The following is a 288358-nucleotide window of genomic DNA, read 5'->3' on the forward strand; positions in this document are numbered from 1 at the left end:
GATTTAAACCATCCTTAGCATTGAAAGACCAAACAATGCCTGGCACGGAAGGCTTCTGGACATCTTATACATTTTATTCCAGGAGCGTAACGAGCACGAGGGTTTCACCGTGACCGTGTTTCACGTTCCCGAATTCGATATTCCGATCCGCTTGTGGATTCATTTTAGAGCGAAACAAAACGACATGAGGGTTCCCCGCGGAATTTGGATCCGGCCAATCGCGCTGTGGGCGCAGAACGACTTATGGGGAAAGAAAGATGAAACAAAGAGTACGATATGCAAACAAACGTTTCAATTATTCAGATTGAAATTCGGCTCGTGCGTGGACAAAACTCTTTATCGCGGGAACATCCGAGAGGAGGACCATCGGAGAAGTCTCCGAGATTGGCAAACAGATTAAAAAGGTGCTTCGTGACTTTAGCAAATTGAATGGCTCTTCCGTGAGCATCAGCCATACCCATCTCTCCCGCAGATCCGATATCTCCGGGAAAGTAAACCCGGCAAGCAGATCGGAAATCTCCAAGCGAGCGAGAGTTGGCGCGAGTAACGCGAAAAGTCGACCGGCGTCAAGATGGAGATACGCAGGTGAGTTTCGGACTGCCCCTTCTCCAATTCTAACGGGGATCTTCCGTAAGCTGTTTAGTATTCCGCCGCTGATGGCTACCTATCGGTCGCCATCTCGGTAAAATATTGCACTTTCGCTGACGGCTCAATCCAGTCAGAAATTATGGCCGTCTCATGGCCGCCCGAGCAACGCTACGTGTTGTTACCGTAATTAATGAATGGCGTCTTCGTCACGTTTACGTTGCAAAGTGGACATTCGCATGCAAAATGGCACGTTGAAATATCGTTTATACGGGGAATAAGGGTATAAATCGCGTACGAAATTGTCACGAGGATTTCGTCAGACTGTGTCAGACATTGCGGGAGTTTGCTGTAATTATGTGAGATTTCTTCGGTATTACTTTTTGGTAGCACAGCACCATTACGCAACGATCACGAATATTGTATAATAACGTGATAAAAAGAAGCGATATGTCGAGCATAAGAAACGCCAATTTGGCAATAATTAGCGAGATGGAAAGCGCGCGCTATGCTCGTCGTAAAGCCGAACGGGGTGCGAAAGGCGAGGCAGATTTATAAAGTGGGTTACGCACGAAAACAAGCTGACACGGGCTCCGTCGTAAAAATTTACGACGGTGAACAATCTCGGAAGGTGGTTCGTTAAGCGATTACCGCGCGATTTACGAATGCGCCGGGATAAAACTGAACGCGGAACCGCTCTAAGTATCGTATTAATTTCAGAGTTAAATCCCGATAATCCAAGTGGCGGGTTTCGCCGCGGTATCGCGGTTTCACCGACTAACGCACGGATTACCGAGCACTCGCCGAAAATTACGAGGCAGAGTCTTAATAATCGCAGAAACCAGTCGTGTCCCGATTGACCCATTTCGATCTCGGCATCCGCCATTAATTTAGTGAAATTATCGGTTCTCTGACAAAGTTTGCTTTCATTTTTCGGCGACGGTTGATTTTTATGCCTTCCTTGCTGTTACCAGCACGCCGTATGTTGAAAATATTTAATATGTATATGTTCCATAAAAAGACGGGTGAATATTATTACATTAGCGATCGAGGCTGGAGAGATTATCGTGAAAGCTTTTTGATGTATGAAAACCTCGACGACGCCTACGGCTGGGAATAAACGGACATTGTCGCGATTCTACGAAGAACTCGTACTTTAATCGAGACGTAAAATTGATCCGTCCATTCCGAAAATCATCCGGATAAAAACGTGGCCGAGATGACCGTTTAAATATGATTAGGGTGAAAAATATGACAGTGTATATTTTGCTGATTCCATGGCTTCCGACTGCTGGTCGCATCATCACGAAATCTCGGTTCCTGCAATCGGCACCTTGCGGCGCCGCTTTTAGCACCTTTAAAGGATCGAATGTATGACATTAGCGAGCGGAGAACTGCACTAAGCGAATGAGGGGCCTCGTGTCCGGTCACCTTGACCGCGAGTAATTTATGCTAATCGGCAGCCGGAAAGTACCGGTGCCCCTATGAATTTGGCACCGATCGGCCGGTCGTCCTGCGCGATGATGATTGTTAGATCTGGTTTCGAACCCTCGACAATAATGACGGAATAATCACACGTCAGGTGCCGGGTAGAACGGCGCGCGGTCTTAGCGCTCGCGCCTCCGTGAACAATAACTTTCAAAATTATACACACGGGAATTAAAAAATTCTGCAAAATTATCAAAAACGATTAAATAATTCACCATAAAATTGTTAATATAGAATAAAAACTTTTAAATTAAAACCGGCCATAATGTAGCATAAAAATTCAACAGAAAGGTATGTTTGTATATGTGTATATTTATTAGCAAATTATGCAATATGCAATATACCGCATCACCATAGAAATTACATGGGAATATGGCGCTGTAACACCAGCAGACATCGATAATTGGATCTAAGGCCCGAATATTACGATCCGTGGAAATTGATTCTGATAGAGAGTAGCATACATAGGTAAGCAGCGCGACCGAGTTTACCTCGAGCAAAGTATGGTAAATGGGCCCAAAGTTACTGGGCTTCCCTTCACTGAAAGGAAGCAAAAAACGGAGCACTGTATGAAATTCATAATGGGTGGCGGCCTCTTTTAAGCGGGCCCGGCCGCGATCTTCCCTGCGTAGTACGTAGGTCTGCCGAATATGAAAGCGGAATCTATTACGCGAGTAGCCTCCGAGGAGCCCCTCCGCGGGCCCTATTAAGCAAATTTGAAATTACGCTTGCAAATTTTGAAATGCAAATCATCGGCTGGTGGGGGAGGGGGTCGCGTCTACGCTTTTTGCGACTATAAATTTCCGCTTTAATTGGATCGGATTATTGTAATTCTGGCCCGGCTTATTTATGGGCCCGTTCAGACTTTAAACTCGCCCCGGTTCGCCCGCTATTCTCAATTCCGTCTCTCTCCGCGGCACTTAGTACCTCCACCTCTTCCGCGGCCGCTCGAAACTAAAGGTTGAATCGGTTATTAAATTACGGCCGGGCTCTGTCGGCAGGTGAGCGAGGAGGCGACCCGCTTGTGCACGCCAAGGACGGGCATTGTTGGGGACCGATTTATGAAGGATACGACAAGATTGAGTACCGACTCCACGTGACTCCCACCGTTCGCACTCGACTTTCAATGCTGACAAGTTTATAACACATGCGGAAACTCAATGTGAAACCATCCGATCGTCTCGATTCGATAAACTTTGAAAATCCGTTTGATATATATACAAAATAGTTAATTCACAACCGATGACTGCTTAACCCGCTACAAAAAAAAAAGATGTGCCGCTATAAAAGATGTACATATGCCGCGCGCGAAGCGTGTTGAATAGCCGACGAGTATTCTGCATGACTAAACACCGAACAAAATGCGCGGAACCCTTTTACAAGCCATCAATCAATAAGTAACAGAATGTAAGAATCGTCGAGCGTATCTCGGGGCGCGGCTGCTTGCGTTTTTTTTTTCTTTTTTTTTTCCGACGCGCCTCGCGGCTTCACATGCTGACTTGCAGCAACAGATCCGGGGCCCCGACCTTCGCGAATGGTAAAAAGAAAAAGGAAGAAAAAAAAGTGCGCACGAGGCGAGAAAATTTTAATGGCGCCTCCACCGACCGTTTAGACACAATAAACGTCAACAGACCCGATTGCGCCCTCCTTACACCTTTTTTTCCAACGAGTCATTTTGATTTCGGTTGCACGCGGCCGGCATCTGCGCGAAGACACAAAGATCTCGCGCGATCCCCTTTTAGCAGGTAGACATTAAAATGCACCGGGACTATTAGCACACGGTGATATTTCAGTTTTGGTTGAATCGCGTTAATGGCGGCTGCCGAAAAGGGTTACTACGGTGGGATATTAAAATTCATGAAAATTATGCGCGACCGAAACTGCCACGTCGGCATGCCATGTGTCGATTTTTATATTGCGCCCTATAAAAATTAAAATTCATGGTGCTGTTCGTTGGAAAATTGCTACGCGATATTCCTACTGTTGTTGCGCAGATACCACTAAGTTTCGATTCGAAAATAGACTTAACACTCTGCCGCATAACGACGATTCCTACAATAAAAGTATATATAAAAGAGACTTTCTATCAGAACATCACATTTTATCGTAAAAAAAAAAAAAAAAAAAAAAAGAAAACATACTTTAATTTCTTAACAGAGAAGTTATTGGGAATGATATTGATTTTTTTATGGTAAAATTTGTGGAATTTAATTAAAAATATAAATTATTCGAGCATCGAGGAATGCTCGAGGTCATTTGACTCGTCTCGTCTCATGCCACGCTAAAAACGGAAAGTAGACGGAGTAGCGAGCGTGGTTACATAAGAATGCGTCGTTCGCCGAATGCATTTCCTCGCGTCTACTGCATCGTACTTATTCCGTTGGCGTTTTACACGGGTCGGTGCATCGATTAACCTGCATTACGAGGAGGCTCATTGCTAGTCATGCACGCCGCATCGACAAGTCACGAGCACAATGTGTAACGCGCCAGTTCGAGGAAGAACAAGACTTTGGCGTATCTATCGGGTGTCACGCGCAATTCTCTTACAATTCTCACAATTACCCTTCGTTTACTACTTTTTAATTTGCGATTGACGGCTTCGAGGATGATCCTTTAGTGTAATCTCTCGAAATTTCAAGAAACACAACACCGGCGATCTTTAAGAAATCCTTGATTATTAGATTGGAATCATCAGATTCTCAATCTGCCAATTTTAAGAACTAATCGTCCGGCGTCTTACATCTGATCTAGGCTCATTAAAATAGCTGAGAAATTATAGTCCGGAAATCCCCAGAATTCGAAAGGCATCCCGACGTGACGGACAAATAATACTAACGCTGTTTGAGCGCGCTCGGCTTGTTGTATGACGTGATCGGTAGACACGCGTGTCCACCTGTTATGACTCAGCTGATCTTAGGTACCTCAAGCCAAGTACACGAGGTTACATCGCCGTTCTCGATGCAGCTCGTAGGTAATCGTGGGATATTCGGGTCAATAGCCTCGCCGCGATCCAATCGTGGCGCGAAGTGTGTCGGGCGCTCCAGCCACGCGGACGAAGGATCGCAGATTTATCGTTCGCATCGATCATCGCCGGACAGCATCGCGTATCGCGCATTACAAGACTATATAGAATAAAAACCGTGTTAGATGTGCAAATCAAGTTCTTCGTGCGTGTTCTGTTTTTATTCAGATTCTTACGCGGACTCAGCAAGATGGTAAAATGCGTCGCTCTCACATCTGTATCGCTCGAGAAACGAATTGTATCCAGCTAGATCGGGTTATCAGATCAACCATGCAGATTATATCGTCATTAGCGTGCCACCATTAGCGCAGAACGTATAGAACGTATTCCTCTTTTTTTTCAGTAATTCACATGTCCGGTTATTATTTTAAGAAGCATTCTCTAGACGAAGGGTCAGGAGCACGAATCGACTCGCAAATGATCTCGAAAGTAGACCTCGCCGCGATCTGCTCGCTCTTCTCTTTTTGTCCTCCGAAGTAAAACAGTTCCCCGAGGACATGGCAAATCCGACAAAGGACCGGCCCGAAAACGTTGAGACCTTAATTTATATACGATTTCGCGGTCGTTCGCATTCTCACAAGACTCCGGGGACCTTTCTCGTGTACAGGGAACTGATTTCGATGCAGCTATTTCGTGACTACTCCAGAAGACTGGGTCGCCTTTTTTTCCAAGACGCTGCCGCTATACGCCGCGGATGCTAATAGAATACGATTTCTGGATTACTTCACTACGCGATGGGAGGAGAAAGAAGAGATACGCCAACGGTAGCCACCCGGGTCGAGGGTAAAATACCGGGAAGGCAGACACCGGCCTCTATGTGTCTCGTAGAATTTACATTCGGTCGGGTCTGCCAGTCCGCTAGGTCTAATCTAATACGAGCCGGCGGAGTATTTATGGCAGTATTTATACCGGGGACAGTAGGACGCTAGAGTTTATATAATAAGTCGGCAATACCACGTCGCGCCACATTAGTTCACCAGGGCGATCCTGACCTGCTAGTCACGATCCCAAATCGACGACCCGGTCTATAATTTTCTTCTCGTAATACGATATTCATGGCGGGCTTTTAGAGGCGCTCAAAGTATCGCGATATCGAGCGTCACATGTGTAGACTGAAACTACTTTCTAGTCTTCGGCCATCGTTGGTGAAATACTTATAATGCATCTCGATGAGAGCCTGGAAAAAAGTTTCAGGGAAGATCCAGCAGTAATATCTATTCCCGACGTAAGCTGTTTCTTACGACGATCTCATCGTGACTCGTTATACCCGCGACGAGTCATTTTGTCGGCGCACGGTTATTAGTTATAAGCTCTCTCTCTCCCTCTCTCTCTCTCTCTCTCTCTCTCTCTCTCTTTTTCTTGAATCACGACGATTACATTTTTCATAGGTCGCGTAAATCGGGTTAAATGAATCGTTAAATCCTCTCAATATTGTGACTTGCCAAAATAAGGTTGGATTTGCATAAAAGCTCGTTAGGTGTCAACAAATGGTGACCCGTCTAATGCCAGAATATTGTTATTCAAATAACCGCTACAGGCATGAGGACCGTAGGCTTGGTAATCCATGATGATATATCGTATATTAATGACGAACTGAATATTATATGCAGATCGGATTATCGATAGACGAGGTGTTAAATACCTATCCCACCGTACCAAATTAATGAGGATCCTATCGTGCCTGATCGATCGATCGTACTGATCTATCATTTGAAACGCATCGATCGAACGGTACTGATAAAAACACTTGAATTCACGAGGAATAGAATCAAGTTCCGTCGAATAATTCCTTCCCATCGTGTAAAAGGATCGTAGGTCATAGTTAAGTCTTATAAGATGGGCTTAACTCACGTCCCATTGTAATCTAATACGTTATATTCTGCTCAATTGCATTATGACATATTGTATTGACGTATTACTTATCTAATATGTTATTATAATCTTTTCAATGATTAATAGACGAATTATTCAAGATAAATATTAAAGAAATTGCAAGAGTAGAGAAGCCTCTAATCACGCATTAACAAAGTTCTAAATATAAAACCAAATCCAAAATAAGCGAGTATGAGACACGAATGAACAATTTGGCACAAAAAAAAATGATAGAATCGTTCGTATTCATTCAAGCAGCTTCCTTCATCTGTATTTGTTCGCTCGCTTGACTTAAATCACAATACAATTACATTCGTGAAAAACAGCTAAAGCTAAAGCCACGTAATATAATTATTATAATTTCTTCACGAAAAATTCTTCTGCGTGCGATTTGCCCCGCCTCGACTGTTAAATACGAATAAAATTGATAATACGTGCACTCGGTCTGTACCTGTAAATACGCAGAAACGAGCCAATACGCGATTCATGGATATGCATTATACCTAAGGGCGTCCCGTAAAAACCACATCATGCGCGCATTTACGAGAGCCGAGCCGAATTTGAGTATGTAAATCGCAACGATGCATTTACGACGCGCCGGCTACGCGCTTAGACCTCGAGAATCGAAAGGGTGACACCGTAAAAATTCCCATGTCACGGCACACGTGTCGCAACGAAGGGTGCCTCCTCCCCCCGCGAGAAGAGAACCCCTTCCGAGCATCCGTTTTTCAGACGTTGATACGTTGCCTCACCTGCCGGTAATTTTTTTTACTAAGATTTTGCCGTTCAAACGATCGGCGGATTCGTTTAATTGGACACCTAATGCATGAATTAGGGGTGCCTGTTTCTGCAGCGTGCATATTTTACGAATCGCTTTTTACGAGCGGTCACGCCCACCGAGCTGTACGTATACCTGCTGGCACGATAACTTTCCTGCGACAATTTTTCAACGCGATATCAATCTTTACAAAGCTATTCTCGATGTATCCCAAAGCTCGATACACGATTTTTTTTATTATCATTAAAATGCGAAATGAATTTATAAACGTTTTATTTATTTTTCGTCATAGATCTTTTCTCCAATCATTTTAGATCTTAAATTTTAGAATTAATAATTTTGTACTTTGTAAAAAAATATTTAATCTAGTGTAGACATTAATATATTATCAATTTAAAAACGCCAGATTTAAATGGTCGATCTCATTGCGGAATGGAATGGCAATTTACGAACAGGTGTGCCTGACGGTTAGCTGCATTACAGGTGCACTTTTGAATTTAACTAATTATGCTTCTTCACAAATTGCAAAACAATCCAAAAATTCTCTCACGCACGATAATAATGATAATAACGATTACGTAATCTTCTAAACGTTTTTTTCTTTCCTAATTCCGTAAATTTATGGAAACATGTGCAATAAATACCTCGCCGAAATTTCTTAAAATAGTATAATTATTGGAATTATATATCGATAGTGACCTTCCTTGTAGAATAATCCTAGATTTTCACGGAACAACCGTGATAATTTTAGGTTTGTAGAGACAAGGCGCCCACACAAAGGATTCCTATTAGCGCCGCTAATGAGACACCGATCCGCCGATCATTTTCATAATATCATGTAAAAGTTTGTATTATAAATAGCTCTTCCGGGAATTCTCGAAAATCATGTGTGGCACGCACGGCGCTTATCCCGAATCGATGCCTCGATCATCGACGATCGTTTCCACCTCCGCTCCGGAGGTGGAAACAACGAGCTTTCGTTTATCTGGACCCAGTTTGTTGCCTCGCGACGCGATACCGCCGCGAAAACGATATTCTTGGATCGCAAACAAATCGCGCAATTTACTGTTCCGATGTGGTGAAATTGCGACACAGCTTGAATATAAGCTTCGAGATAAAAAAAAAAGCATGTGACATTATGCAAGTTTCACTCGACAGTATTGAAATCGTTATGTCGCACACTTTATTATATAAATGACAACTTGTGTAATTTATATAATTGAAATTATTATAATATCGAGCTCAATGTACATCAATTTAAATTTACAAATGCATTTACTTCTTTTTGGTTAATCAAAGTAGCAGCTGTATCCAAAACACATTTAATGAGGCACTCGCGGTCGTTCATCGAACGTAAAGGACTCACACAATTCTTCGATCTTAATAACGCAATAAATTTCGAATTTAATACAAATGTCAAGCCGATGCCACTATAATACGTATGGACGTTGATTTATACAGCTGTAATTATTATACTTAAAACAAAAGTATCAATTAACTTGCTGCGCCCACACAGTGTATCCCTCGTGTTACTGTCGGCTTATAATCGCGCCGCTCATTCGAAGATTTCGGATAACGTCGTGGCTGGGAGTTCTCGAAAACACCGTAAAACGTTACACACCGTGTTTGGGACACCGTGACTATTCTGAAAGACTCGGTCGAATGGGAGGTGCATAAACTGCGTAATTGCACGAGATTACAGGCCAGAAGGACCTCCTTCGTGGAGCCACATCGTTTTCTCTGTCAGTTAAGGTACCTTTCCTTTCCGTGCACCGTAATTACCGCAAGGTGCAAACTCGGAAAATCTTTCACCATTTTTCAGTAATGTTAGGTTGTGTAACCATGTAGTCCATTAAGGAAATAGCTTCGCAAGACAACTTTTTTTATCTTTCCAGTCATTTAATTTAATTATATTGATAGAAACAATTTAATTGTATCTTTTCAGTTAAACAATTTAAAAATTTAAACTACCTCACACAGTTGTAAAAGTTATTAAAACTTGCAATTGCAATATAATGCGATAATAAATTGGTGGAAAAATAAGATATTATTTTATAATATTTCTCAGTCATGAAAATGACTAAACTGACAGGAGATTATAGAAACGATAATTAAAAGATAAATATCTTTAAGATTTAAAGAATCTTATCCAGCATATTAATATGGTAAATCTCTTTTTTTAAACTCCAAGACTCATTTGGACATCAATTACAAAATACAAAATGAAAGGATAGTGTAAGATTTGTTTATGTTTCTTATGAAAATCCAATTTTGTACCGATATGATGCTATAATGCATAATTTATCCATACTAATAGCATGAATTTTTGATGGAATTTAATTGTATTTGCAACAAATAAATACAATTAGTTTAATCAAAATTGATTTTATCTGCTAATTTTCATGAAAAGTTTGAATTTCACTTAAGATTGCTTCATTAGCTTCCAATTTGTCGAATAATTATCTATGAGAAACTCTTGAGGAATAAAATCCGAAAAATGGCACGAGAACGTCGCACGATGACTATAATTTCAAATTAGTCCTCGAACCTGCGATTACTCGTTAATGCTACGTGATTATGTTTTGAATAGACTAAATCAGATTCCCTGATGGGCTACGAACATATTCGTAAGAAAAGAGGTGACTATCGTCGGAGAATTTCGAGCAGACAGCTGCCATTTACGATGGCGTCACGAGGACGACTTTTGTAAACGTCCGCAACGACCGTCGGAGGAGCCCTCAGGACCGTTCTAGGGACTTCTTTTTCCACCCTGTAATTTCCGCGTTCCTTGTAAGGGGATATTTTCGGAAATTGCATATTTTGGATAACTAACCTGCAGGCGTCGCCTCGTGGTATAGGAATTATTCCCTATGGCTCTTTAAACCGTTAAATTAATGGAACCTCGGCGCCTCTTTTGCCATCCGAGACCCTCGTTTTCACTAAAGGACAGAAAGTTCTGACATTCGATAAAATGTGTGCACACAACGATAATACGAGGGTGCAAAATTTAATTAGAGAGTTATCGAGGGTAGATTTTCATTATTTCAAAAGGAAAGTTTTTAGTTCTTCATTTTATACTAACATTTTTTTTAATTTAGCATTGCGGAAATCATGGCATTCTGAAATTAATAAAATAATTATAATTTTATATAAAAATATAATTTCATATAAAATCGTAGCAAATAATTTTTCGATGCAAAATATCAATTATAGACTAATATGGAAATTCGACTCATTCAATTTTTTAATTGTCTCTACTAACTACCTTCTCAAACTGAATAAATTCTGTTTAAAATAAGAGAGCTTTTTTAAAATTGCGTCAAGAAATTTTATGAATAAGATGTATTAAAATTTTGCATAAAATTCGGTGATTAATGTCTGATATGAACATTTTATACAGGAAATATCCCGAATTGCCGTCTTGCCTTTTCTGCCTACATCCTATAATTAAAACTCCAGGTCAAAATACAAATAAAATAAATATTTTTTGTAATCACAACGTTCACACAAAAAATAATTTTCTTTCGACCTCTGCATCATTTGTCAAAATTTGTTATAAATATTCAAAATTTAAATTGCACATATATGTGTGTGTGTATATATATATATATATATATATATATATTAGATTCATACAACATTTTTGTATTTGATATAAAATTATCAAAAATATTTACAATCAAAACTTTTTAATGAATTTGTACACACCTAGACATACAACATATAGACACGTTTTCATTAATATTCTTTCGACAATCTACCTTTTTGGCATTCACGACATTTCTTTCCTGTGCCATCGCTTGACAGGGACCTATGCCACTTTGCATTAAAACAACCTGTCCAAAACAATTGAACCTGTCTGGAGTCTCATGTTTCCATTGTTTGATCCAATGTTCTCGGCAGAGCCTCCGGAATTTATCGCCGACAATCACTCGATAGTAGCTACCTCCCCTTGCAGTCTTATACGAAAATATTAAATTACAGTCTTTGGTATGCATCGACCCTTTGCTAGATTTTCGTGACAAAATATAAAATATCTTCCTCGAATTTGATATTTAACAATCTATCCTTTTAGAAATAGAGATTTTCGAAAATCAAAAAACTATAAGAAGAATACCTTATTAAAAATAAACATATTAGTAAAGTTTTTTTTATTAAAATACCATTTACATTGCAATTACAGTTAAAAATAATACTATCATAGTCAAAGATTATTTTCCCTAATAACAAATTTAGAAAATTCGTCGAAATAACTTATCAGAATTTAACGCTGGACTGAAACACTTGGTTTATTTAATAAATATAATATAATAAAAACATACGCTGTACGCTGTGCGAAATGTGACTTCACAAGATTTATGAAGCATACGCAATTTACCGTCGCAGACGCGATGTATTATGTGCTTTTACGAGTCGCGCTGGCGCCTCACCGAGTTCCGGGTCCCGGCGACATCGATTTCGATTGGAGTCACGAGGGCGAGGCTTTCCTGTTTCCGTGATTCATGACCGCGCATGGATGCGTGACGGTCGTTTCCTGGCGCCTGCGGGATATCTCGCGCGCCAGGACATCCAGAAATCATAGAAGATACCGTCGCGACACGTGTTGCCGTTACGATCATACAAGGACATTCGTATTCAGACAAGCTCGTATTGTCCGTTCATTAATAAATTGTTTATCGCTGCTTGACTGTCGCAACGTCGATGAAAACCGATGTTTCAGGAAGTCGTGTCCTTAATGGCGTTTCTATGGCTACCGCGTATACCTCATGCGAATTCATAATCGATTCTAATAAAGACAAGCCACTGTATCTTGTCCATTATGATTATCAAAACAAGAAAAATAACTTCTTTTGAAGAAATTGCTATGGCTTGAAAAAAATGACATCAAAAGAAGATAATTCTTTTTTAACTTTTAACTGGAGTTTTATCGCAAGTTAAAGTAAATTGTATGTGCGTCTGCGTATGTATGACATACGTGCATCACTTAGTACTCGCAACGTGGCAATCTCCAAAATAGGACGCGGCCGATTATTGCGGGCGATTTATCCCGCGGTAAAGGGCGAGAGTCGGAAGACGCAGCTGAGAAAGGCGTAAAAAGGACCTGTCCGGAGACGGCAAGGGGCGGAAAGAAGCGCCCGCGGGTGCGGGTGTCATTGTTGATATACAACGCGGTAAGTGCGCGATAAGTAGACCCCATAAATTCAGTCAATCAGACGAACCGCCTCACGTTGTGGCGCGGCGGCCCTTTCCCTCCACGCGCGTGGCAACGGCATTGCTTGTATGCAAGCACAGGTCGGTCAACGTTACGTGCGTGTAATATCGCGTGCACGCACGCACGCACGCACGCACGCACGCACGCACGCGCTCCCACGCGAGAGCCTGGCTCCGACGTCAGAATTGTTTATCCGCCGAACGCGTTCCAGAATTCCGCCGTGCAGAAAAATCGCTCGGTAAACGTGCAGATAACGTTATGCGATCGCGCACAAAAAGCACGCGCGGGTGGTCGGTGAAATTTACGGTATTACGGAAACCGAGAAAGAAATTCAAGCGCACGCTCGAAATTTCTGAATTTCTGTCCGCGCTCTGAATTGGAGCAGAAACGACCGAGCACCGGAGAAAACTTCGACACGCCGAACGTTTGAATATTTAACGTACTGGAAGTGAATTTATAACGGAAATGCGCGTACAATGTCTGTATGTAATGTACGTATGAAACTCAATATTGCAATATCCATTACATCGTAGAAAGTACACCGACGTATATCGCGTTGCGTGATAAATATATTCCCTGTAAGATTTGGTACTTGAAATGAGTGCCGCATTCGTGCTCATGAGTGCGCCCGAGCGATTACTCAACCCACGTTAATCCTGTCAGCACATTAGTAATTCTTAACTCACGTGACCTCACTGCGGTATCTCCTCTCATTAATTGCAATTAAGTAAATCCCCGCGTGCCCCGCTACGTTAAGCCATTATATCGGGTTCCTCGCGGCGATGCACTTTCCCTGTTGCAGCTTTGATCAGTGCGCGAGCATCATACACTCGCATTATTATACTCGAATCTTAATTGCAAATAAGTAAAAAGCAACGATTTATGGATGACGAGTTACGAGGACGTAATATAACATTTTGCAGAGCAATAATAAAAATTTCCGTGCGCTTGATACGATTGCAATTGAAACGCGCGTCTAATGAATACGTTTAATACGAGATACAAATTAAAACTTTCTAAAGAGTTCGCTTCTGACACACATACAAATTAATTTCCAAAATTTTCAATACAATTTTATAATCATCATTCATTTCATATTTGTATTCGAACAATGTTATAAAATTTTGATCAAGATCATCAATCATCTTGTAATGTGTATTCTATCATTGGAATATAGACGAAGAAAAACGAGGGAGACCAGTAAATTTGCATTTCCCGTTCCGAACGCGTGCGTTTGTATATCACCAGGTGTGCGAAAGTCCGTGTTTTGCTAAAGTTTGCGTTTGTTCCTCTCTCTCGTGATGCTGTGACCGGATTACCTACCGCTAAGCTGCATCGAAAACATCTACCGCGAATAATGTGCGTTCCTTTGCGGTCTCGAAAAAAATATTTATGAGTGGCTCTCGTGACTACGAGGAACACATTCGCTCGCACGCGTAGGTCCCGGAAGTTTTTCTTCAATAATGACCGCAAATAAAAATCAATACATCGAGGAGAATCGATTTAATAAGCGAAATAAATGAAACGGTTGCGGATCACGAAAAGTTTCGTACATACTAATTACACGCCTGAGGGCTCAAAAAAAAAACGCTCGTTCGCGCCTACGTACGCCGTCAATGACAGTGAAAAAGGGGTGCTTAACGGCGAGTTAAAACGCACTCGATCAGGATTTAAACATTCGACTCTTTGCGAGGCGAAGCCTCGGAGCGCTCCGAAAATAAATGTTACACACGTCCGTTATATCCTTTAAGTACGTTGATAATAAAATGCATGTAACTGTACAAAATAAAAATGAGCCACGGGCGGCTGATAACTCAATAATAACTTGTATAACAGTGATCTTCAATCTTTCTTTATTATGCTACATAATTTACCAGCGATTTCTTTTCCTATATATATATATATATATATATTTTTTTTTTCACAACATTACGTTAACATGACAAATCTCGTAAAGATGAGCTATATTATATTATAATAAAAATATTCAACAAAATACGATCCGGCATTTCAGGTGGTCTCTACCTTAGGACTAGTGGATGGAATTTGGAATACATTTATGTAACGCTTTCGGATTTACCGTTCCAACGAGAGCTGCAATTCTTACGAGAGCGGTCTATCGGTCCTGCGCATGTGGTATCGCATGTCCTGATGGTCTTTCGCGGCATACGTCGAAGTTGCGTGCAACGCGCGGTAATCTACGGGCCATTAGCCGCAATCCTATATACATACGAGCGGCACACGCGATACGCATTCTCGGTATCGAGTGTCCACGGGGGAGAACCGGAGCGACCGGGACACACGAGACACTTCCTCGTACGACGACACGCCGCTTCTTTTCATCGCGTCGCCTCCTTTCGTACGCCTCTCCTCCTCTCGCCATTATCGCGCCATACGGCGCGGGTCCTTCTCTCTTTTTCACAGGACCGTCACGGGGGGTAAAAGAGATGCGGTCGGCGCCGCGTGTAACAGCTGTGACACTCACGTCAACGTGGCCCATGTGCAAGTGCAGCGAAAGGGGAAAAAAAAAGCGAGATTACCAAGAGGACGTCCCTTTTAAGGCGAGAAAGCAACGCCGTGATTAAGTCGTTGCGCATTCCTGCATCGCGAGTCGATTCTTTATTTCTTGTAAGAATTATTCGTGCAAAATTATCTCTTTACAAAAAGATAAAAATGGCACTAGGTACACGCGCCGTGTGCTGCCTTAAAAGAATATTAAAGATAACTATCTAATAAAAATAACACTAACATATCGTTTACATTTAATGTCTGCCTAAAAGGGTTGATATCACAAAGTTGTGCTAATTTAAATAAAATTTCAAATGCACACTTCATAATTTTATTATATCATGCTTTGATATTAAAATATTTACATGCAATAAATAATAACAGTTTCTACATAATTAAATTAAATTAAGAGAAATATGTAGTAATCCGAGAAGTTTTTACAAAAATTCTAAAAAATAATAAATAACAAGATAGAGTAAAAATTCTATTAGAATAAAAAATTTCAAAGAAACACAGAATAAAAAAATGTGATGAAATTAAAATTATATTTAATTACAAAAAACTTGGCTTTGCTAAGTCAAATATATAATAAATATAAAAACCTACAGACTCTCTAAGAGACATCTAAAGAATATCTTTCTCGACTCCTCTGTATCTTTCTTTTCAAACGCAACATAGCCAGAGGACGGCAGCCTCTCAAAATTTCAAAACCTCTTTTATTCAGCTTGTTAGCAACAGTCTAGTAGTCTGCGCTTATATCAGCGCTGATATTTCGCGCCTTTCCCAGCAGCGAGGCTCCGGCACCACCCTCGGTTGTCCCTCTCGGCGGAAATACATAAATTAACGCACTTACGTGGCGCCCGCAGGTCCCGTTGTTGCCCCGCTACACCTGCGTTTCGGGGCGCTGAGCGCTGACAATTACCCGGCAATCGATGTACCGCCCCGGGGTGGAAGCTCAGCACCGAAAACATCCACGAAAACGAGAGACGGCGGGGAGAAGGGAGGCACCGACCGTATATATGGCAAATTGCAGGTAATTGCCGGCCATTTGTTTGCAAGAGCATACAGTGTTCTCCGGGCTGCTACGACCTCGGCGGCCAATCCTCATCGCGAGCGTTCACAGGAAGCGGCAAGAGGGGGCACTCGCTTTCCCCCCCTTCGCTCTCTCCCCCAAAATTGCATGCTTCCTCGCGTATGGTTGTTCACGTAGCGTCCAGAGAATTACATTTGATATCCGCGTATCGCGACCCTCGATAAATTTATAATTTGAAACAAGCGTAAGCAAAACGTTTCCTATATCGTTTTCCTATATCGATTTGATACTTGAACATTCGGTGCGTAAATATTTGGATCGATGAACAATTTCATGCTATATTTATAATCATTTTGTGGTCGAAAGATACTATGTATTTTGCTTCGTTAAAAAATATTTCTGCGCCCATGCCATCCATTCCCTTCGATATCATCCCCTCGTCTAGTCTGCTCTCCATACGCCCACGAAATTATACGGCACGTCATTCTCCCGCGTGCTCCAAAACTTCGAAGATGAAAGTCGTGAATACATCCGCCGCGCTCTCGACAGCTTCGCCGAACTCTCCAAAAAAGCCGGTACTCTCGTACGTGTACGAGTGATTGGGGAATTACTCGCGATTAGCCCCGCGGATATTGCACCGAAGATACCAAGGCACCGCCGAGGTTTTTAAAGGACGGTCTCGAGACGGCGAAAGTAGCATGAGGGAAAATTTGCGTTCAACAGTAAATTGCATCCGAAAACTCGTATCGTGATTAAAATAATTGCACGGATGAATATGTACAAATACGAGTACAAATACAACTTGCACGATAAAAATTATTGTAACCTTTTAGAACGGAAGGTCCGTCCATTGCGGGAAATTGCATAGATACCTGCGGCGGAGAACATTTAAATCTAACGTAATTATTAGTTCTCAGAATAAGATGTAAAGAATGTGCGGTAATTCAAGGTGAATTTGTTTTTTATAATAAAGAAATACAAATCTCTTGCTTTTGGAATTGCTCAACTTTCGTGCAGATTGACGAAGACCTGAGTAACTTTATATCTTGTTGTGAAGTCCTTTATCGGCAATGTAGAGATGTAAATGCGCTCGATAAGAATGGAAGAGTTCCAAGAGCAGAATTGCATCGAAGATCACGGTTCATAGCAAGTTTTCAGCCCTTATCCGACGTAAAGTGACAAGAACGAATTGGCCGTAACTTTATTATCGTCGCGTGGGTGAAGCTGGTCATCCCGGCGACCATTGACGTACACGCGGCCATACAACAGGCAATAACATATATAAAAAAAGTCGTTTCTAAGTGCTAAAAAAATCATAACGAGTTGTAAAATGAGTTATCATTACCAATAAAATAAAAAAAATTTATTATCGTTGTATTTAATAAAAAAAGCGATAAAAACGTTTCCTAATATAAAAAAAAGCGTTTTCGAAATAATATGATACGTATGTCTCACGTGTTTGTGATATGTTAACAAAATTATCAAAACAGATGGCAATCTCCACGTTTAATATTGAAAAGATAAGATTGAAAAGAGAAGAAAAGATAAGAGAACATAATACTTTCCCGTGGCTTATTAAATGTCATCTCAGCCGACTTACGAAGGATGTAATCTGGCACCGCGCATTTATTCTTACGAAATATCGTCGGATATAAAAGCGGAGTGAAACGATAATACCTTCGGCGCGAAACAAAGTATAAAACTTACGGCGCACATTCATTTCTGTAAATTCGCGACAATGTGTATGTGCACGTGCGCGCGCGCGCACGCACGCACGCACGCAAAACGAAACCCTTCCCCCTGGCAGCCGGACGATTTACAAAGCTGGACGCGTGTCTTTTCGGCGTGGAAGAAGCCGACGGACCCGCGTATGGATTCGGTCGCAGCCCATTGAGCCGACTGAAACGCCAGTGCCCACGCAACGGGCATCCATCAAGGGCCCAAATGGCAAAGGACTTTGTCGAGTAATGGCGAGTCTACAAAAAGTCCGAAGGCGTGGACGAGATGGAAGAACGGGGACGTAAAGAAGGATTTGAGGGGGAGAGAGATGAACGGGCCCTGGGATCATTCTTAAGGGCCTCATAAAACCAGCAAAGTGCCACGCCGCCACCCACGTGCCTTCTCGGAGAAGCGAGAAAATATGTCTGAGGTGCAGCGAGACGAGGCAGCTGGTGTATCGAACGCACCATTTTTTTCCCTTCTTTAATTTCACCAGAGTGAAGCCGAGTTGGATTTTTACACGCGCATCCCACTGCGTTCGGTTGACGAATCTGTTGATTATTCTGGAATAACAATCTCGAGATGCACGATCGCGTGTACGTAATTAGTAATGCGGATAAATCAAATTTTCCATAAACGCGGTATTTACTTTGTCCATTAAAGGAAATAAAAAGAGTTTGCTAATTTCACACATTATTTAAATAAAAAATTAAAAAATAATTTTCACAATAAATACGATGTATTCGCATATTGAAGGAGAGATGTTATTCTGTGTATATATATATATATATGATAGTTATTAAATACTATCTCATATATATATATATATATGATAGTATTTAAGAACAAGAATTTAGTTTTTCACATTTGAATGGTCTCAAAAAGAATATCCAAGTTCAGGCAAGTTTTGCCTGAAGAGTCATCTCTTCTAACAAGTGACCCTCGAGAATCCTGCAAAAGAGCACCCAAGCGAGTCAAATCTCAGCAAAATGGTGAATGAATTGGCACTACAAAGTCACTGAGGTCTTTAGGTTTTACTCATGGTGTTGCACTGCTGAATTCCATTTGCAGTCCATTCATGATATTCCTAGGAATCTTGAATGAACTCGCTCCTTGCAGAGCCTCAAGAGTTACTTTAAGTACAAGCAAAGAAAGAAGAACGTCAGAACGTACGCAGTAGGACGATTGGATACGCGCAGATGGCTAGTTCCTTTAAACATTTGTTGTTAACAAAGAAATGTTAATAAAACATACATGTTATATGAATAAAGTAAGTAATACTGATAAAACTTTTTATTTCATTCTTTTAAAATTAACAAATAGAAAACACACATAAAATATTTTTCATTTGATGAAAGGATAAATAAGTTAGATAAATACATCCTAAAAATACATTCCTAAAAATACATTTTCCCAAAATGAATTTTTTAATTAAATGTGTAATTAAATATTTTCCAACTAAATAAACCATTTAATTTTATATATATATATATATATATATTTATTTTTTTATATTAATATATATTTATATATATCATAGTTATGCTGGATATATAAGATACTATAATTATTATCATATACAATATTTATTATCATATTCAATAAGAATAATCTCGTTCGGAAAGTTTTTTGCAGACACGTCTTGGTCTTCTCAATTCCCCAATAGAGTTCTTTGAAAGGACCCCAACGGAAATAGCAGTGCAACCTATGCTCTTTTTCCGAAAAGCCGCAAAATACGCGAAGCTGATGCTTGGTCAGTAAGCGAACAATTACTTAGTCAATAATGGATGAGGGAGATGATTCATTCAAAGTTGCTTCCTTTTGGCCACCAATCTATCGATGAGAACGCGTAACAAAGTGCCTGCAGATGGGCCATCTGTCAAAAATGAACTTCGAGCATCAATGAACTCGAAGACCGGAGGCACGACACATTTAAAATGACTTTCATTGAGTTCCTTTAGCCTATTCGCAAAAAAAAGGTTCTCAACTTTTCTCTATCTTGTAATATCTTTTAATAAAAGATTTTTTATGTTTTTCTTAATACAATGCGATTTAACGTTAATAATAATTATTATTTAACGTATTTTTGTAATACTTACTTTTGTATTTATATAAAAATGTAATTTGTCATTAAAGTTTTTTTATTAAAATTTTTCGATAATAATTATACTTAGCGATATAACAACATAATAAATTCGATAAAGTATATTTATTTAACAAATAATAAAATTAGATTTAAATAAATATCTTGTGTATCTTATAAAAGGTGCAAACATAGAATGTCGACTTATCCAAGTTTTAGAACGTACTTAGAGAATCGCTGACATCGAAAGGTGCAAAAGTGAAAAACGAAAAGGTATAATGTCACCCCGAGTGGTGACCAATTGGAAAGTATGACAATAGGTCCGGAACGCCTTCTAGACTTCGACCGAAATTCGAGTGCACTCAACTTCGAGTTTCCCGACAATATGTCGGCAATATGTCCCTGCTGAAATTGTCGTTTATTGGCGACGCGACAGAATAGGAGAGCGATCACGCGATGTAAACGCTCGGAAAATGATTTTTATGTGACTTTGATCTCCCGATTCTCCCTGATTTCCTTTCATCTTCCTTTACTATCGATGTGATCTTTTAGCCTGATCACTTTAACATCTTCTAAACTGAATCGACGTAATCGCATCTAGTCACTCGCATAAATAGATGATGGCTTTTGTCTACACCGACTTTTATGGAAAACAAACGGGCTACGGGCTATAAAGAGGCGAAAAAAAAAAAGTATTTTTCCTTGTAAGGCACTCCCCTAGCCGAGATGTTTGGCATATTTGTCACATTCGAGTAATTCCACGGCTCTGTGTGCACCTGCCGCGGCACGAGAAAAGCAAGAAGACACCATGAGGATTCATGGTTAGCACGGAGAATAGGTAGCTCGGCGCGCGCTTGTTCTTGTTTGTTTGTTTCGGGCCCGTATCTCTCGACCTAATCGCGCGTGGACCAAAAACTTGCTGAATCTCATCGGAATTTTTGGAGCAGAAGTGGATCTAGATAAAAATCGGTCCTCGACTCGTGCACGTAGAAAGAGTTTGAGCGAGGACTGATGTTGACAGATGGACGTCTCGATACAATCGTGAGAAACACTTCCAAACACTTTCGACAGTCATCGATTACGGCAAGTGCTTCGTATCATGCTGCATGTGATAATATTTAAATGAAAGAAATTGTATTCTATATTTTTTAGATCCAAATCTACAGAACTGCATTAAGAAATTTGAAGAAATTTATCATGATAAAAATGCGAAATGAAATAATATCTATGAGGAGCTTTCGAAAAAGAAGATTCGAGTGCTTCACCATTCGAGGATCCAGAGTAATCATTTCTCAAACACTTAAGAATGGTTTTTTGATATGAAATCGCACTACTCGCATCCTCCCTGGCGGAATTCACCACATCGCCATTTAAGTACGTCGATTACTTACGTCGTCCTAACAGCTCTTGACGTGTCCAGAGCTAAAATAATTGCCATGTGATGAATGTGCACAGACTGCACGAGAATTCCAACTACCTCTCACACTACCTTTAGCAGTGCATTAAATTTTTTGTGGTTTCATTGTCGTAAACACTCTGCGAAATTCCAGTACCAAGACTCGAATTGTTTCACCAAGATTACAAAATTAAACATCAATTACACAAGTTCTTTCAGCATTCTTATAAAATAAATAAGTACACGTTATATTACAAATACAAAATATATCCAAATAAAAATTCTGTACGGAATCAATTTATCTCTCATGGATAAATCTATGATTCTGCGATGACAAATGAGTTCTGAACGAGACTATCACAGCGTCATGCGAAATTTCCATATCGGGATATGGGGGTTTACTCGATATAGTGAAACTTAAATCCTTGGCAACAAGCGAAGCAAATTATTCGAAATTCTCTGACCGAGATGTCCGCGAAGATATACATCTTGGTCCTGCCGCGTTGTATTCGGGACTGCATTCGGTCGAAACGATAAATGCATTTGCAGTCGCATTGTGCGATAACATACGGCGCATACGTGATGTGGCAGAGCGCGAATGAAAAAAGAGCATGTGATTTAACGTGAGAGAGGAATCGATATCGGGAGCGGAGAAAGTTTCATACATAATACAGATACAGCTTGCATCGCAAAAGATTCGCATTACATGAAACGTGACGATGAATATATATCAGTCCCTGAGAATCGCGCAATACGATTAATTTCGAGTACTTACACGTTCGGTAGAACGTTACGTAACGTACGTAATTAATTTTTATATTTCAAGTAGAATGTATCAAAATTTAATAAACATAATTGGAATTATTTCCGAGGGATATTTAAGAGTATGTTTTTCTCACGATAAAAACTCTCTTGAGCTTTTAGATTTTTTTGGGCCGGTTCAACTCCGTTAATTTTCATAGTTTGGTCTAACATTTTTCATGTTTGCTTGCCGAAGATGCATGATTCTGTAGGATTGTTTTAGGATTATGAAAACAGTAAACATTCAAGTAGAGAGAACATCATAATGCGATATGATGAAGAATGATGACAGACGCGAGTATATGTGAATTCCTGTCACTTTTTTGAATACTTCTTATTGTTATATATATATATATATATATATATATATATATATATATATATATATATATTTTACAAAATAATCACAAATCTAGAACGAATACATGTTTTTATCGAATAAAATATTATTTAAATTCTAAAATAATTATATCGTTACAAAAGAAACTACAAATGCCTCGTAAAACGTTTCTATGCTTCATAAGTATTGTCTGTAAATGAGAATGGTGGCATCGATCGTTATTCCGCGATCTTCTGCAAACAGAAATTTGCCGCTCACCGCCGGACACACGCTTTTCGACGCTTTCCGAAAGCGTTGAAGCGTACAAAACGAATTCGACAACACGATGAGGCTCGATTCGGCTGTTCACGGACGGTGGGTTTTTAATGACTTGTACAAATGAAGTTTCGATAAAAAGGAAGACGGTCGAAGTCGGCTATCGCGGAGCAAACGGCAGGCCACTTATCGCGGACATGATGAAGAGAGTGCAGGGTGGGCGCGGGCCGAAATGCAACTTCGTCTCCGTCTAGACTCCATTTCACGGTATAACGCCGCGTTCTGCCTCGGTAAGATAAAAGCCGCCAACTGGCTAACGAGACGGTATTGTTTATTTTCCCATTTAGACCATCGCACTGTATAACCAGTCTTTATTGATACGGAACAGATGCAAGTTATAATGACGGCTCTGATGTAGGCACGACTCGATCATGTATAAATGCATGAAAAATTTTCCACCAACCAAAATGTATACTATCTCGTTAATATCACGAAAATTAATGTCACCTGTAAGTGACGTTACGCATACGTAATACAGACAGGATGCATACAGATGTAAACAAAATGCTTTTCGGTTAAATTGCTTTCTAACATTTGTAGAATGTAATTTTTTTAACTTTTCCTTACACCTAAATATGTATATAAAATTCAAACTATGTTTTATGTAAGTATTTATATTTTAATGTAAGTTAGTCATGGTCAAGTTCTTTGCCGATTTATTTCGTACCTTTATCACAAGACTTTAAAAATTTCGCTTTGAATAAATCAAACGTAAAGCAAAAGGCTTTAAAAGTCCACACAAACAAAGGAGCAAGGTACTTTGCAAAAAGCAGGTAGTCCATCGCGGTGACGTACATTCACGAGAAGCGCGACATCTTCATAGACTTGAATCGTTTCTTCCGGCGAATCGTCTCTTCCGGCGAATCGTCTCCACGTACGAAAAAGCCACGATGATTCCTTCTGCGCGTTAATCCAATACTAGTTTTTGTAATGGACCAACTTTCAGCGACGTCAATGGTCGCTCATTGTAAATCGATAGGTTCTTTGTGAGCCGCTCTCAGTCAACGACAAAAACCGAATCTCAACTTCTCCCGATCGTTGCCGATCGCCGGCTCCCGGGGCCAGTTCGCTCATCGAATAAATATTTCCTCTATCTTGACTCCCTCTCAAACGATTCCATATCGCGGAATTCGAACGGACATCATTCAGGCAGGTGCTCGATCGTGAAATCGAGGCTAAGAACAAATTTTGCTTCATGCATTTTGCCAACTTATTCTTTTTTTCTGATTTAATGACTTCGTCGAACCATCCGCCGTATATGACGATATGATAATCGAAAGAAAAACACGATCTCTCATCGATCTCTCTTAATACGAGATCTGTAATATCAGTATATCATAAGTAACTCATTTTTTATTTTAAGTAGATGTTCTTAATCTTGGCACATTTTTTTTTATACTTCGTAAATTTGTATTCAATATTAAAAAGAACAATTTAAATGCAAATGCATTTAATTTGTATTTATATGCGTCATATCTATATTGCGCGTGTAAAATTATATACAGAGTTAATTCTGGTGATGTTTTAACAAAATCGGTTAAAAAATTTTGACATCAATTTTACCTGCTACGCTTACGCTCGGTATCATAATTATTTACAGGTAAAGGGTTGGCCTCGTGATGCACCCGAAGAAACCGAACGAGAATGTAATGCACCCCTTCTCAACGAATGGAAAGAGTACGGTCCAAAACCGCAAGCGAGCAATTCGTATACAAATGTGATACTTGAGTGGCGACACTTCATAACAGGGCGATTCAAAAACTGGTCCAGGCTCCCCTATTTTGTTTCACCCCGAGTAGCATGCCGCGCGACAAAAGAGGGATGAACGAATCTTTGTTGCCGCTAACAACAAGTGTAACGGACAAGAGGGTGTTCGCTTAGTGGAAAATCATCACGTCATAAGAAACTGATTTGCTTTTTCTATTAGTTATTTAATCGTGAAGTAAAATCAAAGTAACTTTTATAAGAATATATTTTATGACTATCACGTAAAAAAAAAAAAATCACGTGTTCTTATGATTATTAATTATAAATAAACTTTTAGTAAATAATTTATGAACAGATTACTTTTACATTACAGGAATAATGAATCGTAAGTATTATACTTTACTGAATACTTTATAATCGAGACTGCAAAATTCTAAGAGATACCGGTTATTCCGTGCGTCGCGTATTATCAATAAATAACGTTTATAGAGTGGTCACAATGTTCTCGCCGCTCCCCAAAAATCTTCACATGCTTCCGAGCGAAAAACCACCCCACTCGAAGAACGAGTTTCGTTGCGGCAATTGCCCATCTGATAAATGATTCGCGTATTCAAATAATCTCGAGCCTTGGTCCTTGGTCCCCAGATCCTTTTTTTTTTCTCATAGAATGTAACGGACGAACTGTCGTCCGCGTGCAAGGAGCGGACACCAGATTAGAACCGTTAGAAAATCCGCTGTTCTCTCTAAACAAATAATAACGATAACAAGTCGAGCTATGTAAAGTCGCTGACGCAAAATGATAAAGCGAATTGTCGCGTGCAGATCGCAGGCAATTGCGGATATTCTCTCGAAAAGCGCCACGCCGCGATACCCTCTCGTCCCTTCGCGTTGAAAAATGACGGTGTTGGACCGGCGTCATTAAACTTCATTTACAATCCACACCTCATTATAATACAGCCGCATGCGCATCACGCTCGCACAAGGTGGGGATACCCGTTGAGATTAGCCGGGAAAGAGCAACTAACGACTGGCGGCATCGACGACACCGAAAAAAAACTGCTTTGCAGCGCCGGCGAAAGGGCCCCGGAGATGCCGCTCGGGCCTGGGCAATCGCTCATGATTTCGCTGCTTTTTGCTCATCAATTCAAGCCACGTCGTCCCCCGTGCCTTCTACCCTCGCGCCACCAACGATAGCAAGAACGTTCGCGAAGTGCCTGAGTACCACCCTCGACATATCTTATATGAGAATTCGTCGTCCTCTCCAAGCAATTTAACACCTTCCCAGACATTTGCCTGCATCAAGATGTTACGGATGAATTTTTTCTTTAACTCCATAAGTATGCCGTAGCTTACTGCATACATAATGCATGTACGTTCTTTCATTTATTCTTTAATTCCAAATCTATTTGCTTTTTGAGCCAAAATTTAAATTAAGAAACACGGGTGGTGTCTCAACGCCAAGTTCACGCGCAGCGAAGTTCGCGACGAAAATTTTCTTCTGTTCAAGAATCACATGAAACAATTAAAAAAAAATACTTAAAAAATGATGAAAAATTATCAAATTAAAAAAAAGTCTAAGGTTAAAAAAATTTCTTATCTAATTACAATTATTACAAAATAAAATTATATTTCACTGTTAAGTTAAAATTATATTACACTTTTTTATTTTATTAAATTAGAAATTGGCGCCAGTTCTTAATATCACATCTTTTGTATAATATAAAATTTATTATTAAAAAGACTTTTGTAGATGGAAATTTTTGTATAAAATTCTTTCTCTTACATAAATAAGATAAGGGACGCGTGAAACTTGACGGTATTTTTTACCTTTTTTGAAAGGTAATTTTGTTAGAATAAACGTTACAGCAATTTGAAAACAATTGTTACTCGGCATCTCGAATTGTTACTCGGAAAAAGTAAATTTTTCAAATATAATAAAAGTAAATAATATCTAAATAATAGTAACTTCAATAAAAGTAAATATTTCTCTGCGAAATTATGTCAACGCTGACCCTTATCGCGATAAAGAGTCGACATCGTTATTCATACGACACACGCGGTCTATAAAAGGGACGCAACCCTTTTCTAGATTTGAATGGCAGCCAGTTTCACGTTAATCTCTCGGCATTGACGAACACCTGACTGCACAAGCGACACTTTATTGCGCAGGGCAGCGTCGCGAGCGCGTTACATAACGAGAGTTCGAAGAAAACAACAACCCCTTGGAGTCGGCGAACTGTAACCTCAGGTGGCCGGGATTGTCACGAGAAACATTCACACACCGAAAGGAGATATCCTCGCTTTTCTCACGACACGACGCGGCGATTCACCCTTCTTCATCCCCTGCAATCACCTCGAGTTGCCGTCTCGTTCGCCGTCTGCTGATTTCGTATTCAGATGTTCCGTCGACCCTCATTGCGTCACTGCCGACCCCCCGTCGACTCGGATAAACCCGTTTAATTGAGATCATCCTTACCCAAAGCGTCACGTCGATCCTCGCCTCAATTGAACGACGGAAGGAAGAGTGATCAGATATTCAGATAAGAAATACTACCCAGACGAAAAAATCCCTGATTGTTTCATTATCCCGGTCGATTGTAAATAAATTCATACTTTCGCTTCGTGAGCAATTTAAACATTACCAGACCTTTCCAACGAAAATATCTGAGCCTATACGTATGTGTGTCGCTGGGTCATCTTATGTGTCAGTGGGACAGTATGGATGTGAAAATACAGACAATCGAATAGAAAATTACTCCAGTAAAAAAAATAATAAGTATGTCTAATGATAAAGATAATAATGTTCTGTTAAATAAAAATTAAATTTAAAAATTAAAATATTAATAAATGATTAAAAATTAATTATTCAGAAAATTAAATTAAACAATTTAAAAATTAAATAATTTGGAAGAAGTGAAATTTAATGTTTTCTTTCTTTTTAAAAATACAGAAGAAATCAATCTATCCATTTTTTTACACATGCAACACCGACATATAATCGCACGTAAGTTTCATGTTGATACATATATATATCACGTGTCGAGTTCTCTAGTTTCTTCGTGGTCACGCAATCGGAATATATCGATCCTTTCCATTCATAAATTCGCCGTGGACGCATGGCGTGCTCGCACGAACGGATCATTTTCGCAAGATATAGTAATGTTACGTAGACCGTCATTTTGAACGACATGACAAGATTGAAGATGTCAAGCGTGTCTAGACGCTGTCTCGTCAAACTCGCAACGTCGACACTTTATCCAATTGGACGATAATAAGTGTCATTGCTGGCCTCAATGGCGGAAATGCGTGTTAGCCAACAAACCTTCATGCATTCAACCCGCGACGATGGATACCGAGGTCTCGGCCGATTACACGTCCTTGTCTAAGAGCTACGCAACAGGATGATATCGGTTCGAGAGAAAGAACGACATTTATTAAATAATACAAACATGTAGATTTGATTAATTCACTTTTATTCAAATTAGCTTTTTAGCGTACCAAATTAGCCTTGCGCGCAAGAATGAAAGAAATATTAGAAACGGGAATAAATAAAATTTTGAAAATGAAAATTCGATATAAAAATTAAACGTAACACACAATAAACATAAATAAATATAAAATGTAGCTATATTTTATATTTATTTGTGAGTTACGTTTAATCTTTTCTTTCCGAATTTCTTTTCATTTTCAGAATTTAATTTTCCTCCGTTTTTCCTTAATATCATCGCTTCTCAATAAGATGCCGTGCATAAGATGCTTATAAATACAAAGATTTGAGCGATTAAAAATTCAAAAAATAATAACAGGCTATTTATTATAGCCTTGCTATTATTTCGCTTTTCAGAAGAAGACCGTGTATGAGAGAAGACATCACCTGTCGTAAAGAACTCTCGTGATCGCTATAAATTTCTTCGCGAATCGTCACATCGCTGCCGAATACTGGACTTCGTTTAGGATCAATAAAGTCACGCGGATATCAGAATCACAGTTGATATGCAGTAATCCCTTTACTCGCGCTCGGACTGGTATACTGGCACCATAACGGTTTATGGTACATCATGAGTTTATGCGCGAGTGTAAGCCTGCACGTGGTCTCCCCCGACGCAACGTGCACGCACGAGCGTGTATCCACGTACACGGCTTTTATTATAGACATGTCACAGCCGCGTATGGGCGTCGCTCGCAATAAAATCTCTTGTATATATTATCGGCGATGCGAGATTATTTATCGGTCGCTACCACGTTGGTCTTGCGAGCAAGGCCAACGTGGTAGCGACCGTACGAACGTGGCCTACCTACCTACCTACCTACGCGCTCTCAATTTCTTCGAAAAAAAAAGGTCAGGAATCCATCGAAAATCGATAACAACTGCGGTACATTTCCACCTTACCGAACACCTCCATTTTTCATACAATTGCGAGACAGAGAGTACGATATTTCGTTTTTTTCGTGAAACAACATAAGATAAACCAGTAATTGTCACATAAAGATGTAACATATTCGAATAGATGTAATTTTTTGACGATATCCCTCGACATTACTGGCTGGCATCACCGTAATATCACCGGTAATATTTCTCGCTTCTACTCTGCATTTCTGCGGCATTTCGCTCAGCATTCCGCGGCGAAAGAGAAGCGCCGGAGAATTACAGTATTGTAAAGGCCGCGCGTTACGCGCCGCGCGAAAAAAAATCCGACTGATTTATCTCGCGGTGTAACTACGACGAAAGGGCATCGGTGCGACTTTTCACGACGGAAAATTACTTTCTCGTAAAGTCGCGCGCGCGTAAGGCGGCACATAATATACGTGCCTCTCGAACTGCGGATACGGAACGGGGGACAGAGAAGGAAGAAAGCTGCGAAAAAAAGAGGGAGTGTACGAGTCGCGGGACACCTCTCGGCTTGAATTACAGGGTTCTAAAGACGTAGGCACCTGTCGTGATTTACAGTCGCGAAATTATGGTTACACGATCGGTAACGATACCGCTCGAACGCGCGCGCAAACTCCGCTTGGACCATTATCTCCAGCCAGGTCCCCCACGAAATCGCGAGATATACGATCGGCGTAAACTCGAGTGCGAATTACAGGACAGGATGACGACGGAATGGGCAACACGTGACGACCAATTACGATTTTTCGCCAGAGCGATCGTATCTTTGGGATTAGCCTGAAATCCGATGTCACTAATAATACTGATTGCCGCAACATTAAATTTTGAAAATCGTAAGTTTTGACTTATATAAAAAACGTGAAACTCTTCGTAACTTTTACATTTCAAATAAATTAAAATAGAAAAATAATAAAATGTTAATTATCATCTTAAGTAACATTTAAAAAATTTACCTTATCAAAATTTTTCTTCGTCGTTTCCTTATTTTGTTATATGTGAAGATAAAAGAGTATGCAAAGCCAAGTTTAATCAAGATCCGCATACTTTTCCGATGAAATTTTAATCAAAAGGAAGATACACGTACATAACATCGTGTAATACAAGTCGTAACAAGTAAACCAGCCGAGAGCTCTGCATACTTTACATAAGGTTTCGTATGCTCAATTCAGATTTTACCATGATTTGCCACATGCAATCTTAAAAAAATGGCGATATTATCACGTTTCATGGACCAGCGTATAAATTCATTGGTGCCTCCATTCTAGCCCTTCCAATTTGTAATACAAGTCTTAATAAATAAACTGTTCTTTACCATGGGACTTGTGAGAAGATACAGCGAGATTAACAGAAGCGCCGAGAGAGAGAGAGAGAGAGAGAGAGAGAGAGAGAGAGAGAGAGAGAGAGAGAGAGAAAGGCAGCGAACGGAGGAGGCGACCGACGAGAAAAATCCTGGTTCACGAAGAAGAAGGTGTATAAGGCCCCGGCGTGCTGCTCGGAGACGAAGATGGCAATGAGGAAGAGGAGAGAGAGCAAGGAGAACGAGCCCCGCAATCTACGTTTCCATCTCGTGGCGCGCGCGTGTCCGTCGAGACTCTCATCCTGGCTGGACCGCGGACGGGGGCCTCGTGAGACGAGGCCACCTGCCAGCCGAGTCAGACTCCCTTCGTCCCCCCCCCCTCCCCCCAGCATCCCTGTCCACCACTGACATCGCGCGCGGAGTGGGGCCGCAGAAGATGCACCCGGAGACCCAACCCCTTTCCAAGCGAGCGCACTCCTACAGCATTCTCGCGTTATGCTTCTCGACCCCGGTGATCCTCACGGATGATTATATAGTGGGCATGCTGGCAGCATCGAACGGAGTCACGAAGGGACTCGCGTGCATCGCGATCTATCGCGTTTTAATGATCAATCGACAGAAACGTGCCGCATCCTGGGATTTAATGATCGCAAGTTAAAGGGATACTTACGCAGAGGAATATGAACATATGTATGTAATAAGTTAATCGCTTAAACAGTCTTGAGAAAGGAAAAATCGAAAATACCCAACCTTTTTTTTTTTAATCTTTTTCACATTAGAGAAATAGAAAGAGAAGCAGCGGAGATTCTTAATAATTATGTAAGTATTAAATTTTTTAATTTTAATTTCTAAATCTCATAGAACGATATTGTAACACTGTGTTTTTTAAATGTCAGAATCTAAAAAAAGATGTTTTTTGATCTTGTGAAAAAAGTTTGAGCCAAAACCAAAAAATAATGACCAATTTGTTAATATCCGTATGGAGGAACCAATGTAAAAGATACGCGACCTTCTCGATACACCGATTATAGTTTGCGATAATATCCCGATAATTTGTGCGAGTAATTTCCTGCCACAGGTGATAATTTTCCATGAAAATAATTCACGGACGTGACGCCACTTACATGTTGTTTTCGATCATGCTTATCTTCCTTTTATGACCTTAAATTTTTACTGTTTTAAAATATATGAAAATCGAAAAAAGAGAATAGCTGAAATTAAGAGTTATAGAATTCAACAATATTCATCTAAAAAATATTGACATAATAATAATAAAATATAAATGTAATAAAATATAAATATACACATAAAAATTAAAATTAAAATTATTATTGATTTAATTATATCTAATAAACAAAAATGTATTAAAGTTCTACTAATTATATTCAATGTAATTATATTAAAATTCTAATAATTACATACAATTTAATTACTTTAATTATATCACATATTTCATTTTATGTTTTATATTCGGATATCATCATTTTTATACAAAAATAATTTTTCCTTTTTCCCGTTTAAGATATCGTTTCTCCCACAGAGAAACTTCTTTTGCTCATTTAATAGATACGCGAATTTTGATACGAAGGATCTTTTTAAAAAAGAGTAAAGCTCCGCACACAACGGAAAGAGAGAGGAAGAGAGAGATTATCCCTTTGGGGAGACCCCCGCTAGGGTGACCCCGGGTGCCCAACGCAGTAAATCCCTCGGTGGTTCGAGAAACGCGAGACCCGTAAATTACGTACTTTGCTCATGCAGAAAGGATCGCGTTCAGGTGCAGAGGTCAGCAGAAATAATGACGGTGTGCCCGGGGAGATGATCTATCCCGTAATATCTCACGGCATGCCTCGCGGCCGTCACGAGACGCTCAGACTCGCGCTGTTTCTCGAGCGATTTTAAATGGGCTCCCTGTCTTTTGACAGACAACCGCGAGTAATCCCATACTCCGTGCATAATCAAAACGAGATTTCTTAATGCTGATACCAAGCAGATACGAGAAATATGCAGACATCGCAGTGCTTAGAAACGCGATGTCATAGAAGTGAATTAATACCTTATAACAGATCTTTCCTCTTCTATAGAAAGAAGATTCTTTTTTATCAAATTAAAAAGTAATTTTCACAATAAATAAAATAATAAGAAAAGTTCTAAACATTTGTGTCAGTATCAGACAATGTAGGTAATAATATTGGATTGCAAAGAAAATTACAACAGGCGTCTTTCGATTTCTCTAATCAACAGTACAACGCGTAAGAATTTCCATGATATTAAACATCAAAGATAAAAGTCATAAAGGAAAAAAAAACCGACGCGTGAGCATGTCCGTTACGACCGCATCAAAATTACAATCTTCCTTTCCTGTGATTCGTCATTCCTCCGACAATCGGTGGCCTTTCGCCCTTTCTCTTTCTCTCAGATCTAAGCTTCGGCCGCGATTGTCGACACTGTTGTAATCGCATCGTAAACGGGTGACAAAAGGAGCAATACGCGCGTGCATCCGCTCGCGACGGCTTCCCACGTCTCCGACGTTCCATAAATATTTACGCGATTTCATTCATTCACGCCGCGTAGTACAAGTCCGTCCGTGTGAATGCACTCGGTTCTTGTGATGCATCGTATGCGACAGACCCACGCGACGGGAAGTGTCGTTGGGTACGAATTTCGCAATTTAACGTGTTTCCTATTTAAAATCCTCGCTAAAAAAATTGCGATCTTAAGTTAAGAGCTGTTTAAGAGCTGTTTGAAAGTAAGGAATCCAAAAATCGAAACTATATCGATTTAAAAGCTCTTAAATAACTCTTAATTCTGCCGTAAAGATAAATCCAATATTTTTATTTTTAAGTGATGGAGGGCTGAGTGAACATTTCCTCAGCCTCTCACACTTAAAAAATTAAATGTACAGTGACGAGCTCAGAATTTTTAATTTGTAGGATTCGAAAGCACATAAATAGCTTATTAATTCTGAATTGTATCTTTTTCTCGTTACGTAAAACGTGGAGAAGGGGGACAGGTGTACAAAGATATCTTTGAAAACGAATTTCGCAATTTTCGTGTTTCCTATTTAAAGTGCTCGCTAAAAAACTGCAATTTCGTTATTACATTTTTTTCATATAAAAAACATAATAATGACGTCACATGACTGTGCAAGAAGAACGGAAATGAAATGTCTCCGGAGACGAGAAGACGGCGAACAACGACGACGGACAACGGAGAAGAGATATCCGTGACGAGAAAAATGGTCCATCCAGCAACCGCGTGTCACTCTGGCGTTTTCTATCCCGCGGGCTGCCACTTGTGCACCGTGAACAAGACGAGGCTGAGCAGTTTGAGGTCAAGTTATTTTTCAACAGAACTGCTCCGGTCTGCTTACCACGCAAGCTGCGGACATTTGCGCGCGAACTTTTTCTCCGATCATCTTGTCTCGTGCCTCATCTGATAACGTGACATCACGATTACATGGGAACGAACGCCACTGCCGGCGATCGTAAAGACCACCGGCGGATATCGAACGTTGCAAACTGTGTTCAGGGACGCATTCTACTCCACACAGACAAAATACAAATTACGCAAAACATCGATTTTACGTCAATAATATTTAGTTAATTTTTAGGGAAAATGCATTTTTGATAAAAGCGATCTTGCAATTACACATTTCCTTTATATTTATTTAATTTATCAAAGTTACTAGCTAACAAATTATTAAAAATAAAAATAATTGAAAAATTAAAGTAAAATAATCAAACAGCTATTAACTTTGGTGTTTTAATTGGCTGAAATATATAATATTTTGTGTCTTCTAACTATTGAATTACATCATCTTAATTATTAAGTGAAATCAAAAGTTAATGGATACGATACATAGTTAAAAAGTAAGCTTGAAATTATGATCGTCCCTGACACTGGGCAACCGCAAGAAGCGCTATCGATTTCGAGGTGGATTAATCGAGAAATTCGCAGTGGTCGCTGACGCTGCATACCACGATATGGATCAAGAAGAGAAAGAGAGAGAGAAAGAGAGAGAGGGAGAGAGAGAGAGAGAGAGAGAGAGAGCTGGAGATCATTTTACACGCCCGTTAATGTTCTCGTAACGGAACGTTTTTTGGACGCAAACATGCATCGCTGATACGCCATAAAAGCGCAATAAGTTAAAAGATAAATTGCACTCGCGCAGCCAGCACGTAATTACTTTCTCTTGTCTGTTGCAAAGATGTGTTTTCTATACCATTCCGTTACCACTTTATTTCAATAAGAAAAGCAAGATGGACGATAATCTATCCAGTGACTTTACGTTGAAAACCATAATGAATTCGCGTCGCATTGTTAATTTTTTTTTTCTAGCAACCCTAGTGACTAGTAGTTACCTATCGAAAGAGACGCGAATATGCAAATCCCCTCTTAAAAAAGAAAAAAAGAGAAACCAGAATCTCCACCATTGACTGATCGGTGTATGCAAATTTCGTAATGACGGATCAGCCAGAGTACCGTGACACGTGACGTCATGCTGTGCCGAGTAGGTATCAAAATGATTTTGATAAATTCAAGCGTTAGATATTCTCCCCTTTGCGCAGCGAGAACGCAACGGTCCATCTATCAGTATTATGCCAGTCGTGGGAAAAAGAGATTGGGGTGGCTCCTTTATTTAAGTCTTTAATCGATTCGAATCAATGCCGAGATGCTTCTTAAGATCGAAAGATCTACTCGCGCCGCAGATTTTGAATTAAAATTCTACATTATTTAAATTGTAATGAGTTTTTAACGATTTTTAAATTTTAATTTAATATGTATAAACTAAAAAAATACTTTATTTAAATTAGTCTTATTTTAAACTTGTGATACTAAACGATCTTCTGATAACGTCCTCGATGCGATTGACGAGGCGAGTTAAGAAGAATATGCATTAACTACGTCGACACATTGCTTTTATCTTTTACGATGAATGCTCTCAAGCGGTGAAAAAAGCGTCGATCGTGAAACGTCGGGATATTCGATCTTTGCTAGGTGACATTGATTTACATTTGAATAGGATGCCTAGCTCGAAGTTCTCGAAGCCGCGCCGGAGAAGGGAAAGAGAGAGAGGAAAACGAAGAATAGACGGTCTCGAAATAGCGAGGGATAGAGAGGAGAGAGTAACTTCACCGGTCGATCGGAGTCATCGCAAACTAATAGACGTCTGATTGCGGTTGCCCGCGAGAGTTTTGACTCGTCAGTACAAATATTTATCTTCATCCCCGTGTGCATTCACGCACAGCGTGCAATGCATTAAGGCGCCGATCGCGCTATCGGCGCATATAGATGCATTAATCTTGATCGGCGCGCTCCGCAGCACACGCAACATATTCATGGCGGACGAGAGCGTGTATGCGGGGGGTTGAATCAATATTTAACTTATTGCGACTGACCGTGGCGCTGATTAATGGACCGTTCCAGAACTGGATATTTCAAAAGTGAATTTTCCACGATAGCTTTGGAGAGAAATATCGAGATCCTAAAGGATTATGACTGATATATATATATATATATATATATATGAAAATAAATATGAGCTAAAAAGTCCTGACCTAAAAAGCATTTCACCGTGTATTTAAAATACGCATTGGAAAGCATTACCACAGATAAAAAATATAATCTTCGTCTTTACTATTCAAGCAAACGAGTTCTGTAAAGCAAACTCGTTTTTATCTTTTTACGTAAGACACACAAAGTTGCGATATGCAACCCACGCATTGTAGCTCGTGATAGGTAGTCGGATCCATGTCCGGGTCAACGTTGCGTACTTGTAGGATGCACGTCGATGCACATGTATGCACCAGCAGTTCGCCCTCGCATCTTGCGCGCTACAAGAACTCGACCAAAAGACTGCACGTGAGATGTAAATGAATGGCGATAAAATTTCCATTTCGTATATAACGCGAACGTATTTTTAAAAGCATACATAACAAGATGTACATGATGTGTTGCAAAAAAAGAATCCAAATAATACATTACGGATCGTCGACAAATCATGCACAAAATTTTCATATTCAGATTGGTATAATCAGTTTCTCGCGCATACGACACGCTACGAAGAGAATTCGACCGGATTTTCTTCAGACTCGCGAGACATTCGGAGATCAACCCAACGGTCGACATTCCCGAGGCGGAATCGAGATAGGACGGCGGCAACGTGGACGATGAAGTAGGTACGGGAAAAAAGGGAGCACGCATTGTCAACGCGCTCGAACCGTAGTTCGAGCCTGTCAACCATAACAAATTGTAACTCCGGTAGCCGGACGCGGCGTCGCGGCTACGGTCCGCGTGATTAATTGTAACGTCGCTGCCGCATGCCCGGATGATTTTTTTCCACGAATTATTTGCATGTCAAGGCGGATTGATGGAAACGCGCCGATGCGAAGGGCCGCGCGTCGGACACGGTAAACGCATCTGAATGCAACACGTGGACACGCGCGCGGACGCGCGAGCGTGTACGTGCAAACGCGCCCTCGGTGAGCACGACGACGCGTTGTTGAATTCCCAAGGTGGGAATTTAACTTTCAAATGCGTCGCGAATCGAAACCAGGCACGCTGCACCGGCGCCGCTCTTTCAAGAGCGCATAATTTCCGCATGCAATGCGAATTTCCGCGATAACGTCGGGCGATACACGCCGCATCTCATCCGCTCGAGTTCCTTCCCAATAAAAGTTCGTATTTTCTAGCATACGAGAAGAAGGATTTAATAACAAAATATCACCAAATTGTTTTAATGACAATTTTTTTAAATTATTACTGATCTATCGATATTAAGAAATAGAAATTTCATTTACTTTGAAAAAATTATATATTTAATGATGACTGCCACGATATGACATGTATTTGTTATTTTCTTTAATAATCTTTAACTGTCTAATAATTATGTAATAATTAAGCTCATGTAAATCGAAGTAAAAGAAAGATTTCTTCAGATATACATTCTAATATACATGAATAGATTGTAAAAAAATAACAAAAATGAAAGTCACGTAACTATCCGTCTGATTTAAAAACTCGAACGATTTCGCAAGTAAAAAGAGATATATACAGCTGCTCTTTGATTTCTTACGCTATTGAAAGATTCGGGATCCATGAAGAACGAACGGAAGACAATGCCACGACGCAACTCGCGAAAAGACAAAGCCTCCAACTGGCGGCGGCCACGAAGATGATATCACATGTTTTACGATCCTGCGGGGGATACTTTATGTCCCACTCCGCTCGCAAAGGGTTCGACGTGCGTTCGTTTTTTTTTTGCCAGCTCAATGATATAAAAATATGTAGGTGTCACCTAGCTAAAATATTTTTCTCGTACATCTCATCATTTCTTTTGCATCAATTTTCGAAAAGCAAAGCAAATACAAATATCATATATATAATTTTGCAATAAAAAGTATTCATATAATCTTATTTTTATTAAATTCTTTACCTAATTATATATTTATAATAAAATAATTCTACATCTATATCTTTCACACTTTGCTTACTGCATGTTCATCTACCATTTCTGTCCATTATTAGTTACACTCCTCGGTATGTATCGTTTTATATGCGCCGCCTATATGATATTCAATCAACCGTACCACGGGGATTCTAATCTCAATCGACATCATGTATGGAACGTCATATCAAAAAGAAAAAGACGCGCGGCCGGCAATCCTTTTTAAATACGTTGAATCAATCAGCGAATCAATTTAGAATCAATCATGTGAATGTGCATAACTATCCTGGGTGAATGACTTTGAAAAAACTCCCAATCTTATTTCTGTATGAGACTACGCAGCTTAATGAAAGTAAAACTGCTCATTCACATTCATTATAATAACTTACTTTTCCGTTCGTTATATATATATATATATGGCATATAGTGATTATTTTTGCGCTATTATTTGCAAGATAAATGCGTTACTTTTATACTAAAGAAAAATTCATTTAAAATGCTGTGTGGCAACATATTAAAAAAGAAAATAAGCATACACATCAGTTGAAAAGTCTTGTGGGGAGTCCTCGTGTGAATGGAAGCCGTCTTCCGTCATTGTCTTAACGAGCAAGGAGTGAGACAATGACAGGCAGGATAGATTCCATCACGAATCTTCTTCCCACCAATTCATGTACAACTGACAATGGACAGTGACAACCTCGAAAGGACGTTCGACATCTTGCGAGCCTTTTCGGAACGTATGACGGTCACGTAACTCATTTCCTACACGATAACGTCATCATGGAATTTCATTATTGAAGAAACGATCGAAGGATCGTTAAGCAGCAGACTCTCCGAGTCATCAAAGGTAAGGATCAATTGCTAACTTGTCCTGAATATAAACACGATTTAAATCCTCGGTCAAACTGAATAAAAAAAATTAATAAACTTACATGAAAATTTCAAACTAACGAATTTTTTTGTTCCAATTATTATTATGTAGAAAAAAAAGAAAAAAAAATTAAAGAAAGAAAATTATCATAAATTTCTTTAAAAGCTATTTTTCTTCCATAGTCTATTTGTCTAAAGCACGTTTTCTGAAAAATGCAATAAATATAATAAATGTAGAATGAATAGAACGAGTGAGTTTTTTTACACATGTCAAAGTCGCGATAGCTCTCGAGAAGTTTTGGAGTTTTGTCTCGTTTGGGTAAACCTGTCAGATGCGTAATATCACGAAGGCAAATGCTTAACTCATGATTAGTTCAAATTTACAGCTGAGCAACAACTGTAACATCGTTGGATCCGCATTTCGAAACAACCCGCCACGCCCATGCTCTTGAATGCCATCAAGTGGACGCGTGTGTCTTTTAACTCTAATTACCACCTCGACATCTGCTTTTACGACGTTAGCTCGTCCATTAATTTCCATTTCTAGGCAGATGCGTTTGTCTTTCCGCCTGCGTCAAACGATAAATCATAGCCAGCGAAAATATTTTTCCACGGCCTTTGGTTTCAACATTTCCTCTTTCATTCTCGCGGTGTTATTTCTTGCATAGCTCCCCTTTCTTTCATGTTCCGAATTCGTCGAAGACCTTAACGTAACGCAAAGAATTATTTTGCCTCGTAATAATTACACAATCCCTGGAGGAGTCCATACTTTTTAGGGCTAGAATAAGAAAAAAAAAGAGACAAAGTTATGTATTCGTTGCGAATCGACGAAGAATCGAGGTGGCAAACATTCTATCCCGTCAGTGCTGCGTCAATTTTTGTTCTACAGGCAGCAAACATTTTTGTTCGATCGAAGAAGTGGCCCCTTGAATGAATCCACTTAACGAGCGATCGAGACCGCTCTTCCGTCCTCGAACACGGCGAAAAGAAGACTCTCCCCGGACAATAATGGATCCTCATCGTTCTCTCTTGTGATTCGAAGTACGTTTGACGGACGTGAAGATGGCCAGCCTTTCTTCGACCTCGAGCGTCTGCATGGCGGAGCCTTTTTTTATCATATATTTAAAGTATCAATGAGATATCACCTGCTTGAGATATTAACTTCGAAGCTGATGCTATTCGACCAATACGCACGTCAGTTTGCGTAAGTATGCGATATTTAATGATACCTATCGCATCCATTTTTTTCTATATAAGCAAAATTAGTACGAAATGAAATTATATATTATCTCGTTAATCTCAAAAATGTCAGTACTTTACTTCACTTTGAAGAAGAAATTACAATACAAAATACAATACAAATTACAATACAAAATGATTGCAATACAAAAATATATATACGTGAAAATTGCAGGATACGCATTATGAGGCATTCTCTTAAAGGAAGTCCAAGTAATGAGACGAACATTAGCAACATCGATCAGTCTCGTCTTTCGTTACGAAGAACGCGAAACCGAAATACGTTCGTATTTCATTCCAAGCGTTCACCCTGTCCGCTGTGAATTTATTAAACAGCTCTTAATGCGCCTAGTAACGTGAAATAAACGAGCATGGCCAGCTACTCGATACCCATTCGTACGCCCACGCAAGTCGCTTGCCTGCGCTCGTTCTCTTCTCGAACGAACGCTTCGTCGACTTCCAACGACACGACGACAAGGCGCAACGAAGTGAGATATCCAAGACAGATCGGACGAGATCGGAGCGATTCTTCGGTCACCGTAATTTTTTTATCCCCTAAAAGACGCGATAGCACCGTGCCGGAAAATACGGAAGCTGGCGACGATTAAATAATACGCCTACGCGTCCAAAGCCTTAATTCAAATCCTCTATTCCTTTGTAACGATCTAATGCAACATGAAAAGCTGAGCAGCACATTGATCTCCAAATTTGTTAGATTATTTAATTTATAAAGAGATTAATTTATAAAGACTAAAACATATTTCTATTTTATATTTAAAAATGAAACGAGGAACTTATACAATTCAGAAAAATCAAGTTAGAATACAAGTTCTAACTTGGATACAAGTTCATTTGTAATTAAAAATAGAAAAATATAAAAAATAAGAAATTTCAGAGGAATTAATTTTACTCATGTCGTACGACAACGTCGTAGTTCGAAAATGATAAATTGATAAAATCTATTTAACGAATAAAATATGACGAGGAGACACGTTCGTTGACATTCTGATGTTTTCGATAATCATGAGTTAGGATTGCCTTTCCAAATCCTTTTAGAACCTGAACACAAAGGACACTCTCCTGCACGTCTACTCCGGTATATTGACGTAGCGTTATCGATTGATGCGCGCGTTCGATGTCTCGGTGACGATTCTCCTGCTTTTAGGACTCCAGATTCTGAATCATGATGGCAGTGAGGCAGTGACAATGGTCCCGGGAATCCTACGCGAGCTTATCGTGCTTTTTATCGTCGGGTAGACATCTATAATTTATTTCTTGCTCATAGGTCAACTTCGCGGTGAGGCTACTTAAGCCATTAGAGAAATAATTAGATTTCTAAGAAAGGCGTACGGATCGCCGCGTCATCGTATATGTTACTTCCACAAAACTAGGACATTTTGCTTTTTGTCTTTACTGCGTCGTTGCTACGCCCTAATCATCGCGTCCCATCGCGTTGCCCAACGTTACTGATTGAAACAGAAATTTCTTTCTGTTTCAGAGTTTTTGTCCTTTCGGATCGAGGAGGAGGAAACGCGTAAAAAGGAGAGCCTTGAGAGAGTTGTGTCGCCGAAAGGGCGATAAATCCCTCGTTTACAATGCCGGGCTGCCCAGCACACGTGTCCGCGCGAGTGAACTTTGCCGCGCGGATGAATGAAACTCTTTGACGAACGCGTTCTGCTCGGTCGGAAGGCAGGCGGAGAGAGGCTTGTCTGGCCTCCCGTTCTGGGTTATCGTCGTCACGGTGCCGGTTGTCGTCGTTGGTGTTCCCGGCTTTTCTAGAGCCGCGGTGCCGCCATAAACAGTAGGTCCGATTATTAACGCGCCTCGCGCCGACGTGGCACAAGATCCCACCATCTCCACTTCCGGCATTGATCAAGGCATTCACGTTACGGCGATACTCGGAACGAAAGCCAGAGACATCGTTAACTCGGCAGCCGAAGAAAGGACGCGTTATATTTGCGGGATATTTAATCCCTCCCCTTAGAATTGTCTCGAGAATTCCTTGTTGCGAGATTTCATTGAGAATCATACGTCGCTTCCACAAAACCAGGAAACTGCGCTTCCCCATCGTTCCTGCGAGAACTACGATCGCACGTCGCATCCTACATCGAATATTCACGTCCGATTTCAGCCCTCTGTCTAAAGCATTCCCGCGTTAGGAATCATCCTAACGCCGAAGGGCACAGTGTAGTACCAACGTTAATGAGCAGGCAACGCGCTGCTGAACGGCGCAGCATCTTTTATTCATTTCACGACGAAGGAGCGAACAGCGGCTATCGCTTTTGCGCCACCGTGACGTGGCTACCCACGTGCGTCTCGCTATATTGCATTTCCGGTTCGAGAAATGTTATAACGCCGCGGTTGGAATCCCCGCGCCGGCTATCGCGATTTCCTGTCTGTGATCTGCTGCTTCTCCCCTCGCCGAATTATGTCTCTCTTTTTCTCTATCTGTCTTTCGTACCGCACACCCGCGATTTATCGCGAGTCCGCCTTCCCAAATAACGATCCCAGATTCCTCGTGGCTTTCTCGATCTTCGAATAAACCGCCACGATCGAAGATAAATTTGTGAAATTCTTGCATCGGTGAGAATTCTTGCGAAACAATCGCCATGTCAAAAACGCAATACTTACTTGCGTGTATTTATGATTACATCATCGGCATGCGATATTTTTAACCGAGTAATACAAGTTCATTAAAATGCAAGAATTAAACTTGTTTTAATGGCAAATACATATTTGCTTAATTGCATCTTCGATAAGCAAAGCGGCAACGATATACGAAAAACAGCAATGACTAGTCACGTCGGCCCGTTGTTATGTTTTTGTTCAACGCTTCTTCGCTCTCTTTTCTGACCCAATTCGTTTTAAATACCCTGGTAGATTCGATTACCCGAATTATGCACGGATACTCCGATCGAGCGGTCTCCACGATGGGATCCATTAGTAATCTCGATCTGGATCATCGATTTCTCCGCCCAGCGAAACGCAGTTAGCAAAAAAAGGCAATTGTGTCGCAGCATCGTCTTCACCATGCCGAAGCCGGTATCTATGAGATAAGCGCAGAAAATTGTTAGAGATGATGAAACTAGTTGCATTATAGTATAACGATTTAACTTACGTCTCGATCAAAAAAAAATTCAGCTCTTGATGAGTTCCCGGGAAATTAACATACCATGACGAATCAAAGAAAATAGAAGAGACGAAACTAATATAAATCTAGCATCCAACTTTATAAAAAATAAAAATACTCGATATCATTCATTTGTATTTCAAAGTAAAAAGATATCAGAGGGTGAAAAATAGCCAATGCGCAAGTTCACATCGAAACGGATGTGTAGCTGCAGCATCACATCGATCATAAATTGATTTTTGAAATTATTTAATTTCATGTATTTATTATCTAAAATTTAAATATAATTTAAGTACTTTCTTTAAATGAATGAATAAATATAGTTAATACTAAATATATCCATATATAATAGTATCAATAATAGTATATATTTCATATAAATAGTATTAAATTTTCTATAAGTAAAATAGATAAAAATAGATAAAATAGATAAAAAAGATAAATATTAATTGTCACAATTAAAAGAAATTACTTTTATCTAGATTAATTAGCTATTAGTATCGTATATCTTTTTAACGTACGTACGTAAATGTATTTTATTTGCTGCTTTTAAAGCCGCAATTACTTTAGTATTCTGCAATATCGCAGATGCAGTACTGTTTCGGGAATTTATACAATCGCTATTCGTTAGCCAATAACGAGAAACAGCCGCTCCGGGCGCATTTCACCCCTTCAAGCATTCACGACGGTAATTATTTCACACACTTCCGCGGAAGGTTTTCGCTTGACTGGTATACGGGGCCGTATATTTTGACAGTTACGACGATGCTTAACGATCGGATTAATTTTTACGGCACCATAGTGAAATAAAAGTACGCACGAGCACGCAGTCGAACCCTTCGGAGTCATGAAACTTTGAGACGCTTTAAAGCATCATGCGACCACCTGGCTTTCGTTTTGTTTTATTACTTGGGAAAAGAGTAGTCACTATGTTCGACTCGTGTCGTTGAATCTCTGATAGAGAAAGCTGTACGATTTTATTGCGAAGGAATCGCTCTAAACCACGAGATGCAAGATGACTAATGCTCGATCTACGTGGGTGGCACTTGATTTTACAGTCACATTTCCTTGTAATTCATTCATTATATGATTCTAATATTTCTTTCTCTAATTGCTTTGCCTAATGATCCATACCTTCTAACATTCAAATATTATCCCGCTGTGCAAGTTATTTATTATTCAGTTGGAAATAGTCTTTTCAGTTAAACTCAAAAGATTTCACTAATAAATATTTATCAACTAAACTTAAAAAATTTTTTGTAAATCAACTAATGTAAGTTAAATAATTCATAGAACTATTAATTATTTAAATGTATAAAAAAAAGTTTTGAGTACATTGAAAAATATCTTATCTTTTCTTCTGTAATCTTTATTTTCCATTGTAATCTTTATTTTCAAATGCAACAGTAGGAGAACGTCTTTGTACGATAGGAAAAGTTGCCAGCCGTGAGAAAATTCACGTAAGACTTCTGGGAGTTGATCAAAAAAATCTTCCCCACACAGGTGATGCCTAGATGTAAGGTCCAGTAGAGTCGACTCCCCCGTTTAACCCTCGAACGCAGCGAACCCTTATGGGACCACGATCTCGTTCATCTATTCTCTCTAGAAAATCCAGATTTCGGGAAATTCTATATTATATACGGTTCGTCAATGGCGCTTTGTTAGACACGGAGTGACACGCGGCAACCCGGATGGTGACCCCCCCCCAAAAGGATTTTCTTTTCTTTATCGAATCTTGAAACGGAAGGGGAAAGTCGATCCTTACCTTTGGTTAACCGGTTATTTGAAAATATTGATGCCCGATCAGATCTCAATCGGTCCAAATATTGATTATCCACGAGTGTTCTCCGAGAAACAATAATCCTCTAAATAAATTCTCTGAATGAAAATCCTTCGTAAATTCGAGTATTTATTTTTTATTATATTTAAAATTTTATAACATAAAATTTAAAACGTCGAAAACGTCAGTAAAAGTCTTTTATAAATTTTTTTAAAACTCTATTTTTTTAATTTAAACGAGATATTTTTTAATTTATATATTCAAACAACTTGTGGAGCAATTGTATCAATAATTATTCCTATATTGTATATTTTTCTAAGGTATCTATTTGATTCATTCCTAACATTCCTTGCGTTAAATTTACGGATGGACGGATATGGCGTAAAAAGCGCTCTTTCGCTGAAAGAGCACCAAATCGTAGAGAGAGATCAATTCTTTTAGAGTCTTAGGATCCAGAAACCCGTTTCGTCGTCTTTCTCCACCCCCGCAATTCCCGCGACGCGTAAGACCTCAATTTTCGCACAATAGAGAGTCTCGAGATTTCTTATAAAAATTTGATATACAATGGCGCTTTTGTTCGCGCTTTCACCCCCATCCGTCCGATTGAATCGGACGATTTTTTTTCCCGTTCCATGAGGCACCGATTCTTCATGGAACGTCCAAAAATCTGGCAACGTACATGAAAAGGTTAAGACCTATTCTTTGAACATCGTAATGCAGTCATTCACCAGGATGTTTTTTACACAGGCGCATCCAAGATTTATAAATAAGAAAAAAATAATTAAGAAAAATAAAAATTAAAAAAGTATGTGTGTGTGTGTGTGTGTGTGTGTGTGTGTGTGTGTGTGTGTGTGTGTGTGTGTGTATATATATATATATACAAAACAAAAATAAAAAAAATTAATAATTTAAATATAAATTGAATATTAGCACTGAAGCATAAAAAATTTATACTAATAATTTAATTATAAAACTATAAATAATATCAAGTTTTTAAAATTTTTGGTGCATGTAGAATCGGATAAAGATCACAATATAAAGAAATCGTGAAGTGAAAGTGAAGTACGTAAAAATGTGGCGATAAATACGATTCGAACATAAAGAGAGAACCGATGGTATATAGAGAGAGAGAGAGACGCAACCATTTGAAGTGTCGGAGAAGGACTGCCAATAGAATTTATAATCGAATAAAGCATCTCGTAACTGTTACGTCCAAGAGGACTGTAAAGTACAATTTGCAACTTCCCTTTCCGTTTTATTATTCAGGACATTGATGGCGCGGCGAAAAGACGACGATAGGGTCGTATACCCGCATTAAGCACAAAGAAAGAAGTCCAGAGAAGTCTCGTGTGTGATCTTTGCCGCATATACCGGGTATTCGAATTGCATAAAAGATGCTACCATCGTGTAATCGCGTTATCTGTAAATAATTCTGAGGCGAAGCTCAGTAAAACCTCGCAAATAAAATTCCACGTGACTGCATCGAACACGGTCCCTTCTTTCACGAATTTAAATCGACTTAGTTGCCAGCAATACAGCGAGCGTTAACGCGAATAACAGCGAAAGGCGTAAAACACACGGGAAAGAAGAACGAGGATGAAAATCCATGCATTAGCCTTTTAAAGTTGAATCGGCAAAAAGCCATGGGCCTCCAGCTTCCAAATGCAAAAGTTCGCTTCAATATCATTAAAATTATTACGTATGTTAACTATTATTAAATTAAAATAATAAACAATCTTCGTAAGTATTTTTTTATTTTAAGCTTTTATTAGCATTTTATGTAGGGAGAACTTCAGAATCGTTTTGCACCTCTAACCCACGGCCTCTAAATGCCTTAATCCGCCACTGTGCCCGCAGGACGTAAATCGCGCTCGCGAGACGATTCCTCACGATGAAGGCTTCACGTATGCCATAAACTACTCCCCATGCGACGAATTTGTAACATTTTATTAGTGGGACGGGCAGAGCAACATACGCAATATACGTTCGCGAAGAACTACTTTGTGCGCGCGTTTTAATGGGCCTGACTTTGTTCTCGCGAGGACCCCCGTCAGAAGCCGTTATTCATCCAACGGAGATTTACGTTCGATGCCCATACGGTAGGAAGGATATGTACAGGGATGCTACCTTTATGATCAGTTCTGTTACAAAGTTGACTCTTTATGCCGCACTTTTAGCCGCGGCTCACAAAGACAGGATAGAGAAGAGGGACGCTTTTAAAGGATCGTCTCCTCGACCAGCCGCCAATTTGATGTTCATCGCGAGCCTCTTCACGACGAATGATCAGTCGCGGTATATGAATTTATTCTTCAAGAGCGACTCGTATTAAACAAAAGTACAAATGTGGAATGAAAATACATGTCTACTTTAGAATTATACCTTGAATTAAAGAAACGACTACGATTCTGTAAAAATCTAAATTCGATATATTTTTTATACAAGTATATATTTATATGGTAATTTATTTAGAAGCAACGTTCAATTAGCAATTTTGCAAATTAGAGATGTGCGAATTAAGAAATTATGATCACGAATCAAATCGAATTTCATTTTTTTTTAAATTTAAATCGAATCAAATCGACAAAATTTCATTCGAATCATTAAATAACATAACTTTTAATTATGAACATAATTATTGTAAAAAATTTATTATAAAAAATACAAAATATATATGAAATATATCATTATTTTTAAAAAATGACCATACTGTTCTTTTAAAACATAATTTATAAAATAGTTATATAACTCGCATTTGAATTCCATAGATTCGAATTTTCGAATTATAGGGATTCAAAGTCATATTCAAATCTCATTTGAGTCGATTCAGTTCATATTTAAACAGTTCATACGTCTCTGTAACAAATATATTCACTCTTGTCAATTCTACATCAAGTTGAAACGTGCATTACATTCGATACTTTTTTGCTATGGTATACTCGAAGTGGGTCGGGAAGATATCTTGCCGTACTGCCTTCGTACTTGTCGTCGCTTATCTGATTAACGATGCATTTTCATCTTTAACCCCGATACTTGTCTCGCTAATAGAACGAATTTCTGAGCGACAGTACTTACGATACTGTAGAAAATTATTAATTTCTCATGCCTATAGCTAGGCAATATCTGTTTCTACCTCGTTCTAATTCATTTAAAGTGCAAAGAGGAAATTAAAATCAAAATAATTTTTATCATTTAATATAATATTTAATCTCTTGTAAGAGGAAACAGGTGCTGTCGCAAAATATAAAGAACACTGTCACGAGATATACGAGTACGGTACGAGGTGCAATTATTTTCCAAAAGAGAGACGTGAGATCGGCCGCAAACACGTGCGCGCGCGCGCGCGCGCAAGATCTCGCGTTTCGCACCCCATAATTATGCGATCCGGGGAATCCATTAGCGATGTTAACCCCACAGGTGCGAGAGCGCGAACGGCCGTCGATGTAATCGCCGCCGCGCACGGAACGTGGCCGAATCCCGAAAAAATTAATCCGATCAGATTAGCCGGACCATAGTAATTACGCGCGAAGCGTTAACGCGGCAAGTGCTCCCATCCGCTCGAGCCGAATGGGCGGTTTACTCCGTCTCTTCTCCATCTCTTTCCTTCTATTTCTCTCCTCTCTCCCTTTCTCGCTCTCTTGGATCTCGCAAGTTCGCTAAGCTAAATCGTCGGATTAAATCTGGCTCGAGAAGCGCGAGAAATTACGAGGGCCAAATGCCGCTTTGCTACTCTTAAGCGACGCGAGGTTCTTTCGCTATCTGTACACGATCTAAATCTTTTCAATCTTAAAGTGAATTCTGCGAGATGAAAGAAAAAGGCTGCACAATATAAATTATATATAATTACAGACAAATACAATGTGTACGTGTTTGAGAAGTGTTATATAATTTATCCATTATAACGATCGCGATGCCGAGTACACATGTGATACCGATCCACCCTGCGAAAATTGATAAATTTCCTTTAATTTAGTTTAATTTAAAAACGTGTTACAGGATGAAGTTGACTCTTCTCGTTCTCTTTCTCTCATGCTTTATTTCTTCCACTCTGTAAAATTTATATTTTCATACGAAACAGCGATTAAACGAGTTGCCTGACCACAATATCAGCTTTGGATACATTCTATATCGAACGTCAATCTTATCTCGGTGGCAAGAAACTTTGTATCGCGATACATCGGCAAATGTGCCAGGTCCGAAAATCGAGAATAAAAAGTTGAGCGATCGATTGGCTTTTTTACCATACATTTAGGTTCCACGGGAAGGAGAGAACCCCGCGTAAGGGAGAGTCAGGAACGCGGAGAAATTTATGTCCGGCGGCTTACGTAGCGACATTGTTTACGGGCCAGGAAGCAGCTTGTCCCGCGCTGGCTACTCTCTTTTTGCGATATAATTGCAGATTTCGAGGCGACGGACGGGGCGGTCCTTTTTAGCGAGTCTTCTCGGTTTCGCCATAAGAAACTCGCGCAACCATGTTTTCGTGGACCCCGGCCTGGATCCCGCGTTCGGGAGTTCCCAGTGGTGCCTTTTTTCTTCCCGCACTTCATCCCACCGCACTCCTTTTTTGCGCGACAACGCGCGGTTCTCCTTCTTCTCTCCTTCTTTCCCTCTATCGCGAGATCGAGTTCCCACTTTTACGATAGTCCGACCATCAGCTGTGTCTCTTCACGTCTTTTTTTTTCATCCCCTCTCGCGGGAATCTACGATTGGAGAAAGTGCGAGTTCTCGTCGATGCTTAATCGATCGTTTTCTCCTCCTTCTGCCGTATCCGTTTCTCTTTCGTTCGAGTGGCAGAAAGGGCAACCGTCGCGATTCGATCGCTCGTAAATAATGTTCCGATCGAGCGCCGCAATCGGTACGATATTATTTTTTCGAAACCGCGCGAGCTGTACATGCCTTCGATTACACCGCCGGAATTGGACTTAAACGACGCGCCCAGATATCGCCCCGCTCGCGATAAACGAGGATCGGTAACGAGGGCAAGACGCTCTTCTCTTAAGCATCTGCAGAACCTATCATTTTCTCGTGCCGCATCAGAGAGAGACAGAGAGAAAGGGGGAGAAAGAGAGGATCCGATTGTGCCACCCGATAATTGATACATACTTAACAAGAGAGGATCGGCGCGAGAAGCATAATTAAGAACGTGCTGGCGAATTTATGGCGGCTCTTTGGGACGTGTTATTAGATACAAAATATCTTTGGCCGCACGACGGGATACATATCTCGCACGCGACATTAACAATTTGCCGGCGTTATGACGATCGGAATTTTTTCATAAATCGTTTCCGCTTCAGAGCGCTTCACAGTATATAATTATATTATCTGTAAAAAACAAAAAAAAAATTGTATGAAGAAATTAGCCAAGTGATTTAAATCGCATAACTCCACGAAGAGTCCAACGTATAGGTCGGGAAGAAAAAAAGCTATTAATAGCAGCCGCAAAGCGTGCTGAAGAAGTCGGCCCTTGAGGATCCACGCGTACTTGTATAGGAAGACAAGATATCCTCCGCAGCCTTTTACGGCTCAAAACGCCGAGAAATAAATTGAGGAAGGTTCGACTCACCATCGAGCGGAACGACCGGCGGAATCGCGCGCGCTCGAATCTCCAGGGACAGCGGGTAATCGATGTGGAGAACCGAATGTCTCGAGTACCACAGGACGAAGGATTGACGGACTGGGGACGGACCGACGGGACGTGTCCCAGGGAGAGGGACACTTCGCGACGGCAAGTCGATTCGCAGATCAGGTCCGGTATGCATCTCACGGTCGATGCAATAAATTCACGGACACGACGAGTCGCGACGATGAAACGCGGCCTCGTCGCGCTGCGCGTAGAAACGTGAGCACACGGGGCTCGGATTTCTCGCAATCCCTTCCTACAACCAGGATGGATGCATGGCGCGAGCATCGCCTCCAGGGAGATTCGCTATATCCGCGAAGGACCATAAAGAAAAGAGAGAGAGAGAGAGAGAGAGAGAGAGAGAGAGAGAGATCAGGTTATCACAAGTTATTCGCTTCGGATTTTCATCAATACGCTGTTCCAAAATTTTCACTTTATTTTTGTAGAATGAAAAAACAGAAATATCGGCGTGATCGATCGGCGAGTTTAATTTCCGATGCTTAATACTTTCTATAGTTTAATGCCTTCTGCTAATTTATCAATTATTTTGAATCGTGACGTCAGAAATGAAAAACATATATAATTCTTGTAAAGAAAATTCTTGTAAAATGTATTAAAAATAAAAAAATGTTAAAAATACAATATTTCTGAAATATTGTTAAAAGATTAATAAGATTGAAATGGCTAAAATCTTTCTAAAATATTTTTAAAAATTTAACAAACTTTTCAGTTATCTTTCTGTAAAGTTTCAAATACAAGAATTGCAGACATTTTGCTATTGCTATGTGCAATATTTCTAAGGTATTTTAATTCCTCACGGCAGTGAAACATTTCTTAGATCTCTCTGAAATGTTTCTAGCTGGTATGGATGTTTTAATAATCGAAAAACTTAATATGATAAAATAAATATAATTAAAAAATAAATAAAATATTAATTCTAATATTCTATTAACATTTATTAGTAAACTTCCGTACCATTTAAGGTATAAAGTGTCAAAATAACACTAAAATCACAATATGAATATATATATCGACATATCAAAAATCACTTTTTCCATATGATTAATACGGGATTTTTCGTTCTGTATTACCGATATAATAAAATTCTACTCAAAATCCATATCAATACTTTTAATATGTTCTAAAAATATGTACAAAATACCATATAAATGTTCTGAACATATTTTGAAGATATATAAGAAATGTCATATAAATATCTTGAAAATATCTCAAAAATATATGCGAAATAATATACCGTGACTGATGTTCTAAAAACATGCTGAGAACTTACGATCAATAATCTAGAAGTCCGATATGACTAACAGTCGATAAATATATATTTTATAATTTGATGATAACTCAGGTAACACAGTTCATTATTGAAAATTCCATACGTTTCTACAAAAGTGCATTCAAAAATAATACCCGAGTGCGCTCAGATATCGTTTTAGCCTTGTTTAAAATTGTTAATAACAAGAATAAAATGATACAACCAGAGAGAAACCTACAAATGGCTATTCCGGCCATTTTTATGGACCATCAAAACTTTCTGTATAATACCGCTACTATATACATCCATTTTGGAATTTGTAACTACTTAGCTACATCCATAATTCAAGGACCAAGAATTTGTTTATATAACTTAAAAATTATATACCATATAATTTTTTTTGTTATAGATTAAAGTATATGATTAATTTTAACATATATTTATCGATATGTTCATTATGTATACATATACATACACATATACAAAATTTTGTATATTATTATATTATATATAATATTAATATTCGTAACAGCACAACAGCACATTTGATGGAAATGTATCGTGCTGATTATTTTATTTTTTACCAGTTCTTACGATAAATCTTGTTAATTCTAACCGATTTAATTATAATCTCTCTATGATTTCAATTGTATTTTTAGGAAATGATCAAATTAAATTTTTATAATTAAATCAATATAGTAAGCCAAGAATATATTTAAAGAACAAAATGTATAATAAATAGTATTTTTATATATATCTTGAATTTATATAAATTCAAAAAGAAATTATTAGTCATCTAAAATGTCAACTGAATAATACCATTTATTGTATTTTATCCTTTTTACAACATTTTGAATCGATTTATAAATTTTTAATTTTTAATTTTATATTATTACAATTTCTTTATCTATCCGAATTTTTTAATATCCTTACGTACCCGATTGGAAATTCATCAATTTTTAATTTATAAATTATAATAATGTTGTTATTTATTTGTTATTTATTTGTATAATATTTTTATAGCCAAATTTTTATATAGTATTTATATCCCTACCTATCCGTATTCTCTTCTCAATTAAAATTTTATAATTAACATTTTAAATATAAATTTAACAATTTATATTTTTTAATTTATAAGATTTTTTTTATTTGTCTGAATTTTTTAATATCTCTACCTACCCTGACCGAAAACTCATCGTTTTACAATTAAATTTAATTGAATTCATCATAAAGTGTTTATTTCTTAAATTATAACATTTTCCTGTCTTCAATTCTTTCCCACCCGCATTCTTATCCCATTCAAATTTTCATAGCGTCTATTTGCGAATTTTAATAATATCCCTACCTATCCGCGAATTTTCTCACAGTCTTTCTATCTAATCAGATTCCTATCTTGTGGTTAATTCAGTGAGAATTCAGTGGGAAATTCGCGACCATTAGATGTAAAATGCATTCAGAAAAAGAATTCAACTAAAAAAAAATAATATAATATTGTAATATATAAGTAATAATATATAATATAATATGTTATTGTATTATAATATTATAATATTTAAAAATTTATGTTCAGATATAGATGGCAATTTCCCCCCCATAACTATGTGCTATCGCATGTATAAAAATCTTTATCAACCATTTATTCATTTTTATTCATTTTGAATAAAGTCAGTATATTACTAATCTTTTTCTTCAAGCTAGATTGGACCTACCTTTCATTGCTCCTAGCCACGTTGCTCCATCGTTGATTTGGCCACACATAATCAAAGATTCTGGCCACATATATAGCCAGAGGAAAGGAAGGAGATAGTCCTTCAACTATCGGCTAATTATCATTGTCGGCAAATCTTTGCTCGATTTTTATATGCGCGTCGATCATAAAATCGCGTCGAAGACCATTTAAACATTAAAATAAATGATTTATAAAATTAATTTATTAATAATATCATTTTTGCGCAATAGATGTGAATTAATTTTCGAATCAAAGTAAAGAAATTCGATTATATATTCGATTATATTATAAATAGAACTTAAGAAACTTGATAAGTTAAAAATACTGCATAAGAATAGAAAAAATTAAAACAAAACGATTGCAATCTACATAATTAATATATAGCTAAATTAAAAGAATCTAAAGTCCATATTCGTCCGTATTCGCATACAATTAAAACCGTTATTTAAATCTCATCATAAATCAGGTAAGAATGATATAAAAAATTCAAAATGAATGACGTGAGATTCGAGTAAAATAATAAATTTCTCGCATAATCAGCATATCAATATTACACAATATACAAGTTTACAAATTATGATATTAATATAAGTTCTAAATATCAGATATTGTATACACATCTATATAATTTATCAAATACAACAATATGAATAATAAAAAATTTAATAAACTATATAAATAAGAAAATTTAATATATTAACAATACTTTTATTAAATTAGGATTTAAATTAACAATAAACAAAGTTTTAATATAAAACAAATAGATTTTAAATAAAAATAAATTAATAATATATAATTATCAATTTATATTTCGCGAGACAAAACATTTATTGAATCTCATGTCACATTAAATTTTACTTCAACTTACGTAAAGCCAAGTTATTAATTAATATAGATGGATAGGTTAAACATGATTAGGATCAAATCGGCACGTTTGCTTTATAATTTGTTACTAACGTTTGCTAAATGTTCATCTATGTTTATGGTATACATTATTAAAAATTTTCTAAATTTCATGTGGTGTGTGTGTATGTGTATGTGTGTGTGTGTGTGTGTGTGTGTGTGTGTGTGTGTGTGTGTGTGTGTGTGTGTGTGTGTGTGTGTGTACTATATGAGATTATATATATATATATATATATATACATACCGTACATATCTCTTTTTTATGCACCGATTTAGATATTTAATCCTGGTATTAAAATATAGGCAGAGGAAAGATAGATAACAAATAAAAGTACACAATATATTTATTTATATTTTTATTCACACACACATAAGTATAAAATATGACTCTCCAACCCTCACGAAACATGCCCAAACGTCAATGAGCACCAGCACGACGCGGTTTCCAGGCCGCTAGGATTCACGGATCCAAACAACAACGCCAGCCCGGCGCACTGGACTTCGTAAAGCCAGGACACCTGACAGACCTTCTCTGCAAGGGCACGTTTCCTCCGGAAGGCGAGAGTACATACCTACTCTCAGATTATTTTAAGCCTCCTTTGGGCAACTTGCAGTATAGACGTAATAGAGATTTCCCGAAGGTCTCGTACGCCTAGAATGTGGGCTCAGGATAGGTTGGAGGACCGTGACCTCCAGTTAATCCCTGCCCCGACTGGGCTGTTGGTCTAATGTACTTAGTCTAGGATAGTCCTAGACACAATGCCCAATCAATTCAGCCAGTGGCGATCGGGTCTTGAAGATTACTATGGCTTTTAAGCCATAGTAATCCAACTTAGAGAGTCATAGTTATACTTCTCATTTATACTTCTGTATTCAAATTGAAAAATATAAAATAAAAATATTTAAAATGAAAATTTAATTTTTTTGAAGAATACTAATTTAATTAAATTTCTTTTATGTGGTTTTATACTATTCAATTATTATGCTAAATATTTATTCAAAAATTTAATGAATATAATCAATTCTATATAATATATTAATATATTCTCAAAAAAATATTTTAATTAATTAAACTCTATTATTTTTAAATTATCTATATTACTTTATATGTTATATATATATATATATATATATATATATATATATATATATATATATATTTAATTTCTTAAAACAATTAAATTATTCTACTTATTTTAATTATACTTTCTTGCGAGATTGTTTGATAATTTTTAAGTAATAATATATATAAGCGATAATTAATACATCTCGCAAATAAAATACGAAGAATAATGTAAAATAATAAAACCTCGATACAAAGAACTCTATTTCATGAGCTCTTTGTATTTGTAGAAGTACATTGCAATACAATAAATCAAGTGTTATACCAGGATTAAATATCATCCCAAACTGTTTAAAACTATTCATTTTAGGCCAACAAATCTATGAAGATCTAATTGCAATACTTATATATCTAATTGCAATACTTTTATAATAAATACATAAAAATATTCTGATATAAGTTTCACAGATTTGTTACCCCAATATAAAAAATTTGTCACTCACCGATCCGATGCGCAACAGCGGAGTTAATCTGCAACGTAGCTACGATGATTCTGTAACACACAAACAGATGCAAAATTATAGTAACGCTCTAAATGATAGATTTTAAAAATTTTTACATATGCCGAATCTACTTGTTTTTCACGTAAATATTTATTAAAATAATTAATAATGAATAAATAATTTTCAAAAAGATCTTTATAGAAATAAATTCATATTAAACTTTAAATTATTTTTCTTTCCTTAACTATAAATTTTAAATTATTGAAATTTAATGATTCAAACAAATGAGAAAACAATTAGTTTAATGACAAGGAAAATATACTTACCCCAAGGTTGCTCCGCCGGTGCCCGATGTCTCTCTTAGGCCTCCTCCTCCTCTCAAGGTGTCGGGTCGTCGGATGTCCTCGCAGCACAGGACACTCGCGAAAAATACTCGCGAATTATTATATCGCGCGCGGACTAATTTTTGCTGCCCGTGAAAATATCAAGTTCCGTCGATCCAGTCAGCACTCGAGTCGGTAAGCTTTTCGGGACACACGGTAACTCCTCAAGCAAGAGCTAGGGCCGAAGCGGAAGAAAACGAATCGACTGACTTGAATCCGACGTCTCTTGTTTCTTAGAAATCACGTTTAAAATTGACTCAACCATCACATAGCCAACGGTTCAGGTCGAATCACCAGGGCGGATATCATACACGTGATATCAAACGTCACCCGGGCTATCGAGAAGGCTGGTAGATGTGACGAGAGAGAAGGTACCCATCGCCGATGCCTAACAATCTAGACAATCGGGCAACTGGGATCCAGCTTCTCGGCACACGCAATAACCGCCCGAACTAAGCTCTAATCGAGTCAGATTAAACGCGATTTGTTTAGGACTTATTAAGGAAGGGAAAATAAAGAATAAAAAAAGAATCGTTGGCGATTAAATAATCGCGTGAATCAGTGTGTGAAACGCACGCGCCACATAGGAGCCCTTTCACGACTCGTGGCAATGCTGTGTCGAAAATAAGAGATCAAGAGAAGCGACGAAAACAAGTCAGCCGATTGAAATCTTGCCGATTGAGACCGAACCACTTGTCGAAGACAGAGCGTGTTCTCAATCAGCCGTTTAATGCAGTTTGCAACTGTGCGAAACACAACACATCAAGCGGTAGCGAGTGCGTGTAACATTCACAGCCGGCATCACCAGTGCCGCGGCGCACGTGGCGTGAGGACATAGCCGACTACGCCTCAATGAGATCCCGCGCTCCCTGCACTCCTTGACAGTGCGACTCCCGGCTCGAACTATGATATTTGTCAAACGAGCCCTCGCAGGGCGAGGAAAAGTCTGTTAATCCGATCACTTGTACGGCACTCCCGAAGCAAACGCGCGACGCGACGAACTGGCTGCAGTTCGTTCATTCACAATTAAATCGGCGGCGGAATGTCGGTTCAAAAACCGACGATTAATGCGTGAAATGCATTAATCAAGTTGCCACATAAGAGCCATTTCACGACTCGTGGCTATGCTGTGTTAGTATATTATTAATAACAATAATATTACCTAATATTAATGTTATTAATAACAGTGCAACGGATACTGTTAGCTTCTTCGTCTTTGGGAATTCCGTTGGGAAAGTCAACGGAACCCCTCGGAATACTGAGCCCCTCTGCCACGTCAAGGCCGTATCCATTTGAAGGGTTAACATTTACGAAAAGTCATGTCAATGAATTATCAAAGAATTAACTAGCGCGAAATATGTGTATACTTAGAGAATCATTACTTCGATATGTTTACGAATCGTTAATCATGTCGTCAATAAGCAATTATTATGTTATTCATAAAATAGAACAATGTTTCGTATCATTTAACATTGAAGAAATGCAAAGAAATGCGGAGCGCCGTGTTTTGCTATCTGCCCGTACGGATACCGGTGAATGAATGGTAGCGCGTGGCGCGCTCGTAAACACGTGACGCGCTCGTAAACACGTGACGCGCGCTATTCGCGCACATGCATACCAGCCGCGATGTGTAAACACAATTCAAGGTTACAACACGATAGTAGTAGTGTGACTACGAAATATCCAACAATATTACGTAATACAAAATACAATAATATTACGTATACAAAATTTAACTTTCACGAGGCATTACAGCATTTTTCGGATAACATTAAATAATATAATTGTTTCAGTTTAAATATCTTCTAAATGGTTTGTTATCATACATTTGCTCTTTCGTTTAGAGTGTGTTTGTTTGAGTATTCAAATGTTGTAAGCATCTATCGTTCTATTTTCCTTTAGCGTGTAATGAATAATAAAGATAGAATAATACTTATAGTGCGTGAGCATACAAAGCGAACGTACTCTTAGTGAATTTGTTATATAATTTATTTAAAATAGATATATAGATATATTATGAATTTTATTTATATTACAATAACAAATTGTTACAATAAACTAACTATATATATCACAAAATGCACAGTATGCAAATTAAAATTTAAATCAATGGGATTTTAAAATGAAAAAGCGAATTTCAAGAGAATTTATGCTCAACGTTAAAGGTATTTGAATTATTAAAAAAAGGTCTTTAAGAATATAATCCTTATGGCATATCAAAGCAATGCCCATCGGAGAAATTATCGTTTGCAAAATATCATGAATTATAACTTCAAAAAAATAAGCAAAATAAGCAAGATTAATAAATACGAGTCATTTCCGCTCTCGGAATATTTAACAAATTTTTTTTTAGATACGTATAAATCCGACAAACTCATAGTTAACTAATAAAGTTGACTAACTTAAAATTAATAACTTTTAATATAACTTAGTTAATTTTAAATGAATTAAAAGATTTAAAACTTTAACTTATTTTAATTATTAATTTTTTTCTTAAATTAAAAATTCACTTATGTAAAAAAAAATTGTAAAAAAAGCGCATTTCTATATGAAAAAAAAATAATATCTCTTTGTTACTTCATATTAACTTAATTTACAAATGAAGTATTAAATTTATTTGAAGATCCATATTGTAATTGTTTTATCATTTAGAATATTTTAATTTTAAAAAATTATGACGTTCTAATTTAATATAAATAATTTTTAAGTTATATATGTAGGCATGTATACGCACCAGGATGTGATTTTATCGGCAGTGTTGGAAAACGGATACAGCTAAGTAGTTACAAATTCAAAAATGAATGTATTGGCGCTAGTGTGCAGGGGACTTTGACAATCCCAAAAAAGATGGAATAGCCGTTCCTTTTGTGTAACCTGTAAGAGATTTCATGTTATTAGCATATGTTCATAGGAAATTGTGAAATTCGAGGAAATCACAAAGCACGAATATGGAAAAATATGTAAAGCCGTTATTGGAAGGAAATGACAATTCGCAGTTGCTGGGCATACTGGCCGCTGTGTTTGCCATTATCATAACATTAGGTAATTGCACGTTCATTCACAGGTGTTGTAACTTGAAAACATGCTGTTTCAATTCATTTATCTCATGAATTTAAACTACTATTGTTCTATGTTTATTTATTATGTTTTTAAATATCTTCGTGATTGTTACTATTTGCTTTTTAATTTATGAAAAATATCGATTTCTTTTAATTCTCTTTTAATTAAATCAAGTTTGTATGCTTTGCTTTGCAGACAGAATGTTAAATTAATATAGAAAAAACGTTTTTAATTTTTATGTTTGAATACTTATTTGTATAAAACATTTTCTTATATACAATGATAATGCTTTAATAAAATATAATTTGTATAGTTTTATTTGCACTCTGGTGCAAGAAGAAGTCTGCAGGTCATATTATCCTTCTAACGGGTCTTAGCGACAGTGGAAAAACATTGATATATGCAAGATTATTATGTTCCAAATTTGTTAAGACATATACATCTCTTAAGGAAAATGTAGGAAACATTCTAATAAACAATGTAAGTTTAAGCTATATTTTGATATAGTTTATATATACACATACATTTAGAAGTATAATTTATTTATTATAATTATCCTTATAAGAATATTTGCTTAGAGTTCTTTGAGAATAGTGGATATCCCTGGAGATGAACGATTGCGTAGCAAGTACTTCGATAAATATAAATCGTCTGCCAAAGGCCTGGTTTATGTGATTGATTCAGTGACTATCCAAAAAGAAATCAGAGATGTGGCTGAGTAAGTATAAAATTGGTTAAAATTGATATAATTGATTTAAAATCTTTAATAGAATGTTTCATACAAATTTTGAATAAATCATTTTTATAATTTTTTTTTCTTTACATTTTTTACTTTACATTTCTTTACATTTTTTCTTTACAGGTATTTGTACAATTTATTGTCAGACTCTGATATACAGAAGAACATCCCTATCCTTATATTGTGCAATAAGCAAGATCAGACTATGGCCAAAGGATGTGCGGTGATAAAAACACTGTTAGAAAAGGAGATGAATCTGTTACGAATGACGAAGACTAGCCAGTTGGAAGCCATGGACGCGTCATCAACCAGTGTCTTCCTTGGAAAACAGGGAAAGCACTTTGAATTCTCGCATTTGGACTCGCAGATTGATTTTGCGGAATCGTATGCGTTTAATAAAGATCCTCAATCCTCGGTCGACATCTCAGAGTTTAACAAGTGGTTACACAAAATCACATAATATGCATTTGATGTTATTAAATATAAATTATTATTTATAAATAATCTAGTGATTATATCAGTAAACTTTATTTTTCATGTGCTTCCGAAAAAAAATCATTATTAAAGAAACATAAATATTGTTCATTCAAATACAATTTGTACATATAATGTTCGTTTGTTAATTTATACTCCGGAAATTAAAGGAGCATTTAATATCTTTCACCCATCTGCATAACTGCAGAATGTGATGTGACCGATTCATGATACGGCAAACGAAATTTGCACAAATAAATTTTACGAATATCATTGCCGGTCATCGCCACTACCTGCGTGAAGTGGCGCGAGAATCGCGTTGTTGAGCGTCGAGGTTTTGCCGCCTGGTTTTCCAGTGCGGTTAGGTTACGCGTTGCTTCTTACTCCTGCGCGTTTATGGATTTTTATTGATGCATGAAGAAACTATCGCTTGTCTGCAATTGAATGCAAAAATAGGTAAGCCCAGCAACCGAGTATATGCCATATTCGGGGAAATCATATGAGTTCCTTCGATCGACCGAATGTTTTTCGAGTAGACAGTAGCGACATCAACAAGCCGATAGTAAGGATATTCAATCTGTGTATTCGCAAAAATTATATCGGTAATTATCGTTGTAACGATTTAAAGAAATCTTCATTGCTCATTTCTATTAATGTCTATTAATTCGAATTTCTATTTAGTTCATTCTTGATTTTTTTCTTTAAAAAACTGCAAGATTAATCTACATTGATAGAAATAGATATAAAAAAATTCTCATTTTTGTTCTTACTTTTTTATTTTTCTGATGTATTTTTCTGATAGATGCTTATGAAATAAATTGACTTTCATTTAATTCTATATTTTTATATTTTTAAATAAGAATCTGGACAAAATGCCAAAACTACGGATATCGCAAACTGTTTTAAATGCTCGTCCATCCAACATGACATTAAATTTGGAGTGTACAGAGGAACCTCTGAGTGAAGCCCAGCTAACATCAAATACAAAACTCAAAGAGGATTGCGATAAAGTAAGTTTATTCATTTGTTTATTATTTTATTGTAATGACACAAATATATATTTATATCTCTCATAGGTTGCAGTTATTTTAGAAGAAATCTTTAAAGAAGGAGGTAAAATGGTATGTCAGGCTGGTGTTGTCAGTGGCTATCAATATACACTGTAAGTATTTATTTGTAAAATAAAGCACTTGATGTTAGATGTGACTATGTAAATTATTAATGCTAATTTATAGACCTTCATCTACGCCGACACAGACTCCACCAGTTGTTCAAAATAATCCTCAAATTTTAAATGTTGTAAGTATTTAGATATAAATATAAATATAATTATAAATTTTACTATAATGAAAAGTGATAAAAAATATATATTCTTTGTAGAAATAATATATCTTTTTTACTTTCAGGCTCAACAAAATAAAAATTCGGCTATTAAATTAAATATCGGTAATACAAGTGGATCTTCAACAGGAAACATCCAGCTAGTGGTTGATCCTCGCATGGGAGTCATTTTAGGATCTGTTACACAAACTCAAGGTACAAATTATTTATTACTTAATTGAAATCAAAATTTTATCAAAACTAAATAATTAATAATTTCAGGTACAACTGCTACAACGACATCTGTAGTTTCAACCGTGGCACAACCTCAACAAGAGAACGTATTATTAATTCCATTTTTTCTTTACCAAAAGAAACTTATTATAAACACTAATCATATCAATTTTTTTCAGTATAAATATACAAGATCTGGACGTAGGACAAAAGTTCTTCAGTTGCAACAACCCGATATTATAGAAGAGGTATGGCTTTTGTAAATAGGAATTTCACAATTTTTTTACTTATTAATAATTCTTATTATTAATAAATGTACACGTTTTATTTTTATAGTCTGCGCCCGTTACTCGTGTAAAATCCAAGCCTGTGCCCGCAACACATGTTACAACACGTAAGAATAATCACATTTTCTAAATTAAGGCATTCCATAGGAGAGAAGGAAAAGAAAGCCAAGATACAGAGTTTTACAATTAATAAAACTATTTTTTATCGATTCCTTAGCTACCACTTCTTCTCAACAACAAACGATAAATCTCAGAATAAAGACTCCTAATAAACAGACAGTAACTCAATCAACTATCAAGCCTACGGAACACACTAGCATAGGTGGAATAGCCATCGGCTACAAAAATACAGGTTAAAACCAGAAACAATGTAATATTATTTTTATAAACGTTGATACCTTGAATATTTAATTTTACTCAATATGAAGTATCTATCTTTCAGCTAGTGAACATATTGATGAAATCAATAAAAATCAGCCTGATAGTAGAGAATTTATGTTCAACAAAACGAATGGTGGCCGAACTTATCCATCCTTAGTCGTAATAGCAAGGCCAAATTTACGAAACAAGGATATTCCATCACAAGTTGCACAAAAAGAAAGACAAGCATTAGGTTCTACTTTATTTTTTTATCAATAATATAATGTCAAACATGTATTAACGACTGAAATTTTTCAGATGCCAAAGTTAAGAACGTGCTCATGTTTTCTGCCACGAAATTCGCCGAATGGTTGATACAACAAGGTTTAGTAAAATCACAACAATATTGTTCACAGCACAATGCAAATTTTCCGAGTCCCAAACTCAAGTTAGGAATGTATAGCGATCAGGGAACGTTTCCCTACTCCGGTGGATATGTTTGGATATCCAATTGTTGTCCTGACAGATTTGTCTCTGTCTTCTCAGGTTCTATTTTCCAAGGAGCTCATTATACACCTACAGTTTTATTAAAATTAATTTATCATTGGGCATGCCAAACTAACGTGCAAAATGTAGTTTCCTGGGTGAAAGTATCTAATCTATATCTGAAAAACTTTTATACAAATCTACGTAGCATTTGTACAGCGGCAATATGGGACAAGTGTCGTAAGATGGGCGGTAAAAATTCGGTGATACAGGTCGGTGTGATCAGTTTAGGTACGACATCGCAAGACGGACAGATGCGACAAGTAAGATATGTGTTGATATTCTCAACTAACTGAAAAAAGAGATTACTTGTATAATAATGTGAATTTGGCTCTCGTGTTTAGGTGAAAGTCGAGGTTCTCGGTGTTCTAGATCCTACTACAATGGATTTACGATTACGTGCCTGGGAACCGTCGCAAGAAGGATATAGGACATCGTGTAAAAGACGATTTAACAGCATTCTACAACCATTGAAAGAATGGGTCCATACAGACTCTAAGATAATGACCGACTTTACCGTTGACAAAAATACTTTGCATGAAATGGGTTATATCCATGTTACACAGTCTGTGCTCGCAGAGCAGAATTCCAGAAATCTCATGAGCAATTATCATATCATGGAGTATCTTAGAAAAATTGTACCAAGAATGTTCCAGAACACATTGAGTTTACTTAGTAGACAAATGATACAACAGTTCTTAGACGAATTAATATGGAGAGAAATGTATGGCGGTACATCGGAACGTGCATTTGACAATATTATTCGACATATTGCAGAACAAACTAGACTTGAATACAGTGAGTAGAAAAATATCATTAATCACATCACCGATTAGAATATAATTCCTAAATGTGTCCATATTTCGTTCTACGTCATCAAATAAAAAGGCCGTATATTTTTTTAGATGAATGTTTATTGGACCGCTTGTCGAGAATAGCTGCTAATCCATTTCATGATTGGTCTTATTCTGATTCGTTACCCAATGCAACAGTAGTAACGAATCAGAAAGATTCAACCTCAGAATCCACAACTGATGCAACATTATCTTCAAAAATTCCCGAAGTTCCTACAGTGAAACCTGGTTTGCGACGAGGAAGGAAGCGCGTTTATCCCGCGACAACTTCGGAACCTGAAATAAAAAGACCAGCAATTGAGATTAAAAGTAATAAAGAAAAAGAAGATAAAAACGATAAGGAACCAAAAGATCAAATTCAACTTCAAGAATTATATTATGCTACAATGGAAGGCAATAAGAATATAATTTTGAAGGAACCCAAAGCTTCTTTATATTTCAAAGTTTGTTTAGAACTTTTATACTTGCCATACTGTTAATGTATTTTATAATGTCCAATAAATATATATATATATATATATATATATATATTTTTTTTTTGTTTAGTGCTTCCTTTGTACGACAGTAATGAGATCAAATACCGAAGTGATGGAGCATATGATCAGTCACGTACCACCACAACTACCAGGTCAATCGGAATTATCGGTATGCCGGTACTGTTGCACTCCACTTTCATCGCAGCATCAAATGCTTACCCATGTATCGGAAACCCACAGCAATTTCGGTCATTCTGATAATCTCATGGTAGTTTGTGCTATCTGCGAAGAGAAATTTGGTAAGCAAACATTTTTTAATCGGTCTTGTAGCACAATAGCGTAATTAATTAATTAAGAAAATAAAAATAAAATATTTAAGAAAATAAATAAGACGTTGGGTATAATGCGAGATAATCGCATTTGTATATGTTTTTTGTTCAGGAAAGAGCAAATCATTGATCGATCATTTGACATTAATGCATTATCCTTCCGAAATGCCGTATCAATGTGAAAGTTGTGGCTATCGTACATCCAGTCATAAGGACGTTATTGATCATTATTATGAAACTCACGAGAAGGGCGAGGGATTACAATGTCCGTACTGCCTCAAGGTATGAAAAACTAATATGATTTAAATTTCCATGTGAATTAATTGAACTTTACTATTATAAAAAGGTAATACAATTTGTGAGCGAGGGCAACCCAAATGCATCCAACGTTTATGCTTACTTATCACACATGCAAAGGCACATTGTAAGAAGAGATCAAGGAAAAGGCAACAAGTGTTCAAGATGTTGTCTCTGGTTTAATCAAAAGAGTACGCTAACAATGCACCAACGAGAGTTACATGACTGTGTTGCTCATACAAGTAAATATTTAAACAATATATATCATTTTTATGTATGTCAGAATATGATAGAATTCCATAGGATATCAAAAACAAAATAAGATTCTTTATATTTTATTTAACGAATTGATTAACGAAAATTTAAGTGACAAATTAATCAAAATTTAACTTCTATGTTTATTTCATATCGTTTGTATTATTTTTTTTTAATGTACTTTAAATTATCTTATATTATAATTATTACTGTCGTATATATCAAACGTAAAAATCATTATTTTGATTGTTTAATAACAAAATGAATATTTACAGAGGCAATACCATATTCTGCTGGAAACAATGGCATAATGATCTCGAATCGCATACCGGAAGTTGTACAATTTTCTGTAGATAGTCCACCACCTGAATTACCATTGGATGACAAAATACAAAAATGGAGTACAGGTCCAATTACAGTAAACACTTTCACCAGACATCTATCGTGCCAGGAATGCGAAGAAGACATTGAAGAAGATGAACACTATCCGTAAGTACATTGCTTTATATCAACATGTGGATGTGTAAATCATTTATTTAACACAGAGGAGAACAACGATGTCAACAATGCCGTTATGTTACTTGTTGTTGGCGTGCATTCCAAGAACATCAACAACAAATTCATAATGAAAGACCGAAGATTAGTTTGATTGTGCCGTCTCCCTTGGTTAACATCCCATTAGAAAAGAAATTACAATGCGAATGTGGTTACATGTCAAACGATGGTAATCGATTAGGTATAGTTAAAAAAAGATATTACATATTCGGTATTATCAACGTAAATATTAATTTTAATTATTTAATTGTTGTGATTGCAGCAAAACACTTGATAAAATGTAAAAAAATGTCGGCACGTCCCGTCGAAGAATCAGCACCATCTGGAATGCTTGATAGTTTAGGATTAGTTCCAAGAACCGCGTCTGAGGTATGACATACTTTTATCTATACTTTTTTTATTTCTAAAATTCTCATTCTTTAAATTGATTACAGGAAGCTGATACGAATGGAAAATCCAATTTACGCAATTAAATGTGACATAAAAATGAGATATATAATTACTATTATAATGTGAATACAATAGTAATTATATATGTGTGATATATAGATATAAAATTATAAAATATAGATAAATATATGTAACACGTGGCTTTTTTTATATGAGAGCATAAAATTTAAATATTTTTTTCGATGCTGTAGTGTTTGAACCAGAGCTTGATCCAATAAATAACAATGAGAAATATAAATGATACGATAATAAATATAATTTTTCATTTCTAATTTTTGTTCAGATATAACAGATCAAAATACTACTCAATTTAATATAATTAAACAAGACAATTAATTATTAGATTTTTTGTATATTAATAGTAATAAAATTGTATATTAGCAAATTTCAACATTTGCAGCAATGTTGTTTGCGCATAAAAATGATATATAACATAAATGCTTTATACTCATTTAATTTTTAATTTTAGAGCATATATAAATTTAAAGATTTAATTTCATTATGTTAGAAATCATTATGTAACTTCAATAGCATAATCAAATGTATTTCAATTATCCATTTTGAGCATAAAGTTTTTGTATTAAATAAAAACGCTATACATACATACATATATATATCCGGTTTTCTTGGTATCTTGCGTCGCCGTTCGGGTATCCTTGCATATATTCATGGTGTGCGTGTTAATACGGATATATAGGGGCCTATATATAGTTTTACGCCGATTCCGAACGGTTAATACAGGGCTTTTTCTCGGCAGAGTTACTCTAGGCAGTTTGCTAGACCTCTGTAGAGGAGAACCGTTGCTTTGTAAATACTATCGATCAGAATCGGAATTCGAATCGGGGATTCTGACTTACGAGCATTTTACGAGCCTCGCACTAACTCGCAAAACCATACGCGCTAAAAAAACGTGTGTGTTTGTGTGTGTGTGTGTGTGTATATATATATATATATATATATATATATATATATATACTATATTTTATTTTATCACGTAAATTTCGACATTTGCTTAAATAAAACTTTAATAAAGTCGGGTAAGTATGAAGTAACAATATATGAGTTTTATTAAATATTTATTTAGCAATGTTTTCATGTATGAATAAGAAACGTAGCATACATATTCACTTTTTGTGTATGTGTTTGTGTATGTATGGTCAAAGGTATCAATATATAATACTAACTGACGGGATAAAATGCACGGAATTCAATTTAAAAACTTGAGGCAAATTGATAATTATTTGCGTGAAGTTAACATACAATAGTCCGTCACTCTGTACTTATCTTTACCTAATTCCTAATAAGCTATTAACATTTTTTTTGTTTTTTTTCTGATTTTTCTTTTCTTTTTTTGTATTTTTTATTTTTTTTCATGTTGTCTGTTATCAAGTCAACACTAAAGAACGCATTTATTAGCAAGATCTCTTCAATGTTAACTGATTGGGGATTACCAGAAATATATTATCACTTATACCTAAACATATACTATTATAAAAAAAAGTCAATAAGATAGAGCTTACACAATGTGTGATATAAATAAAGTTTATAATAATCCTGTACCTTTCAATTTTTGTGTAATTTCAGGAAAATATATGTGCGAAATGTGTTATTCCTCATATCTGATTATTTCAACGTTAACGTCTATAATGTTTTTAATTTATAGTTTTAACTCACAAAATTATGTTTTTTATATGATAACAAATACTAAGTTAACTAGTATTCAATTTTTTTCATATTTTGTCGAAAATAGAAATCTTTCGCAGATTTAAATTTTACAAAAAGTAAAAGAACTTAAACATTAAAATTTTATTCTTTTTTACTCGATACTTGCGCAATTTTGTTTTACTTCATAAATAAGAGCATTGAGTTCTTCACAAAACTATAAAGAAAGATAATTACATCAGTCATAAAAAATATCAATTAATCATGTTTTACGATTAATGAACTTCTAGCTAAATGAACGGAAATAATCGAAACTTATTAAATTTCACTGGTACTCGCACAATAGGTATTAAAGTCTAGATTACATAATAATAATAATACTTAAAATTAATAAGCAAAAAATGTACTTATATGTATATATTACGGAGAATAACGCGGTGATACCCAATCTGCCACAATTAACATTGAGATATATCGATAATAAATTTTCTCTAAAATTTGACAGTTTGTCGCTGTGTTCAGTTGTTAATGTGCGACTACAGATTCCGTCAAATTCTTTCACGTGGGAAGCTTTGTCAGCAGCTTATATGCTCTTATAAGAGTTATTAACATTGTGTTCAAGAGAATGAATCGATATACCCATTGAAAGCCTTTTATATACGCGTTCTACGTATTCGCGACTATAATTTTTTTCTGTTTTTTTCATCAAGCCTCTTCAATTTAACGCCAAGGTGTAATCATTTTGGCAATTCTTTTGAAACCAATCTTCCAATTTTCACGGTTAATAAGAACGTAAATTATACATATATAACAAAATTTATAAAAGAAAAATATCAGTTTTTCTATAGAATTTTCTAATTGTTCCTCCCTTTGGAAATTTTTTAAACTTGACTATGGCGACACCTGTAATAAAATATGAAAATAAATATAACAAAATGTAAAAAATTACATTTGAAATTATATATTAAACTGATGAGAAAGTAAGAAGAAAATAGCAAACGAAAATGGAGTTAGTTACATAAGTAAATCAAGTAAATCAATATAAAGTAATATAAAAAAATTGCAGAGCTGAGAAACCTCAGTATCTCTCGTCTCTCAGAGCAATACCTGCGCGTTAAATTTGAGAGAGACAGAACTGCTTGCCGATTACTCGATGGCATAGAGCATGTAGAGATTGCCAGCATCACTGCCTGGCGGTACCAAGGCATGAGTTGGCGGCAGCACCGTGAAACCCAAGAACATGAAGGTACGAACCAGCATTGCTAGACCATAACAACAGAATGATTTAGACGGTGAGTTTTTCTCGTCAACGCAAAAGTCTTCGACGTTCGTGCCGAAGAACGGCAAGCGACAAGTACCTCGGTCTGATCTATCTTTGCGAAGGCAGACAATGATATTGGTGCAGCGCAGTGTTTCCTCGGCGTATTCTAGGAGCGAGACAAAGCCCTCTTTTGATCCTTCGGGCAGAAGGCAGCTTGGTACGCGAATGTATAGACAGCGGCGCCATGCTACGGTCTCCCACTCGACGGATGTACTCTCAGTCAAGTGGAGAGTGAACGTTAGACGCAATGGTTCGTTGCTTCTCACAGCTTTCAACAATTCATCCTCCTATACGTCGTGGACAAAGGAAAATACAGAAAAATTAGAATTTGGCTCTCGTCGAGGGGAATGTGTGTTATTTCATATTCGTAGTCGTAAATTAACGTTCTGGCGCTCGAGGCTTTCCTTTAAGTGTAGGAAAATACGTACTTGCACAATGTGGGAGCTCACAGAGAGCTGACTCTGCTTGATCCCCACGCCGCGGCTCTCTGTGTTGACTGTAGATACAGACAATGCGGCATGGGGCACATCAGGACCACCACAGAGGCCCCACGCCCAGCGTTATACAGTAGTGCTGTTGCAGCCTGGAACCTTCTTCTAAACTCTCGTCCATGCATTTACTAGACATTTCACTGAAACATTTATTTTAAAAAAAGAGTTTCATTTTAATAAGTAACAATGATATCTGTTTTTATTTTTTATTAGTATGCAAGGATATAATGCAAGCGTGATTGAGGATTGCGATGAAAGGAAAAAAAGGTGATAAGGCAGATCGTTAAAATATCGATACATAAAAATGTATTTCTCCAGCGAATATATAAGATATCAACATCCGATCCGATATCACGAGGTAAGGCATTCTTACATCGATAACATATCAAGAGTTTAAAAGTTTATTATTCTTTTAATAAATAACAATGCTGTCTGATTATGAATTTTATTAACGCACAACGATGATTGAGGATTGAGATAAAAGGAAAAAAAGGAGATAATAAACCGTCAAAATATCGATACGCAATTATTTATTTTTCGGCGAATGTATGAACGTCCGATCGACGTCATAAGGTAAGGCGTTGTTCTTTAAAGAGGCGCTGACGTATTCGGGACATAAACACAGTGGTTTACTGCCAAGAATCTTGAAACTCTTGGTGGAACGCTTATGTAAGTTCAGGATACATTTATCTCTCCTCCAGGCGGAGGATAATCGGCTTATCGTGACAGATATACCGCGAATCTGCGGCATATGATCTCATTACAGATATCTATTAACAAATCGCGATCGAAATATGCAATCGACGCGTCGATCGCGTCGTCGATGAACGATATCGCCGATAACAACACCGCCAGATTGTCTCGAGAATGCGTGGATAAAATGAAAAAAGAGAGATAAGACACGTCTACCTTGGCATTTTAGTGAAAATATCAGCGGGGGTATGGCGAGCGGTAGGGAGGTTCGCTGGCGATGATAAGGACCGCCCCGTCGAGCCGCGGTCAAGTCGCTCGGGAAAAGGCCGGAGCGGAATCCACGGTTAAAGGGAAAATGAACGACTGCCGCACCACGCGAGCCACTCACGCGATTTATAAGGTACACAACGCATTACCGGGCGCATTTCTGATCGCGTATCGGCGTCATTAAAACGGGCGTTCCGCCAAACAAATAACGCGTGTCAGGAGAAATGCGCGACCGACTGGTCGGTCGGTCGGTCGGTCGGTCAGTCGGTTGGTTTGCTTACGGTACTAAATGTTTCACAGTTTTACCTCGCCTTGACATTAGGGAACGTCAGGCTTACGTAAAAGCCTGCAACACTTTGTAAATGAGCGTTAAATTGTGCGGCGATGCAATTTATAAATAATTCACTGCTGCGCGCGCTTCTATTGCCACGAGAGTAAGGCAAATAAATTACAATCTAAGAGCTATAATATTATTTAATGAGAGTGCGTGTTTCGTGTCAGCTATTACAGCAGCTATCGACATTTTGAATATTGAAAAATATTCCTGCGGTCGATAATCATGTTCTGTATATTTTGGATAATGATAATTAGAAATGTTTAACACGAATAGGAATCGAATCAAACGAGATTCGATTTGAATCTCTGTAATTTGAATCTGAACTACTTGAAAATTTCGAGTCTAGAAAGTTTAAACACAAATCATATGTACTGACAATCTTATAAATCATGTTTCCCAAGAAAAATAGTGCGGCTGTCTTTTCAAGTATAATAAAAATGTATTCCCTTTCATGCATATGCGCATATGATTTTAGAACAATTATGTTGATTAAAAATAATATTTAATAATTAGATTTAATTCGATTTATCAAAAATTCTTGATTCGCGCACATTTCTAATAATAATCTAAGATTAATTATCAGAATGAGTGGAAAAAGATAACATTTCGATATATTAATATCAATATTTGAGATTTTCCTCATGTCAATATTTAGAACATTGTAATTATACAGTATGCGAGATTACGGTTTAAACTGGGATTACGAAATATCGATGACTGATAATGCTTCTATCGAGCATCAATAATACGTAGATTTAACAAACGGGGATTTCATTACGTAATTATTTCTGTTATATAATTTCATCGTAGGATATCGAACGACAAAAAACGAGCGCGTTCCATTTGACATCCCACGTAAGCTTTGATTTAAAATGACGTAACAATGAATTTTACAAAGACCTCAATTATAATTAGTATCAAATATCTCTCGACGGAGATTTTGACGGAAATTGAAGATATTAGAGGGCGGTTTCCAAGTTCAAATGTTATCGATACACAGAATATGACAATAGGTCATCTATTTACATTCTAACGCTAATATAATATAGTCTGATAATATTCATCATTCGATATGTCAGAGATAGAAGATTCATCGCGATCCAGTTTCCGATATTTAATCGGGGAATAAAAAACGTCCGTATCTTGCATTTAAGAAACAAAAAATTTCTCGCATAAGATATAACTAGTCAGAAATAATTCTGGAGCTTTTCGCCTTCGTGCTCCGCGACACTTCACGCAACAATGATCTTGCACATTCCTGCACGAGCTCTATTTTATTAATCATTCTGGAAGCTTCTCGGAGTCGACTGGAAAATTTAATTAGAGGCCTCCAGCGAATCATCCAATTGTACTCTTCCACGGAACTAAAGTGTTTTCGATGCGATGATGTTATCACTCGCAATCAGCCATTTAGCGTAGCTAGATTCATTCTCATTCTTAAAGTGGATGCACCGGAGCGAGAATCTGATGTCATACAAAAAGATATTTCTATTTATCGGCGCATTGCTTCAAACTGGTTACTCAAAAAAAAAATGGACTTTGGATCGAAGATTCTCCTAAGAATTAAATTTATCTTAACATCAAAAGTAATCATTGTACTTATTTTAATATGAGATAAATAAAAGTTTCGCTGTAAACTGATAAGAAATAAAAAAAGGCGCGAATATCTTAAGGTTCGTATCGCTTATTGCTCAATGAAGATTATTGTACAAACGAGGAATGACTCGTCCAACTTAATTACCATCTATAATAATCGCTGAGTCTACTTTGCTATATTATTTAAAGAATATTTATATAATAATCAGCATTAATGTAATAATGTAATAATGTGATAATACCATTATCGGTAAGACATCAACTTTTGCATGTATCATCATAATATGTATCATCATAACGAAATTATCGCATAAAGTTCTTTATAATATGAAATAAACTTAGCTATATTTCCAATTATTTAAATGGTAATAAATTAGCAAAAAATTCATCTATTATCAATATTAATTACACTAATTAGCAAAATTTTTTCTGATCTTATTTCAAAATTAACAAAATATTTTTTTCTAGATTGCTTATCAGTAATAGAATGTTTCTCTTATCACATAGAATTACAAGCGATACAGTCAAAAATAGGCTATGATACTTTGAGTCAGATCGGATCTCTATTAAAATATAACGAACGGTGTCATGAAATAATTCTATATAACAAAATTTTTAATCACGTTTAATAATTTCTCAATAAGAGCGAGAAAATAGCAGAATGACGAAACTGAATATTTCACATAGTTTTATTTATTCCATTTAATAATTTTATCTCTCGAGAAAAAAAAGTAAAATAAATTTACCTTTTAAAAATTGAAATTGAAATCTTTTCGAATTCACAAATACATCATTTTCACGTGATGCGGAATACATAATAATAATAATAATAATTCGTTTACAGCAAAATCTGTGAGATAATAAGAATTCATCCATTGTTCACACATCGTCGTGATTACGACGAGATTACAATATCATGACGAAAATCACGTATGCGTTATCATCGTCTTCGAGAAATATGAAATATGAACGGGATAACTTAGCTCTGCGTTTTTTTAATTCGTTTCGACGTTACAATCGTTGAATTTAGAACGACAATAAGTGCGACCGCTCTCCCGGCCGATGGAGATCACGTTTTGCTCGCAAAAGATATAACTGTGAGATAAAGCGACACTGCTGGCTGTATATCGATTGGCGAGGCAACTTGACGTTCTAAAAGAAAGCACAAAGCCAATGTCGCTGTTCTAACGGCGCATTGCCCGTTTCACGCGAAATGAACACGATCGTAAACCAAGATATTGAAAATGAACCACGCCAGATATCGACTACTCTCATTATTTCCTTCGTTAATGATTCCTATCTCAAACATTTGGAGCAAGGTTTTTTTTTTATAGGCAATTGTATACGTTGTATACGTTCCTTACGTTCCTTACGTTCCTTATGTTCCTATTGTTTTCTCTCGAAAGTTTCAAAGTATTTTCTGCAATCTGCACGAAAATAATCGAGTATCACTCTTTGCTCTTTGGTCCATTCCATATCAGGGATGGTCAACTTTTTTTTCTAGCGTCCCATTATGGACGTTTAAAACCCTTTGATGTGCCATTCCGCTACAGAATAGGCAAAAAAAAAAAAAAAAAAAGAAAAAAACCACAATCTTTATACTTTTTTCTCTTGTATTGAAAGCGAAAAGACTTCTTTATTTAATAAATAATTTATTATCATTTCTGATTTTTTAATTTTTCTGTGTCAATGTATGCTTCTTTAGGCATGCAAATAGCATACGTGCCGCGAGTTGGCCATCCCTGATTTATACAGAAGGAGAAGGGGAAGGAGGCACGAGTTAAAGCCACTGGAAAAATTCAGACCGGATGTAACTGCGAACACGCGTATATCTGTTTTTCCGCACAAATACTGGGAAGAATTCGTTACATCACGCCTAATTATGGTTAACCTTCAGAGACTCACCTAGAGTTTAACCTAGTTTAAACCTTTAATTACGTGCTCACCTCGAGTCAATATGAATCTAAATCTGAAATTTTTTAAATTTTCGGGCTTCAGAGTAATATTGACAATGCAAAATTAATACATTTGAGATCGCAGATAATATATCTCTTATCACAACTTCAACAATAACACACGTTTCAAAATATTTTTTTTATTAGCCCGGATCAATATGCTCGATGTGAGTTTCTGAGAGCTATTATTATGACAGAGCTCGTTTATAGCCAGCAGCATGAGTCCTGCTGTGGCAACAACAGCAGGCAGGTTGGTCATGATGAATACAGATGGTTTAAAAGTGCTTCTGGTTCACACCTGAATAATCACAGCGATAATTACTATACAGCGAACAAATCGTATATAAAATAATTGAAGTAACGAATTAAGGAATTGTGCTTCGCTGAAATAAATAATAAACCAATAAATATATATAAAATACGCGCGGATTGAATGCTTTATTATCGACACTCTCGTTCATTTTTCTTTAGGAAAAAAGTGATCCGATTAAACAACTGATAAGCAGCGTGACGGTGCAAAATAATCGTAATCTTTATTGTCTAACACGTGTACTTCAACATTTTCGAGTACAACTCTGTTCTCTTTAGTGTCGGTCCACAATAAATATTTAATCTTTAAGCCGTAAGAAATTAACCAATCATAGTCGAGTATTTTTTTCATATTCGATTATAATTGGTCAATTTCTTACTTCTTAAAGCTTAAATCACCTATTGTGGACCGACACTTAGGTGAACATAGATATAGAGATAGAGAGAAAAAGAGGAAAGATGAACAATATAAGTTCAGTAAAAAGAACAAGCTTTATAATTCCGCGTTGGCATAATTACAAGGTAGATCGTCGTATCGTCGGGTAACAGAAGTAAAGAGAAACAAAACTAATCGTGAACGGAAGTAAGGAATCGTGAAAGAAAGAGGAACGAAACTAAAGCATTCCCAGGTCGAAGAAAAATTTCCGTCTCGTGGGCCTCTTTCAAAGTAAAACGTAATTAAGAGTCGTTCGTTCCGTTATCCCACACGTTGGGAGGATATAGAAAGTTTTAAATGGCTGCTGACAAAATAGTACGCTCTCTCAAACGTCACGTGCTTTCGTTTTGTCTACGCGAGCATTCCCAAAATGAGAACCATGCCTTTCTTAATTCATTATGTCGGTGTGATACGACATTCCGAAGATGCTTGATAAAATGGGTCGGCGAAGAGTGCTTTGATTATCGCTTGACCGATAAGCCATCTTGTATTGGCGCTAGCCTGATTAACATCGACGTCGTAGTGGTCGTTATTCGCGCTACAAAAAAAAATATTCGAGATATCGCAAACATTTAGGAGCACGAAATTCATTCCAAGGGGCCGGGGGGCGGGGGGGGGAGGTTGTGGAAAAGCTCGGCCGTCTGACCGATCGTCTAACGGAACAGCTGATGACCCCGCTGACAAGTGTATATACGTAATGCGTGGAATGGATTTTCGCACACAAGCGGATCCGTCACGTGGCCGCGCGACAGAAAATCGACACCCCGCGGATCGACGCGATGCGCGGAATCGCGAACGATTCCACGTGTCCCGTTTCTCTCAAGGGACACCCCGCTATCGGATGCGCGGCTCCGGCTCGAGTGACAAGTCCCGCGTCCAGGGGCCACGCATTCTTCCCGGTGATTCGATAACGATTCGTGATCGACAATGCTGAATCGTCTGATGCAAACCGTGTCGTATTTCGATCCGCTCGACCAAAGACAGCATAATAAAGATAATGATCGTACAGCACAAAAGAACTGTAGTTTATAAACAGGTTGGCAGATAGGAGAGAGGAAGGGGAAGAGAGAAAGAGACGCGATGACGAAAGGGGATTGATGGAAAAAAACCAAAAAAAAAAAGAAAGACGAAAACACGGATCAGGACGCGACATGCAAGATGGCGACTCGCAGGGAAGGCGAGGGCAAAAATGGCGCAGTTACCACACTCGGCTACTCACCAATTACTGGAAATTAAACTCGGCATTATCGGCTTTTTACTACTTTCACTATTACTTAACGACAGACTGGAGTTAATACTCATACTTCTTTCTTCGTAAAATTTTGGCGGCTTTTAAATGCACTGCTCCAACACGAAATGTTCGCTGGAGTAGCGATCGGCGACGGCGACGGGAACTGATTGCGGCGGCTTACGATACTACCCCAGAGTGTACGAGATTGACGACCCTCACTCAGCAATGTTCGAAGCGACACTGCCCCTTCAACGCTTCAACCGCCTGGAGCCGCGGTCGACTTCACGATGTACAGCGCTACAGCTTGCCACGTGACGTCGAGCCAGAATCACCCGCGAATCAAATGCCCGATAAGCCTCCCCCCCCCGCCGCGTCACTGTGTACGCACATGCGCCGCTCGTGGACTTTCGAACGGGACAATTCGAAAATCGAGTGCGATGATCCTTCGTGATTTGAATTGATGGCCCAATCTCGATTATCTTCGAAGACTTGCTTTTTATTGTTTCACTGGAATTCTCTTTCTTACTTTTATTAAACTTCATGTATCTATTTTCAATACCAATATATAAATGTACCAATTTAGCTAAAAAATGAAAAAAAAAAAAAAAGAATGCTCACTCATCAAATTAGCGAGGAAGACATTTGCAATAGAACACCTGTAAAACTTTTTGCAACTGATAAACGATCGATTATATTCAATGATCATCGCCCAAAAACTGCGCCTTTATCTTATTTACGAAACATCATCACGATAAAGTTTCACAGACAATTCTTAGAGCAATATTTTTTTATTGATTGCAATGTACAATAATCTTTTTTTGCGCATTTCGGAGACATAAATACGCTCATGCATAAATAAATAAAGTGGATACTCTCCGCGCACTTTTTCTTTCTAGGACATGTAACAGTATAGATGGAAGATTCTCGAATGTATGTTTCTAACTACGTAGATGGTATATTGAACCCGATAGAGGAAAAAGGGAGAAAAGTACATGGCCATGTTAAGTGTGGCGTAAATCAAAATGTGCTCGGTTCTCACCGCGAAGGTCAGAAGATCCTTTGTTCTTCAAGTCTATCTTACAAAAATTTGGAATGTGTCCGCGGAATTCAGATATCTCGCTGAGGATCGCACAACAGGTATGTATGTCTTACTATCTCGATATCACTAAATGCTCGTAAATCGGAGTATACGTCAAGGCACAATGCGCTAGATTGTTCTTTACCTACCATTGTTTAACTAATTTAGACTCTTATATAAAAGGGACTAACCGCCTTCCCGCAGTATGTAATAAAATAGTGTTCACGTCGGGGTTCCCTCGAGATAAATTGCCATGTAGGTACACATGCTATGATATGATACTTCAAAAGTAAAACAGATTTCAACAGATTCGATGAATAAGTGGCAAAGTAAATGATGATAATAATACTCTCTTATACAGGATTAAGTAGCTACTTAGCCGCACATCACCTGGCGGACAAAATCTTCGTAATTAATATTACCCTGTGAATCTTCGTGACCCGCCAATAACGTTTCCACTTCTTCGTCGCTGAGTTTCTCACCTAGAAAGATACGAGACATGATAAAAACTCTGTACATAATTTTAAAAAGAAACCAAAAAAAGAATGCATTTAATACATACCGAGCGTTGTCAAAAGGTGTCGCAACTCCGCGGAAGATATAAAGCCGTTTCCGTCCTTATCAAAATGACGCAAACCCTCGATAAAATCATCTGCTGTATCAGAAGTACGAGATTTACTGATTGCTTGGTAAATTGGCAGAAACACCTCGAAACTAATACGTTCGTCCGGTTTATGTTGGTGAGTAAACTTTTTCACGTCTGATTCGGTTGGATTTTGACCGAGAGCACGCAATGCATCTCCAATTTGGGAAACATGGATCTTTCCATCTCCGCGACTGTCAAACAATTGGAACGCCTCCTGGAATTCTACAACACATTAACTTTTAATCACTTGGCACTTAATTTTTATATATATAAATGATTTTATAGACAGGATTTTAAAGACAAAGAAAATAAGAGTGACAATGAAAGTTAAGATATTGGCTATCATTCTGACTCATGTACAGCGAGTCATATCCCCTTTGCAATAAAGCGCTTTGTAATATTGTGGCAATCAATATATTAAAAAAGAGATTAACAGAATAAAAATTGTTTGATTGAATTAAAAAATTGTTTGTTCTTGTTATGACTTTCCAGAATGAATTATAATTAAATTCTTTAAGGCACAAGATGTCATCCAACAATAGGAATGTTTACCCTCCATGGATGACATCATTCTATTAGCCAACTCCTGATAGCTATAGCCATACATCCTGTACTTTTGTGGGGAGAGATAAGACTTATCACTCAGCAGCTGCTGCAACACGCGATAATGACAGAATACTGGGAATGTCCCGTCAATTCTTAAATGTGTTTCGCGTCGACGACGCACACTCGCGAAAGTGAAACAAGAATAATCGCAGAGAGATGGGAGCACGATTAAATCTTCCACAATGCCTGCGGCTGTGGCAGCTTGCTTTCAAATACCGGGCCATAAAAGGCAGTCCTTGATAGGCGGGCGCGCGCGCGCGGGGGTAAGCTGCGGGTGCGTCTAAAAAGGCGAGGATACTCTTGACCTGAATTAAAAGTCCGGGGAGAAGAGCGCGGCGCGGCGTGGACCATCGGCCGCCTCGCTCCCTCACTCGTTCGCGTAATCTCTCTCGGTCCCACTGCATGACTGTTACACAGTCGCCCTCCACTTACCGGCCAGCTGATCCTCGGAGTAAGACGCCTGCGAACATACGCACGTAGTGGACTCGTTTAGACGCATGCTCGTCGTGCCAGCTTGGCGGTGACTCGACGGTCGACGCGCTTCTGGGTACTCACCATCGTCGGATGCTCCTTCCCAGCAACGGGCGCGGCAGCTATGAGAAGGAAATATGACGGACAGCAACGTCACGCGTGAATCCACGTATCACCAGACGGTGCCCAGACAAGCTACAGGCTTGTGTCGCGTAGCGAGCGAGCGAGCGAACGAACCTCGCCAACGGTGACGTAGAGAGCGGAAGTGAGTCACGACCGCGACTATTTTTTTTTTCCAGGCCGGCCCGAATCTCGTGGATTTCACTGTGGAAGCCTCGTGCAATCGCCGCGCGATCGTGCGAGCGTTACAGAGCCTCTGACATTGCTCTGACGAAGCTGACGTTTGCAATTTTGCTCGATCTCGCTTCACGCAGGCGACTGCAAAATTTTTATTGTGGCGCCATCCGTCGTCGTCATACTTCAATATCCGATGTCCACGCGACATCCGTCGGTGAAACGGTGAACTTCATATAAACGTTTTCTCTTTTTTTCTCTTTTTTTGTAACTTCGATTTGACCAGACGAAATTTGATCAGACGAAATGAGATTTCGAAATTGTTTTGAATAAAATTCCAAATAAAATGAATGAAATATCTTGTTTTTTACTTGTTCCTTTTAGCTGAACTTCTTGCACAGTTCATCTTTTTTCTTTTTTTTTTAATATTTTTTTTTTTGGAGAAAAAAAAAGGAAGATGAATAGTGCAAGAAATTCAACTAAGAGGAACATACCACATATTTTATTTTACTATGCTCAACCCTGATAAACCTTGTGTTAAACCACGATGTTAAAAATCGGTCCGAAATCTCGGAAAGAGAATTGACCAATCGCATTGGTTAATTGGCCGAATTATTCAAATGCAATTGGTCAATTTTCTTTCTGTCCGAGATCTCGGATCGATTTCTAGTATCATGGACACAAGATTATAGAAATATTTTGCTGAAATTCTCCTTCAATTGATTCTATTTCATTTTCTTCTATCAAACAATAATTTTTAATATAAATTTCATGATATATAATATTTCAAAAAGTATAACAATATTCTTTAATTTGCCTTGTATTTTATAGTATATTACATTAAGTTTCATAAGAACAAGTGTAATACATTATAAAATCAATAAAAAGAAAATAAAATGAAAATTATTGAAAAATTATTGAATATATTTGAAAATTAATCTTAATTTTCCTTATAAAATTTAATGTAATACTGTGAAATATAAGAAAAATTAATGTGTTAAATGTGTTTAATGTGTTAAACTGTTAAAAAATAATAAAAAATTTTGAAATGATAAATGAAGTCAAAATTGAATTTTATAAAATATTTCTATCAAGGAAGATCTGCTTCTCTTTAACTAAACTTCTCTTGCAATCATCTTTTTTCCTCTTTCTTTCATATTGAAAAAAAACCTCTAATGTGAATGCAGCTTCAGGAAAAGATCAAAAGATTAAAGAACATTCGATGATTGGCTGTCGCAGTTTCTTACGTAGCGTTGCGACTGCGCTTTGTCCAAACGTCGTTTTCACGAGGAAAATTCAGTAATTCGATCATCCAACGTCAATTGAATGTGTCGAACAATATCGGAGTATTACGTTGCGGTCCTTTGTCAATTGATCTCATATACGAAGTAATAATACAAAACGGGGTACTGTAAATCACTCTAGTGGATTAAAAATCTATTTTGGAAACAAGAAGTAAAATAATCGTCACAATAAAACAAACAAACGTCACAATAAAACCTAACTATAATCGAAATACCTGCAGCAGAATGCTACGTGTGAATTATGCTGTGCAACTTTGTAAATGAAAAATGTCTCGTTTATGGCAAATATGTTTCTACTGCACAGTGTTACTCGCATTTACATGCTCGCTCGGCTCCGCTGAGGATACGATAAAACTATCATTATGCGGCGAACAATCAAAGAATATACGCAGGTAATCGACAGTCCTATTGTTTCCCGCCAAACGCAAATGACTTCTTTTCTGCATTGTTTCTTTCCATGATTTCGAACGATTTCTTCAAAACATCTTGCATTATTTTATGTATAACTAAAAAACCCCCGAAAAATCACCTGATGTGATAAATCAAATAAACATTTTATTAAACATTTATTAATTTTTCATCATTAAACTTGCTCCAATTTGTTCCTGAGAGGGCTTTAAAAATATCCAGCGTGTAAGAATAAACACATTGTAAGAACATGTTTTTGAAAATATAAATTCTAGAAATTTCTGGATATGACATAGAAGATATTGAAACAATGAGAGACGTCTAATATATGTCCTAATCCAGATAGCCAAACTTGTTAAAAATAGATTTTGCAAAGCATCTGTTACACATTTTATCAGTAAAATGACAATAGAATTGATATAGAATTAAATATATATATCGACAAACATGTAAAGAAATGTAACAGATAAAATTCTGATAGAATTTAATAAATTAATAGAAGACTAGATTTGTAATATATACTAACTTTTCTTATCAGATGTCTTGAATCATCAATAGAAACCAAACAAAATCTATTTGTATAATTTAAAAGCAAATTATTAATAAGAACTATACAAAACTTGCTGATAAAAAACCTAATAGAAAATTGTTGATAGAAATCAGATAGAATTTGTATAAAATGTTAATTTATTTTTGTTAGAATCATAATATCGTTTTCTGGTTACTGTATAATCAGTAATGACATTTAGTACTTTTAATCTCTTGTATAGAAATTTAAATGATAATGCAAATATTGACTAGAAGAAGAAAGTCTTCTGAGAGGAGAGGGAAAAGATAATAGAACATTAAAGAATACCAAAGAACTAAAGATTGACAGACAAGAACAAAGAAGTAATCTTGAAGGGAATATGAGGGGAAGAATTAGATTGGGAATATTTTAAGGAAAGTATGGAAGGAAAGAGAAAGAGAAAGAGAATGTAGAGAAAAAAGTAAAAAGGATGTGATAGGTTTAAATAAATAAATAAGTATTAAATGTAAAATAGGAAAAACAAGTAGAATTTTTTTTATGAAAGCCAGAGAAATAAAGTAAAAGAACTTAGAGTAAGAATAGGAATAGAATAAACTAAATAATAAGGTGGAGAGATGAATGTGGATAAGTAGTTTTATTGTAAATCAAGTTTCCTTCTTGGCTATATGGCTGAAGATGAATGTATAGATAAATTCTATTCTATATTTTTAATCTCTTGTGACTTTTCCAATTATTGTTGCTGATTCAGTATCGAATAAAAAAATGATAAGTGTTCTGTCATAGTCATAATATAATCATGTTTTCACTTTTATAAATTTTTATAATGCTCTTCTGTTCTGTTAAGTTTTATTAGCTAGTACCTGACATATATGACTGAATCTGTATAATATGTATTTTTTTATGGAAGGTTTATTGATTATGTTATCTTAATATTTTATCTGTTTAATTTTTGTTTATATATTATTACATTATTTTGCTAGTTTGATGCTTGTCAGTACATTAGATGGAAAAATATCAGCTATTGATGCTGGCAACTATGGAGATTTACTGTGGAGTTTGGATTTTAATGATGGACCAATGTTATCATCCAATATTCATCGCAGAGAAGTAAGCAAGTTTCTATATGCATTATATTTGATATTAGATACTATCATTTTTAAATAATGTATTATTTTGTAAAGTAAATTATGCATTAATATGTAAGGCATTAATTTACAGCTTGGCAATAATGGACAATGGATACGTTTGATTCCATCTTTAGATGGTGATTTATATAAATTTGATGGCGAAAATTTGGAAACACTGCCGGTGACAGCAGATACATTATTACATTCATCGTTTCGTTATTCTGATGATTTAGTCTTTGCAGGTGGTAAAGTGATACATTCTTATGGTAAGTTTTTTTTTGTAACATAGAACATCCTATGCTAAATATTTCTTTATAACATTTTATTAAGTTAATTTTTTTTATATTTTTTTATATGTATGTATTAAGAAATCAATAAACATTATAAAACTCTTAGACTCAGACTTTAGAAAAGATAATAGATGATAAAATTATGTTCCTTAGTTAATTTTACTATATTTAAAAAAAAATCTCATCTTTTCAAATCTTGATCTTAACCTTAAATAAGAATAGTTAGATTTTAAGAATTAGAAAAATTTTTATCTAAATTTGATATTAATATGATATAAAAACATAGTATTTTCTGAAAAATAGGTGTGTTAGCCGATACAGGAAAAATATTATATCAATGTGGGGTTTCTGGATGCAATAATGATACAGATCAACAAAGATATATGGAACAAGATGTACTTATTATTCAACGTCATCAACAAACTGTGCGAGCTGTAGAAGCTCGTACAGGTAATGAAAGGTATAAATTAATTATATTTTTATTAAATTATATTTTTATTTAAAAAATAAATTGCATAAATAATATAATTGTTTGAAGATGGAACTTCAGCGTTGGACAACATAATGTAGAACTAGTATCTTCCGCAGATTGTTCTAATAAAGATGTTGCTCTAGATATAGAGATCAAAGTGGTTATTCCAGATGGTTTGGTTTGGGCTATCAATAAGAGTAATCCTACCGTTAAGTTATGGCAATACAAGGTTGGTACAATAATTATATTGTATTATAAATTAATACAATAATTATAATTTTTAATATGCAAAATAATTTTTATGTATTAGTTTGATTCTCCGATTGTTACCATATGGCGCGAAGATACAAAAGCTGACACTGCAACTGTAACTCCAGGATCTTTGAAAGAAATTGATTTATTCGATAGCTCTCAGTGGGTCTGGGGATCGGAATATTCTTCAGTTAGTCCACGTTTATATATAGGCATGCACGAAAGACAATTGTATGTGCAAGAAAACCATGGTCATAAACACAATCATAAAAATTTATTAGATTCTAAATTTATTCAAGTAAGATATCGATGGCAACCATATCCAGCAGTTGGTAAGTCAACAGTCGCGTTCACATGCGCGCGTACGCACCACGCACACACACACACACACACACACACACACACACACACACACACACACACACACACACACACACAGCACGTTTATATTATATTTATTATTTTCTATTTCATCTTAAATTCTTTGCTGAACATGATTTATTAATATTATTAAATCATCTTACATTTTGTTTTATACTTTATATTTGCAAAGCTATGATATTGGTTATTAATGCCTTTATATAATTCCAGTAACTGCTGTTATAAATACTTTACTAGATAAAAATAACAATGATGAAGTATCTATTATTGAAACAAATGAAGCACAGAGTGCAACTGCATTATCTGTATTATATAATTCAGAATATATTAATGGTAAATAATATTTAGATGTGTCTTTAAAAGTACCAGTACATGTGATTGTAAATATAGTTTTGATAGAATATAGAGTGGAACTATAAATATGAACGAACTTATTGAATTATTTTTTTATAGGTAATGGCTTTTATTTATATTCAACAGAGCAATGTAATGATGATTCTAATATTCTGCGTATTTCTGACATGGAAAAACCCACATTAAATTATACTGAAAATGAAAATAAAATATTCATTCATGGAACATCTCTTTGGTATTACTGGTAAATTTCTTTAAAAATCCTAATTTATAAACATAAAATCTATTCTTTATTAAATACTATTTATTAAGTTTAATTGTTATATTACTAGGAGAGAAGTTTTATTCATCTCGTTTGGAACTGCCATTGTATTAAATTTTTCATTAACACGTATACTAAATTCATTGACAATCGTTGTTAAAGATGCTATACCTACGGTAAGTAAATTGATAAACTAATATCATATTTGTATTTTTCTTTTTATTTTACTTTTTATTTTTATAATTTTTTAACTTTTTACCTTTTATATCATTTTATATTAAGTGGATGTTTTAGCCTTTAATAGTTGAACGACATGTAGAAATAGAAAAAAATGATTCAACAAATGATGATGGTGAAAATGTAAATAACTTTAAATCGCGTTATTTAATGGATTTTGAACCAGTTGATTGCTTGGGAAAAGGAGGGTATGGTGTGGTCTTTGAAGCCAAAAATAAAATTGATGATTGCAATTATGCTATTAAAAGAATTGCTTTGCCAAATAGGTTAGTACTTAATTATTTTTTTCACTTATTTTGTTTATATAACTGATATACTCTTAAATGAAATTGAAACAGTAACCAATATTGTATTTACCTTTCTCCAAATAATAAATCCAAATAATAAAATAATTTTTTTATACTTTTATTATATTGAAGTGCTCAATACAATCTTACTACTTAAATCAATAATATTACAGTTTTCTATGAGTTTCTGTAATATTCTTAAGATTCTTGAATCTATCGAAATTTAATATATTTGCAAATATATATCGTGTGTAATGTTAATAAGATTTTAATTAGGAATTTTTTTTATAAAAAAAATATTGCAGCCAAGATTCAAGAGAACGCGTCATGAGAGAAGTAAAAGCATTAGCTAAGTTGGATCATCACAATATTGTAAGATACTTTAATGCCTGGTTAGAATGTCCTCCACCTGGATGGCAAGAAGAGCATGATCAACAATGGATTAATCAATTAAAATATTCATCATCTGAATATCTTTCAGAAACTCAGACCGAAACAAAACCTGATGATTCCGTGTATATTAATGTTACGCAAACTGATCCTTCTTCTGTAGAAAGTGCCTGTGAAGCTTTAGAACTAGATAACATAAACATGAACGACGACTCGTACATTACATTTGAAAAATCGAACGAGGAGCAATATGACAACAATGCTATTTACATTAATACTTGCAGTACCGATAATTCAAACTTATCTACTTCAAGCAATGTAAATGAAAAAGAGTGGTCTGAAATTAATGAAATCGATCGATCTGAAAGTATTGTGTTTGAAGAAACTGATAATAATGTTACAACCGATAAAAAAGAAAACAAAAGCCGCAAAAGACAAAAGTCACTTTCCTTAGATTTAAATAAGAAGCCAAACACTCACAAGTCAGCGAAAATGTTCCTATACATACAAATGCAATTGTGCCAAAGACTCAGTCTCAGAGAGTGGCTAAAGCAACACACATCAACAAGAGATTTCCCTCGGGTACTAAATATTTTTCAACAAATAGTAGATGCTGTAGAGTATGTGCATTTACATGGATTAATTCATCGAGACTTAAAAGTAAGTTCTTAAATGTGCGATAATATGTTAAATTCTTCTGCTTTATAACATTCTATATCTTTATAACATTCTATTCATTTTGTAATCAAAATTTTATTTTTTTAGCCATCGAATATCTTTTTCGCTTACGATGATAAAATAAAGATCGGCGATTTTGGTCTTGTGACCGCAATGACTGAGAGTTACGATAAGTCTCATACACCTGAAACTGAAAACGAAAATATTTCTTTAAAAAACAGCTTACATACTGCATGTGTCGGCACGCATTTATACATGTCGCCTGAACAAATGAATGGCCAAATTTACAACTACAAAGTGGACATATATTCTTTAGGAATAATATTCTTTGAGCTCCTTACACCATTTTCTACTGACATGGAAAGAGTAGTAGAGTTATCGAATCTAAAAAAATCCGTTTTCCCGCAAAATTTCGCAGAAAAATACCCGGCTGAGGTAAGGCAATCAAAAGAATAAATCTATGTTTTATGTCACATTTGATATATATTTGATTTTGATATATATTTATGATGTATTAATGGGAATTATTGTTATATATTAGATATTATAAAATTCTGTTTTATAGTACAATTTGCTCAAAATGATGTTGGATAAGGATCCTGCTAATCGACCTACAACTTTAGGTATTAAAGCAAAACCTCCTTTGCAAAATTATGAAACAACTGATTTTAATACAGATAAAGATTCAAAATGGCATTTTGAATTGCCGCCACTAAGTAGACATTCTTCTGTGACTAATAGTAGTAGCAGCGGTGAGTTATTGGAGAGTATGATTTAAATATACAAGTTATAAATATTTTTGACATTCTCTTATTAAGTAAAGAGTTATTTATTTTTTATCATTGTATAAACTCACATTTAATTATATTTTCATTACATTTATACATGTCGTATATCTAGAAGTCTTATTTGATCAAACAATTTGGATGATAATACAAGATTTTTTTATTAAAACAATTTCTTTTTAATAAATAATTTCTTCAATAACATCGAAATATAATTGTGTTCATCTAGCATTCCATTATAAAAATTATTAACTTTTTCTTAAAATGTTTATTCATTAAAAACATGTGATATGATTATTATTATGTCAGACTGTCTTATTATTATATAAATTTACTCTTTACCAGAGCTGTAATAAAGCAAGCAACATTATTTTTTAAATATAAAATTATACAAAAATTTCGACTGTGTGGTTTCTTCGATTATATAAAATCTTTTACAATTACACCATCATCCTTTATCTTTCTTTCCTTATTTCTCATTCTAGAAAGCTAATGATAATGAAACGGGATATATTACTCTGCTGAATTAATTAAATCGATATATCTGCAGATCCTTATTTTATTTTTTATAAAATCTCATAATTTTTGAGTTGGATATTGTATTCATCTAGCATTGAGTTTATTAATTGTTAACAATCTTTTAAGTTTTAAAAATCACTATAATTTATACTTTGTTATATGGAACTATATAAAAAATCTGAAAACATTTTCATACATTTGTGCAATTTTTAATAACAAATTTTTCATTGTAGAAGTTTTTTAGATGGAAATGATAAACCTTGTTATTTCTCTATCAGTTGTCCTAAAATTCATATTCAAAGAGAGATTTCAAATTTCCTATTGATAGAGGATTAATTACCTCAAAATATAAATGCAATCCATACATTCAATAATGCAATATAATGTTGCATTATAAACGTTCAAAAAAATGCGGTTCAAGAATAAATCAATTATGGAGTTTTCGCATGCGCATAAGAATGCTATGAGTAAATACCGTTAGTTGCCGTTGTGTTGATTCGAACGTGCCGATCTGGCGCGAATAAAAGTATTAGGGTTATGTTTGATATTTTTTCTCTATCTATATCGGAATAGTTGTACCAAATCCGTAAGTATCTTGTATGAATACGTACTGTATTAATTCATCTTAGATTATTATGTGCTCTCAAAGACATCGCATTTATTGATTTCAACGAAAGGTGCATATTTTCCAATCTAACCTATACTTTGTCTTTTTTCCCTTTAAAACACTCTTTACTTTAGTTATCACACACCATTCATTGCCTTGTGTTAAAATCTATCTTTTAATTACTTTGTTTTTACAATTTAAAGATAATAAGCACATGATGACATTTTTCTTACGTTTATTCGATACCAAAAATAATTGAAAAAAGATATGAGTTAATGTCTTAAGATCTACATAGTACCATGTTACTCGAAACTGAGTTATATCTTGTCTTCTTTTACAGTAATATTTTCACAAAATGAGAAATACCACACTTACAGAAATGGAACCATTAAAAATACACTTAGACTCATTAGAGATGGCTGGAAAAATGGTAGATAAACATATTATTGCAGATAGTAATTTTCCATCCTTAATTAATCTCATGCGATATAATGTACAAGGTAAGCTTTACATTTATGAATTTTATCTAATAAGTTTGTGATGTCTAGAAATATAATCTGAAAAATATTAATGTTATTTGGAGAATAAATTAATTATAATTAATATAAATATAAATTAATATAAATATATTAATTATAATTAATATATTTCCTATAGGAGGACCAACTGTTAGTGGTCTTGATGATCATGATTATCCTAATTTAAATGGTGCATCAATGGCTTTAACAAATATTAGCCAAATAAAGATACATAGTAAAATTCCTTTGCCTTCTGAAGTAATGGAACACTTTGGTCGTATCCTTTGTATTTTTTGAATGATAAGAATTAAGATATTATATTTCTATGTCAGATGATTTATGAATATTAATGAAAAACATCTTATCTGGCCCTTAATGAAAATATAGATATGCAATGCCATTGCATGATGGGTCTTTTTACTGAAATTTCAAAAGCTTGGCTCACAATTGATAGCGACATTTATTTGTGGTCATATGAAAATGAGTAAGTATTAATGTTTTTAATTTTATTAATGAAGATGATTTTTTTTATAAATGTATAAAATTAAAATTTTTACTTTGAAATGATATAGGTCTGATGTCGCTTACTTTGATGGTTTAAATGAAACTATTATAAGTGTAGGTTTGGTAAAACCTAAGACAGGAATCTTCCAAAGTTATGTAAAATATTTGTTAATTCTTACAACTACAGTAGAAATAACCATTCTTGGTGTTACAATACCTGATGAAGGGGGAGGTAATAATTTCTAATTATATTCAATTTATTTGTTTGTTAATAATCATTCTTTAATTAAATTTAATTGTTATGCTTCTTTGTATATCTGTAGAAATGCAGTTAGTCCCAGAACCAATCTTTACTGTGACTACTGATGGGATAGGAATCACTACAATTGCTAATACCAATAGTGGCAGAATTTTTCTCGGTGGTAGAAATGGATCGCTATTTGAAATATATTACCAGGTTGGAAATCCTTCAAGTTTTAAATCAAGATCTTAGAAACTAAATGATTTTATTTTTCTCAATTTTTATATCAATGAATCCTTTTGCATGCAGGCAGAGAGTAGCTGGTTTGGTAAACGATGTAAAAAGATTAATCATTCAGAAGGTCCATTATCATTTCTAGTGCCATCATTTGTTACTATGGCATTGTCAGAAGAAGAAGCCATAATACAAATATCTGTGGACGATTCGCGTAATATTTTGTACACTTTAGGTGATAGAGGCACGATTACAGTTTGGGATATTGATAATAATGGCGCATCTAAAATCACTTCGTTATCTCAAGCTTCTTTGGTACAAAACACTGTACATGTTGTTAAGTAAGTAATCTTTTATTAATATTGCATAACTTACTAACAATTGAATTAATATAATTTTTCTCTTTTAGGACTCTGGATAGTAACAACTTTCGACCTCTCGTAAGCATATCAGCTATAATGGAATCCGAATCGGTACATCTGAATTTGGTCGTTGTTGCAGCAACAGGAACTCGGTTTTATTTTAGTTGCACTTCAGTTACAAATCCATCATGTAGACCACAAGGTTTACAATTGATACATGTCAGGCTACCACCAGGTTATGCTGCAAATGCTCCAGTAATGAGACCACGAAAAGTACAAATGGCATATTATCGAAAAGGTAAACTATTTTTTTCTACAATAATACGAATAGTATATAATGTGAATGTAATTCATTACATTGGAATATTTTTTTTAGGAACTCTTTTTCTCGTTTGCGGTGGTGATACGGAAACCGCATGGTGTTTGAGTAATGATGCTTATCCATTCACAAATTATTTGGCTGAAACTCAGAGCATCTTACCTCTTGATAGCCCAGCTTGGGCTATGGAAGAGATCATAAGAGATTCAGCTATACACATAGAAAAGCAAAGTAGTACTCAGGGTGAGCCTCCCTTATTAGTGCGTCAACATATGGAACCACCAAGGAAATTTATATTTTTAACAGCACAGGTATATTTTTATTATATTTTAATAAAATATATTTTAATTATATTCTGCAATGCTAAAAATTAGGATTTTTATGAGAAAAATGTTTCCGGAAAAATAAAAATAAGTGTTGCAATGGTTTCTCCTTTTCTTTTGTATTATCGCATTCACGTTTCATGTTTGTATATTAGTATTTTTAACTTTTTATTATTTAGAAAACATTATTAATAGTCCTTTTTTAAAACCAAGATATATATATGGAATAAGAATTTAAATTGAATTTAATATTTGTTAACAATGACCGTTTCTACGTGAGGTTACTTAACATGAGACTCCATATATATATATATATATATATATATAATTTATTTTTCTGTTTATTTTATTATAGGGAGCGATAATCCTAATGCAAGTACGTCCTGTAGATATATTGAAACAACTTCTCTTAGAACAACGGGGACCTGACACTGAAGTAGTCCGCGCATATTTTCAATCACAATCCCTAGAACAAGCATGTGCTACGTGCTTAATTTTGGCAACGCTTGAAAGTTCTCAGAATGCTCAGGTAAAGAAATATATATTTTTATATAATTTTGTTTATAGTTATGTATTTCATTATGTAACATATTACATATGCTACTATCTTAATAACACAAACATCTTTATGATTGTTAGTTATCAGAATGGGCAACTCGTGCGTTCTTCTTATATGGTGGTCAAAGAATAACAGGAATAGGTCCTTCAATTGATGTGCATAGCGGTTTTCCTACCATAACTCCAGGTATATTATTATTCAATATTATTGTACAACTCAAAATTATGTTCAAAATTATGTTCAAATTATTGTACAATTGAAAATTTAAATGTCGCACATCTAATTTATGTTAGAAATAAATTTTAATATAGCAGATTTACGCACATCTACGCCTAGAGTACCAAGCTTCGATTCTAGAACTCAATCCTTCCGATCACCAGCACAAATGGGTCTTAGTACAGACATTGGTTTGCAACATTTTTCTGCAAAACATAGCGGATTATATCTGTATGTAGGAAGAATACTCCGTCCTATATGGAATGTACGATGTATAAAACAGGAAACAATATGTAACAAAAATGTAGTAAGTATAAAGAGTGTACATATACAGTTTTTAACAAATATTTCTGGATTAATTAAAATTTTACGTGGAAAATATGAGATAAAATTTTATTATTAATAATTGAATTTTTGAAATTTTAATATTTATAAGTATTATTTGATTCCAGATATCTAGCGTAGTACCAGCGACGCAAATAGCTTGGATTTTAGGTCATCTACAAGCGTTAAGATGTTTTTTGAATAAAAATACGCATATCACAAAACAGTACGTATTGTTTAAAAAACATTCTTTGATTTAATAAATGATAATTTTATTAGATCATAATAAATTAATTTAAAAAAAATCAATCATCAAAAATTAAAATATAAATTAAAAAAAAAATTTTATATATATATATATATATATATATATATATATATATATATATATATATCTAAATATATATATCTTTACAGGCAAAGTACGAGTAGTAGAAGTTTAACAAATGGTTTTGAAACAACGATTCAAAGTCATTTTCAAGAACCAATTGTAGAAGAAAGAAACTCATTGGATGCTTTAAAAGTTTTCATTACTCATGCATGTGAGGTTTTGGGTTTATGGAAAATATTATGCGAAAATCAACTAAATAACATCGTCAACTGTTTGTCAAAAGTGATTATCTAATTTTAGTTAAAAAAATGAAGCTTTTTATGAAAAAATTTTTTATTAGCATAAATAAAAATTTTCTACATAATAAATTGCTCATATAAAAATTATATTTTACAGGATCAAATTACCCAGTTTTCTACAGCTACTTTCAGAGATTTAATTTTAATAGGCCATGAAATATCTTCTCTACTTATCATTCATTTAATTGATAGGTAAATTTATGAATTTTAAAATTACTCTAGTTATTTATAATTAATATATAATATCTTGTAGTTATCTTGGGGACAACGCATCAGTGGATTCCGTTAGTGCAAAATTAAGAGAAGTTTGTCCCAATTTATATAGATCTGAAGATGCTGTTTGTTCTAAGGTAACATAAATATATTTTTTTTGTAGTTTAACTTATAAATATAAAAGAATTATATCTAAATATAATTATCTTTATAAATTTAGGCAAATGAAATTCTTTTAAAAGCAAAGGGATGTACAAATCCTGAGGAAAAAGAATGTTATCTTCAATCCGCTTTAACGGTAAGTTATATTATTTGTGCAAGTTAATGTTTAATCTAACTTGTTTATTAAATACATTCGTAGCTTTGTAAAGAGGTGGCGCCCAGATTAAACTTGAATGCAGTATGTCAACAGTTTGTTGCATGCCAGTTTTACACGGGTGTACTTGAATTATGTATCTGTTGCGCAGAAAGAATAGATCCCAACAATGCTGCCTCGCATTATTACAAAAACAACGAACCTAGAGAAGATCAAGAAGGAAAACAGGCTTTTACGAAACGGTATATAACAACAATATAGTATATATTCTTGTGGATAGTCGCAGGTAATAACAACATAATGCCAGTTTTATATTATTAATAGATCAGAGATTTATAAGGAATTCACCACGATGTTAGATCACTTATACCATCAGAGTATTTCTAATCCTTTAACACCAACTATACCAAGCAAGCCGGGGCCTCCTTTACAAACTGTGTCAACTACTGTAATAATGCCAGCAAAAGAAATAGTATGTAATATAAGATTTATTTGTTTGACATAGCACATTATACATTAACATATTTTTTTAGTTACATGAAATTATAGACGATGCGTTACATGCACCATGTGAGACTCTTCATTCTTCTATTTACACTTGGATGATAGAACGAGGACTTCACGGTGAATTAGTTGCATTTGCTGCACCTTCATTAGAAACTTACCTCAATCGCGTCGACGCACCTGAGTTACTTTGGCAATTCTACGAAAGAAATAAGAATCATGCAGCTGCGGCAAAAATCTTAGATTCTTTAGCTAGCAAAGTCGGGTATGTATATGCACAATATATATATCGTTTGAAAAATATAAAAATTTTATTTTTTATAGATCAGAGATATCACTCGCAAAGCGAGTTGAATATTTAGCACGAGCAGTTGTATGTATGCGAAGTGATCAAACTGGATATGCTCCTTATCTTGGAATCTTTTTACGTGAATTGGAAGATAAATTAGAAGTAGCTAGAATGCAACAACAAGTACATATTCCAAACTGTTCTCATAGATACAATATACAAGATTTGATCTTATCTAAATTATGTCTCTTGCAATTGTCTGAGATCATTATATATCTTGAAGATAGAAATATTTAGAAAAATAATCTAGATTGTAAACTATTTCTGTATTTATCTGTAAATATTTGGTATCACATATACATTCTAATATCTAAATAAGTTTGAAATGTTATATTCACTAATAATTTTTTACTTTCTCGTTTTTACTTTCTCAATATTTAATAGATACTTGAGATTATCACCAATCAACAAAATCTGTTCGATTCAATAATAGTTGCAGATGCAAAATTGAGACTAAATTCTTCATTGCTCGATATTACACAGGTTTGTAATTTTAGATATTTATTTTATTAATACATTCTATTTTTGATATTTTAATATATTAATAATTAAATATATTAATTATAGTTGTATGAAGAATATGCAGAACCTTTACAACTTTGGGAATGCAAACTGGCTATAATTCATTGCTCAGGTCATCAAGATGACATGTTAATTAAAGGAATTTGGACTAATATTATTGATAATGGTATTGAATGACATTTCTTTTATACAAATGTTACCATTTTCTCGTTTTTTAATGAATTCTTAATTGTAGAATTAGAAAATGCAACAGAACCATCAAATGAAGACAAAATGATCATTTTAATGTGTAAAATTAAATTACTTGGTCAAGAATATATTGGATCACCCCATTGTTTCCCTATTGGTAATTATATTTCATATCAAAATTTATATTAATATTAAATTTTATATTGATATATACAATTTTCACAAATTCTTTCTTTGTGTTTAGATTTTCTGGTAAAACAATTGGAAATGAAGGCATGTAAATATAAAGTAACTAATACTAGTATTATAACATCTTTCTTAGAATTGGGAGTAGCAATGGAAGATCTCTTGGACATTTATGATAAGTAAGTATGACAAATGTAAATTTTTATATTCTAATATCATGAAATAATCATATTTTATATATATTATCTTCAGAATGATTGGAAAAAATACTCGTATTTGGTTAAATGAAGGCAACGAATTTCATCTAATTGAATCAACAGCAAATTTAGTAAATTATTTTATAAAAAATAAAACACTAACGAATAGTTTTGTCAGGTGAGTATTATCAAAATATAAAATTTTTGCTGTACTTCAGTCTAAGAAAAAAAAAAATTTGTCCAAATAAAGAAATGTTGTTTTAAATCGAAATAATAATAATAATTTAAACAGAAATAAAACATTTTTCGTATTTAATCATAGTCAAAATCACTATGTTAAATTTGATACTAATTCAGAATTTTCTTTACCGTAGGAGAAAAATAATAACAAAATGTCAGGATGTTATCTCGAAATGTTTAACAACTCTTTTTAGTAAACCTAATGGTGGAGATCTCGAAAGAGAAATAACAAATCTGCGATCAATTCAAAGCATATTAAATCGTATGTGAAATAATTTTGCTGAAGAGAAATTATATATATATATTTGAAGAGAAAGATGCAAATCTTGTGACTTCTAAGTTATTTGATATTTTTTTCTGACAAAAACTGCAATTTATAATATTATCGTTAAATAAGTGAATTGCTCAACTTTTATAATCTTTATCAAGAAATACACAATTTATTCCAGGCAGATAATACTGTCCGATCTTTTACAAATTTGTAAAGTACTATGTACCAAGTAATAATATAAAATTATCGAATATATATGTATATGATATGTGTATGATATATGTATATGTTACAAATTAAGGCCATAGTACATAAAAAACTTAAGCAGTAAGCAAATCATAATCGAGAACGTAAGGCAATAACATAAGCAATAGCAAATGTACAACGTTGATTTCCTTATTGCTTAAGTTTTTTTTGTATGCCATGGTCCTTACTCCCTCATATATAAATACAAATTACTCATATAAATATGTTTCTTGTGCATACATCGACAAGATACTATTAAAAAAATTTTACAAAAATTTACATACTGTTAAAACAGATAATTAGTTCATGATATTATATTCATTTCATTTATTGTTTCTTAAATAGATGTACATATTCGAGTTTCTCCTATAATAAATGACTAGACAAAAATGCACTTTAACAATAATGTAAAATAATATTATTACTTTATAAATGCAATCTGTACAATATTATCAAATATATCAAGAAAATTAGTTTTCATCAATGTAATTACGACTCCCGAAAAAAACAATATATTGTGAATGACAGAAATAATCGAACGACAATTTGATATATCTTTTAATACAATTGAAGAATTTATTTTAAGATTTCTATAGAGACAAAAAAATTAGGAAACATTTTATAAGTTTTTAAGACCAATTTAATTCAATCAATTCGATCTCAATTTGTTTATCATTTGGTTAAATTTCCAATTCATAATTCAACACATAATTTGATAAATGTAATAAACATTTTTAATATTTACATTTTGTAAGTAAATTTATAGGTAAATAAAATCACAAAATTTGGTGAAAATGCAAGAAGACTATGAGAAATATTTTAAAACATTTTTTAATAGATAATTTGTGTGAAAAGTTCTCTTGGACTACACATAAAAACTCAAATAAAAAATATTCGATTTGCTATATATTACACACAATGACAATTACAAAGTAAAATATATTATTTACATATTCAAGTTTGTTTTCTTGTGTGCGTGCGTGCGTAATAAAATAAAAATTCTTATTAGATCGATATTATCAGTAATCAAATATTATCCTATTACGAGTTCTTTATTCTATAATAAATTAACAAATTACATCTTTTATTACAAAATGTGAAAAATTTATACTTTTTTATATTTAATCTAAATTTTTTAAGAAGAAAAATATAGAATTAAAACAATTTCATTCTATAAAAAAAAATTTTAATAATTGTTTCAATCACAAATTGTTTCAATATAAAGAGAAAAAAAACATATGAATATAAAAACACCGTAATTAAATAAATATATAAAATATGTTTCATATCGCTTATGTAGGTAGAGCGGATGTGAATGGAAAAGTCTCATATTATTTTGCGATTTTCGCAATTAGTAATAACTTAATTAATAAAAATAAACGCATATGATCTAGTTCATCAGCAAATGCAAGCATGGTGAGATAAGATCAGCATAGCAAGCATAGCTATTACAAGCATTTGGAGTTGAATAAGAACACAGCGAGATGTTTTGGAGATGCATTACAATCAGATGCTCTATCATTTAAAAATTACACTTCCAAACATTCTGCTGTGCACTTAGCAACCGCGAACGCGTGTAACACTGGATGGATTACCTTTATCGGCGATATTTATTAATTAATAACTCATAATTAATTTTATGAAAATAGCAAAACAATAAATCATTTTTTTGTTTAGTTTAATTTGTTTTGCCTGTGCACAATCAATATATCATATATCATATATCATAAATACATTAATTATGAGACACTCTGTACAGTAATCTATGATAGTGTTCTATGACAATGACTTCTGTAAAAATATATTATTTGATTTTAGAAAATTGATTATATATTTAATATTATATATTATTATTATTATTATATAACTATACCATTTCTCTAAAAATATCATCTTTGCTATTAGTGACTCAGACTTTTAGAAGATTTGAAATATCCAATTTTTAATTTATAAAATTGAGCGACAATTCAACATTCGTTTCTCATTTTAATCTCTATTTGCTCTGTTCAAGATAAACGATGTTCTTTTATGTATATTAGACATTACAAACGCGTGCTGCGCACGCACTCTACTTATTTTTTTCAACACAAGAGCAAAATTAATATAATACTATTATATATTATTATAATACTATTATGATATTATTATATACTATTATAATACTATTATATACTATTATAATATTATTATACTACTGTTATACTATAATATTTTTAATTTCTTGATACACAATTGTCAAAACGACCTCTGTGAAATTAATATAATGACAGCTATTCACGAAGTTAACGCAGCGAGAGAATCAATCGACATCGCGGAAAAGTGATAAAAAAAAAAAAGAAAAAGAAAAAGTCATTACCATATTGCATTTTTCTATTCATTTTTCTCTTTTTGTGGCATCATATAGCGATACTATAAAAAAGTTGAAATCTATTACAAAAAACATACGTAATATAAAATCTAAAAAATACAATTAAAAATAATATAAGATTATGACACATACAAATATTGAAATACATGTACTCACTGTTGATTAGTATATGAATTATCATTGTCGTTTCTATCTATTGTGATTCTCTATTTGAAATGTTTCAATTCGTGGAATATTCGTAGAATGACAAAAAAGTTGCATAAGAATAATTTCGTTAATAGCTTCATTCCCTAAATAATTTGCTAATTGTGTTATATCATGTTCTGATAGATTCGATGTAACGCATCTTGTTGCAATATGATTGCTAAAGTTTGCATCTTGTAATCTATAAGTAGCATCCCTGCTTTGCATTCTAGTGAGTAATATAGATAAAAAGTCGCATGCCTTTATAAATTTAAATTTTTTGTTATTATAACCTGGTAGGGCAAAGATATATGGATTTTCCTCGGGTATATTTGCTTTCTTGCGATATTGTAGAAGTAAATCTATACAATTTTTCATCTCATAATCCAAAACAACAAATACAGGTTTTCCAAATTTTCCTCTGATACGAAATCTTATATATTTTTCTGCTATCTGAAACATATAATTGTGTTTATTAATATGTAAGTTTTTATATATTATGTTCACACATAATAGTCACCAATATTAATATATATTAAATAATACTCGCAGATTGATCTTCCTAATTTCTGACTTTAATTAAAATTAATATACTTTAATTAAATTGTATACTAATATTAATTTTAATATACTTTTTCTTTAATTTCTTATATTTTTCTTAAATTTATATTGTCTATTCACAAGTAAATTACTGTATTAATATAAATTATTATATAAATATAAATCAAATGTAATTAATTAGCAGGTAAAATCAGAATATATATATTATCAACTCATATTGAATGTTTTGATTAATATAAAAAATACATATCAAAAACTTAGAAGAAAGAAAATACACAATAATATAACTCAATAATTGTAGTTCGATCAGAGTAATTTCTTGTAAAAAAAAGGAAATAAAAAAATATAAAATCTCTTCATACAAGATGTTATTTTGAAAAACTCGCTTTCAAAATTAAAAAATTACATAATATATAAAATAAAAAAATTTTTAAGATTCTACTAACTTTTAAAATTAAAAAAAAATTTTTTTTTAGGATCAAATTATTTCTAACAATTTTAAATATATCATTTGTCATATCAAATTAGTCTCAATGTCTTTCTTAAAGAACTATTTTTTACTGTATGATTACTGTGTCATATCAAATAGAAATTCATTATAAAAAATTTTTTATTAAAATTTTTTAAAATAAAAGTTGAATTTAATTTATTTTTAACTTATTTTAAATTATTCTTTTCATCTAAAATACACAATCATTGATGTAGTTGGTACGTTTATTTTTTTATATCAATCTGCGACATATATTCAGAAAATTACTACTATTACTGAAGTTAGATATATTTGTCTTTTATTATATTTTCTTCACTAATCCATAATTTTGAAACTTTTATGATTTCTTTATACAAAAATAAATAGAGACACTTGAAACATTTAAAAACATACTTTTCGAGCTTCATCTGATAAAAGTAAATCTGGATTCGTTCCGTTTATATTTTCTCGATTCGTAAAATCGTTAATAGACATACGTTCTATTTCATCAACTCTTCGTCTGTTAAATACTTGAATGGATATCAAAGTAAATTGTGCTAATTCTTGCCAAGTATCATATGTAAATACATTATTGAGTCGTTCAAATGCTAAACGTCTATTAGTTTGTAAAAAAGTATGCAATAAATTAATATCGTCTAATGAAAGTAATTCTTGTACTTGACGGTGTTTAGCTTGTAACATAGATTTTTCAATAATTTTATTAATAGGCACAAAATCATCTTGTAGTAATTTTAAAAAGTTTTCTACGTTTGTTTTTTTTTCCAGTCTGTTTTGTTTTATGCATTCAGTGATACTTAGATTCCCTATTTGTTTTAAAAGTATACCAAGTAATGATGCAACAGAAGGAGTTGCATAAATTTTTGCACTTTTATTGAAGTCTGCCATTTTATTTATAGTGGTGATACAATCATCATATACCGATGGATGATAAAGACTGAAGAAATCCGTCACATTTTTATTAATTTTTCGAAGAGCCTGTAAAAATCGTCCTAGTAGCCTTAAGCGAGATCGTATCAAAATAATGTTGTTTTGTTGAGGTTGTTTGTATTTTATACATAATTTATTAGCATAAGTGATTAGTAGTCCATCATATCTAATTAATCTGGTTATGTCATCTTCTCTTAATGTTGGAAATACTATATTTCTTAAAGTCGAATTTGCACATTCGTGAATTCGACCTTGAATCTTTCTTCCAAGTATTTGGGCTGATCGACCAACTTTCTTTTGTACACATGTTTTAAAATGATGACGTAAATTATTTTTAGTGAAAAAGCCTTTACATCCAGGACAACATATAAAATCACATGCAGTCTTTTTCGTAGATTCTGTCGGTCGTCTACAAACTATTAGTTTTCCTGTATTGTATGCAGGATCGGTATTGAATATGAAATTACCTTTCCGTCTAAGATTCTCAATAATTTTCTGTCTCTCTTTATTACCTAATAGAAAAGATAAAAATAAAAAAATTATTAAAACAAGGTAAGATTCGGTGTTAAATTTATAATAAAAATACCAAGCATATAAATACATTCTATAATTTTCATCATATAGTTTTACTAATAAATATTCAATATTTTACAGAATGGTTCGAAAGGAGAGGCCAATAAGATTAATGAGATGATAATTTTAATTATAATAAAGATAAAAATTCACATTTTCAGTTTAAAATAAATTTCGTGAAAAAGTTAATCAAAGACACATATGATTCTCATTTATTTCCTAAATACAAATCATTTTCATTTATTTCCTAAATACAAATATTCACATTAGTATACATTTTTGTTTGTAATAATACACACACACATACACACTTATATGCATATGTACATGCATACACATCCTTTTTTTCATTCTACATATTATATAAAATCCAAATAATCAAATAATTTTAAAATTATAATTCATTCATTTTTCATTAAAAAAATTCCGTTGAATAAATTGATATAAATGTTCAAATGAGATCGAATATTGTTAACTGAACAACTTGTTAACAAATGAATTGATATATGTTAAAATTAATAATAAACTCACAAAAAACATATTTGTCCAATCTTATATATATATATATATATATATATATATATATATATATATATATATGCGTACACGCACACACACGCACATATTTGCAGAGTATTTGTACCTTTTGGTAATGAAGCAAATTTTTTTACTTCTTCTTCATTTTTATGTATGTTTTCAAGATGTCTGCTTATCTTTGATTGCATTTTCTTACAATAACAACAAAAATTTCGTTTCTCTGAGTAAGATTTTGAATAGTCAACATGTAAATTTGTATCATCACAAATTTTCTGTTGAGAAACATTTAACCAAGTCTCTAGGCTATTCTGTGTAGTATTATTAGATTCTGTCAAAGATGATTGCGTAAGAATATTATCTTCTTCTTCCAAATTTTCATTATAGCAATTATTAGAATCCTCATTTGTATTATCGTTACTGACAAAGTTATCTATACAGAGTAGTTCTGAGCTCATATTAACATCTTCATGTAATTTTATATTGTCAGTGCTGTTATTATTTTGGTAATTATTATCTTTATTTCCTGTACTATTATTAGTATTAATACTGTAATACTTATCAGATACAATATTATTACTTATGTTTTCTCTTTCTATATCTTGACTTAAATCAATATTCACTACATCTGTATCATTCAATTCTTCTAGTGAAAATGAAATTATTGGATTTACATTACAATCTAGATTAAAACTGTTATTAATATTTCTCTCAGATTGCTTAATTATATCTTCAATAGAAAATACTTGTAAATTATTTGTCATTCCAAAAATATGTTTAGGTGTATCAACATTATCGACTAAAAAAAGAAAGAGTATTATAATAAGCCATGAATATATTTCCTTATTATTATGTGAATAGAAATTAAAACTCACCAATATCTTTGTTTAATTGCACCAATGGTATTTTCAAATTTAAGTTTCTCGTTATGCTGTCAAGTATATCACGATTATCTGTGAATCAAGAACTATTTTTATTCTTTTCCTAAAAACAATTTGTAATACAATCGAAAAGAATCTATTATATTAAATATATTAAATAAAACATTTTTTTATATAATTGCAAATTATAATATTTAAGTTATAATTTTTGAATTTAATTCATTAGAAAAAAATTTTCAAACTTAGTTGAAAGTTGTTAGCATTTAAAGATTATTATATAAATTATAAATCTTAATAACTTTATTATATAAATTACTATTATATAAATTAAGAACCTTAATAACTCACCACTTTGTACAACCAATTCTTTATTATTATGTTTATTTTGTATTTGAACAACATATTCTTTTTGATATTTATATAGGCCATACATGTTGACATAAATATTTTGATTTTGTGTTCTGCACTGTGGGCTACATCAAAAGTTTTTAAATATGAATTTACATTAAATACGAATTTTTAGCTACAAAAAATAGGGTAATTATTTAGAATACGATCTTCATCTTCGATTGGCTCAATCGATGCGGTTTCACTCAAAATAAAAGAATCTGACAAAAAAATGCAGCGGTCTATCTCGCGAACCGGGATATTAAGCGTTTTTTGATTAGTGTCGCTCCACAATAGATGATTTAAGTATTAAGAATTAAGAAATTGACCAATCATAATCGAATATGAAAAGAATAATCGACTATGATTGGTCAATTTCTTACAGCTTAAAGATTAAATATTTATTGTGGACTGAGATTAAGGCTGTTCTACAATGAGTCGTGTGTCGGTGCGTGACCGTAAACCGTAAGAATGAGCCAATCACAATCAAGTATTCTCCCCACATCCGTCTGTGATTGGTCTTGTTTGATCATGTTACAATTGGACACAGCCACTTACAGCAACCGATGCTTAGAGATTTTCCTGAATCAACCAATCATTTAAAATAATTTTATTTTAAATTGACCAATTGGGCGCCACGCGTAGCAAAATTGTTCTTTTGTTGAAGGTCAATTGTGTAACAATTTTTGAAACAAATCAAAATTATAAATAAACTTATTAGTTTTTGATATGAAATTGCAAATACTCTAGTGAATTTCCTCACTGTTATAATTTCCATCTTGTTTCAAAGTACACGATTGACCCCCTCTCTTCCCTGAACGCAGCGCAAACATAACGCAAAAAATGGACAAGACATAGCTGTATCTTGTATATTCTATTTACTTGCGTCCATTTTTTGCATCACGTTTAATCTCTGTTCTTAATTTTTATTTCCAAATCTTAATATTTTTCCTGTTTTTATTTTTTATTCTTATTTCTCCATTGGAAATGCGTAAGAGAGACGCCAAAGAGAAGCCTGAGAGTGGTCATGGCCGCGTTTTAGCTATAACCTTATTCGCGGTAATGAGTAATGTACACGATTTTGTAGTTCTCTTCCGTGCTAGACGCAAGAATGATAAAGATGATATGGACACGACTGTCCATCTTTATTACTCTTGCGTCTAGCACGGAACACACAATTGTGCACAGAATTGCATTGACCACAAAATTGTGCACATTATCTACGCGAATAAAGTTACAGCTAAAACGCGGCCATGACCACTCTCGGGCTTCTCAAACGAATTAAGCCCAAACGACGAATCAGTCATTCCCCTGTGGATGAAATTTGTTATTTCTATATTATAGATTACAAAAGTTTTGATGACATTAGTTAGTAAATAATCTGTAACAGATAACACTCAATAGTACATTGCTAATTGATAAGCTATTTAATAGTCTTCCATTAAAAAAATTTCATTGGATAAACCAGCCAATGTAATGGATTAGACTATTGAGATATATTGTTTCCATAACATAATATATGTAATATATATTCTTTTATCAATGATCTCAACAGAATCCTGCCACCATTAGCAAATTTGCAAGCCCAAATTCCGAAACCTGTTCTAATATGTTTATAAACTATTATGTTTTGATATTAATATTTATTCTTTTTTCCAACTTCAATAACAAGAAGTAAAAATAAGAGGTTAGATGTCTTATATCGAGCGAACGTATGAGTGAACGTAGAGTGTGCCATCGTATGAATACTTTGGGGCCCTGAAAAGGGCCATTGTTATGTCGATTGTTGCAAACCAAAGATTGTTGTCTCTCAGTCATAATCAGTTTATGCTTTCTTCTCTGTTTTCTTCGGCAATAGCACTGCCTGAATGTTGGGCAACACGCCACCTTGAGCGATGGTAACACCCGATAGCAGCTTGTTCAATTCTTCGTCATTGCGGATGGCGAGTTGCAGATGCCTCGGTATAATTCTCGTCTTTTTGTTGTCACGAGCCGCGTTACCAGCCAACTCCAACACTTCGGCGGCAAGATACTCCATCACAGCGGCCAGATAAACCGGAGCACCGGCACCTACGCGTTCGGCGTAGTTTCCCTTTCTCAGTAGTCGATGGATACGGCCCACGGGAAACTGTAACCCAGCACGGTTAGAGCGACTCTTCGCCTTGCCCTTTATCTTGCCACCTTTGCCACGACCAGACATCCTGACGATGCGATAAGATTTGAGACAGCAGACACGACACGAACCGGAGAACGGCCAGTACAGCTTTGAGCTGGGGAGTCGTCAGCAGGTACTTATATACATAACCGTATTAGCCACGTTCAACCAATGGGGTACGAGCGAAGTTCCCATTGGCTAAACGTTACTGAACAGTTTTCATCATTTTTTTTTAAATATTAGCATTTAACGTTTTCTCATCCTCACTATTTAAAATACAAATAACGTTTAGAAAACAAATACAATTTAGAGAATGTTTTTAGATTAATAATGTAATGTTTAAATTAATTTATTAAATAATTTATATCACACAACAGAAAGTATATTATAATCATTTTTTGTTGTTAAAATGATACATTTTGATATAAAAATGTCAATGATACAAAAATAATAAAGATGTCATTTAAATTTATGTTATTTAATTATTATGTTAATTTATTAACTATAAGTTTAATAACGCTGTGTTTACATACAATTCTTAAATGCTTATAACAGCTTTCAAAAATCAGTTTTGATTTAATACATTAAATGTTTTTAAATTAAATGTTTTTTTCCAATTGTTAAAAGTAATTTTCATATTCGTGTTTTCTTTGTACTATTTATTATGTTTTAGGATCTTTAAACATTAATAAATTAATATGTATCACACAATTTCATTTAGCAAATTTCTCCATTTCATATTCAAGTGTCGGTATGATACATAATAATAAAAAATAAGAACATAAAATGAATAAATGAATATAAATGAATTCTGAAATGTACAGAAGTTTAAGAAAAATAAGTTTATTATTTATTAAAATAATAAATTTATATTAATAAAAATTTAAGCATTATTATTTATATCTATAATTTCAAATATACGAATATCTAATTTTTATAATATCTTAATAGATCTATCACGAAGATAAAAGATTTAAACGTTCAAAAAATTTTTTCCATGTCTTATTTAAAAAACTTTGAAAACTTTTATATTTTATCACATTTACAAAAATTTTAAATATTAATCAACTTAGAAAAAAATATATATATATAAAACTATTTTATATAAATTTTGCGAGAAATTTTTTATAAATATATTGCGTATCTTTACTTTTAAGTTTGAGATTTTTTAAATTAGAAAAATTTTCCTTCCTTAATTAAAACTTAATATTTCGATAATATAATTAATAAATTATATGATTAAGATTCTCGGAAATTGAAATAAAAGATTTCTTCAATATTATAATTCTATTAAGAAAAATTCTCTTCTTAATTATTATTTAATATTTTAATAATATGATTAATAAATTGAATTTGACTAAAATCTTCGAAAATTGAAGTGAAAGTTTTCTTGAATATTATTTTAATTTTTGGTAAATTTTAAATTTCTTTTATAAAAATTGATTTAAAAGAATATTTAAGATTATGATACATAATAAAGATTATCTTCACTGAAAAATATGTCGCTAAAGCATACATAAATAACTTAGCCAAATTATAATTTTAAGAAATTAAAATATTATATAGATAAAATATTTACATTATGTTGAATTATGTATATATAAATGATATGAAATATACATATATCAATTATGTATAAAATATCTAGGAGTCAGCCTTATAAATATTTAATGTAGCCAATACAGTAGAATTGAATTTACAAATTGGCATTTCTTTAAATTGTACAATATTGTCTTTCAATATTTTTTGATGCAAATATAATTTAAACGTGAAAACACTGTAACCTCTTTAAAATAATTGAAAGAATGTATTAAAATGAAAATCTATTGTAATAAAAGATGTAATGTAAAGAGAGACATATACGTTTGAAGGAATATTGGCCCTGAAAAGGGCCGATTGTTAATTCTATAGAATTTGCGATTAAGCTCGCTCGCCACGAATACGACGTGCCAATTGGATATCTTTAGGCATAATAGTAACTCTCTTAGCATGAATAGCGCATAGATTTGTATCTTCGAAGAGACCCACAAGATACGCTTCGCTAGCTTCTTGAAGTGCCATTACAGCAGAACTTTGGAAGCGAAGATCCGTCTTAAAATCCTGAGCAATTTCACGAACGAGTCGTTGGAACGGCAATTTACGGATCAACAACTCCGTACTTTTTTGATACCGACGAATCTCTCGAAGGGCCACAGTGCCAGGTCTGTAACGGTGAGGTTTCTTTACGCCACCAGTAGCTGGGGCACTCTTTCTTGCAGCTTTAGTGGCCAGTTGTTTGCGAGGCGCCTTTCCGCCAGTCGATTTGCGAGCGGTCTGCTTGGTACGTGCCATCGTTATTTGTCAATTCGTCAAAGAATCCAGAAAAATTCCTTGTCGGAAATGAGTTCTTCTTTCGAGCGTCAATGTATTATATACAGTGTTACCTGACACATCGCATTTGATTGGTTAATACTGGAAAAGCGGGGAGAGTAGTCGAATGAAATGGAACATGCCTATTGGCAATCGTTATTGCATTGACGGGTGGGGGGAAACGTTCTCATTGGCAGATACTATCATGGTGGGGATTGTGGACACAGTTAGGGAATAAAACCGGCAGTATTCGGCGTTCTTTACCAAAATCGTTCGTCTCTTCGAACAGTGTATTCGTGACGATAGAGAGCGAAATAAATCATCATGACTGGCCGTGGTAAGGGAGGAAAAGGATTGGGAAAAGGAGGAGCGAAGCGACATCGTAAAGTACTTCGCGATAACATCCAGGGTATTACCAAGCCAGCCATTCGTCGTCTAGCACGTCGTGGCGGAGTCAAACGTATCTCCGGATTAATTTATGAGGAGACACGTGGTGTACTGAAGGTCTTCTTAGAAAACGTTATTCGTGACGCGGTAACCTACACCGAGCACGCGAAGAGAAAAACTGTGACTGCCATGGACGTCGTCTATGCCCTGAAGCGCCAAGGAAGAACTCTCTACGGCTTCGGTGGTTAAATGTAGACAACTTTTTATCTTCATACAATCGGCCCTTTTCAGGGCCACAAATTTTAAACTTAGGATTTCTCTCATTGTAGCAATTGCTCTTAGGTTATTTCTTATGATACAAAAACTGGAGTTCCAAATAACACGAGATCAGAAATAAGTACAGATGTAAAGCATTGAAACGATCTTTATAATAGAATTCAAGAATTTAAAATGAATACTTAAATGAAAACTTTAATTTTTTACATATCTATATATTTATCTAAATCGTCTAAATAGCACTTTTTTTAGTTTTATTTTCTATATGTCAGAAATGAACACAAACTTTTATTCAAATTTTCAAAATAATGCAATAATAATTACGAATAATGAAAGCAATCTGTTATAAACGATTCAAAGAGAAATATTAATAAGTCATAAAATACGATTCTAAAGATCTGAATATCTATTTTATTTACAATCAAATATATATCTATAAAAATGAATCAATCTAAATTCTAACAAATATTTAAAATTATATAGGATGATTTGAACATTTATCCTTGAAATGTTTGACTTAATTCGGAGACGATTTTTGTTTTAGTCCAGAATTTTTCGTCCAATATCACTGAGATATTTAAAAATTCCATTAGATATTCCAAAAATTTCATTAATCCTAGATAAATTTCCGTAATCACGAAATGGGCACCAAAGAACAAAAAATGTCATAAAACCTAGCTCCAGGAAAAATTAGTAACAGGTACAGCGATGATTAACCGAATTCCTGGGGTGTCGAATAATTTGAAGAAGTGTAGATATGCGCGTTATCTCTTGGTTTTTTGCCGCCTTTTCGCACAGTAGCGAAAAAGATACACAGAAAGAAGCCTGAGAATAAGCATGGACGCCATTTAGTGTCATGTGGATCGTGTATATGTGACGTATCGCTTTGCGGTTAAAACGATGGCCATGATCGCTCTCAGGTTTCTTTCTGATACACACTAGATCACCTATACCTTGCACTCATAAAAAACTCGTTTAATGAATTAAATCATTATACAGTATTAACTATATCTATTATTAGTATTAAAGAAAAATCATATACATATTACTAACTTCACGATGGAGTTTCAGTATTTCTAACTTGAAGATAATTGAAGAATATCGATATTAAAATTAAATTAAATGATTGTTTATATAAATATTGAAATAATGCGTTATAGAGTCATGATTTATTATTATAAATATTTCATAAATAATATAATCATGACGCAATAGTATCATTTATATTGTTGCAAAATTATTTTTCAATTGCTTTTTTTTCAAATACTTTATACTTTCTATAATAAAACACGTATGGTAAGTATAAAAATGCAATTTTAATTAAAATTAAATATTATTAAGCATTTTTTTCGTGAAAAGAAAAATTTTTAAAAAGATATCCTGGAATCATTGGATTTTTATCAACTAAAGTTTTATAAATTCTAGTTTTGCTGGCTAAACGAGATAGTTCCTCGAGATCGCTCGAGTTGTCTCTCAAGATCGCTTACGCATTATTTCAAAAATAGTCTATCATTATCTCGTGCACCTGAGACTTGTTCTTTTCAACTAAACTTTTTTGTATTATCTTTACTTTTTTTATCACTTTAAAGAGAAAAAGAGAATGATATACGGTGCAAAAAATTCATCTGAAAAGAACAAGATTCTGGACATTCTCGTGCATTTTATTCATATCAAGATTCAATCTTTTTACAAGTTTTAACTTTTCTATAGAAAAAAAACAGTGTACGTATGTATTTGCATAGACGTATGGCATGTAACGAGCACCATGAAATTGTAGAATAAATTGTGTTGGTCCTGTATCTTCTTTATCTGACTCATAAAGTATTTTTCAGAATCTTAAAAAATCAAGCATCAGAAAAAATTCAAAGATAAAGATTCTTTCAGAACGAATTCAGAAATAATATTCCAAGGACACACATCTATTCCAAATAATCCTATATAACGATAAATAAACTAGACAAACACCTTCTATCTTCATCACTAACAGCAGATATCGATATTATTTCAATTTTCGTAATCATGTATTTCATATCTCTAAGATTTGTTTTAATACTATATGTATGTGTAATTAAAAATAACATGTTAGCAACGTAAATATCGTAGATATGAAAGAAATTCCCATGTTTGAGATATGTTGGCCCTAAAAAGGGCCGATTTATGTATATACGCAATCCGTATGTATGAAATGTTCACTTGGAACTAGTATATTTGGTCACTGCTTTAGTTCCCTCACTGACTGCGTGCTTGGCCAATTCTCCAGGCAAAAGGAGCCTGACTGCGGTTTGTATCTCACGGGACGTGATCGTCGATCTTTTGTTGTAATGCGCCAACCTCGACGCTTCGGCAGCAATTCTCTCGAAAACATCGTTAACGAAGCTGTTCATGATACTCATGGCTTTGCTCGAAATACCAGTATCGGGATGCACTTGCTTCAACACTTTGTAGATGTAGATAGCATAGCTTTCCTTCCTCTTCCTCCTCTTCTTCTTGTCGGTCTTGCTGATATTCTTTTGAGCCTTGCCCGCCTTCTTCACCGCTTTACCACTGGCCTTCGGTGGCATGATGAAATCGGACTAGCTTTCAACACAACGAACGGAACGAGGTCTGAGCGTCGATTGATTCTCCAGTCCCATGTCTGTTCCTTATATACAAAACGGAGTAGCCGAGCGAAAGCCAATCAGATTGTGCGGCTGGAAACCGAATCAAACGTCATTGGCGCCTGAAGTGACAGCTGCTCCAGACTTTCTACATTGAACTAAAGCAAGTTGCAGAATTCATAAGTCTCCAAATATATATATAGAATAATTTGCAATATAATAAATAATAAACTAAACCTAACGTTTCAATAAAATTCATTTCAACATAAAAATACGTTAAGAACATGCGAAATTCTATTGCTTTATTCTACATCAAACAAATTTTGGAATAATTGTTAATATCACAGTCGTATTTTTTAACTAAATCTATAAATGAACATACGTGCTATAAAATTTTATATCTTATTCTCTATATGATTCTATATTACATTCGATATACAATGTAAAAGATTGATATGGAACAATCACGTTTCTTTGAATTTGTTTTGTATAATTAAACTAGTATATTTGTATTCAAAATGAAATAGGTATTTCAAATTTATTGAAAAGGAGAAAGAAATTTGTAATGTAATTTAATAAAAAATAGTATTTTGTAGTTATATTTAACAGTCGAACATTGAGAGAATCTTTGTTCTTCTCCAACGCCATTTCGTGATATATAATATTCAGAATTGAGAAAACTTTATTAATGCTCCATGTTAAATCATTCTTATATTCTTATAAATAGATAATTATAATATAAGAACAAAGATACATAATGTTGGGAAATAAAATAATATTTATATTATAATTAGAGCACATTCATGTGCTTTAATTTGAATATATTTATTTTTATAGTATACCTCATAATTATTTTATATTTTCTCTGCTAAATTTATGAACAAAATTATACAATATTTACAAAAAAATAATTATTTAACATTAACACGAAAATAATTATTTAACATTAACACAAAAACTGAGATTTTTAATATTAGAAAATAATCTCTTGTTGTAGCTACTAATATTTTTCAAATAAAAGTTGAGTGTTTAAATTTATAAAAAAAACTAATAAATAAGAGATACTAAGAGATATTAAACTAATTACATCACTAATTCTACTTTATCTATTTCTTTTTCATTATCATCGAAAAATTAAGTCTATCTTAATTAAAAATAGATAAATAATAAAAATGGATTAATGCATAAATCTAAACTCTTTGATATAAAAACATATAATATTACGTCAAATTTGTTAGGTATCAAGAATTACAATAATTCATCGAAAATTTAGAGAATGTACTGATTGAAACAATGTATATAATAACACAAATTTACGTAAATGTTAATCTTATACATTTCAACTCTACACATTTCATTTCATTATGCTAAAAGGATTTGAAATAATTTGTAACTGTATGTATCATCGACATTATATATAAATATAATATATATTTGCAAGAATCAATATTAAAAATATTTTATATGAAAGATTGTACGATTTACTTCTGTAAAAATTAATCCTTCGAGACACAACAAAGTTATTGAAGGCAGTTATATTTTTCAAAGAATTTTTGAGCACTAAAAAATTTAAAAAAATTGTGGTATATTTTTTCAACAGTCAAGAATACAATTGTACAATCCACAACGTTTTTAATTTTATTTATATAAATTCGAATTTGAGATAGAATGAATGCAATGCTGTAATAAAAAATTCATATTCTTTTTATATATGTGCATAAAAGAAATCCTTTTAGTTTCATTAATTTCTTTTCATCCAAGATTGGTACTTACGAGAAAAAATAATCTAATGTCTGATTTCAAAAATTATAATTATTTGGTAATTTGAAAATTAGTAATTTTGGCTTATAGAAAATAGGAAAAAAGGTAGTAAGAATGTAAGCAATTAATTGGCTGAAATTTTTAAGTAAATGTGATGATTCGGAATGTAAACAGTTATTGGTGGAAAGTCGTCATGATCAAGTCATGCAGACTAAAATCGCGGTAAATGAAGGATCAAGTTCGAATTCTGGTCTTGTTAATTTTTCAATCTTCTACAGGAAAAAATTTTTTGCAAAGAAATAACAGTATTTTAGTATAAATCTTACGCCCGTTTGCGTAAGTCAGACAATATCCTCTGCAGAACTTTTATTTTGAATATTTGTTGGTCTGAATTTTTATTGTAATATAAAAATAAATTTTTATTTACATTATATCAAAATAAAAATAAAGGCTAAAAATTGCAAAAAACATGATTCATTTATTTTAATAAAAACTAACTTCGCATAATTGGATTGCTGGAGGCCAAAGCTTGAATTTGATTTCGCTATACGAAACATGAAACGGCGAAATACGGCATCACTTAGTCAACAAGTCATCAACAATTCCTTTTAAAGGAAAGCTCATCTTTTTCATTTATCGAATAATTCAAAATCGAAAAATCACTTTGATTTTGAAATTCCCAGTTGTATTTCGGAGAGCTAATGATATTGTAAGAAAAACAATGAGCATTTATTATACGTAGCAAGGTATTTGTGTAAATGCGCAACAAGATCATTCCTTCGTTTTAAAATTTTGTGGCCCTGAAAAGGGCCATTTTTTGTGATGGATGGTTGAATTATAATTATGCTTTCTTTTCGGTCTTCTTCGGCAACAGTACGGCTTGGATGTTCGGTAGGACACCGCCTTGGGCAATGGTCACGCCAGACAATAGCTTGTTCAACTCCTCGTCATTGCGGATGGCGAGTTGCAGATGACGGGGTATGATTCTAGTCTTCTTATTGTCACGGGCGGCATTACCGGCCAACTCCAACACTTCAGCGGCAAGATATTCCATGACCGCGGCCAAATAGACCGGTGCACCGGCGCCAACGCGCTCCGCGTAATTTCCCTTCCTCAGCAAACGGTGGATACGACCCACGGGGAACTGCAGTCCCGCCCTGTTGGAACGAGACTTCGCCTTTCCCTTAACTTTGCCACCCTTTCCACGACCAGACATGTTGCTCGATTAACGATTAACGGAGTTCCTTCCTTCGAGAGAAGCAAGAGAATTGTGATGGCGCATCGACCACGCCGCTTCTTTTATACCCCACGACGACAGCTGCTCGCCGTCAATAAAAGCACGCGGCCCTCTGCAGGCGCGCGCTATTATCTTCGTGACGTTTCATTGGAACGTTGTAGATGGCGCGAATGATATATATACAGTAGCTCTCCCGGCGCGACAGCTCACTTTTCTCGTGCGCATCGAGGACGCTGTATCGTGGTTCAATCCGCAACTAGCCTTTCGACTGTACGAAAATGCCCCCTAAAGCGAGTGGCAAAGCCGTGAAGAAGGCCGGTAAGGCCCAAAAAAATATCAGCAAGACCGACAAGAAGAAGAAGAGGAAGAGGAAGGAAAGTTACGCCATTTACATCTACAAAGTACTGAAACAAGTACACCCGGACACCGGAATCTCCAGCAAAGCTATGAGTATCATGAATAGCTTTGTAAACGACGTATTCGAAAGAATCGCCGCGGAAGCGTCGAGACTGGCGCATTACAACAAGCGCTCGACTATCACGTCCCGGGAGATACAGACGGCTGTCAGGCTCCTGTTGCCGGGTGAATTGGCGAAGCACGCAGTCAGTGAAGGCACAAAGGCAGTAACCAAGTACACCAGTTCCAAGTAAATTGGAGTTGGCTCCGATTATAAACGGCCCTTTTCAGGGCCAACAAGAATTTCAAACGTAGACTCGCTTCGGTTTCGCATCTTTAAAATTACATTCTATATAACACAAATACATTTATATAATTTAAATTGACTATGACTTTTGTCGAATTTAACGTATAAATATCTAAATTTAAATTTAATAATTGATTTCCTAAATAAAAGAAAATTAAAGATGTTCTTAAATATAAAAAAAATTTGAAAATAGTATCCATGATTTGAAGTTTCGTTAGATTCTGTTATATTCTCTGTGTATATACAAAGTTTTAAAATATTGGAATCTAATTGTTGCTCTTAATTCAACCAATCAGAAATATTTTGAGAAAAACGCGAGAAAAAACGCGTTATTAATATTTTTCCTTTGATTTCAATGTAAAAGATAGTTAAACTTAATTTATTATTGTTTACAAGAAATATAGATGATATAAATAGGTTTCTTTTTTAATTTTATCACAAATTAAATTAAATTTTCTCGTTCTTGTTGCTCGTTGTCGTTACGATTTGCTAAAAGAAAAGAGAGAGCAAGTGCTAATCAATTCCAACAGTTCTATAGAAATCTCGATTTATAGGTCGACAATATTTCTTTTTCTAACGGATACAAAAAATAGTCATGAAAGTAAAATTAATATATCAACTGCTGCATTTCGATTCAGAAGTTGAATTTTAATATTCAATGCAAAGATAAATATTTTTATGTGTTTGGTAGTTATTTAGCTGTGATTAGGCATTACGAAATATATCGCAAATAACGAAATATATCGCAAATAATTGCGCAATTCGTACGAAATTGCAAAATCATGTATCTCATAAAACTCAGGACGTTCAATTTGAATGTTTCGTCACACGTGACATGGAACGTAGCATGAAAACTACATAAAGAAAAAAAAAATGGAAAGATACCGCAGTGCTATCTCACAGAAGAGACTTTCATACTGCGGTCGATGCGTTTAATGATCGATTATAATGCGACAAAGAACAATATTTCGTAGGTTTATCTCGTACAGGCAAGTTCGATTTTTTTTCATCAGCGATCGAATGTGATCAGAGGTCAGACTAAATTTTTTCGTTTATGTTTATTTTGACTTTTCAGTCGTTCAGTTACTTTTCATCCTAACCTCTCAAAAATTTTCAAGTACACACATACATCGAATCGCGATATGACAACAGACACGAGATTTCTGTCAGAGGCCAGAGCCGACTTGAGAGACGTTTTCCACTCCGCCGTGAAAGCGGTGTCACCAAATGAGATTGTAAGACGGAGAGTGAAATTACAAGATAATGCCTTGTACGTTGATGGAAAAAGCTTTCCGCTTAAAGAGAATGTTTACCTCGTTGGATTTGGTAAGGCAGTTATGGGAATGGCTGTGGAACTTGAGAGAATACTCGGTAACGTTCTGAGGAAGGGTATAGTCAGTGTCCCAAGTGTATCTAAAGATGCCATGTGGACTACCGGAGATATGTCTAGCTTCCCCAGGTTACACGACAGTAAAATCGATTATCGCGAGGGTGCTGTCAACAATCAACCCGATAGCAGATCGTTAGACACCACGCACGATATCATAGATCTGGTTGAAAACTTGACAGAGGCAGATACTCTCATAGTATTGGTATCGGGCGGAGGTTCTGCGTTGCTATATATGCCGAGGCCCGTCCTGAATCAGGAAGACAAGATAGAACTCTGTAGAAAACTCCAAAATGCAGGTGCCGACATCACCGAACTTAACACTGTAAGGAAAAAACTTTCTCTGGTAAAGGGTGGTGGTTTGGCACGGATGGCCTATCCAGCATCTGTTATTACTCTAATATTATCCGATATCGTCGGAGATCCTGTAGATCTAATTGCTAGTGGTCCTACTGTTTATAGCAGCAAAGCGCCAGAAGATGTTATTGCTGTATTAAAAAAATATAATTTGTACGATTCGTTAGAAGGTAATTTAAAAACAGTCGTAATGTCCAAGGAAACATTTAATGACAAACCATTGTTAAATCCTGCTAAAAACTTTAAACATGTGACAAATATAATTCTAGGAAATAATACAATGGCTCTTGAAGCCGCAAGTCTTGAAGTTTCACGTAAAAAATTGACCCCAATAATATTAAGAGATGATGTTACAGGAAATGTACAGGATGTTAGTTTAGCATATGTTCACATAACAAGCCTGATATGCCTTGTCTTATTAAATAAACTGGAAAGAAAAGAGTTTTATGATAGAGTACGGACTACACCAATACTTCCCTTATCCATTGATAAAATCGACAAAATCTTCAAACATATTATTGGCAATCTTGATGGAATTGTTTTGATCGGTGGAGGAGAACCTACAGTTGTAGTAACAGGTCGAGGAAAAGGCGGTAGAAATCAAGAGTTGGCTTTACGTTTCTCATTGGACTGGCTAGCGAAAATCAAGAGTTACCCGCGATTCGTTGAGTTCGATGTGATGATGCTCAGTGGAGGTACTGATGGTCAAGATGGTCCTACTGATGCAGCAGGTGCATTTGGTTATCCTGCCATTGCACCTTTAATACATGATGTTTATGCGAAAGTTAAATCTATGGCTGTTAAAAAGAATCCACAGGTTTTATCTGAGCAGGACTTGACGACAGACAGAAAAATTCCGATACAGCAAATGAGTGGATTTATAACAGAACCCGATGTTGAACGAAACTTTGATAACACAACGAAAAAGTCTGTTCGAGATATCAATGAACATATCGATCCCTTAGTATTAAAGATAATGGAAGTAGAACGCATGTTACCTGAAAATACTTTAAAAGAAAACGATACGTATAATTTTTATGCACGTTTTAAGAAAGGAGCGGACTTAATCAAAACAGGAATCACTGGAACCAATGTTATGGATTTACATTTTATTTATATCAAAAAACGTCCATGCAGATGCGAGATCGATTCCTCTGATAAATCAATATGTGAAGAAGATATCATGGACGTACACGATTTGCATATTGATGCATTAACTGTTGAAAAGTACAAAGCTATGCATGCTCCCTTAAAATTTGACAAAGACAAGTTTTTAGAAAAACCATCGTTAGTTATGGATATTAAAGAGGAAGAACCGCTTAGTACAAAAATCATTAATAAAAATTTTAAAGATCCATGTTGTGATAAAAAAGTAAAATAAAGTTGATTAAGTAAAAAATATACAAAGAATAACATTCCACATTGTTACATAATTATGTTCTAAAATAAATTATACATTCAATATTTCTCTGGAAGAAAATAGAAGATTTATATTGTAAATACTGAAGATTTTTAAATATGCCTAAAGTATTTCAATTATATCTTTATATCAAAGGCACTGCTTAAAAATAAATCTCTTGAGTTATAACATTCGCTATATAACATCCATCACGGTTGAAGATATGACAATATATATATTCTCTATACATATTTATCTACAGAGATTATATAATATATTTATATGTATATTATATGTATATTATATATTATATTCTTTTTGTTGATTATCAACTTTTCTTCTGCTTATGAAAAAAAATATAAAATTAATATTTTATAAAGAAATATATAATTACGAAGTGACATTTATACACAAGTAGACACAATACAACTTTGGTTATCTAATACTTTCTATTTCTGTTTCATAGATATAATCTTATTTTTCTTTGCAATTATTAAAATAATTATTTTGACAAATATTACTTTAAAAAGCTTTTTAAAATATTTTTTGCTGATGTTAGATATATATAAGAAGAAAAGATCTAACATATAAATAGAGTTTTTCTATCATAGTTATTCACTATATGCTTGTGTGATTAAATAATATAAATCTTTCTTTAACATTTGTAAATTGTAATATAATGATAAAAGTGAGATTAAATATTTGTACATTATCATTCTTAGTCATTAATGTGCATCAAATTTTAAAATTTTTAATGATGAAAATCTCTTGAATTGTTAAAACTTTCTTGTCATTTATAAAAAATTTAAATATTAATAAATTTTATTTTTTTACGATAATAAATTAGAGACTAGAAATGGAAAACTAAATCTCAAGTTTTTGGACGAAAACTGGAAAAGTGGCATAGTCTTGTTAATTGTACATTATCTTATGTGTTAAAGATCCCAACTGAATAAATGATGTTTGACTAGCATATCACGAACTCCATCTTTTAAAGGCTGTGATTGTTCCTTTTTGGGCGGTAATTCCCAGTCGGGATTCAAGTTAAATGCGAATTGACTTAATATTCTTAATTCACATTTTATTTGCACCCAACCTGGACTATTTATAAAGCTCCATGGTTGATACCTAAATATTTATATGTACTATTATATATTGTAATAAAAAAAAAGAGCTGTGCAAATAAGGAGATACAAAGGATATATTACATCAAGCCCTCTGCTATTAAGGGACCATAAAATTTCGATTGAAAATATAACTATTTTTTATTTGTACTTATAAATTTCATTGGTAATATTTTATAATATTTTTAAATTTTCATCGAACTTCTTTGACATTAAATTTATGAATAGATAAAAGAATTTCTCCTTATCTTTGCATTAGAGCTTTAAAAGTCCTTTGCACAGTTCTAACAGGGATTATATATTATTATACAATACATAAATCCAGTATATGCTTAAACTTACCACTTTTGTACTACTTCTACACACGAACATAAAACTTCTAACCATAGATGAAGCACTTGTTCATTCAATCCGAGACAGATTAAAGAGCGTAATTTTACATCCATCTGAGCATGAGCATCGTCATGTGTTAAATTTACAGATTGAACGCAGCGATATAATAACTAAAAAAATTTTCTTTATCATTTTTTATCTCATACAGAAGAAGAATATATATAAGAAAATAATAAATGAATTATATATATATATATATATATATATATATACCTCTTCTGGCGTCAGAACCTTGCCATCTTCATCCAATCTGTACGTTTTGCACAGCACTAGTCTACTATAAACGGAGTTGAAGTCTTTTTCGACTTCTCTATTAGAAGCTTCTTCTATAAATAGCCACGGATGACATGGCCCGCCCAAAAATGATGGTCTCTTCATTCCATGCTCTAACACTGCTTTTACAGTGGGACATAATGTACCCCGTACCAGATCGGTGACAGCTTCACTAACTGCATCATCTCCAGCACACGTGTATTGTTTACTGCGTTCATCCAATAATTCTACAAACTTTGCAGGAAACCATCCTAAAAATAAGTTATTAGATTAATACATTGAGTGTCACGTAAAAAGAGCAAATATTAATATAAATTTATCTTTTTAAGAGATCTATTACCTCTCAATCCATTAAGTTCTCCTACCCAGCAATGTTCATCCTTTTGACTAATGATTGTAATAATGTCATTCTTTCGAAAACCGAGTTCATCATCATCGTGTCTTTCAAAATCTGTAACAAGATTAATACATTTATAAGATAGCTTCTTTTATTATTTGTTAAGTTACATCAAAATTTTTATTTTAACTAGAACAACATATATTCGTGCCATATAAGTATTATTTATTTCTTATCATGTTTTTTAATTGGATACATGTAATTGAATGTTAAATATAGTGTACACGATATTTCAGGAGCCACTTCAGAGAATGATAGATTTCATTTAAAGAATTAATTATTATTAAAGAACCTGTTCTCCAATGTGTCTAATATATGAAACGTCTAGTACAAATTGGATGTTTCCTATGGGATACAAAAGTGGATCGTAGACCATTGTGCTACTATTCACAAATATAACGGAATCTATATAACGGAATCTCTGAACTTTATCTAAGCTTATGACATCATGCGCAATTGTCTATTTCACAAGGTTCAAATAAGGATAATTCCTTAAAGACGCGGTGAAGAACACAGTTTGGTTTTGGACAAAAATTAATTTTCTTGATAAAATCATTCTTTAAAGTTTGTCTTATGAATTTTGATATATCCTATATATTTAGAGTTAGATTTCTATTGTGTCAAGATACATTATTAATGCTTCAACATTATTAACATTTCGCGAGTAGTTTACTTCATGATTGCAATTTGCTTCGTCAAGATGAGGAATAACATAATAATAATAAGTTATTCTAAAGGATTCTTTTATATGTTGCATAGAAGGTAGGACGTGGAAGACATATCAGGAGAGAGAGTTAAATTAATCGATCAATTTGAGAAAAATGATGCGTATGATTATCTTTTCTCTCTCCGCTGTCTTCTTTCCTTTTGCTTCTGGCTCTTCCAACTAACATGTATATAATGTATGTATGTATATAAGGGACATAATATGTATATAAGGGAATTCTTCGAATATTCAATATCAAATTATTGCTCGTTCTAGTGAAGTAAACTAAGAAGCTCACAAAACGTTCGCGTTAATAATGCATCTCAATACGATAGAAATCTAGAAAGCTCTAAATAATTATAATGCAACATTCATGAAAGTTTCAAAAATATAATTTTTAATAATACATTCATATTCATGAGAGTACACAAGCCTCTTGAATACTTTTTTTCAAGAAAGAATTGTTATTAAAATTATGTTATCACAGTGCAATAAAAAAGATTTGTACCCAGTAAAGCTTTTGCTCTTCTTTTTCGTGTCCGGGATACATTGACATAATTGTCATGGTCTTTCGCATGACTTTCCATTGTATAATCTGCTATAAGAACAATGTTATTTAATTTTGGGTCGACACTTATAAAATGCCTTGCAACCTGTAAAACAGCTTCCCTTAAATCAACTAGAATTTCTGAAAATTCGTATATTAAATTAGATATAAAGATATAAATGTTATTGAAAATTCTACATAACTGTATACACATACCTGTTTGACGAATATTTTTGGATTTTGCATCATCTTCACCATCGTCATTTCCAAATAAAATTGTTTGTAACATTGACTTATTTCGTTTCATTTGACGTCTGTAAAAATACCGCAAAGGATATATAAAAAAATTTATATTATTATGATTTAGCATTGATTAAATTCTACTAAAAACCGATAATGAAAATTATGAAATTTTATGAAAATTTGGATGGCTATTCAAATTTAGCTTATACCAATTTTATGATTTATTATCTCATCTTCTTTTAGATACGTATGATATATTTACAATTTAAATAATATTTAATTTGATCTAAAACTGCATTTTTATAGTTGCTATTCCTGTTTGATTATTCATAGAAATATAGAATATAGAATATATAATATAGAAAAGATTTTTAGTAATACATGTGATATTATAGCAATAATAAATATGCATACTTATTTATGAAACGTTTATATAATAAAAATAAAAAGTTAATAATATATAATACAATTATACATTATATCAGCAATAAGAAATCAATAGTTGATAATATTGATAAATACTCTTCAATTGTTTCCAAATCTTCCAAAGCCTTTTTAATGATTACGAAAATTTGTTTCGGATAGTTTTTAATAGTATTTCATCGTTATATACAATCAATATTAAAAAAGAATATAAAATGCTTTTTTTATTATCTATACCTATTCAAATGTTGTTTGGGTAAGTTTGGTACTGCATCCGGATTTCCTACTAGTCCACCTTGATCAGCCATTAAATAAGCTAAGTGACGACGTCTATGAGTTTCGACTAATACATCTGTCAACGATCCACTAACTTCTAAGGATACCTAAAAAATATATATAATATGGATTTTGTCATAACATGTTTCTAAAATTATATCAAGAGAAATTATATATACATTAAATAATTGGTCCACATCATCAATATCTCCTGGTATATCTGAGAGAGCATTAAATATTTGTGCCGAGTTTTCCAATTGCTTCAAGTCTGTTTCTGAAAAAACATTAAATCATTAATGATAATATCATGTAACAAATTATATAAAGTAATATAGATTATTTTAAATATAACAAATACCTTTTATTTTCAACATCCCAAGTGTGATTTGGAATAAAACTATAGATCCGTCGAAAAGGAACATATCCCATATTCGCAATAATATCTTCATGTGTACAACTGATGCAAATAAAGTCAAAAACCAATGCAGAGATATAAGACTTAATTCTATATCATGCTGCACCAAAACGTGATCTATGTCAGGAAGATAATTAGCTACTAATGTGCGAAGTACTTTTTGGTCAGCTTGAATACCTATTTAAGAAATAATTATTTAATACAGTTTTATTTAATTATGATTGATACCTATAAACTCTTGTACAACTTCAAATATTTTACAAAATTGGCAAAATGTTAAATATTACCTAACAATGTTGAAGAATAATAAGAAGCTGGTAATAAATCTTCTACTATTGTTGCCATCATCCAGAACGCATCTTCCTCTTCTAAAAGTAATAACAATGATGCTGCCATTGTACCCGTACCTTGGCAATATCTTTATACAACAGAAAAGACAAAAATTATAATTAATGTCATATACTTAACAAAATAGCTTAATTAAACATATTAAACTCCTCCGTACCCAATATCAGGATAAAGCCAAGCTAAGGCACGCATAACGCGTCTTAAACGGGGTATACCAGTACTATGGAGATGACTGAAACACGCATTGGCTGGCATAATGCGAAGGAGATCTTTCTCTATTTGTTTATTGGTCATTAATGCATCATTACTCGATGCTTTTACTATATCTTTGTACATTATTTCGGACGAACACTTCTTCTGAAGTGCTCCTGCAATTAAACGTTTATAAATATTTCGAATTTATAGTCTAAGATTTGTATTTTTGTTATTTTATTTACCTGACATGCGCATCCAAATTTGAGGTCTCAGAGAATGAGGTATGCCACGTCGAACCATTTCACGCAATTTATCTGTACGCGGGAGTCTTCGGTCCATATTTTGCCAGGAGAGTTCTGCAACTTCTTTATTATGACTGAATTCCAAGAGAGCGACCCATTGCAATCTAGCAAGCAAAATACAAATTGTGAATTATATTCTCTATTTTAAATATATGAAAAATATGATAACTAACCTGTGTTGAGGATCTTCAACAAAGGGTATTCCCAATAATTTTTTTGAATTCTGTTCAGGACCATCTTCTTCCTCCACACGAAAGCCAAATTCATCAAACCTAGATTGGTAAAACAATTGTAAAGATTCTTCTACAATATCTGTATTTTCTGAATACAGAATTTTTTGTATATACAAAACAAGAAATTTTGTATATCATTTAATACATATCAAGATATTATTAAAGATCAGCAATCTTATGGAAGTTTGCATGATTAAAATTTAAACATTTAGTTATAACTTAATTTTGCGACTTATTATTTTGTTCCTTAGATATATGTATATATTTACAATTTATTAATATTTAATTTTATTTAAAACTTCATTTTTACAATTACCATCCATGTTTGATTATTCATAGAAATAATAATAGTAAAAAAAGTGTAATTTTATAACATATGTACGATATTGCATATTTATTTATAAAACATTTGTACTGATAAAAGTCATTAACTTAATAATATATTATTAAAATATTTATGTAAACAATTAGAAATTTATATTAATAGTCGATAATATTAATATTTTTCAAATATTTCCGAATTCCTAAGGCCTCTTAATAGTCAAGAAAATGCTTAGAGTTGAAGGTTTTTAGACTGCATTCAAGAGAATGTATTGTTAATGTTATCGTATCATTCTTTATCGCACATTAGAAATAAATAAATAAATAATTAAGATAGATATTAATAATAATTAAGATAGAATGACGCTGATAGTGTGCTCTTAGAACATAACATAATATCTTCAGTGATGATATATTTTAATTCAAACATAATGAAAAGGAAAGTCTTGGGACTTGAATAGAGTGAATACGATCCGATATTGCGAATTTTTTCATCGGTTTGTGTTGATTTTTAACGTTTATGCTTTTGTTTTTTTAATAACTTTCACTGTATCATCTTATATCATTTTATTTATTTATGTTATAATTATTCCATCATTGATCTGGCTTTTTTTGGTCCCCGACAAGACTAAGTAAAAAAAAAAAGAAAACATAAAGGAATAAGAAACAAGAAATGAATAATAGAAAATTAAAAATAGATAATTAAATTTCAAATATAGAAATATAGATCAGATTCATACTTCAACACACAATCAAAGAATATATATTTTTTCATTAATTAAAAATAATTTTCTATTCCTAATTGTTTATATTTCATTCTTTATTTCTTATTCCTATTCATTTTTGGTTGAACTAAGTTTTACCTATATTCAGGCTGAGAATTTGGATCATCAGGTTGATTCAATTTAGCTAGAATGTCTTGCGGCCACATGGATGGAGTTAATGCTGAAAATGGACCACCTGGTGCTGGAGACAAAGTTTCACCGCACAAACCTCCAACTTCCATTTCGATTTCATCTTCGGAGACGGCTGTTTCCAATTTTTTCTAAAACATACAAATGGAGTTGCATCTTTCATGAAATTCTTGAACATAATAAGTGATGAATCTAAAACTATTTTTAATTCAGTCAATTAATTCAGTCAATATTTTCAAAGAAATCTTTTAAGTTTATCTTTAATTTTCTATTGTAACTCCAAAATCACGTAGATTTTGTATCTGTTAATTATTTAAAGTTTGAAATTAGAAACTTATTTCTAGATTTTATTCCATTTATTCCTTTCTCTTCTGTTCCATTTAATATATTTTATATGCTGAAAATTCAACCATTCAAACTTTTAAGACAAATTTTCAAGAAATGATTTAAAGACTGGGCATTTAAATATCAAATATAATATAATCTATATTCCCATATCCCACACAATCTATATATAAACTATGTGTAACATGTGATCTAAATAATAAGTCTTAGAAGAGTTTTAGTTATGAGAACTTATGGATTATCGAAGATTTCTATTTGTTTTGTTTCTATATTTTCAGTTGCCATTACTCGGCACAATTTTAAGAATTTAAAGAATTTTATTTTGAAGTTGAAAAGAAAACATATCATATTTATTATAACTATGTATTAAGTCATAGTGCTTATTGTTTAAAAGCTTACAAGTTGGCATGATAATATTTATTGTATTTATATAAAAAAAATTATAACAAAAAAATTAAACATTGTGAGAAGAATACATAAACAATTCAATTAGGCGTGATTTTCAAATCTATGGCATAAAAGTTTATGCCCATTTCAACATAGACTAACTTTAATCTCGATTTATCTTCTGAAACAAAGATAAGCAAAATTAATTAAACCGAGATTAAAGTTAATCAATATTGACATAGAAATGGATATTAGACGGTAAAGATGATTGCACTAGATTCCACATGTTACCTTGTGTTACTCTACGCAGCTGTAAATCTCGCGGCAATTGACACGCGAGTACTCACGTTATGCTCCTCTTTTCCGACATAACCGTCGTGATCGCGGACATTGAAGAACGATTTAGCCAGGTCCATCGTGCGGAAACAATTGTGAAATCTCTTCCGTTAATGCGTCAGATGCCCATTGACATCCTCCGTCCGTCGTATCTGTCAACGACGCGCGTCAGGCTGTGTGGAGCGCCATGGAACAACGTCATAAGAAGAGAAAAAAAAAAGAGAGAGACTACGTCATACTCACGCAGCGTCATCTGGCTGCTCTCGCTTTCGAATGTAAGGAATATGTTCGGAGAAAAAATTAACGAAGCGACTGAGATTCGAACTCAGGATTCTTTGTTTATGAATCTGACACTCAATTGCATGATCACACACGCGCTATTATAACAATCTCCGAATCGTACCAATTATTTAAGTCTTACGATTTTTATATTCCTACACAAACAAAGCAGAAAGAAAAAAATTGGACGTTTTTTTGTGAAAAAATAAGTTATTTGCTTTTATTCTGCCAACCAAGATCTAATTGGTTCTCGTATGTACATCCTCTTTTGCGATTTTCCTTAAGTTTCTGAATTAAATAACATCTCCAATGAGCGAATAAATCCAATCTGTCGAGAGAGGAAAGTATAATTTATCGATTAATTTGTAGTTTATTTTATAGGGATAACAAATGCGTGGGAAACGTCGTTTATGACGCATTTCGCGCGATGACTTTAATAGTTTCAATATGCTTCACATTCTAATTCATGTTCTATGATTTTTATTATTATCGGTGAATCAACAACATTGTGTAGTGTAGTAAATTATGTAAACATCAAAAAAATAAATCAATATATCCTTTTCTCGTTTGATCAATATACTTCTTCTTCAATAAATATTTCGCAAAGTTCTCTTTGAGAAAACAATATGTTTTATTTCTTATTATTTCTTTTAGGTTTTTTTGAATAATTCATATTTTTTATAATTATTATTTATATATAAAATTGATATCTCAAAATCGCTCATTTCTTGTCTTATTTTTATTTGTTTAAATATGATGAGTAAATATGATGATGCTCTCACATTAAATTATTTATAATTTATCATAGAATTGAAAGAAAAATCAGATCCGAAATGAAAACTTTTTGTCTGAATGCCTGAAATTAACATGAAATATTTCCCATTCAGAAATTATTATAATCTTAGCATTTCACACATTAAAGATATAATTTCAGCAATTTGTTATCACATATTATGCCACAAATTTGGGACACTCTATATCAGTCATGTTTGTTACGTTATTTGATAAAGTATATCTCAGAAACAACAAATAAAAATTCTGAACACGTGTGTCCGTTGATATACTACTAGGCCTATTCATTTTAGCTTACTTCTTTCATAGTTCAGCTTTTTTTTTCTTTTTGTGTTGGAGAAAAGAAGAAACAAAATGATCCGTGCGAGAAAGCGAAAAAGAGCAGGCTTCGTATTAAATGTGTTGCATACAAAGTGCGTAAGTAAATAAATATATTCGATATTGTTTGTCATTCACGCGTGAATACATTACGAATAATTGCGAACACCTCGCTTCAGCATCGGAGCGCCAAACGGAACGTCGAGAGAAGGAGAGAGAGAGAGAGAGAGAGACAGAGAGAGAGAGAGAGAGAGAGAGGGACGAAGAGAGCAAGAGAGGAAACTTCTGACGAGATCCCGTTACCCGCGTACTTCCGAAAGACGACGTCAGGGCGCGGTACGGAACGCTCCCCCCTCTTATTCTCTCTCACGCGCTCTTTCTTCCCCCACCGCCGCTTGACAGCCACCGAGAGTGATGATGCGCCGTGCGCCGTCCAGGGAACATGGCGTAAAGTGAATGCGTTGTACATGTGTCAGTGATTTCGGTAAGGACTCCTGTTTCTGAATCGCGAGGTTGGTGCGAACCGCGTGCGGCTCCGTCAGATCGCGACGGATCCGTCGTCGGAGTCGTCGGGGTCGTCGGGAGCGGCATGCCGGGTGATTTCGCGTTCTTCGCCGGGAATACGCCGGGAACGCGTCACGAGAGACCCACGGGAACGAGCGCGAGGAAGAAAGAGGGAATGAGAAAGAGAGACGGGACGCGCTGGATCAATCTCGGTCACAGTCTCCGTTTTGTTATCGCTGAAATTCGTTCGGCTGGCCGTTCACGCGGCCGCACAGCTGTGATAAATGTCCATTTGAAGTTCACCGGGGGGATTCTCGGCACCGTTTGGCGACCGTTTCGCGTGTGCGCGCGCGCGAACATCCGCGGGTCCCGCTGCCGATCAGCCCGGTCGCGGTAGATACGACGAGCGCGGAGGGACGACATCAGGGAGGTCGCGGGGCCCCGGCGGCCTGATCGCCGTCGAGCTTTCCCCGACACGGCGACGCATTCCGATCTCCTGAGTGTCGCGGCCGCGTCTCGGATTTAATCGCCGCGGATATGTTACCGTCGAGTGAATGCTTGTATTTACATAACGCGCGTAATACACGCGTGACGCGATGTTAGAATGCGGCGCGATGCAACGTGATCGAGAGATCCTCGAGAAAACATCTCTGCCGATGGCAATTCGTTTAAAATAGTGCCTACTCACAATTGCTCCTCTGTGTCCTTTATGATATATCTGGATAGTTACAGACCGTAGGACAAAAGCAAGAAATATTTAATCTTGTGGAATACTTTGAGGCTCTCTTCTTTTTAATCATTGTATTACCTTCCGTGCGGCTCTATACCGATTATTATATCAGTTATCAAGATTGAATGCTGGTCCATATAAAATTTATCATCAACTTATCTAACGAAGTTATAAAATATAATGAGAGTAAACGTATTGCAGAAAATACAAATTAAGAAATAGAAAAATAGAATTAAATAGAATTAATTTATATTGAACGATATGTATTAGAAAATCTTTATTTGATGTTTCTTTTAATGTATATTTATATATATTGTATATTTTAGGTTGGATCAGTTGATTAGAAATAAGCTTTCCATTAGAGTATACATCATTAAAAGATAGGTAAGTTTTAATAAAATCTATTTAATATATTTTTCAGATTTTTTATGAAGCATTCTATTTTGAATATTATTTATTTCTAATTGGATATACTTATAATCTTCAAAATAGTGCTATTTGTAGTAACAAAAATAATTTCTATTTTATAGAAAAGTATAATAAAAAAGATGACACATACTCTGTTTATAGATGCACAATTAAATAAAAATATAAGAATAAAAAATTATATAAATAAATATATAAGTGGATGTTTATAATTATTAGGGAAATAATTGTAATTTTTTTATATTTTAATTCTGTCTCGTGATTAAAAAAAAGGAAGATTTATAAAATAGGAAAGCAGAGAGGTGGAAAGAGAGATGTGTTGCGATCTCAGAAAAGAGAGCCATTTCACAAGCTTGGTTTAGACATTCTAAATATAGCTGGAGGCTCTATAGGCTTTCCGTACTGTGTCATGCCGTGCAGAGCAGCATCCTGCTGTGTTGCGTAGATCTTGCTCATTTTCCACCGTTAGTATGGCAGAATGCCAATTTTTGTCTACTCAGAAGTATATGATAAGCTTTTAATAATCACTTTTCTAAATTTCATATTCCAATACTAAATGAGTGTTGTACTTTTTTTCCCTCTAATGTTATGCTATAATACGTTTTTTATTAAAAGATTTTTATTAGAAAATTATCAGTGATCTAATTTTATTATTTATCTTATAGAATTTCATTTTTATAATTTGATAATATATGCAATTTTATTTAAAGATATAAATTGGCATTATACTTGTTTGCAATTATATTTATAAACAACTAAAGTGCATTAAAGAAGATTATATTATAACAATTTTTCTCTCTCTTTTTTATAGAGAATTGCTTTATAGAACATTTATCACTAATTATTGTGCTAAATATATGATTTAATAGTATTTATGCATTTGATAGTTACAGATCATGGTTTGCAAAGCTGGTGAAAAAACTCAAGTATGTGTCGTTCAGTTTAATGTGCCCTTTGAGGCCAACCACAAACTTTGTACTAGCAACAAATTTCCATTATATGCATCTACATGTGTAAAGGAACTTTATAACTATATTGAAGAACATTATCATATGCAACCGGACAGCTTTAGGTTGCTTTTATGTACATCATCACGCACAACGGTTATTTTAATTATATTTTCTCAATATATAATACTACACATAATGTATAAATATTTTAATAGGATTTATATTATATCCAATTATTAGATTGACTTGTCTGAGTTGAAAGACAAAACAATGGAACAGATTGGAGTGGATTTCTCGGTTGATTCAAGTTTATCTGAGATGAAAAATACTTTATTTGTTGTTGATCCAACACAGCCCCCTATTATTGACTTAACACCACCGAAAAATATGGATTATAGTCTGCCAACATATAATCTCACAGGTGCATCATCTCTTCAGCCACACGTAGTATGGACTGAGGAGAATATTGTTAGAGAAGATGTTAGAGAAGATGTTAGAGATGGTAGAGAAGAAGTTAATTTCAGAAGTTTTATTAAAACTGAGACAAGTATGTAATATACAATTTAGGAATTCTTTTAATTTGTCTATATATTAATGAAAGCTTTTATTAGTATTATCTATATAATAATTTTCTTTCAGGTTATGTTGGTTTAGTCAATCAAGCAATGACTTGTTACTTGAATAGTCTTCTTCAAGCACTGTATATGACACCAGAATTTCGTAATGCGCTATATAATTGGGAATATGTAGATGGTTCAGAAAAGGATGAAGCTCTAAGCATACCATATCAACTGCAGAAATTGTTTCTCAACTTGCAGGTATGATATGCATTTAGTAAGCTTAGTATAATGTTTAAAATAATTTTTAACAATATAATTATGTTTTTTAAATAGACATCTACAAGATCAGCAGTGGAAACAACATCTTTAACTAAAAGTTTTGGATGGGATTCTACTGAAGCATGGCAGCAACACGACATTCAAGAACTTTGTAGAGTTATGTTCGATGCATTGGAACAGAAATTCAAAAATACAGAACAAGCGGATCTAATTAATAGACTTTATGAAGGTACAAAATATCATTATACGTGAGTTGTGAAAATATCTGTAATTTGCTTTCTGTGTCGCTAGGAAAGATGATCGATTACGTTAAATGCCTTGAGTGTGGAACAGAGAAATCAAGAGAAGATACATTTCTTGATATCCCGTTACCAGTTAGACCGTTTGGAAGCAATGTTGCATATAATAGCGTGGTAATACATCGCTGCTTGCTGCAATTTGAAGTGCTATTTATATTTATATATACATGTATAAGAAAAAGAAACTTTCTCGTAGGAGGAAGCGATCAGAGCGTTTGTCCAATACGAAACATTAGAAGGAACTAATCAATATCATTGTGAAAAATGCGATAAAAAATGTGATGCACATAAAGGATTGAAGTTTACGAAGTTTCCGTATTTGTTAACTTTGCATCTCAAGCGGTTTGACTTCGATTACAAAACCTTCCATAGAATCAAGCTCAATGATAAGTATGTAAATCATACAATATTACATTTGACTAATGAATATCATTTTTATTTTTAATTTTGCATGGTGATTTGTATTGTTGCAGAGTCACATTTCCAGATATATTAAATTTGAACTCCTTCATTTCGTCCACAACGAGTCAAGAATCTCCAGGTGGTGAAGAGGATATTGGCTTAGGTATCAAATACGATGATAGTTCCACGACAGATAGTGGTACTTTAGACGACGATTGTGTACCATGTGACAATAGCCTTTCAAATAGTAATCATTCGGTCAGTCATGATCAGGATGATGATGAAGGTATAATATTAGGATAGTAATTTATAGAAAGAATTTTTAGAATATTATTAGAAGATGTGCTCAACTTTAGGTATTGATATGAGCAATGGCCCGTCAACGTCGAATTGTATTACGCACAATCATGAAAATGAAAAAAATCGTAGTACTTACATGCTGGGAAAAGGCCCATACATGTATGAATTATTTTCAATCATGATTCACAGCGGTAGTGCGAGTGGAGGTCATTATTACGCTTATATAAAGGATTTCAGGACACAAGAATGGTTGTGCTTTAATGATCAAAGTGTAACTCAGGTATGGAGATTAATTTTTATATAACTTATTGAGTAATTGATATTAATAATAAATTTTTTTATTGTATTATATTTTCAGATTACTCATGACGATATTCAAAAAACGTATGGCGGTGGACCTTCAAGGGCATATTATAGCGGTGCATATAGCAGTAGTACGAATGCATATATGCTCATGTATAGGCAAATCGATCGTACCCGTAATACTCTACCTATGCAAACTGAAGATTTTCCACGACATATTCAGGTATGATATAGATAAAAATTTAAACAACATTGAATTATATAGTAAATTTAAAGTTAAAATAGTTTGGTCAATTCAGAATCAATAGCCAAACAATTTCAATTAACAATTACAATTTTAAATCTACGCATAATTATCTTTTAAATAATTTTAATTTATAATAAAACTTATTTTTGAATAAAAAAAATTTTAATTGTACGAGAGATAAGAAAGATCTTTTGCAACATAAATTTGTTAGTTTTTTTAAAGTACATATTCAAATTTTTTTTTTAATATTCTATATTCTTTGAAATATATTCTATATTATTTAATATATTTGTTTTATATATTTGTAGGAGCTATTAAAAAAAATGAAGGAAAGTGAAGATAATGATAGGAAAAATCGTGAGAAACAAATGTCTATACCCAGATTAAAGGTATACTGTCATCATCCCGTAGAAGGAAAATTGATGAATGTTAAATTATATGTTATGCCTGATATTACTTGGGCCGAAGCAACAGAGAAAGCATATAAGAAATTTGGTCTTGAAAATGTAGTGAATCTGGATCAGTGTCGTTTAGTTAGTTATGAACATAATACCGATTTAATAGAGTGTAGTTATGATGATCGAGAGCATGAACCTGTTGGAAATATATGGCGATTTTCACGTCGATTTGATTGGTTGTTAGAAATTCGTCGTAAAGATCAAAAGTTTGAGACATATTTACCAGGTGGTAAGTATAAAATTGGATAGATATGATTAATTGTATTTCATATTTACATTGGATAATTGTATATTGTCAAGTATTCTAACTTTTTAAATATTACGTTTCAGGAGTTGCAACTAAGGTATTTGTCATAGATGTAACTCGAGAGGAGGTAATTGATGGTCCCATCGATATTCGAGGTTTATTGTCGCAAAGTGTTAAAGAATATAAACAAACCGTAGGAAAAATTATTAATATGGATCCTAAGCAAATGAAAGTAATATTGCGAAAATATCCGGAAACTAGACCAGTCGAAAATGATGATAGTGATCTTCAAACTGAAGGATTTTATAATGCAAATAAAGTATTTATATCAACGATGTACGATATAGATAATAACAAATCTTTTCAAGAATCAACAGTACATAGAATCATTGAGAATTTTAGACATGTTATCTCTTTAAACGTCCAATTACCAGACACCAGTAAAGGTGACTTATTTTTAAATAGTTTACAGAATGAATGTGTCAATAATTAAAATTATTATTGCAAATTATTATTGCTAATTATTGTGTAACAAAAATTCCAAATTCTAAAAAAATCTTTGTTTTAATTTTTATACAGAAACATTGGAAGAATTAAATATCCCATTGTTGGATGATAAATATGAAGAGAAGGAGAAATCTGTTGCCAGTGGTCCGTCTAAACTTGACATCGAAATTATTGGAAAGTCACATTGGGATGCCAATTTAAAATACAATGAAACCTCGAAAAGTTGTACACGAAGTAATGAAGATACCACTATACGAAATATAAGCCCTCAATTAGGAGAAGCTGAAGAATGGAATACTCCTGAACAAAGCAATAGTGAAGATAGTAGCCTTAGCGATAGTGATAAAACGTTGGTCGGTGATGCACCAGAGGGTGTTGATATTGAACCACAATCGTGGCATAGGCGTAACTATAGGGACTATAAGATTTCAAAGCAATTTGAAATAGAAAACTGGGATATCGATGACGACTCCGATTATTATTTTAGAGCTACGCCATATGCAGATAGTACTCAACAAAAATGTATGTTTAATTCAGTTTTTCTGATATAATCTTATATAAGCATTGATTTTTTAATTTAATTGTCTCTTTCTTTTTTTATAGTACTTAAAGTATTAGTGGATAAAAGAATGAGGTTGAGCACTTTGAAGAAAGATTTAGAACCGTTCGTAGGTGTACCTGTGGAATATTTTAAAGTTTTCCGTCTATCAAATTCTGGTGAAACGGAATGTAGCTGTTTGACAGACCAACTTAATTCATATGAGGATGGTGAGAGACTTAATGTGAAACTCGGAAGAGCTTTGCGTAATGGAGAATTTAAAGTAAAATTATATCAATTATTGATTGATTCCACTGAGGTTTGTCATTTTTTTATATTTTACACACATAAAAGAAATTCTATGTTTTATCTTATTGTTATTGAGAAATCTTATTGTGGATTAAAATTTTATTAGCCTTACAAATTTTTATGCGAATGGATTGTCTCGAAAGATATGACAGTCGGACATGCAAAGAAAGAAATATTGGCAGAGATAAAAAGAAAATATGATATAGATATACCATATGAAAAATGCCGACTTAGGAAAAAGTATTATAAAACAGCCTCAAAAGTATTCCTAAATGAACAGAAGTTTGAAGATCTTCGATTTCATTCGCAATTTGAAATGATTGTTCAAGAATTATCAGATAAAGAGACAGTCACAGATACTACTCAAATTGTCTTGTTTGTCAGAAGGTGGTTGCCAGCAAAATTACAATTGGGGCAATTTCAAGAAATTGTTATGGATAATAGAACCGTTGAAGAACTAAAAAAGAAAGTAAGTTAAGAAAATCTTTACATCAATAAGAAGATAAAAGAACATAATATTATTATTGTCTTTTCCTTTCTAGCTTTCCTCAATATCAGATATTCCGGAAGAACATATAGATATAGCAAAGGGAAAAGGTAGTTTTCCATGTGACAATTCGGTGCTTCGAATCCAAAACGAGCATGATTGGAATGAACATCATGATAGTTTATCTTTCAATTTTGAAGATGGTGCTGTCTTCTTATATAGGTATGTATGTATTATATATTTTTTTAAAATATGTAATTAATGAAATATTATTTAATTTTATGAAATTTTTGGCTTTTTTTTTAGGGATAATAGAGAAAAGCCAAAACAATTGAACGCTGACGAGGTAATGGAGATCGCTGTTAAGGAAAATTCACGATTAACGCCGCTTTCTACTACTTCGAGTTACAGTCCACGTCGAGAGAGAGCACTTAAAATATATTTGGATACTGAATGATCGTCTATAGAGAGAAAGCACCAATCTCCTAAGAATGAGTTGCTAAATAGACAGATATGGGAACACAAAACATTTTCACATAAAACGGTTGCATGTTGGGTATTTGCGAAATCGAATTTTCTTCAAATGCCAAATGTTTTGTGTTCCAGTGAGTCTTCAGCATTTCAAAGCTTCCGCGTTCCTAAGAGTTTTTGGCTTTTTCTTCAAACTATAGGATTTTTCAAAGTGTTTGAATTCATGAATTGTTATATAGCAACACATAATTCGGAATCTCGGTACTTACATGGTTTCGAGATTTTTAGAATTTATATAAAGTGTAAAATATGTCCGATATCACCTGGTCTATTAAATCAGTTTTCCATCTACAAAGTCAAATCAAGCAGCATGATTAGTTAAATTAAAGAAAGATTAATAATACGACTACGAACAAATTTTCTAACACTAGTTTGATGAAAATCACGTGTGTTAATGACTTCTCTATACTTTGCATGACGATGTAACTTGTGTTCCTGTTTACTATTTTCGCGAATCTGTTCGATTTTTTTCTATTACACATAGAGAAATCTTTATACATCTCTATATATCTGTTAAATTACATTTATAAAATAGGCATATTGTGCTCTTTGTTGGAACAATTGTATGTCTAGTGTAAGAATAACACTGTACAAGAATTTTTCTCGACAATACTTTTGTCATTTATCTAATGGCACAATGATTTTTCTTCTATATCAAGCTTTATAAATTTGCTACTTCATGGAACTTTAATAGGTTTTGCCAACCATTTTTGAATCTAATATGTATTATACAGCATTTTAACTTGGCAGTTATTGTGTGATGGCGTGTGTCAAATCATTGAATGTGATAAATTTTTTAATAATATATGTTATTATATGTACGTTTTATTATTTTTTCAATTAACCGATATTAATAATATGCATATAAATAACGATAGGAAGATTATTTTCTAGAAAGAAATCTAAAAAAAGAAAACGAATTGAATTTTTATATGTTCTCTCATTCCTCGCTATATTATTGATATAAAACTCAGGAGCTGCTCAACTTACATTTGATTATTATTTGTATTTTACGATATATACATATCATTGCATTATCTTTGCAATAATAATTCATGAAATACTGAATATAATTTTTTGTAGGTTCAGAAGATGCGTATGGTAATGTTTTAGCTTGAAAGTGTGAGAAACATTCATTGCTTTAGCTGCCAATATTTATTCGCTTGAAAGCTGCTTTTTGTTGATTTCCATTTTCTCGCAAGGATGAAAGATTGATGAACTAGACCAAGTGGTAACTCAATAGTTCTATTTGTTGCATCTTTATTTATTTTGTTATCCTCTATTAATGTTTTATTTATCAGTTGAAGCTTCGAACACCGTTTGATTACCATTTTTTATAATTGTTGAGCAAAGAAAAAAAAGAATGTCGATACTATTTTTTAATATGATAAATAACAATGAAGGCAGCGAGTTACTCGATCCTTTCTGTGTGAATATGTTTATTGTAAAATCATAAAATACGTCTCTCTGGACATGGATATACAGATTGTAATTTGAACTCTCTAATCATTGGCGATCGAAGGTTATTCTGTATAATACATTAAAGTTATGAAACAAATTATATTTATAATTATTAACAATGAAATATTGAATTGTCTGAATTTTAGACCGTCTATTTTGTACCCTTATCATCCTCATCCAGTTCATAGGAATTTATGCAAAGTGTATGTTGAAAAATGTTAAAGGTGACATATAAAATCAATCAATCAAAATATAAAAATCTGAATTATATTCTCCTCTTATTATAAAAGATAAATTGATAAATATCGTTTAACAATTATAACTGTTAAAGCCCATCTTTACCAATGTAGATTAATTTTAATCTTGATTCAACTTGCTATCTTTTTTCAATTCTAAAAATTTAGAAAAAAATAAAAAATAAATTAAACTGAGATTAAACTTAATCTAGATAGAAACAAACAAAAAAATTGTTATGTCCATTTCAAAGTAGATCGTATAAGCTGCGTTCTGATATACATTAGTATCGTATTGAAAATGTATAGTTTCTGTTACATATATTGTAGATTTTCAATACTGGCAGTGTATACCTGAAAGTAACCACGCTATTAATTTCGAACTTATTAAAACTTAAACCCCAATTGGAAATATCATAAATTAATTGAAATTTGATCGAGAGCTTTCGAAACAATTTCTTGTTCCTTTTTAATACTAATGATCATGATGCAGGCATATCTAGATGCGAACTGGAGTAATGTTTTGAATATGATGGCACTCCCGACTATATAATATGTACCATCAGTTTGCTCTCTTTAATTTATCTCCTCGCATGTGTGTGTCACATCTGTCAACAAGGATTATTACTCTGTGAGTGATTATTACTCTCAGAGTTTTTTTGCGAGTGTAATACCGAAGGTGGAAATTAGGTACACGTACATACCGGACTGTACACAATGACACGAAATGACACTATCATTAGCAAGGTATTGATAACGTTTTTAATAGCTTGTCCGGCTAACGTTTTTAATAGCTTGTCAAATGAAAATTGATCGTGAAATTACCTTAATCGTCCGTATATTTCAGATGGAACATGTGGAGGAGAGTCTGAAAGATACCCTGTACAGGGTCGAAGTAATTGAGAGAAAACTAAAGACGAAATTGCTTAATGCGAAAGATCGAGAGAAATTGGAGGGCGAATTAGAGGAAGTTAAGAAGGTTCTCAGGCGAAATGAAAAGGAATTGCAAAGCTTGAGGAAAGAAAATTCTAAATCTTTCATGATAACAGCGTGTTTGGTCTTTGTATGCTTCCTTTTTTATGGAATATATTTGATGATTTTCAAGAAAATCTAAAATAGGCATGTATATTTCGAAAATGTAATATTAATTTATCTATTTTTTTATAAGTTTTTTATACAACTATGAGAACATAGTTTACACTAATTGCCAATTGATGCACTAGATTTTATAAATATTTATGAATTCATTTTATAAACAAATTTGTAATACTTTTATTTTGATATCTTTTTTACTACAAATTATATAATATATACTCGTTGAATCAAATAAGATTGCTAATGTCATAACATCGAGATATTTAAATAGAATAGATGTAGTAATATGTATTATATCAATATATAAACATCACTATATATAAACACTAGGTTTATTTTTTACAATTAAAGTAATAAGTACTTTTATTATATATAAAATGAAATAGATATATGTTTAAAGTTTATAAGGAAAGTAAGAAAAGAATTTTAGTTTAGCTCAATGTAAAAAGAAGAAACAGGCCTACAATCACATGTATACTTGTTTCTAAAAATATATCTTTATATGTATATATTATAAAAACAAATGTATTTTTTTCTGTAAAAAAGATTTTTATTTTCATATGCTAACTAATATAACATTTAAAATAAATGCCTCTTTTATAAACTAGTTAATACACATGGTTTAGATATTAGGTTTAGATATTATACAATCAAATTTTTTTCTATTTATACATTTTTTAAATTTATATATATATATATATTTATATGGCTATATAAAATATAATTTGCTATGGTTGAAATAGTAAGATACGAGTGATATAACGCTTGAAGTTAAAATATCGCAAGATGGAATGGATCATATGAAATCATACTGAGGTGTCCCAGCTAAACGACTGCGTACATATTTGGCATGTATTTCAGTTTTTAGAAAGCTTTTTTTCACTACAGGATTGTCTTTCATGGCATCTATCCATTCAATCTATATTACATACAAATTGGTATTACGATATTATTTATGTGCAATCTGCTAATAACAATATTATAATAATTACCAATTGCAGGACAGAATTTTTTTGTATGGTAAATTGCTCCCCTTTTATTAATTTTAGTACATCTGCTCTTTCGTACCACGGCCATATCATATAATCTACCATACCGGGTTTTTTGCCTCCAAAGAAAGGAGTTTTCCTCTCTACCAATTCCCGATTAAAAAATTGTAAATCATTTAATACGTCATTGAACATATCTTGCGCTAATTCCGCTTCTAGATAAAGTGCCTGAAAGTTAAATATGATAAGATTAGAATAACATATTTGAGAATCATAGGTAGGTATATATAAATACTTTGAAACAAGATTTCAATAACAAATACCTTGTACATAGATGATATTACCGCATGAAATCTATCAATCAATAACTTATCCTGAGCTTTTGCCAACGGATTACTAGGAAATAACTTATTTTCAGGATAAGCTTCATCTAAATATTCAGCAATAATTAGGCTTTCATATAATGTTTTTCCTTCTTCCAGTTCGATACAAGGAACTTTATTAAGAGGACTCTTTTCTATCAACCAATTTGGTTTGTTTGTTAAATTTATATATACTACGTCGTACCTGAAAGCAAAGCATGTAGAAAAAGACATTACACAGAGAAACACATAAAATATAAAATCATTTGGTAATTATTGAGTAAATAGAAAATATTTTCTATAAGTTGAGATTTTTTTTTATTATAAAATGGATATTTTGTTAGATTAACATGTGTTATACATTTGAAAATAGGACAACATACAAAGTACGTAGAAATGTATAAAAATATTCAGAAAAATTATAACGTAAAACATATAAAAAAAATTTTTTTAATATTTAAAATATATATTAAAATTTAAAAAAATATACATCAACAAAAAATTTCGAATATGGTTTAATATTTCAGAAAAAAGGTTACGAATCAAAGAATAACTTGTTATGTGATCATGCTTACGGAATTTGTTTGGCATCCAATATCAGGTGTATCCTTTGCGCATATGGACAAAAACGCATACTGTATAGACGTATTTTGTCGGGCACGAGAGGCGGCAGTGCCGAATCTGAAAGAAGGAACACACATTGGTGAATTCTTATTTCTTTGCCAATCGCGCAATTCACATGAATCACGCAGAGAGATATAAATATTCTTCTAATACCGGTACTTAGATGTTTCGTGCTCATTTTAGTCCACGTATCCGATCGTATCTATGTCAGTAAATGTCTGTGCTTTCTAGACAACATTCGACATTTCCATTAGCCAGTGAGGAATAAATATCGATGACTTCCACACAAGCGAATGATTGTATTTGAGAGAAAGAGAAGAGAGAGAAAGAAAGAAAGAGAGAGGAATCATATGGAGCACGTCATCGCGGAGTACGTTGGCGCCTTCTATGTTCATTGACAACCATCCTTTTTTTCTATTAATTTCCTGAAAATATTGCTATTCGCTTCGTGCCATACTGCCATCGACGAGATAAAGAATTGTGGTTTTGCGAGAGAAAAAAATTTTTTTTATACTTATAATCTGGCCATAAGATTTTATCAATGGAATTCATGTCATAATTTATTACAAGAAGGAAGTTAATTGAAGAAATGTGCTCTTGTACTAAATATCTCGGATATTAGAAGTTCAAATTGTTTTCGAGTTTTGTTGAAATTTGAAAATCGATTTGAAAATCAAATATCTCTCTCATCCCTCATCCATGATATTTTAACTCTAGGTTTCGTGATTATTAACAAAGAGAAATGAAGATTATAGATATTATCGATCATCGATATAAATATAAAAATAATTTTATTAATCGTAAGTTTTCAAAACATTACTATATCATTTCACGTATATTTTCAGAATATTCTCAGGATATTCACGCTTACATTTCTTGTATATTCCAAATATGCAGGTTAATGACCGAATTTGTCTGTCGATGATATTGTTTGAGTAGTACGCAGTAAATCTCATCAGATGACGCTTCTATTATATAAAATTACAATTAGCTGATCCTAATAACAAATAGGTGAGCAAGAAAAATTGGTAGTTTCGAAATTTGAATTGTTTTTTGTGGTTTTTTTGTGATATCCGTAAAAATTAATCCGACCATTATTTCCAGATTGAGAAAGACTGGATAAATCTAAATACTCGAAGTTCGAATTCAATTGCAATGGAGACACATAAGGTAACATTTTTATGTTTTCAACACAACACGCGAATCGAACGATTTCAAGTAGATGCGTTAATATAATACGTTTATCTTTAATGACCATAAAATTTAATAAAATAGTGATGATTTATTCAGTCGAATCGCTTATAAAATAATTCAGTTAGTTTCTAATTTAATCTTTTCTTCTGTATGTTATATAACAAAAATTAATAATTCTATTTATAAAAAAATATTGTTTAATAAATTAATCATTGATTAAAATAATTAAAATTTCATCGAAATCAATCTAAATCGCATCTAAGAGATATTGCGTATGTTCTTTTTGTCTAATATAGTGTATCTTTGTATTTTTTTATATAAAAAAGATAAAGAATTATATAACGCATAAAAAATCTAAAAAAAGAATAATAGAATGCTAGCAATACTCAGTAAGACAGAATCCTTAATTTTATAATTATAATTAAAATTATAATTTTATAATTTTATTATTTTTTTGAATTTACATATACATTCACGATAACATACCCAACTATTTATTATTACTTTTATTAGCTTTGAATTGCAGCGGTTTAAAACAAAAAATTTTTTCTTTTAAATTTTTTCTTTTTCTTCTTAAGAGATTTAAAAAATACATTGATGATAGATCATCATTGATAATAGACATAGATCATCAGAAATGTGGGAAATTATTTATATTACCTAAATTATTAACCAAACATATGGAATTCATATATGAATCAATTACAAAGATGTAACATATAAAATGTCGAGAAAAATAGTCATTCAGAACTATAATTCTTAAATTATAAATTCCTCAAAATTTATTTGTGAAATTAAACGAGATTCTGTTTTACTTTTGCATTTCTGAAATATAGTTTTTGTAAAATCTTTTATTTATAATTGTTTATAATTCGAAAACTATTATTTTTTTACTTCATGCAAAGAAAAAATCAAATCTAAATCTAGATCAAATTTAGAATCTTTGTTAACAATTTTATATTAATAGTATGTAATTAACATAAAAAATTGCTTATCATAGTGATTTTGATTGGGACTTTTTCACAAAGGACGGATTTAATTAAATATCTAGCGCATACTTGATATATCTTAAATTTCATTTTTTATGACAGGATCAATAATTTCTTGTCGTAAATAAGAGTGAAAGATGGAACAACATTTTTTTGAGCATAAAATAGCACAGGGACATCAGCTTTCCTCTACGATACAGATGTATCAAGTGATCACAAAACATGAATGTTTGTCTCTCGTAAAATCTGGTACAATGTTACTCTTTCTCGCAAACAATTCGATTAATGAAGAGCAAACGGATGGCTCATTTTCTATGTTTTCTACGTCTTGTTCCCAACAAGACGTACTCCTTAACTTCGACACGATGCGTTATTACATCCGCTCGCGGTGCATCCGGATACTGGAGCAGCACACACAAGGGATGAGATACGGAGGGATGACGGTTGGAGAAGAGCGCGTATGTAAGTAGAGGTAGTGTTGATAGCGCTAACAGCGCCGAAGGAGAATACGCACGAAGGTAGAGTCGACGATGGTAAAATGGGTGTGGGGGTGGCGGGGTGTTGGATACAGCCGGAGCTCGTGGCGGCGAGTGGCGGTAACGGTGGTGATGACGGTAGTAGTGGTGGTGCACAAAATACGTATCAGATAGAGAGAGAAAGAAAAACGCAAAAGAGGGAGGAGAGAGGGAGGGAGAGAGGGAGAAAGAATGTAAATGTGTATGTGCACGTGTGTGAGAGGTAGAGAGCGAAGCGGAGGAAGATGTGGAGGAACGGCGCTGGCGCTGATTGGTAGCAGAATCGATTAGCCAAGCCGAGCTAAACCTCCGGCACCGCGGCATGGTTCGGCGTGGCGACGCCGCGAATTTCCCGAATGGGGGTTTCCCGTTGGGGCGGACCCCGCCGAACCCGGCGAACACCCCGGCCCTCTTCGCCATGGCAACCCGACCAATTCGCCAACCGCCGGCAACCAAGACTGACCTACCGTGTGTTCCTCGGCTTATTTTTCTCCTATCTGCCTCCTCTTCCCTCATTTTCCTCCTTCTCCTCCTCGTCCTTCTCCTCCTCTTCCATCGCACTACGACCGTTCTTTGTGTCTCCGCACCGTTCCCTTCGCGTTTCGTTAACGATCGTTCCTTTTTTTTTTTTCCTTTCCTGATTTCGTTTGCACACACGCGTTTATACGTATGTAACGCAAAGAGCGGGAGAGAGGAGAGCTGTAGAATTCCACTTTTTTCTCCGACTCCTCTTTGGTTGTGCCTTCCGTCCGTTTGGTTGTTTCCTCCCCTGCTCGCTCGCTCCTCTGTTCAGCTGTGTATGGTCAAGAAGGCGAACGCAAACGCATAGAGAAATAGGAGCCACATTGATTTTGCCGACGACTGATACAACCCCGTCGGCACGTTTAATTAGAACATGGCGACTTTAATACAAGCGCACGACAACAAGAACAACAACAGCGCTCCCCCCCCAATTTCCCGGGTGCGGTTCCTGCAATATTCTCAGCTCTATTCCGTTGTGCCTTCTTCAACTCCGCTATATCACGCTAGCAAAGTCCTTCGGCCTTCAATAGGGGGAGGGAGAGAAGGAGGGAGGGGGGGGATCGCTTATCTATCTAACCTAACGCGTTCTACGCTAGTGCCAGACATCCCTTCATTCATCCACCCATCCATCATTGTCATCGTCGTCATTGTATAGTCATCGAAGTTATTATTATTCACCTCCATTCTCGAAATCACGCCTGCTCGAGCACGCGCGCACACCTCACGCTTTACACACAAGTACACGTAATACGCACATACGCACGCAATCGTTTCTCCTCCACTCTTTCTCTCTCTCTCTCTCTCTCTCTCTCTCTCTCTCGTCGCATTCTCGCGCTAAGACTAAATTCTCTACACGCCTAAGCTACACATGAAAACACCCTATCTACATGAGCGCCCTTCGCGCTCGTGACCCGTCGGACCGATCCGGAAACCATCTCCTGGATAACGATCGTTCCCCGTCGCGGTGCCGATCGCACAATCGGTCCCACGGGCCGTTCCGAGGGCCGCGCTAATCGTTAAGGTTACTCTAGGAATGCTTAGGGCCACTTACGAGTAGTATGGTACAGTATACGTCTTAAGGAGTTACGCTTTTCTCCGACACACGAGGTACGCCTTTTTTTCTTCTTCCCGGGACGGATTGCCGACACGCGTCGATGAGGAAGTCGATGAGGAAGCGATTTTCGCGAAAGAAAATCGTATCGTTTCCTATTCTTCCGGTTGTCAAGCGCTTATGCTCTTTAACATCTTTAACATTCGCAGTTTTTCAAGACTTTTAAACGTTTTTAAACGTTTAGACTATTGAAAAAGAAATTAATCGTTATGTTAGATAAAAGTTTGCATATTGTCATGGCAATATTTACGGCTGATCAATATAATCTGATGTAAGTGTAGGGATGGAATCAAGTTCAATATTTATGTTTAATATTTAAAAATCCATGTCAAATTCAACAAGTATTTCAAATTATATTTTCTAGAATTCGAGTAATATTCATAAGAAAATAATATTTCATATAATATTTCAAAATAATATTTCAAATAATATTTCAATATTAATATTTAAGAAATAATTGATCCCGTAGTTATTTTAAAATTTTAGAATGAGTACTTGTAGAATTTTCGAAATATATTTATAAGCAGTTTTTATCATAAAGAATTTTTTACAAGTAATACTCAAATTCTAAAAATAAAGTTGTTATACACACACCACACACACACACACACACACACACAAACACACACACACACACACACACACACACACATTAATTGTTTAATCATTAACAATGCATAAATTTACATCTCTGCAAAGTATAATGAACTCTGCACCATCATTTATTTGTTAAAACATTTTATTTTTTATTAAACTGCGTTTTGATTTAATATGTTAAATATCAATCAAATAATAACATTTTTTTCTTCCTTAAGAAAGCTACTGGTAATATGCACAACTTTTTCTAACTTTTTCAAAAAAATCATGATGTTAAACGATGGAAAAAAGTTCAGAGTGTTCAATGATATTTTTCTACATTATATCTTCTTGTAGGGTGGTTCTTCCGGAAATAGATCATGTTTCGAATTACGAATTTGCGCTGTTTGATCAGGATCGAATTCGGTTTCGGCAATCCACCCTTCGTCTCGATATGGGTAGAGCGGCCACATATTTCACGCGATTCTAAAAAGGATGGGAGTAAGAGTTCGATTCTGATTGCGTGTGCCGTCAATTGATATGACTTAAACGTTGTACTTTTTGGATTATCGTCTACATCCCACGATGACGGATGATGCGAATACACGGTTAACGCGGTTTCGTTGTAAAATTACGTCAAAGGAACGAGCGATTCACGCTTAAGCAAGCACCGACATGTTGACGATTATGTTGTACAAATATTATAACGTTCGATGATCGTTTCCTGCACGCCCATCGCTCGATTTGTCTCTATGTAGCGTCTCTACCCATTTCTTCACGTAACAAATAAGTTAAAAGACTTTATGATACACGTGTTAGCCTTGGTCTGAATCGAACATGAGTACATTCTGCGAACGAACAGTCGCGAGACCCCGTTTGAAATCGTGACTCGTTAATCGAGTGGTGACACACGTTTCGATTTTAATGTACACATGCCCGATTTAATCCAACCGTAATCCAAACGCCGACGATGCTCGCGGAATCCCGTCGGTTCCTTATTTCGCGTACGAATTCACGTTTCCTTGGACCAAACGATTTCGCATGCTCAATTTACCGTCATGCGATTGTGTACTTCGCTCTCAGAATAGGATTCTCGCAAATGATAGAAGTGTGCACACTTCGCTAAAGAAAAAGCAAAACGTTAAACGTTATGACTAGATAAGATGACAAACGACGTCGATGAAGGGAAACTGATATTGGAAAAAAACAACGTTTATATATATGTATATATGTAACAAGTTTTAAACTACATAGTGTCACTTAACACGCTACTAATCGTAAATTATAAGGAAGCTAATTTTCTTTGGTATAGATATTTGGCAAAGAATCATTGAGACTGACGCTCGTGTTAAACGCAAGCTTTCGAATTTTTAAGATTTCCTCCAAGAATGCGCGTGTATTTTCTGCGGTAACGGTAAACAGATTCATGCGAATTTTCTCACGGATGCACACCCTGTACTAACGTAATGCATTATTACTGTATGTACAATGTTCTTACAATAATCTTTTTTTTTTCTTTTTTTTGGGGGGGGCGCACCCCGTCGACCGCGAATCAAAATCCGTAGTGTCAATCCGTAGTGTAATCAATATGCAGGGTCGCTTCTGTACATAGGCGACGAATGATCACCGATTGAGATGTTTAGGTATTGCACCAAAAAATTTGTGATGGTATATTGCACATTTTGCTCGGATTACTGCAAGATCTAGATAATTTGATCTGTCCAAACACGTCTTGACTAGGTTGACGTTCTTCACGTAAATATGCATGTCTCACTTCTAATTATTTAACAAATAAATGAGAAGAAACTTTCGCATTATGCGAATAAAACTGGAAAAGCTATTATTTGATTTCTTTGTCATAAGCAGAGAATACGAATAAAAAACATTAACAGAGAAAAATATTAAATATCGAGATATTTAGGAAGAAATCTGTCTCTTCATTAAATTTTTTTTCATCTCTGCTTCAACAAAACATACTTTGATTATTAAAATGTTTGTTGAAAGTTTCTTAATAAAGAATTTGTGTTTTTTTTTTATAATAAATTCTGTGTATATGTCATTGAACGAATGTCTACGTCATTTGGATTTTTTGTCATCCGTTACTGCTTACGTGATTGTCATACGTTACTATTTACGTACGATTATAAAGCCTATATCACTACTTGCGATCCGACATTGACTTATAGTTGTATATAACTACTCGTCCGTGTTGGTTACAATGCAAAACGTATTTTTTTTTTAATTCGATATAGATTTATTTATAAGTGGCCTGTGCAAAAGTTAAATTTTTATAATTGCCAACTGCATTTCGGAAAATGTATATATAATATAACTTGATAATTAAGTTTTTCCAGAAACTTTAGTTAGCTTCGAATGTGAACTCACTCATTTAAATTAATGTTATCTCTTTCACAAAGTAGGTTTCTTCTGTGTTATAAACATCCCACATTTCCATGTTTAGAAGCACTCTTGAAACTTCAATTGAGATGTGTACCTAGTAGAGATGTCAGTTGAAAGTTCTTTCAACTCGACAAACGTTTGTATCACTGAGACGATAGCACGTGCTATTGTTTCTTTCTTCTGCGTTCTTCTCCTTTAACAATTTAATCCCTTAATTAAGTTTAATATTTGAAAGTTTTCTGCTTTTTTAATTATTACTTGACACTTTCGACGAAGTCAAGAGATTAAATAAATTTATTACTGAACACACGTTGAATATTATCGAAACGAAATAAATATCAAATATGACAGATTAATTGCATATTTAATCGTGTTTCTCTTGAAATGCAGTTTCAAGGGAAAGAGAGCACCAGGAAGTTAATCATCAGACCACTTATTCTGTCTCGCGTTTATTTCGGATCGTTCGAAATATGACAGTTGCTTTAAAATCCATTACGAAAGGATAATGTCGCGAGCAAGTACGCGGTATGGACAGATTCGTGCAAATACCTGAAACAATGTGCGGTCCGAGCCTGCGGGGGCGGGATGGGGGGCGCAATTTATGATTTCACATTGCCGCCGACGGCAACGGTGGCGACGGCGACGGTGGCGGATGCGGTTCCGTACTTTTTTCTTGTTTTTTTTTTTTTTTTTTTTTTTTTCTTTCAACGCGGCGTGCCCAGGGCACCCCAGTGCTCGGCGGCGGGTCATGCGTAATGCGGATAGGTGCCGAGATGAGGTGGCACGTGTCCGGAGGCCGTGTGATGGCCGGCATACAAGTTTGCGCCCGGGCTCGTCGACCAGTAGCTCGATGCCGATTGGAAGAGGCCGCCGGGAACGGAAACCGAGACCGACGCCGCCGGCGGCGGCATCAGGTTCAACTTGGCGTGGCCGTAGCCGGACATGAAGAGCTCGCTCTGGTATTTGTACGCCGCCGGATCGGCCGCCGCCGGCTGCGTCGCGGCTGCCAGACCCTGGAAATCGAACTTATACGCGTACCTCTTGCCGTGCACCTTCGTCATGATGTTCTTGTCGTAGTAGTACCTGCAAACAGACCGGATGCTACATTCAGATTTTCTCCACACTCAGCGATGATAGGTCTGTAGCGATGATAGATTTGCAGGGGGAGTTTTGAAGCTAATATTGTTGGGAACTTCTCATAAAAAAAAATTTGCGCCCGGAGATACATTTAAATTTTGAAGATCCTTTGACATCCACCAAAATTTTTAACTCTTTTTCATTAATTTCATCAACTTACTGATAAATCCGTCATTAATATTAAAGGTTATATATAGTTCATTTTATAAAAAGTAAAATTGAGATTGAAACTATGAATTTTAAAGAGTGACTTAAAAATTTGTTCAAATAATCATGTTAGAAATTATGATTTCAATTTTAATACAATTATTTAATATAATATTGCAATGTATTATAAATTAAAAAATATTAATTACTGTTTGATTATCGTCGAAATAATAAATATCATATTCTTTCTTGATCTGTATATATTGGTTCTTAATTGTTTTACTATTTATATATTTTATATATTTTAGTTAAAAAGGATTTTGAACTCAATTCGGAGTTTTCAAAATTCTACCATTAAAAATAAGTTCACTTGCTTGTTCGAGAGTTCTTATATAGCGGGAAAAAAGGGACGTCAAAAAGAGCAATCGCGTAATATAATCAGTGGATCTGATGGAAAAATAATAGCCGCGTCTACCAGTCAGTCTGACTGTCGGTGATTGAAATTTCTCCCTCGTCCGCCACCCCCTAAATCCTGATGACACCAACACATGCACACGTGCGCGCGAGCAAACGCGCGAATGTTCGGAACGTTTATGTGCCCAATGAATTTACTTTCTCCCCGAAACTTCGTCAAAACATAAATAATGGTCCGTTAATGGCTTTTCCATTTGACGTTCGCGAAAAACGCGCCGTCGTTGCGACGTGAGCGTCGCGTAGTCGGCGGAAGAGACCATCCTAAAACTCACCTCAGAGCCCTCGATAATTTGTCGTAATTCATATTAGGTTTGGACTTTCTCTCGCCCCATCGTCTCGCCACCTCGTCGGGATCGGTCAACTTAAATTCGCCATTGGTTCCTTCCCACGTGATGCACGCGGCATTACTGGAGTCCGATAGAAGCTCGAGTAGAAACTGCCAGAGCTGTATTTGACCGGAACCAGAGCTCGCGAGCCGACTACTCGTCGCCCCGAACATTTGGTAGGGATCTGTGGGCCATAACAAATTTAACACATTGCGTCGCCACAAGTCTCATATTTAATTATTACATTTCTTGGATATAATTCCGGATATTTTATTCTCAACTATTTTATTCTCAACTAACAAATCTAGTACCAAGGTGGTATATGTGGTATATGTTGCGACTACTTTCGTTCATTTCAAAACATTATATTGCTGCAACAGTAATGATTGCATAAGGGTAAAATGCTTGCGTGATTAGTGCCAATAAACATAAACTCCGTTTTCACACTGTGAGTGAGCGCGAATGATGAAATTTTTCGCAGTTTCACGTAGGATATACCTATCCATTACACGGTTGTTTTTCAAGAGCTCCCATATCACCCTTTAAAAGCTTTACAATGCGTCATCACCGACGCTCGCCGCCGCTCAGACGCGAAGGGCTCTACAGCTATACAAAAGAACATAATCGCAACCCCACAATAGAATAGAATTCATTTGGATCATAATAATTTCAATTTGAGAAACTGCCGTCGGAGTGGTTCAAAGGGCGGCACGAGTGTCTTCTAAGCTTTTCGGAGGTTCAAACGAGCAACTCGATATATCGATTTTTTCGTTGCAGAAATGCATTTTCGTTTACAGAATTGTAATATAGGACATAGGACTTAATTTGGAAATGAAAGAGATAATTTCTTTTAATTTATAGCTGTCCAAGATTTTATTTTTTTAAATACTAAGTATGAAGTATAGCAAGTATCTTATATAATTGTAAAAATTTTATTTTTAAAATTATATATAATTTTGATTCCATCCATTTCTAAAAAAGGCATTTTTGAATAGCCGATATTCAAATGTATCGAAGTTGTTATTGTCGTTTTTCCATGATGCTAATTGATTTCTCATTGCACTTCTTCATTGCTTACTTCGTAAACGGTTGTCATCGTGAAAATCGTTTTGACAGTTATGTTGTAACAGAAGGTTAATAATGTAACAGTATTATATAGTTTTTGCTCTTTTTGTTTAAAAAGATAAATAGCGTACGCGCAGCGCACGTAAAGAAATAAAAAAAGTTAATAAATAAATAAATAAAATAGCAAGAATATAAGCAACAAGAATAAACAAAAAGAGAAAATTTAATAAAGTTGAGAAGAACGATTGTAAACATTAAATAACCATTTAAAAAGTAAAACAATAATTAATTCGAGTTTCAGGAATATAATTGTAATCAATTATAGATATAATATATATTTGTAAAGTATATAAATAAATTATAAGTTATAAGTATGTAATATTATAATTATACAAATGGCGACGTTTCATTACGTTTTTTTATGCATATTTTCTTGCATAGATTTTAATATTTTTTTATTAATGATTTTTCTTTATATTACAATTTATTATAGATTTTTTTCTTATTTGTCATTATAGATATATGTGTAAGGTATTCTATATTCAATAATACATTTTAATATTTTTTGAACGATTTTAATTTTTAAAGAAAAATCTTTCATATAAAAATAATAGAGTTTCAAGAAAGTCACATGATTATAATATTGATTTATTTACAGATGACACCACTGTCGAAATATTTTTATGATCGTCATTTTTGTAAATGGAATTATATATATATATATATATTTTTTTTGTTATGTAGTATGATTCCTCTATTTATTTTGAATAAAAAAATATTAAAGTATAAATGTCAAAAAATCAATAGTTTATGAGATATTTTATATTTTATTCTGGTATATTTGAATACCCTCTATATATATATATATATATATATATATATATATATATATATATGATATGTATTATGATAAAAATATATATATATATTATGTATATTCAACATAAACATTTACGGAACGCGAAATGAAGAAGATTCGTCACATGTCTCTTGTCACATGTTTCTATACGTCTATTTTTTGAGAAGTTATAGCATTTTAAAAATCCGCACGTGTGCACCATAAAAAAACGTCACGAATTTTGGCTTGGATATTCACATTTTGGACATTTTGTCTTTCCAAAAAAGTGTGAAAACATATCATTTATCGAATAGATCATGATTGATATTGTCAACATTTTCTTAATAATGTAACAGTATTATATAATTTTTACTCCTTCTATTTAAAAAAAATAAATAGCACGCGTAGCGTCAGTCTATAATGTTTAGTTTGTTTAAAAAGAATAAAAATACGAAAAGGAATTTATGAATAGCAATAATAAATTAAGACTTGATGATTAGAAATTGTGAATTAATAATGGGTCTAATTAATATATGTGTGTGTGTGTGTGTATGAAGGTACTTAGCAATTTCTCATAAAAAAGAAGACAGACTTTCTAACGAGGAGGGTAAACGTACCGATTTAATGACTGACGATCTGAAAGATCGAAGAGGAGTACTGACACGGGAACTCCAAGACGAACCCCATAAAAATATAAGTCGAGCGATTATGGGATGGGGACAGACGCGGATGATGGGGATGGATTCGGAATTGCCGGACCTCAAAGGTCGTTTCGCCCGATGAATCCGCTGAATGCGTGCCGGAGTGATCGCCTTTCGATCGAACGGTAATTCACTTACAAGTTAATAATGGGAAGGGGCGCGGTACACCCATTTATCTACCGGGAACGAGGGAACTGACGGGAGAAATACTGGGATGCGACTACGCCCAAGGATTCGAAGCTCTTTTCTCATCGCTTCGCGATTCGAAACTCCAAGGAATCGATGATGCGCGAAGTAACAGTGACCTTGTTTGATTATCGCGTAGATAAATTCCTTTTCAGGTAAAAAGGGACCTTGTTCCTTCACTTCTACGTTTAGGTAATTTCGGATTTATTTAATCCGTACATCCGTAATCTATAATCCATAACAAAAACGTAACACGTAATTTGCTAGCTGATATAATATAGAAAATATAAACTGAAAATCAGGATTATACTATAAAATTACAATGTTTTATTTTTACAGAAAAAATTATAAATTATATATAATGATATAGTAATTGTTTTATATTTTATAATTATAAAAAAAATGCCTGAATTAAATATTGAAGATCTCATATTTTAGAAGCTTAAGCTTTATTTATAGACCGATATGGGTATGCGATTTTTTTAGCAACAGATATCTACTGCAAGATATCTCTGTAGATATTTTAATTAAATTAATTCGCCAAGAAATTAATTCGCCAAGAACCTTATCTTTGACCAGAATTTATTTTAGATTGGGTCATGTAAAAGAAATAGCGCTTTAACTTCTCAAAAATATCTACCTACTACATACCAGGCTGCCTGAGATGGCTGTGCGTGTCCAGTGCTGTCTTTGACAAGCTGCTTCCATAGCCTGGAACAAGATATTTAGCATCCATGCATTACTCCGCATTAAAATTTCATATAAAAAAATATATCTAAGACGAAGAAAATATATCTAATAAGAAGATATATCTATATATCAAAACAATTTCTTTTTTTTTTTGTAAAGGAAATGGAGGAAGATCTGAGTTTGCGTAAAATAAATAAAATATGCAGTTCATTCGAATTTCTGCCCGAGCTGCTTCTATCAGTAGTACGGATATTTTCGTAATTATCTGTCGGAGAAGATGCCAGATTATTTCCGGACACTTTCGCATAGCCTCGATGTCGCTCGCGGTGGATCGAGAATGCCTCGATCGTGGGAGACGGCGCGCGAGAAAGTCGTCGGTCCGAAGATGAAAAAGCGCAAACTCGGTCGAGCGTTAGAATCCGTTAGAGAGGATTTCCGTGTAGGCAAACACACGGGGCTGAGTGTTCTACGTGTACGTTTCTCTCCCTGTTCGTTTCGTCGCCATGTCGCCCCCGACACATAGGCCTCTTCTCTTCGTCTTATCACACGAATTCTCTTTTCGCGCTTCTCCGAAAGCCCGGCGGTCACGTTCACGCACGGACATGTGCAATCTGTTTAAGGGCACAATGCCTCTTAATTTCAGTTCGTTATACGCTCACAAAGGTCAGTCAACTGGCTCTTCGTTACTCGAAAATGGGTGGATTCGTGATTGTTTCCAAATTGGCTTGAAGATCGTTACGTCATTAACACGCATTTCATATATTCGCAATTTTTCTTGAGTTCACCAATTTCCAATTTCCAAGTTTTAAAGTTATGCATTTTGTAAAAACATTTTTATACATTTTTTGCTATACCATTTTATTTCTAAATAAAGCACACAAGGATCATATATGTAATTTTCTAGATAAACAACTGGAAATTAATCTATAATGTTTTATTTTTAATAGCATTAGGATGGTATTTTCATACATTTAAATTTTCTACTTGAATATGCGTTTTTATTTAAAAGAAAATTAGAACATTTCGATGGGTATTCAATGTTTTTCAATTTTTTGTGAAATCGAAAAAAAAATTAAGTTCGAAAAATTATAAAAATTCTCATATTTCTCTTTATATTTTCACGAATACATGTCGATTATGAAGACTAATGTGAACGAGCGTTACGATAGTTATAGCTTACAATATTACTCAATTTTCTGTGAGGTCGAATAAATTAAGTTTGGAAAAAATTATAAAAATTCTCACTTTATTACATTTTTACGAATGTATGTCGAATGTGAGGACTAATGCGAACGACTTCCCCTATGACAATAGACCTTTTAACAACGGCTATGATAGAACGTCGCGTCGGAATGTAGCGAGCCCCACGGGGCAGATGCTGCCTTTAAATAGCAGTTGGTGTCCGCCGTGTTAAACAATCTGATTTCGCCTCTGATTGGGAAGCGGGTACGTCCTTGGACGAGGGTGCCGACTAGTCGGGGATGATGTTCCCGGGTCTCCACGAGTCGTAGGGTCCGCCGCAATCAGTGTAGCCGCGGGGCTTCGAGCCGTCTCTAACGCAAACTTCGACACTGCGATCGAGATACCATCGACAGCACGTATAGCTGATGTCAACGACGATGGCTCCATCAAATTTTTTATATAGATTATGGACGGTGCGAGCTCTGTTGGATTATCTAAATCCGTTAATCAATGTCATCTTCGAGCGTGATTTACGCTCAATGGAGGAATAGAAATTGGGAACAGAAATAAATAAATTAAATTTTGGAAATAAAAATTGAGAACAAAGCTTAATGTAATGCACAATGGATATAAAGAATAAATATAAATATGGTTATATTTTATATTTACTTATTTTATATTTAATTATACTTATTTTATATTTAATTATTCTTATAAGTTTAAAATGTTTCGTATTTATTTCTCATGGATTCTTCATGGATTTTTCGATAAATTTAGAATCAATTTTTCTTGAAAACAAAAACGATATCAAAGATATTGAAATCCTCAATTTGTGAATAATTGAAACTTAAGAAACTTTTTAAGATATTTTAAATAATTTTTATACTAAGTATAAAAAAATTCTTAAAAATTTGTATCTTTTCACTTCAAATTTCAAATGAATTCTACATTTGTTCAAGGATTATTTCTTATTTCTAGATTTAATCATAGAAATGAAAAGCTTTTGAGAAATGAACTTTTTTTGATTAGAATTTGTTATGAAATAAATTTTAAGTATAGATTTTCTGAGTAGCTTGTTTGCTCTTATAATCAAATATCCGCTTGAATTCCTCAGAAAACGCGTCATCGAGGGGAAGGTAACTCACGCGAAAATTTTGTTACGCATTGTTTTTGCAGATCGATTTTGTGTACAGCATCGTGATTTGTTTCGCGTCACCTCGAATCGATGAACGTGCAATCCATTGTCGCGAGTATATCTGCGCATTCACGAGCAATTACGCGGGGCGGGGTAATCCCGTTAGGTAACATGCAGCCTTCTCGAGGGAGGATCAAAGAACCCGTCGTCATTCCGTGCTACTGCACTCTTTGGTAGTCTCGGACGCGTACAATGCCACTTTCGATGTCGCGACGCCGAAAAGACGAGGGTACCATGGCCTCTCCACGCGACTTTGGCGAAACTTTGGGCGCGTTCCAGCAAACACACCGATGCGCCACAAGACGAAGTTCTTTCATGTGTTCGATCATTTCTATTGTATCGTTCCGCCACGCTAATTTCGAGATGTCGCTGACCGAAAGCTGCGGATTTGCATCCAAATCGCTTGAATATTTTAAAAGTTCGTATTCTCGGCACGGGTAAGGGTAGGAGAAAGAGACCGAACGTTTCGTGATATTATTTTATAAACTTTCGAAAGTAGAACAATTAATGCCATTTTTAGTTGAGAAAAGAACATATTACCTATAGCCTTAATCTGAAATATCCTTGATATCAAGTTCTAATATCTCAAGTTAGGTAGAGTGAGTGCAATTTTATTAGTATATGTGCAGAAAATAATAATAAGCTACATGCCGATCGTACCATTCTGAAAGCACAAATATTATACAAAAATAATTAAAATAAAAAAAAAATCTCGAAATTTGTGTTAGAAGTATCTCCAATCATCCGTCTCCCGTACTCTCGCCAGTCAATACACCTGTCAATACGCCTGTCAGATCGTAGCCTAGATCCATAATCTTAAATGATGGTGGTCTTAAGTGATACAGACTCATACACAGCTGTTTCGGGTGGCAGATCTATCTCGGACATAAATCACATTGCCGTGCGGTGCGTAATAATGAGTAAGTGAGCGTAACGCCGCAAGCTCGAAGCTCAGCGAGCGGAGCGAGTTGCTCATACGAGCTACGCAGTGGGGTAGGAAAAGTTACACCTACACGCAGGGGCAAAGATCCTGCATGCAGGATGAAGTTCAGGCTTCGCATTTTTTTCGCGTCGTTCCCGCTGGCGTTCCGCCGAGCTCGTCGGAAATGTGCCGTGGAACGCGAATGTTTTTTTCGCGTAGCTTTTAATCGTCGTAGCGAGATCGCGTGCATTTACGTTCTTATTATACATGAAAAATTTTTGGGCTATTTTTAAAAGTTAAAAGCATATAAGATTGAAATAAAAGATCATTGAAAAATACTTATGGAATATCTTTGTTAGTTTGATATATCATAACGATATACTTAAGAATTTTATACAAATCTTCCTATCGCGTCATCCGTTATGGATTAAGAATTCTGAATGTAAGTCACGTCGTTATGATTGTTCGTGACGCACATGACACACAAAAATATCTGAAGTGGGTACCACGTATCGACTAACTGTCCAGTAAATTGCCTTCTAAAAAGCGGAAGTCGCAGTTGTTAAATGAGGCTTTCTCAAGAAGTTGGAACGCGCGGGCGATTCGTGCCCCATGATGGAACTAACATGTTTTTGTTTCGTCTGATAAGGGCAGGCGTAGCAAAAGTTATTTGTAAGAGCGAGCTGCGTAGCGCGGAAAGAAAATTAATCGTTTCCTAATTATCGCATAGCGTGAATATAGTGCCGGCTCGGCGGGAAAAAAGATTCTTGTCTTCTTGACTTCGAGTTCCCTCGCACGATACGAGCGACCCGCTCGTATTGTTTATTATATTTTTCATGTATCCACGCGAACTCTTGGCGCAATCTCTCAACAGAAATTCTTTCTCTCTTATCGCGTTTCTTAGAAAAGGAACGTGTTTATTTAAAAGCATATAAAAGAAAGAGAGATGTTAAAATGTACAAAAGATAAAATAAATTATTGAATGTACAAGAATGTAATGTTGCAAAATGATTTGTAACCTATTTACATTTCTGGAATGATTCCCGACAAGACTTTTACTTCGATTCAACTCTTGATTTACAAATCTGTTTATTGACGTTTTTGTAAAAAAAAAAAAAAAAAAAAAAAAAAACGGATTCGAAAGTGAATCTATAAAATAAAAGTTACATCTCGTATGGAATGGGAAGAAAGTTAAAAAAAAATACTTCATATCTTATTTTCATTTTCAGTGAAAAGGAGGAATTTCCAGTAGGAAGTTCAGTTTGGACGTTTCTTTCATTTCTCAGTTAACTTTAAGCGGATGTTAATCGACGTTTAAATCGACGTTGACGGACGGACGGATTCGATTCATGGCTCCTCGACGAAATCGGCTACTTTTTGCGCGTGTAGGCGATAGACGTTCGACTGGGCACGGTTAAAGTGGAAACGCAATCCCTGCACCCCAACAAGGAATCAGAGATGAATGCGAGCCGATATGGGGGGAGAGTCCCGAACGCAGGCAGCCATGCGTGAACGTGTCACGCATAGGCACGTGTCCGTGTATGTACTACCGAAAGACATAATGCGAACGGCGACAGCGACTCCGACGACGTGTCCCGCAACCCCTGCAATATGCTACGGACGTTTCTTCCGCGCGATTCCAATTTACCCGGCCTTGTATCGCGCCGGGGATATAACAGTCCAACCGAGATAAAGTGTACTTCGCCGCCGCAGCGAACGCGTTTTTCCACAATGCGGAAAGATCACGCGACTCGTGCCAGATTAGCATGCAATCAGATAGCATTTCAAACTTTGCCATCGAAATTTTTTTCCTCGTAAATATAGCACCTGTAAATTTGTACTCGTACCTTGCAAATCGTTCCATGAATTTTTCACTCGCGTGCAATCAATATTTTATAATTAATTATTTATTTTAATATACGTTCACGTACTTATTTGTAAGGTGTATACTTGGTGTACATACGTATCTAATCAGTTAACAACTAATTGCTATATCAAGAAATTAGACTACGGCAATTAAGTCAGCATGGAACAATGACGTTTTCCTATATAGAATACATTTAGAAAAAACGCCCAAAACGAGTGCCCAAATAAATTTTTTTTTTTAAGTAGTACTGAAATATAAATCGCGCATCATCGTCGAATCGACACCCCCTTTCATCCGAGGAAAAGAGAGAGGAGGCAAGAGGATATCCCGCTTACTTTTCCTCATTCTTATCGTCGTAAATCTGACGGCGCGAATGCGCTGGTCACGCGCCGTTTCCCAGTGACTTGTTGCCCACGATCCATATCCCCCAGGGACAGCTTCGCTCCCGCGACCCTGCGGGATTCGTGGACCAGTGGAAGCCGTGCCAGCGAGATCCGGTCGCCTGCTCTTCCTGCCTGGGGTTCCGGCCGCCCCATACTCTGGATACGTTAGAATCCGCGTCCCGAATTTTTACGAATTTTACGAAATTCTCACGATTTCGAAATCCATTCTTGCACGAATTCTCAATGTTGATCTTATCGATACTGATCGATTCTACATGTAGCCAATCGATTTTCTATCCCTCTCTACATCGTAGTACTAATTATAATCGCTATAGAGCGGAAATATTTAATTATTTGTTGTAAATTGCTAATTATTCTAGCGATTACTAATTGTCGAATAATCTGTTTTCTTTTAAAAAAACATGTTATAATCGAATATAATTACAAGCAGAATATAATTAAAAAATAAATTTGAGAATTCATTTCTAATGCTTTTTTTGCAAAAAATTATTCATTTAAATCTTCAAATCTCTGCTTTGGAATAGAGATCATGTATAATGAATTCTAATTGGATGCGGACACTTAAAAAATGTATAACAATAATTTTCATTATACATATTTCTGTCGAGATCATTCGTTCCGTCCTAACTTGTCAAGAAAGTTTCCACGTACGCCAGAAATTTGATTAGATATCTGAAGAACTAGATATCTGAAAGGCATTGAAAAGATCGTCTTAGATCGTCTTTAGACATATTTTGAACTTTGCACTATTGGGATATCCTAATTGTACTTTCTAGAGCGTCAATCACCTCATACATATTTTAAGGGAAGCAAACTCAGAATTGGATAATGGGGGGAAGGGAGGGGGGAAGGGAACGGCGAGATGGTTACCTATGGTGTCGAGGATAGTCACGCCATACGCGATCGGGCGCGTGAGCGAATTGCCGAGGCACGCGCCGCTCCGGAGTACGTAATTATCATAGGGAGGTTGCCCTCAGACACACATACATACACATACATACGTAGGGGGTCGAGGGGTCGGTCGACTCGGGTCAGGAAGTCACGCGAGGCGCACTAGGGAGCGGAAGGGCAGCAGCGTCGACGGTGGTAGGAGGAGAAAGAGAGAGTGCTTTTATTGTTCTACGAGTCGTCTTAAAGTCGCTTTTCCTGGCCAGTGGGCAGACCCGCTGAAATCCCCGGTTGTGGTGGTCGATAACGCGACGTGACGTTTCTCGACGGACGCGCGAGCGCGTCTCGACAATTCTCGACAATCGACCCGCTGAGGTTTATGTTACTTTCGCGATGTACGCCACGGATATCTAAACCGCAGCGCAATGGGAGGAGCCGCACTCGTTCGGATGTTGTATGCTCGTTTTATCGAGTCAATTAGACCGAATTTTTTTCCCATTTATTATAAAGAAGTCGAAAATAGATACGTACAAAGTTCCTCAGTCTTAAATTAAACTTTAAGCTCTCACTTTTCGTGAGAAAGAATAGGTGTTGATGATATTATATTTTGTCCAAACAGAAGCAATATTAGATTCCTATAAAATCTAAAATTTAATTATAAAAGAATGAGCACAAAAAAAATTTTGTTAAAGTAACAATTTAAATACAGATCTGAGAATTATTTTCATTTGGCTTTTTCAGAAATTTCAGCAAAACTATTTTTTCCATGTGCTTGTTTCTTTTTTTTTTTTTTTTTTTTTTTATAAAAGGAAAATCGCTCGAATGAGAGAATTGATTCGATATATATATATATTGATGCTATACTTAATATCTTTCCTAACTGAGATAGCAAAATCAAAATCAAATATAATGACATTTAAGCTATTCTTTCCATAGTAACAAACCCAAATGGAGATCTATCCAAAGAAATATAAAATTTTCAGGTGATGAATTAACAGCTCATGATGACATCACAGATAATTAAACTTCGGACGGTTCACGCGATAATACTTTTTTGATCACTTCGATTTTAGATTGGATCGCGTGGAAACAGTACAACGCCTCAGTGCGCATTTTGGTACGGAAAGGTTACATGAGCATGACCTGCTTCGGGACATGGAACAACTTTAGGCTACCAAGCACGCGAGCAACATTAATACTCGAATTACATTTCACAGATATATCTCTAATGTGTTAATTCATGGGTGTCAGTTCATCATTGTTCTTGCATGATATTACGGAATATTGCAAGTAAATTGGAAAATAATTTGCATTAGAATGCGTCGCTTAGAGAGCAATTCGCTGAATTTTCTCTCGCATACGAGATGCAAGATATCTTTTTGAATTTTAAATTTCCAAACTTAAATTCTTGTTCAATTATTATGCACGAAACATCATAGGAATCTCGTCGAGATATTATTAATACGAAGATATACATAGAAATAGAATTTACATGATATGCATAAATTGCGTGACAAATAAATTTCAGAATTTAAAACGTTTAAAGCTATTTTAATTAGCTTTAAAGTAATAGTAATTCTTTTGAATCAAATTTATATTTATACACTTTATGCGCGATAAAATCTCGCAAGCTTCTTTTGATTGTCCTTTGCACAATAATTATTTAACGAATCTCTTGAAACTGCACACGGTAACCCGCAGTCGGAGGTCGCTATACGAGGAGACAAGCTTGTAATTTCAATTTCACGCGGTCCGAAAGACCACAAAGTGCCCTCAGGTCAACACGCGTCACGTCACGTAATTTCATGAATCTCGGCGATGACGACGATGTCGCGCGTTCCCTTTGGCGTCGTGGTGCAAAGCGCAAACCGAGTCAAAGGCGACCCTATGCCTGTCAAGATCAGAGAACGCTGCTGGTGCACGCCATTCGAAAATGCCCTCGAGCTCACACCGCGTTAAAATGACTTGGGTGTGCGTTGTCGCGGGAAATACCTGAAAATTAAACTTCCAGAGCACACGGAGCAGGTGAAGAAAAAGCCCAAAGAGTTCCTTCCCAGCGGCGAATTTTTCCAAAAATAACTTAATTCGCGAAAATTCTTCTAATTACCACAACTCGCAAAATTTAATTATCAATTCTGCATCTTTTCGAATAATTTATACAGCTTTGATAAAATGTGCCTTAAAATGAAAATCAAAAAGAAGCCAAATTTTCCTTCGCATCATTCTCCTATAAAAGATTTGATAAAAGATAAATTGAATCTAATTTAAGGCATATAACGTGGAGATATAGATATTAAATCAGGTTCTTTGTTATAAATTCTTTTCTGGCGTGAAACGGCGATCGATTTTACGCGGCAATTTTACAAGATTATTTCAAGACTTTGTTATTTACGTAACATTCTTTACTCGCAATTAAAATGCAAATGTTATCTGGTTAATCTGTACGTGGTCTGTTGTGTATGTCGCGTTAAATTACGCTGTAAGTCCCAGTGCTGAGGTGAGATATGACAGATTGCACGAATCGCGAATGCAATTCTGAACAGGACAAGGACAAGATGGATACTGATGGTGCCAACGGGTTCGTATGTTCAAAGGTAAGACTTTTACGTCGTTCCGCACCACGGAGGTGATCTCGAGCAGCGGTAGCGCCGTTGTAACCTGGTTGGTGGCGGCCAGGAGCCGTTTATAACAAAGATGCCTGCGGGCAGAGCTCTGTGATCTCCGCGAGATGATTGTGCCAGAATCGGTGTTGGCGTCCACACAGGGTGGGACTGTTCTTCGGCGTTACACCACCGTGCGGGCAGGCGTCTCTACATAGCCCCCGGGGCTTGCTCTCTGCCACCCTCTCTCTTCCTCTCTGTCGCTTGCTCGCTCTCCGACAAAGGGGCCGCGGTTCAACGCGCCACAAAGCACCCGGGACGCCACCTACACCCACACCAACACCCACATCCTCTACGCGTCTGCACGCACAAAGCTCGCTCGAACACCCGAAGCGTCGCGACGCGTGAACTTGCACCCAGCGGCGTCGAAACTCACCCTTTAGGTATACGTAGCGTCTAGCGAACCGAAAACGAAGAAAAAGAAACCTTGCCCCCCCCCTTCCCTTCCTTCTCCCTTTCAACTAAAGGGTGGCTTCTGCCAGGAGGGACGGAGGGCACGCATAACGCTCGCGAAAGTTCAGAAGCTCCAAACCAGGAGTACTTGACTGATTCGACGATGGAAAGTTAATCGGAGAGACATAAAAAAATAACGTCCAATTGTTAACTGTCAGTAAGTAATTAAAGTTAGAATAAGAGTATAAAATTGTTTTGCTAAAAAATGGAATCTTGCGGCCTAATGTGATGCTAATATCTTTGTTTTTATATTAATATGAAAAATTATACATATATACATATTTAAATTTTCCTATTAAATTTTATAGTTTTATAGTTGAGATGTGCTTACATAATTCGAAAAGTTTTATTTTTATGATTTATTTAAAAAAGATACAGAAAACGCGAAAAATAATTATCACTTAACATTATGTCATAATATCAAGGTGCCTTCTACAATTATATATAGCAAGAGGCGATATATTATATTTTCAAGATTAATATAATTGCATTTTTTAACATTTTGTAAATTATTACATAGATACTATCTGAGTCAACATGCTAAATGCACCTTTGTTATTTTATCTTAAAATATAAAATATGATTTTATATTTTTACTCTGGGCTCAAGATGATATCAAAATTCTCGTGTAATCAAATAAAGTTGCCCTCACATTTCCTCCTCTTGATATTATTAGATACCTAAATAAATGCAGATAAATGAGACTCACCCTGACCAGGTGCCGGCGACGTGGCGTGGCTCCAGCCTCCCTTGTAAGAGCTGCCAGCATCTAAAAGAGAGGACATCATTTTTCAATCGTTTCTTCTTACTCGTGATGCAAAATTCACGATTTGCCACAGCGCAACGTTGGAAATCTACGGTTTATCGATCCGCACGAACGGCAGATATTTCGTGATCCGGCCGGATTGTGATTACATTATTTTTTGAGGTCACGTCGCACAGTGGCGCGGTCGAATATCGTCCGCAATTACCGGTTAATCGGTTCGAGGAATCGCGAGAAGCCATAAAGTATATCTGATTGAAAGTGCTATCGTGGCAGCAGCCTCGATTGGAGGAGAAAAAAACCGCGGTTCTTCTGCTTCGCAAAATCTTTACGACTGTTTAACGGCTCCGGCCGTTCCTGCATGAGCACGATGTAAAACGCATACGAGAAAATCCACGTATACGCGTTGTGGATGCGTATATCATCTTCGAAATCGTTTCTCGATACGGATGGATATGATGGCGATAAATACAGCTGGAGCTATTTGCATTCAAAGTTGCATTTGAAAAGTTTTCGCTCGCTAGAAATCTAATCATTTAAATTCTTTATAAAATAACTTGCTATAATTTTTCAATTGCAAGTAGAAGATGAAACATTTTTTTTAAATTACGATCTACGATAAAGTTTACGGAAAAAATATTAAAAAATCAGATTTTCCAGAAAACGTAGAATAATGTTTATATATCGTGTATATGATTTAAAACATATGACGTAAAATAAAGTCTGAAAAAAAAACGTAAGATAGATGAAAACTTACTTTTGGTACGATTAAAATTATAATATAATTTTTTATAAGATTGAAAGAATATAATATGACTTTTAATGATTAAGAATATAACGCGTACGTCTTATGCCCATTTTTGCTAATGTAGATTAATCTTAATCTCTTTTTAATTTACTTTCTTAAACCTAAGAATTGAAAAAAAGATAAAAAGAAATTAAATCGGAATTAAAAGCAATTTACATCGACTAAAATGATTAAACAATCAAATCATCATATTATGATGAAATTAAATCAATATTTTCGAATTAGTATTCTCGATATTTCTTTGTGTCACACATTTTTCTATCTGTCTCATATTCAATTTTACAATTATAGCAACTTATTTCTTTTATTCTGAAAAATATCTTTGTCTATATTTTCTCCTTTCTGGATCTACTTTTTCGACAATCGTCGGAGTCGAACAATATATTCGCGCAAGACGGATTAAACAAACATGGAATTATTTGTAACACGTGCTCGCAGTAGCGAGCGGCAGTGTTATATTCGCCGTCGGCCACGCGAGAGTTTTTTCTCTCGAGAGCTCCCGGCGCCGAGCGAGCGTACGCGCCGCCGTCGGTGGCATGTTTGCGAACAGATATATTTTCATTTCGCAGTTATTGGCACAAAGGGTCGGCCCTTGTGTGTACATACGTAGGTACGTCACGCTTCGCGGCAGAAACTTCGACTTTCCGGGCAAACAACAGGACCTACGCGCGCGCTCACCACGGCACGATCTTTCGTCTTTACTGCCCCCTTCATTTGATCTGGAGACCCCGGAGTCCATTAATGGAGCCTCGGATTTCACGTTTCTCAAGTGCCGAGGGGTGCGCCGATCATTCGGTAATGCGTGTCGGATTTTCTTAGGGTTTATCGTGAAACGGTATCACGAGATACAAACTACATCGCAAAATCTTCATGAATTCTTTTGTCGATAAAAATGCGGATAGTCTGAAAAATGAGAATTCCGACGGAATTGTCGGGTGCTTGAATACAACTAATGTTATTCGCAATAAACATTTTGACGATGTGATTGTAATGTTGTATATAAATCAAGACATATCCTATATTAATCATATTACTTTTTTATATAAGTTATATAATAGTTAAAAAATATAACAAAGTTATATAATACGTTCTAATTTTTATTTCAAAATAAATTTAAAGTCTCGTTTAAAAATTTGTTATTTATACTTTAGAATTTTTGCTTAAATTTTTCATTGTTAGCGTATTTATTATAAATAGAATCTAATGAAAGTACAAGAAAGAAATGATACAAATGGAAACATATTTTCATTCTGTTCACTCTACTTCATAGATTCCAAATTATTCTTCCATAACTAAAAAATAATTTGTTAGAATAACTAGAAGAATAGAAATTCATTTCCGAATTAACAATATGTCAATAGAAACATTACATGTGAACATGTGCTCAAATGCTAATTTTATGAGATTCTGATAATAATAATTTATTTGCTTAGATCAAGTCAATCAACCATTCAATCAATTTGCTTATCTTTATCACTTTCACAAGTCACGTGGTCACTAATAATCACTTCTGTAACACCGCGCTATCATAATTATTATCATAATTATTAGCATCGATCGTACATGACTTAATCAAATTGCAATTAAATTGCTCCACTATAAGATTATCTTATAAGATTTAATACCAAAGATAAATAAATAAAAATTTAATTATGCTTTTATAAGATAATATATAAAACAAATATTTCAGAAAAATTTATGATAAATATGCATAGAATTTTCTCTAAATAGAGCAAATAACTTAAAACATTTTAAATTCATTCTGTTCATTTATAGAGTTAATAATCACGTTTATTGCGGATAAACACATTTAAAAACACATATTTTCTAATGAAACACGTAAAAAATCACGTACTGTCAGATTTTTAATCTTACATCTGACGCCATTTCGACTTCGCACCTGCTTTTAAAAGTACCACATAATCAAATAATGAATATTTATATATTCGCTACATTTTACGCATAAAATGACTTGTATTTACGAGATATGAAATATAACAAAAAAAGTCGCGAGTTTCTATTCCCCATTACTTGCACCAAAAGATTTCTTTTAGAAGCACACGTGAGCGTGGCACAGGGTTAAACGTATGGCTCACGACGGACACATACGTTTCGAGCGCACGGAATTCGCAGGCAGGTGGACACGCGCGTTATCAAGCGTGGCTACCGAGAGAGAGAAAGAGAGAGAAGAGAGAGAGAGAGAGAGAGAGAGAGAGAGAGAGAGAGAGAGAGAGAGAGATCGCGTGGATCGCGATTTATCACCGCACTACCGAACATATGGCACGTTGTTGAAGCGTTGTTAAAGCGTTCGTAGACGCGTAAACGGGGCACAGAGCAGGGGTGCATCGGACGTCGAACGTACCGGCGAACAGCATCGATAGATTGGTGAACGCCGTGGTGCGTGGTAGCTCCGCCGCGGTGGTACCGCTGCTCTTGAGGTCCAGCATCGCGCGATGCGGTATACCCGCGCCGCGACGCGCGTTTCAGCTGCTTCGCCCTGCGGTGCGGCGGTGTCTTTCACGTGACCCAGCTGTGCGCCGTGCCCTTATCGCGGCACGGTCGTCGATTTCCGGATTAGCTGCTGCGGCACGAGGCGCGACGACGACGTGATCAGAAACGTGGTCATATCAGCAACGAATCTCTCGGCGAACACGTCTCAGCCTCGAACGGCGGCGAGATGGACGGCGCCGCGTATTATTACTCTCGTCTCGCCGATGGTCGTTGTCTGCACGAGCGTACTGTACGTGGATTGCGCGCCAATAAGGGCGCCGATCATCTTGCCGACCCGCTCCGAGCGACACTGCCGGCTCGCGCGAGACGGACGACGACGTCGCCGGGGGCAGACAGGACGCGCCCGATCGACGAGGGCCAGCGGGCGAGGTCTCCGCCCCCGAAGGGCGCCGAGGTCGCACAGGGGTTGGTTCCACGACGCGGCATGAGGGCCGGGCCTGCGGGGGTGATCGACACCCCCGCGAACGAAAGGGCGGAAGCGCGCCTGCGTGCCGCGAGCATGGCGGGAGCGGCCGCAGCCGTCGCGGCGGTGCCCCGCATCGCGGCATCCGGCGGTGGCGGCGGAGGTGGAGGCGGAGGCAGCGACCGGGGGTGGACGGACGACCGGGAGCACGCGGCCGACGTGCACCGGACCTCCTGCACTTACCGACCGGCGCTTGTCGACGACGTAGTTTGCCCCGGTAACGACGTGCCACCGGTTCCCTTCCGGGAACAAACCCTCTGCGGTAACACGCGCTCTCGCGAGAACCGCGCTCTCGTACGCCGGCGTGTCGCCACATCGGCGAGGACTGTCCTGGTCGACGGGACGACTGGGACGCAGAAATCAGAACCTGTCTCTTTAACGAGACATTATTTATCCATTAAGGGCTGAATTATATATTACTTTTCTCTCTCTCTCTCTCTCTCTCTCTCTCTCTCTCTCTAAATTAATTGATTGATATCACACGTGGTCTCACAGTTAAATTTAACAATGAAGATAAAACCTATTTAAAATGTAACTTGTCAATACTGATACTTTAAAGTTTTCTTCTACGTCTATAGATTAGCATTAGATTAGAAGTACTTTTAGAAACAATTTAGAGACAACTTCAATTGAGATGATAACCAGGATATGAGTTGAAACAAAGAAAAATTTTCAATACAAAAGACTTATTCTACTTAAAATAGCTATTTTTTTATTATGTCTCTTTTCATTTAAATATCCTATATTCTAATTTCTAGATCATTTTTCTAAAAATAAAAAAGAGAGAAATTTTTTAGTGAGAAGCTTGATATTGATTCTTTGTTCTCTCATAATGTTACTTAATATTTTTGAGAGGATAATGAAATTGCACGTGCAAAAGTATTTTAATTTAACTTACTTTTTACTTTGTTTGCTTTATTCTCAGCGATGAAAAATCAGATTTAAAAAATATCCTTCTTCAAAATTTATTTCTGAAATAAATATATATCAATTATTTTACTTTAAATTATTAATTCTTAGAAAATTATTTCTGTTGTGTATTTAAAAAAATGCAAAAGATATCTCTAATATTGTCATATTTGTTATTTTGTTTTCGAATGAAATAATGTTTATTCGTTTTTATATTCAAAATAAATTTCGTCATTGTTATGGATGAAACTTTAACATAGAATTTCAATCAAAACTATTTTACTATTTCACTGGCTTTCTAGATGATCGCTCAGGAATATATCGAGATCTTCTCATATCTTCAGAATTTTTGAAATATCTGAATTTACCGATAAAGCTTTCCGCTTGAACAATTTTGTTATAAATTGCCTGTACTTTTCGAAAACATGGAGAAATGAAAAATAAAATAAAATTGTGATCCTGATGATTTCAAACCATCATTTTCGCGAATTTCGCTTCTCTCTTTCTCTCTATGAAATTCTGTAGAATTATATTTTGGCATTCTATGTCCTCGCGAATAATCGATAGACGCAGCTGCCGCTTGTCAATGGAGGCTATTTAACGATGCATGATTATGTCATTGCCGAATTATAATAATTATAGGAACATGCGCCCTCGCTATTTCGGAATTACACGGCGACCTCGTTATTAATGAGGAATTTACAATTCGTTGTTATTATACTTTTTGCGCCTGGGGCGTAGCAACGTTATATGATATTTGCATAAAATCTGTTTTATTCCATGAAAATATGAGACTGTCTTAATTAATTAACTATTTATCATTATTATTATTGTAATGACGAAGAAAGTTTATGGCACTGCATACAAATGCGTGCGAACCATTCTGTTTTCTGTTATCCACATCCGACATTAATGTAGTTTAATTTGCAACTTTATACGCAAAGTGTATTTTCTATTCAAGTTTCTCTGTTCAACACTATTCATAATCGATTACCTTACAAATATTCCACTCGATACAAGTAGCATAAGTCTCTATTAAAGAATACTTGTTATTTAACACTTTGCTTTATTACTATCATTAAATTTTTTTAAATTAAATAATTAAAATTTTTCATTTAAGATGTCTTAACAAAATAAATTAATTTTTAATTAATGTTTTTTTACATAAATTGATATTTTACATAAATTGATTCTTTACATAAATTGATATTTTATAATTATTTATATAAAATTGATATTTCTCTTTCTCACATGTATAACATGACATATTATCAAAAGATATTTATTTAATAACGTAATAAATTTTAGATAAGATAATTATATTTTCAATATATAATTGCGTTGATAATAAATCTATTTACTTAATAATTAATTTACATTTGATACGTTCTTTTTTTTCATAAAAAGATTGTAGTCCATAACTATTACTTATAAATTGATATATATTATTCATATATTATTCTAGTCTTTCCATTGCACGAGAAATACCTGAGGAGAAAGAATCGGCGTCTAAGAAAGAGAGTAATACCATAATCTTTATGCATTTCGATTTGATGAATCGTAAGAATAGAACGCTTCCAATTATTAAGATACGTCGCAGACATATATTTGATTACTATCACGTATTGATATGTCTACGGAATATTGTTATTTTTCTCACGTTGAAATACAACACGATTTCATGTATTAAAAGACTATTGCGATTTGCTTATAACAATTCTATTTCCCTATTATCATACTTTACTTTATACCATAATATACATTGTAATAGATTTGCGATTTAATCATGTTTCTTGAAGATAACCTTCCTTTTCTCTTTGGTAAAATTTGTATTTCATATATTAATTATAAATTGGTACATTTGTCATAATTGTTTCATCATATTTCACAGAAGGTATAGAAAGAGGAAAATTCAACGCGTACATAAATATAGTAATCTCTACGCATTTCGATTCAGTGAAGTATGAAAGTGCAAATCTCAAATACGCATGATATTCGCATAATATTGCAATATTTCACGTTAAACATAAAATGATTTCTTAACTAAAATAATATTGTAATTTATACTTTTATATAATTCTATTTATAATATTTAGTAATGACACATCGTGAAGTATACATTTGGTATAACATAAAATATACATTTACACTAAAATAAAATAAAATGTATAATATTTGAAATTACATTAAGATGTTAGATTGACAAATGATTAATAAACATAACTTTCAATATTACATTGAACAAATTATATATTATAAATATTAATTTTCTATATGTAGCTAAATTAAATGTGACAATTGATATTTAAACATAAAATAAAAAATAATAAATTATAATCATAAGTAAAAACAATAATCTTAATTAAATTAATATCGATGTGGATATCTTATCAATAAATTAAACACACTAAAAAGCATAATAATATAAATATATTTATGAATAAAATAATCTTTTTAAATGTGAAAGAATTATTTAGATATATATTTTGTTAAATTATATAAATATTTTATGTGCGCGTAGGTGCGAGTATTAAAATGAAAAGACAAACAGTGAAATGTGATTCTCCTGTAATTGGACGGATGCAGATGTGGCACTACAGAATCCGGTTCCAAGCAGGATCAGCACAAAAGTAAGTTGTATATTTATTTTAACATGTCATAGTCAAAATTAAATTATTTCAATATATATTCACTCTCTTTGGACTAAATAGTTATATAACATATTATGTATTCTAAATATATTAAGGCTTTTTTATAAAGTTTATATGTATGTTTTTCTATCACAATAATTGGTTTCTTTATTTTAAAAATTAATTATTTTATAAAAATGTATTATATTCTTTATATTCTTTTAATTCAGAATTATATACGTTGCAGAAACAAATGTTGCTAGTCCTAAATCAGCAATATGAGTGAATAAAGTTGAAAATATAAGTGATGGTTTTTTCCTACCGAAATCGTTTTATTAGAAATTAGTATGATTTTGTATATGTAGATTTTTGCAATGTAGATGCAAATTTTATATAGAATAGAAACATGGAGAAAAGAAGGAAAATATAAGTCATTTTTCATTTTGTAAAAGGTGAAAGTAATTATTATAGCTTAAGCATGCTTAACGTTTTAAAATGTTTTTAAAAATCATATTCCAATAATACTCTTCTTTAATCCATTTGTCTCCTTTAATCCATAAGTTTCATAACCGTAAATAAATAAAAATTTGAAAATTTTTATTTTTATTTACAAAATTGAGATTTAACTTTCTATAACAAAATGTGATTTAATACAATTCTTTTTCTTATTATCGTGTTTTACATTTTTTTATCTATTTTCAACATTTTGACAAAGACACCGAAATCTCATATCGCGAGAAAATCGCAATTATTTTATATATATATTTTATGTATATTAACAGATTTCGCAATATTAGTTTCTTGTTCTATTTTTTTTGAAATTTTAGTTTCCTTTATAATAACGATAATAATATTTGTATCATATAAAATAATTATGAATTTTATAAATTAGATTTGTGGATATTTTAAAAAAATGTTATAGGAATTATCATTATCCAAATAGATAAATTAAATATTTTATTAATATCATTAATAATTATGATTAATTGTTATTATTATAGTTTACAGTTTTTTATTTCAATTGGAGCAAACTTCTAAATTTCTTGCTATCTGATAAGATAAACTCCCACGATAATAACTCCCTGCTGTAGAGTAAGCCATCTATATAATACACAATAAATTTAAGACAATTAAACCTAATTATATATATAAATGCTACAATAATTAGATTAACGTTTTGATAATTTAATAATAATTATTATTTTTAATTAAAATAAGCGCAAATTAAATACAAAACAGATAGCCAATCATTTTGACGCCGACTATGAACTCGACTGTGAATTCAGAGCATTATCGCGTATCCATAAAGCTCGATTTGCGGAAAAAACGCGTTAAGCGCGATTGATGAGGAGAGCGACGGCGATGATCGTCGAAGACTGAAAGTGGCCAGCGTGCGTGTGTGGGTACATCGACAGGAGTCATTTGCTGTTTATAATCGTGATTCACGCCATGGTGATATCCCCGCGGCGTGCGGGCGTAGGAGGCCCAGGAGGTACGGCTACGACGCGTTCGTTCCGCAGCTTGCACGCACACGCACACGCACGCGGGGCCGCGTGCCCCGGTCTCTCTTTCGTAGGTGTCCGTCGCGTACGTCGTTTCGAAAGTGGGCACCCCTTCCCCACCCCCTGATAAGAGGGCACGCGCACGACACGCGACCGCGTACGCCCGGCCGCGCATTTAACGCGCGATCACTCTCGAGTGCCCGCGAGCGCGCGGCACGCCGGGGGTTAAAACGCACCCCCCGTGGTACGATCCGCCGTCGTTTTTCTGCATCAACCATCCCCGGTGGGCCACCCCGCATCCGCCGTGTCCGACGTTGCTCCGTACGTTCTTCGTGAGCGGAACACTATATTACTGACAATTGAATAGAAAGTTGCCAATTGTTTAGAGTATTGGAAATATCAAAGTGAAGTAGATCGGAAAATTGATATTATAAAGTAATAACTGAAAGAAAGACAATATTAATTACATCTTTTTTACAAGAGAAAATAGATTATAAGTTAATCAATAAATACGCTAAATCTAGTCTATTAATTCACAGTAATATCATATGTTTCTCTTCATATAAACAATTTTTAGCTAGATGCAATTTAATTTTTTATTTTTTAGAAAAAATACGTAAATGCGGCATTTTATTAAATTGTTCAATTACATTAGATTGATTTTAAAAGATTTATTATATCTGTCAAATAAAATTAAAAATAAAATGTATAACAGTATTGTACGATTTTTGAAATAATTTTTATTAATCAAAATATTTCACAATGATACATATTTCTTTCCATATAGAAAGAAACGTTTTGATATAAAAAAAAATTCGGTCTTCCAAATATAATCTTTTTCAAAACAAAACAAAAATATCAAATGCATTTGCAGTAATTTAATAAAATACAACTTTTCATGATAAAGCATGTGAATTCAAACGTATTACATGCTGTAAAGTATTATAAACATTTACAACACTTTTTCGAATTTTCTGTAGAAATTGAGACAAAGTAATGAAAAAAAAAAAAAATAAATAAAAAGCGTAATAATCTTAAATCAGACAGGATCTATAACAGAAATCATGTACCTCGAAAATGGAGGGGATATCCTGGCGAGTTCGCTAGCGGCGATTAGCTCAATTAGAGGAGCAGTAGAGAGGAACCCGGACGAGTGCTATCCTCGATCGGTCTTGAGGAGGCACTTGAGGGTGCCGCGGCTGAGGAAGCCGGCCGGCCGGCCGCGTGGCCGTTTCAACCCCCGCGCATTATCTCGAGATGTAACGGAGTGCCGGAGCGGTATTACGGCTCGCGCGCTCGCGGCACCGCCGGACGGCGCGCGCGGACGGTGTTGGTGCGCGTAGTATCATTGTGCGCGGCACATGAAACATGACGGGCCGCCGGCTATTGTACGCGAGACGCATAGCCGCGAGGTAGGGCATGGAGCGACACGAGGGAAGCCAGTTACACACCCCGCCGCGGCACACTCCACCCTTCACTCTTTTCCTTTGCTCTCTCCCTCGTCTCCCTAGTGCGCCAGAGCACACTCTCGCAGCGCACAGCGGCACAGCTTGCCCTCTCATCCCCTTGCCCCCTCCCCCCCCCTCCCCCCTCCTCTCCTCTCCCCCGTCTCCCGGCTTTTCTTTCCTTCGCCCTTTTCTCGGTCCATAACACGATAAGAACCGTGTCACTTGTGTTACGTTTGGGGGACCGCTTAAGTGCGCGATGATACATATCTCTTCTCTCTCCCCCGTCGCTCGCCAGATAATTCCTCGCATTCAATTTGTACAATATGCTCCGAACCGACCAGCGGTGCAGATAGTAGAAATAGCGGTCTCGTCGACACGCGCGTGTCGTACTCCCGGCATCGGTGTCGTTTTCGGTGTAACCGATAAAAACTCGCCGCACGTATTACTGATAACTCGGAACGGTTAGAACGAAATCGCTCGCAGACGATGTTTCCCGCGGGAAACGAAATCCGATCTTTGACGCGAGATTGTTGTCGTGTGAATAAGAGAGAGAAATGTACTCTCGAGATCGGTCTGGAAAATATTGTGGTGTCCGCGTTATATATTTGCGTTTTGAAGGATAATAGTATTTCACGTCCGTTGCGATATAAAGATGTCTCATGTAATCCCACGTTAACATTGTTTACAGCTCTGTGTAATTAAATTCTTCTCTGACCGCGTCGACGAATGTATAATGCGTTGCATCCGCTTTCATCACTTCGCTTCTCCGCTTTCACGCCGAATTCTTTATTGTTATGTGTTTTCTTTATTGTTATGTGTAATAATGATAATCGGAGATATATCTTTTTTTTATAATAATCAGATAAATCTAATAATATACAAGAGATATACGAGAAATTTTAGAAAAAGCAAATTTTAGTGATAAATCCTTTAATTTAAAATCAACTTTTCTTTAACAAACAAAAGTAAATATTTAGCAAGCATAAACAAAAATTAGTAATGGTTATTTATAATTGCCACGTCAATAATTTTCATCGTGTAGTATTTGTTGAAGACAGACTTTGTAAATAGCAAATTAAATAATCGCTATGTATGCCGCGGACAAATCCTAGCTGATATTTCGGTACGGGTTTCGACAAGTGGTCTGAGTGATTCTTTAGAGAGATTCTTTGCGTAACATTTTAAAGTCCAATGCACTGGCAAACGCGTTCCTGTGGCATGTTTACTGGCCTGCATGCGGCAGTGATACAAAGCATACATTGACGCGAAGCATGCGAGTCTATGTTCGATGAATAATCGCATTTTTATTTACTTTGTTAAAGGATGGCCAATCAATTTAAAAAAAATGATAATTAACGAATAAAATAAATCAATTGCAATAAAAACCGTGTTTGTTTCAAATATTAAAAAAAGAATGCCTTTATATTCAATATTTTTGGTATTTGAATATTTTTAATATTTTTACATGATAGATACTCACAGAACAGAGGAATTACTAAGTATTAAATATTCAAAATATAATAATAATAAATAATAAATAATAAAATTTATTAAAAGTTTTAATATTCGACACCTTTCTTTCCGTCCAAAAGTAGTGTTTATATATTTAAAATAATATTAATATTAATCAGTTGACACAGTCCATCGTATCTTTCACGTGCTTAAATTTATTTTCTGAGTTCAATTATGGATTCGGAAAGATTTGCGTATAACAGTATAAGGGTGAGTATAGAAGCGAAGGCCATCAATTACGTTCCGCAAGAACGCAATCGCGAGCTCAAACAAAGGTCCAAATGCGCATCCATCCTCGGAGTACGAATAGTTAGTGTGCACGCTTCATATCTTCAGCCTAATTATTTGCGAATTTGCATATCTGTGGCCGGCGTGGCGCGTTCCCCGTGTTAACCAAACTGCTATACTTTTGTTCGTGCCTACCGGATGCCTGTTTTTGTTCGCTCCGTAGGGATCTTATGAATTCAACGATTTAACCGATTACGATTAAAGTCTCACAGTTCAATAGAAAATGAAAAATTGTCCTTCCATTTATTTGAAATGTTTAATAATTTTCCGTCACAAAGTGTATGACTTGTTATAATTACGCATTTTTAATTTTTATAATAAAGGAATCGATTTTTTTCAGAATATTACTTATAATAGTATAGAAAATGTCTTATTTCTTATTTCTTAGCTAAGTTACTTTGAATTTGTAATATTGATTTTAAAGGCAATCTTTTATCAATTTTTTTCGTGGACATATCGAATATGTATATTTTTGCGACTCTTAAATCTTAAATTAAAATTCCATTGAAGTCCACACACTTAAGAAAAATATGAATTTCCATTTATTCTTCGAAAAACAAAGATATAGATAATTAATAATTTCAGGAGTATTAAAAGTATTTAATTTGGAAAAGATTGTAAAATAAAAAAGTATTAAATTTATTAATTGAAGAAAAACGCATTTCAACATTGCAATATATTTCAACGGTGCTTGTCACTCGGTTTCCGTGAACTTTGTTGCTTTAGCTACAGTTTGTCACTTGCTAATTTTAAAGTAGGAAAATGGCAGATTTAACTTAAAAAATAATGATCGCTTTTCATCATTAAAAATAAAACCAAGAAGGTTTTATGAAGTTGGTATGGTTAATTTTTTAAAGATGTTTACAGGTAATGAGCATCTCGTATTCGTTTTTAGAGAGATTGTTTTACAATCTTTATCTTTCACAAACACAACATTTCAAAATATAATTATAAACTAAAATATTATATATTTTACATTGCATTCTTTCACAATATTCTATATATTTATTTTTCTAAATAAAATATTTTACCTAAAAAGTTATTTTACAAAGTACTTAATAACAGTACTTGATATAACATACATATATAATAAGATAACAGTTGAGTTGAACTGCGATTCTCTCGTTGGCAACGTTACATCTTGCAGACATTTAATTAAACATTAACTTCGCCGAGTATCTTTTGGGGGTCTCGTACGTTTTCTTTGCTGCTAGGCATCGTATCTATAAGTCTGTTGTAAGATCTGTCGGGTAAACCGGCCCTGGAAGTTCTGACGTGTTGCGTCAGTGAGAATACCAGAAGCGAACGTGGGGCAGAAGAGACACGGAGAGGATGGAAGCTCGAAGAGAAGACAGAAGCAGGAATGGGACCGCAAGAGGACGGAGGAGAGCGAGAGAAGCGACGTGGGACGGTGTGCGAGGGAAAAGACGAGCGAAGCGGAGAACTGAGAGAGCGGAGGCATCCGCGCGCTCATTTCCGTTTTGGGGCCGGCGAGGGGGACGAAAAGGGGGGGCGCTAACTCGCGAGATATTAATTCCGTGTTAGCGCTAGGAGGGTTGCAGAAGCGAAAACTACGTGCCGAGGGGGAGTATTACCCCTCCCGCGTCCCCCTGCAACCCGCGTCTATCCCTTCGTCACTCTTCCGCCCTCCCCGCGTCCCGCCGCGTCCTCCAATGTAACCACCCTCGGCGCGCGAGGGTGGGAAGGCGTTACAAATCAGAGATTAGCCATAGTTAACTCGACTTGCGCAGTCAAACAGTTAATCAATAAACGATTATTTACATCGTGCGCCCGCGGCGTGCTCGCGCGCACCCAACGCGAGCGTATTTTCCCGCCGCGGGATGACGAATGCGGCGCTGATAACGCCGTTGCCGGCCGATGGATCACTCGGGGTCGCTCGGGATTAAAATTAAAAAAATGCCTATCTCTGTTCAAAGCTCGTTCACCAGCTGGTAATTAATTCGCGCTCTGCTTGTGAGTGTAATATATAGGCAAACGCGGATCAAATAGATCAATGTGACACGTAATTGCGATTGGCACTGCTATATTAAGCGATCTCTGCTAATAAGTTTATCGCAATCTTTCTGTTTAATTAACAAACACAATCTAATCATTATAATTCATTCATATATCAAGCGGCAATGATTTCTTAATGATAAAATTAATTTTAGTACCTTTGAAGAATGATAAAGGTTTGAAAAATTATTATTATTTGAATTATTATTAATTGTTGTAAAGCTTGAAAGCATCTCATCTATCCTTGTGTCTCTGTATAATTATTTATTATCAATAATTCACGCAATTATTTATTATCAAATAATTAGCTTTAATTAGCTGTGAATAATACTACTTTAAATACTTGAGGAAAAAAATAAGTCGAGATTTTAGTCCTTTGTATATATGATACCATCGAAAGACGAATGTATAATCGCGTACACACATTAGCCGAACTTGGCGGAGATCGAAACCGGTAGATTGCAATCAAATTTAGAATCAAATTTGTCGTCTCGGATAGCAAGTGCGATTTGCAAAGTACGCGTTATTAATAATAACAGCATAGATATGAAATTTCGATTAAAGGGTGTAGGCAGATCAAGAAAAAAGATCTCTCGGACAATGCGCGCCGGACGGTGGTCTCAGGAAGACATCGATTAGAATCGGAGGACGTCGTCGTGTACAGCATCGACGATCCTCATCGTGTCACGATACCTCTCGGAACTGAACCATTTCGCGGAGAGGATCATGGTGGCTGACGATCACGGTACCGGTAACAAACGGCACGATGAGTGGGCACCCACTCGTCCACCCCCGGGAGGGTGACGGCGGTGCTGCGGCGGCAGGAGGGCGCGTCGGCGGGGATTGAGGAGGAGGTCGTGAAAGAGGGGTGCGCGGAGGTAGCTGGATGACTGGCGGCGGAAGCGTCGTCATGGCGACGCATCGATCAGCCGCCGCCACGCGAATCGAGTCGAGTCGAGGCCACATAGCGCCGCGCCACACCACACTACGCCACACGCCGCGGATATGTGCGTGTGTGGCTCGCGTGTACCAGACGAAGAGAGAAAGAAAGAGACAGAGAGAGAGAGAGAGAGAGAGAGAGAGAGAGAGAGAGAGGGGGGGAGGGAGGGAGAGAGAGAGAGGAGAACTCGGCTTTACTCACGTTGGCATTGTTACTCGGTTACCTCGCTTTGATTCGCGAGGCAAGGCGAAGTCCAACGACGGAGAGAGAAGCGAGGAAAGTGGAGGAGTGCCTAGCGGAGGTAGAGGATGAAACAGGAAGGTCGAAGAAATCGGCGAACCGAGGTCATGGTTTTCTTTCGGAATGCCGCGACGATAGTGCGCACCGCGTGATACGCCGACGTTCCTTTTCCTCGTATGTGTGAGGTCGTCAACGGCAACAGCTGCTGATGATTATCGCTTCGTTTCGCAAGTAGCGCACATGCTTTCGAAGATCACAGATGATATCCTCTCTTGCGCAACAATTACGCGAAGCACCGCGCGTCTGCTTGATAACTTTATCTAGCTTTACCTCTCGACGTTGTAAAATGTGTGTATTTAATAAAAGCGTGAATGTAATTTTAATATAAAACAGGACATGCTGCAAAGTTAGTGCGGTGCTCATCGCGCGAGTAACGGCGTAACACCTTCCTTTCCCGCGATACCAAAGCAACTTACGCTTCCGCCGTTTAACTAGATAGGAAAATATTCGCCGGATAGGAGAATGTAATAAATTAAACGACATACAGTATTCGCTCTTTACAGTTGATTGAATTTTAACACATTATTTATTTTTTAAATACTATGAAACGAATAACTGTGCAATGTTTTTTTTATTAGTTATGAATTTCTCTTGATTTTAATTATTACAAAATACTATGCGTTATACGATATCTTACGACTTAAATATTACAATCACAAAAAATAGTAAAAAATTTTTTTACTATTTTTTTTAAATTATTATATTATTTTTGCATTAAAAATATCACTTATGTAGCGTTTTAGAAGCATACGTGTTCCGAGTGTCAAAAAAATATCCTTTTTTTTTTCAAGATTTTTTTTCAAGATATTTTATAATTTTCTCAGATTCATCTGATATTAATTATAATTCTAAACACTCAAAAAGTTCGCAATGGTTCGCAACGTGCAGTTGGCGCGACTCAAACGGATGGTGGAATTCGATCCGTAGAGAATCCACAGGAACGCACCACAGTTCGACTGCCACAGTTCAACAGCTTCCGGTAGCCAAGAACGGCGAATGTTACGCCGAACCGGGTGTCGGTGGCCGATCGATCTCGTGCACGAGAGAAACGTGGAAAATCGTCCTCATCCTCCTCGTCGTGGTCGTCGTCGTCGTCATCGTCGTCATCGTCGTCGTCGTCGTCGTGGTCGTCATCGTCGTTGTCGTCGTTCAACCCGCGCGCGCGCGGCTTCCCTGGTCTTCCAGTTCTCAGCTCGCGCTGAATACCGCTGATTGTCCTCCACTCGCTCGCTATCCCGCGCCTTCTCCTCTACACCCGAATTCTCCCATCAGGCCTGGGGTGGAAGGGGGGATGAGAGGGAGACTTCCACTCCTAACCATTCTCATCCTCCTGCCAGCTCAAACGAAACCCATCCCCGTGGGGGCGCCCTATCCTCCCCACAGTACCGTTGCTACTCCTACCCACTCCACGATAATGATGGCAATCAGACCCTCAGAAAGGATTTCAGGAAATTCTCTCGCCTTTTTGTCGGCGGCCGGGGCGGCGACGGCAGCGGACGCCACAAACACCGGTCGCCCCGTCGTCCTCGCACTCGTGGCAGCAATAGCCGTCCCTTCCTCTCGTCGTCCTTTTCGCTCTATCCCTCTATCCGCTTCGTCACGCTTTCTTCCACGGCTGATACGACGATCGCGACATATCCAAACCGCTTGCTTTTCGATGATTAACATAAAAGGCGATACGTCGCGACTCGCACGATAACGTATCGCAGGAAATCAAGATTCATTTCAATATCCAAACATAGAGGGATCATATTAGATTATTCAACTCTTCGAGAATTTTATTTGTCTATTTAAGAATTAGAGCAATCGTCTCAGGCTTTCTCTCAAGTTTCTGTTGAAAATTGTCGAGTGGTCTGATTCGTTTTTGAGTTTTTAACTCTGTAGTTGATGTAGAAATATTTTTGACAATTTCATATAGAGGTTGACGATTATTTACTTTTTTATAAACATAAAATAATTTAAAAAAATATATAATTGTATGTAATTTGGGTAACGCGTTACTTTCATCTTTCTTAGACTTTAATTTCTGAAAAATCTAGATCTTGTTTTCCTTCAATGTTGCTAGAAATATTAATTGTTCAAAACAATATCTACATAAAGATATATATTATAATAAAAAAAATAGATAATCGTGAAATAATCATGATTAATAACAAATATTGCAATTAAAGTGTTTTTACGAGATATAAAACGATAACCTAGCAGTTACTCCTAGCAGTTATTCCTTTTGCGAATTATAAGAAAAAAAAAAATATCGTACTACCAGCAATAAAATTTATGATAATCAGTTGCACCCTCGCGAGGAATTAATCATCGCAGCTGTAATGACTGCATATAACACGCGGTAACGGCTGCCTCATAACTAATGCATACGATGGAGCGTGAAGCTCGCTTTATCATATCCCAGATTTTATCAGAGTTCACGGTCCGCGATTTTCAATCAGTTTTACGTATCTGCAACGTAACACATACATAATAGTCGTAACTTTTGACAATGAAAAAACATCAGTCGTGACTTCTGTTCAATGTTCACGTAAGCAAAAATATTGACCACAAAATTGGAAAATATCTATACACTGTTTAGTTTTTATATATAATATTTTTATACAACTCTACAAAGTTTTCAAAAAACAATTTATTATTAAATCACTGTTTCAATTTTTAAAACAATAGCTTAGCACAACAGATCGCAATTGTTATAATTTATAATGTTACTCGATAGTTTTCTTCGATTTTCCTATAAGATGTGTTTTATAAAATCAAAGATACAAAGGTATACAAGGTTCTTTCCAAAATTCATGATATTAATAATAATAATTTTTATAATAAACAAAGATCTTTTAGTTAAAGAGTTCTCGAGAGATTAAAATAAAAAAACTTTTTGCGATTTAAACTTTAATAAATTATACAAAATTATACTCTTTAGTTAATTTTGGACAATATCTTAATAGAATCTTAAGTCTTAACCTGAAATTATTATGAAATTGTGAAATTGCAGTAAAAGTTATTTTTTTACTTTTAAGGAAAGTTGATTATAGATTAATTAAAAAATTATTGAAATCGAGATATTCAATTGACATTGTATATTTTCAATTTGTTTTTTTCTGTAGATCATTATAAAAATATAGAGTTAATGTTTTTATAAATTTCAAAATTAACCGATTTCTCAAAACTATATTGACAATTTTCGAATAATTTGCTAACTACAATTTGTCCTCTATGAATTGCTATTTCGTCGATTAATGATGGAATATGTCAGTCGCTTATCACGAGAAGAATAAGTATTTTATTTCGGAAATGACGACAGTGACACTGCAGAAACTGATGAATGCATTATCTCTTCTTTCCCTTTCTTTTTTTCTTACGAGCATTTAAATTGTTGTGTACTAATAAATGTATATATATATAAAACACATGAATTTTTCATAAAATTGTAGAAATTTGAACACGAATGAAGAATCTGCGGATACGAGTCGAGTAAAATTTATCAAACGAATTACCAATCGACCGGTTAACAAGCCGAGATGTCAATCGCTCGTTGCGGGGCAAACGAGAGTCTATTTTTTATTTCGGAAGTGACGGCGGTGAAGTGACGTCGCAGAAATCGCCGAGCGCGTCCCCCGTCGGCGACGAAAAGCGAGAGCGAAAGAGAGAGTCATTAGCCAGTTAATCATGCGTTATCGTGTGTGCTTAATGTTCCGTCAATGAAGGAATGACTGGGGAGTGAGCATTGGAAAAGGGAGTCTCTTGGCAGGCGCCCCCGCCCCCTCTCCCTTTCCTTTTTTTGCCTTTCCTGGGCTAGCAGTCAATATTGTCGACGTGCATAGCAGCGTGCGAGCAACAGATCACGCACTACCACACTCGACACGATCTCAACCCTCACCTTTGTCGCGGCTAAAGGGCCCGTTTCTTTTCTAACTAATGGAGGTGACGGGGTAACTTTGGCCGACGCTTTGACGCTAAAGGGCCAATCTCACTGCTTTTACCACGTTCCTAGGAAGCCCTGAGTGCTCCCAGGAAATCCGACGAGAGATTATACTGATAAGTACTGAGTTCTTGCGTATAACTATAACTGGACTTGGAAAGTTAGCAACGAATGTGATGTGCAAAATATATTTTTCGGAGATTTACGGTAATCAAAAATTGAAAGAAATAAAAAAAGTGAGACAGGATCGTATAACTTGCGAACATTGCAATTGAGTTTTGGGTTTTTAAATTGAAATGTAGATGTAAATTTAGATGTAAATTTTATACTTCAATATCGAAAAATACAAAGAATACAAAACATTTATATAATTTTTCTCTTCTTAAAAAATTCAAAAAAAGAATCCAAAAATTTATAAATTTAAAAGTTACACGTTTCTTAAAAATTACTTAAAAATTGAAGATTTAAAAGAATCTAAATAAATAAATTATAAATTTATAAATACGTATTTTTAGTTGGTATTAAAAAAGCTTATTAATAATTGTAATATACATCATTATAGTCATCACTGAAATTGTATATTTTATGTGAAGCAAACCGATTACAATTTAAAATTAGATTATCAGGATGTAGAATGACGCAATAATTATCATGGTAAATAATTATATACGCGATTCAAATAAATATCTATAATTATACAAGTAATATCTTTCAATTAAAGGGGTTCAAACAATGCGCGAGACATCTGCCACGTTTTAGGCAAACTAAAATAAGGGATGATTTCGCAATACAGTGCCATCTATTCGGGGGTTGAAGAAACCTGCACGAGAAATTTGCACGTAGTTAGTAGACAACGTTTCGCTATTGATTTGAAACCGCTTTGCCGAAGATGCTGGCATGCTGCAGATGCTCGTATCCAATGTGTTTCCATCGTCATCTTTTTAACCGATCATCGTTAACATTTGCGTCATCGTTTGTCGACATCTTATTGCGATAAGATTTTTGTAACAGAAGATATAATCCACACACATATTAATCCGTGTTTAATTATCCAAAAAATTTATAAAAATAAGTCTGACTATATTCTTGTAATTAATTGTTGATGTTTTATAAGTCTTAGAGTTAACAAGATGAGCTAGCGAATAAAACAATTAATTTTTGTTTTTCCTTGTTTATTTCTTTGAATTTTATAATTATATAGAACACAATTTAATATTTAATTTTCGAAGTTTATAATTTGTGATTAAAATTTAGTGTTTGAGTTATCTTTTTTACTTGAATGGTAAGACTCAATTTAAAATATAAACTATAATGTAAATTTTGATTCAACTAAATCGAACATTAGGATTTTATTATCTAATCGTCAGTTGTACAAATTTCTTAACTTTTAGTAATTCCGTAAATAATTTTATATTTTACGTTTTGATTTCACAGAATTTAATAAGAGCGAGTACTAGCCCTATTGTTACATACGTTCTCCAGGACACCCCGTATTTATCATGCAATCAACGAAGTCCATTACGGGGGCGCGAGAAAACGCCGCGGCATGCAAGCGCGGCGATCACGGGCGAGAATTAAAATTTATCGCGTAATACGATCTGTCGAGGGCCGGATTTACGAAATCGTGCGCGATGTACGTACATACATATATGCACCCTTCTTGTGCGAACGCATAATAAACCGCGTCGCAAGGGCGGATCGCTCCCGCGCGCGAATTTCCGCCGAGTCACGCGGAGGGGTGAAACTTTCTCCATGGCTTTTTTTTCTTTCTCTTTCTCACGTCTTCGCCTCTTTCTTCTCCTCTACTCTCTCCCATTCTCCCCCATTAATATTCGCACTTACGTAGCTGCCGTCTCGCTCTTACTCTCGTTCCTCCATACTCCTCCTCCCTCCTCGTTCTTCGGCTTCCTCTCATGTCCTCCCCCTCTCACTAGTAATGTTCCTGGTAGCACGCTCTCACCAGCCAGACCAGCCGCGGCAGTTAGTGGCTTAACGAGGTTATTTCACGACGTCGGGTGGGTGGGCCATAGGTCGCGCGAGAATGAATAATGATTCGTTCGTGGGGCCGACAAGCGACCTCGCTGCTCCTTGACGTATACGGGTAATACACGCTGGAAACGCGCGTGAATTGGAGATATGGCGAGGATATGGCGTACAACCGTTGTAGGGCCCTAAGAAGCGGACGTCCGAAAATCTAGGAGCTCCCGGAAGAAATCAGCCGAATTACTAATCTCCCGTTTATCGCAAATGCTGCTTCTGTGTAAATTACATTTCAGGCAACACGGTCGCAGTTATTACAATATTATTGTATAATTTGATCACGTGTGCGTTAATACCTTAGCATTTTTTAATATGTGACAGCGAATGAGCATTGAGATAAATTTGGATTAAAAATTTTTTTTTATCGTACACAAATAGCTTTTTGTATTTATCAAGAGTGAATTTGCATTCTCCTGAAAATAACAGGATTGACTGAGATAACAATTATCTCTTGCACAAAGTTCTTTGTCGCACGTTGTCCATTTTTAAATACAAGTTTCGGTCGTTACACACATTACGTGTTGTGGAAACGTGATCGTCAAACACGACCGTTTGAATACCAGGAACAAAAGCGAGAAAGAACTCGCGAAGCGAGAGAATCGAACGGAGGGTTCCGCAGCGAAGATAAGGCAGCGGCAGGAGCAACCTGGTCCTTCGAAGCCGCGCGCTGCGTTCTTTGTTGCGAAGCGCAATAATTGCGCGGGAGGGCGGCTTGCCAGCGGCGCTCGGGGGTAGCGGCCAGGCGCTCAACTCTGGAATGGAGAGGGTCCCGGAGGGGGTGACAGCACGCGCCGGAACCGGAACCGAGAGTCGTGTGTCCCCGCCGTTCCCGGGCGGAACTATCATGATTAGTCACGGGGCTTGCAACGAGCCGTAGGAGAATTGTGCGAGCAGAAAGACGGAACCCTGCGGGGATACCAAAATCGGCCGTGCGCGATCGACCTGAACGACACAAAATGAGAATGTGTGTGTGAGAGAGAGAGAGAGAGAGAGAGAGAGAGAGAGAGAGAGAGAGAGAAAGAAAGAAAGAGAAGGAAGGGAGAAAAATAGAAATGATGACAGAGGGATAAACTCGCGAGAATACTATTATATATCAACTACATGCATTTAATATTGATGAATTATAAAAACGTAGCTCTTTCTAAATAAAATTGTCCTATATTGACCAAAATGCAATAAGTAAAATGTTAAAGGTTAATCTTGAAAATAGAAACATGATTAAAATATCATGAATATTGATTAGAATTAGATTGCACAATATTAATGAGAGAGAAAGAGAGAGAGAGAGAGAAGAAATAAATAAATAATATACAAGAAATTAATATTTAATAACTTGATATTTATGTATTGTATTTTAGATATAATTGTTGAGAAAATCAGAATAAAATGCAAAATTAAAAATTATTTTGCACAAGAAATATATAATAGAAAACAAATGTTAAAAAGTTTAATTAGATTAGATTAGACAAAAATAAATATACGAAATACTATAAAAAAATATTTATAAAAAAATTGTATTATTTAATTCGAATGATTAATATTCTTAAAGTATTCTTGTGTGTGAATTAACTTCCATTAATAAAGTAAAAATCCGCACATTATTAGTATGCCCAATTACTCCGTGAGTAGGAGTTGCGCTCGGTTCAAGGAAAAATCTTGCACAAGGACGGAAGTCAAGTCTCGTCTCATGTCTGAGGGTTCTTAATGTATTCTTTCCATTTTTTAAAAGCGAGACAGTAACGATTCTCTGACCCTTAGTCAGAGACCCCCGAATGCTGGGAACGAGGGTGGACTAGTCGCAGTTACCGGTGCCGCTGGTAGCGGAAGCGAAGGGGCTCGCGGAGGTTCATGGATAAAGGGCAAAAGGGATCACGCGTAGAGAGAACCGAGGGGGCTGACAGATCATAGTGCCGGCGTAGGGTGTTCAAGACCCATAACCACCCCCTGGGTTAACCGATACCGGCAATTATCAACGCGTCTCGGTCACTGTGATCCTCCCTTCTTTGACGCTAAGTCACATCTACACATCAGATGTTCTGAAATTAATCTCCTGTGCGAAATTCTTTATACTCTTATATCATTGACAAAGGAGAATTAATTTTTTTGGTATGTATTTATTTTACAAATATACCTTTTGTTTCTTTATGTAAAATATAAATAAAAAATATCTATTGTCAAAAGATTAATTAGAGATTTTTAATTTAGAAAAACATAAAAAAATATTATATAATGTATTCACAAATAACTTACCGTTTTCAATTTTTGTTAGTGCAAAAATTATTAAACTTTAACATACAATATTCTGGTTTTTTTTCTTTCTTTCATTTTATATGAAACTGTTATAGAGTTAAAAATTTAATTTATTTTACGTTTAAACTTTGCATTTAAACGTAAGTACTGAATATAAATGAGAATAGTAAGAAACAATTTCTGTTCTCTGTAGACGAGTAAATTTCTATAGTAAGGAGTAGATATAGATGGAATGGGAGCTCTCTTTCATGTACCATCGTTTAGAACGTTCTCTCAATATATTCCGTGCAATTAGATAGATGAGAGGCAACATTACACCCATACGTACGATATGAAGTATCGTCATTTAGAACTCCTCCCCGTTAAGGGATGCTGAAGTGTCAAGGTTAAGAAGATCGTCACTTTGATTTTTAACAATGTTGCAGAATGGCCGTATATTCCGTAAAAAATTAATTAAAAATTTAAGTGTAATTGTCAACTACAGAATCAATCGCAAATTTTTTTTTTCTTTGAAATATTATCATAAGCTAATATTATAAAAAACATCGTTTTTATGTATCTTATTTAGTATATGCGTTGTGATTACTAAGCATTTCTAATTTCTCCATTTTGTATTCAAATTTAATGTTCTTGATTAGATGCGACTAAATATTTCAAGATAAAAAATCGAAAATTAAAATTCTATCGCACTCGAATCGGTAAGATTTCGATCGTTTATGGTGAATTAAATTCACATCTATTAAATTAGAGAGACTAGATGAAATAGATGTGCGTCCCTAAGTGCGTCGTTTATTATTCATGTTAAAAAGGTTAACGCGTGTGCATTGACAAACACGATGTCGGCACGCGTGTCACCTCGTCTTGTCAAACATCAATTACGTGTGCAAACAAGCCACCCGAGGGATGGTGCTCGACCGACAAACATTAAATACATGCATTACCCTGAGACATGCTGACACAATGACCGACACTTCCGTTGCCCTTCAACCCTGTTGGTGCTAGTGCAGATTACATGACAACAGAAGTTAAAAGAAATAAACGTAGAAAATATTTGTACTTAACATTTACATTTTCATCATTTCAATGCAATCGTATCTCTGTAAATATTTTTCCATGCGGAAATAAATTTTTGATTAGTTGCAATTTTTGCAACCCTACGAAAAATAATTATAAAGATAAGATATAAGATTCTAATTAAAATAATTTTTTATAAATATTGTTAATATATATATATATATATATATATAAAAGTACGTGTATAAATATTAAGTCGTGTTAATGTAAAAAATAAATTGCATACTCTTCCTTTATCTTCTCTTTTACCAATAAGATATTAATTAATATAAGCTTAATATTAGATACAAGTATAAGATTTATATTAAAGATACGAATTTTTTAGGGAAAGTATTCACGACCAACAGTCTCAACATTCGTCAATGCTTTTCCAAATCTATTTGTTCTTTCCAACTCAATATTTAATTCAGAAATTGTCATACTGTATAAGAATATTAACTTGTGTTCAAGTTCATTCATTATTTCATTTTTCGAGGATTGATCCGCGCGGTATTAAGTTTAATGGCCAAGTTCGCTGTCTTCAACTCGACATTCCATTAGCGGAGAATTATCGTGCGGATAAAATACGACGTCAGAATACATCATGCGACGTACCGCGAGTTTAGCGAAGTCGACGGTTTTAATTCCAGAGAGGCTTTTGTGTCTCGCGAAATTTGTGCTTCGCGTTCACATCGAAATTCCGTCGCGCGTGGGAGCGAGGGTCGAAATTTCGCGGAGAATCCAGCTCCTTTGTCGGCATGTCTGGTATCTAGCGAGAATTATAGCCGGGTTAGGTATAGGTACACGACACGAAATGGCCCGACTTAAAATCTAAGTAGCCGTGCATTCACCGGAGCGGGCCGCAGATAGGAGAAGATAGAGTAAGCCCGGTGGCCGTAGAGGAAGATAGAGGGTTGCCCGGGATGGCAAAACGCAGGGAGAGAACCGCGGGGTGGCGGTCGAAGTGAGCGAGAAGGGAGTAAGCGAGAAAGGGGGAGGACAGGGAGGGATGCTGGGATGCCGAGGGGAGCATCCGGGATCTCGGAGGGTACGTGGGGCGGTCGGTCGTCATGGATACGCTCCCGGCTAACCCTGTAACCGCTCCTCCCTCGTCATTCTACATTTTCGCAACTACCCGCCGCCATCATCGACCCACCATCTTGTCTCGAACCCTACGAGTCCCGTCAAAATTTTGAGACGGTCCTTTGAAATACAGACATGACTAAAGATTTCCCTTAAGTTGAATGAACGTGCAGGAAGACAGGGTAACGTACGATTGAATACAATGTTGTCATTAAGTGGATGATTGTCATATAGAAAAAAACAAGGAAAATAAAAAAAATTTGAGAGTTATGATGAGTTATGATAAGAATAAAATATCTCCAATGTCGAATTACGATCTACTTATCTTATAAATAATATTTAATTGTGAGATATATAAATTATTCTGTGTTCATGTTTGTATATGATGCATAGTACAGTATATTAATGATTTGCAAAATTGTTCTTAATCTGCATATATATATATATATATATATATATATATAAAGCTAGCTTAAATAATAATCTTAAAATTTTCGAAAATTTGATTATTTAAAATTGATTTCACTAATGACAGTGAGAGGGCGGCAATATATCATTCGATGTTTTTATTATGTCTTGAAATGCAATTTAAAAAGGCAAAGTGTAAGCTAAACAATTAGCAAAACTAGAATACGATGATCTCATCAATTAAACATTTAGCGGATTAGCTTTGATCTCTTTAAATCTCATAACTGTTTTGATCGTAACCAAATATTCCGACCGAAAGAATATTGGGGGTGTCATTTCAGAAATTAATGGCTATCGCTTCGTGACGACATGGATCACGTATTGCACGGCGTTATTGAATAATACAACATTATCTCAGCCGGTTATTTTGGTGACCTTGCTGTCGCGGCGCGAGATGAATTAATCAGCGGCCAGGACGAAAAACGTGTTACGGGGGTGTGAGTGAAAAACCGAGCGCGCGACTAGCCATCCCCGATCAGAATTCGCGCGCGATCCAGGAGAGGCGTGGGGGGAGGGGGAGGGAAGAGGGAGATCGATCGATCGCCTAGGTAAATGCGGGCGACCGCGTCGCGCCGTTAAACGCAGCTACCGGGCGAGACGAAAGTTTCGGGCGAGTCGCCGATAAATTTCGGGAACGGCGAGCAGGATATTGCTGCGGCCGTGGAGAGCAGTCGACGGGCATTTTGCTCGGCTGGCAGCGATGCAACACCATCGCATCGTGCAACACGACCTCCGCCGTATTCGAACACCTCCCCGATCCTCTCCACCATTTCCTCGTTCTCCTCATTCTCCTTCTCCTCCTCCTCCTCCTCCGTCGTTCTCCCCTTCCGTTCCGCCGTCTCCTCGCGGCCCTCGGCGCGGCGTAGGCGGTAGATAACGTGATTTACACTGGCGGGGTAATTAATGTCCTCGGCGACCGGCGCTTTAAAAAAGCAATCGGAAATCGGCGACAACGAAGAGCAACAGTCAGCCCGCCGCCCGCCGGCTGCTGCTACTGCCGGATGACAAATTATTGCGCGCGAGACCGTTGCCCCGGTTTTTTTTTTCGCGTTTCTCTTGGCACGGGAGAAACATCGCAGTATGACGTTCATCTTTACCGGTTCTTAACGATTTCGGAAAGAGATAACCGCACTGTTATCAAAGACGAGACGCCGCGTTGCATTTTCAATATAAACTTGATACTACTTGAGGAAATAGTGACGAGCTAATTAACCCGGTCTTTATATTGCAAATTAGATTGCCTGAAGGTTTCTCTGATCTTCATAGAGGAAATAAGAGGGAAATAAAATTGCAGCAATTTTTCAAGATATCACAGACATTGCAGTTTTTTTTATAATACCCGATATATCAAAAAGTAAAAGAAAATTTGTGATAACGTTTAATTAAAATTTATTTGTCTTATTATATGAGATTTTACTTATCACGAGATTATACGAATATTTAAAAGTTTGAATAGATCTGAAGATAATTTTGTTGGTACAAAATAATTGTGTAAAACGTTCAAATTGGTTACTAAAATATAAAAAATTTTGCAATGTTATCATTGTGCTTCAGCGTCCTGCATAATTATTTTGATGGTTCAGCAAAATTATTTTTAGATCTGTATCTCGCCAAGTTTTCAGATACTTCATCAAAACTGTCTTCTTTCCATATATAATAATCTACAGTTTTACAAAGAGAAAATATAAAATTGAATCCAAAAATAATTATGTGTGAAAATGAAATATACGTACGTTAGACACCTTTATGTCACGCAAACTAATCGTGACAATGCGTTCACGACTCATGGCAAAATCTTAATGTCGTATGCTCCATTGCCGTTATCGTTGTGGGAAAATAGTAAGGCTTTTGCTCTCATTAATCGCATTACGTCATCACGGCGTATATTAAAACCGATCGATGGTATCTCCGCGGCACTTATGCCGGGATAAACTTGCGCGTAATCAGGTTGCGTGTCTTTCCACACACACGTTTGTGCGTGACTTTACGCTCGGCGTTACGGCAACAACTATTTCGCATCGCCATGCAATGAGTTACACTTTCGTGCATATCTTGCACCTGCCTGCTTCCCGCTTGACGCCAAAGAAATGACAAGTCTCATATTAATATTTTTATTTTCACATTTAAAAGAAACTGAGCATCTTCCATCGACAAAGTTAAGAATAAACCAATTTGTGATTTTCTTCTTTAAAAAAAATTAATAGAAAAGAAGATAATAATATATGCTACGGAGAGTCATGCTCTAATAACGAATCTCCGTAGCGGAAATAATGAGCAATAAACAAACGTATGTGTTAGTCAAGATGTACGTATGTGATGTCAAGATGAATTTTTCAACTCTATTTTTCCGAGAAACGAGCTTTGAGAAAATGTTATATTATAATTTAAAATTTATTCTTTCAGGAAAAATTTACCTTCTTCAGTTGAATTATATTTTATCCTACGTTCGTTTCATCTTACATAAATAATTGCAACACATGAAAATATTTAAATTATATTAAATGCCAGTTCCTTTTATATAAAAGCTTAAGGATATTTACTATCGATGGAGGACCGAGGAAGGACCGAGAAATAATGTGAAGTAATAAGAGAAGACTCGCTTACCGGTGATGGAGGCGGTGGGCGAAATGGCGGACGGGTTGGCGCGTGGAGGCGGCGAAAACGCACCCGCCAGGTAACCACTGCGATCGGCGAGGGCCTGCTTCGCCTTGTCGACGCTTTCCTTGAGTCGTTGAAAGGTGCTGCCGCAGGTGAGGCCGCGATACGGCCAGTTCTCCTGCTTGACGCCGGCCGCGGTTACACCGGCGGCGGCCGCGGCCGCGGCTCCGGCCCCGGAGGCTCCCTTTAATTCGAGCGCACCTGCGTACGAACAGCTAGCGCTGTCGTACATCACCAAAGAGCCCCTGCAATTTAGGTTTTTTTTTTTTTCTTTCGTGAACGGTAAAGAGAGTCGCAATTATCGGGAACAACTCGTCGTGCAGGGGTAGATTTTAATTGGTAGCGTAAGTCATCTTCGACTCGGTAAGAAGTTCTTAAATAGAAATACGCGAATAAAATCTTTTCTTTTTTATTATTTTTGGATGTATTTTTGTGACCCGGAGAAATGTAAAATTGGGTAATCTCTAATCTCTTTCTTTCTCTCTTCATTTACTGATTCAGTTACATATTAGAAAGAAGTCTCAATGAGAAACATCTGTACGTCGACGTTGACTCCGTTTCGTTCAATTGAGTACTTCCTGCTGAATATTAACATTGCAACTCTCAGAAATACGGTTCACGTCGTTGTACGGATCATCCAATGGTAACTGTCAGTAACAAGCCGGCATTTTATTAGCGCAAAGTTAAAATCGAAAAAGTTGATTCTGTTATCCACGTATTGGCTTTGTCCAAGAAGTTTTATTAAATCCTTTAGAGCTATTAAAATGGATAGCTAATGGTTAAAATGTAATGCAGGGTCGAATGAAGAGCAAGTCTACGTTACTTTAGGCTGACAGCACTCATGCTCATGCAGATACCGCAGTTGGAATTATTAAAGGACCCTTGAAACATCCGGCAAAGGCAAGGATCGAATTAAAATAGATTATCGTATTATATGCGTAAATATTTTTCATTTAATAATCTTGACGTGATAAATATTGCAGTCAATCATATTTGAACCGCATTTGAACTCTTTACTGTATTCCGACTCTTCTTTCCGAAATCAACGTTATATAATATTTGATTATTTCTTACTTTTGATTAATTTTCTCATTAATATAATTTAAAGCAAACAGTTTGAAAATGTTTTACTTAAATTAATGATACCTAACATTAGCCGGTCTCAATTATTTCGAGACTATTGCCTCTACTAATCACTGATTAAATCGCTTATCATTAAATCGGTAAAACGTAATACGTTTTTGGGATCGTATTTCGTAAGAGATAAGATAAAGGTTCTATTATACAATCAATTTTTTACGCCTTTACCATTGGATCATTTATATCTCGTACGCGTGTTTCTGAGTTAACCGGTCAAAATAACACTTAATAGGCAGGTATATACGTCTACCTTCGGTTGCAGCTGGCCATGAATCAACCAAAGCTGCACACCATCAGGGAAGCGTTTATTACATTAGCATTCTTATTCATCATTTTGGGTGCGATATCTATTAGTGGAGAATAAAAGGTCACATCGAATGCATTATTAATCCATAAAAATTATTATTTCATAGACGTTAAACTATTTTTCTTCTCTAATCGCAAATTCTATATTACTTCAATTAAACATAGATATTCTAACAAAAATTGATCTACGGAATTATCCGCGATCAAATTATGAAATTATTAAATTTGTAAAATAATTTTTGGAATCTAATTTACAAGAATGCAAATAGAAAAAATGAGTTTCGTTTATAATTTTATGCTTTTTATCTTGATATTCATATATTTCGCGTATTTACTACATCGTCGTTATATGTATATTAAATACGATGTTCTTTATCGCTTTCTTCGAGATATTTCGATGAAGACAGGCACAAATATTAAAAACATACGTTCAGGAGATATCGGCGAACTATCGTGCACGTAACAACGAAAAGCCTCCTAATCGAAGTCGCGTAATCTAGAAAGCACGTCGGGATGCCTATCATCTACATTTCATCGACGACACGGCCTCGAACTTACGATCGTCAAAATTGCGAAAGCGATCCACAATCGAATTTGCATGAGGCCCGTTGTGATCGTATCTCCCCGCAATTCCGCAACGCGGAGAGCGCCGAGATAAGAGGCCACCTATAATATTGAAGCTTGTCGTTTATCGCGAGTTATTCGCTTCCGTCTAATCTTGAAAATCTGCCGCTTCCGCTATCCCTTCCCGTATTACATAAATCATTATTCAAACGAAATGATGCCGCTTGATGTTGCTTGGTCGATCCACGTGCGAATCGCGCGAACACGTGAGATTCCTCTCGTTCTATTTTTAAACTTCAGAGGAAATGTACGTAGATCGAGAAATTATCATGCGAGCTGATATTAATGTATGAATATTACGTAGATATTTATTTTCAACTATTCGTAATGTGCTTGTACACGAACTATCGACCGACTTTCTTATTTGACCTTAAGTTTATTAATAGAAAGTTAAATACACATTTATCTAGCGTTATCACTTTCTCACTAAAAGTAGATTAATTTATATGCGTATTATATAAAAAGCATTGAAGTATTGAAATAACATTTGAACTTGGCTGAATTATATTCAGACACCTTTCCATTTTTTGGTATTTATAATTTAAATTGTGAATACTTCTGTGAATATTTTGTAGATTTTTATAAAACTAATTATATGTAAAATTTTATTTGGCAGAAAGTTTGTAATAAGTCAGTGATTCGTATTATTCCTATTATAAACAAGTCAATTTTTGTTAGAAATATCAGAAATGTGTAAAATTTTTTTGGTGGATGATTTTATCTTTTAATCTTAAAAACTTTTTTCGTACTTAATTAGTTTCGGTTTTCTTTTGTTTACCTTCGATCACCGAGACAATTTTCGCGATGAATCTGCACACGTTTCACTGTCGGTACGTTGATCGTCGCTTAAATGTCACTTTTTCACTTGGATCATCTACCAGAAATAGTCCGGAAGGCGAGAAATCTTTTTTCAGTCTCGAAGTCACTATCGCGAAACGTTCGCTGACGTTCGATCGGGATGGTTAAGGATAAAAGCACTCTCGTGGGTACATCCGGATGTCCAGCACGTATTGAGGTCAATCTAATCACAAAACTGTCACATAGTCACGCTGTTCCGCGGCACGATGAGCGCGCAGCCGGATTGTCTTTACAGTTCTGTCTGACAGTTTAAAAGCCGAATCGAGCGATCGATCGTCAGGGATACCGTAGTCCGCGGACCGCTCGGGCGGTCGCCATTTTTACGCTATCGAGAATCTATTTCGTTCACCAAACAGTGTCGCGTTCTCAGTCAACTTTAATCTCTATGTTATTAAATTTTCACTGCGATTTATAATTAATGATGCGCTAATGAAAGTATCGTATATTTCAAGAGTAATATAATAAATTTGAGCTTTAATTAATTTTAACTAAGATAGCTTTCCCCAAGGGAAAGAAATTAGAACAACATGAAAATTAAAAAAAAATATTTCGCTACATCGCTACATCGCTCTTTTCGAGTTAGGCATTAGAGTTTAACAAAAATTAGAAACAACGTAATATCGATATAAATTTAAAATCTCCGATTCCGTAGATTCAGAAAACTGCACCTTACGCCAATTGTGCAACGTCCATTGTCGCGTATAATTCACACTCATTATATCGAACAAAACAACGTTGTGCCAACGGGCCGCGCGTACATCATACAAGATAATTACGTTCTTCTCGACGCGCGCTGACGATTTCTCTTTACACGCACTCGCGCGCGGCCACCGGCGCAATATTTTCTTCCCCTATTCTCGCTTTCTCTCAACACCACTTTCCGCGAGTTTATCAATCGGGTATGTCCGATACTGGAGGCGACTGGACCGCGGTATCAAGAAGAAGGTACTCCGGGCAGGTTGTCTCGCGCAACTGCGGCCGCCGCGGGCAGCAAATTGCCTGCTTCCGGGCCTCATTACATCACTCTGTTACTCTGTTAACGCTCGCCGGAAACCCCTCTGCCTACCTCGTCTAAACTCCCGTCTCGCATATATATGTATATATATATATATATATATATATATATATGTGTGTGTGTGTGTGTGTGTGTGTGTCTACACACACACATATCGTTTAAACGCACCGTCGCGGATGCGCGATTGCACGCGAGAGGGAGAAAAAGCCGCCCGAATCCACCGGGAAAACGCCTCCTGATGTCACATGAATCGCGCAGCGACGCTTTATTCTTCCTCGAGGAAATCCTCGTCAATAAATTAAAATCGGTTATGAGAGATGTCCGTGTCACAAGACGAAGCGAAAAATGCGATGCGAGTTCAAAATCAAATATAAAAACAGAATACGAGGACTAAGAAACAGATAATTATTTTTACAAAATTATATATGATGAAAGATTGTAATTTCTTAGATGAAATAAAATTAAAATTTGTTACAATATGTTATGGTACTGTTTTCTATGATACTGTTTTCTTTTCTTTCTTTTTTTCTGTACTGTGGAAAATTTTGGAGAGTAAAAATGAAGTGCAACAATTAAATAATAATTTTTTATATCACAAAATTATTTTAATTATTATAAATTCATGTTTTTAATATCGTACAAAAAAATCACATAGAAACAGGAAATGTAGAACCATCATCCTTTATAAATAATTTTATAATGTGTTTGATAGACATGAATGAAATAATAGGCTTAAAGGATTACATTTGTCAATCGCACAATAAGATTGTTGTTGCAAATAGTTTTGCGGTTATCCGAATTGTATCGAATCATTACGTCATTTTCTCAGCGAAAACGTGCCGGCTGTGAGCGGTGTGCGTGCGAGACCGCGTTTTTCCTCGCATGAGAATGAAAAATTTTTCTGAAGGAGAGAGGAAAAAGGAGATGTGAAACGGCAGTCGCGGTGCGTAACGCGCTAAAGCAAGGGGACGACGTAGCGGTCGGTGGACACGCGCGGTAATTTCGCGCGGTAATTTCGCGTCGGTCAATGCGTGCGCCCGCCGTTTAGTCCGTAAAACGTGCGTGGCGACAGACGCGGAGACGCGTCATGCGTAAGGCTTCGCGAACGGAATTATAGGACCACGTCCCGGCGACGACGAAGTGCTTCCGCTCGTACAAATTTCATTCTCGCGCCGGCATCTATTAGATCCTAACTAGTTTACACGCATTTTGCAAACATTTAATATTTTTAATATCTTAATCGTGAAACATTCACGCTGTTTCAGGATTTTAGAACAAAGTTTATTACAAAATGTTTGCTCGATATTGCTATTTGTCTCTGTGTAGTCAATTATCTTGTTTTCTTCAATTATTTTCTGAAATTAGTACGCGAATAAGGAGAGGAAGTTTGGATTCTAATATGAGAAAGAAAGTAATTGTAAAATAAATGTGAATATTAATTTTCATCTCAAATTAGTTAAATTTTGATACATTTTTTTTAAATTAGGGTGGTAAAGGGTGAGGTATAAAATAAGGGAACAGGAATAGAATAGAGAGGAGTAAAATATTTAAGAATGATATGTTTAGCTAACTAGTATAGCTAAAGTTTGTTATTGTTATTACGGTCAGATTGTTTTTTTGTATGGTATATATATATATATATATAGGAGTATCGTAAAGGTATGAAGAATGAATGTGTTAGATATAAATATAAACTAAGTCCCCTTCTTTAGCTGTAAATGCTAGAAGTGTAAATAAATTCCATTCTACAAATCTTTCTTAACTAAACATCCTGGAAAATTAATATGACAAGAAATAAAAGTTTTTAATATATTTTATTTGCAAAATTAATTATATTTCTCATTATAATATAATTTTTATTATTTCAATGAATATGAATATATACAATGAAAGCAAGAAGATGCTTTAAAAGACCGAATGAACGAATATATAAGTAAACAATTTTTTCTATTTCTACTTTGTTTTATTTAAAAATCTGCGATTAGAAATGTAAAAAAAGAATAAGATCTAAATTGTCCGAATAATTATTTAATATGAAAAATCCGAATAATTATTTAATATGAAAAAATAATTAAATAATATTGTGAATAACATAGAAAGAGATTTATTTTTATTATTGGTACAAGAACTACTGTATGTCAGAATTTAGCACATTATGATAGATCAATCAATTGAACAAATTAGAAAATAAATAGATAGATGGCAAATATCGAAGAAAAAGCTCGTAAAATTGCCATAAATTCGCGTATAAACAATGCAAAATGATCGCGGTCGCTTTCGGCGTTATCGATATTGTTCCATCGGCGAGAGACACCGGCGCGACGGAAGCGCGCGACCGACAATCTTTGGTTTCCTCTCTCGGGATGTTCTTTCCCGAATTTCTCCCCGTAAAAAAACCGCCTCGATCCACACCGGAAAAACGAAACGTCATGACGCTTACCGTCAGTGCGGGGGCCTACGTGGTGTCTTTTCCAGCACTATCAGATCCAGTTCGATCCCCCCCGAGTTATCTCCCTCGATCTCGCCGACGGTCGACCGATACCTCGATGGACCGATTTCTCGCGTTTTGTCTCCAATTCGACAATAGCTTCCCGAAATCTCTCAAGATCGTCCGAATGTCTTCACGTTCACTTTGAATGCTCACTGTGGCTTGCTCCGTAGAGGCTGGAGACTCCGAAAAAAAAATCGAGATCGTTGACTAAGGAATCGACACTGAGAACCACGATAAGGGGGTGCAACGCGCTGAAGAAGGGTGGATGCACGGTACTCGCGCCGGAGCGTAGATATCTCCGCGGGGATTACCAGATCGGCGACTCGGTTCGATCACTCGTTCGCTCGCTCGCTCACTCGCTTGCTCGCTCGCGGGGATATCCCGAGAGTTTGTCGGCGCGCGTGGACCACCGTAGCGGACTCGGCCGCGGTACGACGGACGCACATTTGGCAGCGTCGTTATCAGTCGCGGTCCGACGATTGGCTGTATCGGAGCCTGCGCCGGTACGTCCTCCGCGGGGGGGAAAAAGCGAGCCGCGCGAGAGGGAGACGGTGAGACGGAGAGGTGAGGGTGAATGACGAGGGTGGAGAACGCGGAGAGGGAGAAGAGGACATGGGGTAGATTCCCGCTCTCGCCCCCGAACACGGGCTCTCCGACACGGAGCGGCTCCTTAGAGGCGGGATCATCCACCAGGCTGCTCCTTTCTCTCTGTCTCTCTCTCTCTCTCTCTCTCTCTCTCTCTCTCTCTCTCTCTCTCTCTCTCTCTCTCTCTCTCTCTCTCTCTCTCTCTCTCTCTCTCTCTCGCACACATACGCACACGCGCGCGCGCGCGCGCGCACACACACACACACACACACACACACACACACACACACACACGCATGTGTACGTATACATTCTCTCCCTCTTTCTCTCTCGGTTTCCTATTGTCCCTTCGTCTCTCTCCGTCTCTTTCTCCACCCTCGTTCCGCTACTATCTCCTTCGGTCTCACCCCGCTTTGCGTTAGAGGAGCGTAGGTGGGAAACGCGGCGGAAGGCTTCCCGCGGAGCGTCATACGAGACGCGCGCGATATCCCACGATGCTTTTATTATTATTGATGCCGTGGATACCGGGCGTATAAGCGTGATAAGCGGTCGCGGAGACGAGTGAGAAATGGATTGACACCGATCGCGCGGCGCGGCGCGTTGTCAGAGTTGATCGCGCCGGGCTGGTAGCTGCGCGTAAGCGCCTCCTCCGCGCGGAAGGCGCTGAAAGGTAATAATAAAGTACACGTTCCTACACGTACCGCGATCAGGTGCCGTCAGCGATTTTCCGTGAGCGACACGGATGTGCTTTCGAGGTAACAGCGCCAAGTTATTTCGAGGAAGGGGATGGAAACGGGAGAAAGATTGACGGCGATGGAAATAAATCGACTCTTGTGATCGAGATTTAGATCGTAAATTAGAAGTTGCTACTGAAAGAGAGGCTGAACTTGTGTATGAATTTAATTTTCTTTCGATGTAATATGAGTTCCTCTTAAACTGCATTAGTCATAGATATCATATTCTTATAAATGATTTTCTTGAATTTGATTAAAGATATGATATTATTAAGGATATCCTTTAATATAACAGAAAAAAATAGAATCAAATATAAGATGTATTTGTTGCTTAAAAAATTTTTCTTATGAAAGCTTATAAACTAGAAAATAAAATGAATAATTGATAACACTCTGAAAAACTTATTATATAACTATAATATGCTCATGATATGTCAAATTCTTTGTAATTTATCGTACAATGTAACGATACCAAGATAATGCGGAACAGAGAAGACAAGAAAAAGAGAGAGGATGAAGAAAAACTGATTTATAGTATATTTCTGGTATCAGAGTAAAGAAGAATCTCTCAGAGAGACAGAGACAGAATGTATCTGTGCCTAGAAAAATCATTGTCGGCCGATGACACGGCCGATGAAATGTCCAATTTGTTTGATTAATATATCAGCGATATCGCGTGATCTCTTCGTGCGAGATCGGTTCGCCGTGCGAATAGCGAGCCATATCTGCTTGTACTGAAAATTATCTGATCCACGCGGTGGAGTAACAACGGGGGCGCGACAGGCCGGACACGTGCCTGGTATACGATTTTCAAAGGGCAGCCCGGGCATGGGGTAGCATATATTCATACGTATCGCGATAATAATGTATCGTTATCGCCGCCTTCGTTAACCAACTCGCGCGCCATCGGCAGCGGCGCGGCGGCGGCGGCGGCGGCGGCGGCGGCGGCGGCGGTGGTGGTAGCGGCGACAAAATCAATGCTTTGATTTAATAGAATTTCGTTTCGTTATATCCCGTATATTGCATAAAATTCACGTCTCACATAGATGCACACGTGCGTGCGAGCGACAAAAATTGCCACGCCATAAAAAAAATCGACCTGTCATCTATAACGCGTTTGCCCGTTAAAAATCATGTAGTTAAATGAAGACGCATATTAAAAAAAAGGGGGAGGAAAACAGAGAGATAAAATGCTGTCATCAAGATGCAATGTTTAATTTGGTGATAAGTTAAAAAAGAATGAGCTAACTAGAAGACAGGAACACTCAATTGTCTCCTTTGAATTTAACAATATAGAAGTATATAGACTGAGTTATAGTAATTATAAATTAAATAAAGAAATTTATAATTTAAACGCTTCGCGCTAGTTTTATCATATTTAACACAAATTAGATTAAACAAGTTTGTCTTTAAAAGATTTTTTGCTTGATTTAAAATTTTTAAATTCTCACTTATCTTTACATAAAAAATGTGAGTTATACTTATAAAATAATATCTCTTATAGAAAACAATAATAAAATCAGATAATATCGCAAATATGATAAAAATGTTAATAAAATGAATAATAAGAATCGTAATACATGATAAAGGATAAAATATTTTTATTAATTTCATTATTTAATCTATCGAGTAATGTATTAATTATTTTTGTTATTGATAATTAAAAAATAAAAATTGCTTTCTAATTTTTATAAATATTTTATAAATATAAAAAACTAACTAGCATTAGAAGTTTCTTGATTTGCTTTAATATTTCAAATATATAGAAATTTATATTTGCATTTAAATTTGGTTCTATGAGATTGTTTAAACGATTCTCTCGCGTAGATTACTTTCACATATACTTCAGACACTCTTAACGATGGTCATCGTCGTTGTTCCGCTTCCTATGACTGCCATGAATAATGTCGTACCTCTTCGTTCATGCGTAAAGTTTCCGATCGTCGGACGAGAAGCGGTGTCAATCGTGCGAGAAACATCAATGCATTGTACGACTGATCGTGATCTGCGCGATCCGAAGTGCATTGTTATGTAAAAATCCGATAGTTTTATTCTTTTGCAAACAACAACACGTTTGTTGAACTGCACAAGTGAAACGCTTTCAAATGTAAAAGAACTTCGTTAAATTCTTTTCGTTATAAACGGTATATAAACGATCTTTTATAACTTATTGGCTTTGTAACTATATATTGTAATATTTGAGACTTTTCTAAATGCTAAATTGTTTATAATTAAAAATATAACTTAATGGTTAATTTTTATTATATAAATTATTAAGAATATATATTTTACGCACTTCTCACCGCACAGATCTCAGTTGCCCTAAATTTTTTTAATTGTAATCATATCAAGAATCTTCTTAGTTTTTCTTAATAGAAGATCTTCTTAGTAGAAGATTCTTAGTTTTAATAAAAATATAAGAGAAAACTTTAGCACTATGGAATATTTTATCTGGATCATACGCAGTAAGTTTGTGGTTGAAGCGATTATTATATCTTGGATCAAGAATTTATTCTTAAAATTCTTCTTTCATATTTTTAGTATCAACAATTATGATACTTTAAATAAAGTTACATTACATATTTTGTACAATTTCTTCGAATACACAGAATAATACTCATTATACTCATACGTTTTCTTATTATATTTTTAATTTCATAACAATATATTTATTTTTTTAGCATTAGATTAGACAGACGCCGAGCAATCTCTCGTCGTCCGTTCTAAAATTAATCATTTCTTCGTAACATATATTCGCGAAGCTTTATATCTGTAAATTCGGATGCGGTATATGCCGCGAAAAATATATTGTCCTCGGCGATGTCTTCACCAACGGTAACCGCTTATCACGCACGAGGTCCGCGTATAACCGCGAGGACGAGTCTATCGGCGTTTAGCCGGCTTTCGTGAATGTAAACTAGGCGTTTCCTGCACGTATCGCTCCTATACAAAGTGCTCGATTCGCTGGTCTTTTTTCACCCAGGCCGATCGATAATGCCATTGCAAACACCCTGTATGTGCTCGGTTAATGTTAATGGCAGGGGCCGGCTCGGTCGAACGGGGTGGGTTGCCCCTTTGCCCGTGAGTTAGAGCTTCCTGAGGCTTTCCTCGCATCCACCGCACTACCTCCGTCCTACCCCGCTCAAGTCCCGCTTGGCTAATGGTAAGGGCAGGAAATATCAAAAGTCGTCTCCACGATCGTTCTTTTTACCTTATTCCCTCTCTTTTTCTCTCTCCCTTGTTTAGCTCTCTCCATCTCTATTTCATTCTTTTTTAATGCAGCTGAATACCTTTGTGCGTGACTTTCGGAAGATAGGTTCCGAGTAGTTTCAGGAGTGATGAATGCAAATGTGCGACAAGAAACTGAAGTAATAATCGTATCGCTATTTACGAGATTTACCCGTTGTTAATAATGACCGAATAGTTATCTTTTTATTAACGTAACATTGTGTCTTACATAAATTATACATAGATTACGTACATAGATACATACATACATAGATTACATAGATACATACATAGAAAATTGCTAGATAGTTTTATGAGTTGATCACGAGCAAAAAAATTTGTAATTTGCAAAAGAAATCAAGCTGAAAATAGTAAAAAAAATAGTGAAAATAGTGAAAAAAAGAATACACATGTTATACAAATATAAAAGACAATCAACACTTTGATTTTTAATTTAAACTAACTATTTAATCTGCATATGCAAAAATGAAAATTATTACTATTATTAAATTGAAAAGAAAAAAAGATATATTTTCATTAAATTTAAATAATGAAAAAAGCAGACATTTTTATTCTATAATATATTTATTATTTTTATCAAACAAAAATTAATTGATAATTACAGTTGTTAATTTCTTTTTTGTGGATTTATCAAGAATTTGGTGCATTTCCAATTATTATCTATATATACTGTTTGTTATTATAAGAAATATATAATAAGAAAAAAACGTTGAATGTTGGAAACAATAACGTAAAGCGAGGACGCTCCAGCAATGAGTCTTAATATCTAGAACTCTTCGGAAAGGGAATTAACACGCTTATCGTGCGCAAAACGTGATCGTTGAAATGATAAAAGAAAAAATGAATCTGACTCAGGAGAGCAAATGTAATCACTGTTTGTCACGAACAGCAACGCATTCAACAGGTTAAAGCAACACATTAAAAAGAATGCGAATTTATTCGCATGCTTAAAAATCTCTTTCGTTTCTCGTGAATTCGGTCACGATATTTCACCGGGATGAACAGTACCAGATACCAGCGAATAAAATAGTAACACGTTAATCTTCTTCTCGCGTGTTCGTGAAAATAAATGTAGAAATGTGCTACACATTTACTACTACAGTTTTCTAACGTTACGTGAATAATTTAGTTTTCTTTTTCCTTGCAGGCGTTATTTATTAAGAATTCTCGGGGATTTATCTCAGTTAAATCTTGCTGAAGTTAAAAGCCATAATCTCTTTTAGATTTTTAAATTTGTCTATATATTTCTAATTTATATGTAATCGGTAATTTATTGAAATCTGTTATAGAAATGTCTTGGAAATGCAGAAGTTGAAAAAGACTCGAAAACTTTCTTTTTCTTTAATAAATAAATAAATTCTTTAATAAATAAAAGCAACGATATGTATAACAGAGAATAAATAAATATTGGTATTTTCGGTTATTAAACGGAATCTTATATTTAATTTAACTTTTATGAATTTTGTACACTTTGCACTTATACACTTCGTGTTTCTAAACTTTGCTTATTTCTTTATTTTTTGTTAAACAAGATTACTTCCAAACTATGCCACAATTCTGTAAGTGAAAAATATAATGATAAATTTAAAACTTTGGCAAGTTTCTGCAGAATACACGAGTTATAAACAATTGATCGTTTAAGATTCTCGAAACGTCTTCAATTCAAAGTGATTGAAACTATCCCGTTTTCACCTTCGATATAAAAGCGGTGTAATTAGAAGCGAGACGCACGAGGCAGGCCGTAACGTTGAAAAGACGCGCACAATCGCGGCACGCTTTGTGTGTAACGCACGTATGTAAATTTGACCCGAGGGATTCGCCGATATATCGCCTGATTTAATTTGTTGCAATTAGGGCCAAGGGTCGCTCGAGCGTGCATCGATGCGGGATAGACGAGCGAATCGCATAGAAAGAGAGAAATTGAGAGAGAAAGAGAGAGAAAGAGAGAGACAGAGAGAGAGAGAGAGAGAGAGAGAGAGAGAGAGAGAGAGAGAGAGCGCGCGCGTGTGTGTGTGTGTGTGTGTGTGTGTGTGTGTGTATATGTAGTGTGTGTGGTGAGAAAGAGAGAGAGAGAAAGAGGAAGAGCAGTCTCCGTGGCTCACCGCGCCCTGCTATTAATATCAGTTAACGACCCGATATGATCACTCGTCTATACCCAGACAGCAGCGGCCGTTTGAGCCGAGTCATGACTCGAACCATCGTCGACGCGCAGATCGCAGGTTCGACCGTGATTCGAGCTCATCGATCGTGAGCTGACTCACCGGATTCACCTCAACTCATAATTTCGCGAATTCTAGTACGCAGTTAGCTAATCCTGTCGCGGCTCTTAAATAATTCGCGCTAACGTTAACCCTTCTAGGAATCTAGCGCCACACGGAAGAAGCAATTTTGCTGGAAAAATCTAAAAATTTAGCCAAATATAGATCTGAAGATAATTTTTTTGGACCATCCAGAGACTTAAACATAATAATAATATTGCAAAAATTTTTTATTTTCTAGCAACCAATTTGAACGTTATACATAATAATTTTGAAGGCCCAAGGAAATTATTTCCAAATCTGTATCTGGTATCAAATGTTCCGATTCCCGTGCAAACATTAGATATTGCATAGAAAGGAAGAAAATAAATCGAAACAAACAGTAGATATTAAAAATGATATTTACAATCTAAAGCAATATATGTATAACTTTAAAGATAAACTTTAAAGGCCACATATCTTTTTTATTTCTATCGCAACTTTTACGTTTCAGATATATATATATATATATATATATATATATTTTTTGAATTTTTATATTCGCGATCACGTGAGAGATATTCTGGCAATAGCAAATCCGTTTGCGATACGCAAGAAAACGTCATAGGGCCGTTATGGCAGTGGCATACGTACCGATAGCAATGGGCGATACGGAGCGGGTTCTATCTAGCAGACATCCGGCCAGCATCGAAACAAGCCGACCGCGCGCGGATTACCATAAGCATTTATATATGCGCCAGCGCATTATACTTGCATACCCGTCGGGCGAAGGTGCCCCGTTGTCGACGACGGTAGCGCCTCGTATTAGACGCGGGTACCGCACAGGGGATGCGTGTAGGTGCCCATCAGGCCTGGCTACTTACTTACGTGTACCAGCCGGCCTCACGAGCCGCTGGCACGCGAGCCTGATTGACTTGTAGATGAGGCGACACAGTCGATATACTCCGGACTCTATACCGTCCGGCCTTTGGAAACAGCCCCCTAGTCGTCAACCTCCCCGTAGTACCATGGTTCGCCAGCGAGGATTCTCATAGTCGGCCCATGGTTATGCCGTATCCCCTCGCCCCCTCGCGATGTTCTCCATCTCGCGTCTCCGATATATTCCTCTCGTTCGTCATTCTCTCGCTCTATCTGACTGTTTCTCCTTTCCCCTCCTCCTCCCCCCCTCTCTCTCTCTCCTTCTCTCTCTCTCTCTCTCTCTCTCTCTCTCTCTCTCTCTCTCTCTCTCTATCTCTTTCACCCTTTTTATCCGCTCTCCTCGCCCTCTTTCGCAGCCACCGACCGTTATCTAGTTAATTAATCTCCGCCGACGACGGTAGTCGACTAGCGGGGCGGTAAAACTCCCACCGTCGCTACCGCCGTAACGAGCCGCGGCGACGAAAGTGTCGAGCGGTCGCGACCACCCCCTGGTCTCCGACACTCCGTTCGCCGGTGTGGCGTTACCCTTCTTTCGCTTGGAAATTTTAATTACAGCGAAAGAAAAACGGACAGGTCTCGTTAGAGTCCGGACAAGTATAGAAAGTTTGCAAGTATTCAAGAGAGTTTGGAGACTCGCTCGATGGAAAAAGCTATGGTATTCAGTGAATGGTTTAGTGAGGTACGTCATTTTGAGATTTTGGTGAACGTAATTTAACTGCTAAAACGAATGTAGATAGATTATGTAGGTAGAATAATTGAATTGGACATCTGTGTTTCAATTCTTTTTCGTTTGAGTGGCTAACTTCGAAATTCATACGATAATTAGCAGCAGTAATTATTACAAAATGACTGATTTACTTAATTTTAGAAAAGCTGTATACAAAGATAAAATAATTAATTTTAAATAAACTTTTCTTGTAATAAGAAAATTTAATTTAAATTTATGATAAAATGATTAAAATTAATGATAAAAATGATGAATTTTCCAATGATAAAAAAATCCAATGATAAAAGAAAGTAAAGAGATAGCTTTGTATTAAAGTATTTTTCTAAGAGAGGATATTTACAATTAAAAATTGGTGCTCTATTAATTTAAAAGATTTAAAAGATATTCCACATATCCAAAAATTTCTAATATGATTATATATAATGGAATTTTTCCCACAAATAAATATTAGTTATTTATTTTGAGAATTTAATATTAGGTGCAATTTTTTTGTTGCTTTCCAATTCTGCGATTCGCATTCGCATCTTAATTTATATCCCTTCTGTTGGTTATTATTCCAAACATATAAACGTATGATCGTTTCGAAAACTGTATCAGTAGAGCCTGATAAGGGTAACTGGATAAGGGTAACTCAGACTGACTATGTAAAAACCATCCCTAAGCAGTTACCCACGATATTTCTTACCATGTAGGGGTAGAAATTTATTGATTTATTTCAACAATGGTTGGTCTACCGATCGGACAGTCAGAATTTCACGCAAATTTGATCCGTAGACATTACAGAACTAAGTTTTTAACAATCCCAGTTCTTTAAATACTTAAAAATTTTTCAAATTATATTGGCAATACACATTACTTTCTTATAATAATCTTTATTAAAGAATTTTTTAAATAATTTAGTTAAATAATTAAAAAACTCTTCAACCAGATCCAAAAAAATATCTGATTCAAATAAAAATCTCAATCAATTTTACTCAAACAACTATCTTTTAATTATAAAAAAAGAATTAGTGCCGAAATAATTAAATAAACTATTACAGATTTGTTAATCCCAAAGATCATCATTTTACCCTCGAGAACGAGAATATCGATTCGTTAAACTACCCCGAAAGCCTCCGCGTCATTCGCACAGATGTCCGCGAGCGTCGTCATTGCGGTTGGCGTCGCCGCCGCCTCCACCGTCGACGTCGACGCTAGGCGTCACGACGGCGTCGGCAGCGTCGGCGGTGGTGGCGCACACGCTGCTCCCCCTGATGCGGGGTGGGCAAGAGTATTGATTGGTTGCCGTGGTCGCCGTCGTCGTAGGCGCCGTGCAAAAGGGTGGCGGAATCGCCAGGCGCCATCACGCGGGCCCGCCGTGACCGTGTCGTCGAGAAGGGCGTCCAGCCAGCGTCCGGCCGCGGTCTCGACTCGCCGAAAAGATGGTCATGATGGCTGGCATGGACGACCATGAGCGCAAAGTCGTTCTCGAGTTCTGTCATCTGCTCGAGAAGAGCAAGCAGCTGTTCAACGGGCTGCGCGACCTGCCGCAATACGGGCATAAGCAGTGGCAGGGTTATTTCGGGCGGACCTTCGACGTCTACACGAAGCTGTGGAAGTTCCAGCAACAGCACAGGTGAGTGATAAAGATAAACGGGAGTAAAGAGGAGAGAAAGGGAAAGAGGGACAACGTGCGCGTGTGTTAACGGGTCTGCTTGTGTACGCGAAAAAGCGAGGGAAATAAATGACTTTGGTGGTGAGGTTTCCCTGATCCCATCTTGGAGCACATCTGGTAGCGATTTTTTGCACCGAGTTAACTTCATCCAGAGGGATGAAGCGTTTCTGAAAGATTCGCCTAGAGGAGACGAGAAAAATGTCTGACAAGTATTCGCAGCGAGAAATTGTGTTGACTCGAACCTGCCTGAACTCATAGGTGTATGATTCAGCGATTTTCGTCGATTTTCTTTGAATGACTTCCATGTTCATCCGCGATCTCTCTCGATCCAATAGAAACAGGCATGTTCGACTCGACAGTGCCAGTGGTGGCGCTCGACGAGGCATGCCGCAAGATTATGACCATCGTAGAAAATATCGATGTCCTTCTTAGCGTTTTGATGTAGAGTGCGATATTTTTTAGCACGCGAATGTTCGCGATACCGCAGCGCAGCTTGTGATCGCGTTTCGTGGCTGTCGCTGATCCAACGATCTCATAATGATGATGAAACAAAGATCCCTGCGACAATATTCACGTGACCGAGTCCTCGTGTGTCACGCTTCAAATTTTATCTGTTCATTAGCCAATCTCACGAGTTCACATTAGAATGATGAAACAAATCTCATTTCGATTTCTGTAGGTTGATTGATGACTCATATGACTTACTTTTCGGACATTTTATAGAAGAAAAAAACGGAATATCACTCATATGTCTTTATTTCTCTCGTTTCTTCATTACATACTAATTACATTATAATGCATACGTGATATGTACAAACGAGTTTGTAATAAGCTGAGAAGCAGGTAAAGGAAGTCTTTTATTCTCCGTCGTTTAACGATTGGAAATATTATTTCGATTATGCATCATAATTGAAACGGTTTTTTTCATTGTTAAATGTGTTAAATTAAACTGTATTTTCTTTTTTAAGACTATTAATCTTTTAAATGATACAATAAATGATAAGTCCGTTGTAATTTTTAATTGGATTATTTTTGGTTATTAAAATAAAAATATCTAATAAAAAAATTAATTAAGGTGTGTAATTGAAGTGATTAATTCTGCTGTAAGATATTATACATTTTACATCCATAATTTTATATATAATATTATGTAATTTTATATAAATTAGTTACTACAAAAGATAACTTAAAAAAATATATTTTTTTAAAGAATATTTTACGCATATAATATTATAAATATAGAATATTATATATGTTTTTAAAAAAGAGAGAAATATATTTTTAAGCTATTTCTCGTAATAACTAATTTACATAAATATTTCATAGCAAACTGAAGCGTTCTCAAAACACTTTTTGGGAGCAATAGATTCTTTGAAATTTAAATTAAAAATTAATTTGTCTTCAGATTATGTTAATTAGTCACATATGATGAGCATAAAAGGATATAAAAAGAAATTAATTTTTAGATGATAATTCAGCGATTTAATATAGCACGCATTAAGGGTATGTGCGTGAACACGTGCGCGCTCACGTGTACGGCTTCGCTTTGTTTTCAGAACAATATTGGACACGAAGTACAATCTAAAAAGATGGCAGATCGGTGAAATCGCCAGCAAGATCGGTCAGCTCTATTACCACTACTACCTGCGTACCAGCGAGACGAGCTACCTGCACGAGGCCTACTCGTTCTACGCAGCGATACGCGGTCGCGCCTATTACAGCCGCGCTGCTAAGGAGGACAGGAGCGATCTGATGGTGAAGAAGCTCAGGTACTACGCCCGCTTCATCGTCGTCTGCCTCCTGCTGAACCGTATGAAGCTCGTGCGGGAGCTCGTGCAGGAGCTCGATGCCCAGATAGCCGATTACACCAGCACCTACGAGCCGGACGATCAGCTCGAGTGGAACCTCGTCCTCGACGAGATCAAGGCCTTCGTCAAGGCCGAGTCCGCGGTCGGTGTCCTACACTCGGACTCGAACCCCATCGTGTTGACCCACAGGCTCGGTCCGCAGACCTGCCCGCCCGTCGAACGATCGCCACCCATGTGCCTATCTCTTCAAGAGATCCTAATAGTCGGCAATTGCGCCGATCAGGTGAAGTTCAGTGAGTTGTCGATGGACATGTTTAGAATGCTGCAGACGCTCGAGCGGGAGCCTAGGGACGACCCGAATCACCTGCACGACGCCTCGCCGGCCGGCCGGATGCCCTTTAGACCTGGACCCTATCCTGGACCGGAGAACGGCGCGCCGAGACGCGACAATCCGCACAAGTACCTGCTGTACAAGCCAACCTATAGCCAGGTGCAAGTGTTCCTCGCGAGTGGCTTCAAGGAGCTACCGGCGAACGGCGCGTTACTGCTGTACCTGTCGGCGGACGGCTGCTTCTCCACCGTCAAGCACCCCGAAGAAAGTGAGTGTTTAATCGAGCCCTTACGCAGACGCCCTTATCGTTCGCTCTATCGTTGTGCTGTCGCAAGTTTATAGGCGTTTATAGACGTAAATCCCTTTCTTTTAAATAGAAGATCTGCTGAAAATAAATCTTGAAGTAAGGGTGACATGCATCTTCCATAAATTGTTCATCCAATTTGTCGCTCGAACGAAGTGGGATAGCTAATTTCAGGCTGTATTATTGATAAATTATCTTTGTATGTCACTTAGAAAAGTTAGGGAATTAAGTGGAAATGCTTGATAAATTAATGTTTAAATAGCTTTTACTTGCTTCGTTACTGAAGATAACTTATCATTCATGGATCATTTAATAATACACAAATATTACACGAGAAAATACAATATATTTAAAAGATTAAAGATAGGCAATGTGAAATGACAATTTCGGTTGAAAAATTTTAAATAAAAATTTTAAATTTTAAATAATTAGAAATTATATTAAGATAATTAGTATTTTTTAATAGAAAATTATATATATTATTCTTACGTGTTATTTTCTCATTAATTTATTAATAAACATTTTTTATTAAAAAGTGTCAGAATTAGCGCGCGATGTAAAAAAGTTCTGAAATTTTTATTCGCACTAGTATTTTTATATAAAAAGAAAATTAAAGTGAATGAAGCTTTCCGCATGAAGTGCGGAATGCAACATTTCAATACAGAATTTTGATGCGAATTAAAAACAATTTATCATATCAAGGCAGAAAACAATCAAATAAACAATCAAATAAATAAAAAAATAATAACGTGCAATCAATGTGTTGCAAAATTATTCTCTCGATGCTTTTCGTACATTTACGTGGCCGAAGAACTTCGTATTGGGATTCACGACTTCGTATTGGGGGGTCACGAGTTACAGAGTTACAACCAACTGACCCAACGGGTCATTCTCACCTGGACTTCGTTGTCATGCAGAATCGTTTGGCTTGCGGCCGATGCGGATCATTACGTCGCGCTTGAGCGCTATCAATCCCAAGTATCGGGTCCCACATTTCACGCCCTGCAATCTCGGGTCCGCCAAGTCCGTTCCCGCTCCGCTTGAGTCGATCGCGCGCCAGCACAAACGGCGGTCACCCAAAAGTGATCACTGATACAGAGCGGCCCGTTGTACAGTCATGCGGAGTTAAAGCGAATCACCCGCTCGGCGAAGCCGAAGGCGTACGCGTGTCGGTCTTTTCGGCCAGTTTCCCCGGTCGGCAGTCCGGCACTTTGGCCACCGATATCATCATGGAAGTGGCTGGCTGGGTTTCCCGTGTTCCCTCAATTGGAACGGCCACGACACGATATAATCCGTGCGACATCGTGGCTCGCAGCCACGTGCTTTGTATACGTGTACACACGAGCATCTCCCGAAACGTCGCCTGTATCGAACGAACCGCACGGAGAGTGGCCCAGATCGACTGAAAAGTATTCGAAAGTGGAACTCTTTAAAACAAAATCTAGCTTGACGTTTCGCAAATTCACAAAGAGACTGTTCTGAAAAACTTTTTGTTCAAATTGATATGTATATGCATTTTATTGATCTACTGGCATCGTTAAAAGAGAAAAAAAAAATGTTTATAATAAGATCCGAGCGTATTTTTATTTGTCGTATGCTCATCGTGATTTCGTACCGGATGCATATTTCGTTCGTTGACGATGGTACTAATAGTAGCAAAATACTTTTAACGATTTCAAGAAAACATATAAATGTTGTTTTACTCTTTCCATTTGTAGAGAGGATTTTAAATAATATGCATGTGTTTCATGTATTTTATCGCAAAGTATTCCTGGAAACTGTTTTTAAATTTAATATATTCGAGGAATAACATGAGAGATGCATGCAAATGTCTAATTAAATATATAAATTCTATAAATGATTTATTAACATAAATTCTAAGAATAATTGGCAAATTCTTATTATATTCGAAAATAGGATATAAACTTTAAATCTCCAGGGAGACTTCTGCTTTTTAATAAATTTCTGTGTCCTTATTGTTTTACTTAATTAATTAGCTTGTTTTACGTCAAATTTGCACGTGGTTTATTCGTAAAGAGAAGTAATTACTAAAATTAAAATTATATTATAAATTATTTATCCGCATGTAACTTTGATTGGCTTTAAAGTTAGAATTGAACGTTATGTCTTAGATCAAGATTACATATTGGTCGCCACTGCAGCGAAGATCCTTAAAGGAAAATAGAGTATCGTCCCAGTATCAAGGCTGCTTCGTAATAAAGATTCGTTTCATAGCGAATCTGGCTTTGCAATCAATATCAATGTATTAGAAACCAGGAGTCCATCGATTACAATAATTGATAACATAAATAATTCCACGACTTTTGCTTATTGATGGAACTGCTTCGAAAAGCTCATATAAAAATTTTAGAACGTTTGCTTATGCTTAGAATTAAAATATTGGTTACGGTGAATGATGGCAACATTGGGGAAAGTCATATACAAATTCTTCGTTTCATATACAAATTACCATTTATGGCAAGAACATCTGAAAATTTTATTGTCAATATATAATATCAAAAACGAGAGCACTTATAATTTAATGCGATAAACAACTGAATTTTTTATTTAAAAAAATTTTTAATTTTTAAAAATCAAACAATATATTAAATAACATGAATAACGAAATTTTCTCATTTAATTAAAATTCACATATAACCTCCTTTCCATTCTTGAAATCGCATGAAAATTAATTAATGCGACATTAAAAATTTGCCAATTCCGAAAAGAAGCGGTCAACAAATTTTTGTTGTGAGAAATATTATTCGAGATATATTTCATTCGGTAAACACGTATTTGTATTTCGATTATGCGTCTCGCGACGCGTCAAATAAATTGAAATTCCGAAGTTTCCTCAACGTTGCCGACATCCATTTGTCGGATCGGCGAACGCAGAATTGCACGATGTTGATAAAATCTTGCGATTTCGCAGTGGGGTACGACCTGGGCGGCGTGTCCACGTGCAGCAAGAGGGATCCAGAGCACGGGAAGAGGCCAGCCGGCGGCAAGGAGCCGCACTGCCTGTACCCTGGCGATCTGTATCCCTTCACCAGGAAGCCGCTCTTCGTCGTCGTCGACTCGGACAACAGCTTCGTGTTCCAGCAGATACCGCGTTACTTCGGCCAACCCCTGATGGTGCTAATGTCGCCGCAGGACGTGCCGCCGACTTTGCGCGATCTGCGACACGGTGGCAGCCTGTTCACCCTCTTTCTTCATGCCCCCCTCGCCGCCTTCTGCCTTATATGCAACATCGGGAGTCTGCCCGTGCAACATTGGGAGCGCTGCCAGCGTCACATCGAGCGATTTCTTAACGAGGCCAGTCAGCTCGTAACGCGTTCCCGATGCGGTAAGGATATGCGCTCGTCGCGACCGATTGCCTGAAGCGTCGATCGGACAAAAGCGATCCGATGAGAAACGGGCTCGACAGTGGAGGAAGATGAATTCCAGGAGATCTAATCGATCGGAGTTTTCTTTCGTTGATCGGCTAAAAAAATGACATCATTGATGAGAAGATCATTGGAGATCACAGACGAACATTTATATTCAGTCTTAAAATAGGAATAATTAACTTATTAGGCACTAATTGTCGAATTAAAATGTCAAAATATTTTTATTGATATTCTGATTTTTGAAAATCTGCCGCAATTTAAGATGAAATGTTTCTAAGCAGGATCGCTTCTAAAAAACGCGTATAAAGTCGAAAAAGATTTATTCAAGTTGATCAGTATATCGCGTGGCACTAAGCGAAGGGCGAGCAAAATTAAGATTTTATCGCCAAAATGAGGGCGTGTTCGTTGTGCAGCAGCAGCCGTCTGGCTCATTGAATGCGACTTACGATCGCGTTACAACAATAAATGCATTTGGCCTAGATCCAAACGAATTTATCGGCGAGAAACTCCTGTTTCTCGATTTCTGTGTGTCTCTTTAACTCCTGAGCTAAGGGATACCTATTATCTTTATCGAGATAAATTGATATTATATCACGAGCTGTTTGCTGCCTAAATGTTTCCGCGTTTGCTTCAAAATACGATCAGAAAATCTTTTCATCACAAATTTCCTTGAACGAGCTCAGAAAGAAAGAAAAAAAAAAAAATTCAAGAATTCCAGCAAATCAAGCTCGAAGACGTCGCGTATCTTTATATGTAAGGAAAAGGCAATTATATTGCCTTTCTCATTCGTTTATTTCACGCCACTTCTGGAACAACCTGTTAAAAAGCTCGACTCGAGACATCGGAATCTAAGAAAATTAAAAATTTGCAGAACATTTTCTCATCGAAGCTTTATTAAGACCAAATGTAAAGAAAAATATACGCGTGTTTATTTTATGTCGCAAATTAGGAAAGAAACCGACAAACTCTCAAAGAGCATCCTCCTCCACCAGATCGAATCGTTCCCGACGTAATATCACGTAATTCTATCCATGATTTTGCAATTCGTAGAGACCAGCGTGCTGCAGTTCTTCGGCGACGACTTTCTGCGGTTGCTGCTGGTGCGTTACGTGTTCTGCGACGTGGTGCTGAATCTGCACCGGTCGTTCAGGGGTCGTCAGCAGAGGCCGCGTTGCCATCCGCCTCTGCCGGACGCGGAGGTCCTCGAGCACCCGAATCTCCATCACCTGGTGCTCGACCTGGCCGCCTGTCTGGACGTCCGCGACCACTTTCCGGACAGCAACGAGCTCGCCTGACCCCGGCATTTACCCTGCTCGGCCCCCGACACGACGTCCCTGTTACCATCTCACAACCACGATTACGATTACGATTACTGTAATTATAATTGCAACAATAAAATCGTTACACTGAGACCTCATTAAACCGCGTCTTCGCAGTAATCGCGTATTCGAGATCGCGCGGCCGTGTGTCCGTCAGTGAGATTCTGAGCCTTCGGGGACCCGGGGACCCGGATTCCCTTCCCCCAGGAACTTGGGCGCGATGCGACACCGAGGCATACGACATCCGCTCCACCGATTTCGCGTAATCGCCGGACGACGGGACTCGCCTTATACGGGACCGTCCGATTATAATACGACAACGCTGCGAGAATGCTAACGATGAATCCATCGAGATACGATTTGGCGATCGAGCGAGTGTTGCTATCACACACCGACGCTTCGGACTGATAATGTAAAGAACGAAAACTACTGCTTTTTGATTTCTTCAACAAGTTACACACGTTGAAAAATGCGTTCGAATGCTTGAACTGTAACATAGGTATATATGGAGTGGCAATATAATTTTCGTACGAATAACAAACACATCCCCCGATATTTGCATCTCTCTTTGTCTCGCATTCGCATCGTGAAAGCGCGTTTCACCGTCCCCGCGCCGTTTCGTGCGATTCAAGATAAAGATGCATCATCGTCGCCGTCGTTCGTCGTCGTCGTCGTTACGGTCGCTCGCGATCGGCCGAGCGTCACCCACGCGCGTACAGCAACGTCTCTTCTCCTCCGCTCGTTTATTTATAAGCAAAAAGTAGAGCGCGGTCTACGAGCGCTGAGGAGTTTGACGTTAACCGTACGGATGACGACTCGCACGGGATGAGCGAGCGGCCATGCGAGTCGGAAGATTATCGAAGAAATTGCTAGGCGCTCACTTGTACATGCGATCACTTCCCTCCCTGAACGACACCACTATATCGGATCTTTAGCGGCCGTATGAACGTCGAGTGAACGTCATTATAGGACTCCTAGTGTAACACACAGCACACAACACACACACACACACACACACAGAGAGAGAGAGAGAGAGAGAGACAGTGTATTATATATTTACACGTACACACGTAACACATACATACACAGAACACATGCTGTATATTCTATATATTTTATAAAGTATTGCAAAGTATAGAGCGTTTCAGACCTACCGGACCATCTTTCAATCGTGGGAATCGTTAATGAATTTCGAGCGGAGTTTCTCCTCGCGAGGACTCAATCGTGCAGCACCGTCCACCATTTAGTTTTATAGATTAAAAATATCTTGGCATCAATCAAGCTGAATTAAAAGTAAATCTTACTTGAGATTAGTTGAGAAACGGTATTTCGTTATTTATCTATACTCATGAAACTTTAATTTCTATTTGTTCATGTCTCAAGAGCTATTGGCACTCTGCATCGAGATCTTTGATAGTCAAAATGACATGGTACGTCTGGAACACCCTGTATAATACGCCAAGGATATCGAAGAAAAAAGAATATTATATATAACGTTTGTATAACGTTTTATACAGGATGTCCCGTAATGAGTAGTACAGGAAGGTGGAGAAGGAAGAGTCATTTTATACAAAAATAAATCAGAAATGTAGGCTAAACTTTTATTTTGCACGAGACTTCGTTTTCAAGAAAATGAATCTCGAAAATTAAAGTATTAATAACTCTTGCATCTTACGAAGCTCATCGACTATGATCGATTTTGATTTATTTTTGTACGCGAAATCAACCCCTCGGTTTTTACCACTCATTACTGAATACTCTGAATATATATGCAGGGTGTCACAGAATTATCATCGTTTTTACTACCATTTCTCGATTAATTTGAATCACTTTTTATTAAGAATGCAAAGTTCATTAGTGCAACGCGTACCGATTTTTATACACTCTCTTTACATTTATTTATTGCAATTGAAAAATGTAGATGAGGCCGCACCTTTGCGGTGCGGCCAAATTTTTACTTGTGATCAATCTTTCAGTACGTAGATATGAAAGATGTGCCGGTAATCTACCAAATACACGTGTATATACTGCGGAAACATCGTCCGTATATACAGAGCTACGCGAATATGTACAATTACAAACAGCTTTCGAGAAGAATGCAACGCAGCTGCGTCTTTCTCTACGAATTATTTTTACATTGACCGAGGCGCATTAACAGAGTCGACAGTAGTCGCTTAGGTATCACCATCATCATCAAGCCATTGTATCGCGGTGCTGGCATCGAGTGCCAAGATGTGACACAATCGCCGAATTCATGTTGCCGCGCATGACGTTTGTCTGCCTTTATATCTTTCTTTATACCAACGCTCGCGCTGCGAGAGAATGCTGCGCGTCATCGCAGCGAGATTGTTCGAAAGGAAAAAATTTCACTTTCAAATCAAATCACGCAATCTTTTCGTTTTTCTGCCATCTCAAGTCGAAACACTTCCCTGCTTCAAAAAAAAAAAAGAAAAAAGAAACAAAAAAAAAAAAAACAAACAACGTACAGCTTTAATCCGGGATTCGTCGGACTCGTGTCTGTTTTATTCCAGCTGCGAGGGAGATTCTCGAGGAATAATTAACAAGCGGAGGAAACGGAAGAGTTTCTCCGAGAGTCAAGGACCGCGCGCGTGCTCGCGTAAGGATCATATCTCTTCGACTTTTTCTCCCTTAATCCTGCAGCGCGGCGTCTCGGCATTTTAATCGCGTTTACTAGTCACTTTGCCCGCGTTAACTGCAGCGAGAAGTACTTAGAGAAGAGCGGCTTTATATATAATTAAACAACGAGGGAGATTGAGTCGCGTGAAAGCGCTACCGCCTTTCGACCTTCCTCGATAATTAAGACACCGGTAAGTGACGCTAACGCAACGTAGAATACCGCAGCTGTACCCTAATTCCGCGTCGCGTTAGCGACGTTTCGTCGATGTCATTTATTGTCGAGAGATAACGACGGCGGTAGGTTCAAGTGGGTTCTGGGTACGTTTTCACAGTCACGTCGATTCGTTTTTCTTCCTCGATAACTGAAGATACCAACATACCTTGTTAAGATACGTTACAAAATACTTGCTCTTGGTACTTTGCCAATCACAAGGTGAATTCTCTCCGCGCGATTTTTTTCTACGTTTACCAAAGCGGGACCAAGCGAAGAAGAGGAGGAATCAGTCGCCGAACCTTTCCGCCACGCGCGGCGATACACCCGTGGTGAAAATTTGCCGCGACAGTTTGCGTGGACCGCGGGATGCACCAGGTGATCCGATAGCTCGAACGGTCCGAGACAGTGTCGTAGCCCGCCGAATACCAGAGGCTGCTATAAATAATCCGATGTCCGTCCCGGTCGCGCTCGCGATGGGCGGTCGAGGGTACAGAAGGGAGTCGCCTAGGAGCCGCTGCAGCGGGCTGCTCTAGCAACCGCTCAGCCTCCTTCTCTGCCTCTCCCTCTATCTATCTATCTATCTATCTCTCTCTCTCTCTCTCTCTCTTCCTCTTTTTATCTCTCCCTCTTCCCTTCGATCGAGAGGCGAAGGGTATTTCGTGGACGACGTCTCGGGAGGAACAACGAAGCGTCATCATCATCGTCGCCGTCGTCGTCGTCGTCGTCGTCGTCGTCGTCGTCGTTTCTTGATCGTTGACCAGGTAGGCAGACAGGTAGAAAGAAGGTAGGAAGAAGGAGACTGGAGGTGGATTAGTACCGGACCTCCGTGTGCTCCGGCCGCGGCGTCTCTCCGGGGGTGGGGATGGAGCCGGAGCAACGAGGACGCGCTTCGCGAGCGTCGTCGACGTCGAGCCTCGGACGCGAGGTCCGTTGCGGATGTCAGTACTACCAGAGCGACTCGCTTCTGCCGGAACGACGTGCTCTCCTCGTCAGACCGTCATCCAGGACGATGCAGCAGCCACCTGCGGTCCGCTGCAGGTCAGTATCCCCCTACGCTCGTGTACACCGATCGTGTACACTCCCCCGTTCAAGTCGAATCCGGCCGGGGTTTCATTCGCTGACCCACCACCCCCGCGGACAACAGTCGACAAACGTTAAGGTTGTCTCTGAGTCACAGGGAGATTATCCGTGTCCATCTCATCTCTGATATCGCGCATCGGATAGGTTACACTCGTGCGAAACCACGTCGCGGATCGCCGTAGCTATTTAAGGTTCGCCCGGGTGGCTATAGATAGAAAGCTCGGTCAGCTCCCAAATCCGCCAAGTCCAGTTCCCCGTCTGCGACCCGCGTGTCCCGCATCCGCGTACCGGTCCACGGCGCGCACGCTGCGACGTCCCCGGGATGGACATCTGACGGAACCGTGTTACACTGAACAGATCGCGTTTGTGCATCGAACAGTTCAAAATAATATTATCCAACCAGTCGAAACCCCGGCGTTGCGGAGAAACAAACTACTTGTCTTGTTGCTCATTGGTCAAAATGCAATGATATGAGATACAACGCGAAAGAAACAACAGATATTCAAAAGAGAGAAGTCATCTAAAAAATTTTTAATATTTCAAATACTTTTTTTTTACAATATTTTTATCATTTTGAAACTTTCTTCATAAAAAATTTAAATTTATCGAATTTATGTCACTTTTGAGCCTTGATTTATGTAGATATCGTGAGATATCTTTTTGGGTATAATCGAATTTTTCGCATCAAAAAGTTATGAGTGGTATGTTCGGAGAACTGTGGAGATATAAAACGTTATAAAAGGTCAATGGAAAACGTATGGAGTGGACATCGTTTAAAGGAAAAGTATAATATCGACTGTTCGATTTTAAAATAACGAACATGACGCGAAACGACATGGGAACGTGTATCAGTTGATGAGTTCCGTTTGGACGACATGATCTCTCCGATGTAGGTACTCTGTATAATTCCATCCTCGCACTCGTTTACGTCGGTCTCGTGAGATTAAAAGAAGGTCAAACATGTGGGATAATGCGTCATCTTCGAGAGAGGAATGAGAGAAAATGAAAGATATATAAAACCAAGTCTAGACCGTTTAGACTAATCAAATGATAAATTTCGCGGTGCCAGTATTATGTCCCTGTTACAAGTTGCGATAACTTATTCAATATTACATATTATTAAATATCACAAGAAAATTTAAAGTAAATCTTATAAATGCTTCTTCGTCGTTTTTCATCATGTTACATCGCTGTCTGCTTTCTGTCGAATGTAACTATTTCAGATTGCATTTGCGATGTTAACACGTTCACCGCGACTCATATAATAATATTTATCATAGACGATTCGACATTTCGATGAAACGTAACGGAAATATTGCTTTCCTAAATATTTTGTTGAGGATACGTCCCAGAATACCCGAAATTTAATGCATCGCGAAGACGCGAAAAGTAAACGTACTTATTAATTATTTATTTAACAAACGCAATTTAATTTATACGCAATCGGTCCCGCGATGTAAGCGTAAGAATTCTCCCTGCAGTGAGCACGATTATGAGCCGATCGCGCCGCCGATGCCACATCCGGCGATGGCACCGGTCGTGCGAATCACCGACACGGACGTGATGCCCGTCGCCGACAGTGACGACAGCATCGACGATCAGGGCCGACTGCCACCGGAACTGATCCTGGATGGCGATGTGATCCTTCCGTTGGATGGAAAAATCGAGGACACCGCGATGGAGGGCCGCGAGCTCGTCGCGACCGGCGACACCTCCGAGGAGCAGGAACCCACGGCGCAGCAGTTTCAGGACAGGCTTGAGGAACGATTTCTCGCATCCACTCCCTATACGGAGTCTAGGACCGACGGCGAGGTCAATACCAGTCAGGTAGAGTCAAATCTGGCTTGCTTGAACATTTACGGGGAGGAATACACGAGGAAAAGGAATTTGATAAAGAGATAAAAAGATTTGATTGTCGCGATAAAATCTGATCTACGAAGACGTTGATAAAGTTTGTCTCATAAAATAAGCTTTAAAATTCAGTCAATATAATATCTAACGAGAAATTTCTATATTAGGAATGTAGAAACGTAGAAAATATTTAAATATAAATATTTAAATATAAATAACATTAATTGACGCGATCTTATAGTTTTTTCTCTTTTATGAAATATATATATATATATATATATATATTTCTTCTTATTTATGAAATGTACAATCTGTTTTCTAATCTAAAACGGTGCTTTAACTTTTATATCTCGTTCAGATAATAACATAAATCGGTAAATCGATATTCATTGGCCGCGGTTGCTGCGAAGGCACCTCGTTCGCGAATTGAACAAAAGGGAATAAAATAAAAAACGGTTAAATATAGCTGCCGCACGAATCGATAGAGACCCCCGGAATTTAAAAGCGCCACGAAGGCTCGCGGGAGCTGATCTTGTTGTCTTCGGTTTGTTACTCGCGCCGAATGGCGCCTATATTTAGCGAAACTCGCGTGTAAAAAGGAGGCGCAAACACGAACGTGTCACTATCCGATTGTGCAATGCCGCCGCTCGCAATACGCTCCAGAAAACCCGGGCTTCTCCATCGATTGCGTAATCGCATCCAAGAATATATATGGCGCCGTCCGAATATTAATCATCTCTCGGGCCTTGCCGATATTTTTCAATGAGGACGTGAAATCGTAAAGTCGCGCAAATCCGCGTTCCACGTCAACTCGCGAAAATCTCCGCGATTTATTTCGGTGGATCCGACAATAGATTCGAAATAGATTCCAAACCTGACGATGGCTTACTTCGCGATTAGCTACTTCACAGTACCTTAAAATAATCACTTTTAATGCACCTCGCGTGTCTCTAAATGGCATTGCATTCGAATGTTTTGCACGACACTAATCCATTTTCATTGTGACCTTAAAATGAGCTATTTAATAATATTTTAATATTTCAATAGTATTTGCTTCTCTTATGCTCAAATAAAAGTTCCCTTGCTCAATATTAAATAATCTACAATACAGAAATCTTAACTTTTGGTTATTATATTATACGTGATGTACCAATTTGAAATCTTGAACGTATCTTATACATACTCTTAAAAAAGCAGAGAAATAAATGTCATTAGTATTTTCAGGTATGTTATAATTTGATCATCATTCATTAAAAATTGAAACCAGTCAAGAACACTTTATATACGCTAGAAAGAAATTGGAAGTAGAAATAGATCGATTTATCTAATTACTAAATGTTAATATAACTTAAATTGACGGCATTAAAGAAAGAATATTCTCCCAAGAATTATCGAGAAATTATCGTTTGCATATACAGAATAATTTTTTTTAGAAATTTTTAAATAAATGAAAATTTGCATCGTACATAATTTTTCAGAGAAGCATTCGTCATTATAGGTAGACTCGTCGGTGATAGAAGAGCTGCCGCTTCGGCGCGGCGCTCGTGGCCTACCTCAACGCCTGAAGACACAAGCTGGCAAGCTACGCTCTCGGCTCCGTGGTTTCCAGCGGCCCACATTCTCGTTCCCGCAAAAACGGCAGAAGCCCGAAATAACGACGACGACGACGACGACGACGACGAGATCGGCGGCGGCGAGCAGCGGCAAGTCGGACAAGTCCCGCAAGTCCGTGGAGAAACGGCCTAGCAGAATTGACCGGATAAGAATGTCCATCTCCGAGAAAACAGGAAAATTCAGTCTGCCCGACAGGTCCAAATTTCACCTGCCGGAAAGACCGAAGTTCAGCTTTCCCGACAAATCGCGCTTCCACTTGCCGGATAAGTCGAAGTTCACCATCAAGAAGCCCAACATTCGTCTGCCCGGCGCCCTCGCTCGCATTAAACGATCGTCTTCCATGCGCGAACAGCAGCAACAGCATTCGACGGAATCCACTGCTGGCTCCAAGCGCAATATCTTTGACTTCGCCACGTATCCGCGCATTTTCGATAAAAAATCCAAGAAGCGTGGCGAGTACGCGACGTCCTCGCCCAAGGACTCCAGAGCCCAGTCGGCAGAGAGCGCGACCTTCCCTCGCGCTCGGAAGGGGAAGTTCACCGCCAGATGGACGCAACGTTTCGGGGACGCGGCTTACGTTCAGGACGAGGATCGTCCGGAGGAAGCGACGGCAGCTGGAAGCGACGGCTCTCCTCCGTGGCAACAAAGCTCGATGGAGGAACCGCCGAGACTGTCCGCCAGAACGGAGGAGGAGATACTGGCGGCGGCTCGCGCGATTCCGTGGGAGGACGCGAGAAAACAAGAGCAGTACGAAGAGGAGGAGATACAATACATGGACTACGAGCAGGAATCGTCAGAAATGTCGGATCGGCATCCCGCTCCTCCGAAACGATCCCATAAGTCACGAAGACGCGAGGAGTCATACGAACATGAAGAAGCGATGGAGGTAGAACCAAAATTATACGACGATCAAGGAGTAAAACTTGTTCATCAAGATGATATCGAAGAGATCGAAAATGCGGCCGCACGAGACGATTGGCATATGGATCAGCAGATGATGCACAAGAAACTCAGAACGATTCCAAGATCGCGATCGTTGGACGAGGACATGCCGCGGGTTCTGGAACAAGAAGGATACGAGGAGGCTTTCATGGCGGTGGACCCGAGACGATTTGGACCGCATAAGGCAGTGTCCGATGAGGAGGAAGGCGAAGAGGAACACGAGCCTTCCTCGATACAATCCGATCGGGAACAGCAAGCGTCCAGCGGCAGTTCCTGCGATCGAAGACGTCGTGGCGTGATAGAAGAAATCGACTCGGACGAATTCTTTCTGCGACAGAGCGGTATCAGCCAGGATGACATGAACCTGGACAATTACTTGCCCGATGAGATCCGAGATGCTCTTAGATCAGAAATCATCAGCGCGTTGCAGGACGACGAGCTTCCACCTATTCCGCCCCAACGTCCTGTGAGAATGCGAACTCTAAGGAAGCATAAAGAAGTGGAATCCAACGAAGCGGAACCGCCGATTAGACCGAAACGGACGAGATCGACAGCAACGCGACACAGTCGCGAGGCATCGATCACAGACGAACAGCTGTTTCGCGAGCGTACCAGAAGTGACTCCAGAAGCGACTCCAGACACCGCGTAGTGTATCAAACGGAGGGGGATCAAGCGGAGCCACTGCAGGAGCCATTAGATGACATAGTCGTGGTGAAACCGGTGCGCAGAAAGTCAAGGTCATCCTTACGCAGTCACTCGCAGCCGCCGATGGAGATATCGATACTGTCTCCTTCGACACCCGTCACTGTTGCGCCCGACTCGTTTACAGTCCTTCCAATCACGCCACCGATCGTACCCATACGTAGAAAACGCTCGCATCGGGAAACGATGATGGACCGAAGAAACGGCGATGTGGGTGCGCCAATCTGCAACGGTCATCATGACGAGTGGGAGATGGAGATTGTGGAATCAAAGAAGCCGGTGGTTCCGACGAGATCATCACGATCGCGCGATCGTGAGCGATTCGCCAACGGCGACGTCATTATGTCCGCGAGTCACGAGAACATCGACAACCTGGAGATGCGATTTCAATCGGATGCCGCGCCGGAACCAGTACCAATACCACCGAAAAGACGATCACGCTCAAGGACCACGTCGGTCGTCGCCGACGAGGACAGAACATCGCACGGCGCGGAATCTTTGCCGGAGGTCGGCTATGTTGAGGAAGACATACCGCGAGAGGACGAGAACGGCTCGGCGCGAGACCTCTTCGGTTATGCTATTGTAGAAAAGCGAGAGAAGCCACCTAGACCGCCACCACCCAGAAGAAAACGCGACAAGTTTGCCACAACGCCGAGACCGACCCCGCCTAAGCGACCTCAACGAGCGTACAGCACTTTGGGACCTAGCAGAAAGAGAGACATCAGCACAGCGGAGACGATCATCAGCACAACTCTAGTACCAACTGAATCCGTGCCGTACATCGAGATCGACGCGGAGGAGGTTGAGCATCGAGATTTCCGTAGTGATGAATTACTCAACAAGATTCAAGGCCGTCCGCTGCCGGCGCCACCGCGGCCACCCAGGGCGAGGAAGGAACACGCGATCGGGCGACCTCGTACTCCGTTTGAATACGTAGAGACAATGGAGGTGACGGCGGCAACGCAGACCGATCCGTTGCCGGACGATATGGTGATCGAGGAGATCACCCAGGCGAAACTCGTAGTGACGCCTTCCAGGTCGGGGTCGCAGATAATGGTGTCGATGGAACGTATACCCAGCCCAAGCGAAACGACCACGCCTCCCGTACCTCCGTTGCCAATGTCACAGTGTCTACGGAAAGACGAAGAAGAAGAAGAAGAAGAGGAAGAGGAGGAGCGGCATCTAGAAGAGGAAGATATTCGAATAACATTTGATACGGTGTCCTTGACATCACCATCACCTACCAGAGAAATCGAGCTGAAAGACAAACATAGATCAGCGCCGCATTTGGAGGAACGTATCGCGGAAGAATCACAACCTCAACCACAATCACAACCTCAAGTTAGGCCGAGTCTATTAGCCGACGACACGCTGAGAATCAGCAGCCTCGAGGTTGGAGATTTAAAGGTCGATCGACTGAGCGTATCGCAAATAGAAGCGCACAAAATCATGACGTCTGAAGTGGATGCGATGATGATCACGGCGTCGGAATTGAGAGGCGGCGGTTCCATGGAAGAGAGTTTGTCGCCGGCCATCATCAGGGAATTGATGGCGATCAGGAGTCACCTGGAGACTGTGGCGACTCAGGCGCAAGAAAGATATCGTGAGAGTGAGAAGGAAGCCGCGAGTCACAAGACAATCGACGTTTCTATCGAAGATGATATTCAACTTCGCGAGAGGCAATCTGTTGCGCAGGACAATTCGTCGGAAGAGACGGCGAAGCCCAGCGAGACCGTCGTGACTGAATCTGCGCCTACAGAAGACGAAAAGATCGAGGCTGGCGAGGACCAAAAGGTTGTTAAAACAAACGTAATAGATGTCAGGGACAAAGAGATATCACACACTCCCTCAATTGCTCAAACCGAAGAATTCCCTTCCCCACTTAAGACACTTACCATAGATGAGTTAGAATCCAAGGATAAAGACAAATCCACCACGCATTTGCTCACGGTCGCTCAAGATAAGTCCTTACGAATTTTAGATTCCGAACACCTCCTAACTTTGAGTTCGCGAACCACGTCGGGCTCCCACGTGGATGAATCTCGTGCCTCATATCCTCCGTCGGATGTGCCTTCAACCCGACCCTCCGAATCGAGAGAGTCGCCGGAGCACGTCGGCGAATCTCCAAATAGTTCTGTCCAGACTGCTACCACTACTATTACTACTGCTACTGCTACCACTACTGCTACTGCTACTGCTACTGAGTTGGGCACGACGTCTACGGGTCTTCGTGGCAGCAAGGACGATGTGTCCGATAGCAAAGAACAGACCCCTCGCAAGTCGAGATCTAGATCCCCTTCACCTAGCAAAGGTATCGTGCGGCAAACCGCGTCTCCGGTTCGTTCATTGCCACCAGCTATTTCCGTGACTCCTGATACGCCCGATTCGAGTATACCGGGGCATGGTGGTACTCCCATGGACGCTAAACCGCAGCGTGCCGTCATTTCCTATTCTTCAGATGCAAAACATAGTGTCCCTAAAGACGCTGAGCCACAGCGTGCTGTTATTTCCCATTCTTCCGATATGGAACAATCCCTTAGAGATAAGCAAAGGGAGTCCTCTCAATCGCCAGTATCCTCTTTTCCCTCGAGCACGACTCACTTCATCGCCTTTCCAGTTTCCGAAATTCCAACTCAGTTCTTTTCTCTGAGTGAAACGCCAATGAATCAGCACTCCGATACAGAACTCGGCGTTATAGATACTACGCAGCAGCTTCTTCGAGCTCTCCGATTGGCTGGGATAAAGGCCATGAGGTATTTTATAAGGTACCTAACATCTACGTTAAATACGGACGACACGAGAGAAAAGATCAGAGAAGTGGAATTAGCCATATGCGCCTTATTACTTCTCATAGCAGGCTTGTTGATATATTATTTCAGTAGCACGCGGATTGTAACGCATCATCATCATTGGGATTATTTCAATCCCCCTCAATAGCACTTCTACAATCCGGTTTGTCTACATATGTAAACGAATCGTGTAAACGAAATAATCGTAAATAATTCATTGATTCGTAGAAATAAAAATTTCATATTTTTAATTGTATAAATTTGTTTTATATAACAATTCTGTGTTGAAGAAAATACCAAACTAGAACACGAAAGTAAGGAATCGGAATGGAATTATAGCTCTTGTACACATATCAGAATAAAATGAAGTACCAGGTTTGTAAGAAATTGTAATTACCATTTACTAATATAATGCCAAAGATACAATTGTAAACTTTAATATTTAAAGAACGCTATTTGCAACAGTTCTTAATGTAATTTTATGTACTATATATACATCAGTTATATAATAACTTATATATTTAAGAAAAAATATTATTTAATCGTATTTTTGCATTTTTTATTTGTTGCAGTGAAACAACCTTTATTCTTAATTTTTCCTTTAGAAAAAATTAAAAATAACTATATTACTTAAAAAAGCATTTTTTAAACTTTATTAGAAATATCATTCTATTATCATGAAAAATTATCTTAAATTCTCTTATCTAATTCTCTTAAATTCTATTATCATATAAAAATGTGAATAGTTTTTTTCTATATATCTACATTAACATGTATCAAAAATTCTAATAGACATTGCTGATATGATTGGTAATTAATTTTGTTCCAGCTAACTATATAAGATTTGAAAAAACTATGGCAATTAAAAGAACAATAAATAAAATGAATGATAATCTTTTCTAATTGAAAAAATCATTAGTAAAAAAACATAACATCTATAATCCTATTAATCAAAATCAGATGGAAGAATAAAAAAGAAGGATCGAAAGACTTGGATGATTAACAAAGTTTAACTATATCATGTTTCTTTTACGTTATGTAGATGAATATTTCTATGCATTATAAATTTTGTTATAAGAATTATAACAGTTATTAGATAAGTAGTATACAAATATGTTTAAAATTCAAATTTGTTGGCAGATATATATATATATATATATATATATATAGAGCAGACAAGAGAATAGAAGAATATAACATTAAAAATAAATTAATATATAGTTTCCAAATAAGTAAATATAAAAAATCATTGAGAATTGCACTGATATATCATGATATATAATATATATTGATACTATTTACAATATCAATAATAAAGACTTAGACAAAGATACTTGCATTTACTGGAAAAGATCTTCTTCATATACTTTAAGTTCCCGTCTGTCTTTGTGTGCACTTTTCTGTGAATAATTTGCTGCAATTGGTGACCACATAGAACTGGACATGGTATCACTGACAGGCTCTATTACAGGTTGCCTTCTAGCTAGCGATACTTTTAATTGGATGGAAGAGACCATGCTTCCATCCATCTCACTAATCGCTCTCTCAGCTGCTTCAGTTTTTTCAAAGGTAATGAAACCATGGCTATATAAGAAATAATTATTAATGAGCACATCAATAATATCTATTAAAATTTTAAGTATGTATTATTGTAAGCTCATGAGAGAAAACAAGAGAAAAATACATATTTACTTTTTCTCTACTTCCATAGAAATATTGACAATATTTCCAAAACTCTGAAAGTGCTTCTTTAGATAATCCTCCGTTATTTTGTAGCCACATACAAATATTGTATTACCCGCACGTGGTTTAACTTCCTGTTTAGTAGTGGATTGAGTATCTCCGGTATTTCTTTCCCCAGTTTCTTGAGCACCAACAAAATTGTTATATAAATCCTTTCCCCTCGATCTTGCTGCTTCCGTTTCTTCTTCTTCTTGTGATGCAGAAAATGGTTGATAAGAACTGATTGTCTTTTCTGTACTATTTAATTTCCTTTCTAGCCCACGAGATCTCTTAAAGGTTTGCTCTGGTCGCTTAGGAGTCTTTGGAGGTGTGATTACACCAGACTTGATCAATTTCTTGGCTACTTCACGAGCATCTCTTGCTTCTGTAGGCCGTTTTGGCGCTTGAGGAATGCGTTCCGCTTCCTGTTTAGGAGCTTTCAGATCTTGTAACGCTTTTTTCTGTAAAACAATAACTTTTTACGATAACTTGATTATCAAAGATAAAGGTAACTACTCAGATAGCTAAATAAAAGATAGTTAAAAAGCACCGAAAGATATTGATAGATATTACATTGACTTTAGATTGACGGAGTAAACATCGTCGATATGCCATCCTTGGCATCATTTAACTATTTGAATATGTAATAAGAAAAACATGATTATAATTGCTCAAGAAAACAGATTATCTTCGCTTATAGATCAAGCAAAAAGAAGAGTGTTAAAAAAGGATTAATTTGGGTTTATGTTTTACGAATTAACCGAAGAATAGGTATACGTAGTGCAAAACATAACCTTATCATGTACCTTTCTCTTGAGTTTGCTGAATTTGGTTTGCAGCATCAACTCTTCCTCGGTTAGATTTGACGGAAAGTGCAGATAAACCATATTTTGCATGTAATATTAACAACGATGGAATTTCTCTACGTCTGTCTTGACACAGAAACTGTATGTTTAACTTTCTAAATAACTTTCAAAAGAGCTTTTCTGGGAAAAGTGGAAAAAAATAAGAAAAACCGGGAAGAGACTCCCGTATGCGCAACACATCTATTTCTTGTTCGTACTCCTAGTACTTTTTGCACTTAAAGCGAGATGGACACATATGCGGATGTTGGAGAGAAAAGAACGGAAAACGCTGACGCACGTATCTCCGATCATGCGCTCTTTGCGCATGGACCGAGGGTTTCCTGTCAGCGTCTGACACTGACATCACTCAGTGGGTCCTTGAATGAGTTTCCCGGACTTACCGGATCGCACCGGATGCTCTTCGAGAGGCCGTCCTCTCGAGAGAGAGAAAGAAGAGAGGAAAAGATAAGGGACACTCGTCGAAATTCGACGCGAATCGACGAGTGAATCTTTATACGTCGCCGTACGAAGTTTCTGGGTACCTGGACGAGATGTGCGCGTCGATGACGTTCGGTCGACGAGGGTTCACTCCCAGGGATGTCGCGTGGTTCAACGTCAAGCGATCGCGGTGCTCCAACCGCGACGAGTCATCGATGAGCAATGTTCTCTCCCGACGATGTACTGCCTCATACACCATTAATGTCTCGCGAGTCCTGGGTCGGTTTTTCTACGAGAACACCAGGATATTCTCGACCACTAGGACCCCGATCTCTTCCGATTCCGTCATCGACGCTCTGACAAAGCAACAGGCAATGGAATTGGTTTCGAAACTTTCCTCGGAGGAACGTGGCTTATTTTTGACGGCCCTAAATGAATACAAATCCAAGGAAGATAAGGCGGGCTATGAAGGTATGAGATATTGTTTCAATTGTATTAGATCTGTTTTTTTTAAAAACTGAATTAGTACACGATAGAAAAAATATAGATTTTTTTATATATAGTCCGATACTTAAGTTATAAATTACTTTTGTATAATTGAATAATTTTATAAATATATTGTAAATAAATATATAATAAAATTCTTGTTTTTTTTTGTTAGGTCAATTGGCAGCTATTCGATGGAGAAGCAAGTTTGGCAGGCCTAGCAAAATACCATCATTAGGAGAGGTAGATCCTACAGGAACCTACTGTCCGATGCCGGATGATTGGTTAAATCGCAAGTATGGTAAGGACGTTGCTACTTTTATTATTTAAATCATGTATGTCATGTATTTGTTGGATCATGGACACAGTCAAAGAAAGAAGCGAGATTCCAATTTTTTTGATGCAATGTAACATTTTGTTACATTTACGAGATATTTATGAACATTAACTTAGATTTATTACCTATAGATCTTGCAAAATAAAATTAACCTTCCTCAACTGTTATTTAATGGTATCTTTGGATATAATGGAATCTTTTTCCTGCAATGCAATCTCCATGGATGTTATTCTGTAAGTTTCTCATTCTTTCTGTAGATTTCTCTAGATTTCTTTCTCACTGTCTGTTTCACTCTTTTTTCTCGCTAATTACACTAACTCTTTTGCCTGCTTCTATTCTGACACAACTTTTTGGATGTTTGGTCAACCACAGTGCCACAGTTAGGTAATACTTTGGACACTTCTCATTTTTACAATTTGTTGGTATGGTATTTTCATTTTTGAAAATCTTTCCTTACCATAAAAATCAATTTTTATTAACTTCTTTCTTATCAAATATTGTTAAATTATAAAATTATCTTCTTATCTTTTTGCAATATTTTCTGTTAATTTTATTTTGGAAATAGATTCCAGTCAGACTTTAAAGTTATCTTAAATTTTGCAAAATTTTCCTTCCATTATAAAATGATTATTTTTGTGAGAATTTGTTATGTGAATTTATTCTTTAGCAGAGCCATTTGTTTTTTTCTCTAATAAATTTTTCCTTTGCTTAAATTTCCTTCTTTTTTTAATCCACATTCATTAAAAAATACATGATTTTAAATACAGCCTATGAATAAGATAAATAGAAACATTTTGTCTATCATTTAGTGCTTGCTACTTTCATTACATAGCAAATTCTAATTAAACAAGATTAATTTATAGATTTACATCGAATCTTTTGTTATTGCAGTTGAAAACGTTGCAGAACCAACCACGAAAGACCTGGTATTAGGTATGTATCATTCTCTGTATCATTGTTGTCTGTATATTCGCAAGCAAGCAATCGATCATTTCCATTTTCATTTCTTATTTGCTTGCTTGCGAGACTTAAATATGTCCTATACTAAAAAAACTGTCATTGCACATATTTCACTTTAACAAAGTTCAAAACAGACGAAATACATAAAATTTTTATACGTAATAATTTGAATCTCATAGAATTCTGATTAAAAATGCGAATGAATAATCTGGAACGATCATTGTATTTTTGCAGTCGCGATCGCGAATGCAATTCCGTTCGTCGGATTTGGTTTTCTTGACAACTTCATCATGATCGTTGCTGTACGTATCTTACGGGCTTCCATTGTTCAGTATGTGCCGACTTTTAAGATTGATGTTTCAGGGCGATCAAATCGAGATGATGTTGAACAGAAGGTTTCCGATTTCGACCATGGCGGCGGCAGCGCTGGGTAACACGGTGTCCGATGTCATCGGGATTGGTTCGGTGCATTACGTTGAGATGTTCGCCCAGAAAGTTGGCTTTGAAGCGCCTAAGTTGACTCTAGGACAACTGAATCTACCAAGAACACGGATAGCTGCGAATGTGGTATGCGATATTCATTATATTTTATTCTACTAATAAATAGCATGTTTTTTTCCTTTATTCTTAAGTATTACGAAATTTATGTAGAGAATTTTAAGATAATTAAAGATTACTATAAGATTTTGTTCAATAAAATTATTCAAGATTGTTTTTCCATTCAAAGGGTAGGGTCATTGGCGTTACGATTGGATGCTTGATTGGTATGACGCCTATACCATTAGCTATGCTTTTCCGTAATGATAGCTGAATTATGTAAAAATTGGTTGTGAAGCGGATTAATTTAATTAACTCATAGGACAAACACCTTATAATAAGCCGCAAACACCCCGTGATAAGTTTACAAATACCTATGAACTTTAATAATTTTAATGTTAGCAAATAATATGATTTCTGTTTGAGTGCAAAGTATATTTAATATTTATTATATATATTTAATATATAAATAATTTATATATTATTATTTATATATATATATATATATATATATATATATACACACACACATATATAAATGTATAGACTGTATAATATGTAGAATTGTATAGAACAAAGTTTATGTATAATGTTATAATCTTGAATAGTCGAAACAGGTTTCTAACTTACTGTTTTTTGAAGCTTTAATCCGACATGGTCTGAAATTTAATGTAAAAGCTATTAAAAAAGAAGTTCGTATGGCTTCAAATTAAAATATAAAAAATTGTTTTAATATCAGTCTTTAAAGAAAAAATTCATTATTCATTATCCGTATTAATAAAATCATTTTTAAATATAAAACAATATTTTTAGCATGAGACATCGAATATTTATTGAAAAAAAATCTGTTAGTATCGAACGTTACATTGCAAAAAGTTAGTACAAAAAATATAGATTATTTATGTATATATATATATATCTTTTGAAAAAAGGCTGTTTAATACGCAAGCTTTTGTCAGCGAGCTAATAGTAAATCTTTAATTCTGGCGACTGAAAGACACTTTTGTGCTGTAACTGGTGCGATAATCTCCAGTCTTGTTCCAGCCAGTTTAAAATCATATCCAGTATTTCTTTCCAATTTACATTGCGGCGATAGTCTTCAGGTGCGAAAGTCTTTGTTTTCCCTATATTCTCTATTTTTCTTATCTTCATAGCTTGCGTTGAATTGGGCGAAAAATCGACATTCACACACAATCTATTAGTAGAATTCGCAACTTTGATGTCACTCTCCAAATTACAATACTCGGGTAGCCAAGTCATCGTTGAGTTCAGCCACCATTTCCAACTAGCTATGTCGTCGTCATCAGTTTCCACAATTGTGGAAAAATCTACAACATTCTCGGAATCGGAAATCGGAAGACCATCATCGTCAACTTCCTGGGATTGCACGTTTATCAATGCATCGGTTAATTCGATCGATGTAAGATTTGTCGATAGAATCGTCGATTGCCTCGGGCTAAGCAATGTTCCAGGTAAACAACATTGTGCGATAAAGTGGGCAACTATTGTGGATCCCACGAGAGTCGCTAATCCGGCAGCGTAAGTCGCCAGACAAATCGAAGAAACGCTAATTAGGGTTTGTGCAATCGTGATCAATTGGACGGAGTTCATTAGATAACTCAATTCTGTATATGTGCACCATCTTCGTTTCTGTATTTCTCGATATGCAACATCTTTCTCTAGTTGCTGTAGCCTTTTCCAAAAATCTTGATGCTGCACTAATATCATCCAATCCTATGGGATAAAAAATAATAAAGCATTTCTTAATAAAAAATAAAAAGTAACTAACTGTTAATTAAAATTATATATTATATAAGTTTTACAAATAGAGTAATGTAAGAAATATTGCTTACGATTGCAGCAAGAAAATCTTTTTCTAATTTATTCATTCGAGATATAGTCATTTGTCCTGAATTTGCCCATTCCTTATTGAAAACTTCATCTTCCTCGCCGTCATCATGCAGAAATTTACTGGCTACCATCTGATAATCATTAATAAAATCCATTTAAACAAAGTTAAATATATTATAATTATCATAATGCATATGTATCAAAAACAATGAATTACCAGAGAAACCAAGAATAATTCAGACGGCGCTACTTGATGAAGATATTCCGGATTATAGTTCTTTAGTCTCTCAATATATAGCAATGCCAATACGAGTGAACAAGGGGAAACACATGCATTTCTAGATATCCTACTCGCTTCTTCTACATCAAGTTTTTCCAATGTATGACCTTTCTTTACTTCTGTAAAAAGCTCGGCTGCCAATTCTGTGAATATAAAAATTAATTTATGATTTTTATGTTTTAAACAAGATATTTAAATTGCAAGCAGTATTTGGACATTATAATTAAATAAATCTAAAAACAAATATTTAAAATTTATGTTTTTCAAAATTGAAATTTTTCAAATTTTTTTCTAACAAGGATTTTGTATTTCATATATAAAGAATAAGAAAAAAATGATTTAACAAATATATAGATATATGTTTTACACTATAGAATTTTTTATTAAATATTATGTTAAAATGTTATACTCTCTAAATTATTTTGATTTACTAAACCAATATCTATCGTAAATAATTCTTTATTAATATAGGGAATAATTTAAATTAATAGATAAACTTTATTAAGAGATTCTATGTTCATTCACAATTTAATATACAGACCTGTAACCGGCAAACTCAAACAATTAATAACTGGTGACTTGGAATAATATAATGACTTTCTTATACGTTTCATAAATTCATTATGTTCCAGGCTCTGTAACAAAACACAAAAAAATTGTGATTTGAATTAAAATACTATAAAAAAAAGTAGGATAATTTTCAATCGTTTTTAAAAATGCTCTTAAAATCCGCTCAATTTTAATAAATTATTTTTGATAATAAATAATTATGTCAACACGTGGCACATTTATGTCGTATATAGAAATATTCATATTTAAAATCTACCTTCGAATTCGCTGGCATATTTGTGTCTCGCCAGCCGTTCGCCATTGTCGGATATCCGCAAGTTTCACCATAAACTCTTTCTATAATGTTCTTATCGCGATGAGAGCAAAAAGAAAGATTAAAATGTAATTCAGGAGATCACCTTGTCGACGAGCCTTAAGCCTTGCAAAGTTCTGCAAGAATGCACAATAATTTAGATCACAGATTTAGGTTAAAATTGCCTCTAACTATGAACATATGAAATAAAGAGTGGGATATAATGGAGGATTCACATCGCATCCGAATCATAGTTGAAGAATAGGAGAATAATCGATTATGATTGGTCAATTTCTTATGGCTTAAGGCTGAAATCACCTATTGTGGATCGAGACTTCGGGTACTTTATGTGTCTATCTATACATTTTTACATCCATGCAGTTAATAAACGCGCATGTTTTGATTAATTTGGTGTTATGCACCGTATTAGAAATCTTGGATATCAATTTTTTTCTCTTTTCCTTCTATTTATAATGACAGTCAGTGAGTTTACATTTTGAAAGCCTGCATTTACTGAGTATGTCGAATTTCATATAAAACTATCGTATTAACATAAAATAGATTAATGTTAAAAAGTAGTCCTTCTCGGACTGTTAAGTGGATGGGGTGTCTTTTGTCACCACAAAAATTTTTGTATTGCATTTGTTAAGATAAAGAAAAAGTGAAACCTGCCAAGGCAAGAGAAAGGAGAGAAAGAGGACCTGGATTATATAATTAGAAATTAATATAAAATAACAGGAAAAAGAGGATCTGTGCTATAACCTATTGGAAGTTGAAGGCACTACAAAGGGGCGACGTGTGGCTCAATGCTTAACGCATTTGATTCATAATCGAAGGATAGCAGGGTTTAAACCTGGCCCCATATATTGTTTCACAAATTTTTGAGAATTTCTTGTGGAAACTTATACACGAATTAAGAGGCAAAACCTCATGCTTAAGTGGATTAAAGAGTTAAAAGCAATTTAATAGAAAGAAAAACGAGATAAGGGAAGATAGAGGACCTGTGCTGTAGCTTAAGAGGTTGAAAGCACTTATCCGTAATTGAAATTCTCCCGAGAACACCAATTAAAAAAAAAAGGGGGGAGGGCACTATAGACTTCCTACCCAGCATAAAAAAAAATAAATAAGTCACATATTTGAAATTTGAAGGCTGAAGATACTACATAACAATGTAAAAAAAGAATCTTGGAATTTTTTATTGTACAAAGTGTTCAAAAAATAACTATTTATTATTTAGATATATTGCTTCTAATCTTATCAATAAAATATGGCTTATCCATCATGCAATTTAGTGGAGTCAATCATCGACGAGGTTGCTTTGGAAGGATTGGATGGCATCACTTTACAAGGTTATTATTTGATTCATTGTTATGTTGTAATTGTAATATTATATATGAAACATCACATAGATTACCACAATATAGTTTTAATTTTTTTTACTATAAATTTGTTATATTAATTATTGGTTATTTTTAGATACATAGTGATTCTGTATTTTATTTTTAATAGATACTTTGATATTATTTGCTCATCTTTAATCCATTTGTTTTGATATCTTATATATCTCTTTGTTTTTCTTTTAGCATTGTGGCTACGATTAGGAAACAGATTTCATGATTCGTTACCATTTCCCAAGCCTTTCATGGAACAAGTATGGTCAATATGCAAAAAAGTTAAGGACTTTCAATTTTATAAATTAGAGACACCCAGAGAGCCACTTGAGATATTTGATCGTTATGAGTTTGTAAATCCTGATTTTGGCATTATACTTGAGCCAGTAAGTATGTATAATATATTATTAATACCAAGAGTATAAAATTATTTTTGTATTACTCATTATTTTTGTATTACTTGAAAAAAATTAATTTAACTCTTCTTTCTAAAACATAATGCGACATTATAATTTCCATTATTTTTTTACTAAATTTTAAAGACTATTTTTAGATTTTGCTTGTGTCTTCTTCATGTAAAACATAATAATTATACATATGCAAAATAATAATAAAAAGAATGATTATATTCCTTACTATTTCCTAAAAATAGTAATGGATATAATCTAACTGTAACAGCGTTATAAATAATATTGTTATTTCCTAATCCTGGTTAATATACCTGGTTAATATATATGTATATAAGTTTTATAAAATATTTTTTCTGTAAAATTTTACAAAATATTTTATTAAAAATTATCTTTATTAATTTATTGTGAGAAGATCAATAAATGTCGTGAGAAGATCTATAAATGTGTTTTCTAATTATAAATATATTTTAGTTTTAAATTTGATCTCTGTTTTGTTTTCTAATTTATTATATCCTTGTTAAGTCTTTTTTACTTTTTCTATTTTAGCCAAACGTTCCGCCAGATATTTATCCTCATTGTCCTATTCAAGATCTTAAGACAGGTGTGAGGGGATCTTGCTCTACATATTACACAAGAAAGGATATCAAAGATGATACAAAGGATGCAAGTTTGGACGAAGTAACGGAAAAGTATGGTCTAAGCCTGGTTATTGTAGCCTCTCAGCCAGTCAGAACACAAGTTTTAATGAGTGCCAATGTCAGTCCAACATTAGAACTGACAATTATGCATTATTGCTTCTTGGAGAGAGTAGGCAGAGCTCGCTATCATGGCGAAGTTACTCAAGGCAAACTCAGCTTGGCTGCGCTCAAAGAGGATCCAAAGACTTTGTTTTATCATCGAAAATTTTTGCTCCAGCATAAGTTAATTACAAAACAGGTCCACCATCAAAAGAGTGCCGGCCATTGCGGCAGTGGCAGTCTCTTGCATCTGACGCGTTTCTACGTAGAACGAAAACCAAAGATGCTGTACCTGGCAGAACAGGTGATTGATATTTTGCGATCCAAGGAAAACGGCGTAGCTGAATATGATGAAATCAAGAAAAAGCTTGGAATCGAGAATTCTATCAAAAAATTATTTAAAACTTCCTTCTTTCAAAAAATCGTGAAGACGGATATCTGCGTGCCGTATAGAACTTTGTATCCTAACGCAGAACCAAACGAGTGGCGACAAAAACAGGATCCATCGAAGGAGAAAAAAATTAGGGTTGTACAGGTGTTGTATCCGGATGTCGATATTGCTGATATATGGAATAAAGATGAGAAGGAAGACGATGAATATATCGATGAAATAGATACTTCTAATCATAAATTGAACGTTCCTTATTTGCAGCAAGCAAACAGTATTGTTGAAGCTAATCAAGTAGAAGGTGTATCTCAAGGTTAGTGATAAATTTTACATTCTTGCAATTGTTTTAGAATTTTTTTTCAGAATGTTATTTTGAAACATTAATATTTAAATTATAGTGTAGTATTACAAAATTAATATATTTGTGTTATTCATCTTTTAAATCATAAGCGAGCAAAAATTAAAAAATTTGAATAATAATTTCCAGCTAAATTGGGAAAGGATATGGGTTTGACCAAACTACAAGCTAGATCATTTCTGAGGAATTTGGTAAAGGCGCGTATTACTGCAACATACATGAATGACATGGGTCGGCAGAGAATCACAAAATATGTATCGAAGAAATTCGAAAAAAATAGTAAGATGAGTAAGCAATTTAATAAAGAAATGCATCGAATTAAAGAGCTTACTAAAACAATAACCAATAAAAACGAAGAAAATCTGAAGAACGAAACGATTTCACAAGCAGAAAATCAGAAACATTCTATGGAACACGAAAACGATCAGATAAATAAAAAATCTTGTTCGGATCATTACGTTGATAAAACTGATATTGATGCACTGGTTGTCGATGAAAATAAAGATGAAGAAAAAGATAAATTTATAGATGCAAATTGTGCTAGAAAGAAAACAGAATTGAAGAATTTGTTTTACATTGTCAACAGAATTTTGCATAAGTATCAATTATTAAAATTTCGATCTAAATACAAGTGCACTACATCGCGGTTTTCATTAACTAAGATAAAGAATTCTGATACTAACGTAAAGGAGCAACATGTGAAACCTAACGATTCATTAACATCTATGGAACAAATTGCTAATGATGCCAAAGCCACATCATTTTATAATAATATAAAAACAAATTTGACAATGCAAAAGCCTGTATGTACTGGAAAAGTTAGCGAAGTCTTTGGTTTTATGGAAGTTTTTCAAAACAAGAAGAGAAATAACTCGTCTAGTATTACATATAGGTTTGTATAAAATATTACATTATATTTATTGATATAAGTAAGTTACAAATAAAAAAACTATATCGATATTGTTAGAAACAATTATTTTAAAATCCATTTATATAAGTTAAACATACAAAGATACACACACACACACACACACACACACACACACACACACACACACATCTCCTATCTATCACATGTCTACAAATTTATATATTTTTTATTTTGTCTATATAGAATTTATATTTTTATAATTTTAGATATATTTTTTTGTATTTTAAAAATCTTAATTTTTTTTTCAGTTTTTAGATTCTTTTATTGTAGATATAATTTGTTAGATTTTCTATTCTTCTATTTAGATTGCTGAGACGTGCCAACATGATAATCGAGGCAGTGAAAGAACACCAAGTGATCGACGATACAGCGAAACTCATGAAGATGATCTGCGAAGAGGAAGACAAAGAGGGTTACGATGTAAAAATCGACAAAAAATCTCTCATCAGACTGCTGCAAAAACTCGCCAAGGATAATCTGGTGAAGAATATTAAGTTGACTTTAAGCGCAAACGGTCGCGAAAAAAACTTGACTTTTATTTGCGATCCTAACATTGATACCGATCATACCGTGATTAAGTCAGCCGTCGAGCAGGCGAAAGTCAAGTTTTGTTTGTTAGCGTCTCAGAGGGGGAAAATGCTTATGAAGAAAATGACGGATAAGCAAGACAAGCTGTTGGATTCTAAGGAACAATTGCAAGAGCTAAACAAGACGGCAGCTACATTACCCTCCGGAAACTGCAAGTACGATCCCAAAGCTGGCAAATATTATGGTCTCTGTCCGAAATTTATTAGAATGCGAACGATGCACATTCTGCTTTTCTATTTGGTCTACGATCATCCTGGCAATCCAAGTGAATCTCAGGAAAAGCAAATAGAGATTCTCAGGTCTAATGGTTACGAAATTGATGACGATCTCATTCAGGAATTTAGCACTATTTATTGTACTGAAATAAATTGGAAGATGTTCATTCCACCCTTGCCCAAACATAACGGATGGCCTGAGGGTTGGGCATTGATGTGTGACGTTCTTTTAGGGATGCCCCTGTCAATTTTTGCCAAAGTACATAACATTAATTTTATGATTCCGGACTTGGAGCACTATTTAAATCATCCAATCAGAAAACATTACCTCGTGAAGAATCTTCCAGTGAGTTTGATCAAAAAGTTAAATATAAGTTTAAATCTTTGAAAATTGAGAATTTGAAGGCAAGCTGTATCAATGCCATTTTAATAGTGTGAGTTTATTTGTTAATAAGACTTATTTTCAACAATTCTTTCTAGGTTGCTATACGCAATACTCTTTTGCATGCGAGGAAATATATATTCAATATCCACGATACAATAACTAGATTAGGTTACATTGGTCTAGTGCAGTTTGGTCCGCAGCGGCTAAAAGACAAAGATCAAGTATTTATCTACATGAACCGGCGCACAGAATTGATGGACACAACCTCTTCAGCGGCAGGCTATCACAAAATCGAGGATAGAACATATCCGGTGACTAAATATTTCTTCGATCGCACACAGGTATTGGAAATTAGGTATTAAAAATAGTTTTGAAAATTATATATATTTATTTAAAGAATCGAGATTATTTAAACAAAATAAATAAAAAATATTTATTAGATATTATTTATACATTTTTGAGATCAATTTAACAATTTCGAGAGAAAAAAAGTAATATCTCATTACGATATTTCTTTTCGCAGGTCGTTGAAACATACTGGTGTGATATGTGGTCTATTTGTGTTAATACACATCTTGGTGGCAGATTGGTTGTACATGGCAAGGATATTTTACTTGAAGATTTGAGTAAAAAAACTGCTATGATAGAGGCGATTGCAGCACACACGCCTAAAGAAGCAGCGGAAAGAGATACCGGTGCGGTTCCCGGAGATCGTAAAGGAGCGGCTGGTATCGATTCTGCTTTCTTTGCACATTTGAAACGTAATTGGAACTGGTCGAACAACTATTATGTACATCAGGTAAAAAAATAAAAAAATCATATATGCTAGTTGCTTTGTAAAAATGAAATTGAACATCTTTGTATTCTACACATTTTAAATGGTTATATGATTACATAAATGATTACATTACATTCTTTAGACTATTGCTATATTTACACAAAAGGCAATTTATAATAAATGTTTTTATATTAACATATATCTTTGCTCAGAGTATAAATTTTTAAATGTATAAATCTATCCGATTAATTTATTCGTCAATGTGCCTTTATCAAATTTTATATTATAGAATATATTAATGTTATTTATTGAATGTTTTTTTTATAAATCATCAGGCCAGGAATCAGAGAAAATCCAGCACAGGTCAGCGAGATCTACATCTATCGAAAATTCAAGTAAAGCCAGTCAAATTTACAGAGTATGATGGTCTGAAGAAGGTCTCAGGACCGTTGCCGCCGCCTGTTGTCTACGCATCTGAATTGCGGAAGAAAATGCGCGATCAACTCAACATTACTGGACGAAAAAACGAGGCCTTACCGTCGCATCAATCTAGCAAACAGAAATCCTTCGTACGACGCGTAATGCCACGGAAGCAAAGCGTACGGAAACTCAAATATGACGAGGACGACTATCGTGCGATGCAGCGAATGAACAAATTGCGAGTGGAGTGGGAACCACATGAAGACAACATTTTATTGGTGTGTAAGGTAGCGACGACCTATCTGTCACCGAATCCACGCAAGCAGATCGTCGGTTTTACAGCAGTGCGGGATGTATTGCGTATGTTTTCCTGTAATTCGCAAAATAAGACATCGCGCGCTTGTCAGCGTCGTTTAATGTACATGCTGCGACAGTCACGCACGATGAACAGCGTCGCGCTGGGCGTCGAGGAGATCAAGCAGGACCCATACATCGACAGACGATACGGCGACGTGACGAGGAGGCTGAAGAGCGAGTGTGCAAGCTCAGCGGAATATGAGAAGCGAGCGACGGAGATTTTCAAGGAGCTCGTTGACTATATTATTAAGAAATATTATGATATCGCCGAAATCAAGCCACAAAAACATATGATGATGCCAAAAACCGTTCAGGCATTTAATCTCCTCTTCGAAGTAGTCTATCCGACGAAGCCACATCATAATCAAGGTTTCACGAAGGATGTACAAAGTCTGAATGACATTCATTCAGCGACTCTCAATTCTGTTATTCATAGTTCTATGTGTTGTGGAAAGGATAGGCGTTCTTGGGCTTATCAGCTTTTCATGGTATGATTAATCAATGTATTAAATATTCTATTTATGAAACATAATGCTTTAAAGCTGATTTATCTTGAAAATTAAATTATAATTAAATCTTTATATATTTGTATAATATATTTGATAATAGAAAACCGACATTTAATTTTTCTTCAGTTTAACAAACATTATGTAATAAAAAATTCTCTCTTTTTATTTTTATTTTTTTATATCATTTATTTTTAGAATTTATTTAATACATTTGCGACTCATATAACATAATATATTAATGTAGATTTTATATTATTGCTTAGTTTTTCAAAATTTAATTGTTGCTACAAAAAATTTTGGATTTTGGTATTTATTAATAGCTCTTTTTTGTTAAAGGTCTACCAGAATTATTCAGAAACTCTTCTAAAACAAGCAATGAATAAGATCAGATCGGACCAGATGGTGACTATAAAAAAGCCCCACTTAGCAGCTATTAAAAAACATGGCAATTACATGCCAATGAGTAGCTCGCAGTATCAATTAAGTATCAACTATATGTATAAGTTCCAGACCAAATGGAATTACGAAGTCTTTAAAGAATCTTACGATGCTTTTATGAAATTATTGGAATGGTATTCTGAGCATAAAAATATCGATGTCTCCCAGGAACAAGAACCAGTATTTAATGGTATTGAAATCCCAGTTTCCAGCGGTATTGTTACTGTAATGCATGATCTTTTAGCACGCGGTCAAATTGATTTTGATATTGAGATGCCGGATCAAATCATTATGTTAGATGCGAGACATCAAGGCAAAGATGAGACTTATTTTAGGATTGCTCAAAGATATCAAGATATTTTGACAAGACTTTATCGCTTTAAATATGGGAACATTAATGCTCACAATGCCGGAATTTCTGAACTTGAAACGGAAACTTTGCATGAAATACAGGAAGATTCTTTGAAAAGGAAGAAATCTGTTGAAAATGACGATCCTGAAGAATCGATGTCAAAAATTTTTAAGACCGAGGAACATGAAGAAATTCAAAAAGAAATATCTCAGCAAAATAAAGCTACAGCGGAGATTCGACCATTCGACGAAAGTGTTAAACCTGACGAGATGAATTTGAAGGATCATTCCTCCGAGCAGAGTGGGAAGAAAGTTCGTACAAATCGTTTATCAAGAAAAAGATCTGCCAACTTTGAAGAGGATTCTACGGATTGCGAAGAAGAATGCTTGAAAAGAGCAAGATTAAACTCTGAAGATTCGATGGATCTCGAAGACATTGATGAGAATGAAGAATTAAAGATTTTTGAAGAGGACGAAGATGAAAACATTGATAAAACACTTATGGATTCCTCCAAATCTCTCGAAACAATAAATGAATTAAAAGAACAGGTGGAGGAAGAAGGTATTATATTTTTGTAAATATGTGATAGAAAGAATTTTTATTCTTCTAAGTATTCTTCTAATTATCTCTTATTGTACAACATTGAATTATATTAAATGTTGTCTCAAATTATCAAATGTTAACTAAAAATTATAAATTTGTTATTTTAAATGCTTGAGTCTGAATATTTTTATTTATTTTTATAATTTTCAGTATTCAGTATTCCCAAATAAGTCAATTTACTACATTTGATTTACTACATTTTGTAATTTCCAATCAAACTTCATACTTTCTCTAAAATGCTGTAAACAAATTGTTGTTTTAATTATAGCTTCTTCGATGAAATCGGACAGTTTTACCGATATGACTTCGGTTCCTCGACGTGTCAGTGAGATTATTAAAAATATGTTACCTGAGACGAGCTATTTTAATTCTTACAAGCTCAAGAATACAAACGATGTTCAGACGAAGTCCACCAGAATAGATATGTTGAGGATGAGGAAAGAGCTAAAGGATCTCACGATAGCCGACAACTATCAACACGCACACGAATACTTCGTCGTTAATAACTTTAAGATGTTCTATAACTTAGACATGACATCACTGTCGGCGGCATCGATAAGCGATATTGAGAATTTTAAAGATCATTTGGTGCCCAAGGAATTAATACCTCTAAAACTCGAGGTTGTAAATGATTTTCTTGATGAGATAAATCGGACTGCAATTATTCCAAAGAACGGTATCTCTTACGCAAACTATAAAAATGAGGCTGTGATGAAAAAGGAAATAACAATCGACTGGAAACATGTCGACGCGGTGTATGAATTTGTCCAAGAGAAGAAAGAAATAGGCGCCTGCCCACAAGAGTTGCTAGTAATTTATCATTATGAAAAAAAAATTTTTTTATTGTCTTTTATCTTTTTATTTTATTTATTTTATCTTTTAGCAATTAATATTTTTCGCATTTTAAATAAAAAATTTTTCTAAAAACATTGAATATTTCTAACTTATTTTTTTATAACATTGCTTTTTTCTTTTTTATCTAGGATAGATTCTTCGAGGAGCAAGGAGTGGATTTGTACAAGATCGTTTCGTTTTTAATAGATAATCATATATTTGTACGCTCCGGCGTTATCAAACCGCGCTTTATTCATCATCGTTTCGCCGATTCCTGGCTAATTCATTCCTATAAAATATATCGTCTTGAACAAGAAGCTGCAGTGCCGTTCAAGGACAGTATATACGCCACAATGCAAAGACAAACAACTGAAACGAACGTTGATACGGAAGAAAATACAAATGTCTATACCAAAGAAGATGAGAATAAAAACCGTAATATTGCTATACTCATTTTATTTTATATGTTTTATTGAATTTTTATCTCATATTTATAAACAAGCATAAATTTAATTTTTTATAAATATTGTAAGGTATATATTTCGATATTACGAAATTTTATGTCATGACATTGAGAAATTTTATATATATATATATATATATATATATATATATATTTTATATATATATATATATATATATATATATAAATAAAGGGACCTATATTTTTTAATATTATTTTAATCGCACTTTTATCGGCACTCGTGTTTTATATTTTACTATTACAGCAATATTTTTTATATTACAGTTTAAAAAATAAAAATATACAGAAATTAAAATCTTTAAATGTATTGAATTGTGAAATAAATTATTTATCTATAGTGCTTCTTAAAATTTAATAATAAACACATTGCAGATGAAGCAGATAATGCAATACCATCAACGTCATCAGGAACGCAAGGAGATAAGAAAGAAAAGAAAGATGAAAAAGTGAACAATGATTTAAATAACGACGAAGATGAGAAAAAGGAAGATAATGAAATCAATGAGGAAAATGATACACGTATAAGAAGAAGAAAGCAGAAAACATGTTTACTTCCACAAAAAGATGTGTACAAATCCGCACAGCAATTGGATTTTACGTATGTATCAGGAAAGAATAGTGAGAAAAATTATCATATAACTTCCAAAGTGATATTGATGATTTATTTCTTTTTTAGAACGGCCGAAGAAGTAAAAGTCGCCATAAAGCCATGGATACGTATAGATGGTGTGCTGAATCGCAAAGTCTTAGATCGAATGTTAGGTGCGGTTTTGAGTTACTGTTTGCTTCATCCTGGGCTCACGATGGCAAAGGCGCAAAGTAAATTTGTGCCTGCCTTACAACCATTCCATACACGTGAATTGCTCGAGGTTCATTTCATTCCTCTATAAATTTATAAATTAATATTTTTTAACTTTTGATATTTTTGACGATAACTCTTATTTTGTTAGATTTTATATTGAATAAATATTGTAAAATTTTTATACATAGGAAAAAATATTACGGAAACTTGTTTTTTTAACATTATCTCTTTTTAATATTATTTCTAATGCAAATAGTTTATAATGCATATAGTTTCAGTAAAAGTAACTTTTTTTTGCAGATGCTGATTAAACTGGGATGTTTAGAGAGTAAGCTCTTGAAGAAAACGCGTGTTACTTTGTTTTCTCCACCGCCTGCGATGAACATCAGCGATCTAAGTATGTGTAATATTTTTTTTATCTGATATATTATCTTGTTAATATTTTTTTTGCTTTTAGATACGGATGCCGTTGGTTGGACTACCGAAGATGAAATAGTACTTGAGCCTACTACAGATGCTACATTAAAGTTTAGTATATTTTTAAGTACGAGAACGTACAAGACAGATTTTATGCCATAATTGTGTTACTTTGTTATATGTACATATAATAGCATAGATAAAAATTTACTAGTCACTCAGTGTATATAGTTTTTTGTATTAGCTCATATTTTATTTGTGTATATATATATATATATATATATATATATATATAAAACAAAACTATAGAGTAATAAAATTTATATATATATATATATATATATATATATATATATATATAAAACAAAACTATAGAGTAATAAAATATTTGTTATAGTCTTTTATATGGCATATTTTTTAGAAAAATGTTTTCAAATAAAGTAAGAATATTAAGATGCTTTGGCTTTGTATTTTTCTTTTTAAATACCTATTGTTTTGCTATTTATTAATGTATAAAAATAATAAATGAACGTCGAATTTAATAGCAACATAATTTTTAATGAAAAATGACAAAAAAAAGTAACAAAACGATCCATTCTACAAATATTTTAAAATTTTTATTTTATTATTTGGAATAAAGAACTTTATCGATTAATCAAAAAATGGTTTAAAACAGCGCCAAGTGGATTGCATCGAGATAAAATATTCAGGTCGTGACTTGTCCTTACACGTGCGCAAATTTGAGACAGGACCAATCTCAGAATCGCTATGTATTTGATGCAAACGATAATTGGTCGGTGGATTTGTCTGTATGCTTATTGCCAACCAATCGAATTTATATATTATGTTTTAACCGTTGTTACGAATTCACACATGTCGTGTCGCGCGAAATCCTCGTTTCTCTTTTGTCAAGAAGTATATAGTTTTTTCTCTGTAACTTTCCTAAAATTTTTTCCCTCATTTTCCCATTGAAATGCGAATATGTTTCCAGTTCGACTCTGGGACATACAAAAATACAGAATTTAACGAGTTGAGGTTCAAACAATGGGATTCAAAACAACGTAATTTGACGGATCGTTTTTCTTCTTTATTTATCAAGAATTACGCCCGAGAAGAAGCATGAGCTGTAGAGTGCAAAAATTCACCCGAGTAGAGCGACATGATGCAAATAAGGAATATGAGAATTGATGTGCATCGAGTTTCGTATTACGAGCGGATTCGTAAGTATTTGTCACATGCGTTAATATCACAGAGACCACAATCTTTCTTGCTCGAAGTAACTGAATATATCAGTTGTGAAATGCTTGTCCGATTCATTTTGAAAATCCTTTTATGACAGACAGAATAGGATACGAAAAGGCGAAAAGCAAATGCAATTTACAAATGTAAAAATGTACTTATTGAAAAATATATTTGTAAATTTCAGAGGCAATTTTATTAAGAATTTATAGATATTTTACATAATCTTGTATAATACATGTATATGGAACAGGCGAGAAACTACAAATTTCCTACAACAAGAAATTATTGAAAGTTTATTGAATTTGAGATTTGATATAATAATAATAATAATAATAATGTGAAATTTAAAAAATACAGAATATGATTTTTTATTAATGAAAGGATTCCTTGGGTTTTTTTTTATTGATATTGAAGCATGAATTTCTATATATTGAAAATTTAATTGTCTATTTTTAATTTCTTATTTCTTATTCTTTGTATCTAAAGACTTTTATAATATGGATTGTTAGGAAAAAGATGGAAGTATACTTTTCATAAAATTTATTGTATATATTTATATTATTATTATTATTATTTCTAAAGTACAATGTTAGAAATCTTTGTTAATCAAATTTTTATCTTCTGTTATATCTTATTGTCATGTGAAAAACATTTTTTTTAAATTATTATATTTTAATAAAATTATTCTAAAACAAAAAATTATTGTAGCTAAAATAAGATTCTTAAGATAAAAGTAATTACTAGACTCAGTAGATTAAAAATCAATAGAATGAATAATATAGAGTTTAAGCATAAGTTAGATATTTATGCCTTAACATCAAAATAAAATTAATGTTAAAGCATAAGAATCTAACTTGTATTCGTAAGTTATAAAATATATTTATATACATGCAATTATATTAAATTAGTAATTATATTAAATACATGTAATTTAAACATGTGTTATATACATTAAATAATTAACAACTAGTATCTAGGATTTATAAATATATATTTATATTTATTTATGAAAAATATAAGCAAAATTTAAGAATATAAATATATCTTGTTTAATATATAAAGTATAGAAAATTAGTAATATTGCAATAAATATATTATATTTATTTTTACTCTAGGTTTTTACTCTAGGTTTTCAGATATAAGATTGATTGCAATAAAATTAACAATATTTTGTTAAAAAATGGATGAAACTAACACTCGTTGGTGCTCTGCACCAGGTTGTATGGTGAATATAAAAATAATGAAGCGACATTTTTTTCGCTTTCCAAAAGATAGGAAAAGGTATTGTGTTTTTCACACTAAATTTGAAAATCTTTCTCAAAAGATTGTTTTTGAACTTATATAAAGTATGTAAAGTAAATATATCTATCTTCAAATTTATTTCATAGTTGATATACTATATATTATCTTCTTACTATTCATATAATTTTAGATGGCTAGAATGGATTAAAGCATGCAATAGAATGGATTTAATATCAATGGGACCAGAATATGCTAACCAGTACTATCGACTATGCCATTTACATTTTCGAGTAGAAATGTTTCGGAATATAGAAGGAAGAATTTACCTAAGCAAAGAAGCAGTACCCTCAATATTTTTAAAACCATTACCAATGGATAAGTAAGTAAATATTTATATATTTCGATTACTATTTATATTACATATTATAATGTTATATATAGTTTCTAAATAAAATTATTATCTTTTGAAATTATGTATATTAAACAAATGTTGAAAATTTAATTCTCTGTTTCTTACTTTCATAGTAATAAATCTGCGAACTTGTTTCAACCAATTTCATTCGTAACTATATTTTTGAAACCAGAAAGCAGAAATAGGTGAGCTTGCAAGTTTTATTTAAATTTTTTTCCTCGAGAAAATTTTATTGGGAAAAATAGAACAATTATTAAATAATACAATTTTTTTAGAAATGTATCTACAGATTTATCACAATCTGCAGTATCTCAAACACATTCCATGGAACCCGAAGAAAGGTGAGTTTCTAAGAATAACATAATATGATTAATTATATTATTATTGCATAAAAACATTTTTTATATAGTGATACAGCTATAATTTCACCGATGCAAGCTCTTTTTCCGGGAGCATCTGTAAAACAGATGTATGAAGATAGGTAAATTTAAATTTTCTGTTTGCACATTAATATCCGTGTTTGGTTTTTAATTTGCAAGTTATTACAAATGTTACATATGTGTTACAAATGTTAAATAATATATTTAACCTTTGTCAGAAATGTATCGTTAACTCAGACAGCATTGTTGGAAATGAAGTCAGAAAATAATAATAGGTGAGTTGCAGATATGATAATGATTATATGTAAATCAGTATATGCTAATGAAGTCACCTATCTATAATATTTCAAAAAGATTAAAATATTAAAAAGTACTCGGTTATTGTAGGAATACTTCTACCACAGAGAAATTTGTCAAAGAAGTTCGTACGAATTTGATATCAACACTATCGCGAAATTCTTCAAAGGAAGAAAAATGCAATATTACGTAAGTTGCATTTTTAAAAAGCTTATATCATTCTTTAAATAAAAAAAATAATCTGTAAATGAACAGGACAATAGATATAGTATTACTCAACAGACAGGATTTTAAATGTCTAGTGATTTTTCTTTTTAAATTTATAAATATAAATGCCATCGTATTATCTTGTTTTTTTGTTACTTAGCTCGAATTATTACATTGTTTAATCTATAAATGATCGAGTGGCTTTTTAAACAATTATATGTTAATAAAAAATAATTTTTTAATAGAGATGTCATAGATTTAACATCGATGGACTTTCTGGAATCAACAACGCCATCGAAAATGTCGGTTTGTGCAACGCAACAAAATGACAATAGGTATCTAATGAAGATTAATATTAATAAAATCTTATTAATAAAATCTTACTTTATTAAAGCAAAGAGTATAAAAATATTAATTCAACGAAAAAATTAAAATTTCTTGTTAAATGTTACAGGACACCAAAAAGAAAACATTGGAACATTTCAACGCAAACACCAGACGCGTGGTTATATGTCGACTCCTTTCTCCGTGGGAAGAAACGACTGGAGAAACCTGAGGTTGATAGTATGGAGGCGAAGCGGAGGAAAACACTCAACATGGACAATGAAGATTATTGCATGAACGTAGATAAATTTAAAGCGGCGTGTACAGAATTATTACCGCGTAATTCTGCCCTGATGGTCTCGGCTTGTCTTAACGCTTACGAGAAACGTAAGGCTAAAAAGAACTTTGAGGATAGGCAATTCGCACTCAAGTTATTCTTCATGGCGTCAGGAGCGTATAGATTTTACCGGTCATTATGCTTGCTGCCTACTGTGCGTCAGTTATGGAGACACATCCGCAATTGGGATATACCACCTGGCTTGAATGACAACGTGTTTAATGCGTTGCATTTGAAGATAAAGTCATTACCACCAGCGGAGAGACGTTGCTCTCTAAGTGTGAGTGAAATGCAGTTGAAGCCGCATCTCTTCTATAATTTGTCGCGTGACAGAATTGTTGGTTTCCATGACATCGGTATGGAGAAGCGGCGCACACTAACGAGAAAGGTCTTGGTGATGATGGCACATAGTTTGGCCAGTGACTGGGAACAGCCTATTGCTTATTATTTCCACAGTGGTACATGTCACGCCGATGTCATGAAAAATCTGATATTCCAGGCAATAATTAAACTGAATAACATCGGTGCAACTGTCCACGCTTTGATTACCAATACATCACCGACATTCCTACGATTATCACGGTTATTAGCGATCTCTGCAGAACGTCCATCATTCCTCGTGAACGATGAGAAAGTATTTTATATTTTTGATGTTACACGACTAATGAGAGTAACTAGAAACGTGTTCAGAGATCACGAGTTCCGCTTTCGTGAGAAGAGAGCTTCATGGACGGATATCGAGCTCTTCTTCAGACGCGACAGCCAGATGCGACTGCCGTTGGCTCCTAAATTGTCTGTGGGCCACCTTGAGCCCAACAGATGTCAAAAGATTGAAACCAAGTACGCCGTTCAAGTTTTCAGTAACAGTATAGCTGCAGGTCTGAGTACGCATATAGCATCCGGTGAGTTACCATTGGAAACGATCGGAACGATGGAGTTAGTACACAATTTTGATCAGTTGTTTGATATTCTCAACTCTTCTGCATCGACTAAATCGAATACGAAAGATTTTGGACAAGCTTTCACAGGTAATACGCACGAGATGAACTTCTTACAGCAGATACTCGACTTTCTGAAGTCGATCAAGATAATCGACAGAAACGGCATGTATGTTAAGTCGATCAAGTGTTTCGATCGTTGGCAGATCACGATCAATGCGGTTATTCAACTGTGGGACGTGCTAAAAGAACACCAGGTCTCCTTTCTCTATACGAAGAGACTGAATCAGGAAGGCATCGAGCGCGTTTTTCGTTCCATTAGACGGCAAAGCGGAAATCGCGTCAAGCCCACACCTATCTTGTTTACTCGTGCGTTCAAAAATCTCGTTAGTAAACACTTCCTCGAGCATTCTAGCGGAGGCGATCCCGCCCTGAACGGGCGGAGGATGCTCAAGCGAATAGCGTCGGTACCATCGATACCATCGGTATCCTGTCCAGTTGACGATATTCCGCCCACCGTTCAAATAGCTTTGAATATTGCGGCGACAAATTATCGCAACATCGATTTACGACTGCCCGAGAAAAGTGCATTTAAACGTGTATGCGAATTTCTACTCAACGAGTGCTTGCGGGTGCATATTAATTGCGACATATGCATGTCCTATGCCATTAATGAGGGTAGTTTGTCTAGTAGGGATACGTCAAACACCTTCAATCTCTATATTTCTGGTTTGGAGGATACGTTTATGCGCAATTTCGAAAAGCTCTCCATCGAGGAAAACCTCGGTGCGCAGATGTTGCAACTCGCGCAGCGAGTCGAATATAAACCACCCTGTCCGGATTTCCCGGTCGCTTTCCTGGTTAAACTGTTTTTACGTATGCGAATATATTTTACGCTGTTGCGGCATAACAAGATCTGTAAAGGCATGGAACTACGAAATTCTTTGAATGTGATACAGTTGTAAACTACTCGTTTCTATCACGTTATCTGCATTCAGTTTTATTTGTTTTTCATTTGCGTTTATTTTTTTTTTTTGTTTTTACCGATTACTATTTTATTAATCAGCATTATTTCTTTACATGATGATAGATATAATGCCTAAAAGTAAGCATTTAATATTGAGTTTTCGTTGAGTAATCAAATGAATTTAATTTTATGATTAATATTTGAAGAAAAATATTTCATATTTAGCGAATATATTCGTGTTGAATATGAATTTTCACAGAGATTAGTTTATAAATATAACTTACGTGTTTTTAAACATGATTTTGCAATCATCTTTTTTTATATCGTTTTTTTATTGTATCGATTAATTAATTTGCTATTGTATTGTTAGGTTGAATATATTTTATTTACGTATTATCGATAGTATATATTCAACAAGTTACTTAAAATGTGTTACTTAAACTTAACAAAATTAAGATTTATAAACGTTAAAATATTATTCTTATTGTCTCTTTAGTTTGTTTCTTTATGAGAAGAGATTTTTTTTTAAATGAAAGAATTATATATGACGTTATTGAAAATTTTGAATTTTATCTTACATAAATAGAATATTATTAAAATCTAAAGTTAAAGATTTGTGTAAAATTAGGTTTTAGCATTCCTTGAATGGCAATATCCAAGAAAACATCCCTAATGCGTGACAGATTGTTACAAAAGAGAAATATATATTTAATTTCATATTTTATTTTTTTTTTTGTTACAATATCGATTATTTATATATCTTCACTGTAAAAGTGATAAAAAAAACTGTGTGCACTATAAATTCTTGAAATTGGTTTTAAATAACTTCAATAAATTGGCTTTTATATAAGATAAATCGTGATCAATTGTTACTAATTGCTACCCTAGTTTGTAATTCTTCATTTTTGATTCATCCGTTATTAGCAAAATATGTTTTTATTTTATTACTAGATTACCTACTAGATAACGTAATATTTTCTTTTTTTATCTGCTGATGATGTAATCGGAATGACGACAGAATAGCGTGGTAACTTTTTTTTGCATAGTAGCCGAGGGTTAAATTATGCCTTACCCGTATATATACGTATATACAATATACGTATATATATATATATATATATATAAGAAACGTCCGATGTTACAAGTAGGTCAGGCTATGACGTGTGCAACAGCAATCGATATAATCTAAATACGATGAGTATACTCTCGCGAGGGGTGAAGTAATGCCACGGAATAAACGCGCTTCGCTAAATACGGAAGCAGATTGGATCGTTGTGCTTGCCAGTGGTACCCATATCAGGCATGAACTGCCATTGCTTGTTAATGTCAAACCAAACTTAAAAGTGCGCGATACCGTTAAATAATACGAGTTCTAAGAGAACTTCCCTCTTTGTTCCCTTTTTTCTCCCGACGTTTTAGCATGCATTCTTACTTCGCTTTAGATATAGAAGATATGAGACTTTCAGTTGAAGAGAAACGATTCAAGATTCGGAAGTACGAAACATTCAGGGCATAACAAAAGGTAAGATAAAAAAAATATCGGAATATAAATTTCTTATTGTACTATATTGTCTTTTTTTTATTGTATAGATTTCTAAAAAAAAGAAACAAGGAAAAAATTTCACAGAAGCTCAACTGTATTTTTTATAAATTTCTTAATTTATGAAAATTAATAACAAAAAGCAAAACAAACTTTAAAAGACAATAAGAGGCGTAGAAATTAGTGTGTAATGAAAATTACAATCCATATGTTTCGGCACAATTTTAAACCATCAGCAAGTCTCCTTAAGAAATAAAAAGCTCTCACGCTCTTCACATTCTGTAACAAGCGAAATAATTTATAAAATTTTATTTTTTAACTTATAAATTTCTTAATATATAAAAATTCATGTCTCGGTTTATAAAAATTAATATTTTAATTTCTTAATTTATTAATCTATATATTTTTTTCAGTTCACTCAAAACTCAATATTTTCTGCTTCTTTAAGGAGTCGATCGGGAGGTGTTTGGAATTTTCCAAGAAGCTTTCTCACGATACGCAGCCTTCCGCGGTGGTAGATTTAATTGCAAGTATTACACGCGCGACTAGAATTGCAGGTATTGAGAAACGTGGGCTGTTGAGAAACTCTGCGCCAAGGCACAGGTGAAGAAATCGATCCGATACTCTCGTCTACACACGTGATCCGCGCGCGCGTGCGGACGCGGCCGCGCGACTCGCGCACGGACTCGACGGTGGCGGGTTACCTAGGACACCGTGTACATACGAGGAGGGCCGCATCGCGGACGACACTTCCGGCACAGTCGTGTCCTCCGTGACAGCGTCGATGGGGCCATGCACGTCGACGTTCGCGTCGCGACGTCCAACCCGGAGCACCGAACGATAATTCCCGTGTGCGTGAAGTTAATCCGCAGGGACGACTCGAGGATGTGAACATCGTTGAAGATTCATCGAGGAACGTGAAACGTCGTGAGATGTACGAGATGTTCTTTTCTTTTTCTAATCTCTTCTCAGAATGCGAAGGGAAAATAGTCGATATATATATATATATTTTTTTTTATTGTAATATTTTATATAAATCAAATCGGGAGCCACATAAAGTGACGTCTCTATTTTTTTTTTTTTTTTTTTTTTTATAAATCTGGCAAAACGGAAAATAGTCTTCAGTTAACGTGTGCTTAAATTTTCACTTCTTTCTCTTCTTTCGGAAAGTCGTCCTCACTGACAGAAGACTAATTTGAGAGTGGCAACCGTGAAAGTGACTTGAAAGTGAATCATCGAGCGAGATCGATAAAACCGGAAGAAAATAGGGGATGGAAGCTTTCGACGGTGGATAAACTCGCGTCTGCGAATCTCTTCTAAACGCGTGATCTCTGCGCGGGACGAATCATCGGTCGCGATTCTCGTCGACTCGCGCCCTCGCTTCTCGTCCGCACGTTCGCATTCGGGTACTCGAGGGGTGCTCTCATCTTTTTCGGCACGAGGATAAGATATTTTGTTTGCGCGAAAAAAAGAGAAAATTTGAAAGTGTCTCTCTCTCTCCCCCGTCGTATGCATGGATAATGGCGCCGCGAGTCCAACGCTTGTCCTTGCCGCAGCCTTGCGTTTTCGCCTCGAGGCTACGAGCGTTATTTAAATACTCAACGTGCCGTACAGGTTGGCAAAGGGAGGGGGGGGAAGCTATGCTCGTAAACTCCTCTCTCTTTCTCTCTACGACGCCGATAATTCCTTCCTATAGAGTATATCGAGCGTCGCTATTATCAGAACCGCATTCAAGGCGCATGCTCTTTTAAGAGAGATGCTCGAAAAACCGATTTCCTTCCTCAAATCGGACTGCCAAACGAGAAATTGTGGATCGCCTTGATTCCTCTCGAGTTCCTGTTCCGTCTTCTCCAAGGCTTCTCCTCCGCTGCGGAGTCAACGCTCTTTGTTCCTTTCGTCTCCTCCAGTCGAACGATTTTTTTCGATAACTCAAACGAGACGCGAAAGGCCATAAAGAGGAATGACTATGGAAGTAGGGATAAACTTCTGCGTTTGTTTATTCTTAACCGTTTAAAGGTTTCCTCATTGCAGTCGCGAAAATACGCTCGAGAGAGGCGAAGGATTGAATGTCTCGATTTTTTACGAAAATTATTAATTACATCGCGTTTAATCGAGGAAAAAAAGATCAAAAAGTTGGTTATATTTTCGATCTCGAGCTTTGCTTGTCGAAGCTTATAAAAATAATATAGAGACACCGTTTTCTTATTAATCTCCGATTCCTGTTCATTTCTACTTATCCATATTAATGACATCTCGATTTACATTATTCCTATATCCAAATTTCAATTTTTAATTTACTCTTTACCGATTCTTGGAATTAAAAAAAAAAAAAAAAAAAAAAAAAAAATAAGTTAAAAACCGAGATTAAAGTTACCACTTCGAAGTAAACGTCGGGTCGCCGCATTTCTTCTAACGGATGTTCGACCGTTGTTTTTGCAGGTCAGCGTGAGCAATCTCGAGACACCCGGGCACCTGAGAGCGATCCGTCACCCCGTGACTCGGCATGCTCCTACGTCGTCCTCCGGACTGAGCTTCCTGGTACGTGAGTCAGGATCGCCGGAACCACCGGGCGGCCGGGCTGGCCTCCGCGACGAGGATGAGTGCCAAGATATCGGCGGCCGGCCGCGACGGCGCGGCACAGTCAACGGCGAGCCATCGCACCGCGAGATCGTCGCCCGTCAAGAGACCGCTGTCGCCGGGTAAGTGACACGACACCGCTGACAATTTCACCTGACAGACGTCGCGCCCGGCGATCTCCGCCGTTGGACCTCGTAAAATTAGATTTGCAAGAAGATATACGCGCGTTATAAATCTAATGCTATTATAGAAATTGACATGGGTTTAAGCGGATTTGTGTCTGATGTCTTTTTATTTGCCCCTCAACCAAAATAGCCCGGATCTCGGATATTTTGTTGTGTTGTTTTGTCGCGATCGGAAAAATGTTTCCACAAAAATTGTTGCACATCGTGAACGTATAATTCGACGACTCTCTTATGTGATATTTCAATTAGTGGTTGCTTGGTTTTTATAGAGTTTGAAGAGTTACGAGAAGTGTGAAATCGTTTTCAAAAAAATCATTTGTAATATAAAATCAATTATTTATATTATTCTTCTTGTTATTCTGAATAAGTAATTTATTAAGATTCACATTTTTGCACAACTTTGTAATATTTTGTATGAAACTTAATATTTAATATTTATATGTAGAAATATTTACACGAACATTTTTTTATGAAAACGGATTGAAATTAATAGAAATTTTATTTTATTTAAAATGAATATTTTTATTATTTGCAATTAAAAATTGATACATATATTTTGATATATTTCTTTTTCTTTTTGTAAAAAAGAAAAAACAAAATTTGACAGTAATGCATATCGAAGACTAGAAATAAATAAGTTTATTGCTTTAATTTTTATTGTTAATGCTTTTAAAATAATAATTAAAATATTTTTATTTTTTTGTCAATATTTTTTTAAAAAAGCTTCCATTTTAAAAGAATCAGGCCAAGGTTGCAAGTATTGACTTTTCCACGATTGTCAATCATGTGACTCAGAACTGCAATCTTAGGTCACTGATGAGTATTATATTGATGGTTTAACATTTACTTGTGCAATGTGTACATCATAAAAATATATTGTTCAAAGTTCATAAGAATAAAAATAGGATAAAAGATCAAATTGAAATAAATGAATATTGAAACTAGAGCGCATTATATACAATTATTAATATTATTAAAAATAAACTTAAAGAAAGGAACATATCTTTATTTAAAAGAATATACTTTATAAAGGCGTACAAAAAGTTTATTAGAGACAAAATTTCTTGAAGATGTTAACAGTTTCTTGAAAATTTTTTATCACCGAAAATGTTGCATCTCTGAATTAACAACACTCTCGTTGATTAAAAGCTCTTCTTAAAACTCGCATATCGACATTTTTTCATTCAAAAAAAATCTCGCGGTAGAAAGAGATAGCTGTACAGAGAAAAATGCAAATTTAGCGCTATTTGTTTGCTCATGGGAAGTATGGACATCGTTGTGCAATAATATCGACATTGATTATTAAAAAGAATGCTGTCACTGCTGAAGCAAAGTTTTGCAATTCGCATACTGGAGCAATGACACACACATACGATGACACTCGATGATGACGCACCGTTGTCCACGTCAGGAGATTGCACGCAGTCAGTCAACTCAAACAAAGGATTGTATGTATATACCTATCTTTGCGTTTTTTTTTTTTCATTTCGCAGAGGCCACTGGCATCACAGAGAGATCGTCGAAGCGTGCAGCCGTTTCGGAGCTGAAATCGTCCTCGAACGGAGTTTCCGGCCGATCGTTACCCGAAGAAGTCAGTGAGATGCCAGTCCTAACGAGAGTTTGTTCCTCTGCGACATTGCCGAGGTTCAAGAGATTCCGATTCCGACCCATCGATGGTAAGTCGTATTGATCGATTTATTATCTAAAAAATTAATTTGTAATTTTCAATTTATAAAATTTTTGCTTTCGAGTACCTAAATTTTTAAATATTCTAAATTGACGTTTCTGAATCCTTAAATCTTTAGATGCTATATTTTTGTGTTCTTCGAATTTCTATATTCTTTGATACTGATTATTTGATTGTCTTAATTCTGAATTTTTCTGAATTCTCAGTTAATCGCGATTTTAGATCATTTATATTTTTAGATATACGTACGTTTTGTAATTTCTTGGAGTTTTCTTAAAAATATACTGAAAGTTCAAAGTATATTAATTTTGAATAAAGAATGCAAAATCACGTTTTATTCGAAAATGTAATTTCATTGCAGTGATAAATCTGTTTTATGATTAAATCACGATTCTCCTTGAGGTATGACTCGCATTTTCAGAAAAAAAGTTGATAACATTCTCAAAGTGCATATATCATAAGGAAATATTAAATCTCTATCAAATATAAAATTTCATAAAAATTTCATTTAAAATTTATTACATAAAAAAAAAACTTTTTAAGATCATTATTGGTAACTGAAAAAGGTACAAAATTTATGAGTGTTTTATGAATTAGATTTTACGAATTAGATTTTATGAATCAGATTTTTATTACATTTTAGTTATTAAAATTATTAGATTCTACGTTTTTATTTATATTTTACTTTTTATTTCACTTTTATTATTGTGAGAAAAATACAATATATTTTATATTCTGCAAATTTATAATACAATAATACAATATAATAATTAATTGGCATTTATCTTGTCCCTTTGATTTATAATACAGTATTGTGTACACGAACATAAATAACAATTATAATGCAATTTTTTTTAAATAGAAGTTTATTATTATAAGCTAGTAGTCTGTCAGTTATGTATAATTTTCGTATCCATCAAATACGCCACATTATAATCTGGCTCCTATGAAAATAAATTAAAAAATTAAAAAGGAAAAAGAAATTCTCGGGAACACATATCACTTGGACGCTATCATGCTATCGATAATTGCGTGACACATTATATAGCGCGTATTATCTTATACATCGTACTTGAACGAATCGTATTTTATCTTGCCAGTTTCGTGACGTCTACCAATGTAGTATGTACAAAAGCGTACCTTATCAGCTGCGGCAGCGGGTGTTACGTGTTACTATAAGCTGCCGTATCCGAGCTCGTGTAAATTGCCATTATTCTCAGCAAACAATAAACCCTCGACGCGATACGCACCCACGACTCGAGAAAAGATGAGAAATCAGGCCGTTTAACTTCTCCGTTCGCCGGCATAGTCATCGTCGTCTAAATAAACAATCGGCACGTCGAAACAATTGAACTTTCGCGCCAGTTAACGAGAGCATCGCATCTCAGACAGACTTATAAAAAAGACCGTCGGAGAATTTGTTAAGAAAATTAAGGGAAAAAACTGGCGAAATCAAGGCTTTATTCTTATCAAATCACAACTAAGATAATGAGATACATATAATTCGAATTTTGTATCTTTTATCGTTATTTTGCGTTACAAAGAATATGTACGTTGATTTAATGATAAGGTCTGTAGCACATTTTGCCAAACTACTTTGTCACGTCACAATAGTTTTATTGAGGAAAAATCAACCGTTCCAGGGAATTGTTTCATTTATATTTTCACTTCTGACGTCATGGCCCGAGATAACTGATATAAGCGTCGAGGCGATTTCTAATTAACGTTATTCATCGACAAATATACCATTTTATCATCGTAATATCATCATGAGTTTTCGAATTTTAGAAACATGGAATATATCCGGTTTTCATATCAGCGCTTCTATATTGAGCGTCTTACTTGTCTGTCTGTAGATCTTTGGATCTTTGATGTTGTTTTCAAGAGAAGAAGAACGTTCGCAAACCGCGTTTCACGCTCTTGACAACAATACAAGCGGGTTCTCATCTAATAATTCACAAAAGGAATAACAAATAAGACACGCGCCAGAATTTTAAACACTATGTTTATATATAGAGGTAAAACTGAGGATTTATGTTCACGCGTGTGTCAGCAAAAGCGATGACACAGCAAACAGACAATCTCTTATTTTAGATATATATGAAAAAATCTGAGGAAAACCAGAACCTTCCCCCTCCCCCCTTCCCACTCTCTCTCTCTCTCTCTCTCTCTCTCTCTCTCTCTCATGCTTTTGGCATTGGCGAGTGCATCGATCGGTCGAGACAGTTTGTAAGTGATAAAGTGAAACCTTCCGCGTACGAGGACACCGTGTACGAGTACATATGTTTATCGTTCGTTCGACCCGACTGATGCCCGTGTGTATGATGTCAGACTCTATCTTTGGTACACGGAGTAGATGACCACGCGTGAACACTCGCGGACGTGCTCGCGTACGCTAAACTTTCTGGGAGGGAGGCGGACGGAGGAAGAGGGAGAGTAATATTGTATCCTTGGATTTCTAGATTTCCTTATGATCGTCTCAGATCTTTGACTTCTCGATCGCCTAAGATTTTTATTTTATCGGATATTCGAGTTTTCAGAGGAATTTTGCATTTCCAAAGGTAAATATTTTTAACTGCGAGCTTTTATGTTTTTAGATTTTTTTTTTTTTAATTTCTCCTTAAAGTCTCGAGAGCTTCGACTTCTTAATTTTCCTGATTTTCGTTTCATTGGATCTTCGAGTTTTCGAAAAATTTTACATTTCTAAAAGTGAAAGTATGAGCTTTTGAAAATTTTCCTATACATCTTAAGATTTTTAAATTTTGAAAATTTTTAAACATTGAATCAAATATTGCCTAACTTAAAGTGATACGAAATATAGTATTTTTTTCTATTTTTAGAAATTTAAGTGTCTATACTTAGCGATTGCAGACCTGTGATATGATTTTTTTTTTATTTTTATAATATCTTTAATTGTGAAGATGCCAAATGTTGTGAAGAGAAAAGAAAATGTCACTAATGAAACATGAAAATTGCATCAGAAATTAAAATGATTTCGTCGATATTTAGAGAATGTTCTTCTGTGAAAGCATCGCGTAAGCGTCGTGGAATAGTCAATTAAATTTTCAGAAATGGTTATCGCTTGAGTGCGCGAATACGTCAATGCCATCACAACGTTAGCAATCTTATCTCTCTTGGCCAGATTAATGGGGGGAGAACCTAGGAGTGCATCGATTAATTGCGATACTAAGACATCCGACGTTCCATACTCTCATTAGATGAAGGAATGCTCGGATGTGCGCGTATTATTGTTGAGGCTGTTGTTGAGATTCAGAAAAAAATTTCAATAGCTATTAGAAAAATAACATTCGCCGTGAATTCACCTGAGAAAACAACATACATATGTTAATCGCGCTCTTGAGCTTTTTATCAGTTTGCGCACACAAAACATGTGGGAAAACGTTGTCTCGTGTGACGAAATTATCGCGAGTACCGAAATAAAGCGGTTGATTAACGTCAAAAAATGCCCCACAGTGTTGATTATCCGAAGTACGTAATTGACGAATAATTGATCGGCCGTGTATCGAGCGAATCGAAATAAGAAAATATACACGGCAAATAGCCGCTTCTTTACACTACTCGCAATTATTCATGCTTCAGTCCTATAATACTTTTAGATTGTTCTCCGTATTTAAACAGCTTTTTCTTACCTTCCTGTTTTACTTTGACGTATTTTCTGCTGTTTACTTTACCTTTCTTTCATCCAAGAGCAAACGTAATTTCGACATTGATCATTTTCGTCATAATTTTTCGTTTCAATAAACATTCCAGAAAGATTGAAAATATTTCTCTGACTGATTTTTCAGTATATATAAAATGTATATTTCATATATGTCAAATTAGGTAGGTGAAACACAAAATTATATTATTTGAATTTTCCGTGAATTCTGAAATTTTCTGCAAAACTCCAGATAAAGTTTATAAATCTTTGATTTTTAATTCGTGTGTTCTTTTAGATTTAAATTCTTTTTTGATAACAACATTGTAAATTATATTCCTCGTTTGCGCAGACTTATGCATTGAGCAACAATGTATAAGTTTTGATATAAAACTATCTTTCTGAAGGAAACGCTTTTTATTCACGCTATTTCTTCTTGATGTTTGAATCATTTTTCAATCTTTCCTCGTACAGAGCGTTTTAAAAAGCGTCAACATTGCTTATAATTGTACCACCATTATTCAGAAGAGTGTCAAGTATAAAGCATCACGCACTATTTTTGGAACCACAGGTAAACTCTTTCAGAAAGTGGATAAAAAAAGTACGGAAAGCTACCAAAGGCAGCGTAACGCTGACGTGATAAAGAACCCGGTGAGACCATTCGATATTAATATTTGAGACACTGACGAGACTAATATTATCGATCACGTAGAAGCCCCTTTGCGTCTCGAGCTATAGTTCTCACGCGTGATCTTAGTGATACTATTAATATTCAAAATACTGAGACTGGCATCGATCGAGCGTGTGCGCCAGAAACTCTTTTCTCGGTACGGCAGTGTCGCTGTGGCGTAATGTATATCTCGAGACACCGGTCGTATGAACGTACAAGTGTACACAATACATACGTGTGCGCGCGCGCACACGCACACACACACACACACACACACACACACACACACACACACACACACACAAAGCGCATGTGCTTGCGCCGCCGCCGGATGAGTCATCGCGCGCACGTTGCGCGTTGCACGCACGATGGCGCAGAACTTCCTTTTTTTTTCCTCTTTTTTTATCATTGCCATTATTGCCAATAGTCAATATCGCGCGCGAGTCGAAGGAATCTGGAAATTGTTCGGACGCAATTCTAGACCCGTAGGGTTTTTAATTATTAGTTCTTAATTACGGGATTTGCGGCGCGTTCGCGGGGATTGTTGACTTGAAACTGGAGAATTCGCAAAGGTTTCGGCATCTATGAATTTACGAATACAAGGATTGCAGATATAAGATTAAAAACAAACAAATTAAGAAATATAGGTCAAGTGTGTCATGTGTGTCAATGAAGATTAAATTATAAAAATGAATAAAATTAAAATTAAATTGAAAATTAATTTTTTTAATAGGGACTTTAATACTGAACATCAAATTTTCAATAAAGATTATTTTAAAATAAACATTGTCTTTAAGATTGAAAATGAAATTCAAAAGGTAGAAGAGATAATTCAAATTGAAATAAAACATTAAACTTCAATTAAAATTGAATTTCGTTTTAAATTTTTATGTATAAATTATTAGAATAATATATTGGCATAATTCGTATTTAAATAATTTTATAACTTTTAAGATACTCTATCAAAATTTCATAAGTTACTGCGAATTTAATTAAAGGAATTGATTTATTTTAAAATTATATAGAATTACTTTCTATCCGTGGATGCACGAAAATGTTAACTTAAAATGGCAAAAGTTTTTCAAGGCAGATATTTTCCATTAAAAGTTATAAAAGTTCTTTTCATAAAGGAAGATATTTTCCTTGAGGGAAAAAAAATCATTTTTTGTACTTTTAAAAAGACAAAAAAAGAGAAGAAATATATAAATAAATGCTAAGTGCTGAATAAATATTGAACGCATTCAATATTTACATTATATAAATAAATTCCAATAATTATCCTCGGATAAAATTTTGGAAAATTATTTTCACGGATATATTCAACGGATAAATCTGCAAATTTTATATTTCCGAGGAAAATTATAACTTGTCAAATCTCGTTTTCCCTCTTTACGCTTTCACTTCGAAATAGATCTTTACAGTCAAAGGATCGCGCGATCTTTAAATAGACAGACATGGCTGCACTTCACGCTACTTTTCTACATCGTATTTACAAATTTTTCCTCGTAAAAAAATTACGCGGAAAAGGTGAAACGTGAATTCCGATGCGTTAGGCTTAGTATACGAGGGGTTAAATTACGCTCCTGCGCAGAGCTTCGATGAAGCCCCCGTTCTCCGCCGCGCCGGCAGCGCGTTCACCACTCTCCTCCAATGTTCTCCGCTCTCCTCGTCGCCGGCGAACTCGTCGTCGTCGTCGTCGTCGTCGTCGTTCGTCGTGGTCGTCGTCGCCGTCGTCGCCGTCGTCGCGTATCGCGCCGCGCTTTGCCGAGCCAGGCTTCTCCTCAGTCTTCGTTCGCCGGCCGTTGGCAGGGGATCCCCGCATCGATCGCGCTCCCGTGGCTGTAGATCTCCCGTGTGTTGTACACCTCGCGCATTCGCCGTTCCCGTGGGGAGTATGTCGGCCCGACGTGAACGTCGCGGGGCCCTCCGGGCCCGCGCGATCGCGCTCTCTTGAGACCCGTGACGTCATCCCGACGATCCATCTCACGTTCCTCCCTTTCTTATCCTCCTCTCTTTCTCACTCTTTCTCTCTGTCCTCTCCCGGTTCCTTGATCCCTGATAAGAATCCGCACTTGTGGATGGTATCGTGTCGGGAGTGCGTAACCGGGAACTGCTCTTTTGGATGTAATATCCCACGGGTTCTTTCGTCCGCTTGAACGCGTAGGCCGAAAACTGGAACGGTCGAATCGCCGTCGTCGAGTTTCTAGCCATCGGAACGGACTTCTTGGTTTCTGGACATGTAGATGCAAGGTGTGTAATCGAGATTCTTGACTTCTCGAGATTTCCAGTCACTTAGAGCCGCGTAGACGCGAGGTGTTCGCGATTGGGATGCATGTATCTCTAACATTTTTAGCTTTCCGGATTTGCACGTCGAGATTTTGTAATTCAAATGTGCCTGTATCTTTCGATTTGTATTGTCTTGAATGTGTAAGACGAGAATTGAGACACTTGGCTGCTTCGACCTTTCGATTATCCTACTCCTACGTAGGCGTTTAATTGAGCTGTAAGTATCTTCGGATACTTTCCATAAATCCTTAAACATTGCTTACAAACATGTAACGTAGATGCTCTTTTAACACGAAACTCCAAAAGTACAAAGAGAAACTCGCTCTTTTTTATTCTTTAAACTTTTTTAAATTATTGGGTGTTGAGCTTTTTGATAGGATTTGATTTTTTTCTTTCCGTCCGATTTTATTAAAATCCACATTCGATATGTTTATAAGACATGTATGAATTTTATAAAAATTAATATATTTTTTCAAATTTTTAAACTATTTCAGCAAGAGGCAATGTCTATTTTATAGAAATTATTTATTTAAATAATTTTGATTGTTTTTGCAGATTTAATTGTGATTATCCATATTTTTGAGTTATTTAAGTATTCGAGTCAAATAATCTATTCGAAAAAATAGACACATATTTTAAACTAGATAAAAATATATAGCTAGAGGATGATTGTATTTTTAATTGCTTGCAAATGTACCGGATGCTATAATTAATTGCTTCAATTAGTTGCTACCAAATGTATAGACACAATATAATTATGATGTAAATGAGAAATCCAATTGGAATTCTTGGTCCTTTGTTTTTTAAGCCTATACAAATTAAAAAGGAAACTAAAACGAGGATATTCCTAAGATGTATTTTTAAATCATCACATCTTTTAAGTAATAACTTTTTAACAATTAGCCGCTGATTGAGATCTCTTACAGTACGTTGAATCGTGTGTTGTGAATTCCTGGATTTACAATTTCTGTGTTTGCATATTTTGAAATCCTTTATGCGGTATATATGTAAATAAACGCTATCCAAAATATATCGGCAAATACTACGATTATGGCTGGAGATGAAATAAGGAGATGAATATGAAAGACTCCGAATTAATTTGAAGAAAATTATCATTCTTTTTGAGTGAATGGGAGAACGCAGGGCGACGTATTCCGTACGATGGCAGGTGTCGGTGCTACACCTGTCCGCAGAACTGAATGCTTTAGTCAAGTTGCGAGTAGCGATAGTCCCAAACAAATATCTTTATCTTTATTTTAGACGGCATGACACTAAATTACTTTATTTACGTCGCAATCTTTTCCACGACTATCGCGCTAGTTCTCAATGACGGACTCTTTAAAAAATGCGAAGCAAACTTTCTCTTAATGTAAGCGCGCTCATTATGCCTCGTGATTTGTTTATTACGAGCATTAAAGCCACGAGCAGAAATGGTGCTTATAATTCAAGAAGAAGTTTTATTAATAAATGACATAAATACATTTCGAATTACCTTCCTGTGTAACGATGAGATTTATAATACATGAAAATAAATAATAGAAATATATTAATAATAATAAAAGGAATATATAAATATCGAGTTTTCAATTTATTTTTCTTCTGAACTAAATTGAGGAAGAAATTATAAAGTGTCTAATTTAATTAATTCCAAGTAACGTTTTTCGAATTAAATTTTGTTTGAAGTTTGTTGCTAAAAGCGTATCGAATAAAGTATGTTTTATATTTTTATTTTTATTATTACTTCATAATTTTATGTCGTGTTTGAAAAATAACGCGCGATGTTCAAAGTCTTTTTTTTTTTCCTGGATAGTTTCCAAGTTTCCAAGTTTTCCATATGTTGATTTTATGCAAATTAGCATTTCCGCTATTGATTTTTCGCAAGTAAACGTATCTTCGCAAGTAAACGTTTTCGACTTTCTCTATTCTGTTTGATAATGCTTCTTTCTTACGACCGCATTTGCGAGAGATATCGATAGGTGTTGCGAGTGTATCGGGCCCATCGCTAGTCGCGGGGTCCCACTTGCCGCTCGAAGCGTCGAATTCCACAGCGTTTACTCATACGAAAGAACGAACTCGAAGACTTCTCGGGGCCGAAGAGAAACTTCGATGGCGGAAGAGAAGTGGGAGAGTGGTCGGGCAAGAGAAAGAGAAAGAAAGAGAAGGGGGAGGGGAAGAGAAAAAGAGAGAGGGGGGGGGAAAAAGAGTAACCGATGATTTCCCGTTTGATCGGCCATTGAGTCTAACCGAATATTTCATTTGATTCGATCTAATTTAAAATCCCAGCTTGTCTTGAGGACTTGATTGAAAAATATGAAGAATAGCGATGGTGACGCTGAAGGTTTGTTACTGTAATGTAATTATTCGGATATAAATAATCGAAATCTAACGTCTCTGATATTTAACTAGATTGTGAGAATTCAGAAATCAGAATCCCTTTAAATTTTAATGATAAAGCAGCTACGCATACTACTATATCCATCTACATATATCCACGTGTTTTTCGTCGGTTTGACATATTTTTGATTTTTTATTTTTGATTTTTGATTTTAAAGGATGATTTTGTTAATAAAGATGAAAAATTGAAAGATCTGAAAATTGCAAAGTCCAAGGATCTAAGAATCTAAGTCGGAGCGACACGCGAATAAAGTACGCGGTGTTATTTATAAAAACAAACAAATCGCATGCTAGCAAATCCCGGGTATATCACGTAATTTCTAAGTTAGTACATCGACGCTTACAACAGATCTTTCGTAACGCTCGGGACATTGGTCGTCGTCCAACTGCCAAATTAGAATTGTAACCAACTAAAAGAACGAAATGACGCAAAGATTCGAGAATTCAAAGGCATGATAATATAAAACAAGCATTGAAAAGTTTGAATTATTTAAATCTTTCGCAAAGGAATTAGAAAACCTGAATTCTAACTAATTTTATACTTACTAATTTCATTCCACTATTAGCTTAATTTGTGATTCTTTTTCCAAAATGAGACTATTGACTTTTATGAAATTCTATAGAAAGAAGAAAAGAAAAATTTATTTATTATTTTAATCTAGGATCTAAATATTAAAAATCTTACCAAATTATTTTAATTATAATTTGTGAATATAGGAAAAGAAAATAAAATTAAAATAATTGATTGATTGAAAAAAGTATTTATAATAAACGAAGAAATAAAAATCATTGTTTTATTTATTTTACTTTAAAGTAGCAATTGTAGATTTTTTAAAACTTGATCAAAACGACAGCTAAAGGTCAATTTTCTCTTTATCTGTTATTTCAATATTTCTATTAATATCTTGGCTCGTCAATGTGGAAAGTACGGAAAACCACAAAAAATACACGAAACACGCAAACAAGGGGTCCGCGATTACGGAGCTTCTATCATATCAACTGACGTAAGGAGAAAGGAGTGAAAAAAAACCTACTGACGTATTCCGATCATTGACGTTTCAGCGCCGACCACAGGACCGTGCCACGACGTAAGCACCGACGTGAATTCTAACAACTACCACCACCATCCTCATCATCATCATCATCATTATCATCATCGTCACTGTGGCCACAAACACGACCAACGGTCTCTAGACCGAATTCCATCGTCCTCCTCGATGTCTACCTTGCTATGCTGCGAGCCAGTGTCGGCTGGCCGGCCTCGGGCCAATCTGAAGCTCGTGCTGAACCGCAGCCTGAGCGAACCAGGACCGAGTCCCTGCGCCTTTCCAGCACCGCCGACTGCCTCGCCGATCGCTGTTAACAACAACAATCACAACAACAACAACAACAACAACAACAATAACGGTAATAGCAATCCCATCGAACCACCTTCGATCGTGATCGACGAAGTGAACGGCGACGACGAAGACAACGACAACGTTCACCGTCGTGGCTTCCACCATCTCCACTACCACCACCATCATCATCACCACCATCTCCACCATCTTCACCATCATCAGCACCTGTCGGTGACCACGAAGCGTTGCAAACTGGAGACCGCCAGCCTGCCTACCAGTCCCTGCGCCGAGAACGGTCTTCATCGCCAGCTAGTGCTAAGCAAGACCCGTGTGATCACCGCCGATGATCTCGCCCAGCGTCTCGCGCATCTCGAGCGACCGTCCACCGCCGTTCCACCAGTGATTCTGGATTGCAGACCGTTCATACTGTACAATGTCAATCACGTGCGCGGCGCCATCAACGTCAATTGCTCGGATCGCTTCAACCGACGCAGGCTCCAGCTGGGAAAAGCCACTCTCGCCGATCTCGCAACCGCCCGCGAGGGCAAGGAGCTGCTCAGGAAGAGGCAGTTCAAGGAAGTCATAGTGTACGACGACTGTACGGACGACTTGGAACACCTGCCCGCTCAGCACCCGTTATTTCTGGTGCTCGCTGCACTCGTGGATGATGACCGGGAGCCGGCCCTGCTGATCGGTGAGTACTCTTTATCTTCTTAGTACGCACACTTTTGATACTAGCTTTTGCTAATTTATATCTTAACAAAGATAGATGGAACTTGGTTGAAATTTTTACAAAATAATCTTGTAATTATCTTGACACTGAAGCCTTGAAAAAAACACATAATTTTTTTTAGAAAAAAACTGAATATAACTAAAAAATAAAAAATTTGTAATATCTGTAAAATAAAAAAATTTGACGTTCGGAGCCGCGTCGGAGCTTATTTTGAAACTGAATATTTACATTAACAACTGGGGATATATCGTGGAGGCTATTTTTGATTATTGCAACATTTGCTTGCTAGATAACAACTAGCTAGATACGATTCTTATATTATCGAATGTAGTGCAACTGATAACGGCAAGATAATGGTATCCGAAGATATCAATCGGCCCACACACATACAAGCGATACATCTTAGACAAATTTTTTAACAAGATAGAGCGAGATTGCGCATTGTTATTTGGAGATATATAACTTGGAAATTTTTATATCAGTTCAAATCAATATAGATTAATGTAGTAAACAGAATTAAGTAAACTAACTCAATAAAGGTATTGGCGCAAATCGTTTAAAAGTTATCTAAAAAATCTCGAGATTTATCGGTACAATGAATCTTTGATCAGCGTGAAGTCTATAAATTTGAAACAAGTCATCACAACGATTCCTACACACAGACCACCGCCGACGATTGATCCTCACCGGTCTGTCCTCTATAATTTTTTTTTCTGATAGCGCCGAATTTGTTTACAAAAGCGAAACGGCCACGAAACATGGCGTACTGTTTGTCATCTATCCAGTCCTCTACGTGGGAGGCGAGTCTCTGGTTTTCGGAAATAACGATGATGCGAGGGTGCGCGCGCGCGCGCGCGAGGGAGCGATATTTCTGCCGGCCGCCAATCGCGCGTGGAAACTTTTACGTCGATCATTTTCCGCAAACATTTTTGCACTCATTATGTATTATTAATTCTATGTAGTCTCACTTCTGCACTTTTTTCCCTTGCTATTATCAAATTACAGTTTGTTTTCTTAGAAGTAGTATTCCGTAGCTCTTGTAAATTTCGCGTTTTTATCAGTGATCTTCTTCTTCGTAAATTTCGCTTTATTACGGAGCACTGAAATGGATTCAAGCTAAAATGAAAGACTAAGAATGGCCGAAAATAATGCGTTTATAAAATTTAGCAATGCAAAGATCAAGTTTGCTTCTTTATTTGTCTCTATCTTGTTTCTTTAATCGCGAATATCTTCTCTTAACTGATATTTATTGAAGAGAAACGATTATTACGATTTAATATTGTTTTACATTTCTCTTTATTTCTTCTCTTTATCTGCTTCATATTTTCTTCACACATTCTTTCTTTTCGGTGTAAGCAATACTAGTGTAATTTTATTTTTAGACTAACGTAAAATCAGAAACAGCTCACGCTTGAGAATTTAAGAATGATGTAGACAATTTACAAATTTCAATTAATTAATACAAAACAATAGATTTAAGTGGAACCATATTCCTTAAAAAAGAAAAAAAAAACATCGTTCTATGGAAAATCCCTAAAAAATTCGAGTCGTGTCTATAAAGATCGCTATGGGAGATGAATCATCCCCATTCAATTTTTACGTGAATGTCATGAGATAATGGGGGTTGAAAGAGGATTCGGCGGGGAGGGCTCGAGGAGGAGAATGCGGATGGAGAGATCCGGATCGCGCGACTGCGACCACGACGACGACGGCGACGTCGACATCGTGCTCGCGTCGTCGGTGCGTACGAAGGCGAAAGGTGGGGATCTATTCATAGGAGTGACTCACGTCGGAGATGACGCCGCGAATAGTCGGACAGATTTTGCGCGGCGCGATCTGCGCTTTCGCCGTGTTTTCGCGCAGCCACGCAGAGGGAGATGAATTATTAGCGGAACATTACGGGAGATTTGTCTAGAGTTTACACGCGCTAATCGCGCCGAATTAAATATTAAGCCCGCAATCGGGCATTCGTCCCGCTAAATATGGCCACGTGATTTTTCAGATGCGACGTAACACACAATCGCGATAACGATATCGTAAAAACGCTCTGTAGCGATAACATTTCCAAAGTTGATGGAAATAAATATATAACGTGTTTTGTGGATGTCACATCAGTCAAAACGAAGAACAATGCATATGATTCGATGATCTAACGATATTAAGGTCTAATACTTATATTTTTAGATTCCCTTCCCCCTTCGTTCTTCTTAAGTCTCACGTAAAAAATTAAAAAAAAAATCTAAAACTTGTTTTTACTTGTTTTAATAACTTATTATATATAGGTCATATATATTACAAAGTCATATCATTGAAAGATTATTAAAGGAATTATTGATTTATCTAAAAATATAAAAGCAATGAAATATGCAGGAAAGAAGGAAAAAAAGGAGAGAAAAATAATGTAAAATAATAATGTTATACATAGTTATAGTTTTACTTTTTCATTCTTAGACATTTTTTTCTCCCTTTCATTATTCAACGAGAGGGATATAGACGTCATTCTTGATGTCGTGTCTGGTTATTACATAATTAGTAACGATTCGCGATCGCCTATAAACAACGAGACCGAAGGCATCGTGTGGCTCGTTTTGGCGAGGCTAATGCGCGCGTCTGGTCTCTGTGTCGGTCCCGATCGCATTTTTCTCAGACGACAACCACGACGACGACAACTACGACGTTGAAAGCATGAGTCACCGTGTATATCGACCCTACGGCATGTTTACGCTGGCTAAGCGCACGAACGGCCATATGTCAAAATCACGATTGCATAACGTATCCCCTGTCGTCGTTGCGTCTCATTCTCTTTCGGAATATCTAGACGTGACTCAGTTGCGCGGATTATGAGATTTTCCTATCACCTATCGACCTTAACCCTTTCAGGTGCGCCCCCGCTCTTCCGCGCTCTTCGATCATTGCGCGGCTCACTCCGATTTTTGCTCGAGAAAGAGGCTGAGAAAAATTGCTCGAATAAAGAGCGAAAAGAAACGAAACGGAACGACGTTGCATCCGGTTGTAAGATTGCCTCTATCATTGACTTGTTATGTTGTACTCCTCTTGTTTTCTGGAGAATTTCAATTTTTTTTAAATTGAATTATTTTTTTAAGATAGAAAGTAAGATTGTTTCTTTAAAATCATAGAAAAGAAATTACGAATACGAGACATTAAAGACATCTTAATATATAAATAATTTTTAATAATTATAACCTAATATTAATAAAGTGACAATAACTTAATTGATGACTAATAATACATTTGATAATACATTTCATTAATTATATATTAGGATAACGATAAAATATGCATAAAATTAATAATGTTTTAACTAATGTTATAACTAAATTAATAAGATTAAGATAAAAAATATGAATGATACAAAGTAAATTTATATAAAAAATATATAATATTTAATAAACATATCTAAAAGTTTATTCTAAAAATTTTTGATCGTATACTTATACATTTTTATCACATGAGCTAACGTTCTGAAGTATTTAGAGTCAATAAATGAAGCCGAACTCGAAGCTTAATGAATTAGTCATCGCTCTCTGAAGCCGGGGGTTGCTGTATTTTTTCCATTGTGCCGCTTTTTCATCCCCCTTCCGTTCCGTTTAAGGGTGCAACGAAGAGGTGGTCTAATCGAGGGGGAGCGTGCGCCTCAGAACAACGTACAACGCATCTGGATCAGCTGTCGATGACGATTATTACGTATGAGTCATCCGATACACAGCTCGCTTTAAAATGTATCAATGACTAACGCGCGTCCAGCTCACAATCGCTCCAGGGTTCCTCGCCCCGTCACCCTTCAGGTCCCTTTGTATCGGCGTGATTCAAGTACTACTAGGATCGTGATGAAGGATCTAAAAATACGGGGGTGTTCGATAACTCTAGCCGTGTCTCTCGTAATTACGCATAAGCTCATTTCCACGGTATCGACGAAAACACGAAAGGGTGTTTTGATGACATAAGCTAAAGAAAATTCCAGAAAAACACATCGGGATGTCTCGACATAAAAAAAATAAATAAAAAGTGTAAAGAACATTTCTTTATGTAAAACTTCGTTTTCAAATAAGATGCAAGATTTGGCTCCAGTCGCTTTTATAATTTTCATAGTATTGCATTGTTGTTAATTTGTATCTCAACAATTGTTCTATTATTGTCGAGAATATAAATTTCACTGCAATTTGATACCGTAATAATTATTGTTAAAATATATGGAATGATTTAGATTCTTAACTGGAAATTTATTCGAATTTTAGATAAATTATGAGATATTACACGAGATATTCTCTTTTCCGTTTTTAAAATTACGTTTCTAAAAATTCGTGTAAAAAAGTTTCGTTTCACATGTTCAATTTTTTTCGTCATATAAAATATCATGTTAAAATATCACGTTCATTTTATATTTGTATACACAGAGTGAATGGCTAAAGTTATAAGATTACGAATCGGTAAGATTACGCTACGGTATATCCGCATATTCTTCCCTGGAAAATGTAAACGGCACATTGGCAGTTAATGATACGCTTATAACGCGGCATGCTGGCTTACGTTTCACCGACATGTTGACTTATTATACAAATCGGAAAGTAAAATCCTTATATAAGCTAGACATTTTATAAAGCTGCAAAAAAATTGAGGAGATATAAAATCGTAAACCATTTTATGCATATTTTATCCTCTGTCCTCTTAATATTTAATTAATGAAATATATTATCAATTAGTCATTAATTAATTTATTGTCACTTTATTAATATTAGGTTTTATTATTACTAAAAATTATTTATGCAGATTAAGATGTCTTTAATGTCTTGTATTCGTAACCTCTTTTCTATGATTTTGAAGAAATAATCTTATTTTTCTTAAAAAAATTATTCAATTTAAAAAACTGAGATTCTCCGAAGAACAAGAGGAGGCAAGAATTTAAATATTCAACAATAATTTATAAAATGAAATTTGTTATATTCATTCAAATACATTTATAAATATCATACATCGTTATGTTTCTTTTTTTTTTTTTAAGATCTAAGAACAAAAAAGCAAGTATCTGAAGTCGAAAAACTTGAAATTACAGCACGTAAAAAAAATATAAATAGTAAAAATGGAAATTTTTTAAACAATAAACGTAATTAATGAATGAATCGGAGAATGATAATGATAGGACACGAAAAATTTTAATGTCTATTTTTATCAAAATTTATTAGTTATATTCTTTATTTAATTTATTATCTTTTTCTAATTCTTAAAACTAAAAAGAATATAAAAGTAAATTAAATTAAGATAAAGTTAATTTATTCTGATCTAGAAATTGTCATAATCAATACACAATGAACGAATTGGCCAATCATTTTTCTTCTATCTAACTTCTTGAGACCACTTCTTGATCATGAGTAATCTGTTTGCTTATGGCTTAAGTTCCATTGCTTACGTTTTTCTTACATATTATAGGCTTTAAGAATCCATAAACTTACACAATTCGAAGAAACTGAAAGTATTTTTGATTTAACATAATGAGACAGATCAGACGTCATCGAGAGTTTCGTAAAGTTATAAGTCGCATAAAGCAGTGTTTTGCAAGACGCGCATTTAACTCGAGCTCTTTGTCTTCCGTCGAACTTCAGTGAGAGGTTAAACATAGCAAAACGCTACAGTAATTTGCAGACCTGTACCTTACACCACGACATTATGACCATCGAGCCCGGGCTCGAAGTGTTAATCGGCCATCGCGAGCAACACATTCAGACATCCGGTCATTGACTCGGATTCCCTCTGAAAATATCAGATGCGAGAGAAGGACGGAGGGGAAACGAGGGGAGGTTACAGAAGGAGAAAGATAGAGAGAGAAGCAAAAAAAAAAAAAAGAAATGAGGGTCGCGTGGGGTTATTAGCGCGAGATGAATCAGCGCGGGCACGCGGACAAGACAAAACGAGCGACCGTACGTCCTTCGAACTCGTCGGAATTTCCTTGAGACTGGACGAACGAGCGAGCGAGCGAGCGAGCGAGCGAGCAAGCGAGTCGTGTCGTGCTATGGTTTCCTACTACGTTTCACACAGATGAGTCAGTCAGTCGGCATGATTCCGCGGGTTATTCGTGGCGGGAGCGGAGACAGCGTGTAACGCTCCCCGCGCACGTCGGTCAGCTCAAAATAAGGCCCGCGGCCGAATCCGCGCGCGTGATCCTTGAACATCATCTCCGCCAAGTCCGGAGTTTCATCCCTAGACTCACCCTCCTCCTGCTCCTTCCTCGAAGCGCCATAATTTTACGCTTGTTCCGTGCGGAATCATTAATCAGGCGGAAAATCGTGGAAAATTATTGCTCCAGTTTTAATAATAATAATAATTTTATGACAATAATTATATTAATATTAATTATATTTTATGATAATAATAATAATAATAATTTAATTTTTGTGCTAACATTGGACTTTGTTACGATCATGACTACTTGCGAATTATCTGATCTCTTTCTTTATCCGTATAATCAATTGGATCTATAAAAGGACGAGATAGCGAAGTGTCGATTAAGTATTAATGGCAATATTGTACGCTGTAAATGAAAGTATATATCGGTTTTATTGTCGTAACGCCTACATTTGTCGATTAGATGACGTCAACCTTTTTACAGCGGTTAAAGTTCTTGAAAGCATAGTACTTCCCGAATTCGGAACGACTAATTGCAAACACGTACGCTTAGTCATAGTAATCATCGGTAGGTCTTAGTCCGATGCCAATGACAATATCACTTGCGTCATACTGGAAATTCACGGAAAAATACGTTGCATTCAATTGCGAGATTTACTTTATTATAGAAAAATATGCACAATATCCTACTTTGAAATCAATCATCGTTGAAAATTGAGAATTTTTTAAATCTAAGAATTTCAGAAGAGAGTAAGAAATTGACAAGAATAAGAGTAGAATTTTGGAGACTCAAAGGATCAGAATTTTTTTATTTTCCAGGGGAAATTAAAATCTAAAAAATGTAGAATTTAAAATAATATTTTAAAAAACTCAAAAAATTAAGATGTAACAACTTTAAAATTTTAATTAAGATTTAAATATGCTAAAAAAATTATAGAATTTCCTACTGTATATATTTAGATTCTTTTCTATTGAATAAATTAAAATTTTTGAAAATTTTAATTATTTTTATTTTATTTTTCTTAACTAAATGTTTATATCATGGATCTTTTAAATAAGATAAGAAGGATGTTTTAAACACGCTTCCTTTTATTTATCTATTCCTTTACATTATTTTGGTTTTGTTTTCTTCTCAGAACAAAACCAAAACAGTCAAGAAATAGATAAAAGTTTGTTAGGCTGAACTTACTGCAAACAATTTTAACAAAGCCTACTGTTTCTTGATTGATTTCTTTTATTCAATGTCAGGGAATAGAAGGTCATTTCGAAACGACGATTTTTACCCAATGATTTTTCATCCCGTGCAATGTTAAAATTCCTGCAGAGAAAGAGAGAAAGAGAGGGAATTATATTCTGCTTTTCGCACATAACTCGTGGTTACCAAGGAGAGGAAACGAAAACCTTAACAATAGCGCGCTTCATGCAGAATCCGGCGACGTCATCGAAGCGAAGGGTGGAGGGCTCGATGGCGTTTGAAAGATAGTTAGTGACTGCGTTGATCGAACACGGGGACGATACGGCAATCCGTAACTCAGGGTCGTGCGTAGTGCTCCGACAGTGAGTCACACTCAACCGCATCGAGCGTCGATATCAACGACATTTACGAGCATATGTTCGACACGCGTCCTTCCATTGGTCATCGAATGACGTGCGATTGAGAACGACCGGCCGGCGGGGGGAGCGCGGGAGGGATGCGAGCAGGAAAGAACTGACTCGAAAATTCGCGTTCTCTCGCAATCTCCCGCGAGAGAGGAGACGCTCTTGACCCTCCCTCCCTCTCTCTCTCTCTCTCTCTCTCTCTCTCTCTCTCTCTCTCTCTCTTTTTGCAGTGTTAATCGTAAATAGAGGAACACGTGCCTCGCTTCTCCGCGCCGCAAAAAACATCGCGTTACGATCGCATTAGCGTGCTGAACGTCTTCTTAGCGCGTCCTTGCGGGTGCGACATGTGACACTCGCGAATTATTACTTTACGTTTGTTGCACGCTTGCGTGACGTGCATTGTTGCTGCGTATGTACATACACTTCCGATTTGACGTGTCTCACGCATTACGTCGCATCGATATTAAATATTGACTCACACAACTTTAATCGTGATACGTTGAACGACATTGATGGGAATTCGCGCAGGGAGGGATGAAAGAAATTCGACCCCCTCTTAGATCATTTCTGAATCTCCTCCAATTTGTAATAGAAATATTCGGCCTTCTCTTAGGCGTTAATTTGAACCTTCGAGCGATACGATTGCATAATAATTTGCAATGGAAAAATGCGTCGCTCGATAAAACTGATAGCTGGAAACTGAAGAATCGACGTATCCGTAATCTAGACGATTCTAGACGTACGTTCTCGTCATGTTGTACACGGTACTGTAAACAAAATTTTTATTAAATAGCAGTGATTCATGTTATATCGTAATCTTCCTCTCTCTCTCTCTCTCTCTCTCTCTCTCTCTCTCTCTCTCTCTCTCCCCCCCCCCCCCATCTCGCTCTCTTTCTCTGCTCATGTATCTGCGTAGATATTACGCAGATCTTATCTTTGGGGAATTGTACGTCACTCGTGGTGTATAATGAATTGGCACTCGCTTTGCGTTTACTATATTTTAAGTGCATAGTCGTGAAAATAAATGCACAAGTTGGCGAGTGTCGGATTTGTTAATTTTGTCATTGCACTTTCTCTCATCCAAAATAATTTACAAAGTCCACAATTGATCATTCGCTAAAAAGACTGTCCAAAGTGCTATAATTGTTATTATATATCTACTGTTTAATTGAAAATAAATAATATCATCATGGAATTATGGATTTAAGATTGAAATTTAACTGCTCAAGATTTAAAAAACTTTTTAAGTTAGAAATCTTTTAGGACTATGAGACGTTGATTCTTATATATTTAAGTTTTAAATGCTAAAATTTTTTAAATATTGATTAACATTTAATTAAATGTTAAATTTATAGCAAAATTTTGTATTCAATGAAATAGCAACAGTTATATTTAAATTTTAAAGATAAAAAAATTTTCGATGAATAGAAAATCAGATTTAATCTCGATAATTTGTAAATTCAAGGCGTTATATTTTTAGAAAAATATGCTGTACCATGATCCAAATTATTCATGGTAAATATATACTTACAAGGAAAAGGAAAATAGAAACGGATGAAGCTTCTCAGTATAATAGAATCACATGGTTATTGTACATTTTCCGGTTCTCATTAAACTACTCTAGGCATTTAAGAATTTAAGCATGAACTTGACAATTTAAAAGGATGGAAAAATTTAAAGAATTCAGTTAAATTCTAAGATGTCAAGGTCTCGAAAAAGAATCCATGAAACTTTCACAGAAATTTGTAAAAAAAAATTAAGAAATTTGACAACTTCTTTAAACAGCGTAAATTAAATTTATAAAACAACTTTCTCAATTTTCTTTACTTTTGGGAAAGATAAAAATCGAATGTGTAACTAGATTAGAATGTCAAGACTTTCAAACTTTCTGAGAGGTCCCAAATTGAAGAATCTAAATATATACCGTGTGTCACTTGCATGAAATGTGCATGCCGGAAAGGTTTACGAATTCCGCTCTGGAGCTGCACGACGTCACTCGACGTAGACGCAATGACGCGATCCTGAGGATCCTTGATCGCACTGATCTAGCATCGCGGAAGACCTTGAAATCATGAAAGAGAAAAAAGAAGAACAGAATGACGTTTCGTTGGAAGCATAATAAACGTTTCACTCTAAGCGGTTAGTCATTGGTCGAAGGAATTTCCATGCGTAGATCTTTCGATGTTTAGACCTTTAGATCATTCGTTCCTAGAGCTTGAATCCGCAAGCTTAATCCGAACGGATCCGATCATCCGGATCTAGACAATGAGGATTTGATGATGAGTATTGCGCATCGCAATTTTACTATTTAAATCACAATGTGAAAGATTTATAAAAATGAATACAAAAAAATTAAAATCGCAGAAATTTTTTAAATCTAAGCGAAGTAAAAATAATTAATAAAACTTTCTTTGCCCGACGAAAAAAACTATGTTTTTGTTCAAAAATTCAATTGAGATGTTAAAAGAACAAACACGTGTGAAAAACCTTTAAAACAGGACGCATATGCTTAGAGTAGTAACACATGGAAAACTGGCAAATTCGCTAACCACAGCAAAGAATTTAAAATTTTTTGATAATTTTTCATTTGATTGGCTTACTACTGAAGTCTTATTGCTTATGTTTTGTTGTGTGCGACTAGTCTGATAATCTATTTCAGATCAATTGAAGATTGAGAATTGTAAATTGAATATTAGAGTTCGACCAATCAGAATAAAACGGATTAAAATTAAAATTATCTGATTGTTTGAGTTCTAATTTTCAATTTGCAATTCTTAATCTCTTTATGATTTAACACAGGCTTTAATCTGCATCAGACATATTGAAGATCGAGACATATTGAAGATTGATTTACATTTAGAAATAGTGAAGAACTAAGTGCCAAAACCAAACATATTAAAAGATCTTTGAACAGTTACAAGCTTTTTTTGCTAAACGCATTACATATAACTAATTAAAACAAATATTCGCCTTTTCCTAACCGATCAAATCTTAATCTTCATGCATAGAAGAAAATAAAATTAATTTTAAATTAAAATAAATATTCTCATTCAAAAATATGATAATCTTTTTAAAAATTTTAGTTTTAATTTGATTAAATTTGTATCAATATAAGTATTACTTTTGCTCAATTCAAGACTAAAAATCTTCTATGAAAATCTGATATTTTTGCTTAAATATAAAAATACATACACTTGTATCGGTATAAATATTTAATCAAATCAAGACTAAATTCTTATAAAAAGATTACGATATTTTTGCTCATATAGATGAGAATATAATAGATTTAAAATTAATTTTTTTCTGTGTAGTCATGACGAATCTTATGGCACGGTATTCGACGTGCCACCCGGTATATCAATGCATGAAAGAATCAACTGGCCGCATCGTCGTGGCGCGGCACGGCATGCGTAAAGAATCGTACACGCTCGCCGTCGCGTCGCGTACGCTCGGCAACGCTCGGCCACGATTCACGAACGTCAGCGACGGCTACGGCGACGGCTGGCCAATCGACGTGCCGCGCGATGAGTCATCCACGGCCGGGGCCTCATGTAAACTCTCTCGTGCCGTTCAGCCCGCAGTCTCCCGCCAATCGTGGTATTGTTATGATCAGTGTTCTGCGCTCGAGGGTACGAGGCAGAGCGCCAAAAAAATAAGAAAAAAAAAAAAGGAAAAGGAGAATTTGCGTGCGCATAAATCTCGAGCTGAGGAATATTATCGGTTTCATTGAATTCTGTGTCAAATGATGCGGTGAGAACGCGTGGCTGGGATTAATTTTAAACATGATCAGGAAGGACGCGCCTTGCCTTGTACTCCGACTACCATTCCAAAATCTTGATTCTTGGGGTAAGCCAGATCGATTCCTTTTGTTATATTTTAATAGATATCTTTTTTGGAATATATACATGCGCACAGAAATATTTAATATTTATGAAGTATAGAGAAATATTCTGTAGACGCATGATATCATCGGCAGGGAAGTCCCCTCGGAGACTTGTAAATAAAAACATGAAAATAAAGCGCGTCAATGATAAATAATTTTTAGGATTAATGTTTAGTAGAAGATGATTTTTTTACTTTATTATATCATGTTCTTTATTAATTTCGTTTATTTTCTTAATTGTTATTATAAATAAAATATATATAAATGATTACAATTTCGGCTAGGTATTTCTGAATCATCATTTTGATGATGTCATAGCTGGCCCAGAAGAATGTAAGAATGTATTATTTTGTCTGAGTCTTTCTGATATCAAATTGTCTCGCCTTGAGTTAGCAAGATATTTTATAAAATATCTTAGAAATATAAGGTATATAGCAATGAAAATATTACATTTCTCGTATAATGTTTATGGTAAAATTTACATTAAAATCTTGAATGTTTTAATGATAAAATTCCAATTTAATAATTCTTGAGATCTTTCTTTTGATTGATGAACAGATTTTTAATCTTGAAATTTTCTGCATTTATTAATTTTTTAAATAATTATAGCTCTTACTTTATCTTCAAAAATATTCACAAAATATTTGGCTTATTCATAAAGGCTGTTATTCATAATATTTTATGTATCTTTATGGATAACTATTTTTAAATCTTCTTAAACATTATTATTATTTTTTGACAAACTTAAAATACGAATTTTTTGGGGAAAAATTTGACATAATTTGGCATAAAAGTTTAATTATAAATTATTAAAAATGAAAACAAATTTATTAACTTAAATTATATAATCAAAACTACGAAAAAAGAAAGTTAAAAATATAATCATTGTATTTAAATACAAGAAATTTTTAAAAAATTATTTATACTCTTTATATATATATTGTTTATATTGTTTAACTAATTTTGTCTCAACTTTTATTATCGCAGAATGTTATATAAATTTATTTCTTATTGTAATTTATTATTGTATATGATTGTAAAAAAATCATTAATTATTCCGTTTCATTACTTGTTATATTCTAGCATTGTTCTAGCACATGTTATATTCTATAATTATTTCAATGATGGCTTTTAAACCATGTAAAATTGAACATTTTTCTCATGAAAATGCAATAATAGAATATTATTTTTATAAATCTCAAATTAAAATTCTACTAAAATGTATAAAGACTTTCAATAAATTCTATTAAAATTTATAAAAAATTTTAATGAATAAATTTTTTAATTTTTCATTGCTCAATGATCAACATTGAATTAACCGTCTTTTTTTAATTATGTTAAATGCAAATTGCACAATAAACTTTTAATAATATGTATTTCGTACAAGTTCGTATCTGATCAACTCTTGCTTTCTATGAGATTTCTTGGGCCGCGGTTTTATTCGACGTCCTTCTTTTTTTTTATACAATACCGACAATGTAATCGCGAAAATTCTCGGTATCAGCAAAAACTTGGATTCCATAGCCGTAAACATTCGCGTTTCCGCGTATACGCTGTTTCAAATTCTTGCTTAAGAAAGAAACGATGTTTGAGCGGTGTTTAAGTAACAGGATTTTCACCGGGTGCGACGACCGTTGCGCGATCTCCCCGTAAATCGCACCACCGTCTCGATCACTGTACCGACCTAAATCAAGTAACCCACATTCGGCTTTTCCATAACGATTATGCGCTCTCGCGATGAACGTTTGAATCTTTAAATTTTAACTTCATCCTTAAGTCTACGATTCTTCGTTTCCACAACGATAAATTTGTCGTTTTACTATCATTTTTTTGAAAATATATCACCTATTATTCTTAATAATATATTTGAAACGATCAAAGATTTGATAAAAGAATGCAGATTTGGAATTTTTAACATTCAATATCTTATTGCCTAAGAATTTCATATCAATCTTCCGAATTTATTTATGTAGCAAAATCTAGTTATGACGGATTTCGTTTACGGAGAAATCTGCAATTTATCGTAGAAAGAAATTATAAAGAATGCAAGATTAACAATGAATAGCATTATAGCATGAAAAATAGATCAGTGAAAGCTAGATATATGGAAACTGGATCAATGGAAGCCGCAGAATATATAGAAGTTACATCGGTGGAAGTGGCGTTTTAGATCATTATTTTCCAAGAGAAACGTGTCATTATTGATATAACGCGCACCTCGCGATGGTCCCAATTAGAAATCACGAAATGGGAGGACTCCTGCCAGTGTTGAAGCAACGATCGGTGCTGTTTCTAATTTCGGGAACTTTCGGCAAATTATTTCAAAACATACACACAGACGATTTTGCATTAGTGGTATATTAGTCATGCACTATCGCGAGCTCGATTTGAAATCGGGAAGGAGCTCTGCCAACGTTGGAATAATGATTGGCGACGACAGTTTGGGGTTGGTGGCCGCTTCGCGAGAGCCAACCGACGGGGTGGGGCTGGACGGGGAGGTGGCGAGGGGGGAGGGGGAGGGACTAACGAGTGAGTCATCGTTGAGCCAGGCCAGGCCTTAGCAGCCGCAGGTCAGGAGAGGAAGACACTTTTAGCCCACATTTCTTCCTCGCCTTCTCTCTCCTTTTCGCGTTCGCGGCGTTTCTTTATTTTTATCCGCCGCCGTTTATTCTCGGTCCCGACGTTTCTCTTCCTTTCTGCCCATTTTTTCCGTGCGGTCGCGTCATCCCACCCTTCATCCATATCGCGGTTGCGAATCCGGACGACTCTGCAAACGGTGGCATCACTCTCCGAGATTTTATCTCGAATCTGCGAGACTCAAGTACAATCGGCATTTACGGATCCACGGAAGCTTAGTAGAGCTTTAATTTTCTAGCGATATAGATGTACGCATGGATACTTGAAAAAAAAAAAAAATACAAATTGAATGCTTCCCTCTTCCCCAAATATTTCGAGACAACCTTCGGATTCTCTTCGTATCTCGAGAAAGGACTAGTAAGCTAGACTGTTTGAATTCCATCAAGCATTTGTATATAATAGCATTCCATCAAGTATTTGTACTTATTAATTGAATACGCAACAACTGTGACAGACATTTTATTTATATGTTTGTTCACAATCATAGAGTTATTTGCGAGATATCCACTTTTAGAGCTTTCTTATAGGAAATTTATGGCTTTTCTAATCTGTCCATCGATATCCCTTCGAGGCTTTAAATTATGCTCGAATACTTTGGCTGTTTGATTAAATTCTAGATCTTCATGTTTTCAAGTTTTTTGGAGGTTTCGATCACTTCTTGTATCCTTTTAGTTTCGTTGGGTACTTTACATTTTTAGAATTCCAAACTCCTAAAATGTTAGATTTCAATGTTAGAGAATCTAAAATGTAGAGAATCATCAGTATGATGATTCTCTGAATATATATTTTCTTTTATTTTTTCAATGCTTTATATCTTTTAAGATTTTTATGATCTCCTAAACACAAATAAGATACAATTTAATACAATATTCAACAAATATATTTATTGGATTGATCATTCATTAAGAATTTGTCTCGATTTATATATAGAATTTGAAATGATCGCACCTTTTCAAACACACAAATGAATAATTAAAGTAGAATGTCAATACGAGATAGTGTCAAATTGATAACGTGGAGTAAAATCGATGTGAAATTATGTCCTCTGATATTCTTTACAAAAAAAAGTATCTATACTTGTAAAAATTCGAAAATGATAAATGATAATTCTATGATATCTATAAAGAATCTGCAAATAGACAGATCATCGAGTTATAATTATTTCGAATTATACGGAACGTGTATATCCAAGCTAATCAATAAATTGGCTCGACGATGACGTTTCTCCCAGTATATCTAACAGATATAGAATCGTGACCGACCATGTACTCATTGTTTATCGACGGCAAGTATTGTGTATGTTCCACATGTACATTCGAAAGCGAGTACGTCTGACTTCGTTTGATTTTTAATTCTCGCATATAATTTAGGAATGGAATTGCCCTCCGACAAAACCAGTTCCGAGTCATCCAATAATTAAAAAAAAAAAAAAATTAAGAGATACCATCTGACATTTCGCCTCTTCTCGTGCCTATCACGAATTATTACATTGATATCTCAGAATTATACGTGACGCGTAGCCTTCTCCGCTAATTAGTCGCTTAACGTTTCAGGTGGTCATCGGGAATTTCACAAGCGGCACCGAAAGCTATGCGAGGACACGCTTCTGCCGAACGGAGCCGCAGCTGCCGCGGTCGCCGATCCATCGATGACGACGGTGAGCGGCTGCACGAGTCCTGGGCCAGGCTGTCCGGTGCTGAGCATCTCCGGCCCGCCGACCCCGCAGCCGGCCGACATCGACAGCCACCCGGCGTCCCGCGTCCTGCCCTTCCTTTATCTCGGTAACGGCAGGGACGCCGCCGATCTGCAGCTACTACGCGCCCTCGGCGCCACCCGGGTGCTGAACGTCACCTCCCAGCTGCCCGGCTACCACGAAGAAAGGGGTATCACGTACAGGCAGATACCTGCTTCGGACTCTGGCCATCAGAACCTCAAGCAGTACTTCGAGGAAGCATTCGATTTTATCGGTGAGTACGATGAGATTTATCATTTCGCATTCCTTTCTCAAGGAAGATAGAGAAGAAGTCAGAGATTGTCGTACGACTTTCCATACCGCAGATGCGATGTTTACAGAATGTTTATCCTTTCTGGAAAATCTGGAATTCTCAGAAAATTTTTTTTTTACTCTTGATAAAATAAACTTATTTTAATGTTGCGTTTAATGTTGCGTTAAGGATTCTTTAACTTGACTTGGAATTTGGAACAAAGATACCCGGAAATTTTCAGAGATATTTTTCTCAACGTTTGAATAGACTCCCCTGAATAATGTATAATATATATTTTCACTTGAAAAGTAATAGTTTTCTAGTCCAAAACTCGGTTGAAAAATTGAGTGGAAAAAATTGTCTAAAGATGTCTAAAGTTGATTGTTCGGAACTACCTCCCCTTCTTTTGAAGGCAAAATTTTATAACAGCGTAAAATAACTCATTGCGCCAATCTTTGCGCCCTGACATCGTAAATCCATGTGATGATCGTCACGTCGGTTGAACGTAATTTCCACGATTACGTCGGCGGCACGCTTCCTGCCGTTCTTCTTCCGGTCGCCCCGTTGCCGTTCATTCCGTTATTTCGCGGCAAGTAGCAGCGGGCTACCATGGACGGAAACAGGGTGTAACCAGCCGTTTCCGGTGGACCATTGAACCAGAGCGCTCGAACACCAGGAGACCAGAAGAACCTTCCATTCATGAAGACATGAGTCATGCGCTCATGCATCCGTGAAACGTAAGAGACCTCCCTCTCCCTTTGACCCTGCGTTCTGTCTCCTCCATCCTTGACGTCGATTCCTTCCCTCTTGCGTTTACGCGCTGTTTTATGCATGAGCTACGCATCTGCAAGAAGAAGAGAGAGAGAGAAAAAAAGAAAGAGAGAGGGAAGGAGAGAATTAACTGTAGAAGGAAAGCAGGGTGGCAGTCGTGCGTGGCCGATTATAAGGGTTCGAAAAGGGACAAGAGAGGGATGGGACGGCGGGAAGCGGACCTCCCCTCGAGCGTGCAACTGGTGGAATGCCGGTTGAATAAACCGACACCGCACCCTCTTACCGTTGGTA

At 35.6% G+C, this 288358-nt stretch overlaps 26 protein-coding genes and 5 long non-coding RNA genes across 60 annotated transcripts in view; 16 read left to right on the forward strand and 15 right to left on the reverse strand.

The window, feature by feature from the left end:
- The first annotated feature begins 59276 nt into the window (after positions 1 to 59276).
- On the forward strand, positions 59277 to 60888 carry SrpRbeta (signal recognition particle receptor beta). The gene is made up of 4 exons (XM_011634360.2): positions 59277 to 59522; positions 59854 to 60020; positions 60119 to 60258; positions 60403 to 60888. The coding sequence occupies exons 1-4, from the start codon at positions 59429 to 59431 to the stop codon at positions 60737 to 60739; spliced, it is 738 nt and encodes a 245-aa protein (XP_011632662.2). The 5' UTR covers positions 59277 to 59428; the 3' UTR covers positions 60740 to 60888.
- Positions 60889 to 61027: 139 nt separating this feature from the next.
- row (relative of woc) lies at positions 61028 to 67326 on the forward strand. Of its 2 annotated transcripts, none has more exons than XM_089082809.1 (20): positions 61028 to 61355; positions 61614 to 61763; positions 61830 to 61915; positions 61989 to 62052; positions 62160 to 62289; positions 62356 to 62414; positions 62487 to 62555; positions 62644 to 62701; positions 62812 to 62946; positions 63037 to 63207; positions 63273 to 63763; positions 63845 to 64298; positions 64406 to 64797; positions 64901 to 65129; positions 65272 to 65441; positions 65506 to 65698; positions 65987 to 66200; positions 66257 to 66447; positions 66529 to 66635; positions 66701 to 67326. In XM_089082809.1, exons 2-20 carry the CDS (start codon positions 61626 to 61628, stop codon positions 66737 to 66739), a joined length of 3390 nt encoding a protein of 1129 aa, XP_088938935.1. In that variant the 5' UTR covers positions 61028 to 61355; positions 61614 to 61625; the 3' UTR covers positions 66740 to 67326. The 2 variants fall into 2 exon arrangements, with proteins under 2 accessions (XP_088938935.1, XP_088938934.1); XM_089082808.1 differs by having other exon boundaries at positions 61028 to 61209.
- A 449-nt stretch (positions 67327 to 67775) lies between these two features.
- On the reverse strand, positions 67776 to 70219 carry Oda (Ornithine decarboxylase antizyme). The gene is made up of 4 exons (XM_089082541.1): positions 70160 to 70219; positions 69737 to 69986; positions 69486 to 69640; positions 67776 to 69281 (listed from the first exon to the last, which is right to left on the reverse strand). The coding sequence occupies exons 1-3, from the start codon at positions 70217 to 70219 to the stop codon at positions 69525 to 69527; spliced, it is 426 nt and encodes a 141-aa protein (XP_088938667.1). The 3' UTR covers positions 67776 to 69281; positions 69486 to 69524.
- On the reverse strand, positions 69791 to 77293 carry LOC148935115 (uncharacterized). Its single transcript, XR_016140743.1, has 3 exons — positions 77003 to 77293; positions 70128 to 70330; positions 69791 to 69986 (listed from the first exon to the last, which is right to left on the reverse strand). It is a non-coding gene; the product is annotated as an uncharacterized LOC148935115 (long non-coding RNA).
- A 490-nt stretch (positions 77294 to 77783) lies between these two features.
- On the reverse strand, positions 77784 to 80275 carry Mlc-c (Myosin light chain cytoplasmic). 2 transcript variants are annotated; one of them, XM_011634358.3, is made up of 4 exons: positions 79900 to 80275; positions 79777 to 79804; positions 78655 to 78960; positions 77784 to 78574 (listed from the first exon to the last, which is right to left on the reverse strand). In XM_011634358.3, the coding sequence occupies exons 1-4, from the start codon at positions 79900 to 79902 to the stop codon at positions 78468 to 78470; spliced, it is 444 nt and encodes a 147-aa protein (XP_011632660.1). In that variant the 5' UTR covers positions 79903 to 80275; the 3' UTR covers positions 77784 to 78467. The 2 variants fall into 2 exon arrangements, with proteins under 2 accessions (XP_011632660.1, XP_011632659.1); XM_011634357.3 differs by lacking the exons at positions 79777 to 79804; positions 79900 to 80275 and adding an exon at positions 79291 to 79390.
- A 1078-nt stretch (positions 80276 to 81353) lies between these two features.
- Positions 81354 to 88756, forward strand: LOC105424229 (eukaryotic translation initiation factor 2-alpha kinase). Of its 2 annotated transcripts, XM_089082810.1 has the most exons (14): positions 81354 to 81805; positions 83331 to 83457; positions 83569 to 83743; positions 84071 to 84227; positions 84306 to 84468; positions 84550 to 84823; positions 85083 to 85205; positions 85326 to 85470; positions 85559 to 85664; positions 85783 to 85991; positions 86318 to 87062; positions 87168 to 87515; positions 87646 to 87832; positions 88618 to 88756. In XM_089082810.1, exons 1-14 carry the CDS (start codon positions 81681 to 81683, stop codon positions 88626 to 88628), a joined length of 2895 nt encoding a protein of 964 aa, XP_088938936.1. In that variant the 5' UTR covers positions 81354 to 81680; the 3' UTR covers positions 88629 to 88756. The 2 variants fall into 2 exon arrangements, with proteins under 2 accessions (XP_088938936.1, XP_011632657.2); XM_011634355.3 differs by lacking the exon at positions 88618 to 88756 and having other exon boundaries at positions 81355 to 81805; positions 87646 to 88262.
- Positions 87693 to 96469, forward strand: Nup154 (nuclear pore complex protein Nup154). 4 transcript variants are annotated; one of them, XM_089082806.1, is made up of 27 exons: positions 87693 to 87832; positions 89332 to 89491; positions 89649 to 89786; positions 89897 to 89993; positions 90082 to 90245; positions 90337 to 90470; positions 90564 to 90829; positions 90898 to 91148; positions 91227 to 91480; positions 91848 to 92021; positions 92132 to 92237; positions 92363 to 92574; positions 92720 to 92817; positions 93009 to 93204; positions 93319 to 93413; positions 93475 to 93571; positions 93655 to 93732; positions 93796 to 93992; positions 94075 to 94222; positions 94284 to 94519; positions 94579 to 94726; positions 94988 to 95086; positions 95171 to 95291; positions 95361 to 95471; positions 95559 to 95679; positions 95753 to 95875; positions 96072 to 96469. In XM_089082806.1, exons 2-27 carry the CDS (start codon positions 89347 to 89349, stop codon positions 96205 to 96207), a joined length of 3945 nt encoding a protein of 1314 aa, XP_088938932.1. In that variant the 5' UTR covers positions 87693 to 87832; positions 89332 to 89346; the 3' UTR covers positions 96208 to 96469. The 4 variants fall into 4 exon arrangements, with proteins under 4 accessions (XP_088938932.1, XP_011632654.1, XP_011632653.1 ...); XM_011634352.3 differs by lacking the exon at positions 87693 to 87832 and adding an exon at positions 88831 to 88970 and having other exon boundaries at positions 92366 to 92574; XM_011634351.3 differs by lacking the exon at positions 87693 to 87832 and adding an exon at positions 88832 to 88970.
- A 1198-nt stretch (positions 96470 to 97667) lies between these two features.
- Positions 97668 to 104973, reverse strand: LOC105424228 (uncharacterized). Of its 6 annotated transcripts, none has more exons than XM_089082814.1 (6): positions 103320 to 104973; positions 102966 to 103043; positions 102200 to 102889; positions 100450 to 101495; positions 98979 to 99458; positions 97668 to 98245 (listed from the first exon to the last, which is right to left on the reverse strand). In XM_089082814.1, the coding sequence occupies exons 1-5, from the start codon at positions 103402 to 103404 to the stop codon at positions 99012 to 99014; spliced, it is 2346 nt and encodes a 781-aa protein (XP_088938940.1). In that variant the 5' UTR covers positions 103405 to 104973; the 3' UTR covers positions 97668 to 98245; positions 98979 to 99011. The 6 variants fall into 6 exon arrangements, with proteins under 6 accessions (XP_088938940.1, XP_088938938.1, XP_088938939.1 ...); XM_089082812.1 differs by having other exon boundaries at positions 97668 to 98863; XM_089082813.1 differs by having other exon boundaries at positions 97668 to 98881.
- On the forward strand, positions 101398 to 101753 carry LOC148935116 (uncharacterized). Its single transcript, XR_016140744.1, has 2 exons — positions 101398 to 101535; positions 101638 to 101753. It is a non-coding gene; the product is annotated as an uncharacterized LOC148935116 (long non-coding RNA).
- Positions 104974 to 105117: 144 nt separating the features above from the next.
- LOC105424225 (histone H2A-like) lies at positions 105118 to 105618 on the reverse strand. The gene has a single exon (XM_011634350.3). The coding sequence runs from the start codon at positions 105556 to 105558 to the stop codon at positions 105184 to 105186; it is 375 nt and encodes a 124-aa protein (XP_011632652.1). The 5' UTR covers positions 105559 to 105618; the 3' UTR covers positions 105118 to 105183.
- A 1776-nt stretch (positions 105619 to 107394) lies between these two features.
- On the reverse strand, positions 107395 to 107892 carry LOC105424224 (histone H3). Its single transcript, XM_011634349.2, has one exon. It carries the CDS (start codon positions 107842 to 107844, stop codon positions 107434 to 107436), a length of 411 nt encoding a protein of 136 aa, XP_011632651.1. The 5' UTR covers positions 107845 to 107892; the 3' UTR covers positions 107395 to 107433.
- Positions 107893 to 108109: 217 nt separating this feature from the next.
- Positions 108110 to 108541, forward strand: LOC105424223 (histone H4). Its single transcript, XM_011634348.2, has one exon. The coding sequence runs from the start codon at positions 108187 to 108189 to the stop codon at positions 108496 to 108498; it is 312 nt and encodes a 103-aa protein (XP_011632650.1). The 5' UTR covers positions 108110 to 108186; the 3' UTR covers positions 108499 to 108541.
- A 2123-nt stretch (positions 108542 to 110664) lies between these two features.
- LOC105424222 (histone H2B-like) lies at positions 110665 to 111162 on the reverse strand. The gene has a single exon (XM_011634347.3). It carries the CDS (start codon positions 111084 to 111086, stop codon positions 110715 to 110717), a length of 372 nt encoding a protein of 123 aa, XP_011632649.1. The 5' UTR covers positions 111087 to 111162; the 3' UTR covers positions 110665 to 110714.
- A 1589-nt stretch (positions 111163 to 112751) lies between these two features.
- LOC105424221 (histone H2A) lies at positions 112752 to 114176 on the reverse strand. The gene has a single exon (XM_011634346.3). It carries the CDS (start codon positions 114097 to 114099, stop codon positions 113725 to 113727), a length of 375 nt encoding a protein of 124 aa, XP_011632648.1. The 5' UTR covers positions 114100 to 114176; the 3' UTR covers positions 112752 to 113724.
- Positions 114177 to 114307: 131 nt separating this feature from the next.
- Positions 114308 to 114808, forward strand: LOC105424220 (histone H2B). Its single transcript, XM_011634345.3, has one exon. The coding sequence runs from the start codon at positions 114399 to 114401 to the stop codon at positions 114768 to 114770; it is 372 nt and encodes a 123-aa protein (XP_011632647.1). The 5' UTR covers positions 114308 to 114398; the 3' UTR covers positions 114771 to 114808.
- Positions 114809 to 114959: 151 nt separating this feature from the next.
- On the forward strand, positions 114960 to 118939 carry LOC105424242 (glycerate kinase). Its single transcript, XM_011634371.3, has 2 exons — positions 114960 to 115812; positions 115899 to 118939. The coding sequence occupies exons 1-2, from the start codon at positions 115772 to 115774 to the stop codon at positions 117946 to 117948; spliced, it is 2091 nt and encodes a 696-aa protein (XP_011632673.2). The 5' UTR covers positions 114960 to 115771; the 3' UTR covers positions 117949 to 118939.
- Positions 118182 to 126351, reverse strand: LOC105424219 (small G protein signaling modulator 3 homolog). The gene is made up of 15 exons (XM_011634344.3): positions 126156 to 126351; positions 125026 to 125207; positions 123782 to 123880; positions 123549 to 123712; positions 123269 to 123479; positions 123051 to 123181; positions 122707 to 122940; positions 122528 to 122622; positions 122310 to 122455; positions 121623 to 121720; positions 121368 to 121547; positions 120097 to 120207; positions 119697 to 120007; positions 119433 to 119593; positions 118182 to 119094 (listed from the first exon to the last, which is right to left on the reverse strand). Exons 1-15 carry the CDS (start codon positions 126222 to 126224, stop codon positions 118902 to 118904), a joined length of 2385 nt encoding a protein of 794 aa, XP_011632646.2. The 5' UTR covers positions 126225 to 126351; the 3' UTR covers positions 118182 to 118901.
- A 1536-nt stretch (positions 126352 to 127887) lies between these two features.
- Usp47 (ubiquitin specific protease 47) lies at positions 127888 to 137211 on the forward strand. 9 transcript variants are annotated; one of them, XM_089082753.1, is made up of 19 exons: positions 127889 to 128017; positions 129094 to 129151; positions 129467 to 129657; positions 130081 to 130296; positions 130384 to 130690; positions 130783 to 130961; positions 131037 to 131211; positions 131274 to 131395; positions 131478 to 131671; positions 131755 to 131969; positions 132040 to 132263; positions 132342 to 132509; positions 132842 to 133220; positions 133322 to 133684; positions 133818 to 134267; positions 134349 to 134602; positions 134699 to 135061; positions 135135 to 135301; positions 135386 to 137211. In XM_089082753.1, exons 4-19 carry the CDS (start codon positions 130090 to 130092, stop codon positions 135534 to 135536), a joined length of 3918 nt encoding a protein of 1305 aa, XP_088938879.1. In that variant the 5' UTR covers positions 127889 to 128017; positions 129094 to 129151; positions 129467 to 129657; positions 130081 to 130089; the 3' UTR covers positions 135537 to 137211. The 9 variants fall into 9 exon arrangements, with proteins under 9 accessions (XP_088938886.1, XP_088938879.1, XP_088938884.1 ...); XM_089082758.1 differs by having other exon boundaries at positions 130087 to 130296; XM_089082755.1 differs by having other exon boundaries at positions 129471 to 129657.
- Positions 137212 to 137631: 420 nt separating this feature from the next.
- LOC105424217 (uncharacterized) lies at positions 137632 to 139011 on the forward strand. Its single transcript, XM_011634341.3, has 2 exons — positions 137632 to 138051; positions 138152 to 139011. Exons 1-2 carry the CDS (start codon positions 138022 to 138024, stop codon positions 138416 to 138418), a joined length of 297 nt encoding a protein of 98 aa, XP_011632643.2. The 5' UTR covers positions 137632 to 138021; the 3' UTR covers positions 138419 to 139011.
- On the reverse strand, positions 138928 to 140692 carry LOC105424214 (pyrimidodiazepine synthase). Its single transcript, XM_011634340.3, has 5 exons — positions 140528 to 140692; positions 140326 to 140431; positions 139712 to 139955; positions 139392 to 139616; positions 138928 to 139318 (listed from the first exon to the last, which is right to left on the reverse strand). Exons 1-5 carry the CDS (start codon positions 140550 to 140552, stop codon positions 139196 to 139198), a joined length of 723 nt encoding a protein of 240 aa, XP_011632642.2. The 5' UTR covers positions 140553 to 140692; the 3' UTR covers positions 138928 to 139195.
- On the forward strand, positions 140607 to 141669 carry LOC105424216 (uncharacterized). The gene is made up of 3 exons (XR_967506.3): positions 140607 to 140744; positions 141220 to 141385; positions 141479 to 141669. It is a non-coding gene; the product is annotated as an uncharacterized LOC105424216 (long non-coding RNA).
- A 2248-nt stretch (positions 141670 to 143917) lies between these two features.
- On the reverse strand, positions 143918 to 199119 carry Ets65A (DNA-binding protein D-ETS-3). Of its 7 annotated transcripts, none has more exons than XM_025217567.2 (8): positions 198767 to 199119; positions 195232 to 195474; positions 193774 to 193870; positions 192330 to 192628; positions 163526 to 163585; positions 153207 to 153266; positions 149712 to 149949; positions 143918 to 148764 (listed from the first exon to the last, which is right to left on the reverse strand). In XM_025217567.2, the coding sequence occupies exons 3-8, from the start codon at positions 193791 to 193793 to the stop codon at positions 148428 to 148430; spliced, it is 1014 nt and encodes a 337-aa protein (XP_025073352.1). In that variant the 5' UTR covers positions 193794 to 193870; positions 195232 to 195474; positions 198767 to 199119; the 3' UTR covers positions 143918 to 148427. The 7 variants fall into 7 exon arrangements, with proteins under 7 accessions (XP_025073352.1, XP_025073353.1, XP_088938888.1 ...); XM_025217568.2 differs by lacking the exon at positions 198767 to 199119 and adding an exon at positions 195985 to 196312; XM_089082762.1 differs by lacking the exon at positions 198767 to 199119 and adding an exon at positions 195980 to 196312.
- Positions 199120 to 208523: 9404 nt separating this feature from the next.
- LOC105424209 (protein SCAI) lies at positions 208524 to 216196 on the forward strand. Its single transcript, XM_011634333.3, has 4 exons — positions 208524 to 208903; positions 210499 to 211349; positions 214318 to 214731; positions 215825 to 216196. Exons 1-4 carry the CDS (start codon positions 208710 to 208712, stop codon positions 216067 to 216069), a joined length of 1704 nt encoding a protein of 567 aa, XP_011632635.1. The 5' UTR covers positions 208524 to 208709; the 3' UTR covers positions 216070 to 216196.
- Positions 212885 to 219248, reverse strand: LOC148935117 (uncharacterized). The gene is made up of 2 exons (XR_016140611.1): positions 219111 to 219248; positions 212885 to 214869 (listed from the first exon to the last, which is right to left on the reverse strand). It is a non-coding gene; the product is annotated as an uncharacterized LOC148935117 (long non-coding RNA).
- Positions 219249 to 219806: 558 nt separating this feature from the next.
- On the forward strand, positions 219807 to 228470 carry LOC105424208 (uncharacterized). 2 transcript variants are annotated; one of them, XM_011634330.3, is made up of 3 exons: positions 219807 to 219982; positions 221506 to 221851; positions 223374 to 228470. In XM_011634330.3, exons 1-3 carry the CDS (start codon positions 219807 to 219809, stop codon positions 228069 to 228071), a joined length of 5220 nt encoding a protein of 1739 aa, XP_011632632.2. In that variant the 3' UTR covers positions 228072 to 228470. The 2 variants fall into 2 exon arrangements, with proteins under 2 accessions (XP_011632632.2, XP_011632633.2); XM_011634331.3 differs by lacking the exon at positions 219807 to 219982 and adding an exon at positions 220746 to 220913.
- Positions 228300 to 230687, reverse strand: Nelf-E (negative elongation factor E). Its single transcript, XM_011634370.3, has 3 exons — positions 230452 to 230687; positions 229616 to 230106; positions 228300 to 229507 (listed from the first exon to the last, which is right to left on the reverse strand). Exons 1-3 carry the CDS (start codon positions 230539 to 230541, stop codon positions 229264 to 229266), a joined length of 825 nt encoding a protein of 274 aa, XP_011632672.3. The 5' UTR covers positions 230542 to 230687; the 3' UTR covers positions 228300 to 229263.
- Positions 230688 to 230845: 158 nt separating this feature from the next.
- Positions 230846 to 233877, forward strand: LOC105424207 (uncharacterized). 2 transcript variants are annotated; one of them, XM_011634328.3, is made up of 6 exons: positions 230846 to 231399; positions 231590 to 231715; positions 232643 to 232684; positions 232946 to 233013; positions 233075 to 233278; positions 233439 to 233877. In XM_011634328.3, exons 1-6 carry the CDS (start codon positions 231042 to 231044, stop codon positions 233520 to 233522), a joined length of 882 nt encoding a protein of 293 aa, XP_011632630.2. In that variant the 5' UTR covers positions 230846 to 231041; the 3' UTR covers positions 233523 to 233877. The 2 variants fall into 2 exon arrangements, with proteins under 2 accessions (XP_011632630.2, XP_011632631.2); XM_011634329.3 differs by having other exon boundaries at positions 232658 to 232684.
- A 177-nt stretch (positions 233878 to 234054) lies between these two features.
- LOC105424206 (protein CNPPD1) lies at positions 234055 to 236450 on the reverse strand. Its single transcript, XM_011634327.3, has 5 exons — positions 236206 to 236450; positions 235921 to 236014; positions 235317 to 235522; positions 235102 to 235230; positions 234055 to 234982 (listed from the first exon to the last, which is right to left on the reverse strand). Exons 1-5 carry the CDS (start codon positions 236248 to 236250, stop codon positions 234212 to 234214), a joined length of 1245 nt encoding a protein of 414 aa, XP_011632629.2. The 5' UTR covers positions 236251 to 236450; the 3' UTR covers positions 234055 to 234211.
- A 193-nt stretch (positions 236451 to 236643) lies between these two features.
- Positions 236644 to 247927, forward strand: LOC105424240 (general transcription factor 3C polypeptide 1). Its single transcript, XM_089082387.1, has 16 exons — positions 236644 to 237412; positions 237479 to 237590; positions 237825 to 238018; positions 238589 to 239480; positions 239655 to 240417; positions 240762 to 241605; positions 241740 to 241985; positions 242168 to 242443; positions 242758 to 243687; positions 244045 to 245059; positions 245370 to 245911; positions 246085 to 246370; positions 246792 to 247017; positions 247096 to 247288; positions 247522 to 247618; positions 247679 to 247927. The coding sequence occupies exons 2-16, from the start codon at positions 237509 to 237511 to the stop codon at positions 247798 to 247800; spliced, it is 6708 nt and encodes a 2235-aa protein (XP_088938513.1). The 5' UTR covers positions 236644 to 237412; positions 237479 to 237508; the 3' UTR covers positions 247801 to 247927.
- Positions 247928 to 258087: 10160 nt separating this feature from the next.
- The window catches only part of LOC105424205 (dual specificity protein phosphatase 10), a 36315-nt gene continuing 6044 nt past the window's right edge, over positions 258088 to 288358 (forward strand). Inside the window, exons 1-5 of one of the 3 annotated variants that reach the window (XM_089082394.1) lie at positions 258088 to 258223; positions 259780 to 259962; positions 270044 to 271015; positions 286865 to 287278; positions 287894 to 288033. In XM_089082394.1, the coding sequence (XP_088938520.1) occupies positions 258121 to 258223; positions 259780 to 259962; positions 270044 to 271015; positions 286865 to 287278; positions 287894 to 288030 (1809 nt within the window). In that variant the 5' untranslated portion in view covers positions 258088 to 258120 and the 3' untranslated portion in view covers positions 288031 to 288033. Of the gene's footprint in view, positions 258224 to 259779; positions 259963 to 266092; positions 266552 to 270043; positions 271016 to 286864; positions 287279 to 287893; positions 288034 to 288358 lie in introns of those variants that run through there. The other 2 variants (XM_011634323.3, XM_011634325.3) reach the window with 2 other exon arrangements.
- LOC148935118 (uncharacterized) overlaps positions 288033 to 288358 on the reverse strand; it is a 1466-nt gene continuing 1140 nt past the window's right edge. Inside the window, exon 3 of the long non-coding RNA XR_016140613.1 lies at positions 288033 to 288358. This exon is cut by the window's right edge and continues 182 nt beyond it. This is a non-coding gene — a long non-coding RNA (uncharacterized LOC148935118).

This window comes from Pogonomyrmex barbatus, unplaced genomic scaffold, assembly GCF_055798465.1.
Source record: "Pogonomyrmex barbatus isolate J1 unplaced genomic scaffold, ASM5579846v1 scaffold6, whole genome shotgun sequence".
Taxonomy (NCBI): Eukaryota; Metazoa; Arthropoda; class Insecta; order Hymenoptera; family Formicidae; genus Pogonomyrmex; species Pogonomyrmex barbatus.

What these genes read in the sequence shown, in the direction of transcription:
- LOC105424228 (XM_089082814.1), bottom strand. Translation starts at nt 103,404, where the DNA reads ATGTATGGCCTATATAAATATCAAAAAGAATATGTTGTTCAAATACAA. An exon ending in AGAATTGGTTGTACAAAGTG is followed by an intron (nt 103,044 to 103,319) that starts GTGAGTTATTAA and finishes CTTGATTCACAG; the next exon opens with ATAATCGTGATATACTTGAC. An exon ending in ATTTGCTTCATTACCAAAAG is followed by an intron (nt 101,496 to 102,199) that starts GTACAAATACTC and finishes CTTTTCTATTAG; the next exon opens with GTAATAAAGAGAGACAGAAA.
- LOC105424207 (XM_011634328.3), top strand. Translation starts at nt 231,042, where the DNA reads ATGTGCGCGTCGATGACGTTCGGTCGACGAGGGTTCACTCCCAGGGAT. An exon ending in AGATAAGGCGGGCTATGAAG is followed by an intron (nt 231,400 to 231,589) that starts GTATGAGATATT and finishes TTTTTTTGTTAG; the next exon opens with GTCAATTGGCAGCTATTCGA. An exon ending in CACGGATAGCTGCGAATGTG is followed by an intron (nt 233,279 to 233,438) that starts GTATGCGATATT and finishes TTCCATTCAAAG; the next exon opens with GGTAGGGTCATTGGCGTTAC.
- LOC105424223 (XM_011634348.2), top strand. Translation starts at nt 108,187, where the DNA reads ATGACTGGCCGTGGTAAGGGAGGAAAAGGATTGGGAAAAGGAGGAGCG.
- Usp47 (XM_089082753.1), top strand. Translation starts at nt 130,090, where the DNA reads ATGGTTTGCAAAGCTGGTGAAAAAACTCAAGTATGTGTCGTTCAGTTT. An exon ending in ATTACCAGACACCAGTAAAG is followed by an intron (nt 133,685 to 133,817) that starts GTGACTTATTTT and finishes ATTTTTATACAG; the next exon opens with AAACATTGGAAGAATTAAAT. An exon ending in AGATAGTACTCAACAAAAAT is followed by an intron (nt 134,268 to 134,348) that starts GTATGTTTAATT and finishes CTTTTTTTATAG; the next exon opens with TACTTAAAGTATTAGTGGAT.
- LOC105424225 (XM_011634350.3), bottom strand. Translation starts at nt 105,558, where the DNA reads ATGTCTGGTCGTGGCAAAGGTGGCAAGATAAAGGGCAAGGCGAAGAGT.
- LOC105424220 (XM_011634345.3), top strand. Translation starts at nt 114,399, where the DNA reads ATGCCCCCTAAAGCGAGTGGCAAAGCCGTGAAGAAGGCCGGTAAGGCC.
- Nup154 (XM_089082806.1), top strand. Translation starts at nt 89,347, where the DNA reads ATGAGAAATACCACACTTACAGAAATGGAACCATTAAAAATACACTTA. An exon ending in AATACGCATATCACAAAACA is followed by an intron (nt 92,818 to 93,008) that starts GTACGTATTGTT and finishes ATATCTTTACAG; the next exon opens with GCAAAGTACGAGTAGTAGAA. An exon ending in TAGCTAGAATGCAACAACAA is followed by an intron (nt 94,727 to 94,987) that starts GTACATATTCCA and finishes AATATTTAATAG; the next exon opens with ATACTTGAGATTATCACCAA.
- LOC105424229 (XM_011634355.3), top strand. Translation starts at nt 81,681, where the DNA reads ATGTCTCGTTTATGGCAAATATGTTTCTACTGCACAGTGTTACTCGCA. An exon ending in GCTCGTACAGGTAATGAAAG is followed by an intron (nt 84,228 to 84,305) that starts GTATAAATTAAT and finishes AATTGTTTGAAG; the next exon opens with ATGGAACTTCAGCGTTGGAC. An exon ending in ACATCTCTTTGGTATTACTG is followed by an intron (nt 85,471 to 85,558) that starts GTAAATTTCTTT and finishes TTATATTACTAG; the next exon opens with GAGAGAAGTTTTATTCATCT.
- LOC105424240 (XM_089082387.1), top strand. Translation starts at nt 237,509, where the DNA reads ATGGCTTATCCATCATGCAATTTAGTGGAGTCAATCATCGACGAGGTT. An exon ending in GGATGGCATCACTTTACAAG is followed by an intron (nt 237,591 to 237,824) that starts GTTATTATTTGA and finishes TTTTTCTTTTAG; the next exon opens with CATTGTGGCTACGATTAGGA. An exon ending in AGTAGAAGGTGTATCTCAAG is followed by an intron (nt 239,481 to 239,654) that starts GTTAGTGATAAA and finishes AATAATTTCCAG; the next exon opens with CTAAATTGGGAAAGGATATG.
- LOC105424208 (XM_011634330.3), top strand. Translation starts at nt 219,807, where the DNA reads ATGGAGCCGGAGCAACGAGGACGCGCTTCGCGAGCGTCGTCGACGTCG. An exon ending in CCACCTGCGGTCCGCTGCAG is followed by an intron (nt 219,983 to 221,505) that starts GTCAGTATCCCC and finishes TTCTCCCTGCAG; the next exon opens with TGAGCACGATTATGAGCCGA. An exon ending in GCGAGGTCAATACCAGTCAG is followed by an intron (nt 221,852 to 223,373) that starts GTAGAGTCAAAT and finishes TCGTCATTATAG; the next exon opens with GTAGACTCGTCGGTGATAGA.
- LOC105424219 (XM_011634344.3), bottom strand. Translation starts at nt 126,224, where the DNA reads ATGGACCTGGCTAAATCGTTCTTCAATGTCCGCGATCACGACGGTTAT. An exon ending in AATTCTCAGCCTGAATATAG is followed by an intron (nt 123,881 to 125,025) that starts GTAAAACTTAGT and finishes TTACCAATCTAG; the next exon opens with GTTTGATGAATTTGGCTTTC. An exon ending in ATGTGGACCAATTATTTAAT is followed by an intron (nt 122,456 to 122,527) that starts GTATATATAATT and finishes TATATTTTTTAG; the next exon opens with GTATCCTTAGAAGTTAGTGG.
- LOC105424209 (XM_011634333.3), top strand. Translation starts at nt 208,710, where the DNA reads ATGGTCATGATGGCTGGCATGGACGACCATGAGCGCAAAGTCGTTCTC. An exon ending in AAGTTCCAGCAACAGCACAG is followed by an intron (nt 208,904 to 210,498) that starts GTGAGTGATAAA and finishes CTTTGTTTTCAG; the next exon opens with AACAATATTGGACACGAAGT. An exon ending in CGTCAAGCACCCCGAAGAAA is followed by an intron (nt 211,350 to 214,317) that starts GTGAGTGTTTAA and finishes GCGATTTCGCAG; the next exon opens with TGGGGTACGACCTGGGCGGC.
- LOC105424242 (XM_011634371.3), top strand. Translation starts at nt 115,772, where the DNA reads ATGCGACAAAGAACAATATTTCGTAGGTTTATCTCGTACAG. An exon ending in CGTAGGTTTATCTCGTACAG is followed by an intron (nt 115,813 to 115,898) that starts GCAAGTTCGATT and finishes TTGACTTTTCAG; the next exon opens with TCGTTCAGTTACTTTTCATC.
- LOC105424206 (XM_011634327.3), bottom strand. Translation starts at nt 236,250, where the DNA reads ATGGCGAACGGCTGGCGAGACACAAATATGCCAGCGAATTCGAAG. An exon ending in AATTATTCTTGGTTTCTCTG is followed by an intron (nt 235,231 to 235,316) that starts GTAATTCATTGT and finishes AATGATTATCAG; the next exon opens with ATGGTAGCCAGTAAATTTCT. An exon ending in AAGATTTTCTTGCTGCAATC is followed by an intron (nt 234,983 to 235,101) that starts GTAAGCAATATT and finishes TTTATCCCATAG; the next exon opens with GATTGGATGATATTAGTGCA.
- SrpRbeta (XM_011634360.2), top strand. Translation starts at nt 59,429, where the DNA reads ATGGAAAAATATGTAAAGCCGTTATTGGAAGGAAATGACAATTCGCAG. An exon ending in TGCCATTATCATAACATTAG is followed by an intron (nt 59,523 to 59,853) that starts GTAATTGCACGT and finishes TAATTTGTATAG; the next exon opens with TTTTATTTGCACTCTGGTGC. An exon ending in GAAATCAGAGATGTGGCTGA is followed by an intron (nt 60,259 to 60,402) that starts GTAAGTATAAAA and finishes TTTTCTTTACAG; the next exon opens with GTATTTGTACAATTTATTGT.
- LOC105424222 (XM_011634347.3), bottom strand. Translation starts at nt 111,086, where the DNA reads ATGCCACCGAAGGCCAGTGGTAAAGCGGTGAAGAAGGCGGGCAAGGCT.
- Mlc-c (XM_011634357.3), bottom strand. Translation starts at nt 79,345, where the DNA reads ATGTATGGCTATAGCTATCAGGAGTTGGCTAATAGAATGATGTCATCC. An exon ending in AATGATGTCATCCATGGAGG is followed by an intron (nt 78,961 to 79,290) that starts GTAAACATTCCT and finishes AATGTGTTGTAG; the next exon opens with AATTCCAGGAGGCGTTCCAA. An exon ending in ACACCTTTTGACAACGCTCG is followed by an intron (nt 78,575 to 78,654) that starts GTATGTATTAAA and finishes GTATCTTTCTAG; the next exon opens with GTGAGAAACTCAGCGACGAA.
- Ets65A (XM_025217567.2), bottom strand. Translation starts at nt 193,793, where the DNA reads ATGGCCAGCTGCAACCGAAG. An exon ending in ATGGCCAGCTGCAACCGAAG is followed by an intron (nt 192,629 to 193,773) that starts GTAGACGTATAT and finishes CCTAAATTGCAG; the next exon opens with GGGCTCTTTGGTGATGTACG. An exon ending in AAATTATCGAGGGCTCTGAG is followed by an intron (nt 148,765 to 149,711) that starts GTGAGTTTTAGG and finishes GTCTGTTTGCAG; the next exon opens with GTACTACTACGACAAGAACA.
- LOC105424217 (XM_011634341.3), top strand. Translation starts at nt 138,022, where the DNA reads ATGACACGAAATGACACTATCATTAGCAAG. An exon ending in ATGACACTATCATTAGCAAG is followed by an intron (nt 138,052 to 138,151) that starts GTATTGATAACG and finishes CGTATATTTCAG; the next exon opens with ATGGAACATGTGGAGGAGAG.
- LOC105424221 (XM_011634346.3), bottom strand. Translation starts at nt 114,099, where the DNA reads ATGTCTGGTCGTGGAAAGGGTGGCAAAGTTAAGGGAAAGGCGAAGTCT.
- Oda (XM_089082541.1), bottom strand. Translation starts at nt 70,219, where the DNA reads ATGCCGCATTGTCTGTATCTACAGTCAACACAGAGAGCCGCGGCGTGG. An exon ending in CGGCGTGGGGATCAAGCAGA is followed by an intron (nt 69,987 to 70,159) that starts GTCAGCTCTCTG and finishes CACGACGTATAG; the next exon opens with GAGGATGAATTGTTGAAAGC. An exon ending in CAAAGATAGATCAGACCGAG is followed by an intron (nt 69,641 to 69,736) that starts GTACTTGTCGCT and finishes GTTATGGTCTAG; the next exon opens with CAATGCTGGTTCGTACCTTC.
- Nelf-E (XM_011634370.3), bottom strand. Translation starts at nt 230,541, where the DNA reads ATGCAAAATATGGTTTATCTGCACTTTCCGTCAAATCTAACCGAGGAA. An exon ending in TCAGCAAACTCAAGAGAAAG is followed by an intron (nt 230,107 to 230,451) that starts GTACATGATAAG and finishes ATTGTTTTACAG; the next exon opens with AAAAAAGCGTTACAAGATCT. An exon ending in TCTATGGAAGTAGAGAAAAA is followed by an intron (nt 229,508 to 229,615) that starts GTAAATATGTAT and finishes TTTCTTATATAG; the next exon opens with CCATGGTTTCATTACCTTTG.
- row (XM_089082809.1), top strand. Translation starts at nt 61,626, where the DNA reads ATGCCAAAACTACGGATATCGCAAACTGTTTTAAATGCTCGTCCATCC. An exon ending in AACCCGATATTATAGAAGAG is followed by an intron (nt 62,556 to 62,643) that starts GTATGGCTTTTG and finishes TTATTTTTATAG; the next exon opens with TCTGCGCCCGTTACTCGTGT. An exon ending in TATCTGCGAAGAGAAATTTG is followed by an intron (nt 65,130 to 65,271) that starts GTAAGCAAACAT and finishes TTTTTTGTTCAG; the next exon opens with GAAAGAGCAAATCATTGATC.
- LOC105424224 (XM_011634349.2), bottom strand. Translation starts at nt 107,844, where the DNA reads ATGGCACGTACCAAGCAGACCGCTCGCAAATCGACTGGCGGAAAGGCG.
- LOC105424214 (XM_011634340.3), bottom strand. Translation starts at nt 140,552, where the DNA reads ATGAGCACGAAACATCTAAGTACCG. An exon ending in CACGAAACATCTAAGTACCG is followed by an intron (nt 140,432 to 140,527) that starts GTATTAGAAGAA and finishes TCCTTCTTTCAG; the next exon opens with ATTCGGCACTGCCGCCTCTC. An exon ending in TTGGATGCCAAACAAATTCC is followed by an intron (nt 139,956 to 140,325) that starts GTAAGCATGATC and finishes CTTTGCTTTCAG; the next exon opens with GTACGACGTAGTATATATAA.